The sequence below is a fragment of the Nycticebus coucang genome, chromosome 7 (assembly GCF_027406575.1).
Source record: "Nycticebus coucang isolate mNycCou1 chromosome 7, mNycCou1.pri, whole genome shotgun sequence".
Lineage (NCBI taxonomy): Eukaryota > Metazoa > Chordata > Mammalia > Primates > Lorisidae > Nycticebus > Nycticebus coucang.
Window position 1 is genome coordinate 105,468,437 of NC_069786.1, and position 288,358 is coordinate 105,756,794.

Consider the following 288,358-nt stretch of genomic DNA (forward strand, 5'->3'; position numbering starts at 1 on the left):
GATCATATAGATCTGATAAAAATGAAAACATCAGTTTTGTTCCCAACTAACCACACTGCAAACAATGACATTTTCTAGAAAATATCTGGACAGACAGATTCTTTTATTTGTGAAGACCCTCCTGGAGACTTCTCCCTCACAGATTTTTGTGCTTTTTACTTTTATTTCATGAACGCCTAATACTATATACTCAAGTACTCACTCAATAGAAGAAGCGAACAAAGAGCACTGGAGTCTTAAAGCCTTTTGCTGGGAACAATGCTGGAAATAGGTCAGAAATCGAGGAACCTGTCTATGATGACCAAGATGTTGTCTTGACTTAGGGGCTAATAATTCCTTGGGTGTCAACATGGTGCTGGGGACACAGAGAGAAACTTTTGTACCCTGGGGTTGTCTTTCCAGTTAACTCTGTAGGAACCAATTCTCTCTGTCACCCTGGGTAAAGTGCTTTGGCATTACAGCTCACAGCAATCTCCAATTCTTGGGCTCAAGCTATTCTCCTGCCTCAGCCTCCCTTGTAAGTGGACTACAGGCACCTACCATGGTGCCAGGCTAGTTTTTCTATATTTTTAGTAGACAGGATCTTGCTCTGGCTCAGGCTGGTCTTGAATTCCTGAGCTCAGGCAATCCACCTTCCTTAGCCTCCCAGAGTGCTGGAATTACAGGCATGAGCCACCGCGCCTGGGGCCCCAACCCTCTTTTTTGAGCATGTCATTTCAATTAGTCAAGTTATTTAGCACCCTGGGTAAGTCACTAACTATCATTGCATGGACAGTGTAGCAAGCTTCTGAGGAAGGATGTCTTCTCCATGAAAAAAGTTTTCTCTCCAGGCCTGGTGCAGGTTTCTGAATGTAGAATTCAGGCACAGGGAGGCCTGACATGTTCTCTCTTGTATGTTCACTCCTCAATGTCTGTGGATGAGATGGCAAATGCCCAGATCTAGGAGGGAAATCGCACTGACAGATTGTGTGGGAAGGGCCTTGGGTCAGAAACCCATTCTGGTTAACTGAAAGAGAGAAGCCATATGTTGCATAGGTTATCAGCTGAATGGAATTTCGGGTGGTATCAAGGAAGCAGGAACTAAGGGACAACCTCTCCAGAGGCTGCAATGCAAAGTGCATGCCAAGCTACCCACAAGATCCAAATTCCTGCTGGCCACGCTTGCGCTATGGGTCCTACCTGAAGGAATAGGTCACTAGGGAAGGGTGGGGCTGCTGCCCTCTGAAGGAAAAGGGGCATCCTTGCCTTCAGGAAGCGGGTGGGGATGCTGGGGGAGCACCACAGCCTTTGACATTTTATTGAGTCTTCAGGAAAGGTACTTCATATTCATTCATTCATTTTTTTTTTGAGACAGAGCCTTTGTCACCTTGGTAGAGTGTCATGTTGTCATTATAGCTCACAGGCCTCAAACTCTTGGGCTCAAGCAATCCTCATGTCTCAGCTGGGACTACAGGTGCCCACAATGCCCAGCTATTTTTAGAGATGGGGTCTTGCTCTTGCTCAGGCTGGTCTTGAATTCCTGGGCTCAAAGGATCTTCCTGTTTTGGCCTCCCAGAGTGCTAGGAATACAAGTGTGAGCCACCACTCCCGGTCTCACTCATTTACTTATTTATTTATGCAGTGCCACAATCACAGCTCACTATAGCCTCAAATATGCCTGGGCTCAGGTGATCCTCCCTCCTCTGCCTCTTGAGTAGCTGGGACTACAAATGTGCATCACCACACCCAGTTAATTTTTTTATTTTTTGTAGAGATGGGGTCTGGCTATGTTGCCCTGTCTGGTCTTGGACTCCTCCCCTCAAGCCATCCTCCTGCCTTGGCCTCCCAAAGTGCTGGAATTACAAGTGTGAGCCACTGCATCTGGCCAAGAAAAGACATTTCTGAGAACATCAGATAAGTTCAATTTGGAACTGAAATGATACCAAGAAATTGTTGCTCTTTTTCTTTAGGTGTATAATGTGTGTGGCTTCAAAGAAAAAAAAAACATCTTTCATACTGAGGTATGTGGGGACAAAATGTCATTATGTCTGGGATTTGCTTTGCTTTGTAATATTTCCTCAAAGAATTAAAAAAAAAAAAGCAAGTAAAATAACGAGTTTAAAAATTGGGTTGCTCATATATATATTTTAAATGTTCATTAAAAACACCCTGTGTGAGGCTGAGGCAAGAGAATCGCCTAAGCCCAAGAGCTGGAGGTTGCTGTGAGCTGTGATGCCACAGCACTGTATGGAGGGCAACAGACTGAAACTCTGTCTCTAAAAAAAGGAAAAGAAAGAAAGAAAACACACCCTGTGTGGACCGTTTGAGTGCCTGGGGGACTGGTGTGGGGGATTTGGGTTGACCATTTCTCTGACATATGTGCAGACAGTCACCACAGGCGCTGGTACTTGCTGCAGTCTGTAGCCGGGTCTGGCTTCTTCTGATTTCCTGTTTTCACCCTTCCATGAAATTGAACATGCAGGAGCCGAAGCTGCTTCCTGAGACATCTGCAGTCAGGTGTCTCCTCTGGGCACCACGGCTGCTTCCAGGGTCGCCTCACTCATGGGCAGCAGCGAGCAAGCCATTTGGGGAGGTTGACCCACTTTAGAATTCAAATTCACTCCCTGTCCATGCAATTGGAATTTATTTCCTCTGCAAAAGGCTTGAGTCTCAGAGCAAAATACCTCTAGCTGGGCTTGGGTGTGTGTGCCATGATCCTAATGGAGAACTCCGGTTTGTTTTCATAACGGCCTGTACCTTGCCATATCCTCAGAGCCTGGCATTATTAAGGGTGTGTTTTCACAATACAGCACGGAATCTAAGGCACTTTGGATGTCCTTGGGCCCAGAATTAATATGTGCTTTGTATAGTCTTGTAATTTGGGAGGCAATTTTCCATAACAGAGTGAGAGATGTTCCTTTATACATTTGAGATAATTTAGCTCAATGTTCATTTGGAAAAATTACGGTGCTAATAGCAGCTCTTCAGCCGCAGAACAACAGACCATATTGGGAGAGTCTGGACAAAAGCTGGAGGAATTTCCCCCAGATCAACAGCTGCCTGAGGAGGCGGGACAGGATCTGAAACATTGTATGGACCCGTGAACTCCAGCTAATTGGCTTAAAACCAATAGCACTTAATGGAGGAATATGAAATAAAGGTGGAGGAATAATGAATTTTCCTATTGTCCAGGTAAATTGGATGTCAGTACACATAAATCAGAATTTCTGTATGATTAGCAATGGGAACAATTTGTTCTCCTTCTAGACTTTTCTGCCCAAGCTATGTGGGAATAGATACAGATGAGAGAGAGTATCTTTCTGAGGGGTGTTGTTTTGCCTTAGGCTTCCTGAGTATCCCCTACCAGGGACCTTTGTTATCCTGAGGGAGGAATCCTCTACCCTGATGGGGATCCAATATATTAATAGAAATAATTTTGAAACATTCCTCCCCCCACCACCCAGTCAGGAATGTGATTTCTAACGATGCTGCTTTGGAACAAGTCCCAGGTAAGGCCCTGGTAGACCCAGCCTCATTTCTAATTGCATTCCTGCCCCTTGGCCCTTGTTTTTGTAGTGATCAAGGATAAGGTTGTTGCTACCATGGGTGTTCCCCGCGTGTTAAGCATTGCAGGCCCAGAGGACATCACATCTATGGTAACCGACTCTGAAGTCTTTGGTGAAGTGCTCCATTAATGAGGAATATTTGTCATTAGTTAATTTATTGACTACATAAAGGCAGGAGAGGATAAGCCTCCTGTCTTTCTTTTTTTTTTTCTTTTTCTTTTATTTATTTATTTTTTTTATTGTTGGGGATTCATTGAGGGTACAATAAGCCAGTTACACTGATTGCAATTGTTAGGTAAAGTCCCTCTTGCAATCATGTCTTGCCCCCATAAAGTGTGACACACACTAAGGCCCCACCCTCCTCCCTCCGTCCCTCTTTCTGCTTCCCCCCCCATAAACTTAATTGTCATTAATTGTCCTCATATCAAGATTGAGTACATAGGATTCATGCTTCTCCATTTTTGTGATGCTTTACTAAGAATAATGTCTTCCACTTCCATCCAGGTTAATACGAAGGATGTAAAGTCTCCATTTTTTTTAATGGCTGAATAGTATTCCATGGTATACATATACCACAGCTTGTTAGTCCATTCCTGGGTTGGTGGGCATTTAGGCTGTTTCCACATTTTGGCAATGGTAAATTGAGCTGCAATAAACAGTCTAGTACAAGTGTCCTTATGATAAAAGGATTTTTTTCCTTCTGGGTAGATGCCCAGTAATGGGATTGCAGGATCGAATGGGAGGTCTAGGTTGAGTGCTTTGAGGTTTCTCCATACTTCCTTCCAGAAAGGTTGTACTAGTTTGCAGTCCCACCAGCAGTGTAAAAGTGTTCCCTTCTCTCCACATCCACGCCAGCATCTGCAGTTTTGAGATTTTGTGATGTGGGCCATTCTCACTGGGGTTAGATGATATCTCAGGGTTGTTTTGATTTGCATTTCTCTAATATATAGAGATGATGAACATTTTTTCATGTGTTTGTTAGCCATTCGTCTGTCATATTTAGAGAAAGTTCTATTCATGTCTCTTGCCCATTGATATAAGGGATTGTTGGCTTTTTTCATGTGGATTAATTTGAGTTCTCTATAGATCCTGGTTATCAAGCTTTTGTCTGATTGAAGCCTCCTGTCTTTCTAAGTTTCCATTTACCTGTTACTAGTAGTTGAACTTGAAAATCACCAGTTCAACAGGTGCCTGGATTAGGAATGGCTCAGGTTCATTTTGAAGCCTGGTTCTTCTACTCAACCAAGGTGAATCTGGATATTGCTCAAAATTGCTTGAATAACCTAAGCCTTTCTGGGCAAGAAACACCTCATGAGTTTCCATTTTAAACACCTCCATCCAGAGTGATGAAAGTTCGTGCTCATTAGATGGGGCTGAAGTGGGAGTGGACTCTTGCATGCATTTAAGGACCAATGACAGCATAACTAGCAGGGATGAAAAAACGCATTGACGAGAACAAGCCCCCTTTTTTGGCCAATTTAGTCATTTGCAGCCAGAACCTGGACACTTGTATTCACCAGACCGTCTGATGATGGATAACCAGAAACTAACCACACCCTAGAAGAAAATAAAGGGGATATAAAAGTAAGGTTTTATGAAATGATTGCAGTCCATGAACAGCAAGTTCCAAAGTACTGTCTTTGTCTGTTGGGAAAAAGGGAAGGGACAGCTGTTAACAGAGGGAAACTATAGCCCTTCAGCCCTTCCAGATCCCTTTGACACTGTTTTTGCCGGAGACCAACATGACAAGCAAATGTTTATTTCAGTGCAATCAGCTTCATTTAAACTAGTGGTTATTAATTTTTAGGATCCATTGAATCACCCAGAGAGCTTTTAAAAAATACACTCAGCTTCCGTCCAGGGAGATTCTGATTTAATTGTCTGCAATGAGGACCTGATGCTCTGTTTTTATTTTTGTGTTTCTAATGTGGGAACCACTGATTTAAACCATCATCTTGAGCCATCATCAAAGGACAGGACAAGGGAAACGACTGAGGGAGATTGAAATCACTGTTTCCTGAGGGTGAGAAGAGGTGGCCCAAATGGTGTCTTTACACACTTCTGACAACATCTTTGCCTGTCTTCTCTTTGATGATAGAAAACTTCCTGGAGTTATCCCACCATACCAGTTTACTACAACGGGGAAGAGCTAACTTGCCCTGTGGATCAGATGGATCTGGGCTCTGACTACATGGCGTGTCTAGTTTGGTTCGGTGAAACATTAACTCGTTTCTTTTTATCGAGGATTGCAGCAGGTTCTGTGTGAGGATGAAGTCCAGTGATTCCTTGGACAGAGTGGGAGCGAGTCCGGCTGGTTTCCTGAGGGTGGAGTAGGAAAGGCTGGGCTTGTTTAGGTGTGTCTTAGGGAGTAAGGCTCAGGGATCACCTTTGGTGAATGTTTTACCAGAAACACCTTTTCTGGTCTTTTTTCAATGTCATTCTTTGGGAAAGTGAGTTTAAAATTAAAGGTTCTGAATGGAGTCCTTGCACTCTGTGGCCTTCTTGGTGCAAGGGTGAGTGCACTACCCACCTGCAGGTAGTGTGACTATTTCCAATCACTCCGACTCCTAGACAGCTGCCATTTCAAGTAGAAACGCTGACTCTTTACTTTGCACTTTTTGCTCCTTCATTGCTCCCCAAGCCTGGTCCCCACAGGAACGACCAGTGCTTTTGCCTGGCTGACTGCCTGGCACTTGGGCATCTAATTTGGAGAGTGCAGGAGTGGTGAAGTGAGACCAAGACAGGAAGGTGTGGGAACAGCTTAGGTGGGAGAATATTCCATGCAGCTTTGCCTCAGGACTGAACGTTACTGTGTTTTAATTTAGCAAATAGGGCCCATGACGCTACACCTGCATCTTTTTAAAAATTACACTATATTTTTTCATAAGCATGAGAAGGGCTAATGAGGATAGGCTGATGAAGTTAGAAAATACCAAAGTCTATCTATAAGATAGTAAGAGATAGTTTACCAATCCTACTAGTTCATTTTCACACTTGATCTTAGCCAAAAGGCCGAGAAGCGATCCTACTAGTTCATTTTCAATAAAAACTCACGTCTTGACTTTGAATCAATATCCAGGCTCATGTTGGGCTTTCACCACCCCCTCCAAAACAGTATTTTAATGAAGTTATCACTAAAAAAGAAAACATGTTCTGCATTGTTTATTGAGAGATCACTTTATACATTAGGAACTGGTGCACTTAAATTATGTGACAGATGACCATAAATTTAGGAGTCTTCTCAACAGTACAACTTCAGTTTCATATTATTATAGTTACTGATCTTTAAAAAAGGATGTAAACAAAAATTTGGATGTTATGCCAAAACGAAAGGCAATAAAATCCAGCAAACAGAAAGAGCACATGTATGTTAGCACGTTAGCTATTACACACAGCTGAACAGAGTGATGTAATAGCTCACACTCCACACTGTAGTCCATCCTGTACTGCATGAGCAGAATCAGGGAAAACTGCACGGTCCCACCCAGCAGTATGAGCTGTACGAAGTCTTCACATGGCCATGTGCAGGGCTCTGCATTTGCAACCTAAGCGCTTTACCTCCTCTGACCATTCCCTTCTTCTACCTACCATTCCTAAGAAACAGTTTTTTTCTTAAATCTTTTATGGTAGGCTAGTAGCTATTCACAGTAAGATTCTCATGGGTGACCAAAGCCAGCAAGGAGGCCACCAGCAGCTGAAGACTAATTTGAGAGCTCAGTGGACTGCCCATACCACACTGAGAGACATTTTTATCACTATTTCTCCAAGAGGCTTCCCACTTCCCATTTGGAAAACAGGTGCCAAAATACAAAGAAAACCTTTATACAGCAAAGGAAAAGAAAATCCTGTGTTTGTGTAATTTTTGAACCCGAAAAAAGCTAAGTTCACTGACTTTACAGGTTCAATTCTGGATACCTGGTTTTATTTCTCTACCCATTGGCCTTGGTGACATCATGACATTCCCCTGAGTTTGGCTAATGAAAGCAAACAAACAAAAAATAGTGATTAAAAAACAGCATAAAACACAGTTAAATCTTCGTGTGGTTGTGTCATTCGTATTTTCTGGTAAAAGTGCCGATGGCACTAAGAAGCCACTGTTCGTACCATCTGCTTTCACTATGCATTCCCGACATGAATCCCTTTACTCAGGAGGTTAAGGCACCAGGTTAAACGGAGTGAAAAGGTCTGACGTGTGTCACGGGATGCGCAGGCTCCAAGCGCATCTGTTTGAGAGTAGCCAACAGGGAAGAAGCAAAGGGATCCATATTTAGTTGCAGGGTCCTACCAGTTTCAAGTGGGTCAGACAGACTAGACCAGAAGCACTAGATGGTACTATAAGGCACTCCCACTGGGAAAAATACCATGGGAAGGCCGGTGTGGAGAAGGAGCCCCAGGCCCCAGGCATCCACCAGCTGTTACCAGCCATGAGGCCTCAGTCTGGGCTGGAGCTCAGAACTAGGGCAGGGAGATCCAGGGAGAGGCGAGAGGCTAGTGTGCAGCTTCACGGCCAGGAGGAGGAAATCTCGCCGCCCTAAGGGTTGCTGTCGGTGCCTGAACCTTCTCTCCTGGGCAACAACAAGGAGAGCTTCCTAACAAGATGAGCAGCCAGTGGCTTCTATTCCCACAGGGAGGAACCACAGCCAAACAGCAGTTGCTTCGCTGGAGTTTAACAATGACTCCTGTCACACCAGAGGCCACTCTATGAGGAACATGCCACAGAACACGGTCATTTAAAGTCCACTTTAAATAAAACCGCTGCTGACTCTAGGTATGCTTAGGAGGGAATTCCACCCACTTTTCTTTCGTCTTGAACCTAATGACTTGGATTTTACCTCAGCTGTGCACCTAATGACTTGGATTTTACCTCAGCTGTGCACTCAAGAAAACACGCTTGAGAAAAACCCAGAGATTTTTGAATACAGTGAAATTAGAATTGCCTACCACTAAGGAGACTGCTGGGTGCTGAGACTTAACTGTTAAAACACTGTCCCACATGGTTCAAATCAACATTCATTTGTTTGGACTAAGCGCAGGGCTCATTCATCCATCACTGGACTCGACCTCCAGCAGTCGGTTCTGCAGACTCGGGGTCAGAGAGTGGTGGAAGGTTTCTGTGACTAACAAGTGCCAAGGGACGGAGAATGGACAGGGCTACTGAAGACCCCCGTCTCCAGGTCGTGCCAAGGAGGAGGGGTTATTTCTTTCAGTCTTGCCCCCAATTCTACTTTCACATTATTTCAAAGGAGGAAAAGAAGTAGGCAAGAAAGTTCAAGAAATTAAGATGGGCAAAAATTGTACACATCTCTATTTACCATGAGAAGTCAGAAAAGAAAATAATTTCTGTGTTGAAGCCAGGCCAGTATTAGAATCAGGAGTTGAAGATTTATTCCATAATCTAGTTCTTCCAATAAAGTGTGGCGGATCAAAAGAGATGAGTAATTCCGCACAAACGCGTGAGCAGCAGCGTGGCTTTGCCCTAAACGAGGAGAGAATGCACCTCTGCTTCTCCATAATGCCTTCTGCATAAGTGCTCAGTGTGGGGGCATCATGTCAGTCCCCCCTTGATACATTAATTTACGGATGGTCTTTTTGGCCAATGTGTAGAGAACCCCCCTTTTGTCCCACTGTTTGGAAGCCGAGCCTCTCTGGGGAGGTGCAGAAACTACCTGGTGTAGTGCAGTGGGTATAAATGACAAGGAGAGACAAAAACAGAGGCCAGACTCAGTGAAAAGGGCCCTAGCTTAGCAAAGGCTGCATTCGGCAACCGGAGTGACACAAACACCTCAGTTTTCAGTGCACCTGGAACGCAGTCACGAAATAGTCCCATTTCAGGAGTCTGAAGGATGCCGCTGTGCTGGAAACCACAGATCCCAAGCACTAGCTGTGTTCCCTTCCTGGTAGAGGCCTAGACTAGAAGGAGCGAAAAAACAAAAGCAACTACCCCCTAAGCTCAGCCAACATTACAGCTCATAAGCAGATGAGCCTTTAGCACTACAGACATGGAAATGGCTACGATGCTCACACAGTCTCCTGAAAGGCGGTGAAGCAAAGCAGGACAACAAGAGTTTAGATGGTTTTTGTATAAAGAGGCTTTCAGCTTTGGGGGAAAGCGGCCCTGGAAAGAACACTACTCCCATTCCAGTCGCCTGCTTGTTAAGCACTTGTGGCCTTCCTGCAGCAGTGCAGAATGAGGTCTATTTTAGGAACTGGCTTCTTTACTGCGGGGTTAGATGCCAACATTTCACCAGGGTTGGACGATATCACACATGAGTTTCTGGCACTTTTAGGAGGGATTTCCTCAAGTGATACACCAGGGAATGGGCCTTTCAGTGGAAAGCAGTTCCCCGGTGTCAGCGGCCAGCTCCAGGAGATTAATTGGTCATTTTCTCATATGTTTTATGTGCAAGATATTTAATACGAGATGAAAAATGGAACACGAGGAAAAGCCGGTATTAGCGCAGTCTTAAGGAGGTGGTAATCCACAGATCTGCGTTTGTTTCGACAGATTCTCAGCAGTGGAACAATGACCTAACGGTGCACCAGGTGGATATGAAAAGGTTGAGAACAGTGAGGGTGTTCATGCGCTCTAAGGCATTCGGGTTGAAAACAGCAATTGTGAATTTTCATGGCAGATGCAACTCCTACGGTGGCTCTGCTCTGTCCTATCAGATTTGAGTGGTGGAGGCAGAGAATGAGAATGTCATAGGCTTGTGGCTGGTACCAACCAGGCTGTCAGGACTGTAAAAAAGGAGAAGAAACAGAAGCAGCCTGGAGATGGTTCCAGTTCTGAGTAGCTAATGGTGACACCACATCTATTTTTTTTTTCCCTTTTGAAAATAAGCAGAAAACAATGTGGGTGGAAAGTTCTCCTTACACATTTGCAGGGATCGCTCACATTTAGCAGGGCCCTCTAAATGGGCACTGGTGAGAACACAGGTGTTTGAAGAGGCCCCTTGACACACGGCAGGTCTGACCCTGGGTGCTTGTGAGTTGGGACAGGAAATTCTGTACCTAGAGCGAACACATTAGAAGGGGCGGAGACGCCTCGCACTTCAGGTCTCCAATGCAGCGTGCTGGGAATGGCCTCGCTGACAGTTGGAATCACAGATACATTAATTACAGCGAAGGCAAAAGTAAGCTACAGTGACAGGGAGCTGGGGGCGGAGGGAGAAGGCACTTTGCCATGGGAGCACATCTGTTTTATAATAAGCAAGTCTATAATTCTCTTGTGAAAGATCATGTTCTGCTATCTTTTCTGAGGCTGCAAAATATAAATACTGTATTTCATGAAGGGAAGGAGGAGATGATCAAATTTGTTTGCCTGTTTGCCAAGTGTTTGAGATTTTCCACCCTTTTCTTTTGTGTGCAACATTCTCTATAACTAGAGTGGTGGAAAGTCAGAGTAAAAGGCACCATGAGGCATCTCATGATAGAGCCCTGGCCTTTTAACAAGTTTTCATGCCTTGGTTACGGCTACTGTATAGTGAGAAAATAAATACACGTGTGGTGTGAATTATTAAGTTGAAATATGTGGTGTGGGGCTTAAGGACCTGGCGTGGGTTGAGAGGTAAAATGTTTACCTCTAACTGCACAAAAGTCAGCCTGAAGTGTCACATTCTAAATGGACAGAAACATTGTGAGTTGGGATCTGGAGCGCGCAGGCTGTGAAGGACAGGAGCAATGGGGCAGAAGGTACCATGTATCCTGGGAGCCCTGGGTCCCCTGGGTCTTGAGAGCAGGGAGAGTACTAAACCATGAAGGCATAGAAGGCCTCTCCTCAGTGCGAACAATTCAAAATCTTCTCATAGTCTACTGAGAATGGGTTTGTCATAAGCATATTTTCCTCTTCCGGAAAGAGTTTAGATGGAAGGAATGGAGCTGTTGGGTTTCCGGTGCTGTCCTGCAGGCTGTGTGGGGCACAGCGACCGCCACCCTGGCTTTTGCAAGAGCACTGCCGTGAGAAAACACTGCCCTTCAAATAGCAAAGCAATTCATTCCTTATTCTTATCCTATTATTTATTTTAGCATTTCTTGTTTGACTATAAGGTGGCAATTATCTATGTGTATATATATTTATTTAAATAATATTATATTTAATTCATTAATTATATCTGTAAGTTTGGTATTTTCTTAATAGTCTAAAGTTGGTATTTTAAATTTCCACATTACTCTGACTTTTTTTTTTTTATTGTTGGGGATTCATTGAGTTCTCTGACTTTTTGAATAATTAAAAAATGTAAAAGCAAGAGTGGTTAAACTGACAAATTAAAGGTCATAATAAAAGTGCAGTGAAGAACAATGAGAAAGAAAACATTTAAAAAGAATAGGTAGAAATCCTACAGAGGATTCTCTGAAAAGAAACTGAAGATCGGCTCTTGGATACGCAGCATATGTACCATATATCTGTACCCTGCCTACCAGTCTACACATCGGTGTCTTTAATAACAGTCACAGGACATTTCCTCCAGCCAGCACCATGAAAAATACCATAAATACACCCATGACACCCTTAGAAAACTGTTCTTAAGAGAGCTGTGATTGCAACCTGGCAAATAATGGAAGGGTATCACATCATCCGATGGGCGTTGGGATTCGAACCAGCAAACAAACTGACCACATGCCGTTATTGGTCAGAGGGTTCTTCTTTTCTCAGGAATAAACTTTATGAGATTAACTTCAAAACCAGAACAGCTCTCCTTGTAAGTTACAGGTGAATGCTTTCCATCAGGGGGAGCCTGCACTGCCTCTGCTTAGTGATCCCCACCTCCACTGGAGGAACGGAGGCAAGAGAGCCAGGGACACGGGGCCTGGAAGGATCCAGAGTCATTCTTATGAAACAGATGATGATGGGTGCCTGCCTCTGTTGCCTCAGCCTCTGTAAAGGTTAACAATAAATAACACAAAAATAATCTGAAGCTGTTGCTCTGCAGGAAATGCTTCCTCTTATGTAATAAAAAGCCCCAAGAAACCAAAAAAGAGTCTGAACTATAAAGCACGGTGTATACACCACGTTTCGCCTGGGAGCAAGCAGCTGACATTCATGGCTAAGTGTAATTCAGCTATTGGTAGTTTTCAAGCCGCAGAGGCTCTGCGGACCTTTTAGACAACGATTTATACAGAACATACGCACAGGACGTATAGGTATGTGTGTATATATATAAATAAATATATATCTATATCTAGCTGAAGATGAGACATACTCCTCTTCCAAAGGGGTCTAACTGGCTAGTTAGGAAGCCATCTGGGGGCTGACGGATCGCTGATCGGTGCATCCCTGGTCTCCAGTGCTGCCCTGACTCAGGTATTCTGGTAAGACAGCTCAAACATAGTGCAAGCCTCCTCCAGACTCTCGTCCATGTTCAGCCTCTGCCAGAAAGACTTCTGCTTCTTCTGCAGCTCCCGGCGGACACACCTCGGGCAGGGGACAGACTTTTCTTTGCATTCAGAATGGAAAACGGCGCCACAGCTTTCACACCTGCAAAAGCCAACCAGGGACAGGATGAGCAAAGCGCACTCACGTGAAGCCCAGCGGCCTCTGGGGCAGCCAGGAGCACAATCTGTTATTCTGGAGGACCCTGCCCATGGGAAGAGAAGTGACTCATAGTAATAGGCTATTTGCTTCTCAAAAATGTTCAAGGTTGAATTTCAATCAAAAAACATTTTTGTTTTCCTGATTAGAACTAGCTATGGCCTGTGAGTTGTGGGGAGTTGGCAGTCGCCTGGCAACTCTGATTATAGTGACACTGGACAGAGCGATAGAAGCTCTATGTGATCCTTTCCTCTCATTGAGACTGAAGTGTGGGCAGTAAGTCTGGGATGAAGAGGCGGAAAATGAAGGGGAAGTACAAGTGCAGGCGCTCGGCTTGCCAGGGACAAACCCCTGTTACAGCTGTGGAAATGGAGCTTTCTATGCCAGTCAACATGAACTATGTGGTTCTCTGTTAACTCACTGCCTTTGACAGTTTGAAAAGGTAAAACGACAAACTTTCATTTTCTGAATGATATCCTGTGGTCTATCAAGTCACGTGAGTATTTTACAAATTAGGAAAAGCCTCCTGCCTTTGTAAGTCTCCCCTCATAACAGAAGCATGAGCAACAGAGCATGAGAGAGTGAGGAGAAAACATTTCTCCAACAACACGACAGAGATTGTAATTGATAGAGAGGAGACATTCCAGGTAGATGACTAGTTTGTTGTCTGGCTTCCTGGGAGCTTGCACAGGAGTCTGAATAGCTTGTTTTTACTGCAAAGTTTTTTAATTGACAAGCTTGATCGCTGCCACTGCGGTGAGCGGCTCGCTGATGTGGACTGAGTTCTCATCCTTCCACACAAGTGACAAGCGACTGTTACCTCATCCTAGGAGCCCAGGGAACTGCACCTGCATGATTTTGTTCAGCCACCAGCATCCAGGGAGGTGCAAAGAGGGCTGTGAAAGAAGTGCTCTGGGCTCAGGCTTCTTTTGTTTTTCCTACTACATCTGGAGATTCAGTCCTGGGCAGAGGAAGGTCTTGGGGTCACTACTGCCCAGCTTGCCATGGACTTAGTACTGGCACCATTCAGGATTCAGAGGGTTTGGCCTAAGGAGTATCTTCCTACCCACCCTTGGAGAGGGTGTAGCAACTTAGAAGGAGAAACACTAGGTTGCAGGGGGACTGGAAGACAGGAGCGTCCCTGCACCCCCCACTGGCAGGGCCAAGTGAAACATGGCAGGGGTTAGGAGAGCTGCCACAGTGCCAGATCAGTTCCTGGCTGTAATACTGCTATAAACTGAATCCTGTGTCCCAATGTGACTGTATTTGGAGAGAAGGTGTTTAGGAGGTAATTAGGTTACATGAAATCCTTAGAGTGAGACCCTGGTCCAATAGGATTAGTGTCCTTACAAAAAGAGCAGAGGGCGGCACCTGTGGCTAAAAGGAGTAGGGTGCTGGCCCCATATGCTGGAAGAGGCAGGTTCAAGCCCAGCCCCAGTCAAAAACTGCAAAAAAAAAAGACAATAGAGTGCTCTCCTCTCCACCTCAGATGAAGAATCATGTGAGGACACGGAGAGGTCAAGAAGAGAGGCCACACTTGAAACCAACCCTGTTGGCATCTTGACCTGAAGCCACCAGTGTCTGGAACCGTGGGCAACATGTCTGTGCATTCTGTCTGGCGGTCCCAGCGGACTAAGGTAGCGACCTGTAGCACGCTCCTTCACCTTCCTTTGCTCCGGCTCCCTTCCAGCTAAGCTGAGATAACACTGGCGTCTCACCTCACAGGTGCTTCAAGCCTCACATGACATCATGGATAAAGTGTCTGGCACAGTACCTGCCTGGGAGGCTTTACCTATGTCACCACAGTGACCTGAGGACATCTCAATCGACCCCCTCATTTCCTAGATGAGAAAATTGAAATTCCAAGAGGCCTAGAGATTGTCTCCTGGGAGGCAGTGAGCTGGAGATGGAGTGGTGACTAGAACCCGGGACTCCTGGCAGGCCCGCCACAGTGATGACTGGGTGCCACTCTGCCCAGCCAAGGCCTGGTCACCGGAGCAAGAGCAGAGTGCTATTGTGCAGGGACAGGGACACACAGGGCTTCCGGTCAGAATTCCTATGTCAAATCACAAGTCTTTCTTTGTAGCTGAGTGATCGTGGGCAGGCTATTTTGTCCTCGGTGCTTTGGTTTCATTTGTAAAACGCTGTCATGGTGACCTTCTTCCTACCCACTGGGCTGCTGTGATGGAAGGGTCCTGCCGAAGTCAGTGTGAAACCCCCGACACACACACACAGGTGACTCTAGCGCCTGCTTCCTCGACACTGGTGCTGCCCTGGTTTCGGCTGGGTCACCTGTAGCCTTCCTCCCTCCCAAGCCCTCCCTGCTTCCAGTGAGGATGAAGGTCAGCCCCAGGTCTCCTAGCACCTCTCTCACCTGGGCAGCTCCACCCTAGTGGCAATGTCACACCTCTGTAACCTCCTGTCACTAAAGTGACACTAATGGTAGCCTTGTCAAGTACATTTCTCCTCCTTGCCCCTTTGCCCTGTTGCATTAGTGAGTGATTTATACCCTGTAGGATGTTGCCCCAGGGCAGTGGGTGCCGAGAGGTTCCTTCAGTACCACTCCCTTATCTTTGCTGATACCGAGAGGTCCCCGAGAGGGAAGAGACTGAGTCTTAATGGATATTTCTGGTGCAACAAACACCCACGGGGTGATGGAGGGACTGAATGCACCTGTTCTTTCCAGCCAAAGGTCAGTAACTGAAGAAAAGCATGAGATAAAAAAAATTAATGATTTCAAAATAGTACCAATCCTATTTTCTAACAATTCATAATCCAGCAAGCATCTTTCAAACTGTAGTATGGACGGGCTGATCAATAACCTTCCCAAGTTTGGAGAGTCTCTGGTTACTCCCTCCTGCAATCCCTATTTTCTCTTTATAGGAAAAGAATAAGGGCCAGAAAAGGAAGGAGAAAGAGAAACTGTTCTCTTACATAAAATTTATGGAGCTCTGTAATAAAAATATAATTTGCAGGAAAAATATTTACATTAAAAAATGTAATATATAGGCATGCTCCTCTTCAAAAATACAACTTTATTAGAAAGGATTTTTCACTTTAAAAAGATTCACTGGCTCCTGAGTGTTTACTGAGTTTCCTGACTGTATTTAAAATACGATTTAAGGCCCACAACTTTTCAGGAATACATCTTTCATATAAAGCAAATCTACTAAGGTAATCATCTCTGCTGAAAATTGCAACAGGTAAAGAAAGAGAAATGTCCCTTTGGTGTTCCTGTGTGATACGTCAGAGGAAAGCGGCATCTTTATTTCTGAGCCATCCAGCCACACCATGAGCAGTCTCAGTTCTTTTTGGTTGTTGGGGCACACCACGGAAAACAAAGACCTACGTCCCCCTTTCCCAATGTCATAGAGAACACAGCTACAGGGGACATATTTACTATTGAACAAAGTCATCCCGTGGGTCTTTCCATTATTTTTTCATGAAAATAGCTATCGCTTCACTTAATCTAGGAATCTCAACCTTGGTGCTATTGACATTTGGGTCAGCTAGTTCCTTGACGTGGGGAGTTGTCCAAGCATTGTAGGATGTTTGGCAGTGTCCCCAGCCTTTACCGACAAGGATGCCAGTAACGATGTCCTCCCTCTGCCCAGTTGTGACCAACAACAGTATCTCCAGACACTGCTGAATTCCTTGAGGAGACAAAACCATCCCTGTTGACAGCCACTAATCTAATCTACCTGGAAAAGGCATCACGAGGGGGTCTCAGGAGGCCCTTAAATGGCACCTCCCACACTGAATTTGCAGTGTCACCTGCTGGCTTATACTCTTGCCAACCAGTGAAGTCTAGCATAGTGTGTTCTTACCATCTGCTCACTCTGGTTTTTCAATCTACCCCAAATCCATCTTGGTGCTTGGTATTCAGTCACACTTACTTGCTCTTTGGCAGAACACCTCTGGGCTGTTTCTCTGCGATGTTTTCTGCTTCTTTATGCCTTACCTGGGTTATCTAACAAATCAAAACCAAACCGTTCACATTTGCTTCATAAAATAAATTACTTTTATGCAACTGTAAAGCAGTTAGGTTTCAGTAACTTCTGCAATGGAAAAGTGACCAGTAATACATCAACGGGGCTGTTTGCTGCAGTGAGGACGAGCTCAACTTGAATGAGGAGAGTCCCAACTCCTTGGCCCAGGTTGGCCTTGGCATCACAGGGGTCTCGGATCCATTTCTGAACCTCACTTTCCACAGAAGTAAAAGATGAGGTGGAGTTCGAGGGGATCTAAGGTCCCTCCCAACTTGCAGATTTTGTGGAAGGGAGAGAAGGTGTGAAGCTTCTTTGGGTTGTCTCTTGCTCGCTCTAAATTTTCTTGTTCCAAGGTCTAAGGATAAATGAGCGGAAATGCCGCTTTGCTCTCTGCTCCTAGAAGTCTTTTTATTTATGTATTTATTTTTATTAAGTCACTGTACATAGATCATAAATACATTTATACCATTATGGGATTTGAAGTGTTGATTATTTGTACAAACTGTAATGCTTACATCTACTAATCAAAGCTCCTTGGAAGTCTTGAACTGATAATCTGGGACTGAATTAAAGTGTAAAGCATTACTTTTAATTTAATTTATTTGCATTGATTAATCAAGCTATGAAATAGCTTTATATAAACTAGCATATACAGCTCTATCAAAAGGAGCTGATTCTACTCCTATCTCATAAAATTTTAACTAAACATTAAAGATTCCTTTTTAAGCTTCTCCCAACCTTCACCAGTATTCCCTCACCCCACAAGAAAAAGACAATGGTTAACTGTTCTGGGGGCCTTTCAGGGGAGCTGGCTAGAGGCAGCAGCCATTTATTACTCTGTATGGAAGTATTTTTGTGTTTTAACCACTGGAGCAGCTACCCTGGAGTGAACCCGGTGCATACACCGTAAGATGTAGGACGAGGAGGGAGGACCGGGGTTCTGCTTCTATGGAAGCTCTAGTGAGTCCTGGCAAACTGGCCCCCTTCCTTGGACAGCAGCAAAGGGACATCTATCTCCACCATTTGGGGGCAACATAAATCTCACTTATGTCTTAGTAAATGTACCATAGAATGAGACTGTGCATTTTCTGAAGTCTTTGACCTAAACATTAGCTTACTGAGCCAAGGCAAGTGAGAAAGAAGTTCATAACCTAGGAGTCTAACAGTCTATTGCCAAGAGATAGGACAGACATGATGTTCTTATTATAGCTACTCAAACCAAGAAAACCAACCTGCCGCAAACTAGCAGAACTAAATATGTGCAGGGGAAAAGTTTCACTTCTCAAATATTATGGCAAAGAAGCAAGAATTCCTGGCTGCAGACAGTTTCCTGTTCTGGAATGCTGATGATGTGAGACCAATTAGAGGCAGGCCCATTGGCTTTGTCTGTACCCTTCCAGATTCTAGCTGCACACAGGGAGGTCACAGGAAACTGCTAAAGGCCCCTGCCCCGAGTTGAGGTCACTGAATGCTTCTGCTCTGTTCCTGTAGGGTTCTTCTCCTGCTGCGCTTTTATTTTTGGCTCAGATATTTCACTTGGATTGAAATTCAGGCTTCAGTTTGGTTGGATCTCTGACAAGCAAAAGGACAGGCCCTGCAGAGCAGGGCAGAGCCTTGGCTGATTGCCACTCTGCAGAGCCCACAGCGAACAGGGTGTGGCTTTGTGCATGGCTACTATGTAAGGCGCCCCATATAGCCAGAAGCTATTATTGGTTTTTCCAAGAAACCAAAATGATTACTTAAATCTCTTAGCTAAGGGAGGTAGTTATTGGGGCCTCGTAATTTTAATGTTTTGGTTGGTGTTTTCTTCTGTTATTGTGCAAGTAAATGAACATAAGCAAACAATTTGTAATTTGCTTAAATACATATTCAGCTAATATCATGTATGGTATATGCTTGCATGTGAGCATAAAAGCCATGCATGTTCTTATAGCTGTGTGTTCAGAAAAATACACAGGACAGGTTACTAGACAGCTGAAGGCTGAATGAATTACATATAATTTAAAAAGATGATAAGATCCATTCGTTTGGGGGAAGTAGGAAGATTGAAATAAAAAAGGTTAACGTATAATTTCAGTAAGGAACTGATTACAGCTGGGTGCTGATGGCGGGAGGAAGAGAGTCCCAGGTTTCACAGCTGCTGCCCTGAGTGTCACCTCCACTCAAGGCTTCCTCCAGGCTGAACAGAAATCCTGACTTTTCAAATGACCCTCTGTTTTGCTCAATAGCTCAAGGACCTTGGGAGAAGCAGGCAAGATGGTAGGCAAGAGAGCAAGGATTTTGAAATGTTAGATTACAGATGATGGGTACTTGTGGAGGGAAGAACGGATTATATTTGGGCATATCATTCTTGAGATTGTGATTTCTTTTTTTTGCTAAAGGTAAGGAGGTGGAGGGTTGGTAAAAATGTATCCATATGGTTTGTTTGGATTGGAATTGTATGAGACTGAAAAAGATTCAGTTCCTGCTTTAGATTTAAATCTTTTATCCATCTTGAATCAATTTTTGTAAGGGGTTAGAGAAACGGGTCCAGTTTCAGTCTTTTACTATGGTTATCCAGTTCTCCCAGCACCATTTATTGAATAGGGATTCTTTTCCCCAGCGGATGCTCTTGTTTGACTTATCAGATATCAGGTCACTGTAAGATGTTAGTTTCATCTCCTGATTTTCTATTTGGTTCCAAAGTCAATGTGTCTATTTTTGTGCCATAGGAATGGATTAACAAGCTGTGGTATATGTATACCATGGAATATTATTCAGCCACTAAAAAGGATGAAGACTTTGCATCTTTTGTATTAACCTGAAAGGAGATGGAATACATTCTTCTTACTAAAGCATCACAAGAATGGAGAAGCAAGAATTCAATGTACTGGATTCTAAAATCAAGGCAGTAGATGAACTAACTAATATGGTGTGGTGGGGGTGGGTTAGGGGAATGAGCAAGTAGGGAGAAGGGAGGAGAGAGGGGGATGGGGGGATCACAGTGTATGTCTTGGGAGGGACTTTACCTAACAAAGGCAATCAGTGTAACCTAATTCTTGGTACCCTCAATGAATCCCAAACAGTAAAAGTAAATTTTGAAAAAGAAGGAATACAACCATAAAAAAAGAATAGATACAAAGGAACTGCCTTTGATAATGACCTTAAACTGATTCCTTTAGCCCAAGACATACACTGGTTTTCTGTGAGCTCAATTTGCATCTTATTCCTAAAAATAATGAAGCAATAAAAATTTGAAAAAATTGGCATAAGAATACTGCTCAATTGGTTATATAATTTGTGGTATGTCGTAAATATGTGTTGATTACCTAAATATACTCAATTTTAATATGGAGGCAGTAGACGAGCTAATCCAAGAGATGGGGTAGGGGAATGAGGGATGGGGAGGAGGGAGGAGGAGGAGGATGAGAGGTCACAGTGTAGGGCACCCCCCTCTTGGAGTGCCCTACAAGGTTCATCTGGATAAGTATATGAGGGACTTTAACAAATGCAATCAATGTAACCTAATTCTTTGTACCCTCAATGAATTCCAGACAATAAAAAAAAAAAAAGATCCAGTTCCTTTGGCTAAATGTCTGGTAAATTTAAGTGCGTATGTGCTAGCTAGATTGCAAGCCATCATAGTAGTTTTGAATGGAAAAGCAAATAGTGAGGTAAAAGGCGTTTAAGTTAGGCAACATCTGTACTGCCCTTTGCTTCTATTTATATACATACATACATTATTTCTTTTTCTTTCTTTCTTTCTTTTTTTTTTAGAGATAGCTCTCATGTCTCACTACACTGCACATTGCCAGGCTAGTCTGGAACTTCTAGCTTCAAACAATTTTCTGGTCTCAGCCTCCCAAATAGCTGGGACTACAGGTATGTACCTCCCACCCCTTGACCAGCTAATTTATCTTTTTTAATCCTTACAACAGCTCTCTCATTTTTATAAGTCAGTCAGTAAGTAAACAGATGGAGTACGATAAAATACAATAACTGGCAGTTTATCTGGCTCCAGAGCTAATAAGTGAGTGATGGACTTCGGACTTGATTCCAATGTTCTGATTTGAAATTTCTCCCTCTTTCCCCTGTTATTAGCCACCTAGTCCCTTAATTTATTTAACACATGCCCAAATACCTGCTAAGACCCAAATCTGGGAAGAACAATTGGTATGTCCTGCAATGATCTTTTTATCTACCCTTTAATCCCCAGAGTTAATTAAGGAGGAGTTTTCCTGATTGCAGCCCACAAAGCATTAAGCTTTCACAGGTTTCACACTTTTAGTTTGTAAACCAAGCTCAGATAAAGACCTTTGACAAAGTCCTTACAAAATATTGGCTTTAAAATGGACTGTAAATAAGGCTTAATTAATTCATTTGCTAAGTCTGCTAACCTACTGGGGACATTAACTCATGGTCATCTTTTGGGCAAATGTTTAATAAATGCTTCTTCCTAATTTGTGGATGGTCATAGAATTTCTCAGCTATACTTTATATATGTGAGTCAGATTACAATAGATTTTGCTTCAATGAAATAGTTTCTTGGAGATGGAGAAAAACAGATACTACTGACACTTCTAAGTTTTTATTTCAAGGTTCATCTGGCAGTTAATATAATTCTCAAGAAACAAATACACATCTTTTTGGGGAATTATGTTAGAAAAATCTCTTTAATATCAGAAAATTAAAGTGCAGGAGGATTTTGCACATTTTCTATCATTTCTGAAAAAAAGCTAGAATATCTTATGATTGTAGCCATAGAGCAAAGGTTTTCTGTAAAAATTCCTAAAGTGGTTCAATGTGCCTAAAAGTCCAGGGATGATTATAATTGTATTGCTACATGTGTGAAGCTGAAAAATTTAGTTGTCAGGTTTTTAAAGTAAGCCCTCTTAAAATTAATAATGATTTATAAGATGATACATATCTAAGACTCTGAATGGAGCTCACTTTATTTTTGAGACAGAGTCTCACTCTGCTGTCCCAGGTTAGAGTGCCCTGGTGTCAACCTAGCTCACAGCCATCTATACTCTTGGGTTCAAGTGATCCTCCTGCCTCCCCCTCCTGAACAGCTGGGACTACAGGTGTCCACCACAACACCTGTCCAAGTTGTCAATTTTTGTTAGTAGAGAGAGGGTCTCACTCTTGATCAGTCTGGTCTTAAACTCCTGAGCTCTTAAACTCTTGCCTGGCTTCCCAGGGTGCTAGGATTACAGGTGTGAGCCACCAAAGAGCTCACTTTTATTTAACGTACGACATTTCAGTCCCTCAAAGTACTAAGATACTTAGTAGAGCCAAAATAAAACAAATTTTCAAGTATAGGCACATTAAAAAATGCAAAAAAAAAAATGAAGACAAGGCCTTATTTAATTTTACGAGCAGCATGATTAATTGCTTAGGAAATTGGTTACTGATGTAAATTCAGAAAGAGAAAGGCATTCAAATAAAAGACCTGAAGAATTTTATTCCCTTATTTGTTTCCTGTCACTAGGACAATTATCTTAACAAGTTGATACTTCATAATTTTCTAATACTCAATTTATTCTAGGCTAGTGGTATTCAAAGTGTAGTCCCTGGACCAGCCAAAGCACCATCATTAGAGGATTTGTCAGAAATGCAAATTATCAGGGCCCACTCTAGACTTACTAAGTCGTAAGCTTTGGGGTGGGGCCCAGCAATCTAAGTTATAACAACCCCTACAGGGAATGCTGATGAACAGAAAAGTCTGAGAACTACACTTCTAGGCCAATCATTTCCAAAGACAGTGGGGCTCTTACGTTATTTAAAACAATAATATGGACTTTGTAAAATGACAGTAAGAAGTGATACTAACTGAGGTTTTTTAGAGGGCTTTACTTTTCATATCTACTAAGATTTTTCTCATAACTTCTAGGTAAAACTCTCATCTTGCTTTAAAAGAGTTGTTCATGTATTTATTGACCATTTGCATATTCTTTCAGTAAATTAGAACATTTCCTTTGCCCATTTTCTATTAACTTTTTACTTGCTGATATTTAAAGATTTTTTTAATATTAAGGAAATCAATATTTTGTCGCATCCCACAAATCCTCTAGTGATGGTGCTTTGGCTGGTCCAGGGACTACACTTTGAATACCACTAGCCTAGAACCCTACCTGCAGGGTTGTAAGCATTTGACACTTAGGTATTTAAGAGCATTTTGCCTCTATGGCTTCTGGGTTTGTGTCAAACTTAGAAAATCCTTTCCCACTTTAATATTATAAAAATATTGGGGCAGCACCTGTGGCCCAGGGAGTAGGGCACTGGCCCCATATACAGAGGGTGGCGGGTTCAAACCTGGTTCCAGCCAAACTGCAACAACAACAACAAATTTACCCATCTTTTCTTTCTAGTACATTTCTGGTACTTTCTGGATTTTATTTTTTTATATTAAATTTTTTTTTTTTTTTTTTGAGACTGAGTCTCACTATGTCGCCCTCAGTAGAGTGCCATGGTATCACGGCTCACATCAACCTCAAACTCTTGGGCTTACGTGATTCTCTTGCCTCAGCCTTCCAGGTGCCCACCACAATGGAGCAGTTGTGTCTATTTTTTGTTGCAGTTGTGATTGTTGTTTAGCTGGCGTGGGCGTGGTTCAAACCCACCAGCCTTGGTGTATGTGGCTGGCACCGTAACCACTGTGCTATGGGCACTGAGCCTTACATTAAAATCTCTGATCCATTAAGTGAAGCATCACAAGAATAAAAAAACATAAGTACTCAATACTACTAAATTGGCACCAGTTAAGCAACATTTGTATGATCATGTGGAAGTAAAACTCAGTGAAGTTCACGTTGGAGGGAGGGAGACAAGAGGATGGGTAAATTCCCACCCAGTGGGTACCTAGCACGGTTATAATATTGCACAAACCTATAACTCTAACTTTGACCAAATAAAAGCAAACTATGTGACCAAAACATATGTACCCCCCATAACAATCTGAAATTTAAAAAAGAAGAAAAAGAAGTCTTTGATGTACCTGGAATTTATCTTGATATAAGAAGTATGGTAAAATCCAGCATTATTTTTCTTTTTCCAAATGACTAATAAGTTCTAAGTCCTTTTAAGCAATGATCTATTTTTTGTTTCACTAACTTTCTAGGCCACCTTTACCATGTATTAAATTCCCACATTACTTGGGTCCATTTCCATACTTTCTATATCTTGTTCCATTGATCCGTCTATCCCTATCCCAACATTATACTGTCTTTTTCTTTCTCTTCTTTTTCCTCCCTCTCTTCTCCCTGTTCTCCTCCTCGACCTCCTTCTTCTTCTTTCTGAGACAGGTCTCACTCTATTGCCCAGGCTAGCGTGCAGTGGCATCATCACAGCTCACCGTAACCTCAGACTCCTGGGCTCAAGCAGCCTCTGGCCTCAGACTCTGGACTGAAGGTATGTACCATCATGCTGTGCTACTGTTTCCATTTGCTGCAGAGACAGAGTCTGTGATTCTGCTCAGGCTGGTCTTGAATTCCTGGCCTCAAGATATACTCCTGCCTCCACCTCCCATGCTAGGATTACGGTTATGAGCTGCCACACCTGCCCTATACTATCTTATAATACATTTTTGTATCTGGTAGAAACAGTCTCCGTTCACGTAAATAAAACTTTGAGAAGTCAAATTCTGTAATCCTATGTTGAATATATTAGGGAAGTTTACTGTCTACCATCTTTATGTTAAATACAAAACAATTTTGGAATGTATATCATCAATATGTATATAACTTAACATTTATATTATAGTTTTATTTATAAGGCTTATTTAAAATGAGATGTACCTATAAACTGTATAATAGCTCAGGTAGTCTGGTTTCGATATTTGACTTTCTGAACATCTCAGATTTTATTTTATTATTTTATTTTTTTGAGACAGAGTCTCACTTTGTCACCCTCAGTAGACTGCCCTTGCATCACAGCTCACAGCAACCTCAAACTCTTGGGCTTAAGCGATTCTCTTGCCTCAGCCTCCCAAGTAGCTGGGACCACAGGTGCCTGCCATAATGCCTGGCTATTTTTAGAGACAAGGTCTTGCTCTGGCTCAGGCTGATTTCGAACTCATGAGCTCAGGCAATCTACCCACCTCGGCATCCCAGAGTGCTAGGATTACAGGTGTGATCATATTTTTTTTATTTTTATATGAGGAGAAAAGCACTTAACCCAAGTTTATTGGGTTAAACTAATTAGACTGATTATTTATATGTTTATAAAATTAGGAAACGTAGCTCAATTGTTTAATGATGTATAAACTTTCAATAATTGAATTTTTTCTACTTTGCATGAACTAAGCATGTATTACCTTAGAAAAATACTACACCAAGGAGTAGGGAGCCAGTCCCACATGCCAGAGGTGGTGGGTTCAAACCCAGCCCCGGCCAAAAAAACCACAAAAAAAAAAAAAAAAAAACAACTTTGGTGGTGCCTGTGGCTCAAGGAGTAGAAAAATACTACACTAATGCTTTAAGCCTGATGAACATTAACACTGAGTGAAGGGAGATGATGCAAACAGTAGTGCACGTTTCAGCAGCCCTTTCATTCAGTGAGAAATTTCTTTGGAACTTTTGCTTCCAGTCTGCTTGTTAATAAGAGTTAGATGGAATTGATAGTCACAGTAGTAAAAATAGTTATGTTATGTACACATGCAATAAAGAGACGTAAGAAGTTACTGAAAAACTCATTTTTTCCCAACACCATGTATACTCCTAAGACGGGTAGAGCAGAGAAGGCTAAATGGTAGCATTTCAATAAAGGTATCTCTCAAACAGAGCAACACACTCTAGTCACTCATGGGGGAAGCCATTATGAGCCTCTAGCTTAGGCTAAAGCAAGGGATTGTGATAAGAACTAAGCATCTTCTTTTCATTTAGTCTCTGAGTGGTGGCCTGAGCTAGCTCTCCAGAACCCTCTCTGAAAAAAAAACTCAGGTAAGAAAGTTTCAGTTGGAGTCGGAGAAGGTTGAATGCTGGTCTTAGGCATTTTTGAATTATTACAGTTGCCCTAACTAGGTCTCCCTCTCTTTTCTTTTAATTTATTTTTACTTTATTTTCTTAGGGCTCCCTCTTTTAAATAGTATACCTCAAATATGCTCTCAAGGAAGTCGGAGGAAGGGAAAAGTCGTCTTTCTTGTTTGCTGCTTTGCCATTCATATCCTTTCTATCCCTAGACTCCTGAGCTGGTGATTCTTTCAGGTACTGTGGGAAAACCACACTCCCCCAGACGTTGTTAGCTGGGGCCGGCTCAGCCCATTCAACCCGGTGTTCTCCTCCCTCACACAGGTGTCTTTCCTGGTGCCAAAGGAAATTTATCTCTTTTCATTTCAGAGTTTGAAGATTTTCCTTCCAACGATTGATGTAAACTGCTTTCCCACCATATTTTCTAATTTAAATGTCCTTTCTCACTGCCTTTTCTAGGCTCAGCACCCGTAGCACACTGGCTATGGCACTGGCCATATGCACCAAGGCTGGCGGGTTTGAATATGGCCCGGGCCAGCTAAACAACGACAACTGCAACAACAACAAAATAGCCCAGCATTGTGGCGGGCGCCTATAGTCCCAGCTACTAGGGAGGCTGAGGCAAGAGAATTGCTTAAGTCCAAGAGTTTGAGGTTGCCATGAGCTGTGACGGCATGGCACTCTACCGAGGGCAACACAGTAAGACCCTGTCTCAAAAAAATAAAGAGAAAGACTTCCTTTTCTAGAAAAAAAGTGGATGCTAATTAACACTCTTCTTGAAGAGTAACTTTCAGATACTTCAGCCTCCCAAGGGGTCAGTCTCTTACACCAAAAGAGTCTCTCTTACTACCATGGATAGTTGTGGGTCCCCAGATTTTAGAGCTAGTGCTCTAACAACAGGGTCAGGCGGAAAGCGTACTGCACTGGGATTCGGCAGCCTGGATAGGCCACCAGTAGCTACGAGTGTGGTGCTGGATGAGGATTCTGGCCTCCTGTGGGTGGGGGTGTGGGTGGGGGGTAGGGAGGGTGTGGGTGGGATAGGGTTGTGTGCAGATGATTGCTAAATTCCCTGCTGCTCTGGTATAATGCAGTCCAAACAGCAACTTTTGTACGGAGTGTTAACATGAACTACGCCTTTATCTCTAAGTGCTTTAAAAACATCAGGAACTGAAGAAATAATTATTAATGGTAGCTGTAGGTAGTATGTGAAGATGTGTCCTGATGAGACATTGTTGAGTGGTTAATATTCAGAATACTGAAGGGGCTTAATAAATACATGATAATAGGCATTAGATTCTGAAGTTAAAACAAAAAAGAATTTCTAAAGAGAAATTTAATAAGATATTACTATATGTACTACCATAAGTAGTTGTATGGAAAGTCTCAAAACATCATGAACATATATTGATAAAAACCAAGATACTGTTGCCCCTTTTGTAATTCTAACGCATGAAACAGTTCATTTCAGAACACACTGCTCAGTCTGAAAAGTCAACATTTTTTGTATGGAAAGGTAAATACTCCTTCTCTTCCCTATTGTGTATTCAGGTTACTTATTTACAGTCCCACGGGGAAGAAAAAAGTGCATGCTAAAAAAATGACCTAAAAGATGTTTTGAAAATTAAATTATCCAAGTTAGCTTAGCAAAGCTTAAATTTTTGACATCATCTCTCTCCTAACTTAAAGTCTCCCTTGACGCAGTAAAACATATTTGTGCCTATATATGATAGAATGTTAACCACTACTCAATAAAGGCACATATCTTGATAATGTCTACTTAAATAATAATCTCCCTGAAATCAGTTTAAAAGACATTAAAAGAAAAAAATGTGTTAATATACTATGGATTGGCAAAATTAAAATAAAGTTAACTCTTGATTCATGAGTTATATATTGAGCAGTAACTGTGTGTTGTTTTAAATGGAGTAGTGATCAAAATATAGAAAGCTCATTTTTTTCACAGAGCTTACATTATTTCAAAAGGATAGGAGGAAATCACAATTTGTATCTCAATACCTTTGGGTAAACAGTATTAAAATCAGTTAACTTCACTGAAAACATTGAGATAAATATGAAATGCTAGGCAATAGAGCTGGAAGAAAGGATCTTACCCCTTCTGTCAATAAAAGCTTAGAATGGTGCCATATACCTGGTCTATGTTCCAGATGGGTGGTGGCCTGTCAAAGGTCATGCAGCAAGTTAGTGGCAGAGTTAGGAATGACATCTAGACTTCTTTATTCCTACTCCAGTGGTCCTTCCATGGAATAGCCTACTTCTACTTATTAATGGATCTTAATGATTTTAGAGTCAATCAAACTTTTTCCTGTAAAAGTACCCATCATAAAAGTTTATATATTTAATATGACTATTTTCTCTTGGTTCTGATGTAATGTGATAAAAAAGCTAGATATAGCTGGGCCCAGTGGCTCATGCCTGTAATCCTAGCACTTGTGGGAGGCTGAGGCAGGTGGATTTTCTGAGCTCAGGAGTTTGAGACTAGCTTGAGCAAAAGTGAGACTCTGTCCCTAAACATAGCTGAGTGTTGTGGTGGTAGCTGTAGTATCAGCTACTAGGGAGGCTGAGGCAAGAGGATGACTTGAGCCCATGAGCTGGAGGTTTCTGTGAACCATGACACCACAGCACTCTACTAAGGATGACAAACTGAGATTCTGTCTCCAAAATAAATAAATAAATAAATAACCTGGATATAAAATTATGTATTCAGTATGATCCAAATTTTATTGAAAGGATACATATGCGTACATATGTGTAGGAAAAATAATTAAAGATTCTTTTCTTTACTCTTGTATACTTTTCAAACTTCTTATAATGAACATCAATTAATTTCATAGTTAAAAAGTTATAATATGTGGGCGGTGCCCGTGGCTCAAAGGAATAGGGCGCCAGCCCCATATATCAGAAGTGGTGGATTCAAACCTGGCCCTGGCCAAAAAAAAAGAAAAAAAAAACTGCAAAAAAAAAAAAAAGTTAAAATATGAGTTAAATAATAACGAACATTTCCTTCACTGAACAATAAAAAATTAGATTGTCCGAAATGCCTAAAGATAAGATGATTAACACAATATTAATCAGATACCTAACTAGAAGCTTGGTCAGAAACGTGTCTAGGTAGAGATGACAGCCATCTATTTGAGTGACTAAATGGCCTCAAAGTGCAGTGGCAACCTCCCTAGCTAGGACTACATTTATAAGCGCACTGTATTCATCAAGTGGCTTAATGGCAGAAAGGGTCAGGTTAGCCCTGAGGGTTTTATCGAGGTCTTTTCTGTGTTAGCCGACATTTTGGAACATTTTGACATATGAATATAGAAGCCACCAGGCCAAGGTGAAATGATATTTACCAAGTTACTCTTTGACCAAAGTTTAAAATTCCAAAGAACTAGCATTGTGCTGAAGAGTTTTTACTAAGGAAAGTCATCACTGACCCAATAAATACATTTAATAGACTAAAAAGGGCAGAATTCCATCTCGGAAGCCACGTATGAAACGTGTGCTCCCTTTGGGCTTCAGGTTTTCCACCCCCGAAGTCTAGGTGGCCCCCACAGTCCAGTCCATCTCTGTTAGTTTATGATCCTAAAACACAAACAGGAGTCTTGTCTTCCACCACCAGGGTTAGAGGACCACTGAGTAAGTGGTCTTATAAGTTCCTCAAAATGCTCCTCTTCAATACCAGAGAGAGAAAAGAATAAGAAGCAGATGGAAACAAATCAGTTTTCAGAAAAGGTACGTATAAAGAGGAATCCAAATTTCCTTTAGCCATTTCTAGGATCCCACACCTCATTACAATACTCACTGAGTGGCTGCTTCCCAAGAAAAGCCACAGAAAGGAAATATCATTAAATAATCGTATATGTACATGGCGAGGCTGTTCCCTGCCTCCAGCCCAACCTGGCCAAGGCTGCTGTTCTCTATTGTTGAGCAGGATGTAACAAGACTGCCAAATGCAGCCCACAAACCTGCTAATTAGGTGCACTGACAGTGTTTGTTTTGGAACCATTTACCAACAAAGGAATGTGTCAGGCTGATTAGTGAGAAAAGAGTATGTAATGTTATGTGTATTCGAGTCCAGATGAGGACATAATCCAGGTATTCAGCCTGTTTGTGCAAGGACTCACAGAAACCCAGGTTGAACAAATAGGAAGCCACAGGAAAAGGACCAGCTTCTGGGCAGAGCTTCTCTTCCTCCTCTGGAGTTTTGTCCACTTGCCTCCTTCCCCACCAGAAAATCCCTGCCTAAACACTTAACGTGAAATTCTCTTTCAAAGTGACAAACTACAACAGGCTCCCAGAAAAATGAAAGAGGCTTTGTAAGGTTGCTGGTAAATCTGGAGTTTGATGGCCTTTTTGGCATGTAAGTGACAACTTTAGGCAGAACCCTCTCCACGTTCAGCGTCCCCGAAGACTCTCTGCACACTGAGCTATAACATGGGCATATCAGAGGAAACAGGGCAACAGAAAACACAGCTCCTAATAGACTGTTGTGCTTATGCATCTCAGCATCTTCTACAGGAAGTAATTCTATACTTTACAATAAAGTGGATTCTTTCTTTTAAAGGCAAGCCTTTATAAGGTTTGACTACAATTAGGTATTTGAAGCTTCATGTGTACATGAAGCTTAAGGAAGGGCAGAAAGTGCCAGGCAGAGCAAAATGTCCATGCCCCAACAAGTTTAGGTCCTCAGGGGCAGGCTGGTATGGATTGCAATGAAATGCAAAATGACAAAGACTAATTCAAAAGGTCAGGTGTGTTGGGAAGAGTCTCCACGTTCTTCAGTATAAGCTGGACATTTCTGGAGTTTGACCAGATGAAAATAATGGGACTTTGACTATGTTCCTTGGGAGGCCTTCTTTTTCTTTAAGATCATCTGACAAAAGAGCAGGTATATTAACTCAACTGGCAAGAGTTTGGCATTAATAATTTCAATGTCCCTCATGCCATCATTATTTTTTGGAGATGGGGATAGAATGGTCAACTACTTGAATACAAAGAAAAAGCTGGCAAGCAATGCTCAATCTGTGCTTCTAAACCCTGGTGCTTTAAAAAACAACCCTTTTTATTCTTAGTAAAGCATCACAAGAATGGAGAAGCATGAATCCTACGTACTCAATTTTGATATGAGGACAATTAATGACAATTAAGGTTATGGGGGGGGAGGAAAAGCAGATAGAGGGACGGAGGGAGGGGGGTGGGGTCTTGGTGTGTGTCACACTTTATGGGGGCAAGACATGATTGCAAGAGAGACTTTACCTAACAATTGCAATCAGTGTAACCTGGCTTATTGTACCCTCAATGAATCCCCAACAATAAAAAATAAATAAATAAATTAAAAAAAAAAAAAAAAAAACCCTTTTAGAATGGAAACCACCAACCTGCACATGTCCCAGTAGTAGAATGAACAGCTCCTCTGATGCCCTCCCCAGAGCAAGAGAATGTTGTTGACCAGGAATGGCCAATGCTGTCACCAGAGAAATAACCTTAAATGGTAGTCAATTGCTTCAACCTTCTGTACAAAATTGTGGTGTTATTTTAGACTTTTGCTATGCACCTCTCTCTCTGGAAGTATTTTAAAGTGCCTTAATTAATTAATTAATTTAAAAAGCTTTGTCAGTGTTCTTATGAATAAATATATACTTGGGCGAGCTGAACCAAACAGCAAGTGTTTGTGGAATGCTGTCTTAGCTCATTTTATGTTGTTTTAGAAGGGAGACTATTGAGTTGCAGATAAATGCAGAATGCCTGAGACTGGGAAGTTTAAAAAGAAAAGAAGTTTTATATGGTTCACAATTCTGGAAGCTAGAAGGCCCAAGAAGTATGGTATTGGCATTGTACTACCTCATGGCATGGCAGAGAAGTGAAGGGGAGGCAGGCATGCATAAAAAGGACCAAACATTAGAGACAACTTCATTTTCTAAACCCCCTCCCCCCAATTTCCTCTAGGTCTAATCCATCTTAATGACTTAATCGCCTCTTAAAGGCACCACCTCCCATCACCACCATACTGAGAACCAAGCCTCAACCATATTCAAACCATAGCAAATGCCTATTATATGGCAGACACCAAACTCAGTGTTAAGTATCACCTTTTTACAGAATACCCACATCCAAATACTGCTCTAAATGGTACAGGAGTTATGAAGTCTAGAAGTGCAACATTTGCCATATTGGAAAACCTGTGGAGATAACTTGCAAATCACATGAAAAAAAATCAACAAAGCCAAATGGATCAGGAGAGAAAGGATGGACCTAATTTATGATAGCTGGTTCATTTTCTAAGTCCCGTGTCAAAATGCATGCTGAGTGTTTTTAAGATGAAGTGTTTATGTACTTGTGATCTCGAGGCATTTCAAGGTTCAGAAATGGCATCTTCACAGATATGTTGAAAGCAGGATGGTCTTGGTGCTCTTAGTAACAAGAGGAGATTGGTTTTCTAATTTCATTTTCTTTATGCAGAGATGTCATAAAGAAAGCTGCATAGGAGAAAACTTAAGGATTTAAAAAAATCCAAGTGCTGGGTCATTTTGTAGATTTATGTGACTTTTTTTTTTTTACTTTCATATTCATTGCTTTCCCTTAAGTCTTAGAGCAATGTCAGACTAATCTCTTGAAAGTTAGAGCCCTTATTTCTTATTATCAGTCAAGGAGGACATGTTGTGTCAATTCTATTTCTTTAGGATGTGCAATTTTATCATTGTTTTATCAAAATGTTTCTTTCTCCTAAAGCTGTGCTTTCCCTATAGTCCTCCAGGAGGGTAAATGTTGGGTTAGGCTTGAGCAAAGCAGTTTTATGATTCAGAATCTTCTTATTGTATTTAAAATCTCCCACTTTGGATTTTAGGCTTTTCTTATTTAGAGAGGTATGCACTTTTCTTATTTCAAGAGAGGTATGCACTTAATTTGTGTTGAGAAGAAAGAGTATCACAAGGTGAAACCGTCCGCTTTATCTTCTGAATGGAGGGGAGGTTGGTACAGTGCCCAGACTGGAGTTTGCCTACAGAAGCCTGATTAAGGCAGACCCTCACTTCACAGGGCCCCCTGCCCTACCCTGACCACCTAGGAGTGCACAGGGGGCAAAAGCTCTGCTGTGGCCTCCTTCTCTATTCTCCTTCACAACAGTCTTTTGGCTGTTATTCCCCACTTTTTACAAAAGAAAGATGTCTCTTCCCCCATTCCAATCTAACCAGGGCTCACTGCTCCAAGTGCAAAACCTTCCCAGATGGTAAATCAAGGGACAATTCAAAATAGCAGTTTTTGGGGAGGCATCTTTGATGACACAGGTACATAATTTTTAAAAATTAATTTTAGGGGGTTATACTGTAAAATGGTTTGAAGACTACAGGTAAGGAATAGTAGTGATACATAATGAAAAAAGCACAGATTTGAGTCAGATGCATTTGGGTTCAAGTTCTGGCCTTATCTCTTGGGCCATGCTAATTGCTTCCTCTGAACCTAGGTCTCTTCATTATCATTTTTTCCTCAGAGAACTGGAAGAAGCATTAAATGATGAGATATGTAAATTGCTGACACTAGTACTAGTATATATTAGCATCATTCCTCTATAATTCTAGCACATTCTTTACATCTCCAGAGGATGGGGGGGGTCATAACATAATAATTAATATACTAAGGGTATATTTTCAACTTACATATTCATGAAATGTCTACCTGCATAAAAATTAATTTACTAAAGAAAGAAAGTCTCAAAGAGTTGACCAATGTTTTATATGTGGTCCTAATCAAATAAGCCTGTTATGACCGAGTATACCCAAACACTGAAGTTCATTAATCAGTGCTTTAGAGTTCAACATAGAGCTCCCTGGTATTTTTAGAAACTGTGGAACAACTTCTTTCTCCCTCACAAAAAGCATCCTGCTCCTGGGGGTGAGGAGCCTTTCCTGGAGCTCCGAGCTCACCTCCTCTGCTGTGCTCCTACCACGCCTCCACAGAGCTGCCTCATGGCTTGTCTGTCACTGTGAACTCTCTGTGAGCCAGGAGCGTGCGGTGTTCACTGTGTGTCTCCAGAATCCAGCCCAATACACACGATACATTCAGTTAACCATTCACTGAAAGAACAGTTCTCATGCTTGTGTATTGTGTTTTACTGAATTATAATGACACTATGCAAATGAGTTTGTATGAGAAAGATGTTTAATATATTTCTAAGGACACAGAGGTGCTGAATTGAGCAAGATGGTCAAGGGGATGCGGTAATGGACTTCTTAAATACTCCATTTCCAAGATTTTTACACACAGATTTTTTAGCGTGTTAGTACGGAAAATTTCAAACACACTAAAAGGTAGAGAGAATAGTCTGAATATGATAAATCCCTGTGTAACTATCACCTAACTGCCTCGATTATTGCTATGTGGCAGTCTCGTTTATCTATGTCCCTTCTCCTACCCTATTATCAGATTATTTTGAAGCAAATCCCAGACATCATACTACTCAGTCCTTAAAGATTTCAGTTACATACAGATTTTAAAATTTATGCCAGTATTCAAATTTATTTTTATTTATCCCATGTATTTACTCAATACATCTCTATGAACATGTTTTAAATCATCAATTTGGTATTTCTGACTAAAATTTTCCTTTAATAATTTTTTTATTAAATCATAACTATGTACAATTATGGGGTACAATGTGAAATAATTTTTTTATTAATGTTTCTTTCTGCCTAGTCCCATAACTTGTATAAACTATTCCCAGTGTTTAACTGGAAAATGAACACCAAGAGAAAGTTCAACAGGTTCCTGAAAAGTATTACCAACCCAGAATTCCAGGAAAGCTGGCCAAGGTTCCTTCTGACTCAGACAATGTCCAAGCTTAGGGAACTTCACCCAGGAAGAAGGATTCTAAGAAACTACACAGTCCTTCCGACCGGGTAAGGCCTCCTGTGAGCCCACAGATGTGCTAATGTGACCATTCTGGTGAGAACCCACACCTCTAACTATGACCACAGCTACCTTAGAGGAGTGACTCTTTCTTCTGGTGGCAACTCATAATCACATGAAGTTTTTAACCCTTTGACAATAGAGTGCTCAGAAATGAAATGTGCCTGCTACAGGCATCATTCACAACAAACGAACATTTTGTTTGAATGCTTATAGGTGTGGTTTGTAAGCAAAAAGATAAAGATACAGTTTCTGGAATTTCAAAAAGCCAAGTCTCATAAGGGATTCTGATGTGCAACAGGTGGGTTGCACCACTAGCCCACCCGAGGGATGAATCCAAGAACTGAGAGCTTTAAAAACGCACACAAAACCCAGTGTCCAGATCTTGGTTTCTAATATTGGTCTCCAATCAAAGGAACCAGGCTCCTTCTAGGATGAGGATAGGAATTATGTAAGATGAACCTGGAGCATCTGATAGTACCAGAAAGTAAGAAAATGCTTAAAACAAAACAAAACAAAAACAATAAACACCCCCCCCCCCAAAAAAAACCCTGAATAATAATTGGGGCATGGCAAAAAGACAAAAGAGCCAAATGAGAGCTGGAATAGCCAGAGCTGGAACAGTTTGAGTGATAAAGTAGTATTGGACTATAACTCAAAATATGAAATAACCAAGGTGACATGAGTAGACAATTGAAAAACTAAATAAATGATGAAGAAGAGACAAATCTCCCAAGTAGAAGGATTTCAAATTATTTTGTACATACTTTGCTCCTAAGGGGGTGTAACACAACTCCCCACTCCTGACGTGTGGGGTGCTCAGAGCGACTTTCTTCCAGAGTCCAGAGTGGAAGGAGGGAAAGAAGATAAGTAACTTTAAAGTGGAGAGCCCTGACACAAACATTGCAGCGATGAGTCCTGCTGACAGTGTGCACCCATGATATGATGTGATGAAAATGGCACTTTACTTCCATGGTCTTCCTCCCCACATCTGTCTAAGTCTAATCATCAGAAAACTATCAGGCATGTCTCAACAGAGGGAGTCTGTGAAATACTTGATGAGTATTCCTCAAAACTGTCAAGGTCATCAAAAACAAGTAAAGTCGGAGAAACTATCACAGCTTAGAAGAGCTACAGAGATGTGAAAACTACACAAACGTGCTATCCTGCATGGAAACGTGGCATTCCAGGGAGCACTATTCAGCCACAGGAAAAGATGGAGACTCCACATCTTTTGTGTTTACCTGGATGGAGCTGAAACACTGTCTTTTTCGAAAAGTATCTCAAGAATGGAAAAAATAATATCCAGTGTACTCAATACTAAGATGAAACCAATATATAAACAATTAACAAAATCACACGAAAGAGACAACACAAATATAGTCTGGCAAAGGGTGGGGAGGGCAAACCGTGGGATCTCACCTAATGTGCACACCCCCTGGGTGAAGTGCTCAACTACAACTTGTACTTTACCTTAGAATCGAAAACGATGTAACCTAAACATTTGTACCCTCACATTAATCTGAAATATGGTAGGTAAAAACTAAGGAAATCTGAAAAAGCCATGAACTTTAGCTAATAAAGTTTCAAGACTAGTTAATTGTGACAAACGCACACTGACATAAGACATTAATAACAGAGGAAACTGGGTGTGTGCATATATGGGAACTCGCTGTACTGTTAGGCTTTCTCTGCAAATCTAACAGAAATAAAGTCTACTAAAATAAAAATTTACCCAGCTGAACGGGTGACTCTATGATTTAGGCTATGAGCTGAGTATTTGTTTGTGCTCAGGAAGCTGGAGGCTGGGTGTGTTTGTGTGTGCGTGTCTGTTTGTCCGTGCATCTGTGTCTATGTGTCTGTTTTTCCAATCCAAGTTCCTAAATGTTTACAAATAGTCTTTGGGTTTAAGAAGAGGCCAAAAGGGCTGAGTCAACTCTTAACATCTTAGTTTTACCCTACATGTTTCAACTCCCTGGCTACATGCCTCACCTCTGTGCTGACCCACAGTGTAAGTGAGCCCTGCCGGGTGGGAAATGAGCCGTGACATTCACGCCCACAGAAGCCAGTGCACACAGGCTCACACACACACACGGAGTGTATATTTCTATTATGCTTTGGGAATGAAAAGAAAAGTGATACGTACCATTTTGTGATTTAAAAAAAGCAACAGTAAAAACTCTAATGTCAAGTCATAGGAGAATAAAAATCATCCATCAATCAAGAGCTGTGATGATGCCTAAATATTACTTTGGTTTTGAGAATAATCCCACATAAACTCTCACTTTTCTCTCCTCTGGATCCTAAAACTTCCACTGCCACACTGCAGAGCATCTGTGGAGGGAAGCAAGTGGTAAGGCACACAGCAGCTCACAGCATCTCCAGTTTTTCTCCTATTGTTTGGTCTGATAGTGCCATTTCCCACTGCCAAGCACTTGGCTCTGAAAAAGTGGTGAGGATTCTTCCTCCCTAATCTTCATTCTAAAATTGAATCTGAACACTTTGTTACCTAATAAGGCAGAGTTAGGCAATGCTTCTGTGCAACTTCGTTCTCTCATTCTGGATAAACTTAATGAGGTAAAGGTTGAGAATAAATATAAGAAACCAAAAGGTAAAAATTGTTCCGGAGGCGGGGGCGGGGACCTGATCTAGGGTAAGAGACAGAGAGATACAATGTTGACTAAAAGTTGGCCTAGTCTGGCCAAATGAGACTGCATGCGACATTCAGATATTCTTTTATAAGATGGTACCTGCTTGTTGAAATGTCCTCGAAAGGGTAGAGGATCTCTCCATTGTTACAGATTTCGCAGATGAACCCCTTCTGGCTACAAAGACTGCAGCTGTACACGTGTGCGGTGGCAAATTTAATGATCTTGCCCAAGAATGGAGCCAGCTTTCCCTCTATCACCTGTAGAAAAAGAAATTGGACAGGGAAGCAGATTCATTGAGAACAGAAGTCTAGCAGATATAGGGAAGGAAAGGAATTCCCTTCCTTTACACAACAGGAAAACCTCTAATTATAATTTCTCAGCAACTCTGAGGAAGAAAAAAATGTAGTATTTTTGCTCTGAAAGAACTTTCTGGTTTAACAACTGGAGGTTGAAAAATAAAGATGCTGAACTTCTTTTGTATTCCTCAACAAATGAAGAACCCTACTTTCTCAGACCACAGTTACAAGATGAAATCTGCCTTTATTTCTCCCTCATTAACACATACATGTATACATGCTGATTTTGAAATAAGAAAGAAATTGAAGATGAAATTTAATTTATAAATAGCTGGAAGTAACAGGAAATAGCTGGACACTTTCTTTCCAATGAATACATAGTTAACATTGCAATATTGCATAAAAATAACATCTGAGAGAAAAGTAGTATATCAAACCTAAGAAGAAATTACAATGTCTAAGTGAGTAGGTAGTAGTGATGAGTAATAGAAAAATAAAAGATGATAGGCCAAGCCTAGTGGTTCATACCTATAATTCTGACACTCTAGGAGGCTAAGAGAGGAAGATCACTTGAACTCAAGAATTTGAGACCAGCCTGAGCAAGAGCAAGACCTCATCTCTACTAAAAAAAATAGAAAAGATTAACCAGGTGTGGTGGCAGGCACCTGAGTCCCAGCTACTTAGGGGGTTGAGGCAGGAGGATCACTTGAACCCAGGAGTTTGAGGTTGCTGTGAGCTAGGCTGATGCTACAGCACTCTAGCCTGGGCAACAGAGTGAGACTCTGCCTCAAAACAAAACAAAAAACAAAAATAAAAGACTGCAAAGAACATAATCATGTCTTTTGCAAAAATGAAGCTATGCATATACTAGAGACAAAAAATTGAGGTGGTTTTTAAACATCATGAAACAGTTGCACGATGTTTTAGAAATAATTATAACAGTGTTTAATTCTAGCAAGGTGAACAAGTCAGAGGAGCAAATCTGTCATTTTGTGTATATTTTTGCATTTAAAAAAACAAATAGTGTATATTATTTTTGCATTAAACTGCCAAAGATGAACAGAAAAATCACGTTTGCTCTTTGTAAGAATGGAGTTTTTTCCTTAGGAAAGGGGGTAGAAATCATCCTGGCTGTTTTTCAGTTAAGCAAGTACATTTTCCACCACTCTTCAACTTATTCTCCTCTCTCCATCACCTTTAGGAAGTCACAGATAGACCACATGTTATTTATGTTCTCTGAGGGATCATTAAACTCCAATAAACCCCAGTAAGACAGGAAGCTAATACCAACCCATGATACATACTTTCTAAGAAATAACCACTACCAAATCACATACCCAACCACCAGTAAACACTTCCCAGCGTGTCATGGGGTTATTTCTGAAATGTGGTAACAATACTTCAATTGAGGTTGGTTTTCCTTATTTTACTATTCCCTGAACAATCAAGGCTAATGACACATTTAAAGATAGGTACTAACAAACTCCAGCTCACTTAGCGGAAACTAATACATAGAACAGTCTGGAAACCAGGTGAGTAAAGGTTCTTTGAAGAAACTGGGGATGAGAAAAGAAGACATTGAGGAAGACGTGAGAGTTATCCAGGAACTAAAGGAGAAGTGTGAGCATCAAGATCTCCTGTGATAAAGAGTATGAACATTTTGAAGGCTCTTGAAATACTTCACCAAATTTATACTGCCAGTAATGGACATTTATTCTTAACTAAGGACTTTAGTAAGATTTGGGGACTGATATCTTTATAGTATTTTGTCTTCTTATCAAACAATGTGATACATATCTTCATTTTATTAAATCTTTATTTATTATTGCTTAATAAAAATTTGTTTTGTTTACTTGCATGAGCTACTCACATTTATTATTTAGGTTATTTCAATGCTAAACTTTTTTTTTTTTTTTTTTTTTTGCAGTTTTTGGCTGGGGCTGGGTTTGAACCCGCCACCTCCGGCATATGGGGCCAGCGCCCTACTCCTTGGAGTCACAGGCGCTGCCCCTCAATGATAAATGTTTATGCAATATTTTCCTGGTTAGTCATTGCAGGTATATTAGAATATATCGACATTTGTGGATATCTTATGTATGTCCACATTACTTTTCATCAATGCAAATCATTTTTAGGTGATTCTTGTGGGTTTTCTGAAAGTAACTAACTGGTTTCCTCCTTTCTAATATCATACCTCTTAATTAAACTTCATGTCTTATTGCATTGTCCAGGGCTCCCCAAACAATATGGTGTTAATGGCCATTTTTGTTATTTCAAAGAAAATCAGGCTGGAAACTGTGGGGTTTATAGTGAGTGACTTATTTTTTCTACCAAACACGTAGGTGGGTCATTACGAAAGTTTTGAGATACACAAAAATCAAGAAATGTAAAGTTGGTGTAGACAGAAACAAATGAAGCCCTCCTAGCAGCATCAATAAGCTGAGCAAGTTGAAACTTCATGGGTGAATCAGAAAGGATGCTGTCAACTGTATTTCTGGGAAGTGAAATAACGAACCATAACATTGCCTGTCTCAAAGCTTTCATAGTGACCTGTGTACGAGATTATCCTATCATTCACCATGTTTTGTAGGTTCCTTTTCTCTTTTTAAATAACAGCTTTATTGAGACATAATCCATATACCATGCAATTCACCTATTGAAAGTCTACAATTCAGGTGGCGCCTGTAGCTCAGTCAGCAAGGGCACCGGCCACATACACTTAGGGTGGCAGGTTCGAACCTGGCCCGGGTCTGCTAAGGAACAATGACAACTGCAACCAAAAACAGCTGGGTGTTGTGGCGGGCACCTGTAGTCCTAGCTACGTGGGAGGCTGAGGCAAGTCTTGGGCTTAAGCCCAAGAGTTGGAGGTTGCTGTGAGCTGTGACGCCACAACACTCTACTCAGGGTGACAGCATGAGACTCTGTCTCAAAAAAAACAGTCTACAATTCAATGGTACTTAGTTTATTCAGAATGGTGCAACATCACTACAACCATTTCTAGAACATTTCACCAACCTACCCATTAGCAGTCACTTCCCACTTCCTCTCACTATCCCTCAAGCCCAGGAACCAAATATATTTGCCCATTCTGGACATTTCATATGGATGGAATCATATAATACATGGTCTTTAGTACTGACTCCTTTCACTTAGCAAAGTTTTCACAGTTTGTGCTGGTTCTCTTTTAAACGCCTTCAGTATAGGTCTCTATTTGCTATTCTACCCCAGACTCTTATTACCCCTCTCTAGATCAACAAAGTCATCTCCTAGTTTTATTTTGGAATGCCAGTCTTTTCCCTTTAATCCATATAGCATACATATTAATCTGTTTTAAACATAATTTTCACCATGTATCATCTCTTCCCTCAAACCTTTGGTGAATTTTTATTTTGTCATTAATCAAAACTCTTTATTCTTTCATTTCGTAAAATTATATTGAGTTACTATGTCCCAGATACTTGATACGAGAGTGAAGAAGACAAAACTGGAGCTTCTATGTTGCCTGGCATGAAAAATGCCTTCTCCACAAGTTAATTCCACACTATCCATCCAAACCCATTTCCGTTTGTATTGTCTCTATGTATGTATCTTCCGATTAAGCAAAATATGTGCGCTTTTGCTCCTGGGCCTTCTCTCATATCATTTCTCTTATCTGGAGTTACACTTAACCCTTGTTTAAATTTCACACAGGCTCAGATCTATTCTGGTTTGTTCTGGAAAGCCATCTTTGGTTATGCCAGCTGCCACAGATCTCTTGTGCTTCTCCCCTGCCCTTTATTTTTACATCAGATAACTTACTATGAAATTCGGTGCTGTGCTGTGCTGCTTGCTTTTGTTTAACTTGTGAGTGTTTTGCTTATCCAACAGCAGATTGCACATTTAAAAATCATGATGTTTGACCATTCTTACCCGCAAACATGGCAATTTTAATGGGGCTACCAAAGAGAATATAAATTGCTTGAGGCTACAGACTAAGTCTCATACTTGTTTTAAATACCCCCTCTCTGCCAGGCACCTGAGTTCTTGTTGACTGACCGAGGATGCTTTTCTGTCTTCTCCTGTGGTTGTTGGCAGTCATATCTTAGGGTTGTCTTAACAGCACAAACATTTTTAATCATTTTGCTGTGTGATTTAGGGAGAGGCGTAGAGAGTACACGGACCTGGTGGAGGCTCAGCTATTCTGGGCCCCTTTTTTCTTCTTTATACTTGATTAACTGTTCTTCTCATTTGTCAGCTTAGGTTCATGGCCATGTTCCAAATGGCTGAAGCTGCTGGAAGTTATTCCTCTGGAAAAGTGAGGTAATAGTTTTCAGTTTATTTTAGAATTTACAAACATTTCTTTAATACAGAAATGAAAACTTTTTAACTTTCCAAAGATAAAGATATATTTAGAAGTTTAAATCTTATCTTTGAATATTACTACTAGAAGCACTGGGAACAGAATCCAGCCACTCTGGCTTCTGGTCTAGAGGTTTCATCACTATTAAGAAGTTGGCTCCAGATGTGATTATCTCCCAAGGTTCTTTATGGAAAATACACACAACACACACACACATCCATACATATATATACACATACATATATACATGTATATGGGTTTTTTTGATACTTGTTCAAAAACAAATCAATTATCTTGCCTCCCATTACTTCCTCTCCACCACCTCAAGAGCCTTGCACCTTTTACTCCAACCTCCTAACCATCTTGATGGAGACTGAAGGTTAGGGCCATATTTCATAAACACGAGGACACTGGTAGCCACAGTAAGATCAAAGCCTGAGGAATCTACTACCCCGTTTCCCCGAAAATAAGACATCCTCCGAAAATAAGACCTACTTACAGGAACGATAAGACGTCCCCTGAAAATAAGACCTAGTGCATCTTTGGGAGCACACCTTAAAATAAGACACTGTCTTATTTTCGGGGAAACAGGGTACCTTCAGGTTCCAAGCAAGAATGAAGAGTAGGAGCCGTGCCTGTGGCTCAAAGGAGTAGGGCACCAGCCCCATATGCTGGAGGTAGCAGGTTCAAACCCAGCCCCTGGGCAAAAACTGCAAATAAATAAATAAATAAATAAATAAATAAATAAATAAAAGAAGAGTAGAAAAGAGTTGCCAGGACACCATTGGATCTATAAAACGACTATGGTGAGGCAAAGTCAAATGGGGTCTCCTGGTCAACAAGTATTCAGCATTGAGGAAAGTTAGACATTTTGAACTCTGTTATATCCACCCTAACCTGGTAAACTGGTAGGCCTTTCTAGAGTGGCAATATCCTCAGGGAGCCCACACAGAGAAAAGTCCTACAAACTATGTACCCAGGCTAGAACTGATCCAGAAATTCTCTTATCACTGAGATCAAGCCAGGACCAACAAGACAAAGTAAACTATAAAAGTACTTCCTTAATAAAACTGGCCACAGCTTATAAAAAAATCTAAATATGATATATGGTCTTTGATTCTCAATATGTGGGGGTATTTTTCCAGTGGGTAGTAATTGAACTCATGAGGAAAGATCCTAGGGAGCTTTTTCTTTAAATTTTATTTTATTATTAAATCATAGCTGTGTACATTACTGCAATCATGGGGCACCATACACTGGTTTTATGACCATTTGACATATTTTCATCACACTGGTTAACATAGCCTTCCTGGCATTTTCTTAGTTATTGTGTTAAGACATTTATATTCTACATTTACTAAGTTTCACATGTACCCTTGTAAGATGCACCGTACGTGTAATCCCACTAATCACCCTCCCTCCGCCCATCCTCCCTCCCTCCCTCTCCCCTTCCCCATATTCTTAGGTTATAACTGGGTTATAGCTTTCATATGAAAGCCATAAATTAGTTTCATAATAGGGCTGAGTACACTGAATACCCTAGGGAGCTTTTGATACCCCATTAGAACTTAGTTGTCTCTGGATATTGAGAAGCAGTGGGGCAGAATGCAAAAAGCAAGGCTGATTTGAGGACAAATTCTAGCTCATCCATTTTCTAGCAGTGAGACATTGGCAAATGACTCAACCTCTCCGAGTGTCAGTTTCCTTAACTGAAAAATTAGGATAATATCTACCTTGCAGGGTTGAGGGAAAGATATTTAATATACTGACAGCACCAAAACAACATCTGATCACAGCAAGTGATCAGTAAGCACAGACTGTCCTAAAGGTCACCCCTAAAGTTGCCATATATAGAGAAAATGAGATATTATAGCTAAATGTGCCTTTACTTACAAAGCATTCATTACGAAATGTAAGGTAACAACTTTGTAACACCTGGGAGTTGTCTTTCTTATTCCTTTTCTACTTGTTCTTAAATTAGTCACAGGTTAATATTACTTTACAATAACCCCTCAAAAGTCAGAAGGACACTTCATGTTTTTTTTTTTTGTTTTTTTTTTTTGTTGAGACAGAGTCTCACTTTATGGCCCTCGGTAGAGTGCCGTGGCCTCACACAGCTCACAGCAACCTCCAGCTCCTGGGCTTAAGCGATTCTCTTGCCTCAGCCTCCCGAGTAGCTGGGACTACAGGCGCCCGCCACAATGCCCGGCTATTTTTTTGTTGCAGTTTGGCCGGGGCCAGGTTTGAACCCGCCACCCTCGGTATATGGGGCCGGCGCCAGGACACTTCATGTTTAAAAGTGTCCACCACCGTAAAAAGGCTGGTGGTTTTAGTTAAACCAGATGGTCATTTGGGTATGTCCCAAATGATGGTAAAATAGACCTCTGAGATGAGGTTTAGTTATCTCTCCATTTATTTCCCCCAAAGTCCATGTCTATGTAAACAAAATCATGACAAAGTAGTTAGCAAAAATGTGTGTGGGTCTCCTGTCTCCTCATTCCCTGCTCTCAAGCTCCGTCCTCTTCTCCATACACCAAATTGCCCCGTCTCCTTGAGAAAAGGCAGATTTCCAAAACAAGGTGAAAGAGTTTCTTTCTGCTTTCCATTAAGTTAAATTTCTCACTTAGGAAAGTACTAGTCTGATTTATTTACTTGGGGGGTGTGAATATATGACTATTTCAGGGGTGTTATTCTGACACTGTAGGACAAGGACAAAATGTGGCACGAAGCCGGTATCTTCTTTCAGATTTTGCTATTTTTCACTTTTGCAGTCTCTCTAAAAATTCTTTTCACTATTATTTCAGGTACTTCCAGAACTTGAGTGACTGTCAAATATCACTTTCCACCATCCAGCCCTTGACAAATATACCAAATATGCTAACCCTGCTTGGGTGAAGGCAGCCCACGAAAGCTGCCTGGTTGAACTTCCAGCTCAGGGATACACATATTTTCCCCCTTCTTCTATTCTGGTCAAGATGGTCAGCATTGGAATTTGAGGCCTATGGCTTTCTTGCAGACTAAGACAACAGACTTTATTTGATTTACTTTCTTGCAGACCAATCAAAAATTGCAATTAAGTTAAAAAATAACCTAGTGCTGCCTTCTCCAAACCACAGTTTCAGAAACAGCTGCTTATTACTCATGTGTGGCACCAGGAAATTGCAGTGTCATGTTCAAGGTCTGCAGCCAATAGAGATCTGTGGGATTGGGAGAAGGGCACAAATGATTCTTTTATGTTGGTTACCTTCACTCCCTTGGCACCACTACAAAATTCAAAATCTACACAGAGAGAAAGAGCACTAGTAATTTGGACAAGAAAAAAGTGAGAAAAGACTCTTTCTCATTGAATTTCCTTAGGCATTGGCTAATTCCTTCCCTCTGATTTGTCAAGTTACCTTCCATTTCAAAACAAGCTTCCTCAGCCATTATGTAACATCCAGCTTCTGGACAACTGCTGGAAACACTTTGATGAAGCAGGCTGCTGCACTTGACAAATGGCACCCTTTCTAAAAGTCTAACCAAAAGGCCTGATTCTCATTGAGCAAAGCCACCTGCCACTCATTAGGAACAAGCTAGCTTGATGAAATGGAAGAATCAAAACTGTCACACATTATGAAATATGTGTAATATATTACACAGTATATTTGCAGTATAATTTGGTTTGCATTTGCCTGGCAGACAACCATGAAAGGTGGCATTTTTGTCTTTAGTGCATTTCTCAGCATTAACCAGTGGCTAGAGTGAAGGCTGGTGACATATGTCAGGTGAGTTTGTGGGAAAAGACAGCCTGTGGAGTTTGCTCAAGCTTGAAAACTCTGATATACCATGAGAATATTCTGAATCCTCATTCAGTTCTAAACTTTACTCCTCTTACTCATATATCCCTAAAAATAGAAAATAAAAAGTATCCCACCAAAAAAGCATATGGGATATTCCTACTTTAAAAAGTTGATTAAAATCTTGTTTTTCCATAATTAACCTTAGAACTCTTTATTATGGCTCAATGCTGGGATTTTTTACATAAACGGAAAAGTGTCTTTTTTCTAGTTAGCTTCCCCCACTCTCTCCTATCCATTATGGACTGTTCTAACAGGACTTAGATTTGGGATAACCAAGTACTTTACTGAGGGTGGACTGTGATGCCACCAATTAGCTCTTATCTGCTCCTCTCCCAAAGGTGACAATTTCAATTTAGACTTTAGAAACGATGTGATAATTTAATCTGGTTTAATGTAATTGGGTAGATTTGCAACTAGCCATCATCATTCCTACCAAATTACATTTTCCTTCTTGCTGGAAACTAAGTTTTAGGGAATAAAAGGTAAAGGAATTTCAATTTTAATTTTCTGGCCAATTATGGTTGTTAATGCTTTTAATCCCAGAACTTTGGGAGGAGGATTGCCAGGAGTTTGAGAGCAGCTGGGGCAACATAGTGAGACCCATCTCTTAAAAAAAACAAACAACTAATTTTCTTCAGTGGTTAGTATAGCAAATATGAAACCATGAATGTACATTTCTTATTCAGAAAAATATATGGAATGTGGCCTACTTCAGACAGTTTTTCTTTGCTAAGTAAAAGCAACTTCATTGAATTTAAAGCATTTGCAAAGAGTAAGTACAACAATATGATCTAAATATTCTGAGGATCTGCTATCATGCATCTATATTATTTATGTGGAAAATAGATTAAAATATTTTAAAATGAGACTGTTCCAGAAAGTCCTCATGGGTGATCAGCAGAATTTTGCTTCTTTGTTGAGTTAATTACTATTTGAAATCAATCTGATTTAGGTCTCTATTATTCATTTTGGCTGTAGTTCTGACATTACTGAATCACTAAACAGTAAAGAGGAAAAGTCCTAAGTATTCTTTTAAAATCAGCTTCCTTATTGAATGTATGAGAAAACTGAGGCCCAGAGAGGTGATGAGAGTTGCCTAAGACCACCCGGCTAACCAGTGACAGATCCTGACACTCTAAAGCACCCTTTACAAGTCTAGGAAAAAAAGAACTAATTTTTTGAGGCATCTGAGAGTTCAGAGTGCAGACTCAGGCTTTGGTTCATCCCGGGCTTCTGGAGGCCACTGGGTGCCTACAGACTCGGCAGCAGAAGTGAAGCATTTCTAAAACTGTCCCCGTGTCTCCATAGAAGCATAATGCTAGATTAGTCTAGATTTATACTTGCAGTTTTGATATGAAATGGATCTGCTCTGGGCTTATAGAAAGATAATACATTCAGTCCTTGCATGAAAATGTTCTCAAATGATCACACCTCATTATCATTTCTGAATATGGAGATGATCTCTAGTAGTGTCTTATTGATTGGTTGAACTACTGGGAAATTAATAAATTCAAGTCACAAGAACGGACTTACTATCAACTTAAAACCTAACTTTATTTACTTTATTTGGGTTATTTGTTAAATAAACCCAACTTTATTTACCAAAAATATAGAAGTAACTTTATTAAAGGTAGAAGCAATCACCGCTAGAAAAAAACAAAGCAACACAAAGCAACTGTCTGTATGCATGTATGTGGGAGAAACTGAGGCCAGCATGAACCATCTTAACAACAACAAAAAAAGACCCTACATTGAAAGCAATAGAGAAATGGAGGATAAGCTAAGGTAGCATTACCTTACTTGACCATGCAAGGGAATGAATCCTAAGAGTTGGGAGAGATATAAAAGGTTAAAAGCAGGGAAGTGAAGAAGAGGGGAAAGGAGGGGAGCAAAAAGAAAAAGAAGTTAAAATGTAGAGAGTACAGATGCTCGAAAAGAGAAAAAAGGATGAAGCTGATTGAGACCTGAAATGGGAGTGAGAAATCTTCATCTATTCCCAGCTATGTCTCCAGTAAGCTATGTGACCTTTTTTGTAAGTCACTTAACTTCTCCATGCCTCAGTTTCTACAAAATAAAGTGATTGTGCTAAGTCACTCAAAACTAGATGATCAGTTTGAAGATTCTATGATTTTGTGATTAACCAAAGGGGAAAACATCAAAAGAAGCTTGTTGAATAACCCCAAGAATGTAGAAAGGAAATTTCTGGGGAGACAGATAAAAGGTGGCTTTACCCAGACTAATTAGAAGATATCCCAGGAAATTTTCAACAGAAGTGAAATAATGTCACCAGCTTTTTGTTCCCCTGCTTGCTGAGTGCCATTCAAATTGGGAGGGAAGGTCTTTTAGGAGTCATCCCCTCACAGGTGTGCAACTGGATATCAGCCTCTCTGGAGACCTCTGTAAACGCCTTCCTTTCATCAATTCATTTAATTAGTGAATGTTTAGATAGCACTTTAGGGATGAAAAGTATAATATAAGTGCTTAACTTATTATTAGTTAACAGCTTTTAGGGGACCAGCCATACCTGAGGTTAAATGAGAAATTAAATTGAGCCCCTGGCTAGAAGGTTATGATTTAATAAATTGCTGGTCACTGAGGAGGAAAAGCAAATCCTGCAAATAAATTGACATAGGTGTTTGTTACGAGCTTGCACACCATTGTCTAAGACAGTCAGTGATTTTTATTCTTTGCTTCAAGGTGTCAACAAGTAGTAAACCACCGCTCACAACATAGTGCTGATGATGGCTCCACACAGCCTATTTTTCCAGAATATTATCTGCTGTGTCTGCAGTGTCTGTGCCTCTCTATATCCAAAATATGTATTTAAGTACATGGAAATTTAGTTTAAGACAAAGATGGGGAAAGATAAATTATTTAATAAATGATGTTGGGGTAACTGGTTAGCCATCAGGGGAAAAAGTAAGCTGACTTTAACTCTATCTCATAATAAATGTGTTTCTTGATAAACTGAAGATTTAAATATAAAATGAAAACTATAAAAGCATTTTTATCTTCTTATTTTTTTACACTGTTGAACAGAAAAATATTTTTATTTTTTATTTTATTATCATTATTATTATTATTATTTTTTAGAGAGAGAGTCTCACTTTATCACCCTTGGTAGAGTGCCGTAGTGTCACAGCTCACAGCAACCTCTAACTTCTGGGCTTAGGCAATTCTCTTGCCTCAGCCTCCCAAGTAGCTGGGACTACAGGAACCCGCCACAACACCCGGCTATTTTTTGTTGCAGTTTGGCTGGGGCCAGGTTCGAAACTGCCACCCTCAGTATATGGGGCCAGTGCTGAGCCATAGGCGCCGCCCAGGAAAATATTTTTAAAGGAATAAAATATTAGAAAAAAATAATATAGATTTAGAATTTCTAGTATAATTTAGAATATTACAAAATGAATCTATCCCATTTATTTGTGGGATAAATATTTTATATTCATAGAAGCTATAAAAAGGGATAAATCTAACTCTATGAAGTAAAATAATTACTATAATATTAAATATCTTTACAAAGATAAAAGACAAAAAAACTGTGGAAATTATTTCTTCTTTATATGAAAAAAGTGATAATCTCCTGAATATATGAAGAGCTCTTTCAAATTAATAATAAGACCAATCACATAATTTGAATACAGGGTAATTAAAATGACAATTCACGAAAATTACAAATGGCCAATAATGATGCAAAAAAGATGTTGGACTTTACTTCCAATGGAAAAAATTGAAATTAAAATGATATGAAGTTACTTTTTATTTATCAGGTTGGCTAGGATTAAAAATATTGTTAATATAGAAAGTTGATGTGTCTTTGGGAAAACAGCCACTCTTAAGACAATGAATGGAAGTATAAATTGGTTTCATCTTTTCAGAAGGTAACTGGTAATATTTATCAACCTACAAAGCATGCCTAACCTTTGACTTCACAGTCTCTTTCTAATGAATTTATACTCAGATGTAGTCACTCAAATGCACAGGGAAATGTAGAAGGTATTTATTACAGTAGGTCATAAAGGAGAAAAGCTAGCATAGGTAAAGAAAAACAGGTTTAGCCTGGCATGGTGAAAGCACTTGTAGTTCCAGCCACTTGGGAGGCTGAGGCAGGAGAATCCCTTGAGCACAGGAGTTCAAGTCTAGCCTGGGCAACACAGCAAGATTGTGTCTTTTAAAAAAACAAACCCAGAAAACTTAACTTTAAGTTACCCAGCTTATCTTGCCTAACTGACACCTCAGTTACTTTATATCCATTTAACATCTGATAAAAAGAATGAGATAAACCTTTATATGTACCAAGTATGCACGTATGCCCAGATGTCCACAGTATACTGTTAAGTAGAAAAGGCAAGCCATAGAAAGGCAGCATAGCTTGATCTATTAAAAAAGAATTGACATTTGGGCTTGGCACCTGTAGGTCAGTGAGTAAGGCACCGGCCACATACACTGAAGCTGGTGGGTTCGAGTCTGGCCCAGGCCTGCTAAACAACAATGACAACTGCAATCAAAAAATAGCCAGGAGTTGTGGCAGGCACCTGTAGTCACAGCTACTTGGGAGGCTGAGGGAAGAGAATTGCTTAAGCCCAAGAGTTTGAGGTTGCTGTGAGCTGTGACGCCACAGCACTCTACCCAGGATGACAGCTTGAGACTCTGTTAAAAAAAAGAATTGACATTTGTAATTATGTAGAATTTTCTATACCACTGTAATTGTATAGACTTTAAAAACTTCAGAAAATTCTATATGCTTTGATTTTTAAATAATGAACATGAATTATCACTTTTATAATAAATGTTTAAATTGTGGGAAAAATGATAGCTTTATAAAGCGAGGCTTTAGAAATATATAAATATAATTTGCATATGTATTGATGTATATGTAAACATTATACAAAGGTAAAACACTTTATTCATATTTTTGGTTTTTATACGATCTATGTTTTCACTTGTCCCTAATAACATGTTTATTTTTCACAAGAGTTTTTGAAAATTGCCTATCAGTGAACCTGTTGTGACTACAACAGACTTGATGTTTGTTTCCAAGGAGACCTGTCTGCCTAATCAGAATGTTTCCTTACTTGAGGTTTCTCAGGTTTTGGAAAGTAACATTGCCCATTCATTTAGACTGATTTATGCAGAGTGTCAATAGCCATATCTAATACCAGGCAATTCAGGGTTGGTTTTTGTTTACATGCTTAATACCAAATTCTAGACATTTTTATCTTAATCTCTTTAAATACTTGACTGGGGTTAGTAAGTAAGCAATCAGTTAGGATGCAGATTGTGTTTTCTAAGAATTCACTTATATGTTTTAAATGTCCTCTTCTAGCTAAGATTCAGCTCTGCTGGGCCAGAGGTTTTTTCCTTTTGCTCTATCAGATGACCTACTCTGGCTGGCTCCATTCCCTCCAGCATATTACTTCATCTTGATCACCTGGTTGGTCTCATAAATCGTCTTAGTTTCAGATAGTGTTTTTTGTAATAAACAACAAAAGGAAGAGAAATAGAATTGGTTTAGAGTTTGCAATGCATTCCCTATCTCTTCAGAGGTCCCAATCATTTCACACCATCCAGGGTACTGTGCTGGGGAAGTATGTTACCGAGTTTGAACATTTTACCACTTAGTTTGATGTCAATCCGATGAAAATGCAAAGTACTGACCAAACTGCCTTCAATCTGGCCTAAAGAGGAAGGAAAACCATAGTTATTCAACCTAAGATTAGGTTCAAAGAGAAAAGCATTTTGAATGGCGTGCCCACCTGACACAATGTTCAGAGGTTCGCTAAACTCTAAATGGGAAAGGTCCTGTGAAAGGAGGTCCTTTAAACAGACAGTTTTCCAGAGGGCTGAGGGCAGGCAGCCTGTGAGCTCGTCCAACACCGACTGTCCTCTGCACCACTCCGCTCACTTGCCTTTTGCTGCTCTAGTGTCTCTGTACCACCAGGCAAGGAGAAGACAGAGACGGCCCTCACATACATTCATTTGCTACTCTGACTAGCTCTAGCAGCGGAAAAACCATTAACCACGACAGAATCTTGCATGAATTGTAGAAGTCTCAGTTTTCCTTGGGTAATTAAAGATAAAATGTTTTACTTAGCTCCTTACAGTCCATTCTTTTAAGTGAATAGAGCTTGGCTAACTGAACCTTTAAGCATAAAAGATATAAGGTAAAGTGTACAAATCTGACATGTACAACTCCATGTATTTTTATACATATATGTGAAACTAGTGCTGTTCTACCCGATGTCGTGGCTTCCAGTTCCAGCCACTCTAAACCATTCTCTATGCCATGTCCAGGAGGATTTCATTAAAATATAGATTCGACAAAATAACAATAATAATGACATTAGCAACAATCACCACCACCTCTACAGCACTGATTGACTGTTTGATGTAAATCAGTCACTGCCCTAAAATTTTTCTCCTTTTAAGATAGCAATTGTATAGCACTTAGAACACTGGCAAGAACATAGTATTAAATAAATAATATTATTTCTGTTATTCACAAGAGCACTAAAAGGTCAATATTTTTATCATTACCACTTTGTAGGGGAGGAAACTGAGGCTTAGAAGGCTCACATCACGTGCCCCAGGTCTCTCAGCTTGGAAGTGTAGAGCAGGGAGCTGGACTCCCAGAGCCCACGCCCTCATCATGAAGCTTTAGTGTCTCACCAGAGCACATCCAAAGGCATTTTCATATCTTAAATGAAAAAGCCCTGAAGGCTCTTCTGCCCCTACAGGGTGAGATTCAAGCCCCTTAGCATGTCCTACAGGCTTTGCACAAGCCAAGTACGGCCTGTTGTCTAGTCTTTATCTACCGCAGCCACCTTCTGCTTTCTTGTTGCCTGCTTATTCCCTCAAAAAGTTATCACAATAATTACCATTTATTGCTATCATCATGTAAGAGTTCTGGGTACTCCCTGTGTTTATTTCTGATTCTTGCTGTAACTTCCTCAAATACATATTAATATACTCATTTTATAGTATATAGCTCATGTAGCTCATAAATAAGCTGAGACATAGGAAGATTAAAGAACTTGTTTGGGGTCAGAGAGCTACACATCAAAACCGGCATCTGAACCCAGGCCCCGGGATTGCTATGTTTGGTTCTTGCTCCTCTACAACAATTGCTCTCAAGACATACCCTTTCACACCTAGCTCAAACGTCACCTACTTTCGAAGCCACTCTTGCCTTTGGTCACCAGTTTGCCTCCTCTTACTCTGCTGCCATTCACAATTATAAACAGATACTCATTAAGGAGAAATGGCTCTTGCCCCCTTTTATTTCTAGGCCTTTCCAAGGGCATTGAACCTCTGCATTCAAAAAGCTGAAACTAAATATTTCTGGAACATTCCTACTGCAAGCCTTGGATCCAAACATTTAAATTGTTGCAGCTCTGTCCAAACAAAATGGAACGTCTTTGACCAGATGGGGTTACAGTCTAATCATGGCCTGAACACAGAGGGCAGATGGAGAAGTTGCTGCCAGTTAAGTACCACACATACTTTACAAGAACCTCTAGGATATGTGATTCATGAGCTCTTGGGACATGCGCAATTCCTGAGGGATGAGCTCGCCAGCTCTCTAAACATGAGGACACCGACAGTGAATTCTGTGGGCAGCCAGAAAGGCCACGATGGGCAATTTTTGAATTGATCTTGAAAAGCATCTTATCATTGGAATAGCTAACATTCTTATATTGATTATGTGGGATATAATATACCCTAAACTTTGAACACTTGATCCATTTTTCAGCTACTTTTGTACACCAAAAGGGAATATTCATATGCAATCTGTAAAAGTTTAATAGCTTGACAGGAAGTAGCTGTGCAACTGCCTCCTAGTAAGTTTCAGCCGCATTTTTTGGTTGTGATCATTCACTGTTACTTACATTTAAGATTATAAGGTAAGTTAATTCTTTAACTTATTATTCTTACATAAAGTTCAGCTACATATGTGTTTCTTTCAAGTCTCAAATTAAAAATTCTCACTGTTAAAGAAAAAGTAAAAATATTAAACTCAGAATATGCACAATAGTTAAAACTGAAAAGTAAATTGGCCAGCCTGGGCAACATAATGAGAAGCCATCATATCACAAAAAAAAAAAAATTAGTCAATATAAAAGGTGATCTAGAAGGCTAAAATTTCAGGTAAAAGTAAGACTTTTTAAAAAACAGAACATGAAGCTGTACTTGTGCTACAAGACATCAAAATATATCATAAAATTCAAGTAATTGGCCCCTGGCATCAAAAGTGCTATTGAGGAAATAGAAGTGATTGCTCAGATACAGATCCTGGGACATATATGTTATTAGATTATGATGAATATGGAATCAAAAGTTAATGCAGAAAGGACAGATTATTTAAAAATGGGGCTAAAATGACTAAGCCATTTGGAAAAATAAATCGACATACTTTCGCTTTATACCATGAATTAAAATAAATTCCAGAAATTTGAGTTATTAAATGTATAATATTATTTAAAAAAGACAAAAACATACAAATGGCTGTCTTATCTGAGGATGGGGAAGGGCTTTGCAGATTTCAAAGTCACAGAAATAATTGTGCAAAAGGGAAAAAAGAACAGGTCTCAACACAACGGGGCTGAAAACTTCTGTTCATCAAAAAATATATATAAAATCTAAGGGCCAAAAATAAAATGAGGGAAAACAGCATATATAAAATGCTGATAGATTTAATATATGAGAAACTCATATAAACTAACTGAAAAAATAGCTTACCCCCATATAGACAAAAGATACGATCAAATAATTCATTAAAAATAGATGTAGTAATAAACATATAAAAAATTTAGCTTCAGAAAAAATTTTTAAAAATATGCAAAGTCAGAAAATGGCAAAAAACCTTTTTTTGACCTCTAAAATTATCAAATATTTGTATTTTTTAAAAATGACAATGGTTAATGTTCCAGTGATATGAAGGGAGAACTTGCTTCTACTGTTGGTGGGTACAGATATTGTATCCAGAGGTTTTAAAAAGTCCAAACCCCGGGACTATAGTAGTTTCTCTCTTAAATTTATCTTAAATAGTCAGAAAATGATTTTTCACAAAAATGTATATGACAGCATTATTTATAGTAATACAGAATTGGAATACCCTAAATGTCCAACAGCTCTTTTATAGTTTGAAGGCATTGAAACTAGCTATTCTGAAGATTAATAATTTCAAAATTTATTTTAAAGCAATTTTAAAGCAGGATAAACATTGCACTGAAAAGAATGAGTCATGTTTTATACTTACATATGCACAAAAAAGAACAAACTGGATGTGCATCTAGATGTTGACCTCGGTGCTATAATAATGATTAAAGCAGCTGCAGTGAACACCAGGTATATGTTTCCATTGAAGCCTCACAACATCATTATGGGAATCTTATGACTCCTGTTTTATAGATAAGGACCATGAGCAGGGGAGTTGGGGCTCACACTCAGGTTTACTGAGGACTAAGGTCTGACTCTCTCTGCTATGCTGTCTGGATGGTTATTTTCTCTTCAGTAACCAATTCTCTTCTTCCCAATTCTCTGCAAGCAGCATACTTTGATAATCAAGAAAAAACAACTTTAACAAAAGCGAACTGGGGCCAAGAGGGCCCTTTGAAGTTGTGTACTCTGTTCCGTGACAGCCTGTGGTAATGGGATGGTACCACCACCGAGTCCTCTGACTCTTCCCCTTGGCCCTAGGCTCCCTTCCTTCCAGTTGCCTTCTCTTTCTCCAGTGGAAATCATGGAGGCACCGAGCCCAGGGAGAGAGGGAAGCCCTGGCTGAGTGGAGGTGCTATCCTGAGGCCAGACTGGCCCCAGGTTTTCTATCCTTTGCCTCTCTCTTTTGCTTCCCTCCTGCGTATCCTTGGGCCTTCTGCCTCCCCCGGGAATGAGCCTGGTTCAAGGTGCTATTTTAACAAAACAACACAGGGCATCTTGGGGTTAACTCTGGGGTTGGCCTTTCACAGTTCTGTGATTAAATTCCATTTTTCAGTGGTTCTGCCTTTAAACTCAAGCCCCTTTAAAAAGAAATTTAAGGAGAGCAAAACATAGGAAAGAGTGCCAAATGCCAGTAACATATTTTAGTTGTTTGGGGAATGGGCGGCTTTAGAAACCACAAATTCCCACTTATGCAAGGGCTACTTGAGCTTTTTTCTTTATTGCTTAGTGACAGAAGCCTGGCTCTTAGATCACGGTCAGAGTTGTTCTCTCTTGTTTTCTTTACTTTCTTTCTCTCTCTGAAGACAGTTATAAAAAGGCATGGGTTATCACAATGCGAGTTGGCTAATCCTACAGCTCTAATCAAATATCAAAAATCATTTTCTACTGATGATGTAGTTCACTCAGACTAAAAGGCAGACCAAGTCTGTATCTTAGTACCTGTTATACCAGCTCGACAAGCTCAGTCATATTGAACCGTACATTCTACACTCGGGAGGCTCCCCACCTGGGACTTTACCGTCAGCTGGCAAGGCTTTGGTACTCTGTGCGCAGCTGGGTATTCTGTCTCCTTTCTCCTAAAGAAAATGACTGAAGGGGGAATATATGTGTAAGACGCAAGTACTGTTTGGTGACTGTGCTTTCCAAAGCCATGGCACAAAATGGAAAGAACTCCGGATAGCTCTTTTTCTGTGGCTTTAGATCTATTTTGACTATCAGGGACTACACATCAAAATATCAGTGTCCCAGTGGTAAGGTTTTTCTTAAGACCCCATCCTCAGAACTAGATGAAGGTGTGGCCCAGACAGCCCCAGCATACACACTGGGAAACTGCATTAAATTACCACCAAATAACTAGAAATAAGGTGCCAGCGAGTTCAGTTTCTACGTATACTTCTTAAATTATTGGCAAATATTACTAGTTCCACTTGAGGATAAGTAGATAGCACCAAAAGTTTAAAGCGTTTCTCTCTGCAGTGGACACTGAGCATTTTGGTGGTGAGCATGTGGAAGGTGTAGAGGACAACTACAAGCCAGGAAAGCGGCCCTGGAATGAGGCACCTGACGGCCATCTGAGGAAGCAGTCGCCTAACACGAATTCAAGAGATTGATTTTATGGCATAAAGGTTGAGATGACTGACTTAGTAGTGACTGTAAACAAAAAAACGAGAAAAAATAACAAACATAGAAAAGTGGGAAAAAGATACAAATACCCTCGGCAAAATACTTGCAAGCCAAATGCAGCAACATATAAAAAGAATTATGTACTTTGACTAACTGGGATCTATCCCAGGAAAGCTACGTGAGTTTAACATCTGAAAATCAAACAATATAAAAGATCATATTAATAAAATAAAGAACAAAAAGCTTATGATCATCTCAATAGACGCAGGAAAAGCATATCATAAAATTTAATGCCTTTCTGTGATAAAAAACACTCAACAAACTAGGAAGAGAAGGGAACTTCCTCAACTTGATAAAGGGCATCTACGATGAACTCACAGTTAAAGTCATACTTAATGGTGAAAGACTGAAGGTTTTCCTACTAAGATCAGGAATTAGACAAGGATATCTGCTCTCATCACATCTCTTCAATATTATACTGAAAGTACTTGCCAGGGCAATCAGGCAAGAAACAGAAATGAAAAACTCCAGAATGGAAAAGAAGAAATAAAACTATCTCTAGTCTCAGATGACAAGATTTGGTATATAGAAAAGTTGAAAATATTTAGAAAAAAAGTATTTTGAACAGCCTTTGTAACTAAATCCATATTTGTTGCTTCTACCCTTGAAGAGGCTAAATGACTAACACGAACCAGTTCAGAGTTATGGAAAAGCTTACTAGGAATTCCATTCCAAATAAGTTAAAAAGGTAGTATTACTGGGAGAGCATATAATACATTCCTCATTTTCAACATAAAGACTGTCTATTTATATGTACATTATTAAGAGAAAATCAATTTCTCTTCCCCACCTACTAAATACATTGGAGGCTAAATTTATATTAAAAATATGTTTAAAAACTATCACTGGGTAGGATGCCAAACTACTAGCCTGCATGGCTGCCCCTGCTTCCTGCAGGTACTTTGGGTCATGGCTATTCCCAAGAGAACAGATGACATTAGTCTTATAGGCCAGTTCTGGTCCACTGGACTGGATCATGAAATGAGCCATCACCATGTATTGCTGGAACAGAGGTCCTTGAATGTGACAATCTGTATGTCTCTCTACAAAGATCCTCTAAGACCCAAGGAAAGCCACGTATAGGACAGAGCCCTTCAGATGCCTTAGCAGCAGTTCTCAACCTGTGGGTTGCGACCCACAGGAACTGTATTAAAGGGCCACGGCATTAAAAAGGTTGAGAACCACTGCCTTAGTAAAATGAAAGCTCCACATCAGCCAGTAATATCCACTGTGTTTGCAGAGTGATCCAGTGGTTTGGGAATATCTTGGTCTGAGAGGTCTCTGACTAGTTTCTACTCTTTTCATTAGAGCAGCAACTACAGCAGTTGATCCTATTGCTTTGGGTTTGCAGGCTTACGCTGGCCTTGAACTTACCAGATCTTCCCTGGCTAACCCAGACAATGTAGCCTGATAAGACACCTTAAATCTTGCTGAAGTTTTTAAACTTTGCTTCCTGTTTGTGCTTTGGTTCTGCTGTTAACCTCTGACACTCTACCATTCTTGACATGGGACATTTTTGGGCTTTTGCAAATCTATCAGCATCTCCAAATGTCCTCTTTCTAGACCACTCTGAAATTCTATGTAAAATAATGTGCTCCTCAAAGCAAGAAATGATGACCTTTAAAAATTTTCTCAAATACATGCAAGATCTCTAACTTCTCTATTCTCCTGAGTCCCTCTCCAACGACTTTAAGTATTTCTCAATTGTGCTATGAACTTTCCATTTTGAAAGTGAATATGAAATAGATTTATCTTAGCAAGTATTGTATGAGTATCCCATAAACAGATTGCTCACAATAAGTAATTATTTCAGATATTTCAAAAATTATTTTATTAATAATTAGCTTTGTGGTCCTGATAGGAAAATTAATAAGCCTAGGGAATAGAATAAGAGTTTCATAAGCAGGAGCTCTTTAACAATTTCCCTGAAGAAAAAAATGTTTGAGTATACTTTAGAAAAAGACTAGTGTGAGTCCATTATCAGCCTTCCTGAAATAAACTGTTAGGGATCATACCATGAGTCCAGGCTCTGATTGAGTACAGGCAACCAAAGTTTGTGTTTTCTAGATCAGCACAATTATTTAAAAGTTTCCAATTTTTAATTTTAGTAAGGACACTAAAACAAAATCTATCATTTACTATTACCATCACCTCACAAAAAAGGGAAGAGGATTTTATTTATTTATTTATTTAAGACAGAATCTCATTATGTCTCCCTCGGTAGACTGCTGTGACGTCACAGCTCACAGCAACCTCCAACTCTTGGGCTTAAGCGATTCTCTTGCCTCAGCCTCCCAAGTAGCTGGGATTATACATGCCCGCCACAACGGGGAAGAGATTTTAAAGCTAAAAGAGTAGAAACAGTATGATTTTAGAAAAAATAAATATTTTAATAAACTGAATACATATGTGGCATCATTAAAATCTGGTGAAAATGCCATCCTAGCTGAGCCTCAAACCCATGGAGGGAAGTTGGGGATCTCTGCGATAAGAACAGGGAGTAGAGGGACAGAGGGGAGAGTGGTGCTGGGGGTGGTGGCTCATGCTTGTAATCCCAGTGCTTTGGGAGGTAGATGCAGGAGTATTGCTTGAGGCAGGAGTTTGAGACCAGCCTGGAAAATAAGCAAGACCACATCTCTAAAAAAAGTAAGAAAAATTAGCTGAGTACGATACATGAGCTTATAATCCCAGCTATTCGAGAGGTTGAGGCAGGAGGATCACTGGAGTACAGGAGTCCGACCTTGCAGTGAGCTATGATAATGCTACTGCACTCTAGCCTGGAGGTGACAGAGCAAGACCCTGTCTCTAAGGGGGGAGGGGAGAACCATATGGAATTCCAACAAGAATGAGAGAGGGAGAAAAATAACCTATGGATTAAAAACCATTAAAAATCATTAAAAACCAAAGTGATTGCTTCAAAGTGAATTTAAAAATGAAAGAATCAGGATAGTGTTTCTCAAATTTCAGTCATGTGAAAACACCTTTACAAGCATTTTTTGCTGTTGCTGTTGCAGTTTTGGCCGGGGCCAGGTTCGAACCCACCACCCTCGGTATATGGGACCCGTGTCCTACTCCCTAAGCCACAGGCGCCGCCCACCATTATAAGCACTTTCATAGTATATTCCATCTGTGTTATTATTTTTTAATGCTTTCTTTAAAAGGAATCATTTATTTCTTTAAATAAGTTTATTTAAAATGAAAGCTTTATATAAATACCACAAATGGAAAACCAGTATCCTTTGCCATAAAATGAAGCTAACACAGATGCTGAGCCTCCTTTCTGGAAATGGTGAGTAACAGGTGTTAGGGGTTCCAGTCATGTCAGCACCAGAATGAAACTTTCTGTTTGATTTAACCTGACAGACAGAAAGAGAACTGAAGGGAAGAATTTTCTCAATATGTAATTAAATGTCATTTTAAGCCATGTCTATATACTGCCTAAAATCATTTTCTGTACCAAGTAATACTGTCTTGATAGACATTCCACGGCATCAGAGTCATTCTTGCATGGTAATTAAGATCATTGGCCAAAGTAACCTTCTTGAGTTCAAATTCTGACCTTTCCATGTATTCGCTGGTGACCCTGAGCAAGCTATCTACCTCCTTGGCCTTAAGTTTCATCTGTGAATTGGAGATAATTAACCGTAAGGTCTTAGAACAGTAAATGATACATATTAAGAACATAAAATGTTAGTTATTAACTCACAGTTTGGGAAAGGCCAAATTAGGACACTGGTCTAGGCCTAGGTTAGACTACATCAGGTGTATGGTAATCTAGCAGCACATTTCTGGAAGGAGCGTATGACTAAGGAATATGAATGACAACTCTTCTGCTAATGTAAATTAAAATGAATAACTTACTACACAGGCAATGTGCTGTGCATTTTGCCCAGGTTTCTGTCCATGCCTCATTTACCCAGTCAACAGCAAGTCTGAATGATATATTTCTGCCTTTAAGGCATAGTACACAATGCATTTGACACAAAATTTTCACAGGACAAAGAAAGGCTTTTAGGATCTTAACTATAAGTTACTACTTAGGTAAATTAGGCTGCCCAAACATATTAGCTTTTAAATTATAAAATCAATGTCTCCTATATTTAAACAATAGAATTAACATAGGATTTAATCCTCAGCCTGGCTACACTTTGTAATTTAATTCTTATTATGAAATACAGTTAAGAGAGGACTTACTCATCGGTAAATCATCAAATAAATATGCTAACATCAAAAAGCAATAGTTCTAGGGGTCTCCTAAGATGGATTAGTTGGTACTGAACAAGACAGACATATATTAACATGTCCTAAGCTGCTGCCTTTCATGTGTCTCATCCCCTTTTGTCCCTGGAACTATATTTAGGACGTAGAGAACAACAGTGCTGCCAGGGCAGCTAAGTAGAAAGAGAGAGTATTAATTTAGTAGGACTTGGTCAAGGTTAGGTCAGGAGATAGTGGACAAGTACATATTTGCCTTATTAATCTACAAGATAAGGTCACATTGGAAATTTCTAGCAATCCCTAGACCCTGTATAGGGCTTACCTTTGATGGTGGCCTCATCCCGAAAGCTCTCAATTATAAAAATACCTGTTTTCCTCTGTCCCTAGCCCTTCACTGTGGGGCAGTTTCTTCTACATCTACAGAAGGCTTCTTGGTAACATCTTTGTCACCTGCTCTTTCCCTCCGTTGACTCTGGTTGCTTCTTCCTCCCCCATCTCAAGGGGAACCCCTCACTTTAGCTACTGATTTTTGCTGTCCTCATCCACCAACTGTGGCTCGGCCCTTTTTCTCCACAGACCTCTTCATTACCAGGCTGCTCTGAGCAGGCGAAGTTCCATCTTTGTTCACTCTGCTTTTGCAGACTGGTCCCTCAGCTCGCCTACTGAATTGTGCATCAAGATTTAACTATTCTTTCATTATAAGTATTGTCTGTCCTTTCCTGCTTTTCTTCTTCCTCTCAGACACACATGCATAGATACATGATAATTCCTTCAGTCTACTTCTATCATGTTCATAAGCAATAAAGTGTTCCAGATCCTCAAGGGCACTGCAGACACTCCCCTTACTCCACAGGCCACATCTTTTCATCTTCCTCTGCACCTTTTCCCTAGAACCTATTTCTTTTGGTACTGTAGGATGCCAGAAAGAGCAGAATAAGTTCAGATGCAAAGCAGTAAACTCCTTTCCTCCACGCATTTCTGTGTTTGCACCTGGTCTGGGTATCTAATACAAGAGTGTCCAGAATTGGAGCTCCCTAAGAACTTAGCTAATATGAGCAGTGGCTCTAGCTCTTAGTAGTTCTATACCACATCTTTAAATAGCCTCTGTATTCTGGGAGAAATTAACTTTTTCAGATCTGTCCAATTTTTTCATAGTGATCTGAATGGGTCACTTATGGAAGTAAAAAGGTCCTAGAAGTATCATTTTGCCACCAAAATAAGGAGAAAAATCTCCCCGTACATTCAAGAGGAGCTTGCAGCATGTCTGGCACTATTCTAGGCGCTGTGTGTGCTGGTGGACAACCCAGACAAGGCCCTGCCACCATGGAGCCATCACTTCCTATTTAAAGGCCACGGAAAATAATCACAGTCAACACTGGTTGACCAGGTTAAAACACTGTTGACCTCCCTGAATGGGATACCCACTTAAGACTGGGCAGGAGGTTTTCTAAAACACACACACACACACACACACACACACACACACACACACACACACACACACACACACACACACACCCTAACCCAACCCAAAGGATAATGGGAATCATCTGTTCTGCTCTCACGCGCAAACCTATAATTTATGGAAAGATGGGAAAGAGAAAGTCCCTTAGGCAGCCTAGCCAAGTTTTGTGGTGAAAATGCAACTGAACTCAAAGCTCAGACTGGAAGAGGTGGGGGTGGAAGGGAGCAAGAAGCCACAGGAAAAATAACACATCTTGAGGCAGCCAGCTCTCTCTTCTCTCCCGGTTTCCAAAGCCATTCCTGGGCCAAGCTGCCTTCCTCCCTTCCTCCCGCCCTCCCGCCACCCCGCAGCCCTTCCACACTCACATTGTTTTCCACTTTTTCATTCATCTTTTAAGAATTGTGAACTACCTATAGTGCTCATAATGCTTGTCACAAGGTGATATCAGGAGTATAAATTATAGGGTGTCCTATTAGATAGTTAAGATCAAGTGAGAATGTGTGGTAATAAAATGAAATGGAGTTACCAGAAATTCTCAAATTATGGAAAGGAGTCCATTTCCTTAAGTACATTTGCTGTGTATGATATACATCTCCAAATGTATTTGTGTACACTCACAGACATATAAAGTGATTTCCTACTAAAGGATATTCTCTAAGACCTGATAAAAGAAAAAGCCGTCACTGAAGGTGCAGTGTTGCTAGCGATATCACCCCATGGAACTCAAATTTTGAAATTCAGCTCTGTATCATGATGGCTACAATGTCTTTTTTGCTTCTTCTATCAGGCTGTAGTTACTTAGCTTCATAATATTTCTTTTAAAGGGTCTGATTACCAAACAAGTCAATTACTATTTTTATTTATATATTTTAAAATGCCAGCATCAGTTATTTCTTCTGAGCCATTTGAAGAAGCATGTTTATTATACTTATTTGCTAACATTTTTCAATGAAATTTCAAAATTTCAATATACATTTTATTAGTTTCCTTATCAGTCATTATTATCCAGGTCAGCAAGGAAGGCACCTAAGCAAGAAAAGATGAGTAGAAGTGGTGGACATAGGATGTGAAATAAATGTCACATCCCCTTTGTAACATTTCAGATAGTTTCTAAAGTTGGTTACAGTGCTCTTGCTAGTCACAGATAGTTTTAACTGCTGATAAGAATAAAAAACATAGGGAAAGAATCTGTGGTCACGGAGGCACAATAAAGCCTCATTACAGTATTGTAAGTCAATGAACCTTGAACTTCGTTAATGTTACAGTGAGGGACTTTCAGCAACAGCCTTCAAAGTGCTTTGCGTATGTGTAACTCACTTAACCTCACAACTCTGTGAGAGAAACTTTAATTATCCTCATTTTACAGAGAAGGAAACTGAGGCACAGCAAGTATGAGTAACTGTCAAAGTTACACAGCAGGTAAGGGTCCAGCCGAGACACAAAGCCAGGCTGTCTGGCTCCAGACTCTATGCCCTCAACCATCAGGCCAGCTAAACTGCCTTTCGGAGGGACACTGAAGTTAACCAATAGACCAGGGTTATTTAAAGATTTACTTGGAAGTCAATTGTTTACTTGCACTTAGGACCAAACAGTCCTGAAGAAAAAACAAAAGATAAATGTCAGTGAGGTTTTCAGCTTACAAATGCTCACTTATACAATAACACAGCTTAAATGATTCTTTTCCTCTCCGCCTCTTTCTATAACTGTTCATTCATTCAGCCCCTATTTATCAGGCACTTCCTCGTACCCAAGTACTGTTCTTAAGATAAAGACTTGTATTTCAGGGATAAATCTTTACTTACGGATTATTTTTAAAAGCTTTTTGCAAGCAGGCCTGAGAACTAACTAACTCGGGTGACATTTTATTTGAGGAAGGCATGACACAGTCTTAGCAAGAATCATAAAATCACACCCTCTTGTGCTCCCAGCCTGGGAAGAGGGGACTCCCTGCTGGGTGAGCTCCTCTTAACCCTGGGATGAGGGGCTGGCCATTTCCTCCTAGATGCACTTCTCTCCTCTCAGTTCAGAGGACTTTTTCAGCACATGGCCACCTAGAATGAGAGTCTCGTCCTACACATATTTTGAATTCATAGCATCATAGTGCATTGTGCCTAGCACTTAAATACTGAGAAGATTGTAAAATAGATCCCATTAGTCAAGGAGTGCCAGTACTTTCTGAGGTGTTCCTAATTATTTTTTAAATGGATAGCATTCTTTTTTTTTATTGTGATAATTTTTAGTCACATTATAATCATTTTTGGTTGGTTACACTTCACAGACTACTTTGCTAGACACTAAAGCTTCTCCTCCACTGTTAGTCATGTCATGGGAAATGAAACTGCAGTACAGACCATTTCCTAACTAGCATGGCGGCCCTATCAGCTTCTGTGAAAGACTTCAGCTCCTCTCTTGCATTGAGATGATTTCAATCCTGTGGTCCCTCTTCCCCCTCCACCCTTGCTGGGTTCAGAAGCCAGCTCCAAGGTCTGCAGTTTCCTGGTCTCCCTCATCCTGAGCAGCTGAATCAACGTCTCTCTCCACCCCTTTCATTATCCCATTCCATCCACCCCATTGCCATTAGTGGGGTGGAGACTCATTGCTTAAAGTGTGCTGAAGAAAAACCCAGAAGCAAGAAACTAGAATAACTTGCTCTTGCTAACAAAACAAACCAGAAAACACAGTAGGGGCCAAGACCTCACAGTCGCTGAGTTCCAAATCCTTCCTTATCCCAAGGAGACAGACTGCCTGCCTCTCTATTCTAAGCTCAGGCAATGTGGCTTAAGCAAACTCATACAAGGAATTCAAGCCTCAAGATCCATTTTCAGCTTCCCCCAGATACCCATGTGTCTTTTTATCCTTACCCTGTCTTGCCTAGGCAAACCTGAAAGCCTGTGTAAAGACCATTACATGTCTCACTTTGAAAGGACTTGAATACCCTCAACTAAGTCCTGGCTGAAATCTTTGGTCCCACGGAGACAGAGAAAGCAGCAGCCAGTTGGAAAACAAAAAAAGGGTTGTTATCTCTATGCTAAATTAAACTCAGATTTGCTTAATATCCTGGCCAACTTATACCACAACTATTTTGGCCCTTTCTGCCACTCCAAAGCCTTCTGCGGCCAAAACGTACCAGTGTGCTGCTGTTTGACACTGTGTGCCAGCAGGCCTCTGGGCCAGAGCCAAGTAACACCCTTCCTTCTTCGGGTTTGGGGTGGGGGAGTTGCTAATTCATTTTGCGACCATGGGCTAAAAGCTGAGTGGTCAACAGTTGGGTAAATTATATACACACCTACAATGTCAGCTGCATCCAGGATTTTTGTTCTCTCTTTTTCTAGTGGCTGAAGGGAAGCTCTAGGCTGACGGCAATTCTAGAAGTCAGGTTTTCTAACCGCGTTCTATAGGAGGGATGCTAGCTGAACTCCAGATACTCGGGATCCTGAGCAGCAGAGAATTGTCTTTGATAAGTGTGTTTGCCAATGATTAGAACCAGAGGATGGGGCTGAGAAAAGGAGAGAAGAAAGAGAAAAAAGCTCTGCCTCAAATGTTCTTTTTGGAATCAGGCCAGCTATAAATACAAAATCACAAACCAACACAGGTCAGCTGCAGCTATAGATACAGACTGCACTAACACCCCCCCCCCTTTTTCTCATGGTCTGTATTCATATGAAAATCAATTCCCCCCATTTGTTTTTTAAAGACAGAGTCTCACTTCGTCGCCCTCAGTAGAGTGCTGTGGCGTCACAGTTCACAGCAACCTCAGATTCTTGGGCTCAAGTGATCCTCTTGCCTCAGCCTCTCGAAGTAGCTGGGACTACAGGTGCCCACCACAATGCCCTGCTATTTTTAGAGACAGGGTCTCGCTTTTGCTTAGACTGGTCTCAAACTCCTGAGTTCAAGCAATCTACCTGCCTTGGTCTCCCAGAGTGCTAGGAATTCCCTAAATTTTTGAAGAACAAAATAAAAAACACATTCTCAGCATCATAAATCTATATCTACCTAGCCTGCTTTTCCCTTTTGGCTTATGGATTGTCCAGTTCCTTTGTCCCAGAATCTTGCCAGTTTTGATGACTATAGGTCATTGATGTGGACAGAATGGAAATATTTTGACCACCATGGCACTTATTGAAACTGACCTATAAATAATTTTAGCGTTTATGGTCTATTTGGGGGAAACTAGGCAGGAAGCTGGGCCTGACCAGTATGAACACAGTATCTACTGAGTCTCTCTGGACACTGGGTTTTTGCCTTGTGTGGCGCTGCCATGCTGGTGCTAATGATGGGCGCATTTTCCTGGTTCTCTTCCTTTGCCCAATTTGTTCTCCTTCCAGCCCAAGACATGGTAGAGCTTCAGAATGGAGCCTCCCCCACTAAACTTGGGAGGTTTGCTCTGCTGCCAAGTGGAGTTGGTAGCAGTCTGCCTCTAGAAAGAGAGAATATGAGCGCTGGAAGAACACAGTCCAACTTAGTGGTTCAGGACATGCTCCCATTTCTCTAAAAAAGCAAGTCCTTCCTCTGCAGGAATAGCCCATGCAGCTGGCGGTATTCAGTCTTCTTTATGCTTTGGTAAATCTGAAATATTTCTCACAAAATTGAGAAAACAAAAGAAAATGGATGAATACTAGAATAGGAGAGCTTGGATTTGAATCCCAGCTCTTCCACGCTAGCTAGTTGGCTTTGGGCAAGTTAATCTCATTGGTAAGATGTGGATAATAATAGTCTCTATCTCAGAGAGCTGTTGTGAGGATTAAATGAGATAATCCACGTAGATTTAGAACAGAGTCTGGCCTAAAGTAAGTGCTCAATAATAAAAGTAATGTCTTGAGCATATAATAAAAGGGAGCTATTATTAATCTAATTATTTAGCACAACCATCTCATTTTACAAAGATTTTAAGCACCAGATATATTTTGTGACTCCGTAAGGGACAAATTGTTGTTGCCATCCTGACTCAGTGCTGTGAAATTAGAATGAACTGTGTAGGCTTTACAACCAGGGCTGACAATCCTGGGCCTTTCTAGCTCCCTCTGCCTGTCTGCAACATGCTTGGTCCCTGTCCCCAGCAGGCAGTAGGCAGAGAAAAGAGAGAAAGGTGAAACTCAAATCAGGAGTTTTATTACCCATGACTGCCTAACCTACTTTCTCTCTGCACCCTTGACCTCTGCTCCAGCCAGGAATCCTCTCATAATCTCCTTCCTCTGATTTCCTTTTTCCTCTAGCTCCAAACCTTGCCTTACGGCAACCCATTTCTTTAGTGTCTGTCCTTTATGTCGTAAGTCCTTAAACAGTTCCACCTCTTGCACAGCTGATCTGCCTCGGGTCCTCAGCGGTTAGCCTGAACACAGACACCAACTCACAGTTCATCGGATCACCTGATTGCTACTGCCCATTTCAGTAGCAAATCCACTAGATGGCATATAATTTTCTGCACATGAATTTCCTGCTCAATTTTTGTGTGCTGGCATTATTTTAACTGCCTCTGGTTGTAAGGTATTAAGAAGATGATTTGTCTTTAAGAAATATATAAAATCAGTATATTTAACTTGCTTTTGTAAGCTGTCCTATTTATGAAAAATGTGTAAAACTGGTATTTAAGGACAAAAAGTTCAAATAGTTGACCTTTGGCAAATGGAAATCTCACCATTTATCACTTAGAACTGAAGGTACAGAGGCCACAGTCAGTGATCTGGCTTTCATTCAGTTTCCTTGCTGCACCCAGAAGGTCAGATGCTTTCTTTATGCAAACTGGCTAGGAAGGCTCAGAAAGGCAATGCGTGCAGAGGTATCCACAATTCAGTCACTTTTCAAGGAACATAAAATCATAGTAGCAGACCCCTAGAGCTAGAAAGGGCTGGAAAGATTGCTTAATTCAACCTTCTCCCTTCATGAATGAGGAAACTCAGGACCAGAGAAGTAAAGTAATGAAGACAGTTTCTCTGCAAATACATGCCTATGGTTCTCTTACTGGGAACAGGGTAGCAAGGACAGAGGAAAAAGTGATCCCAATGGGTTGTACAGTTGAACTTGTCATTTAAAGCTGCCGTATATCTTTAATGGAAGTTAACAGGATTGGAAATAATCTTTATAGGGTTACGTTGAGAATCCATTTTAAGAAAAAGAAAGAAACTCTGCTTTTACAAGAGTTTCTTGGGGGGGTGATATTTTCAGAGGCAAGCTGTGCTTACCTTAGACTTAATGGAAAAGATGGGGAGATGCATGGAATTTAAATACAATCCAACAGTAGTTAATTCTAAAAGTAAAGGCCCTTCAGTCCAGCTCCCTTCTACCTCACCCTTAAAGGAAGCTAGAAAGCCAATTACATTCACAGCAGGGCCTCTCTCCTACTGCAAGGGAAGAATGTAGTGCAAATTCTGTGTGTGCTTTACAAGCTAGTAAAACTATAATTGCAGGTGGGAAGGAACATGGCTTCTCTTTGTTTCTGCCAACATTTCAGTCCAGTAAGCTTCTCTCCTCCGTAGCTGCAAATATAGTGTGGACTCCATGATTTTCTTTAAGCACAAAAATGTGTATTCTCTGTTTGTAGAAAATTTACAGACAAATTTTTTTGTTGTTGCTAAAATTTAAAAGATGTCTGTGCACAACTCACCTAAAGGGCATGCATCCTTCAAAGACACTGATGTTGAAGGAGCTTATCTTTTTCAGTAAGCCAACTCCCACCTTCTGCTGCAAGCTGTGAAGACCACTCTTAGAGCAAAGAAAGGTGGTGAGGCTCAGAGAACAGTAGCTGGGCTAGTGCAGTTCTAGGGCGAGCTCACTGCCTCGTGAGGCGCGGGGATCTCCAGGTTGCCAGTGGAGCTGCTGGGGAGGTCCAGCCCAGCTCCTCCTGGGGGCAGGAGGAAACTGAGAAGGTTTTTCTGCTTTCACTACCAAGGTGCTGCTCTATTGGGGGACTTTGCAGCTATGGCTACAACATGTTCCTAGATTCCCTTGCAGAATGTTACAGGCAAAACTGGGATGTAGCAAGCATTACTTCTGTAATGATAGCTGCGATCTAGTGGCCACAGAGGCGGTATCTTGATGACACTGAAGAAAGCTCCTGGGAGCCACACCAGCTCTCCTCCTGGGAGCTTCTCACAGCCACACTAACACCAGCAGTTGTACCACTACTAAGTTCCCAGCCCTAGGGCAGCAGGCAGACTTCTAAGTGCTTCCCACAAACTAACTCTAAGCCTCACACCAACATTTGGGGGCAGGTGCTACTATCCACAATTCAGCGAAGAAGCGCTTGAGGCATGAAGAGAATGGCTCGCCCGAGGTCACCTGGTGCATCTGGGCTGATAAGGCATTTGAACCTGAGCAGGTGGCCTTCAAAGCTCTGGTGTGTAACCACAGCAGGGGTCAGCACCTCTGTGATGCTCAACGCTGGCAGATATCATTATCCCTTTGGAGACCTTTGCTCCAGGCAGAAACTCCATCCCATGTTCACCTTTCACCGGTGTGCTGCCCTCCTAAAAGCTCCTGACAGCTGCCTTAATTTTGATTTCTATTTAATTTTCCACTTCAGAAAGCAATGGCAGGGAGAAGGAGTCTGGTGATAACCTTTTGAATGTGATTTATTAACGGGCAGCTCGAGGAGATGCAGGGCTTCCTTGCTGCCACCTGACCTTTGTCTCCGACCTTCCTAATGTTTGCATTGCTGCCCTGACCTTGCAAAGTGACCTGGAATAGCTCGCCTGCTTCCTTGTGTGTGTCCACTTTCAGAGCCCAGCTGTCAGCCTGTGCAAGTCTGTCAATTAGTATCTCAAGGGTTTGGGATGGGGTCTGCAGCCTTTTGAGGAGCACAATCTAACACTAACCTCCAAATTCCTTTTCGTAATTGAGCATTCATTAGTTTGACGGAACAAAAGCAGGCATTCTCTATTATAAAGCAGAGGTCAAAACTGGTGGCTATGTTTTGTTTGGCCTGCAGAGTGTTTAAATATTGAGAAATTTCACATAAAAATACGGATTTCCGGCTTCTCTTGGAAAACGGGAAGAGCTGATGCCTCTGGGGCTCAGTAGCCCCTTCAGATAAAGATGTTTCTCTGGTTCAAGCTCCCAATTTTAGGACTCATCCAGGACTGCTTTGGGCACAGACATTATTTGCCTAATCTATGTAGGAATCCCAGTCCATGTTGCTGTTCTAGAGCCATAGTCTTCTCCTGTAAAATGTGGAACGGATTGGCAAGGCTGCCTGTTCACTGTGCCTGCCACCCCAGTACAGACTGGGAGAGAATGTGCCCTAGGGGTGGGTGCTGTGCCTTTTCCCTCGTGGCCCAGCACATGACACTAGAAGTGGCTGGTACATGAATGATGCTTATCACTTTCTTCTCATATGGGTGAGTGAATGAATGACTTGCTCTCAAAACGACAGTCTGTTTCTGAGTGACAAGAACCTGGCTCAACAGCTACAGAAATCCAGGCTTATTAACGTTCCAGCAGGTTTTTCATTGACACTCCCTATACGTCTTTCCTTTTTGTGCTATAAAGATCTTCCTTGGCATCCTAACTTGTTCTGAATCTCATTTAAAACTCCAGGAGCAAATGCGTTGATGGTTCACTAAGATTTATCAATAAATTAAGATGAAAAGCTGCCCCTGTCAGCCTTCTGATGTTTCCTTGGAAAGATGGGATGATGTTGAAGAGCTCCAAGTTCCAATCCTAAGGTGGCCTTGCAGGCTACCACCCCACGCAGACGACAATGTCTACAAAGACACAGATGGTAATGCCGCTGTCCTGTGAGGCTGCTGTACTTCCTGGTTCCACCTCTGGAGCATCAAACCTCCTCCGCCCTCAACACAGGAACAGACACAGCCTTCTAGTTATCCCTCTGGATCCTGGAAGCCCACCTGTGAATGTGGTAGGATGGCTGGCACAGGCATCAAGGCTAAAGTGCTACTAGACATCACTATGCTGAGCAGAATCCTGAGCAGCCTCTGCGGGAAGTTCTCAGCACACAGTGCTGGAGTTGGGCCATGATCAGAAGAATCACTGTCCTTTTCTGAAAAGATGCACCCTATCAAATTTACGGCTAACATGTCCTCTGGCATATAGTATGTGCTTGATAAATATTTGCTGAATGAATAAATGAACAGGGAGAAAACCACCAGGCCAGGGGCTTGAGGACAGAGAACTGGGCTCATGATTCAGGTGCACAGGTGGGACGGAAAGATTAAAAACTCAACTCCTTGCTCTTTGCAGCTCTAGACACATCACAAAATCTTTCATTTCTGTGGGAAGCCAAGTGATACCATTATACTCATTCCATGAATGTTTTGTTGAGATAATTTATTGAAATAATCCTGAAGCATGCAGACAATGTTTTTCAGAAATGTCAAAGTTAGTAATGGAATTTTTTCTCCTGCTTCCCCCATGACAGAAACACAGTGGGTCAAGTTGTTGAGGGCTTTGAGGTTATCAGGGCCTAAAAATCCTCTGCCTGTTCTTTTCTGCCTGCCTCATGATTATAGGTCCCACATCTTAACTTACAATCACAGCCACTAGGAACCCTTCCCTGATGGCCATGTTATGGAGTGTGCTGGTTACTATTGCTGCAAAACAAATTACCCCAAAACCTAGTGGTGTGAAACAATCATTTTACTATGCTCAGGAGAAGCCGTTCTGTAGGTCAGGGGTTCAGGAAGGACATAGTGGAGATGGCTTGCTTCTGCTCCAAGATTTCTGTAAACCTCCTCTGAAGTATCAGCTAAGACTTGAAGGCAAGGAGCTGGAATTGTTTGGGGCTGTTTTCACTCACACCTCTGGTGGTTGATGTCTCTGTCAGCTCAGGCTCAGCTGACTCCATGAAAGACTACATGGAGTCTGTTCATGTGGTCTTTTCACACGGCCCAGTCTGGGCTTCCTTGTGACATGATGACTGGGTTCTAAGAGTGAGCATCCCCAGAAAGCACCAGATTAAAGCTAAATTACCTTTTATAACTTGGCCTTATAAGTCATATGGCATCACTTCCAAGGTCAGAGGCCCACTCAACTATGGTGCAGGGAACACAGATCCCACCACTGGATGGAGGAGTGTCCAGGTCACAGTGAAAGAAGGGCGTGCAGGATGGGAGGTATGGTGCAGCTATCTTTGCAAAATACCATCCCCCACACCTGATTGGATGTGTTTCCAAGGTACTCTGTATGCAACTCTACTGGCAAAACAAAAACAGACACACAAAAGAAAAAAATGCTTGCGTGCCTCTCTGTTCATAGTGTGAGCTCAGTGATAAGGGACTGTGACTTAGTCACCTGTGTCTCCTCTCTCACTGGCACAGAGCCCGGGGCACACAAGCACTATGTATTGTGGGATTGAACTGAGGAGAAAGGAAGAACCCGAAGGACTCCTGGGGTCCGCTTTCATGCTGGCTGTTGCAGCATAGGACCATTAAAAACACTTCCCTGGGACCCAAGGCCACTCCCTGTGAGCGTATCATTTATGACAGGGAGCTTTTGCTTCTGGATACCTCCCACGCTGTGCACGGGAAGTAACTATAAGAATCATAATTGACTTTCTATTTCCCTTTTCTTGTGCTTTTTGAAATATTATTTTATTTGTACCCCTTCTATCCCTGTGTCATTCACACGGCAAGTGTGAGGTTACCCAAAAGACTGCCTATTTTACACATATCCACCCATGGGGAACAGGAGAAGGAACACCGGGTGAGGAGAGAGCCTGGGTTTCCGTCTCAGCTCAGGCACTCAGTAGAAGCTGGGTAGCTGTGGCAAGACAGCTAATGTTGGGCAGCGCCTGTGGCTCAACGAAGTAGGGCGCTGGCCCCATATGCCAGAGTTGGCGGGTTCAAACCCAGCGCTGGCCAAAAACTGCAAAAAAAAAAAAAGAAAAAGATACCTAATGTCTGTAATGGGTATAAATGGCTATAAAATGAGGCACACCTGCCTCTCACAAAGTTGTTTTGAAAATAATGTTTTTTAAACTATAAAGCAATACACAAATACGAGATGTTACCATTACAGGATATGGTAGTTGTTTAGTGACTGATTCATATGGTCTCCCTCTGCTGCCCAGGCTGGAGTACAGTAGTGTGATCACAGCTCACTGCAGCTTCAAACTCTTGGGCTTAGGTGATCCTCCTGCCTCAGCTTCTGGAATTGCTAGGACTACAGGCTCGAGCCATCGTGCCTGGTAATGTGGTGATTTAGAAATATATTCACTATGCCTAATGCGGAGCCTAATTCTCCTTCCCTTAAATGTAGGTTGGAGTTAGTGACTGATTTCTAATGCATAGAATGTGGCAGAAGTGATGCTACCTGACTTCTGAGGCAAGGTCACACATAGGATAGCTTCATCTGGCTTTGTTCTCCCAGGTAATTCACAAGCCTGCTCTCAGGCCCTGCGGACACTTAAGCCCATGTGCACTAGACAGGAGCTGTGCCAACAACGACTGGCACTAACTTGCCAGCCAGGGAGACACCCCAGCTAGGAAGTGGGTTCCCCAGCCCCACCTAAGACTTCATCAGATGACTACAGCCCCAGCCACCATCTTGACTGCAGCCCCATAAGAGACCTTGTGCCAAAACTGCCCAACTAAGCTGCTCTGAGGTCCCTGATCCACAGCAACTGGGAGAGATAGTAGTTACTATTTACTGCTGTTTTAAGGTTCTAAGTTTTGGGGTGATTGTTTATACAGCAACTGATAGTGAATACTCAGAAATGTGCCTTGCAGATAGTGTGGCAGAAGGGTGAGAGGGGAGAGCCCAATTTCACTACAAGCAAGAATAGCCCTATCATTTACTATATCTTTAAGTAAATGTTCTTTGAAGAGAGGCCTCACCTAGACAGTATTACAATTGCTTTATATAAATGGAAGCAACAACAAAAACCCAACAACAATGACAATCAGATGACCGGGAGCCAAAGGAGAAGTGGGAGCCAGAAGACTGGACTCGCGGGAAAGCGATTTCCGCATTGACTACATGCCACCCAATCCTGCGGCCACCTCCTCATCCATCACTCTTTTGTTCATACCTGACAGCTCCAGGTTGGCTTCTGGAGTCCTCATCTCAACTGAGCACTTGTTCACCTGGACAACGGGGCTCTCTTCTTTCTGACCTGGTTTTCCAGAAAGGGCAGTGACTTCACCCTTAGCTCTCCCCATTTTCTGCTGCAGCCCCTACCCAGTTCCCCAAGCCTTTAAATCATCTGTGGACTAGGTTGGAGTCAGCTTGGTGCCTGGCTCTGCAGAACAGGGGCATCTTCTCTGGGCAAAGACCAGCCAGCTTGCATGGAGAGTGATCTGCACCCGCACCTTGTTCCTACCTGCTCTGACCCACTCAGCTAACTGGCCCACCACCCAGACACCAGAGACACCCCAGAGTGAAGGTGAGGTGTCAGAAGACGCCCTCCAATCCTGGCTCTCCCCACGAGATTCGAGATTGGAAGTCCCTGGGAGAGTGAGCAGGAAGTAAGGAATATATGAGAATCCGCTCCCCTGAGAAACAGCGCTCTTCCATGGGCTCTGCTGCCAACCCATCCAGACTTCAGAGTTATATTCATTCTCTTCCTTCCACTCCAGAAAAATCTTTGAAGGAAATATGCATTCATTTTTTTTAAACCCACTTATTTAAAAGGCACGATTTGTCCCTCAAATAACCATACGGTCCTCTTTCTTAGCTTCTTAATTGGTTGGAACAACCTTGACTCAAATATCTAACAGAGATTTAGTGATATTTTAATGGAGTCTTCATTCTTGACTCACCCCAGGTTAAGTCCAGGGGTTCTGAAGGCAGTGCCGGCTGCAGCAGACACAGGCACTGGCCATGGAACAACACAGGCGAGCTGTCACGCTTTGTTTTTCTGCTTATTAAATCCAAATGCTCCTAATTAGTTATCCTGCCCGCTAATGCCTGGGTGGACAATGGTGTCGGGATCAGGGCTGCTGAGAGGCTGTGAATACAAGTTCCTCGGGCTCCTGAGGCTTGAGACTGGTGACTGGGTTGTGGGCACTGAGGCGCTGTGTTCCTGTGGGCTGTGGATTCAAAGATGTCAACCCCTGTCTGAATAAAGGTCATCACCTGTTACTTCTTTGGTGAAAGGGCAGCTGTGCTGGGTGCCCACTTAGGCTCGGCCTTTGTCTATGGCTGTGAAGAGCACCCACAGGGAAAAACATTCTCTGATTATGTGCTTGCTTGGTGGGGCAAGGCCATGCAAAATTACTCACAAAACTTTCTTGAAGAAGAATTCACAAAGCATGTTGTTAACAAGTAGCTTCAAAATGCCTTAAACATTGCCTTTTGGTCATCTTACACACTAGCTAGAAAACACAAGGAAATCTTTGAGGTGGGCCCATAGTTTGTATTGTTTCTTCAGGGACCAGTTCCAACAAATGTTTATGTCACAAACATTTGAGGGCCTAGCAAAAAAGTTAAGTGAAAAGTTAGCTGCTCAGGAATGGTTGGCGTTCAGAAAGTTTGCAATACCGAACAATTCATCATTATTCATAACTTTTTATTTGGTTTTAGAATTCTGTGCATTGTTATTTCACAGATCATCATTTCTAGTTTTGCTCTGTTTAGGGGTTAACTTTAAACTAATTAGTTTGCTTTGCTCCAGGGGGTGGCGGGGGAGAAAAAACTAGTGGGTTCGGGACAGTGTATGTGCGTAGGAACATGCATTTTCGTCCATCCATTCCTTCACCAATTCATCAAACATTTGCACTCTCTGTAAGTTAACTCAGTTGCTAAGTGTTTACTGCGTTAGTATAAAGCAGACAGCTCAGACAGTTCCAGGCAGCTCCAGAAACCTGTGAGCATTTGCTTACTCCTCTCTCTTTTCTGTGGGGCCTCCCCTCTGGTATTCTCCCCGATTTACAATTCTTTAGTAAGTACTTAACTTCTGGAATTTTCCACCTTTCCCCCCTCATTAGAATGTTGAGATGTCTCTCCCCCTGAAATATCATGCTGTACTTTCAACTTATGAGTAAGACAAATGGATTTGTGCCAAGATAATAATTTATTTTTCTCCAGCAATATATTTCATATTAACTAGAATCTAAATTGCCTTAACTTAAATGTGGAGTCTAGTTTGGAAATTTAGGCCCACGGAAGGTAAATAATGAGAAATCAGCTCCTTAGACTGTCTCACAAGAGAGGTGTGTGTGTTGGGGGCTGAAGTAGTGGGCTAGAGGGGCCGCTCTAACCAAACGCCTCACCCATGGGATCATCCAGTATCCTTTCTCAGGAATTACCACAAATAGAGTCATTCAATGCTTAACTTACATATGTCCCAAAGGTGTGTAATACCAGAAGAGCTGGTCATTAATATACATTTTAGGTTTTGTCACGGTAGCACAGGTAGCCAAAATTTGAGGTCAAACCTGACCTTTTCTTTCAGCCAGTAGAAGGAACTTCAGAAGAATTCTCCTATTGTTTACACAGTCCAAGGAATGACATATTAAACCCCAGGGTTCTGATTCTCTCCTTAAGAACAACTAAGAACTCTTGACCATGAATTTACTTATACTAATGTACTCGAAATTTGGAAACTTTTTATCAATGTTAAACAAGCCAAGGGGATGTGAACAAAGGGATGGTTTGTCAGATACTTCACAGACAAAAGGGGACAGCTATTCCAGAAGTTAAGGCATTGAAAGTGATGGAAGAGTTCCTGCTATCTCACGTGAACATGTCTTTTTTTTCTTTTTCTTTTTTGAGACATTCTCACTTTGTCACCCTTGGTAGAGTGCTATGGTGTCATAGTTCACAGCAACCTCAAACTCTTGGGCTCAAACAACTCACTTGCCTCAGCCTCCCAAGTAGCTCCAGATGCCCACCACAATGCCTGGCTATTTTTTAGAGATTGGGTCTCGCTCTTGCTCAGGCTGGTCGTGAACTAGTGAGCTCAAGTAACCCACCAGCCTCGGCCTCCTAGAGTGCTAGGATTACAGGTGTGAGCCACCACACCTGGCCCTTGTGAACATGTCTTTTTATTGTATTTCTATCTTAGAGCCTTTTCATAGATTTGTGATACTGCTGAATAGACTGAAAATAACAAAATACAAACTCTATTCTATTTCCCCATCTTGAAGTAGCAAACCAAGAGAAAGCTCTTCAAAACAGTGCCTTAGTTTCATAACATGCACCAATACTTGTCCAATAATTCATATTCGCTTAGTCCTCTTCTACTAAATCCTTTCTAAGGAACTACTTTGTCAGTTTAAAAAACCACTATGCATTCACATCTCCTGAAAGCAAGTTTGTTTGTGAGATTTTCTTTTCTTTTTTTTGTTTTTTGCAGTTTTGGCTGGGGCCAAGCTTGAACCCACTGGCCCTAGTATATGTGAATGGCGTCCTACTCCTTGGGCCACAGGCATCGTCCTGTTTGTAAGATTTTATTTAAAAAATAATCAACAATATATTTGTTTAGATTTACATTTAAAGAACATATTAATTGAATACATTTTTCTAACAGAATTCCAAACTAAAGAAATGTGTGACTCTAAGTGGTACACATAGTGCTCCTAGGACCCGGAGAGCCACTGCCACCGGGTTAGGCCCCTCCGAGCCCTGCTACTCGGCAGGAGTACTTGGCTCTACGGTATGTGTGATGCTGATTACAGACAGAAGTGCTGTTCAAATAATCCCTTTTCGATATGCTAGTAATACACAGTGAGCAAGTCAATCAATGGTGAAATATATAGACATTAGGGACTTACTGTCAGCATAAATTTTGGTAATAATTGGCACTCAGTGACCAATGGACAGGTGACGACAGCTCCCAGTACAAGTGGAGAAAATTTCCTTTGCGAAGTGCTTGTCAGTCCTTGCTAGTTTCCCCCTCACATCCAACTGTATAATATAGTAAAGGAGGGTGCAGGCAAAGAGGGCAGTAAATTCAAATAATGAGAAGAGGTGGGAAAATTGTCTTGAATGTGACAAAAGAAGCATTAAGGTAGCTTGAAATCTTCAAATTATTGAATTGAGTCTTTGCTCAATTTCAGAGATTGTTACCTATAAACACGAAACCAAGGAGAGACAAGAAGCTTGCAATTTTTTTTGGGGGGGGTACTAGAGTTCTTTCAGCACCTTTAAGTATTATTAATTCTTACCTTTTCCCTTACCTTTTCTTTTTCTTTTTCAGAGAGGAAAATGTCTATGTTTTGTTTTTTATAAACATAAAAACTAATGGGAAAAATCAAATACACTAAGAAGAAATTGGATCTATAAAAGTCTTCAATCACTCACATTAGGTTATCTTCTCTTCCTCTGCAAAATCTATACACCAAAAGTTCTTTTCTATAGTTATTTTATAGGACGGAAAGATCTGCTTTGATAGAAACTTTTAGCAGTTCGGAGGGGAATCAAATAGGGAGAAATGATTTACTCTAACATTTCTGACACAGACATGACACAGGATGAGGCCAAAACAGTGCAGGACCCTGTAGGGCTGGTGGTGGTCAGTCACGTAGGGTTTCCTGCCACCACGACGTTCTTTTTCACAAAGTAATAGTATTCTTTTTCCTTTGTCCTTGTGTCCCTTCTCTTACAATTTGAAGAATAATTCAGATCTAGAAAACATGCTTGTTATTTACTCAGAAACCCAGGGAAGATGGGGAGAGGGTGCCCATCAGTGCTGATAGTCAAGATGCAGACAGATCAAAGCTAAATCCAATTTAACCCACCTCAGGCAGAAAAGGTAATTGAATTAAACTTCCTCTAAATATGATAAGTTTGTGGCTCTGAGAGCCAGGCACAAAGAACCAAGTTAGAGTAAGCTGTTAAGTAAATGGATGCATTGAGCTCTAGCCACCCGTCCATGGGGAGTTTGATAAGCTGGTGATTGCCTCGATCATTTTACTACCGAAGCTGAAAACTGATTAAGCTGCTTATGAGGCTCCAGGGACTAATGGCTTGGTGGACCAAGAATAGTGCTGCCACTGATTTAAGTAAGCTGCTTGGCATGTATGGTTTGATTATTACAAGGGGGAAAAAAAAGAAAGGGCAAAAATAAAAAGATAGCAGGGTACAGGAAGCCTTAAAAAGCAAGCTTTATTATTCCAAATGGATACACTACTTTGATACCCCAAAATGAATATGGAATTACTTCAATTCTTTCCCTTCCTCTGATATCAAAACTCGTTTTTGAAAGGCTTCCTCAAAGAGTACTCGCTTCGGAGGCCACCCATTCTATTTTAAACCACTTTTACAAGAATGTTCTGTGCCTTTAAGCATACTTCTCAAGTGATAGAGTCTGTGTCCTCAGATACTGTGATCAGATAGACTTTAGAAAATAGACAAATGTATAAGGAGTGTTTTAACCAATTCTGTCCCTTGAACACCACTGGACGACCGAGGGCCATAAAGTAAGACTCTGTCTCTACAAAAAAAAAAAAACAAAAAAAAAAACCCTTTCCTATATGTGAAACTTGGTAAACGGTCTGTGAAGCTAGTGAATGATGCCCCATGATTATATCAATGTACACAATATGATTTAATAAAAAAAAAAAAAAAATATATATATATATATATAAAACCCTTTCCACCCCAGGTAGCGGATCACTGCAGCTTTACGTGGTAAAGGGCAGGTAGGACTGAAGGAGCTGGGGGAGTGGACAATGTACAAATAAGTTTAAACTTGATGCACAAGTGGAAATCAAAACCCTACTCTTCTCTCAGGCCTCTCCAACTAAATGCTCTAAAATCATTCCTGCCATTTAAAATAACTTTCCTAACCTGGATGGAGGTGGAACACATTCTTCTCAGTAAAGCATCACCAGAATGGAGAAGCAAGAGTCCTGTACTCCATTCTAATATGAAGGCAGTAGATGAGCTAATACAAGGGGGGAGGGGCAGGTGAATGAGCAAGTGGGGAGAGGGGAGGAGGGAGGCGGAGGGGGGTCATGGTGTATGACACATCTCTTGGGGGCAGGATACAATTACAAGAGGGACTTTATCTAACAAATGCAATCAGTATAACCTAATTCTTTGTACCCTCAATGAATCCCAAACAATAAAATAACAATAATAATAATAATGATAATTTTTAAAAAAGAAAAATAACTTTCCTACCTCTGAGGGGTCAAACAGAACACCAAAGTCTTTAAGTTTTTTAATTAAAAGAAAAAAGACATTTTTTTAAAAACCTGAAAAAGTAATTTAAAGTCTGAAAAACAACTGAAAGATATGAACACAGTTTTTAAGTTGACCTAATTTCTTCTAGATAAAATCACCAAAGAGGAAAACAACAACAAAAGAACAGAATCACAGCAGTTGGAGATGCTCTAAAAGTAGTCGTAATTTTTTTTTTAATTGACTCTTGAAAGAATCGTGTAGTGTCTAACAGCTTCTTAGAGAGGGAGTTGTTGATTTAAATGATTAACCAAAGTTAACATTCAGGCTTAGGGCTGAACACACAAAAGGTCAGTTTCTTCCTGGCTGCTAACCTGGTCAATCATTAAAGGGCCATGTGTTAATAAAAATATAAAGAGATGATTTTGACTCTTACGGGCTCTGTTATGTTCCATTTAAACTTTACTTAATTTAAATCTTTTTATTCACACAATTTGTTTGCTGATATAATTCACGTACCATAAAATTCCCTCTGTTAAAGAAAGCAATTCAGTGGTTTTTAGTATATTCACAAGGTTGAGCAACATCGCCACTAATTCCAGAACGCTTTCATCAGCTCCAGAAGAAACCACGTATGCATTAGCAGTCACTCCGCAGTCTTCTGTTCTCCCTAGCCTCTGGCAACCGCTAGTCTACGTACCTTTTGTCAGGGGATTTGCCTGTTTTGGGCATTTCATTGAAAGTGAATCATGCAATATGTATTCTTTACTGTCTGGCTTCTTTTACTTAGCATGCTATTTCCAAGGTTCGTCTAGGTTGCAGCATGCATCAGCACTTCACTCGCTTTTAGAGCCAAATAATAGCCATTATAGATGTACAACATTTTGTTTATCCACTCACCAGTTGATGAACATTTGGGTTGTTTCCACTTTTTTGCTTATGATGGATAACGCTGCTCTGACCATTTGTGTGTGAGTTTTTATGTGGACATATGTTCTCAGGTCTCTTGGGCATATACCTGGGATTAGAATTGTTAGGTCTCACGGCAACTCCATGCCCAACTTTTTGAGAAATTGCCAAACTGGCTTCCAAAGTGGCTGTACCACTATATACTCCAACACTGTATGAGTAACCTTTGTACTGTCCTATAATATGTTTTTATACTAAATTCCCTCTACTTCTTGGTTCTGAAGAAAAATTAACGGAATATCAGGGCTTATGGTGAAAAGTACCCCCATGATGGTAGAATTCAGTGCCAAGACCATAATCAACAGAAGGAGAACAAAAATAAAGTGGCCTCCTGAGCACTTACCTGCTGCAGGTCAGCGAGGGAATACAGGTGGATCTGCTGAAGGAGGTATTCTCTAGGGAAAATTCTGAAAACAAGGGAAGATACACAAGTGAACTGTGGTGCTGCCACAAAACACACTTTTTTCTGATAAGTTTCAAAGTCTCATTTAAGAATTCCTTTCCTTTGCTCTCTCCCCTTTCCACTTATACTCCTCCTTCCCAAACCCTCTGCGAACCCTGTCATGATTTCTTTTTTTCAGATATTTTTCTTCCTAACACAGTTACTACAATGGAAGAAAAATTCTTTGATTTCTAATGTAATCAGAAATACTATGAGTACACTGTAGTGATCCAGGCCTGAGAACCAGGACATCAGATTTCTCACACCAACTGTGTCCTTAACAAGCTATGTGATCTTGGACAAGTCCCCAAATCCATCTGGTTTCAGCTTCTTCACTGTAGAATGAGAGTGACTGAGTGACTGGACATGATGTCTCTAATTACCTTTCTTTTTTTTTTTTTCTTCTTTTTTTTTTATTGTTGGGGATTCATTGAGGGTACAATAAGCCAGTTACACTGATTGCAATTGTTAGGTAAAGTCCCTCTTGCAATCATGTCTTGCCCCCATAAAGTGTGACACACACTAAGGCCCCACCCCCCTCCCTCCCTCCCTCTTTCTGCTTCCCCCCCCATAACCTTAATTGTCATTAATTGTCCTCATATCAAGATTGAGTACATAGGATTCATGCTTCTCCATTCTTGTGATGCTTTACTAAGAATAATGTCTTCCACTTCCATCCAGGTTAATACAAAGGATATAAAGTCTCCATTTTTTTTAATGGCTGAATAGTATTCCATGGTATACATATACCACAGCTTGTTAATCCATTCCTGGGTTGGTGGGCATTTAGGCTGTTTCCACATTTTGGCGATTGTAAATTGAGCTGCAATAAACAGTCTAGTACAAGTGTCCTTATGATAAAAGGATTTTTTTCCTTCTGGGTAGATGCCCAGTAATGGGATTGCAGGATCAAATGGGAGGTCTAGGTTGAGTGCTTTGAGGTTTCTCCATACTTCCTTCCAGAAAGGTTGTACTAGTTTGCAGTCCCACCAGCAGTGTAAAAGTGTTCCCTTCTCTCCACATCCACGCCAGCATCTGCAGTTTTGAGATTTTGTGATGTGGGCCATTCTCTCTGGGGTTAGATGATATCTCAGGGATGTTTTGATTTGCATTTCTCTAATATATAGAGATGATGAACATTTTTTCATGTGTTTGTTAGCCATTCGTCTGTCGTCTTTAGAGAAAGTTCTATTCATGTCTCTTGCCCATTGATATAAGGGATTGTTGGCTTTTTTCATGTGGATTAATTTGAGTTCTCTATAGATCCTGGTTATCAAGCTTTTGTCTGATTGAAAATATGCAAATATCCTTTCCCATTGTGTGGGTTGTCTCTTTGCTTTGGTTATTGTCACCTTAGCTGTACAGAAGCTTTTCAGTTTAATGAAGTCCCATTCTAATTACCTTTCTTGATATATTATTCTGTATCTAAATAAATTGATTTTAGGAAAAAAAATTGGAGTTGTGACCCATGTTTCTAGAGCCTTCTATGGTTTCCTTAATGGCACACAGTGGACTGAACATCACATTCCACATGTTGTACTAGCACATGTAGAGTGAGGATAATTTTTGGAGCCTAGGTATAGATGAGAATAATGGGGACAAATATTTTAAATTGGGACTCCTTGACAAAGTCCAGTATCTTTGGCTGCTGTCAGTTCCTGGCATCTGGACAAGTGATAGTTAATGAACAGGAAAAAACAATCTATCATGGGCAAGCAGACAGATGTCAAAGTGCAGAGAGTTGGAAAACACCACAAGTACAAACTAAATCCAAAACAAAACTCATTTGTCCTAACATTTTCTCTCTTTGTGTTATGTGGCATTATGCAATTTTCTTGTGATTTAAATGAAAGAAACCATTAATTTACTCAATTAACGACTATCCACGATATGCCAAGTATTGTGCCAGGCACTAGAAAATGGCAGGGTATATGCATGGGTAAAGCCCAGAAGTCAGTGTTAAAATGAAACAAAAACTTTCCTGGTGATTAGTATAGTCAAGGTTTAGAACCACCTGCCTAATAATCTAGCTCACTGGGAAATTCATTACTCAGTCGTTCAAGTAAGTATGCATTAGTTGCCACATCTTAGAGATTAAATCCATTCATCTAATCTGATTAAGCACAAACTGTATACCGGGCACTGTACTAGGCCACTCAAGATGGTGCACTGAATCCATTCAACACAGTCCGGACCCCATGGAGGACTGGAGTAAGTGCATTCTAGTTTGCAGCTCTCCTGAAAAGTAGGGTGGGCACTGGAGAGCTCTGCTGAAAAGCACTGCTGCACCCACAGGAATGAGCAGACCAAGGGAGTGGCAGGGACATTCAATTCTGGGAAATAGAATCCAGTTCCAAGGCTGGGCTCCTTTCAGTTCTAATGGCTCAAGGGCTGCACCTGTGGCAGGAAGGAGAGCACAGTCCCAGGATAGCAGGGATAGGGAAAGTGCTCAGTTTCTCCCACTGGGATTAGCTTCCCTATAGAAAGAAGCCCCTTGGTCTGGAAGGTAGATTGTGGTCCATCTCAACTTCCATCTCAATAACACACACATGGCAGAGACGATCAAGAGACCTATTCCTCAAGGTACTCTAGGGTTATGCACCAATAATAATAATAAGAGCACACTTTGGGGTTCTAGGTGACATGCATCGTTTTGTTTAATCCTCACAATAGCCCTGCATGTTAAGCACAGCCTCCATTTGAGACAGGAGGAAACTGAGGCTCAGAAGCAAAGACTAAATTGCCTAAAGTAACAAAGGTGAGATTCAAGGCAGGACTTTCTGACTCCAAGGCCTGCGCTCCTTCTGTTTTCTTAGAGTTGGGGGCAGAGGAAGGACGGAGGTGGGTTTGAGCTGACCACCTAATTTAGCTACATCCATAGCTTTTCTAGGTAGATGTTTATTACTGTTTAGACCAGCAGCAATATAGAGCCACTGACAGTTTTTTAACATAGGAGAGTCACGCTGATGTCCTTTGTCACACCCTCTTTCTGAAGGCAGTTAGAGAGGGTGGGAAGACCACAAGAAGGTATCCCTGCCAAGAAATCTAAGGACCTATTGTAGGGTAACAACAAGGGGATGGTAAAAGGAGTAGGTGGGTGGATGCAAGAGGCTTTGGACAAAAGAACGAGAAACTTTAGAATGAGTGTAAAAGGAGAAGGGAGTCAAATGCTCCTGAAATATCCAGCTTGGGTATCAGGATGGTCATGCCATTGGAACAGAGGCCAGGCCTTCAGGCAAGGGAATAAAGGATTGTGTTTTATATGTGCCCAAAGTCAAGTGCTTATTTGGGGAACAGCACACATGGCGGTGGGACTGAGACGTGGAAGAGCCAGGGTCACTCCTGACCTCAGCACAGAGGGCACAGCTGGAGCTGCAGGAGTTGCTGGAAGGGACCAAGCAGAAACCTGGACGGGAAAGGGGCTGAGCATAGATGGGCTGTTTGTTTTTACTTACAATATCTATAATTATTTAAGGTATATTTTGGTGTTTGCAATTTTCTCATTTTTGAAAAATTACGTCTTGAAAATACCCAGGATGTTCACACTTACTTCAGTTTCAAATATTTCCTTTTTTTTCTTGTAAAACGTTCATAACCTTGTATCCTTCACCAAGCTTCCCCTAATGTTTACATCTTATGTAACCACAGTACATTGACCAAAACTAAGAAATGAACTATTACACACATTATAGATCTTATTCAGATTTCACCAGTTATTTCACCAAATCCTTTATCTGACCAGGATCCAATCCAGAATACAACGTTTCATAGACTTTTTTTTTTTTTATTCTTGTTTACATGTTAAGCCTGTGTAAGGAGGCGGAACCCAAACTTATTGCACAGAAAAGGAACCCATGACACAGCCTTCAGGGGGCTCCAAGGGCAGCCATGGATGACAGTACAAGGGACAGAGGGTGTTTGGGGTAGCTGAATTGAAGAAATAATCTTTTTAAAGGCAACCTACAGCAGGAGCAAATGCAGGTTAGCATATCATATCTGTAAGGTTTTGCCACTTAAAGTTCTTTCTGCTCTGACTGGGAAATATTAAAAACATTTCTTATACTGATGCTTTTTAAGATTTCTAAAACTTGGAGTATATAAGATATAAGAATTATTTACAAATTTACAAAGTAAGGTATACTGGCACAAGTCACTATGAAAGTTTTGAGACAGACTGTGTTATGGTCCATTATTTCATTTCCAAGAAACAGAGTCAACAGCATCCATTCTGATTCACCCATGCAAGTACAGATCAGTGTTGCTGGGAGGGCTTTATTTGTTTCTGTTTGTGCGAATTTTATGTTTCTTGATTTTTATGTATCTCAAAACTTTCATAATGACCCATGTATGCCCCTCTTGGAGTAGGACAGCCGGTCAGTTATCATACAGATAACAAACCCTTATTGAGGGCTTAAAATAATCCCATGTTGTGCTAAGTGCTGGACATGAATACTTCAGTGAACATGACTGATGAGCAGGAAAGAGAATTTCCAGGTTTTCCTTAGTGAGATTGGGTCCTTCCTGCTTTCCAATGCTGTTTATTCTTCTTCTCACAATAACTGACCAACTTTGGTTACAGCCATCTCTAATACTCCTTCAATGTTATTTGTACAGTATAGCTGAAGTCAGCTATGTATTTAACGTTTAATGTGTGTAAATATATTCCACATATTTATTTTCTCTCTCCCTTTAGAAGAGATTCTAAGCCCTCCAGAAGCACTCGTCTACCCTGTATCACTCTTCAGTATCTAATACTATAATTAAAGTGAGGTCAGTCGGAACAGACACAAAGAACTGGAAAATGCAATATATGCAGAAAAGATAAAGGAACCAAGCTTCCTGCATCTGGAGAAGATGTTACATCGAAAAGATTTAGTAGTGGCCATCAAAAATACAGACTTTGAGAACAGATAATGCCAATCAGCTTTCCTTCTCTTTGGAGGACAGAACTTGTAGCATGAAGGCATTGCAGTCAAATATGAGAATAAATTTCCTGAGAGAAAAGACTGATAGATATTTAAAAGCATCTCTTATATTGATGCTTTTTAACATAAATAAAATATGAAGTAGTTAGAGTTTTTTTCCCAGCTATTTAGAGATGGGATTCACTCTTCTGGTAGAGGAGGAGGTGAAGGTTTCCAAGGCAGGGCCAGATAACTTAGGCTCACTACAGCTAGCTCCTCTTTCCCCTAAGGCAGGCTGAATTTGCAGAACATTCTCCAAATATTTTCTTTGGGTAGACCAAGCAAGAGGAAGCATAAAGTAAAAATAAGGACTAAAAGCCAAGTTCAGGAAAGTGTGGGTCATGGCACTTCCCATGTAGGTAACACTAAGTGCTCTTCCCTGCTGTGGCTTTGGTCCTACAAGTCAGCCTGTGGGACAGGGGCCACATAGGAAATAGATGAAAAAAGCAGAGATCCTCTGGGGCCAGTTCTCCATAAACTCTGATTAGCTGAAGGGGTTCTGGAAAACCTGTATGACCAAGGTATGCTCAGGGCTCCACAAGGGATGCAGAGATGAATTTGCAGTCACTTCAGGGACTCTGTGAGGGAGCTGTTCGTGTCTGCCAAGCAAAGTTTGGTGGTCTCTTAAGACAGTCACATCAGCATTAATTTTATGATTAATGTACTCATTGAAGAATCAGTGATTAGTCAGAAAACACTACATCTCCCATGAACTTAATGGAAATGAAACCCAGCCTTATGCAACTCTGTGACTTGTCATCATGGTTAAAAACCTAAATCAGGCCAAGGGGGATGGCTCATGCCTGTATCCCTAGCACTTTGGGAGGCCAAGGTGGGAAGACTGCTTGAAGCTAGGAGTTCAAGACCAGTCTGAGCAAGAGTGAGACCGTGTCTTTACAAAAAAATAGAAAAATTAGCCAGGTGTCATGGAGGGCACCTGTAGTCCCAGCTACTTGGGATGCTGAGATAGGAGAAATTTTTAGAGCCTAGGAGTTGGAGATTGTAGTAAGCTATGACAATACCACTGCACCCAAACCTGGGTGACAGAGCAAGACCCTACCTCAAAAAAAGAAAGAAAGAGAGAGAGTGTGTGTGTGGGGGGGGGGGGGGGAGGAGAGAGAGAAAGAAAGAAAGAAAGAAAGAAAGAAAGAAAGAAAGAAAGAAAGAAAGAAAGAAAGAAAGAAAGAAAGAAAGAAAGAAAGAAAGAAAGAAAGAAAGAAAGAAAGAAATTAAAATAAATAAAATAAAATAAGCCCTAAAATCAGTACATATCATTGTAGTTAAGTGGATACTGGGTCCACAACATGTGCCAGGCATTGTGCTGGACCCTGGTGATTTAGAAAAGACATAGTTTTTTTAATATCAGAGAATATGCAGCCCAGGAGGATCAACAGACAAGTAAGCCAACAGTTCCAGGGTAAGAGAGCACAGAGAGTGTAAGACCAGCTCTCATGGCTGATGAGGAGGGGAAATGGCCAGGTATGGGCTTAGAAAGGTAGGTTGTAAGACCTGAGGAGTCCAGAAAGCCACACTAAGAGCCTACCCCCAAAGAGAGGAGGCGTCACAGACGTGCCCCAAGGAGATTGACATGGTTAGCTTTGTGACTTTAAAGATCAGTGACAGCAGAAGGGAACAAAGGGAGAGACTGGAGGGAAAGGAAAAAAATTTTTTTTAACTAGGCGAGAAATGATGAGGGCCTGAATAGAAGGAGAGAGGGGGCCTGCCACAGAGAGATTTCTGAGGCAGAGTCCGCAGGTCAAGAGGACTCCCAGGAAGTGAGGGCTGGGAAGAGCCTGGGATAGCTATCAGTTTTCTAGCTAGGCAGTTCCATTTACAGACATAGGAATGAGAAAGTGGAGTCATCTTTGCAGGGGAAAGGGCAACTGAGATGTGGGAGCAGAGGATTGGAACTCTGGGCAGAATGGCCAGGTGTGGGTCCCAGCGTGAGTCCAGGTAGGAGATTGGTGGGCCCTGAGCCTCTATAGGCTGTTCAGGGGAAGCCAGGAGAAGAAGGATGGCCCTGGACTACACACTGGGACATGAGAAAGGAAGGGCCCCACCGAAACAGCGCTGGGTAAGGAGTGGATGTGGGAGGAAGGCTGGGAAGCAGCAGGTGACAGGGAGGAGAAAAAGCAGAAAGGCCAGTGCCAGAGAAGCCACGGAAAGAAGATGGACCCAGCGGCATCAAAGGCAGAGAAGAGGTCAAATGACATGAGCAAGACCCTTCTGAGGCCTGGAAAGTGCCTGCCAGATTTGGCAGCACAGATCCATCGGTGGCCTCCAACAGGGTGGTTTCAGGGGAGCAGGAGGGAAACCAGACTGCAGAGGGCTGAGTACTGTGGATTAGTCTTTTATGAAGTTAACTTTAAAGAAAAAGAGGGAAATAGGGCCATGGCTACAAAAGGATGTAGGACTAAGAAAGGAATTTATTTTATTATTTTATTTTTTTTTAAGAAGGAAGAGACTTGGACATATTTATATGTTAAAATGAAGTTAGTACAGAAACAGAAGCTCAAGACACGGAAGTAGAGATAATTAGCAGAGCCTGGCCCTGGAAAGGCCAGCCAGGTATGGGATGTAGACCCAGGTGGAAGCTCTTTCAAATACACACGTTTGCACACACATGCACACACACACACACATACACACAGTATTTTCTTTTTCTTTTTTCTTTCTTTTTTTTTTTTTTTGAGACAGAGTCCCAAGCTGTCACTCTGGGTAGAGTGCTATAGCATCATAGCTCACAGCAACCTCCAACTCGGGCGTAAATGATCCTCTTGCCTCAGTTTTTCTATTTTTAGTAGAGACAAGGTCTCACCTTTGCTCAGGCTGGTCTCAAACTTCTGAACTCAAGCAAGTATTTTCTTAATTGAAATGATTCAAGCTTTTACTAAAATATTATATAAAAGGTAATTATAATTTTTCCAATGTAATCCCCAAACCTCAGTGTTTTAAGAACCAAAAGCGACTAACTGAAGGTTATCTGACTGAGCAGTCCTTGGTAAATAGGGTCCTTGCTGCAGGAGAACATTGCCTTTTGTTTTCTGATGAGGCTTCTGTGTTTAGGGCTTTCTGTGCATTGAGTGACTTCACCGCACCCAGGCCTATTAATCACCAGGTCTGGCAGTGCTTCTGTAATGCGCCTACCACATGGACAATCCTGGTCATGCCAATCCAAGTTTATCTGGTAGGCCCTGACACCATGGCCAAAGGACAAACGAGATAAGGAGAGTCAACTCCACACATCTCTGACCCATCAAAGGAAATCATATCACTGGCAGGTAGCACTCTTGAGTTCCCTGGTACCAAAGAACACTGAAGAAACCTGCTAAACCGGGATAATGAAAACCAACCAGCACAATTGTTTCTAATGCTAACATTTCCTATTTTATCATCTTTAGAACTAACTGACACACTGGGAAGCTAACTTAGGCTTCATTTATAGATAAATGTAATGAGAAAGGTGAAAAAGATGAAAATTAGAAAGGAAAAAGGTCATATATGATTCAGAGCCCTTATATTATATTATGCAGCTGGTACTTGGGTTTCAAAATGCAGAGATAATTGCCTCTGAAATCAAAGGCAGTAGTCTCAACAGAAAAGGTAGGGGGGCCTCATTCCATTTTGTTCCATGACATTAAGTCAAATAAATCAAGACTCATTTAACTTGACTAATTTCTGAGGACTTTCAACTCAGCTCCCAGCAAGCCCTAATGCTCATGGGAGAAAAGGGAGTGGGTCAGGCTCGGAGGTAGGCAGATCCTTTGCAAGATTCTGACAGATTTAATAATATCTCCATGTTCCTAAAGCTCTGTTCCTAGAGATGCAAAACTGGCATTTAAAGACCCAAGGATTAAAATACAAAAAAAAGTTTGTAAAGAGAATAGCTCATGTTAGACAGGCTTCAGCAAAAAGACTCACAACATAAGACACATACACACACCCACACACCTGCACACGAGAACTCAAAATGAAAACACGACGCCAAAAGCAAACCTCCAGATGTGATTCTAAATGATAAGCGTCTAAAGAAAGAATGTGTATTAAAGTGCATAAAGAGTAGTTTAAAAAGGAAAACTGCTTATTTACGTAGTATTACCATAAAGAATATGCGTTCCAGGGAGGTGATTTGTAATGAGAGTCTCTTCTTTAGAGGGCACATGCACCCACGCCGACGTCAGCAGAAAGCCCTAGGAAACATCCCAGGAAGAAGCAATTTGGTGTTGTTGATATGAGCTGCAAACTCTTCCTGAAATAGTTACATTAGGCTAGATGTGGACAGGACTCATGTCTAGCCATGCTCCAAGCTAATGGAAAAACAATTTTAAATCAAAGGCAGATATTTTGATAGCAGCCCATGTGGAAGAAACAAGCTTCAATCATTTCTCTAGGCACCTCATTTTGCTAAACTCATTGGCTGAAAAAATGGCAAGATTGCACCAGATATTATATCTTGGCAGATAGTTATGGGAAATAAGGGCCTCTCTTACCTGATCATTCAGAAATTGTGCTCAAGTTTCTTAGCAACAATCTAAAGCCTTGGAAAATTCTTGGGAAGTAATTTTGGTTGTGATCATCATGGGGTCTTATTATAAAGGTGACAGATTATATCACAGCTATTATATATCCTAGTTCAAATGTTTAAGGTGTTTATAGTTGGAAGAATATAACTCTTTTCCCGCAATAAAATTTATCACTCAGAAAGTGATTTTAGAGAGTTTATGTATATTTTAATCTCTGAATAAGACAAAATCACTTCCAAGCTATTTGAACGATCGCTCATAAGTAAAAAACTATGTATGCATGTAGTCTAACAAAATTAATATATAACTTTCCAGAGTTCCTTTTCAAAGGTTTTTAATCTGTTTAGTTGTGAATGAAACTTTTGTAGCTAGCTCCCTCTTACAGTGCTATACTGGTATACATAATTTGCTGAACAAGATCTCTGGAGAAAACAAAGGAAAGGGGAGGAGCTGTTAGGAGATCCGGAAGACACATGACTTGAAAACCATACTTTTGGAAGTTATTCATGGGAAGAAGAATTCTTGAAGTAGAACGAGAAGAGTGGTTGCCATCAAAAACTATCAAAATAACACCCTGTATTTTAGTAGATTCTGAGTCCTGATAGAATCTGCAGCTAATCTGTTAATAAGCCGAAAGTTCCAACTGTAGCTAATAGCATTTTTAATTAGCTAACCTGAAAACTACCCATGAAAGTCTGGCTAATATTAAGTCTTACAGAGAACAAGAAGAGTTGTATTCATTTAGAGTTTGAAGAAGTGTTATCGACAAATTTGAAAATGTATTGGTTTTTCATGAGACTAATAGAGGGCTAATGTTGTTAAAGTGGGCTTATTCTTCAAAAATTAAATATTAACCAACTTTGAGCATTCAGAGGTCAGATTTTCCTAATCAGATACACCTCATAGGTAGTTCCAGTCTGTGAAGATTGTGTGTTAAGAATTAGGCTGCCGGGTGGCGCCTGTGGCTCAAGGAGTAGGGCGCCGGTCCCATATGCCGGAGGTGGTGGGTTCAAACCCAGCCCCGGCCAAAAACCACAAAAAAAAAAAAAAAAAAAAAAAAAAGAATTAGGCTGCTGGGTGGCCCCTGTGGCTCAAAGAAGTAGGGCGCCGGCCCCATATACCAGAGGTGGCAGGTTCAAACCCAGCCCTGGTCAAAAAAAAAAAAAAAAAAGAATTAGGCTGCTCTTCAATGCTGTGTATGGAAACTTAAAAAAAAAAAAAAAAGTTAGTCTACCCTAAGGGACACATTCTTAATAAACTAACCTCCTAAATAAATTGTATTCAACTCACAATTACATGCAATCTTTTCTGTCTGTATCAGACAATTCTTTCACCTAATACATCCGACTTTTTGGAGGTGGGTAAGCAGAGTAAAGGTGTTAGTATGAAGTGATTTTACCAGCTCACTTATGATTAGATTGCATGCACTAGATTGCTCATGCAATCTTTTGCTGAGTACACTGAATAACAAGCCCCATTTACTTCTTCCAAGATCAGTGACATATAGATATGTTCACACATTAAAACACTATTTTCACTCAGTGAGTCATGATCCTTTAGATAAATATTTACTGGTATAAAAAGATATTCTCTCTTTCTCTCTCTCACACACACACAAAGATATGCATACTATGCTAAGTGAAATGACCAAATTTCAAAGAGTATGTACAAGAAAGATAGTTACCAGAGGCTGGAAAGGGGAGTCAGTAGAGGGAATAAAATGAGGATAGTTAACAGGTACAAAAACATGGTGAGATAGAATGAACAACATCTATAGCACAAAAAAGTGATTGTAGTCAACAATGAGTTATGATGTACTCTAAAATAACACGGAATCAAGATAATTCCAACCAAAGAAATGAAAAATGCTGGAGGTGATGATACCCCAATTACCCTGATTTGATTATTACACATTGTATTCCTGTATCGAAACATCGCATGTGCCCTATAAATATATACACCTATTATGTATTATGTACAATTAAAAATTAAATAGTATATATGATATAAAACCATTTTAATAGCACAAATCACCATTTGCAGAGAAGAAGGTCTGGAAGGACATGCACAAAGTGGTAGGATAATGGGAGGCTGCCTTATTTTTTTCCTATGCTGAACAGTATTCTTTTATAGTAAGGAAAAAATAAGTTTGGCCAAATTGACTGGGCAGAATCTTGGTAATTGATTGGTAAATGAATCTATTTCATTCATTTAATTAATTTATTCAGCAAGCATTTATTAGCCCCCACTCAGTGTCAAGTATAGCTCTAGGCCCGGGGACGCAAAAGTGAGCAAAACAGATGAAAAGCATAATCTTGCCCAGGTATGGTGGCTCACGCCTATAATCCTAGCACTCCAAGGTGGGTGGATCACTTGAGCCCAGGAGTTCGAGACCAGCCGGAACAAGAGTGAGACACCTTCTCTACTAAAATAGAAAACATTAGCTGGGCGCTGTGGCAGGCAACTGTAGTCCCAGCTCCTTGGGAAGCTGAGGCATGGGGATTGCTTGAGCCCAAGAGTTTGAGGTTGCTGTGAGCTTTGACGATGCCACTGTATAACCCCAGGGTGTCAGAGTGAGACTGTTGCAAAAAAATTAAAAAATAAAATGCATAACTGTTGTGCTTACATCTAGCAGGGAGAGCAGAACCACTGCATATGGTTGCATTGGTTGAGCAAAGTACAACCACCATCTTCACACATGATGGCCTAAAAGAGGGAGACAGAAAAAACAAAATACCATGAAACATGGGAAGAAGCACAGAGAGAGGACAGAGCTGTGTGTGCTAGTGGGGAGGCAGGTGGATGCTAACTGCAATTTCATATACAGTGGTCAAAGATGCTTCATTAAAACAACAGTTGCACACAGACCTAAAGGAGGTTAGGAAGCAAGATCTGCAGTTATCTGGGGAAAGGACAGCAAATACAGAAACTCAGGAAGCAGCCTGCTTGGTGTGTCCAAGGACCAACAAAAGGCCTGGGTGCCTGGGAACGGAAAGAATGGGGGGAGTCATGGCAGATGAGGCAGGGAGATAGCTGGGGGTGAGACTGGCTTGGACTTGGAGTGAGAGGTGAAGCTATTAGATAGTCTGGGACAGGAGTAACATCATCTCATTTACACATTAACTCCAGCTATAATCTTCAGAACAGGCAGAAGGGGGCCAAAGGTGGAACAGGAGCAAAGTTACTGCAATAATCCAGGTGGTGGCTTGGTGGCGGCGGCTTTTGCCCTAGTGGTAACAGTGAAAGTGGTGACCAGTGGATATATTTTGAAGCTGAAGCAGACAGGGTCTGCTGATAGATTGAATATGGCGAGTACGAGAAAGAACGCAGGACGAGCAGTTTGCAATAGGAGTGGGGCCCCAGGGTAGCAGGGGCAGCCAGATTTGAACATACTAAGTTGAGGATGTTATAAGATGTTCAGGACATTTCAATCTTTGGACACCAGTGAACTTGAAGACTGTTTTTTGTCTGGGCTCCCAAGGAAAGGAGTGGGAAGACAGTCTTGTAAATCAAGTGACATTTTGGGGGACTGGTCTAAGAGCTGAGCAAGCTGCTGAAGTTTCCTGGAAGAAGCAACAAAGAGAGTCTGATAGGACACACACACACACACACAAGTTTCTTATATGAAATTCTGGTACTCAATAGAATAAATAGTGTTAATAAAAATGGCAAATTTTAGGATAAGGTGGTTTTGGTATTTTTTTGAGACTCCCAAGTCAAGCCATTAAATTGCTTCAGAATGGACTAAGCCTGACAAACATGTAAGACCAAGCATTTCCTGAGAACTGACTCTATGCAACTAAGAAAATAAACTTAATATTGCCTATTGCCTCCAACTAGTATTGCGGAGACACTAGTTTTAAATTTATATCATAATAGGAACATTGGATTTATCAGGCCCCCAAGTCACCCTTTTATCACAGAGAATGGGAAATACTGAAGCATCCACATAAATTTCTCCAGACCACATTTCATGTCAGCACTCAAAAGAGAAAATACACTTGACAAGCTGGACCAAACAGATGGTATCAGTTTGGTGATGTTTTCAGTAGTCCAAGGTAAAATGGAAAAAAAAAAATACTAGAATGATTTTTTTTTTAATTTACATGATTTTAAAGTTGCTTGATTTCTGAGGCAGTCTTTGTTTTAGTGTTTCTTATAAGAAATGATGGTGAGAAATAGATGGTAATGTTATGTTTGTTTTCATTTCTGTTTGGGCTAAAGACAAATACAAGGCAATGTATAGGTCTCTACACATTGTTAAGTTAGCAGATCTGAGACATGGACAGGTTTGGCAAATGATGACCTGGAGAAAACGTACGTGCTGCCACTGCAGCATTTGACGTGCCTGGTTTCCCATGGCTGATTGAGCTCAGCAATGAGCCTAGAGTGCCCAGGTCAGCAATCCTGTCTCCCCACTGGAGGGACACCACCGTGTGCCTTCCTTCCAGTTTTCCTAGATGACCTCAACCAAAGCTTCATGAGAATTAAAAATGGTTCCTCTTAAATTATCAGTGCAAATGTTCTGGGAAGTAGCAGTGATCTAAACATCAGAAAACCTGGTTCTGGGGCAGCCTTTGCTGCTGACCAGCTTTGTCACCTTGGGCAAGTCATCTTGCATCTCACAGTCACAGCTCTTTCTCTTCTTTCTTTTTTAAAAAGGTATTCTTTTTAATTGACACATAATAATGATATATATTTATGGGGTACAGTGTGGTATTTCAATACATACATATGTGTAATAATCAAATCAGGGTAGTTAGCATATCTATCACCTCTATTTATGATTTCCTTGGGTAGGGAATATTAAAAATCTGCTCTTCAGCTATTTGAAAATATATAATATGTCACTGCTAACCAAAGTCATCCTACAGCACTTTGGAACTTTCTAGAGCTTTCTCCTTCTTTCTAGCTGTTTTCTTTTTTTTTTTAAGACAGAATCTTGCTCTGTCACCACCCTGGGTAGAGTGCCGTGGCTTTATGTCTAGCTCACAGCAACCTCAAACTCCTGGACTCAAGGAATGTTCCTGCCTCAGCCTCTGAGTGGCTAAGACTACAGGTGCCTGCCGCAATGCATGGATTATTTTTCTATATTTAATAGGGATGGGATCTCACTCTTGCTCAGGCTGGTCTCCAACTCCTGAGCTCAAGCGATCCTCCTGTCTTGGCCTCCCAGAATGTTAGGATTACAGGCGTGAGCCATTGTGCTGGGCCTCTAGCTATATTTTTGTGTTCGTTAACCACATCTCCCTATCCCTGTTCCATCTGTCCTTCCTCTAGTAATATTATTCTATTCTTCTATGAGATCCACTTCTCAGCTTCCATATAAAAGTGAGAACATGCAATATTTTTCTTTTTGTGCCTGGCTATTTCACGTACCATCATGTCCTCCAGGCTCATCCATGTTTCTGTGAATGGTAGGATTTCATTCGTTTTTATGGCCAAATATTATTCCATTGCATAAAAATACCACATTGTCTTTACCCATTCATCTGCTGATGGACACTCACACTGAGTCCATCTTTGCTATTGTAAATAGTGCTATAATAAATGTGGTGCAATTATCTGTTGGACAGACTGATCTCCCTCAATGACTTCCATTTGACATCGTATCCAGTAGTGAGATTACTGGATCTTATGGTACTTCTTTTTTGATTTTTTTGAGGAAGTACGATACTGTTTTCCACTCTGGCTATCCTCGTTCACATTACCGCCAACAATGTATGGGTGTTCCCTTTTCTCCACACCCTCACTAGCATTTTTTGTTTTTTTGGTCTTTTTGAAAATAGCCATTATCTAACTGGGGTGAGATGATATCTCATTATGACTTTGACTTGTATTTCTCAGATGATTTCTCTTCTCTCCCAAATATCATCTGCCCTACCTATCTGAAAGGCTACTGTAAAGAACAAATAATATATTTATAAGAAAGTACTTTGAAATTGATAAAATCATATTTATCTCCTTTTTTGCTTTTCTCTTTTATTTCAAAAAATTCATGAGTACAAGTATTTTATGTTATGTGCTAAAATCATATTATCTTTACATATTCTACAAATATGAGATGACATAATTATAATTATTAACAAATTTTTATTGCATGGATACCATGTGTCGTCTTCTATTTTAGGTTTCAAGGGAAAATAGGATAATTTTGGCCATTAAGAGTCTTCCAATCTTGCCAGCAAGAAAGGATATATACATAAGGAGACAAAAAGCATTCAGCCACATAGGTGCCAAAAGAGTGGTCTAGATGATCACAGTGGAAGAGATCAGAGAAAAGATCATCCCAGGTGAGAGGAGGCAGCACTTAAGTTGGCCTTAAAGTAAGAGTAGCTTAGTTAAGTAGGGAGGACGAGAGGGCTGCTGGTGAGTCAGGGAAATGAGTATGTCACTTTGGCTGGGTGGGGCAGTGGGGTGGCTGTGTTGTACCAGAAACACAGTAGAAGATGTTGGTTGGTAGCGTGGTATACACAGGGAGCAGGAGGAAGATACAGTTGTGCATGTAGGTCAGGGTTGGATGACAGAGTTCCTGGAACACCCACTCAAGGGTGCTGCTTTATCCTTTAGAACAGCGGTTTTCGACCTTCCTCATGCTGCAGCCCTTTAATACAGTTCCTGTGGGTCAAGACCCACAGGTTGAGAACCGCTGCTTTAGGGGACTGAAGAGGGGAGTTTCGGGAGTGAGGACACCCAGTTAAGAAATTATGGAAATAAAGTGATAGAGACTGGGGTGGCAGTGAGAATGAGAAGTAAAGGAAGGATGAGACTAGCTCTTAGGGAACCTTAAAGTGAAGGTTTTAGACAATGCCAAGGCTTGACCTATTGGAAACTAAGAGAATGATGCCATGATTAACTGAAATAGACCTGAGGAAGCCATGGTGTGAGCCAAGTGCAAGTAAAGTGAGTGAGTGGGCTAAGAGAAAACAGACAGCTCCAAGAATTGGAACAGTAAAAGGAAGGCCTAAAGACGGGAGCTTAGGTGGTAGTACAAGCAGGAGAAGGTTTTTGTTCGTTTGTTTTTAAGTGACAGGCAGGTAAAGAAAACTAGAGAGTGAGACGTTAACTAAATATGCTGAGGGATTAAGGGGCACAGTCTCCAAAGGACCCTGCTGAGTCAGCACTGGTGGACCAGTGTCCCCATCTTGTAACTCCTACTAATGCTGCACGGTCTGCACAGAAAGTTGTGGCAAAGGGTGCTTGGACTCTGGTGCTTCCAGGCTCACCCTTCTCTTTCCTCTTCCCACATGCACACTTTTTGGCTCCTCCTGAATTATCATCTGCTTAGGATAAAAGTCATGGCAGCTAACATTTATTGAGCACTCAGTCTGCTCCAGGCATTAACTATGTTAACATTCAGACTTTCCCTATGAGGTGGTATTATCATTATTCCCTTTTCTAGGTGAGAAAACTGGCTCTGAAAGGTATCAGAGATGGAAGTGAGCTCTGAGCTGAGGCAGTCTAACCTCAGGGGCTACAATAAACCACCTCCATTTGCACCTCTATTCTTTTTTCTCAGCCCCATAGGGATTTGGAAACCCAGGTCTGATCTTTAGTGGTGTGGTGACCAGGAATCACGGCAGGGCATGGCTCCAGGTGATAATCCCTCAGGTCACTCCCTGCTGCTACCTGTGAGGCATGTTGTAATGGCCTAACCTAAGCTCTGGGATACTTCTTCGGAACTTCAAAGTGGACCTGGTGTTATTTCAGGTCCACTTTCAGACAGCTAATGGTTGTCTTTTAAGAGAACTAAATCTAAGATTTTTGTCACCTTCTGAGATGAACTCCCAACTGAAATAAGAGTTATGGAGCTGGGGCGGCACCTGTGCCTCAAAGGAGTAGGGCGCCGGCCCCATATACCGGAGGTGGTGGGTTCAAACCTGGCCCCAGCCAAAAACTGCAAAAAAAAAAAAAAAAAAAAAAGGAAAGAAAGAAAGAAAAAGAATTATGGATCTGGTATCTGAGACATCAGCAAACTCTGTTCTTAATACTGAATTACAAATATCTGGGGGGAAACATCAAATGCCTATAGGCCCAGGCGCCACCACAAATAAATCAAATGGGCTGGGAGTAAGAAAGACAGGGCAGCAGAGTGTCATATGCCAAGTGACATTAGGTTTAAGGAGACAAACAGGAGCAGCAGAAGCTATGAATGACACGGTAGAAAGCTGGGCATCAATAGCGGGTCTCTACTACTACACAAGAAAGAGGGAAGCCGGCGTACTCACAGCTGGAAAGAGAAACCAGAAAGGTTCATTTTCTGCGTGTATGAAAACTCTTGATGATTTAAATGTTGGCAACTATTTCACAATTTCAAAACCCAGTGGGGACCACCCCTATAAGGCCAAATAAAACACGTCTGCTAGCCAAATGTGGCCTCAAGGAGTCCGCCTGTGACCTCTGCTCTACATACATCCTACTGTTCCTGTAGTTGACAGGACACAGAGAGGGCTGAGGCCCTTCCCAGCTCTTTTTTTTTTTTTTTTTTATTAAATCATTAATGCGATCATGGAGCACCATACACTGGTTTTATAGACCATTTGACATATTTTCATCACACTGGTTAACATAGCCTTCCTGGCATTTTCATAGTTATTGTGTTAAGACATTTACATTCTACATTTACTAAGTTTCACATGTACCCTTGTAAGATGCACCGTAGGTGTAATCCCACCAATCACCCTCTCTCTGCCCATCCACCCCCTTCCCTCTCCCCCTTCCCCATATTCTTAGATTATAACTGGGTTATAGTTTCATATCAAAGCCATAAATTAGTTTCATAGTAGGGCTGGATGCATTGGATACTTTTTCTTCCATTCTTGAGATACTTTACTAAGAAGAATATGTTCCAGCTCCATCCATGCAAACAGGAAAGAGGTAAAGTCTCCATCTTTCTTTAAGGTTGCATAATATTCCACGGTGTACATATACCACAATTTATTAATCCATTCGTGGATTAATGGGCACTTGGGCTTTTTCCATGACTTAGCAATTAGGAATTGGGCTGCAATAAACATTCTGGTACAAATATCTTTGTTATAATGTGATTTTTAATTCCTCTACTAGGTATATACCTAGCTCTTTTTAAAATGCCCTCCCAAAGACTACCCTGATGGCTGCTGAGCCAGATGTGTGCCAAGATTTTCCATAGAGTTCTTCGTGCACATTCATGTGTGGACACTGTAAATAATCCATCTCATGAAAAGTTAACTAGGCCTTGAACTCATTCAGTAAGGCCACCATCTGGGAGTCTTCAGAAACAGTGAATTGTCAGCACTGTAAACATTTTAGGCTTCAGGGAGGACACTGACTTTTTCCAAACTAATCACCCCTGCCAGTCAAGATTTGCTGTATGGGTTCAAGAACAAGGTGTTCATTTAACAACAATAACAAAAACAGTGAGGACGAAAACCGGACCGTCATCATAATGAAAGGCCTAAAAGCAAACTGCGACTTCCCTAATAAGGCGACAGCCAAAGTCGGCTCCCGGGCGGTGGAGTGCCAATACGATTAATCAGTCCATCTTCAGTCTTCTCACGACAGCAATATTAACATTTTGCTTTATTCTGTTTATATGGTGCTGACAGGCCTTCAGCATGCTGGGCCTACTTGCTGGAGATTAATGGCCATTCTTACACTGAGGTGAAACCAGGCAGGGAGAGAATGCCTTCAGGACTAGATAAGAACTGGATTCTCTTGCATTTTTTTTTTGTTGTTGTTGTTGCTCCCCTACTACCCATCAAGTCCTCCCTCTTGTGATTTCTCTCAGGGATATGTGAGATTAGTGCCCAGCATGTTCCCCCCATAGCTTAAACCGCACCCACTCTAGATGTTATATTCTCAGGCAAAACAAAGGGAACCTTAAATATTGATTTTGGATAAACTTATCACCTCTAACGGTATTGTTGGCTAATTTTGTTTTTAAGAAGTCAGATCCCATTTAATAGTACCAGGAATTTTAACATAACAGGTGAACAACAGTTCTGCTTTGTATTTATGATTATTTTCATGAACACTGAAGAAGGGAAAGTTGATAGTAAGTGATCTGGCTCCAGAAAGTATGGACACCCCCAAAAATATCTTAGAGATTATTTCGCTAGTTACATTTCAAAAGAAATCAAAAAGATTTGAAATAATACAAGAAGACCAGTCCCCCTTTACCTATACCCCTGCCCCCCGAGTTGTAAGAGTACTGCTTATTGCTGGCATTCTTTTCTTGGCCCAAGTTGAAAAGAAATAGTGATGTAAAATACTGTTTTAACAAGTTTATAAGTATAGAAAATTTAAAATAACAAAATTTAAAAAGAAATCCATGTGCCTCCTTTAAGTTTCTGTAGCAATGTTACGCCGTTTGCTTTCAAGGAGTGTCTTCTCTACCTAATTTATGAAACAACCACACAGATAAGTATGCATTGTATACGTAGGAACTACAGCCTCAGCTCCAGCTGGCTTTGCAACCCATTCCCCTTCGCTCACTCTTCTCCTGACACAGTAGCAGGAAAAGGGGATTAATTCTAGCAGAAAGGACATCAGGGTTTGGCTTTTAAGTCAAGCATTATATTAAAAAGACTTAAAGCAAGATATAAGAAGAGTCTAGGATAAGAAAGCAATATTAATAATAATAATAGCATTTGTGAGTACTTCCTATGTACAAGCACTATTTTAAATCGGTTACGCAGACTCATTTAACACAACACAATACGCTGAGGGAAGAGTTAATAATTTTTGCAGGACATTTCAGAGAGTAAAACAATATACCAAGCTAGATTTGGACAGATCTTGAATTCCATACTTGTCCTTTAATAATTTATCTAGTGCAAAAGTTATACTGGAGAGAGAAGAAACTAACGTTAGACAGATTAGTTAAAAGGATGTTGCCATAGTCCAGAGATTCTGAAGAAGGTGGTGTATTGGAAGTGAAAAAGGAAAAATCTGAGAGCTATCTCAGCAACAGAAAGGACTAAATTTTTTGACTGATTTGTTTGCTCTTTCATTCATGTGTTTATTTGTTTTAAATGGATTGAACACTATGCTAACTTACAATTAGGGAATTAAGAAGAAGAATTTGAAGATGACTCCTCCTCCCAAATTGGGCTGCTAGTGACAACTAATGGTTGCCAGTGTCTAAAGTGACAACTAATATACATCCCGCCCTCCCTCTGTATCTATCCATTCTATTCTTAATTGAACACCTACCTTGTGCCAAGCATTGTATTATATAACAGCCAGGCATAAGTTCAGGAAAGAAAAATGAAAGGAAGTAAAAAGACTACTGGCGGGCAGCACCTGTGTCTCAAAGGAGTAGGGTGCCGGTCCCATACGCCAGAGGTGGTGGGTTCAAACCCAGCCCTGGCCAAAAACTGGGAAAAAAAAAGAAAGAAAGAAAAGAAAAGAAAACAAAAGACTACTGGCTTCATCCTCATGGCTTTGGGAGTATCTTCTTTGCAGAACTTCCTTATTTTTCCTGGTGGTCTGGCCATAAGGCGCAGTACATGGTGGTAAACCACCAGACTGCTGGAGTAGAGTAGGGATTCTTAGTCATCCATATGAGAAGACCTCATATTTAATTTCTAAATATGTATCCTGATTTGGCATATTTTACCCAAAGCAAAACACTACACCACAAAGGTAGCTAACATGATTCCCACGTGTAGATATTAAAATCATCTAAAAATACAAGCAGAAGAAAAATAAGCTTTGAGCAGAGCCAAAAGGTACTGAAAATAATGGAACGAACATACTTGGAACATCAAAAATCTTGTATCTAGTTTAGTTGGTAAACTAGTTTGAGACACATAATTCTATTGTCTTCCAAGGAAGGTCCTGATTTTTTAAAATTAAAATCTACCAAAACTTTGTAAGAATAAATCCTACCCACTTTCTGGTGGTAGAATGACTACCACTGAGAAGCATTTTACTTTATGGCAGCTGCCTTTTCATTATTATTTTATGAGAGACTGTGTAGATAATTATGTATCCCTCACTATCCACATTTGGTTCTTTTAAAAATGTCTTCTTCAGATACCTGGAGTTATGTCAGTGTCTTTGGATCTAACTGATATCAATTTGCAAACTCCACCACTTTCATACTTTCCAAAGGTTCTTACGCAGGTAAGCTTACCTCCGAAAACATATAACATGACTAATGTATGCTGCTGGTCATTTCTATTAAAACAAAAAAATAAAAAGGTATTTTTAGGGACTTAGGAACACAGTCAACAATCATTTCAAGTATAAGCTAGTTCGTGTATGTCAATGGTAAGACTTTAAATGCCCATAAAACCTAACTGTAAATGGAGGAATTTTATGAGAGCAAGCACATTTTGACTTTGATTTTATTTTGAAGGTCTGAGTCTGGTTTGGACTTGTGTGTTGTATGAGCTACGATCTCACTAAGCTATGAGAAAGCTGACTGCACCAACTGTAAAATGAAAAGGCACAGTCCCGGGCCTATTTTAATCCTGGCTCTCCTGCCTACATCATTTACGAGTTAGGGTGTTTCTTTTTGTATGGAATGTAAGATCTGAATAACCACCTACTTATTTCTCATTGAAAGTGTTTTTTAGTTATGAAATATTTCAAACATGCTTATTTTTCCTGATAATAAACAGGAGTTAAAATTGGCAAAAGTATAAAACACTGCATAAGTAACTAATGAAGATACTCTCGTGATTATTATCTTAAATTAACACGTTGGCTAGAGAAATCTTCACCTTCCCGGGCACTCGCTTGACAGTTCAAAGCCTTTAGATACATTGAGACCTTATTTTCATTTTGCTCCACCCAATCAAATAGAAGACCTTGTGGGAAAAAGTCTAAGAGGAGCCCAGAGGGAGGCCTGTGGTGGGAAGGCACAGGGAGAATGGCAGAATCAGAGGAGGTCAGGGTTGGAAAGGGCGTTGGAGATCATCTAACCACCCTCCCAGGGCAGGAAAGGAAAACAAACCGGAGCTGTCTGGCTTTTATGACTCTTACCTGCGGCGCAGATCCTCGGCCACCGCGGCCCGGCAGCTGAATAAATAGGCTCGGAGCGATTTCAGCCGCTGCCGCAGCCGCACCACGGCAGCCAGGGGCTCGGCGTGCTGGTACAGCATGGGGTTCTCCTGCTGGATGTCGATCAGGGGCTCTTCATACACATACTCCAGGAACTCTTTGGCCTGCTTAGACACCTACAAGACAAGCTTCATCAATCAGTTCTGCCGAATCACCCAGCTTTCCATATCTGCTCAAAGTAGGATTCATAGCTTAACATCAGAGTAAAATTATTTTCCGAACAGAGCCATATGAAAAAGCCCATAGTTGAATGAAACATGAATTTTGGCTTCCTTCTCTTATATCTAGAAACTCAGCTAATGACACAGGCTATGCTGACTTGCTATGACAATGCCAATTTCCTGGGGTTTTTAAAATATGTATATTGTACTGTAGTTACTAAGATGTCACCAATGAAGGAAACTGGGCGAAAGGTACACAGGATCTCTCTCTACTCTCTATGTAATTTCCTGTGAATCTTAATTATTTCTAAAATAAAAAGACAGGAGAAAAAAAGGAATCAAGACCCTCTTAACAGCCAATACTGACTTAAAAATGACTTAAATATATATATGTGCATAATATATATGCATATTCCATAACACCTTTTAAAAGTAGCCACTTTCATAAAGTAGGTAAATTATGCACATACTACAAAATTCTAAAGGAATAAAAAGATATCCTAAAAAAAAAAATACGTTTAGAATAGAAAACAGGCTAAATACACTGCTTCAGTAACTAGAAAGGCATTGCTCTTCTGAGAACAACTTAGAACTTGGGCAGACTCTGGCCAATACATCCGTACAACTCTATATCTACTACTAGTAATAAATAACAAAGATCATGAAGTTGATTTCAAAATGTGCTGCTAAGCCAGGTGTGGTGGCTTACATTTGTAATCCTAGCAGTCTGGGAAGCCCAGGCAGGTGGATTGCTTGAGCTCACGAGTTCAATACCAGCCTGAGCAAGAGTGAAACCCCATTTCTACTAAAAATAGAAAAAATCATCCGGGAGTGGTGGCATGTGCCTGTAGTTCCAGATATTCAGGAAGCTGAGGCAAGAGGACCGCTTGAACTTGAGTTGGTTGTGAGCTATGATGACGCCATGGCACTCTACCCAGAGCAACAGAGTAAGACTCTGTTTCAAAAAATAAATAGATAAAAAATAATAAAAAAATAGAAATGTCTTGCCATTAAGTGAAATAAACAGTGCATCGGAAACACAATGCATCAAAGATATAGAGGAAGTAACTTAAATAATGCAGTAACGTGGGAAATTTTACAGAATGTCTACGTATCAGTTCACTGACACCGAGATATAGATTGACTGGTGATACACATAAAAGTTTCCACTAACACCTTTCTAGGAGCAAAGCTGGATTTCAGCATTAAAACAACAACAACAACAACAAAAACCCTGCTTGTTAAAAAGAAAATTGGAAATCTACTAAGTTTTATACTCTAGGCTAGAAGCATATTAAGACAAACACAATGCAGTTCCTACCCTTGAAGGGCTCCCTATTAATTATAAGAGACAAATATTCAAAATACACTTATGCCTATAGTCCCAGCACTGTGATAGGCAGAGGTGGAAGGATTGTGTTAGGCCAAGAGTTTAAGACTAGCGAGAGCAACATAGTGAGACCCCTGTCACTCCTGTCTCTACAAAAAATGTTTTTTAAAGATTAACCAGGTATGGTGGTATACACCAATAGTCTCAGCTACTTGGAAGGCTGAGGCAGAAGGATCACTTGAGCCAAGGAGATCACTTCAGCCCAGGCAACAGAACGAGGCCCTATCTCTGAAGTAAACAAACCAAAAACTGCGTGTAACTTCTGGCATGTATAAAAGAGTTATGGATGAGGCCTATTTGAACTTTAAGGGAGGAAGAAATCAACTGTGTGGTCAGGAGAGGGCTAGGAGCCAGGAAAGGCCAAGCAAGCAATACTGGATCTGGGTTTAGAAGATAAATACAAATTCACTTAGTGGACAATGGTGGGACAGAGGAGAGTGTAACTGGCAGGCACAAACAGAAAACTCCCTCAATATGTACATGGGATAATTAGATGTATAGCTATTGTGTGTTGATTAAAAATACAAATTTCTTATACATATATGAGAAATTCAATATTATCATTTTCTTAACTTCGTAAAGCTCATACTAAAGTTTATGTTCCTTTATAGCAATGCAAAAATTACATCATTAAAAAAGTAAGTATTTTTTTTTCCTTATAAAGAATTAATTTTGAGGCAGCTGTTACATGGTATTATCCTGTGGCTTCTGGCAGAGTTAGAGTTAGAGACTTCGAGAAGCCTACAGTCTGCAAACCCAGGTCAAAAAGAGGCACCTAGTTTTAGTCAAAACCTTCAACTATTTAATAAGATTGGAAATAACAGTTATTCAAAGGTGATAGGACTAAATAAACAATCCTCCCTCTTATTTTTCAGGCATATAGACAAAGGAGCATGTCTGATATTGTAGCAGGCTTTAGGCACTCAGAGGAGGATAAAACAGGCAGGGCCCTTCCTTAGGGAGCTCACAGTTAAGTGGGAAAAGATAGAATTGGGTTTAAATATTTTATTTATAATGTTTAAATATTTGCTATATTTAAATATCTTAAAATGAGGAAAAACCTGATGGCGTTCAGGGAAATGAAGTACAATCCACTTGAAACTGTTGCCAAAAAATGATGTATTGTACAATTCAATTAGTCTTTCTGGCTCTATTGAGTGGTGTTTATATGGAGTCAGGGCTCTGCTGAATTAGGTTAACAATGCTACCTTTTAGTAGGTGAACAGAGGGACAAAGGGCACTGACCAGTCTCCCAGGCCTTAAAAGGCTTCTCTCTTCAGGTGGCACTTAAGCCCAAAAGGAAAAAAAAATCTTCTACGGACATAGTCAAAACAGTGAGACAAATGGGGCAGCTACCGACATCAGTATTCATAAACTGAAATTACAAGAAACAAAAACAGAGCTAGTTTCAGCAACACAGAAGGCACTGCCTTCCCAAGTTACTCAGAGGTGTTAAGCACACGGAGCACATAGTTATTGCTGCCGCCTGAGCATGTGACAAATCCCTGCCACAAGGAGCCATTTTTGGCAGCAAGGCTGAGTACATGCTCTAGTTTTTGAGAACCAACCATTATCACCAGTGAGGGAATTTTTGAGAGAACTAAAATTTGGCATGAAATGCTATTTTTGCAAAAGAGAGCACTGTATCCTCACTGATGAGGATTCTGCTTTCAAACTCAGATGTAATTAAGAAGCATTTTTAAAAAAGAAAATGTTTTTATAAAGTTACTTAGGGAAAAAAGCCAGTGATATTCTTAGGTGATAAAGTTTATGTGAGTTTCTTTCTTGTTGATAAAATGAGTTATATGTGAACACTGAGTATGTTCCAGGGAAGAGATGACAGCTACTGTCCTGCTTCCTGCCAAAGACATTATGGAAAATGTAAAAAGCCTGAGTGCTGTTTCTGATGTAAATAAAAACTCAGCTCATAGTCAGGTGCAGATAGATAGGCCACAGATTCTTTTATTTTTAAAAATGAATGGTATTGGCTGGTTCTCTTTTCCTTAATCCACTGCATTCACATTAGAATCAGTTTTTACATGGCCAATCGTTCATATTTCAAGCCTATTGGCATTATACCAAAAAATGTTTAATATTTATTAATGATACTCATACTATTCATATAAATGAATTTATTTAAGAACTCAACTTTGGCTGGGTGCAGTGGCTCACACATTTAATCCCAGCACTCTGGGAGGCTGAGGCAGGTAGAGATTGCTTGAGTTCAGGAGTTTAAGACCAGCCTGAGCAATAGTGAGGCCCTATCTCTAACAAAAATAGAAAAGAACTAGCCAGGAGTTATGGTAGGAGTCTGTAGTCCCAGCTACTTGGGAGGCTGAGGCAGGAGGATGGCTTGTGCCCAGGAATTTGAGGTTGCTGTGAACTATGATGCCAGGGTGACAGAGTGAGACTCTGTCTGAAAAATAAAAAAATAAAAAATAAAACTCTCCCCCAAACTCCTCTCAATTCTGTAGCTATGGATGTGTTGTGATTTGTGAACTGATTCTCCCTTTACAGACTGCAAGCTATGAGATTAAAAAAACATGAGAAGGAGGAAAACGGGGCTCCCCACCCCCCACCTTCAGGTGGAGTTGGAGAAAACAGCACAATCACATTACAATTAGCTACAAACTAATAATGACCAAATCTGCTATTTATAAGTAAATACACGGTATATGTCATTTGATTTGAACATTAAGTGTCATTATGTCATTAGTATGTCATTGGTATAGATTCTAACATAACATCTTCTGTTATGCTGGAAGGCAGCTACCTCTTAAAAGCAAAGTTCTTAAATGTTGCTTAGCTTTGCAGCATCGTGAGAGAATAATAGGGCAAAGGAAATGTTTAAGCCCAGGCCTCAGCTTGGAAACAAGGTAGTGGTGAGGTGGTGGTAGTGAAGACTTCATTATTATTAAAGGAGGAAAATGCATCAGAATAAAACATATGAAAACATGAGCTTAGAATAACAAGGACTGGTCAAGACAACCTAGTTTAGTTTTTCTCAACCTGCATTCCTGAGAATACTAGTCCTACAAAAAGTCATTCTGAGGTCCAATAAAAAATATGGCACACATCACTTTCTTTTCTTGGTGCTTCAAAGGACAGCATGTTAGCATTTTTTTTTTTTTTTTTGAGACAGAGTTTCAGTTTGTCACCCTTGGTAGGGTGCTGTTGTGTCACAGCTCACAGCAACCTCAAACTCTTGGGCTCAAGCAATTCTCTTGCCTCAGCCTCCCGAGTAACTGGGACTATAGGTGCCCGCCACAACACCTGGCTATTTTTAGAGACGGGGTCTCGCTCTGGCTCAGACTGGACTTGAACCTGTGAGCTCAGGCAATCCAGACGCCTTGGCCTCCCAGAATGCTAGGATTACAGGAGTGAGTCACCCAGCCTATGTTAGCATATTATAATAAAACTCTGAGACATGTTATACTGAAGAAAACCTGCTTAACTCAGCCACTTCCCAAACCTATTGACTACAGACAGGGCAGCTATTCAATGCTACACACAGTGTGTGGGGTGGGGGCAAAAGTGTGGGAGCCTGGGCCCCACTCAGCAATTGGAGGAAAGGGTATCTTTCTCTACCTTTCTCCATCCTTCTGCCTAGATGTGAGTTTTCTGGCTGCGTTCTCCTGGAGGGCCCTTTTCCAATTCTCATAAAGATGGCCTAGGTGTGGCTCTCCTATGGAGGCCCTTTTAAGTAACACCTAATAACATGTATAGAATTTGTTAATGCTCCGTGGAATACACTTTGAAAAACACTGAATTAATCTACCTAGAGAGCTTAAGTGACTTATTTGTGTCATTTCATGGCAGAACTAGAGCCAGAACTCATAATTCTAAATATTCAGCTCTCTGCTTTTTAGCATTGTTGACATTCACAGTCCTTTTTATTTTTTAACTACTCTACCAGAATTATTAGCTCATCACTCTATAAAAGAGGTGATAGTTTTCTATCTTCAAGCCAGTAGGCTGCAAACAGAGACTAACCTATAAAGATACTAGGCAGTACATTAGCATGCAGACTCCCATTTGGTTTTAACTTAAAACAAAAACTAAAGTTGACTAACATTTCATTTATCTAAAAGTCACTTATTTGTGTATTTGTTTATTGTCTTCCTTCCTCTACCAGAGTAGGAGCATCCATGAGGGCAGAAACCATGTCCCCAGCACACGGTGCCTAGAGCAGTGAGCATAATTAAGTATCCAAAAAATACTTGTTGAATAAATGAATGAGTAATTTACAGTGCTCCAGCCATGACTCTGACTTTTAAACACACATTTCCGCTTTAGACACAATTCTAACAGCTTAGTTATTTGTGTCTAAATTCATAACACACTTGGCATCAATAAAGAAGAAAAGGGAAAGGACCCCTAGAGGCAGCAAAAGGAAACAGAATTGATAGCTGATATTCTGGCACCAAGGAAAAAAAGGTGCCTATACACACGAGGTAAAAACAGAACATACAAGCCTCACTGAGTGTAACTGGTGGTATCCACACACATGAATGTATACACCTACATCCAGGAAGTTATTTACAGATAGTCCTGCTCATGAATGAAATAATTTATATTCAAAATAATATATAAAGTTATTGATTGACTAGCTATCTATAATGGCAAAAGACTGGAAAAATCTAAACATCCATTAAAAAAAAACTGGTTAGACAAATTCATGATGACATATGGAGTAGCTATAAAAATGACAAACGTCCCAGGAAGAGTTTTATGATCTAAATGCAAAGTTCCCTGAGCACAGGGTGAATACCACATTACCTATTACCACTTTTGTATGAAAAAAACACATGTAGAGACAATATCTCTGGAAGGACACACGGGAAAGGAATATTTTGGCTGCCTGGGGGGAGAATGAGATGAGTGCAAGAGATTACTTATGTGTGTACACATGCCTTTTTTCACTTAATGTATTTTAAAATTTGTGAAAGTATATTATATTCAAAAAACAACAATAAAATATAGCAGTATAAAGCATGTAGAGAAAACAACCTCCCTTACCACATTAAACCCTGATGTTATCTATCACAAGATAGAACCATAATTTTTTTATATACATTTTATTCTCTTTCGTTATTTTATTTATTTATTTTTTTGAGATAGAGTCTCAGTTTGTCACCCTCGGTAGAGTGCTCTGGAGTCATAGCTCACAGCAACCTCAAACTCTTGGGCTCAACTGATTCTCTTGCCTCAGCCTCCCCAGTAGATGGGACTATAGGTGCCTGCCACAACAGCTATTTTTAGAGATGGGGTCTTGATCTTGCTCAGGCTGTCTTGAACCCGTGAGCTCAGGCACTCCACCCGCCTGCGCCTCCCCAAGTGCTAGGATTACAGACGTGAGCCACCATGCCCAGCCCCTAGAACCATCATTTATAATTATAATTCTGGTAGTTTAAGAAAGTTCATTTCTAATAAGGATTTTTGTAAAAAGAATATGTGATAGTTAAAGTATATAAAATTATATAAGTAATACAATCACATTTTTGAAAATGTGGGGAATAAAGAACAGAAGGGAAAAAATCCTTAATCTTTCATAGTAAAATAATCATTATTGCTTTGTTAAAATATTTCCTTCCAGCACTTATTCCCATCTCTATTGTGAAAAATCATAGCCAAATTCCTAATAAAAACCAATCCCAACCATATTTCTCAGTTCTGTTAAAACAGACACTGTTGGGTAATGGGGGAGAAATCAGGAAACCTTGAGTTTAATTACAATTTGTTCTCAGAATCTCCAAAGGACTCTGATCAAGTGGTTTTTCCCACCAGTGAGCTTTTCTCTGGCTCAGCAAGGGCAATAGAGCTTGCCTTGACTGCCTTTCAAGATGTAGAGATAGGAAATGGTTTATGTAACATGGAAAACCCCTGGCTAAATGGAATGTGAATATTCAGGCTAGGATACAAAACTTTAAATTTTTTCTAAAGCACACATAAGGGGAAGTATTTAGGAAGAGCTGGGGCTGTTTGAATTCCTTACCACCTCTTTGTCATGCTTAATATTTTTTAATGTGGGCTAGAGAGAAGTTATGTTCACAGAGAATTTCATTAGAAAATGGCTATAGAATTTGAGGAGCGGGTTTAGCTGCTTCATGTAATCTTGGAGCTCAATTCAATCTGCAGGATAACACCAGAAAATAGATGAAATCCTGCTTTAAAAATAATTAGGATTATTAATACTCCAGAGGGCAGACAAGGAAGTACTTAAGATGACAGATTTCATTCTGTTCTGCAAAACCATTTTTTCACTCTTTTAAATGGACATTCAAGCCAGTCACGTACTTGCTATTAAGGACAGCAAGCAGATCCAACAGAATGATGTCTGGTGTTGGAAGCAGATAGGTCTGAATTGATCCTCACAATTAGGAGCATTAAGTTAAACCCTGATGTCTGAGCACAGACAGACAGACATTAGACTAAATGGAATATAGTAACCTAATGCCAGTGGGAGATGATCCAGATAAAATCAACCAGCTCTATTCTTGCTTTAAAATCTTCCCTGGTCACTGAGAACTTGGGAAGGAGTGGTCTGACAAAGGAGATTTTCCTCATGTGCAACACGGATAAAGTGAGTGGACCTAAGAGCTTCCATCGGCCACCTGTCCTCTCACAATCAAATCCAGTTATTTGAATGGCTACCACAACCCAGCGTTCTGCTTCATGGAAAGATGTCGGATGGGAATGATGGCTACATTGACAGTCTCTCTTGCTTTTAGAGCTCATTGCAAACAGACCGGGATCTCCTCCTCTATTTCATGGCATCGTAGGCCATGTTTGCTTTTTCATTTTTCTCATTCACATTTGGTGTGTGTCCTGCTGGCAGCGCCACCAGTCTGCGCTGGACCTGCCTTGCTCACTCCCTCTCTAAGCACCTCTCCCAGCTGTCAGAGCTCTGCTCCAAGTGGATTAATCGGAACATTCTAAAGCAAACTCAATGAGCATTCTTTCCCTCTAAATACAATTTTTATCTAATATGCACATGGCAAATATATTTATAGACTATATTCAAAGTGTCAAGTACAAGAAGCAGAGGAGAGAATGATAATTCTGTCTGGTAGAGGGGAAGGGAAGAAACAGGAGAGGAAATAAGGTTTTAAGCTGGGTTTCCGGATTTGCCATAGTAGGTGAGGGCAAAAGGAAGCCCAGAGGTGTGAAATCGCGTGGCCTGACAAGGAGACAGGAAGGATGCGTGTGATCTTAATGAAGAGATTAGTGTGGGGAGGGGCTGCGGGTGACACGAGATCACAGAGGGCTTGCACGTCGGGCACAGAGAATTGTATTTACAGTGTATATGACCGCAGTGAAAGCTCACCTTAACTGAATGCTTATTGTATGTGATTTCTGTGAATCACTCACCCAGGCAAAGAGCAACCCTATGACATGGGTAGTATTATTATCTCCATCCTAAAGGCACAGAACCTAAAACTAAGGTGCAAAGGCCAGAGTAGGACTTTTTTAAATATACCGATCAGAGGGGCAGGGCTTAAAGGCAGGAAACACAATTAGGAGGCGAGTGATGCCGAGGGCCTGGGGGTGCCGTCAAGAGCATGACCTTGAGAGCTGAAATTCGCAGTGGTAACTGTGGGACCACGCCCCAAGGCAGACAGTGTGCTCCACGGGGAACATTTGGTGAGCATGATAACTAATGTGGAGCACGTGGAGTTTGAAGTGCCCCTGACAGTCTTTATTCTTTCACTTATTCAAGATACATTCCTGCTCACCTGCTATGAGCCAGAACTCTGCTAAGACACGCTGCCCATGCAGGAGCACCTCACCTTGAGAGGGAAAACAGACAAGCTACCAATTATTATGCGGGTGTGATGATAATGAAAACAGTGACAACTCCCATTTATTTATGACAGTCATTTGCTAAGTACTTTTCTTATACTATCCCAATTTGCACAACTCTCTGAGGTAAATGTGTGAATGATGAAAAGAACAAAGGCTTATTTGGCATATACTACTTGCTAGGCATAGTTCTAAATACTTCACATGCATTAATCCATTTAACCAGCAAGAACCCAGCAAGGTATTATTCTCATCTTACATATCAGGAAGCTGAAACACAGAGACACAAATAACTTCCCCAGGTTAGACAACTAACATGTGACAAAGCCAAGACTTGAACCCAGGTAGTCTGGGGTCATTTTACAGTTTAGAAAACTGAGGCTCAGGAAGATTCAAGTAATTTGTCCCCAAAAATCGAGCACCTAATAAGAGGGAGAGGCATAATTTGGTCAAATGTTTATTTAACTCCAAGTTCCTGCTACTAACTTCTAAAGAAATGCAATTCTTGAGACCCATGCATGACACAACGGTGGCATGAAGGACAGAGGCAGCAGGGCAGCAGCTGGATAGAGTGGGGAGCAACAAAAGAAGCTTTCACCAGGGAGGATGTGCTTTCGTCACTCTGGCAGAATAAGCAGGGACTCCCTAGATGAATAAAACTATCTGGAGTACACGTGGAAGGATGATCACTGAACAAGAGGAGGGGCTCTTCTTTCTCTTAAGATAGGAGGGAAAGCCGTAAGCAGAAGCAGAAATACAGATTTGCAGATATTCACATTCATAGCTCATAACTTCACTGTTTTCCTTGATGTAGGAGTCAAAGTTATATGCTGAGGAAGATTAGGATGAGGCATTTTGTAAACAGTGATGATTTGGATTATTATTGGGTAGAACATGACAGAGTGACCCAGGAATAGAGAAAAGGACATAAGCCAATTGGCTACTCACAATTTTCACGTTTGTTTTAGAGTTCAAAGATTCAAGGTAGGTGACAGGTCTTTCCCTACCAAGTTTCTCTCAGGTGACACAGTTACAAGGAAAGTAAGTCTCAGACATCTATTAGCAAGGTGACATAAAAAGTCATAAATACATAGATCAATGAAACATAATACAGGACCCAGAAATAAATCCATACTTTTACTACCAACTCTTTTTTTTTTTGGCCAGGGCCAGGTTTGAACCTGCCACCTCTGGTATATGGGGCTGGCGCCCTACTCCCTGAGCCACGGGTGCTGCCCTACTACCAACTCTTTTATGATAAAAGTGCCAGGAACAAACATTGAGGAAAGCATAGTATCTTTTCAAAATGGTGCTGGAGACTTGGTGCCTGTAGCTCAGTGGTTAGGGTGTTGGCCACATACACTGGGGCTGATAGGTTCAAACCTGGCCAGGGCCTGCTAAACAACAATGACAACAATAACAAAAAAACAGCTAGGTGTTGTGGAGGGCGCCTATAGTCCCAGCTACTGGGAGGCTGAGGCAAGAGAATGGCTTAAGCCGAAGAGTTTGAGGTTGCTGTGAGCTGTGATGCCATAGCACTCTACCAAGGGCAGCATAGTGAAACTCTGTCTAAAAAAAAGAAAAAAAAATGGAGCTGGGGAAACAGGATATCAATATACAGAAAAATGAAACCGGATCCCTCTCTTCCACCATATAGAAATATTAAATCAAAATGGATTAAAGGCGTTAATGTAAGACCTGAAACTATGAAACTACTAGAAGAAAACATTGAGGAAACACTTTAGGATTTTGGTCTGGGCTAAGATTTTGGGGGGTAATACCTCAAAAGCACAGGCAACAAAAACAAAAATAGACAAACGGGATTATATCAAGCTAAAATGCTTCTTCATAGCAAAGGAAGCAATCAACAAAGGGAAGGGATAACCTACAGAATGGGAGATAATAATTGTAAACTATCCATCCAACAAGAGATGAATAACCAGAACCTATAAGCAAATCGATTCAACAGCAAAATAATAGTACTACTAATAATAATAGTAATCTGATTTAAAAATGGGCAAAAGATCTGAATAGACAATTCTCAAAAAAAAATACAAATGGCCAAAGAACATTCATATAAAAAATTGTTCACCATCACTAACCATCAGAGAAATGCAAGTTAAAACCACAATGAGATCTTATCAGAACCCAGCAAAAATGGCTATTGTGAAAAAGACAGAAAATAACAGATGCTGGTGTGTACATAGAAAAAGGGGAATATTTATACTCTGTTGGTAAGAACATAAAGTAGTATAATCACTGTGAAAAACAATAGAATATTTCTCAAAAAAAAATAAAAAGAGAGCTACGTATGATCGAGCAATTCCTCTGCTTGGTATATATCCAAAAGAAAGAATATATGGAGTCAACCTATATGCCCATCAATGGATAAATGCATGAAGAAAACACGATACATATACACAATGAAATATTAGTCAGCCATAGAAAGGAATAAAATCTTATCATCTGTAGCAACACGGATGGAGCTGGAGGTCATTATGTTAAATAAGCTAAGCACAACAAGACGAATATTGCATGCTCTCACTCAGATAAATAATCTCATGGAGGTAGTGAGTAGAATGGTGGTTATCAGAGGCTAGGAAGTATAATGGGGAGGGGTAAGGAGAGATGAATGGGTAAAACCATACAGTTAGAAGGAGGAAGTTCTAGTGTTTGACCGCATGGTAGGGGCAATTATAGTTAACAATAATTTATTGAATATTTCAAAATAGCTAAAATATTTTGAATATTCCCAACACAAAGAAATGATGGATACCCTGATTTAAACTGAACCCCATAAATACAACTATCAATTAAAAGAGTAGTTTATATATGAAGCACCTTGCACAGAAAATTCTTTCAAGGCAGATGTTTGTCACAATATCCTGGCAGAGGTATCAGAAATGCTTCTAGTAATAACAAGCAACAGAATTATGTTACTGTTATGTGTGTAAGACATAGGACTGTAACAGAATCCTAAGCCTAGAGTTCCACTCTGGGAGTTAGATTCCTAAACTTGCCAAATTCTACTACCTTGTTTACACAATGGTTGAAATACTGTACAATATAGCAAACTAATTCATGTATCTTGAAGGGTACTAGGTTGAAGACTAAAGGTGAGAGGTCCATTAGGCAATTGAAGCAACAGATCTCAATTTCAGTAGCAAAACTAGAGCTGGAGATAAACGTAGGTATCATCAGCATAAGAGCGCCAATAGTTAAAATCAAAGAAGGAAGAGCAATAACCCAATAAAAAGTGTATAAAATGGGGAGAAAAAAGAGAGAAAATGCACTTTACGGAGCCCCAGTATTAAAGGTTTTGGCAGAGGACAAGAAATCAGAGGTGGTGACTAAAAAAGAAGAGTCAGAGGAGGAGGGGATCTGGAGGTCTGTCTACAAAGCCAAGGCAGCAGAATCCAAGGAGGCTGTGGTCCACCTGATCAAACGCTCTAGCCCAGCAAAGTCCAGGACAATCAGAAATTGCCAAAGACCAGTAAGATTTGGCAAAATCATAATGGAGAAGGGAGGAGTTAAGACCATGAACAGAGGCTAAAGGAATAAACTTCCATAAAAGAAGTAATGTTCTGCCGTGGCTGGAAGGACGGTGAGGACTGGGGATGCAGAAGTTTGTAGGCAGGTGGGCTGACAGAGCGACTTTGCAATCATTCCCTGTTTTCTCTACTAAGTGGAAGATAAAAGTACTCCCCACAGTGACCTGGACTCTTTAAGATCATAGATGCTGAAATCAAAGAATCTGATGAAAGCTACTGATGTAAATGGAAGAAAACTTCCATAAGCTCCTAACATCACATCCACCTCCCCTCCGGCCCCCATCTCCTGACTGCCGCTTCTCTTATTCCCTGTCCCCAGCAATGGCCAAACCCTCCTACCATCTACATGTTCTGTCCTTCTCACTGATTCAACTGTTAACATTCTGGCAATTCTCTTTCTCCTGGATAGTTCACATCAACACAGAAAACATTAAAACAAAAAATCAAGCCTAACTTGAGCCCACTTCCCTTTGAGTTACTCCTGACCTCTCACCTTCCCTTTGTAGCAAAACTTCTCAAAAGAGTTGTCTGTTCTTGTCTCTTATTTCTCCCTTCCTATTCTATGTTAAACCCACTCCAGTCAGACCTTTGCTCCCCCCACTCCATTCAAACTGCTTCATTAGGGTCACTAATTACCTCCACATTACTAAAGCCAGTGGTCAGTTCTCAGTGCCCATCTTATTTGACCTATCAGCATCTGTCACAATTCATCTGGAAACACTTTCTTCTCGTGGCTTGTCACATACCCTGGGATCCTTCTACCTCACTGCCCACTCTTTCTTGGTCTCTTTGCTGGTTCCTCCTGTCTTTCCCCCCTTTTGAGTTGGAGCAGCCCAGTGCCCAGTCTTCCTCTTCTCTATTGACTTGCATTTTTGCAGCTACTCAGCACTTCTTGAATATCCTCCTCGGCTGTTAGCAGTTGCTTTGTAAAGCTGTTTGCATATACCTGTGCTTCTCACTCGGTCCTCTTTTTAAAAAACAACACTCCCAAAGAAGTTCTGAAGATGGCTCAGTGCACTGCCTCTTACTGTAAGACCCCACCCAAAAGTCTTCATGGCTTCTCTTAAGTTTCATCCAGTCTCAGGGACCTAGATTTGCTAGGAGACTGACCTTAACAGGAATAGGAGTACTACTCTACTATAATGAATACGGTAGATTATACCCATGTTCTCCTTGAAAGATCACTAAGATTTTGTGCAAGTATTATTTCCCTATTTTTATCCTCCCATAGTGTTGCAATGTTGGAGATAAGATCTAATAAAAAGTAATTAAGAGATTTTCTCTAGGAGAATTCTCCTTTAGCATCTATAGTTAATTACTAAGGTACAGAAATAAAAGCTGCAATATATATATTTTTAAATGAAGAAATTAATAGGACCCATAATTAAGAAGACTTTAATCTATAAGATACAGAAGTATTAGATAAGACCTTGAGTTTTTATGAGAATACCTAATCAAGATTCCTTCGAATTGTTTTATCATTACTTTTTTAATCTACCCGACAACATATGAACACCCAAATTCCTATTATTAAGCAAACCCAGTTTTTGTACCTACCTTATATTTTGAAGTGTCCCAGTTGTGGACGATGCGGGCCGGGATGAGGAAACTGTCATCCACGTGGCAGCTGCTGCAGTAATACCACCCACTGTAATGGCACACCTTGGCTTTCCCGCTGGAAAGACCTATGGATCGCTGGCATCCTGGACAAGGCAAAACAAAGAATCTATGATTATTGTACATTTAATACCACAGAACAAGGTTACACAACACCGAAGTTAAATGAAAAGTCTGCAACAAAGAAGTTACAGAGAATGGAGTTGTACAGGTGTGTTCCCTACTTCCTAGTATAATGACCACCATCCTGGCAGATTACCATAAGTGACCAGTCTCTCTCCTGTAACCCCACCTTTGATCTCCTCACTGGCCCATCAGGGATTGCATTTCCACTAGGTGCTTTGCTGAGGGCTTCTCATACGGGATCTTGGTTAAACTCACAGCATTTCTATGAGGAAGATACCATCAACTCTCTCTGATAGTTGAAGAATCTAAGATTTCGGTGAGGCTAATAAGTAGCTCCTCTGAGTACCTTTCTAGCCAATAAAAGACAGAGTTTAGATTTGGCTCTAAGACTGTCTGATGCTAAAATGATCCCTAAAGCAGATATATAGCCTTCCTTTTTTTTTTTTTTTTTTTTCAGTTTTGGACGGGGCTGGGTTTGAACCCACCACCTCTGGCATATGGGGCTGGTGCCCTACTCTGTTGAGCCACAGGTGCCACCAATATATAGCCTTCCTTTGCTTACAAAATTAACGTAAGGAATTTGGCCTGTGATTGGCCTTTTCTCACCTCTCCAATTTTCCCACACTGCTCTCCAATTGGAATATAACCTCTTTATTCCAGGCAATGTTTCCCAAATGACACAGTGTGCCCACTCCACCCTCTGTACATTTTAATGCATATCATTTATCATTTATCATTATTAATGCACCCTCTTATCTAGACTTCAACACATCTTGCCCATTACTCAAAATTATTGTTTGTCTACAAGTGATTAATGCCTTTTTCAGATCCAAGGATGTCCACGATTCTGTGAGCACTGTCTGGCACCGTCAGGAACCTGGTAATAATCATGGCCCTGCCACAAAGAAGCCATTACATTTCTTTAGATAGGAGGAACTACTTTCCACTAAGGAGTATAAAAATCCTATCACAATCATCCCAAACAACAAAATCCTGGCAGCCCAGAACAGATATCGAAGAACACACAAATGGTGTTATTATTCTGACATTTCTGCTCTACAGCTTTCATTTTAGAAATCTTTCATCACGGCCCCCTTCATGGTTAGGTACCAGGAACTATATTGACCAAAGTGATCTGACACTAAGCTTATTGCATAACGTGGGTAAAATGAATTGTTCTTTCAATAATAATAATACAATGATCAGTGTTACTCCCATTTCCATTAATAGGAAGTAACATTTATTTATTAAACTGTCAACCCAAGAAGATTCTGATTCACATGAACTCCATAAATGTAAGTATCTCAAAACTCAACAGAACTTTCATTTTCATTACAAATAAAATGGCATCAGAAATCAAGCAGTTTCATGGTACATCTTCCAGAAAGAGAATTAGATCCCATTGTTTTTAAATAAGAGAGGTACTGAAAGACAGTAAGTAAATATATTAGTATTATGTTTCCACAGCATGGTTCTGTTCCTTCCTAGAATGGCTACTTCTTTACTGTTAAGCAGCACAAAACCACAAGCTCCTGCCTTTCAGACTGGCTGAGGAATGAGAAATGTGTGGAAAGTGGAGAGACCCTGGCACAACCACAGGGCTGCGAATGTTGGAAGGTGGCTGCTGTTCACTGCCCAGACTGCTCTGCTCGCTTGGCATTTAGCATGTGCTTCCTTAAATCACCCGGCCCTTTTTTTATACCATGCCTGTTTATGGACTTATCCAGCCAGGGACATGCTACAAACTCCTCAGATCTATTCTTCGATCCTCAGCACTCAGCACAGTTTTACACACAGTGGACCGTAAATGTTTATGTTGAAGGGATGATAAACTAAGTACTTCATTTGTATATACCGAGATTTTAATTTTCCCTTACTATTCTGAAATTCATCCTTTTAACCTGATCACCTACCTCTCAAAACAGCCTACCCCTGTTAGAATATGTTGCCATTCTAAGAACTATCTATATATTACATATGAGTTCATATATGAACTCTGGAACAGAACTTGAAATATCCTAGATACTGGAATATTGCTGTTTCCAAAAATTAGTAGATAGTCAAATTGACTTAACATTAAAATGACATCAAATAAAATTCAATCTTTCCTAATGATTTAGAAGGCAATCACAATCTTGCAAAAATTCAGGATCAGTATTATAGTTTAAATTCTCATCACAGAACACTAAAAAAATGAGTTAGTTATTTTAGCCTTTTGGTTATTTGAATTTTATTTTACTTATTTATTTATTTTGAGACAGAGTTTCACCCTTGCCCTGGCTAGAGTGCTAGTATCATAGGTCCCAGCAACCTCAAATTCCTGGGCTCAAGTCATCCTCCTACATCAGCCTCAGGTGTGTGCCACCGGGCCCAGCTAGTTTTTTATTTATTTATTTATTTTTTTGTAGAAATGGGGTCTCACTCTTGTTCAGTCTGGTCTTGAACTCCTGAACTCAAGCAATCTACCAGCCTTGGCCTCCCAGACCACTAGGATTACAGGTATGAGCCACCACACCTGGCTGGTTGTTTGAATTTTAGATGTAAGAAACATCAGTGTTTGCTGAATATTTAGATATTCTCTGATAGTAGATATTAGATATTCTCTAATAGATAATATTGGGCTTATAATTTTCATTTTCATTTTAATCTATAATTTTAATAATTTTATTCTAACTTTCTGGATACAACATACACGAGACAGTGTTAAAATATACAAATACGTATGTTAAGAAAGCATAAAGCCTAAACATGTTTATATCAACTAAGCACACAGGCCCAAAGCTCAACATGCTGTAGCTTCAGCCATAGGAGCCAACTAAATGAGTTCAACATCTTTGCAAATTTGCCCAGGTCTCCTGGCTCGTGAAAGTCAGGATGAGAGAACTGGGGCTAGAGCTCATTCAGGTTTTAGTTCAGACAAAACCTGCAGCACATAAACTCCTACCTTGGTGTCTTTAACTTATTTGGAACCATACTATCCTACCCTTGGTGCTGAAATCACCCCAGAGACCCAGAAGCAGGCTCGACTGTCTGGATGCTTGAGACTGCTTTGGACTACGTTGCTCAGCCCAGAGGCAGGAAGCCTGGATGGGTCTGTTCTTGCCTAAGGGCATGCTGTGAGCAGGCCTGCTTCGTTATCACAAAATAAAGGGGCTAGCTAGCCTAAATGGGTGGATTGCTAAACTTAGTGAGCATTAGCATTTTCTGGAGATTTTTGTGATAAATGTGGATTCCCCTTCCCCTGAGATGATTTTGATTTGTACACCTGGGGTAGGGACCAGGAATTTGCCTTTCCAATGAGCAACCTCCTCCGCTCACTCTCCCACCCCCCCACTAGGAACACTGATGGGTAAAAGCTGAGGATTGCCCCTAATTTCTAGGTAGCCCGCCAGGTCCCTCTAATTCAGTGGTTCTCAACCTTCCTAACGCCCGGGATGTATTTTCATTATTACAAAGGGGTCGCGCCCCACAGGTTGAGAACCACTGCCTAAGCTGTAAAATTCTGATTTTATTCAACAAAAGTGCAGTGGGTGTGCAGACTTCTCAGAGAAAAGCTTATAATTTGTCACAGGGTTTCCTTTCTAGGCTTCCAAAATCAAACGTTTCATGTTCTTAGTCAATTTCTAAAAATTGGCTATGGCTACGTAGAAACAACCTGAGTTCGTTTTACCAGTGTTTTTCCACAGTATTCTTATCTCCACTGGGAGTATCGTGTTCACCTTAGACAGAATTAAAACTTTAACCTCAAATCCAATATATTTGTCTTTGAAAGAACATAGAACGATCGGGAAAGATTAGAGGCTGGTGGCCTGATGTAGATTCATTTTCTAAAAACAACACATGCCATTTATTTGAAGAAGAAAAGACCAGCTTTTTCAATTAACTGCAAGATTTCCTTTACTATCATAATAGCAAATCGTGGACTAAAAATGCCTGAAACAATTTCCCACAAAAATACACAGTCTGGGGTTTTACTTTATCATTATGAGGTTTTCAGTGGGGGAAAAAATGTGTTTCCTTAATAATGACTGTTACAAAAACACATTTTTTTGGAGGGTGCCAAAGCTGGACCCTGAAAAGCGACATTATGGGGAGAAAAATAGGGCTGCAAAATACAGACCAAAAACAATTAATTGAAATAACTAATTAGAGCTTATTTACATATTATATTTTTTATGTACTTTCAAACAGACTTTCAACAACGTTTCTAAATTAAAGGGCATTTGTAGTAGGGAACGCTCCACATGTTGGATCAAAGAAAATACATTCTTCCCAGTCTCTTTTTGAAACTTTTCAGAGTGTATTCAATTCACAAGAACAAAAAACTATCTCACAAGAGAACCCACTGGCCTTTTTTTTTTTTTTATTGCTTCCCACCCCACTTCAAATCTTTAATGAACACATGCTCTGAAGAGCCTAGCTTCCCCTCTGATACACTTTTGGAAACAAATGTCACCATTTAACCAAAATCCTATTTGCTGCATGTACAGTCCATTTCCCAAATGGCCTTTCACTAAATACACCCAAAAGAATCTGTTGCTGAGGGCTGAAGCAGAATTTTGGCATAATTCACCACAAAAGCACAATCTTGCTTCTAACAAGTGTATCTAGTGAGCTCAATTGGCTGCAGTAGGGTGTTATTGAAGCTGAGATCTTGAGGAGCGGCCAAACACCTTCTTTCTAGTTCATGGCCACCAACTTCAGCCTTCCTTTCCCTGAACGGCAGTTGGAAAACGTGTGGGAATAAGAAGGAAAAAACAAGAGCTGTGGGTGGATCCAGGTGACTCTCTCTCTTTAGAGGAGGAACTCATACAATGCTAAGTGAGCTTCTTATCTAATTTGGTAAGGTAAGGTAAGTCCAGTGTTAAGTATTTGGAAGGAAGAAGTGCTCTAAGAAAAGTACAAATGCAAACAAAAAGAAAGAGAAGGTGCCTTAGCATAAAAAGGAAAAGCAATAGAGCAAGAGAATAAATTTTCATTTGCTCTATAAAAATAGAAAAAGACCCCTAGTGAGTTTCACCCCCTCTTTTACTGTATGCACACAGTAGGGGGAGAGGCCCACAGGAATGAGGAAGAACTTCCCTGTCCCACCCTCCTTGTTTCCCTCCAGAGTCTTGGGCCTGGAATGATGAACTACAGTAAGCAATATGTACAAGTGTTGCTTGAAGGCCTGGTCTTTGATTATATGCTCTTAAGACCAGATTTTCCAAACTAAAGGAAAAGAGAAATGGCGAGGGTGATGGGGTTCGAGAAATTCTTACTTTATAAGAATTAAGGGGAAAAGTCATAAAGAATTTAGCTTTCATAGCTTATAGTCTATAACCATTGGCTCCTTTAGTAGTTAACTGTTGAACCTGTAATTTTTAAAATAAACTGTCACATTTGGTATATAATTAAAAGTCTTGCCTGGTACACTTGCCTAGCACAAAGCTAGGTGCAGTGTTTAAACGGAGGATGGTTTAACACCGGCACAAGCAATTTTTGCAATGTCGCTTTGGTATCCATTAAAGGAAGTAGAGGCAAGGCAAATCTGGGCACCAGACTTGCATCCTCCACTGCTGGTGGGGACAGAGCTGAGATGTGGGACTGATCACTTTTGTGGTTTGAGGTTAACATGGCGGAACTGAGGCTAGGGAATTCTACCGAACTGGAATGGAAAAGGGGCAATGGCTGAGGGACGCTGAGAAAGACCTTGGAAATCAGTGGTCCAAGGTGCTGAGTTATAAAGTAGGAGTCACGGGATCAATTAAGACATTAAGCATTTGGATGGAGAATCAGGCACATGTCACTGAGTGTGCAATTTTGTCTGTTACAAGACAAATAGTATCCAGAAGCATCTCAAATAGAACTAAAGGAACAAAAGGGGAAATCCAGAAACATCAATCACGTACCACCTGTAGCTGCTAATGCGGATAGTATAGCATGCTGCTCAGAGGCCCTTTGTGGAGTTTATGGACCCACTCTAAGCTGTAGCACTTCAAAATCATTTTCTCCATAAGGTTTTAAGTCCCTTGATAATGAATTCTCTTCCCAGGGGATGCAAACTTCAATGGCTGGGAAAGAATACGCATGCTCAATATGATCCTGAAGTGCACGGACTGGTTGTTTCCAAAGCTATACTGAAATTCATTCCTGTTCATCAGAAGAGAATTTTTTCCTGATGGGCTTCATTTTATGTTCATCTAAAAATCTGACAGGAGTGAGAGACTATATATGAAAAACTATCATACCTGTTGGCTGAAACTGTGACTTGTGAAGTTCTGCTGCACAGTCAGAAGGCTGGCACATGTTAAACAGCATAAATAATACCTGGAAGAAAACCATTCCCACCGGGGCTGATGCACAGTTAGGCTAACTTAAGCTGGCTTGTAGAATGGACTGCAGCTGTGGTGAGGACAGCTACGTCCTCAAGAATCTAACACAAATATATAACTCCCCTAGGACAAAATGGATGTACCTAACTAAAGAATTTTCCTTTCAACACAGCAATGTTTAGCAAATACAATGCTTGTAAAGTATGAGCACTGTGCCTGGACACAGTCAATGTTTGATACATATTATATCTAAGGAGGCAGAGACAGATGAGAAAGAGATTGAGAGCAACAGATAGCGACTGTCCAAGACAGAGTCCATCTATGAAGGATAATCACCTATTATTTTATTATACTTACAGAACTAAGACAACCAAAGAAATATTACCAACTCAGGTTAGAAGCTCCAAACTAATTTAATTGGTTTAAAATTTAAAAGTATCCTAAGAGCTGTTAGGCAAGTTTCTTGTTTTTTGGTATTTTTGCACTGAATATTTAAATAGCTAAGGCTAAGTCAGCTTTGACTGGTAGGGCCTATGCTGTATTAACAGTGCTGAAGGCTCTAGGTTTAGGTAAAAAATGAAGTAAAATCACATGTCAAGTAATGACTGCTGATTGACAATATAAACATGTTAAACTCTACAATGTTTATTTAATCTCATGGAATGCTGTTATTAAGATTATAAATTATGTGAAAGAAATTAATAAATACCAAGTAGTTTCCAACTTAAATTGAGAAGTGTCAAGATTTATTGGTTCTTCAGGTAACAATGATTGAGAACCTAAAGTCAATATTTAGTTAAATTTATCTTGAAAGGCAATAAATCTTGATTTTTGCTAAGGCATGTAAGTAAATATGTGCACCATTTGAAAGATTCTGACTGCTTTTCTGTCTACCGAATATCTACTTTGAGTTGTAAATACAATGACAACACAGATTTTCACTTCCAAAGACATGATTTGATTGTGGGGTTACTTTTAATTTTTCTTATGATAAGGTGTTTTAATAGCATATTAGTGTAAGATGAGGAAAGTTTAATAGTGAGATAATATAATTTCAGCTTCTAGTATATTTGAATCAGTCTAAATTTAGTATTTTTTAATCCTGTTTTCTTCTTTGTAGTCTATGACTAGACATTTTCATTTACTTCTGTATCTGTTCTTTCTTTTCTCAAAGACTTTCAAGAAAATGTTGCTTTTTTATAATTCTAAAATACTAAATAAGAAATAACCAAATGGATGAACACACACTTATACAGTGTATATCACAACCTAGGCACCGTAATAAGTACTTTATATACGTACATACATATGTATGTATGTGTATATTCATTCAGTCCTTGCATCAATTCTGTGAGGTAGGTATTATCCCCATTTTACAGATGAAGAAACTGAGGCAGAAGATGATAATGTAATTCTATCCAAGGTTGTACAGCTGCTAGAAAGGTGGGGCCTAACATTAATGAAAGTGGTTGATGTAGCACTTTATGAACAACACCTTTTCAGCTATAAAGGTGAATTTTCACGTAGCTATCTCCTTGTAAAAGATACTATAAAACTGTCCCCTGCAGATGATAAAATGACAAGGACAGAAAATATGAATCAATTTATACAAAAGAACATAATTTAGCTCATCAGTGCATTTAGTCTGGAGCCTCACAAGCATTACCATCACCTCAAACATGGAGAGTGAGGGAGGCAAGAATTCAAATCTCCGAGGGGGAAAGCAGAAGATCAGAGAGGAGCAGAGGAGGAAGCAATCCCTACCAAATGTGGAGATGGAGGAAGGCAGTGTAGACATAGGGGCATTTGAACTGGGCCTTGAAGAAGAAAAAAGATTTTGGAAGGGGAACATTTGTAAAGGCTGAAGTCAGAAAAATGGGAGCATGTTTGGAAAACATCATATATTCTAGTTGTCTGAGGAGCATTGTAAATAGAGGGGGATGGGCAAAAGACTAGAACTAGAATGTAAGAATCCTGAATGCTCAGAGTGTGGAGTCCTTATTAATCAGTAAGATACAGGAACAGCTAGAGGTGTTTGAGGCAGAATAGAAATGTGAACTTTGAAAAGATTAATTAGCAAGAAAAAATAAACTGGAAGGGGAGAGAACCAGTTGCTAAGTTAGTGTACCGGTCCAAGCTTAATTAGGCGGTAGGCTTGGAAACAGGAAGGAAGAAAGAGGAGGAGATAGTACAGGGACAAAATGCTAATGATTTGGCAACCGGCTGACGTAGAGGGCATGGGAAGGGAACCCTCAAAGATGCTCGTGATGCTTTGAGCCTGTGACCATTATGTAAGAAATCCATCAACCGGGAGGTGGTGGTTTCGGAAAGAAAATACTGTTTGCTCAGGGCATTGACTCCAAAAAATAGTTAAAAACTTTGAGCCACCAGATCAACCCATGCCTAAAACTCAGCTGATTGAGAATAAATTCCTTTTTATTGTACTAACCAGTATGAATTGGATATTCTGTTACTTGTTACTAAAAGCATCTGATATATTTGATATTAAATGATGGTTGGTGAGGGTTCTATTTCCATAACCTGCTATTTTTACCTAAATCTATCTATTCAGAGGCAGAAGTTTTAGATTATAAAATAATATGTATTTCAGCAGGACATGTATTACTGTATAAAGATGTGAGGAAAAACTGAGTAAAGAAAAGATGACATAGTTAGTAGTCCTTATTTCTTGATAGTGCAGTGGTTCTCAATCTGGGGAGATTTTGGTCCCAACAGGGGGCATGTGTAATGTCTGTAGACAAAAGGGTGGCCAGGGGCCGCTACCTGCATCTAGTGGATAGAGGACAGGGACGCTGCTGAACATCCTACAATGCACAGGCTAGCCCTCCACAACAAAGAATTATTTGGCCAAAGTGTCAATACTGCCACTATTGGAAAAACCCTAAGACAACAGAAAGAGGGCAAAATAAAAGATGAGTATACTGATTCTACTTAATCACTTTTCTCTGCCAGCAATGGACATAACATCTATTATGGGGAGAAGGAAAAGCCCTTTTATCAGGCCTACTTTCTTACTTAAAGAAAACAGTTCATGCTGCTTGGATAGTTTAGAGTAAAGTAATGTCATGAAAGAGAGGCCTTGTCTATACTGTACCATGATCTACTAGACTGCCTGCTCATAACTTCTGCTCCAAGCTCAGGCTCTTTTCTTCACAAATTACTCATTGTGGTTAAACATTTGCCCACCAAGAACTCCTATTTGAAAAACAAGAGCAGAAACAGGAAGGGCTCAGCTAAGCTGATTATTTCAAATAAGAAAGCTGCTAGTGCTTTAATGCTTTAATGCTCCTTGTCACAGGTAACCTCCCTCTCTCTGCAGTATTAGTTCTATCTTCAACACAGGGTACCAGGGCGTCTTCTATATTCTCTTGCAATCCCAGACAAGGAAAGGAGGTCAAGCTCATCATCCTTGAAACAAAGTGAATGCTGTACTAGGCTACTTGGAACTTACATATGGAGAGGGCTTTGGGAAAGGTATTTTATTAAAAGAGATTATTTTACTGGAATAATTAAGAACCAGTGCCAAGCCACATTAGAAGCTAAAACAAAAGAAAAAAATCAGTAATGCTAATCCCATCTCTATTTAAATTTTTATAGTTTGTTCATCATGTATTTTTTGCATTAATTTTGATTTTTTAAATATTACATTAGAATATGATTTATCTTGCTTACTGAGGGGTTTTGGCCCCCTTAAAATCTGTGCTCAAAGTAAGTACCTCACTTAGCTTATTCTAGTCCAAGTCCTACTCTGAACACTTTTGCCTCACAGAGAATCCAATGTGTCCCCCAGTTGTGTTCTTTTTACAGAGATTCCTCTGGTATTTAACATAATATTACAGCATTGCTAACTCTCTGTTTGTGAGCCACAGTTACAGTTCTACCATGATTGCTTCAAAGTCAATAACCTCTGGCTTAGAAATTCAGGTTATCATTTGGTTTACCTGGAAAACCACCTGTCTTTCCTTCCTCTGGCTCTGAAACCTATGCTTTCTTCCTGTTTGGCTTTAGAAGCCTCTTCCTACATCGTCCTCATCCAGGCTGCAGCTTCTCTCACACGCAGGGTCCCACCAGGGTCCCCTCTGACTTATCTTTCACATCACTGCCCATTCATAATGCCTGCTTCTCTTTCCTTACATTTTTATAAGAGTCTCGTCTCTTTGAACTTTACAAAATCTTTAAAACCAAACCTGTCCTCTTCTTTGCTAAAACCTCCAAAAACATCCTGACAGCATTTCTTAGAGTAATTCTACTTGAGCTATTTTAGTAATGACAACAATTTGAGCAAATTAAAGTCATGAAAGTGGATCCAAGTAGTACTAGGAACAGTCTCAAAGTGAAAAAGATCACTTTCATCAGCTTCCTTTAAATCCAGGCTTGAATTTCTTCATTTTTCACCCCAAACCAAATTCTTTATGTTCTGTAAGATTTAGCGTCTTCCTTGGTCTACTTTCTTCCTTGATTCTTTTCCCGCATGCCTTCTTTTCAAGCTCTATGTCTCTCTAGAAACACAAGTTTGTGACCACCTCCAAAGGTAATCCTCTAACCATATGTTCAGAATTTGCAGACAGGCTGCTTATATCTATTTAGACTCAGTACTCAAGACTGAGGTAGGAAACTCCTATTTTCTGGTCCTCATTTGCCATTTGAAAGGAATTTCCCAGAGCAGTGATTTTCAACTGGTGTGCTGCAGTACACTGGTGTGCGATGAAAGGATCTTAGGTGTGCCGTGAAAACTGTAAAGATCATTAATTAAATTATTTTTGAAAGAAATTCAAAGCACAGTGTTGGTTTTTGTTGTTGCTGTTGTTGTTTTTCACTTTTTCTTTTTGATGAATATAACTTAAGTGTGCCGCAGAAGTTTAACTATAGGTTCAAGTGCACTGTGAGATAAAAAAGGTTCAAACACATTGCCAGGCATGGTGGCTCACACCTGTAATCCCAGCACTTGGGAGGCCGAGAAAGGTAGACTGCCTGAGCTCACAGGTACGAGACCAGCCTGAGCCTGAGTGAGACCTAGTCTCCTAAAATAGCCAGGCATTGTGGCGGGCTCCCGTAGTCCCAGCTACTTGGGAGGCTGAGGCAACAGAATCACGTAAGCCCAGGAGTTTGAAGTTGCTGTGAGCTGTGAAGCCATAGCACTCTACCAAGGGCTACAAACTGAGACTCTGACTCAAAAAAAAAAAGGGGGGGGGCATTGAAAAACATTTCCCTAGAGAAATATTCCCAATTTCTCTCTCCATCCTTTCTTTACCCAGCTCTTCTCCCCAGATGGAGAAATGAGGGATCTGACTGGTGAGTGGAGAAGATTTTCTGTCTGCTGTGGTAAGAGGAGACACGGCTGTAGGGATTACAGCTGTAAAGTCCATCCAGTTTAAGGGTCCACTATATAATAATAAGTATGACCCTAATTTCCACCTTCCTGAGTCCTGGGAGGAGAAAGAAGAAGTAGCTTCTCTTAACCCTATAAAACCCCACAGCGTGGACAGACAGCACCTAACAACGGGAGTGAAGAGGAAAGCAGAACATGCATGTCAGTGAACCCAGATTACTGTGAGATGAGGATCATATGGGAAAATCAGGCTCAAGGGTTTGCCTGGAAACCTGCAGCACTATTAGGCACCTCTTACTCAAGTCAAAATTCCCCTTCCTAACAATGGATGAGAAACATCATTTTTCTAAAGGTTTCTCACCCATTGTTAAGACACAATAAGACTTTTCTTTCTCTAAGGGAACATTTGGAGAACACCCTCATATTTTCTGGGGAAAAAAATGCCAGGATGCATAATATGACTGCAGTAACATTTGTAACTTTTGGTTTGGCTATTTGGTAACACTTCAGTTGTATAGTGAAGACGGTTTAATCTTCCTTCAAAATAAAGTGTCAAAGATGCTGCCCCACAAGACTACAGCACACTAAACCAGGGACAGGGCTACAAACAGGAGGCTGAGCTCTTGAGTCCCTAATTTACTACCCATCTCACCAAGGCTGGATGCCTCCCAGCCCCATATCATGTGTGTCTACGATTTCGTCTGGTTTCTAATAGTCTGTAACTCAAGAAAAACATCTTTATTGATGAAGATAAGGAAAGAGACTAAGACATTTAAATTAACTCTATCCTCTGTGTCAGAGGTTCACATCAAGTGATTTTAAAGAGAAGTTATTTTTAGCAAGGCTTTTGGTTCAGCCCTACATGATTTACTTTACTGAAAAAATACGAGCAAGACACAAACCTTGGTACTTTGGCATGTACCTTGTTAGAATGTGATTTTCAATCTTTTAGAAATGGATACAAGCCCACATGTCTTAAGTTTTGGAATCCCAGTTTCCTTCTAGAAGTGGTATATAGCACACCTCAATTTCTTCTTTTAGTTAAAGGTAATAAAGGTATATCTATTAAACAAGGAAACACCCTCTATTTTAAATCAAGATTTAAGAGTGGTATCTGGGTAAAGAGGGGGGATCACAAAGCCACTGGAAGCCAGAAAGCTTTTAAAACCTTTGGAATTTCCGGGCCAGGCTCAGTGGCTCACGCCTGTAATCCTAGCACTCTGGGAGGCCAGGGCAAGTGGATCCCTTCAGCTCAGGAGTTCAAACCAGCCTGAGCAAGAGCAAAATCCTAAATCTACTGGAAAAAAAAAAAAATAGAAAAACTAGACAGGCATGATAGTGGATGTCCATAGTCTCAGCTCCTGAGGAGGCTGAGGCAAGAGGATTGCTTAAGCCCCAGAGTTTGAGGTTGCTGTGAGCTGTGACACCATGACACTTTACCCAGGGTGACAGAATTAGACTCCGTCTTAAATAAATAAATAAATAAATCCTTTGGAACGTCTCCTGATAATAAGTCTCTTTTATTCATGAGCTGCTTAGCTTTCCTGAGTTTATGCTAATGAGCTAGTCATAGTGGACCACCAAATAGCTTCTGGATGGGTGGTGGTAACCAGAAAGACCAACCACATGATCAAAGGGTTGGGACTTTGAGCTAGTCTGACCTCCAGGGAAGGGAAAAGGGCTGGAGATTAAGTTCAACAACATGGCCAACAATGTAATCCATCCTGCCCTCATAACGAAACCCCAATAAAAATTCTGGACACGAAAGCTCAGTGGAGCTTCCTCATTGATGACACTATTGACATCATGGAAGGAGACACACCTGGTTCTAAGGGGATAGGGTATGCAAGTTCTGCATTTAGGGACCTCCCAGACTTTGCCCTGCAGTCTCTTCATTTGGTTGTTTTTTATTTATATCCTTCATGATAAGACTGTAATTATTAAGTATAGCACTTTCCTGAGTTCTGTGCAAATTACCAAATCTGAGGAGGTTGTGGGAACCTCCAAATTTGTAGCTAATCAGTCAAAGTACAGGTGGCCTGGGAACCCCCTGAGCTGGTGGCTGGCATCTGAACTGGGAGCAGTCTTGTGGAGGATTGAGCCCTTAATCTGTGCAGTTTGTGCTAACGCTAGATGGTTAGTACCAGAATTGAATTGCAGCATAGCACTTGGAGTTGAAACAGAGTATGTCAAATAAACTCTGAAAAAGCAGTGCCCAGATCAGGATACCACTGCATATATGAGCATGGTTATGTAAGTTTTAAAATGTTGTATATTCATCCCTCACATTTGTGCAATATAATAAAAACCCTAACAGGTCCTATTGAAATAAGTGAATAAATAAATTATTTTAAAAAATAAAAATTTTGAAGTCCTTGTAAGCCTGCAAGGTCACAACTGGTTTTACAGAAGAGTAAGTTTTGTGCCCTTCATCTATTACCTGTTTGTGTTTTGTTTTGTTTTGTTTTTGAGATGGAATCTCTGTTGCTCTTGGTAGAGTGCCATGGTGTCACAGCTCATAGCAACCTCAAATTCTTGGGCTTAAGTGATTCTCTTGCCTCAGCCTCCCAAATAGCTCGGACTACAGGCAGCTACAACAATGCACGGCTATTTTTAGAGACAAGGTTTCACTCAGGCTCAGGCTGGTTTCGAACCTGTGAGCTCAGGCAATTCACCCACTTCAGCCTCCCAAATGCTGGGATTACAGGTGTGAGCCATTGGACCTTGCTTTTTTTTTGTTTTGTTTTTTGAGACAGAGTGTCACTTTGCCACCCTTGGTAGAGTACTGCAATGTCATAGCTCACAGCAACCTCAAACTTTTGGGCTCAAATGATCCCCTTGCCTCAGCCTTCCAAGGAGCTGGGACTACAGGCACCCACCACAACACCTGGCTATTTTTAGAGGCAGGGTGTCACTCTTGCTCTGGCTGGTCTTGAATTCATGAGCTTGGGCAATCCACCCACTTTGGCCTCCCAGAGTATTACCATTTTCAAAAATCTAGATAATAGAATAGGGAACATATTAATTGTACCTACAGATGATAGGATTACTAGAAAAGATAGGGAAAACAAGAAACCCAACGGTGAAAGTGGGAAGGAAGTTTCAAGCATTATAGTGGAGAGAATCTAATAGGTCCTCAGTCAGTTTGAGGGGTTGGAGAAGGTGTTCTTGAGAAAGTCACACTTCAGTAGTGACCTGAAGACTGAGTTGGGGCAGCAACGTTCCAAGGAGCGGCACCTGCACAAGCAAAGGCTGGGAAGGAGGTGGTGCATCTAAGGGACAGAGTGAAGCCAGTGTGGTGGGAGCTGTGGGGGCAGGGGAGAAAGTGGCAAGGGGGGGTAAGAGCAGAAACCGGTGCGGGGGGGTGTGGTAGGCAGGGTCACTGTGACGATGTTGGGCTCCAAAAGAAGTGGGAAGTCACTGGAGGACTGCAAAGAGAAAACTACCAAAGTCAATCTAAAGTTTAATAAGATCACACTCGCTGCAGTGGAGATAAGATTTGGGAAAGGCTAGAATAAAAGCAGGAAAACTAGTTAGGAGGCTGTTGTGGTCACTTAGGTGAAGATAACCTGGCTGATAGAAAATTAAGTGAGGGAGGTAAAGGCTATCTCAAAATTCAAACTAATATGCTTATCAAGTACAAAATAAAAACTAGGCATAACATTTAGATGTATTAAAAAGGAAGCCAGAATGTAGGTAAGGAATTTGAACTAAGTGCTCCCTTTTTTCATACTCATTACCAGGTAGAACCCTATTATAACACCACTGAAGTCTCCAGAATGTAAGGAAGACATAGAAACCTCCAGATGTTTCAGCAGATGAATCCCTCAATGGCTAAAATGTTGAACATATGTAGAAGAAATAGTTAAAGGAAACACTAAAAACACTCTATAGGCTAAACCAGTGATTTCTCAAACTTTGTCTGCATTCAAGTCAGTGGGAAATTTGTTAAAAATCCCAGAGATTCTGACTTGGACTGGTCTTGGGAAGGGGCCAAGCACCCCTCCCCATATCACAGTCATGATTTCAATGCAAAGTGTGCACTCAGCCACACTTTGAGAGATCCTGGGATAGACACCTTGGTGCAGGGGCCTGCCTTCAGTAAAGTGAGAGGAGAAGTCAGGCCCACGATAGGAGTCCATGGGAGCAGGGTGGATCTGGGTCACAAAGGAGGAATGTTCAATTATATTTGGGGTACTGAAGCGGAGGGAGGAGAGCAAGGTGGTCAAGAAAGGTTTGGGAAACAAGGGTGTAAAAGATTTTTCACACCCAGAAGTCTTCAACAAAAGTACAACACAGAACTGTATCCAGAAGCATAACCAACATGTTCAAGCATCAGCTGTCATCTCTGATCCCAGGGCTCATGTCAGGGCTTGCTGCTTTGCAGGCCTGCTCTAGTTTTCATATGAAACAAGGGAGGGATTTCTATGTTCTATGTTTTGTATTAATGTGATTTAATTGAAACATTTTCTGTGTAAATATGTTTCAAAGTTCAGGGTAAATAGGCATACATACAGGCATACTTCATATTGCAAAATTAACTTTTTGTTTACCCCCCCACCCCACCTCAATTTCTGGGACTGTATGTGGCCCATGTTTATTGAATGAATGCATAATTAGATGAAAATACGAATGCATGAAATAAATTAGTGCTGCTATCTCACAAGATTTCCTTATCCAGAGATGTATTTTAAAATAGCAAGTTTTTCACTTAAGTATGTTTCTGCCTTTAGGCAGTGTAATGGATTTTAGAAAACCTCTCAAGAAGCTCTTAGTCTTAGGAGTCCATGAAAAGCTTAATTTTTCAAGGAAAGTAGTAGAAAATAAGGAGACGCTTGACCCACCAGAATTTATCCTAAAATCATACCTAGACCAGTTTCTCTCCCAGTAAAAGGTCAATAAATAAAAACTTTTGAAGTCAATATGGAGCCTTATACTATATTAACACTTTCTTCAGAAGTTAAGCCGGAAATGAACACAAGATGAGAACAATGTTAACCAAAAAGGAAGCTACAAAAAGGGACAAGAACTTTCCAGACCAAAGTATAGCAACAAAGACTGGGAGAAATGAACGGCTTAAAAAAAAAAAAAGACAGCACAGCTATGGTCTATGAAGTTCAGGAAGGTCTATCAAAAGATCTCTATCTTCTGAAATTCAAAATGATTTTATTCTTCTGAAACATATCAAAGACCAACATGTGACTTCTATGATGAGAATACCTGGAATAAATCAAAAAAGCAAATTTATATCCTATAAAATCAAACGGCCTACTTATATAAAGTGATCAAATATCTTTGAATCTTAGGATGTGAAATAGTTTAAAACACAAATTATATAACATTCTTCTTCTTCCATAGACTCACATTACTATTTCAGTATGTGTTCATATTCTTCTTCTACATTTATTTTTTTAAAAAATTATTTCCTGGACCTAGAAACCTAAGACTGCAAAAAAGGATAAAAAGTAAAATAATTTATTTAATGACAGACATCAGAGTCAGGAAAAGGATTCCTATCTCCTGTCTTCTTAGACAACTGATATTTTTACCAGTTTAAATTCTCTTCCTCAAAGGAAAAAGGTATTACTTATTAAATGAGCTTTAAATGGAGGACCACATTAAATCTCATTTTCTCTAATCTTCTATAGACATTGAAAGAATCATAAAATAAGAGATAAAAGGACCACATACAGCAAAGCCATTCTCTCTAAAATATGGCAGAGATGGAAGAGTTGGAAGGAAAGTCTCAGACCTCTGAGTTCAACTGTGTGTTATGATTACTTATTTGCCTGGTTTCTAATCATCAAGTTCTCTGAGGACACATAATAGGGTTGTCTTATTCACCATGCAGAAAGCATAGCAGTTAGCGCACAGGAGGGTGCCAATAAACATCTGCAGAAAGGCTGAACGAATAAATCTCTTTATCTACAGACAAGAAAGATCTACATCAGACAACTGAGTGGTCTTGATGTCAAAATTCCATTCTTTCCACTCTCATTGACCAAGCCTCTTACCATTCTACTCATTTTCACCCACAGCCATTGACTTTTCTTAAGTAAGGAAAAATCCTATCCACTCTGGGTATTTGTTACGTTGGTCCAATGGAATTACACAGAGTAAGCCTATTTTCTCTTCCCTGCAAATGTATGGAGCTAATGCCTGTGTCCTCCCTATTCTAGGTCACATTTATCTACATGCTATAGATTTTAGTCCTTCATTATCTTAATAGATGTTGATGTTTAATCTTCAAAAGCACCAACCATACCTGAAATTTCCAGGTGTAGTCTGGCCAGGGCAGAGCACAGTGAAAATATTATCTCTTCGTTCTGGACCTATTTGGTGAATGCTTTTCACGTAGCTATGGCACCACAAACCCTGGCTTCTGGGTTGCCTCATTTGTATGCCCCCATGGGCTACCACTGGCTCAAGTTACCTCCCTCCTCTTTCTACTGCTGGGGTTAATTTGCTGAGTATAAGTACAAGATGACTTATTTATCTCTACTAAATAAACCTCATCACGTTTGTTTTGTTCTATTCCTCTGGCTTGTGTTTCAGAATCTCAATTCTGTCATTCAACATCTTACCAGTAGTTGTCCAACCTAGTCTTGTGATAGCTGCAAATTTGATAAGTATGCCTATGGTATCTTTATCCAGGTAATTATTATTGTCATGTGGGGGCAAATACTAATAGTTAACCCTTATGTAGCACTTACTATGTGCCAGCTACTATGGCAAGGCCTTTTATCTCAATTTATTCTCATTAAAAACTAATAAAGTAGATATGATTATCTTCTCACATCTGAGCTAAGGAGGTAAAGAGAGGTTAAGCAATTTGCTGAGACTCACACAGCTAGTGAGCAGCAGATCTGGAAACCTAGGCAGTCTTGCTCCAGCATCGTTGCTCTTAATTACTAACTTATGTTTCTTCTCATTACCATCATGTACCTTTATTGACAACCCAGACTGAAAGGGGTCCAATAGTCAATAATTCTTGGGTGAAACTGCCAATATAATAATTCACAGAACAACGTACATACTATAATCTCTGTTAATCCAAGTTTCTCTGTCTTGAGGGTTTTGCCAAACACTTTTCTGAATACTAAGTGCTACATAGTATGGATCTGACCTAATTATCTAGGATCCTTCACTTTCCGTGTGCAGCCTCAGTCAGACTATAAAGTCCCAGGGGTTCCATTCCACAAATGCACTTCTCTTATAGCTCCCATAGAGCCTACTACGTGATGAACACACAACAAAAATTCAGGCTTTATCTTTGATAGATGGTAGTAAAAGCCAAAGAGATTTTTTCCCTGAGTTTAATTCTGTAGAAAAGACAAAGACAAAGTTTAAAATGGGATAGGAAGCAGGGGATCACTTTAGTTTCAAATTTTCTAGAACAAGGATCCCTGACATAAGACAGGGATGTAACGGTCTTCAAGTCAGTAGCCAGGCCCCAGGTCACCCAGTACCATTCTCTTGCCCACTCCCTTCAAGCCTTACCTATACTCTTGGCTGGAGGGGCAGTGGGGGGCGGTGGGGATCCTATAAGTCTTTGGAGAACACAGCTTTCACCTTGTTCCTACCTGCATGTTCCAAGTTACCTGGCAGAGCATATGTGGCATATTTATGAAACAAGGGGTTTCATAAATGCTTGTTGAAAGGGACCCTCCACTACAACTCCACTCAATGATCTTTACTTTCAGCAAGCCTTCTGGTGGTTTATTCAGGGCTAGGAAAATAAAATTCAGACCTTTAGCACCAAAAAACCCCTAGGAATTGAGACAACCATCCAAAATACTCAATAACAAAATGACTTAGACAATGCAACGTGACTAGAAAACAACAGCCAGAACAATTCTCTTTTATCCAGCTGGCTATTTATACCTCATGGGAGGCACATCTGAGTTTTTCTTCGCTCTTTTCCACCTCTAACTGGGCCTCCGTACTCCTTAACTCAAATAAATATTGACCTTATTTCCACCAAGAGGGAGGCAAATTTAAAGATAGTAGTAAAGATAATATCTAGAGATATTAAGGAAAGTCAATTTTTTTTTTTTGTTTGTTTCCATCTCTCATCTCCTTAGAAGATCTGGCACTTTGGCTTCTAAAGGGCTCCCTAATTTTTCACATGGGAATAAAAACAGATTTGGGCTACTCTAGAACTTTTTTTTTTTTCCCAGAGCACAATACTCTACTACCCTTTTTGGCATTTAGAAACCAGCAGATCTTTCTTTATGTAGATTCACATGCATAATCAGCATCAGCTTCTGTTTCTGTTCAATTTCTCTTTTTCTTAAGAATTGCTAATCTGCTTAATTTACTTCAAGACAATAAGTAACTAACTAGATCCAACACAGAAATATTGCTTTCTTCCAGACTGTCAGCTATTTAATGAATAATTAACCACCCCATACTTTCTATCCAGGATGCTTGCATTGCCAGGGTAAAGGTGTCCTTTACGTCTAAACGATGTCATAAAAGAGGCCTTTGCCAGAAATACGCCCTCATTTATCACATGAAATGCCATGTGGTATTAACAAGGTCAATAATGTTTGTTTAATATATTTTGCTTTCATACGAGCTTGAAATGATTTGTTTTTGCAGCTGTAACAGAGTTAAATTAGGGCTTTAGCTTCAGCTTAGCTAGTTGAGCATATATAACTCGGAGCTATTAATTATCTGCCTGGAGTCCTTTGGTCATCTTCCCACAACTTACAGCATCCTTGGAGTACTACTGAGTTACTCTACAAGCAGCCAGATTTTATCCTCGAATAATCAATGTTGACTTCGTGGGAACTGAGGAGAGAGAATAAAAACTCAGGGTTTTATTTCTTACTCCACAACCCCTCTCAAACATCTCATGTTATTAGTGTACAAAGTTGAGCAAGGAATTCAAGAGAAAATTAGTACAAAGAGGAGTTGCAGACAGACATCCGTTCTCACATATGAAAAACTAAAAAAGTGGGGATAAAAAGACTTTTCTGGCCTTAAAGCACCAACAATCAGCTCTCTTCCACTTTTGTCTCTTCTCACACACCTGTTCGACCTTTCAGGGAGCGGGGGAGAGAGGAAGTTAGCGCTGAAGATAAACTTGTCAAAAGTCTACACTACAGATCCGACTCCCCTCTACCTGTTCAAGAATGTTAGCTGGAACCAACTACTGAAAAGCTTGGGGTGGGGGAACCCTGGAGCAAAGAGGGAGAGAAGAGAGGAAAGGGAGTGGGGCAAAGAAAAACTCGAGTGCAATTCAAACAAAAATGAAATTCATTCTCTCTCTCTGATACACAAAGAGGGGGAAATGTCCCCCTACCCCCTACCCCAGGTCCTAACAACATACTTCTTTATCGGAGGTTCATTGTCAATCAATTAGCCCAGGCAGCAGGGGTCTGTGAGGTGGGGGCACCGGGCAAACAATGGGCAGGCCTGTTGTATTACTATTTAATCACTTTTGCTAAATAAATAGAGCAGCCCAGAGGTGCTGTCATGTCAAGGGAATTTATAACAAAGAAAAACTTCATTTTTCATTGGTCATTACTTTTTTCCCTTCAGGACAAGAGAGGGTTATTACTGTAGCTTTAAGTTCCATCTTTGTGTTTCTTGCCTTTGATTCCCACTCGGACCCTGCCACTTTCTGGCACTAATTTGTCAGGCTGAACAAAGAGGGGATTTGTACCTCCTGTAAGGTCTCAATTAGGAATGGCTTCTGCTGTATTATGTGCCATTCAGAGAAGACACAATGCCGGTAATTACAGGAATTTGCACTAAATGGCTGAAGAATTCACAGCAAAACTTCTCCCCCCTCCTTGGGTTTACCCCTCCCAAGGGCTGGAGGGGAAAAAGGAAAGCAAAAAGCTCTTAATGCCAGAGAGATGTAATTACCAACAGCAGTCCCAAGAGGTTAAACAGCAGCCAAAGGAGTAAAACCATAAAAACTGACTGTGAAAATGGTGTATGGATCCCGCAGGCTCACCGTCTTTCCTGCTGTCTCTTCCGTTAACATGGTCAACTTCAGTTCAGAATCAGGAACACTGCCCCCAGTGGGCCATCCAATTTCATCTCCAGATTACAAAACAGTCACATAAAGAACACTTTTCAAAGGTGAGCTTTGCTTGTCTTGTCACACCTATAAGCAAGTCCCCCAATGCTCTGAGTATAGTACTCAATTGCTAGGTTTCTTGATTGCTAGGAAATTACAGGAAAAATACCTCCGTGTGCTAGTGTCAAGGAAACCATGGATCTCTCAGGTATAAATAGGTAGGTGCACAAGTGAAATTCCTAACAAAGACAGAGCTGCTGCTTTCTAATCTAATTTATACGGCATTTTTCTGAGTAACCTAACTTAGAACCACTTACAGGTACATATTTCATAACTATTTTAATCTGTGTAGTCATTTGTTAATACCATGGATTCCTACTGCCAGACATCATTTTAAACTCTAACCAGCAATTTCACTAAAGAAGTACACCTCATTTTCTGTTACAGAGGTGTTCCTGAAAAGCTGTACTAAAGTACCCCAAATTAGCATGTTTTTGTTGTTGTTGTTGTTTTGAGACGAAATCTCATTCTGTACCCTGGGTAGAGTGCAGTGGCATCCTAGCTCACAGCAACCTCAAACTCCCGGGCCCAAGCGATCTCCTTGCCTCAGCCTCCTGAGTAGCTGGGTCTGCAGGCGCCCACCACAATGCTGCCTAGTTTTTCTATTTTTTTTTTAAATAGAGACAGGGTCTCAGGCTGGTCTCGAACTCCTAAGCTCAGGCAATTTGCCTTCTCGGTCTCCCAGAGTGCTAGCATTACGGGTGTGAGCCATTGCACCGGCCAAACTTAACTTCTTAAATACCATTCCCATCACTTGCTTCTCTGTCCAGAAACCTTCTGTAACTTCAGGGTCAAAAATTAAGTTCAACCTAATCAACTGCCTTTTTATTTTGCGGGTCAAAAATGATTGAAAGCCTGCAACTGCATACTGTTTCACCTGGCGCCATCCCTAACAGCTCTCTAATCCAATGTGTGGGCCTCACTTCACTGGATAGCTCTTGTCACAGCTCCCTTCGGCACTCATTGATTTGATTTTTTGATTAAAGTCTTGTCTTCCCCAGCAGACTGCAAATTTCATGAGCTCCAGGACCATGTTTATTTTCCTGCAGCATTGACTCATCCAGGTGCACACAATAAATGACAGAACAAATGGAAGAACTTAATTTTTGAGTTTCAGGAAGAAAGACCAGTAAGTGTAAAGTTAGCATGACCATGACAGGTTCCAGGAACAGCAAGAAGATCACAGTTGTTGGGGCTTCCTAAGCTCAGGGAACCATGGATCAATCTCAGATGATATGTCAATCCTATGGATTGATCACGTATGATTAGGTACAATGATCAGAAGTCCAAGCACATGTTTAAGAGATCTACAGTTCTGTACCAGCATATATTTCCAAAACCATAACCTCAGCCACTTTTGGATGGTCATGACCCATTTTTTCTGTAGGGGCTGTTTAAGTATTAAAGAAGGATACAGAAAATTCTTCACTTACAGAAAGAATTTAATGAAATAAGGCCAACTTTTATAGATTTAAAAGCCAATGTTTGTGGCTCTCCTGAATAGCAAGTAAATGACATCATAATGAAGAGCTACTCAGTACAATGTAGCCTTTCTAAAGTTTATTCATCCAAATTTTAAAGGGGGGAGGGCTAAGATATACAAACTGAGAGTCTAAAGACACACACACTAAAACCATGTAATACTTGAATTAGCTTGTCCTTAAAATAATACATAAAGCCAAAACTCACTAAAAACAATGTAGTAGACTTATTGGCACTTTGGAAGGTAAACAAGCTCTAACCAGCTTTTTCACCGAATGTGTGTTTTATGAGGATGACAAGTTAGAGGACATAGGTACAAAAGGAAGCAGCAGCTGGTTTAGATTAACTATGTTTGTGAGAAACAGATCAATTTTTAAAGTTCCCATCTGCTATAATAATCTCTGATATAATGAACAGCCTCGCAAGTAATTTAAAAAACATTCAGAGGTTTGCTTAACAAGTTCTTGCCTTTTTCTTTTGAGACTCTGCCCCCTACAGGAGACGAAGTATTCTTACCTGAGGTAGGAAACTAATACTCAAGCGCAGGTCTTATGAAAGAAAAATAACCTGGTAAACTTACAAAGCAACTGAACGTAGCACTTTCTGACGGAAGAAGGGGCATTTAAATGAAATATATGTATATATTTTTTGCTTTGCAATGTGCCACACAGTACCTATTAGGACTGACCTCTCCCCATCCTAAATTAGAAGCCTCCTCTCCCCATTCACTAGAGCTCAAAGCATGAAGGAAAATCTGAGCAGAGCAAATAAGTTTAAGACTATGTTATCTCTATCCCTTGCATTCCCTATCACTACCCTTCCCCAACCTAGCCTCCAACCAGACAAATTTGGTGACACGAAATTTAGACAGCAAAGGAAGGCCTCCTCTCACATGGAACCTAAAGCAGCTGCCAGAAAGTTGTGTTCCTTGCCTTATACAATATTTTTCCTCTTCTTTTCTACTTGGCTTCCTTCTCCCTCTTTTACTCACTTTTCTTTCTTTCCGGTTTTTACTTCTGTAACTGCTAGCTGCTGTAAGCTTGCTGCCTGGTACCCTCTACCTACATGTCTCCCTCCTCTGAGTGCTATGAACGCTGCTAATGCAATAGATAACATGGGCCACACACATTCCAGGAGGAAGCAAACTTCTGAGAGGAAGCTGAATTAAGTGACGACTTTGTGTAACACCTCAGTCTTTTCTTTCCTCTTTCAAGAAAGCTGAAAGTTTCTTGATTCAGCTACTTTAGGCTCTACCTGGAGAACCAACTAGACCTGTCCTCCCTTATTTCAGTAGTACAACAGCAATCTAAAGAAAAGTTTATCATAATTTCAGAATATCTACAGAATAAGCACTCCATCAATCATTGTTGAATGCTTAAACTCTGAATGCTAGTATAAGAAATTGAAATGTCGGGTGGCGCCTGTGGCTCAAGGAGTAGGGCGCCGGTCCCATATGCTGGAGGTGACGGGTTCAAACCCAGCCCCGGCCAAAAAAAAACACACACACACACACACACACAAAAAAGAAATTGAAATGTCAATAATTTCTAAACAAAATAAAAAATACACCCAACTAAGCTAAAACTAGTCTCTTTAATTCACAGTCATTTTCCAAAAGTAGCTGGTTGACTTAACACAAGGATTTTCATGCCTGTAGTTAAATGCAATATGGTTTCTTTTTTTCTTTTTTTTGTAGAGACAGAGTCTCACTTTATCGCCCTCAGTAGAGTGCCGTGGCATCACACAGCTGACAGCAACCTCCAACCCCTGGACTTAGGCGATTCTCTTGCCTCAGCCTCCCGAGTGGCTGGGACTACAGGCGCCCACCACAACGCCCGGCTATTTTTTTGTTGTTTTTGTTGCAGTTTGGCTGGGGCTGGGTTTGAACCCGCCACCCTCGGTATATGGGGCCAGCGCCCTAGCCACTGAGCCACAGGCGCCACCCTGCAAGATGGCTTAACTAGCTTCGTGTTTCTGGTCTTAGATCCTACCCTGCAAGTTTCTGCTCCATAGTCACACAGGCCTTCTGATCAAGACCAAAATTACTTACTTAATCCCACTCTAGGTAAATTATTTTTCAACAGAAAAGGCCATCATCATAACTAACCTAAATTGAAAACAGGAGTTTTCATTGTGCCACCACTACTTAGCTTTTTACAATATAGGAACAAGGACAAAATTTAAAATTTGGTTTTAGCTGGTGGTGAACTTCTTGTTTATTTTTAAACAACCTACTTAAATCTAATAGAACTGAATTAAAAATTCCCCAATCAGCCTTCCAATTGAAGCTATCCTTATGATAAGTTCATTTTTACAAATTGTGGGGTTTAATAAAAAAGAAACAATCTAAGTATTGGTACATATATAGGTATGGTTTAGTGAAGTTTTTATAATTTTTTTTTTGAATTTTACTATCTTGGGGAAGGTGGGAAAAAGGGGGAGCAGAGGAGAGAAGCAGTAATGTTTTAAGAAATAAAGTTACTAATCTCTACTTTGTGTCTCACCCTTACGTGTTCCAGAAGCCCCGGGCCTCCCCGTGGGAGGCAGGGGCCCATCGTGACTCAACAGTCACCTGCCGAATCATCATCTACCCTACTTTTGCCACCTCTAGATTTTCTGTCAAGGCTGATTTTCTATATTCCAACTTAACAGGATTTGACAAGGTCAAGATCAATGACAGTTACTGACTACAGACGTTTTCCTTGCCTATAGAGTGTTAGTAGTCAGCTTTGGGTCCAAATGCCTCCTGTGAGACAGTAAGTGACATTCATAGTCAGTGAACTTTAATTCAAGAAGGCAGAGCACATGGACCCACAGCTGACTCAGGAAGCCTGAATCCTAGTTTGGTTAGGCTTCGGCCAAGCCATTTTGACTTAATGGGGTATATCGCAGCTGCTTCTGTTTACTGCACCAGCATGGCCTGAGGAGAGACGGATGTTTTAATATATACAGCAAACTCTTTGGAGAAGAGATGCTTTTTATAATAGGAGGAAGCTGCAACTAGCCTATTAAGGGGATGTTAAAAATGAATTCCAATTGTGAAGTCAGGACTGTTCTTTCATGAGCTTTAAGCTGAAAATGTGTCTCTTACCTGCACATTTGAAACTCTGAGCAGTGAGTCCTCGTTCCAAAGACAAAGTTGTCAGAATGCTCAGGAAGCTGGTGGTCACGGACTGGCGTTTGTTCTTCCTGAGTTCATGCCCACCCATCTGCTCCTTGGGTTTGTTCCTCAGCGTGACTTGCAGGTTTTGCTCTGAACTCCTCGCCGCATTGGCAGCTGTTTTCAGAGCCTCCATCCACTCCTGAGCCCTCTGCCGGGTCTCAGCTCGGAGACGAAGGACATCTTGGGGGAAAATGACTTGAAAGCAAGAGTCACAGCCATCCAGGTTGTCCATCTGGACAGCCAGACACACATCCACATTGTAGCTCAATAGCGGATCGTCATCCAGCTTGCCAGGCTGGAAAGCCATCAGGTAGGCCCTGCTCAGCACAAACGAGAACGCCTTCCAGTTGTTTTGGACAGTCAGCCTGTAGAGAGTCCCTGATTTGAGAATATTTTGGTACTGTTTGGGGCTATCCAGGACTGGGGATGGTAGCAACAGCCCACTGGATTTCTTCTGTAAACAATGATTCTGTGCACAGTCAACGTGATGACCAAGCCCAGGGGAGTTTGCCATGTCGTCGTGCCGTCCCATGTAACCAGGCACAGTGGCATGTACGACCTCCCAAAGCTTCTGCCCCCAGTCCAAAGCCTCCCACGGTGACTCTGCCTTAAGCTGCAGCTGGGTGTTGTCATACAGAACAGTATCCACCATCCTGGCCTCAAGATTGCCCAAAACAGATATGCTCTGGAAGTGCGAAAGCTGGTACGTGGCATAGAGGTTTTGATTCCCGCTGCCGTCGAGGCTGTAGAAGCGTAAGTTGTAGGGTGAAAGTTCTGCATAACAGCTTTGCCAATAACTGTCATGGTCCTTCCTAATCTCTAGGTAACCCTTCTTGAGAATATTTGGGAATGTCTGTTTGTGTTCTAGAAAGAAAAAGAAGAGGCAAAGTATTAATTAATTATGAGAAGATAGGTGCAAGAAACGAAGCAGATCAGAGGCTGGTAGCCTTCTAGTTTAAACTATACAAAGCAGAAGCAGTAAAATTCTCAGATGGGGCATCTAAGTGGCAAGACGTAGTTAGGGGAAATTTTGAGTCTAAAAAACTGAACAAGGGTGTACAAGTGCAAGACTAAGCATGGGGTGTGTACAATGTCAACGTGACATGCAGAGGTCTGTAGGGAAAAGAGAAATGTTGGAATAACTTTGACTAGCTATACCCTTGGGTCTAGGAACCAACCACACCCCGACAGGGTTCGTTGTTTTCTAGGTAACATTCTTCAAAGTAACAAATACTCCAGAGAATGTTCCTTCCACCACTTGCCCTAACTCCTTGCTAACACTCTTACCTTTCCTGAGGCTGGTAAAGTCAGGGGGGGTCAGCAGAAAGGAGACAACAGAAAGTGTGCTGCCTCCAGGCCCCTGTCGGCCCTCAAGGCCATTCAGGAGCCTCTGTCTAGTGACCAGTTCTCTGGGCTTGACCTCACTAGCTCAATTTTTAGGTCTCTGCTTAAATAGCAGTTTTCTCTCTGCGGTTCACTGTGATTATGCTCTTCCCTGGCTTGCAATGTTCCTGTTCCTTCCCTCAGCTCCAAGGAGCGACCACACACCCTCTTCCACAAAGGGAGTCTGTCCTGACTGACCCTGACTCAGAAGGTCAGAACAGAGCTCCCTACTATATTATTCCTCTACCGTGAACTCTTATCAGGTTGTAATATGATAGTTTATTTAAATTGCTGAATAAATAAAATAAAATTCCAAGTTCTTTTTTAAAAAATATATCTCCTGTACTTCTCTGGACTATAAACTGCACTGAAAGCAGTAGTAAGGTCTTTTTTTCATCCATATATAACAACACGTCATAGGGTCATGCCTGGCACGTAGTAGGTGCTTAATAAGGACTTGTTGAGTTAGAAATAAAACTCCTAACACAATAATCAGCACACAGTAAGTATAATTCCCCTCCCTTCCTCCTTCCCCTACCCATTTCACAAGTTCATCTAGCTATGCCATCTTTAATCAACATTAGCTGCAATACATACCAGTTTAGTACTTTAATAAAAGGGACTGTCACTTGAGAGACTTTCTGATACTTTTATCAGACATGAAAATAACATCCATGCAAGTGAGAGCACTTCTCCGTGGTAGAGATTTTAATTTCTGAGATGTTTCTCAATCTCTCTGCTGGCACACATTGGAGACAGTCATCAACTAATTGAGTCATCCCCCAAAGAAGACAGATTACACTGCCAAAGGGTATGATTTCTGCTTTTGGCTGCAGATCTAGATCTTAAAATAGCAAACCAAAAGAGAAAAGGAGAGCAATGAGGCAGGCAGCCTTACTTGCTTTGCATCTCTGATCCTGACATTCATTAGTACGTCTGTGGTAACTCAAAAGCCATTAATTTCTTGCAACCCACACTAATCCCTTTGTAGAAAGAGCTAATGGATGCCTATTTGTAGGTTATCTTTCTCGTCTGATCATGAGTAAGGGAGGCAGTGCTGTCAGAGCTGCTGCTGCTGCCTCTCTCCTCTCACTTTCATTGCGGGTTCAACCTTTCCCATAATAAGACTGAAAACATGTCCCTCTATCCCCATCCCTCCTTGAGACCCAACAGCTCACCTGAGTCCCTGAGTAAAATAAAAACCACCTCTCTTGCTTTTAACTAGGATTGTTCCTCGCTTCTTACATCCCTGAGAGCTTTAACAGCAGCTTAATTGAGCCCAAACTAGCAGTAAACCTGACTAAAACATCACTTCTTGCTGACTGTTTAAGTGAGGGTGGTAGATGCCAGCCAGGGTGGGCTGAGAAGATGGGATAGGGGGTCTCTAAAGTTCCCTCACCTTCTAGATGCAGAATTAAGGGTAAAGAATGCATTGTGTTCCAACATTTTATTTCCCACTCAGTAAGCAATATCTCTCTTGTCTGTTCCCGTACCTCAGCTTCAGCCCTCTCTAAACAGTATGTTACACTGGACAGAAAAGAAAGGGTATCAATCACAGGAAGTGTCCTAATCTTACAGACTGCAGTTTTGTAGTGTAATTTCTTAAAGAACAGGAATCAAGAAAAAGATCGATAATGTGATCAGGAAAGTATTCTCTGGTGTGCCTATTCCACTGTGGAGGGATGGAGGGCCTGTTTATATCTATCATATTTCCCTCCTTCTTTCCTTCCTTCCTTCCTTCCTCCCTCCCTCGCCCCTTCCCCTTTCCCTTCCCTTCCTTCCAGATGGAGGGCCTTTTTATATCTATCATATGTTCCTCCTTCCTAACTTCCTCCCCCTCCTCCCTCCCTCATTTCCTTCCTTCCATTTTTTAGAAACAAGATCTTGCTCTGCCACCCAGGCTAGAGTAAAGTGGCCAGTGGCATAATCACAGCTCACTGAAGCCTCAAACTCATGCTCTCAAGCAATCCTCTTGCATCTGGCTTACTTGCTTACATATTTTTAGAGATGGAGGTTATATGTGTGTGCGGATTCTCGCCAACCTGGTCTGGAACTCCTGACCTCAAGCAATCCTCCAGCCTCAGCCTCTGGAGTTACTGGGATTACAGGCATGAGCCACCACACCTCACTCTTACTAATACTTCATCTAAGCTATACTAATTATCTTTGACTACAGAATAGGGCAGAACCGCTATTACCCTTTAGTCTCTAACAACTGCTACTCTTCATTGGCTCTGAAGTTTATTTTTAGTATTTTTTGCTACCGACAAATCAGAAACTCTATATTTAAATTTAAGCTTTCATTAGTTTACCATAGTATAACTTTTGTTTCCCCAGATCATATCATTTCAACTCATTTAATTAGCCCTACACAAATTCTTTTAAAGTGTTCAATTTCACAAGTGAATAATATAATCCTACACACGAATAGCATCCTATGCATTAAAATTGTTCAATTTCATAAATGAGTATCACAAATGAAAACAGTTGACCATTCCGCAACATGGGTTTAAACCACATGTGTCCACATATATGTGCCTTTTCTTCTGCCTCTGCCCCCATAAGGCAGCAAGCCCAGCTCCTCTTCTTCCTCCTCCTCAGTCTATTCAACCTGAAGGCAAGGGTGAAGACCTTTATTATGATCCATTCCTACTTAACGAATAGCAAATACATTTTCTCATAAGTTTTTTTACCTTTTCTTTTTTCTAGCTTACTTTATTGTAATAATACAGTATATAACACATGCCCCATACAAAACGTGTTAATCAACTGTTAGTTATTGATAAGACTTCTGGTCAACGGGAGGCTCTTAGGTACATGCATATGTGGATTTTCATCTGCCCAGGGGATTGGCACCCCTAATCCCTGAGTTATTTAAGGGCCAAATGTGATATAATTCATTTTACCTAATATCATAAGTGATTCAGATAGGATCACTGACAAAGATTACCATCATTTCCCCAATGAAAATAGAGACAGATAAGCAAAATGAATCGCTCTACCTGTGAATTTCATACTGAAACCATGAGACAAATTCCTTATGAAAATGAAAAACCCCAGAAGCCTTCATTTCCTCATTGCTTTCCACTTTGGCTAGAATGAAGACCTGGTTCCTCCTCGGTGAAGATCCCTTTTCCCTCAAACTCTTGTCCCCCGGTGCCTAGTGCAGTGGTGTCTGGACAACTGCACTGACTGAAGAGGAAGAAGCGCATGTCCCTATCATGGACCCAATTCACTTCTGAACGGTCAATGCACCAAAGAGTTCCTCTTTTGCCATTATTTCCTCTATCCATTCTCAAAAAAGTTTCCATCCTCATGGCCACCACTCTTATCAAGGTCAAGTCCTCCCCTCTCCCAGCGACTGTTACTAAGCTAACCTTGCTGGGTCTCTCACGCACCTTCCTGTTCCTTCCTTGGGCTTAAAACTTTACAGGTTTCAGGGTGCCACACAGTCCAATCCTTACTCCTTAGGTTGGCCTTGACCATTTCATTATAGAGAGTTTCAGACACACTGAAAAGCATATAGAAGAGTAAAATGGACTCCAAGTGCTCTTTGCTCAGCTTCTAAAATCATTCTTGTTTTGTCTCTTCCAACTGCTCCAACTTTTGCTTTTTATTTGTTTTCCTTTTTGCTGAAATGTTTGAAAGCAAATCACAAGCATTTTACCATTTCACCTATAAATACGTCAGGTGTACCTCTAATCTAACAGAAAACATCTTTAATATATGCGATACCATTTTCACACCCAACAAAATTAATAATTCCTTATCTACTACCCAGTCTGTGTCTAAGTTTCCTAGGTTCTCTCAAAACATTTCTATAATATAGATGGTTTGTTTGAATGCAGTTCACATGTTGGTTTTGCTGATATGTCTTTTAAGTCTTTTTAAATCTATAACAGTTCCTTCTTCATCTTCTTTTTAAATGCTGTGTGTTCATTGAAGAAATTGGTTCATTTGCCCTGTAGAATTTTCTGTGTTTTGAATTTGGCTGAGTGGATATTCATGGTGTTGCTTACATGTTCCTGTTGCCCAAGTTTTCTGTCAAGTACTACTTGTATCTTGAGGATCAGTCAGTCTTTGCCTACTTTCAAGGATGCTAAGATTAATTAGGGGTTCAGAGTGTATTAGCCTGATCCTCCTTTCTAAATTCCCCGGGCAGCCTCCATGTCACGCTGTCTTTCTTGCTGATGGCCCACCCAGCAGTTGGCTGACTGGACTGCTGTTTTCCACCACTCGTCCTCTCCAGACCTTCATGCATTTTCTCCTACCAGTCCCCCAGCTCGATTTCCGTTTCTCGTAGCTTCTCCACATTCTCTTACTTTAGGACTAGGATAAAATCTCACCTATCCTGAAGTCTTTCTTCATCCCCTCTACTTGAAAGCAGCCCTCCTCCTCTGAACCATGGCTCTATGTCTACCCTAGTCTCATGACTCGTCTCTTCTTTGGCATATATTCCAAAAACTATGCCATATTCACAAATATTTATTAAATTTCATAATAAAATCATATCCAAATTCAGTAAGAAATGTAAAAAGCAAAAAGTTTCTGCCTCTATACACTAGCATCCACAATCCCGCTTCCTAGACTGTGTACTATTTGGTATGAACCTTTAGGCGTTTTCTATCAGTATATATGTATATAAATAAAATAATTAGGAATGCCAATAGACATATATTGGCATATGTAATTATTGAGTAATATTTATGCTTTCATTTTGGTTAGTTTATGAAAGTTTGTCTTTTTAAAAAACACCATTTCTGGGCAGCGCCTGTGCTCAAAGGAGTAGGGCGCTGGCCCCATATGCCAGAGGTGGCGGGTTCAAACCCAGCCCCGGACAAAAACAAAAAACAAAACAAAACAAAACAAAAAAAACACCATTTCCAATCCTCTTACTGGGCCTGAGCTGTGGTAGCAACTCCCTCAGGAAATTGATACAGGCCAGCCCCTTCTCCTCCATAACGATGTGCTACCAAATGTGATAAAAAATGTGGACATGTCAGAAGAGATGCAATAGGACTGTATGGAGTGTGCCACTCAGGCGTTGGAGAAATAGAACATATAAAAGGACATCGAATGGCCAAGACTCCAGCTGTAATCACAGCAACAACAAAAAGAAATGAATGGGATTTGATTAAATTGAAATGCTTCTGCATAGCTAAGAAAATAATCAACAGATCAAACAGACAACCTTCAGAAAGGGAGAAAATATTTGCAAGTTATATATCCAATAATAGGCTAATATTCAGGATCCACAAGAACTCAAGCAAATCAGCAAGAAAAACATAAACAATCCCTTTAAAAAATGAGCAAAAGAGACAAACAGAAGCTTTTAGGCCAGGCACAGTGGCTCAAGTCTGTAATTCTAGCACTCTAGGAGGCTGATGCGGGTAGATTGCTTGAGCTCATAAATTCAAGAGCAGCCTTAGCAAAAGTGAGACCCCATCTCTACTAAAAGTAGAAAAACTGAAGCAAACGGATTGCTTGAGCCCAAGAGTTGGAGGTTGTTGAGAGCTATGACTCCATGGCACTCTACCCAAGGTGACAGCTTGAGACTCTGTCTCAAAAAACAAACAACAACAACAACAACAACAAAAGAAGCTTTTCAAAAGGAGATAGACAAATGGCCAACATGTGAAAAAATATTCAATGTCACTAATCATCAAGGAAATGCAAATTAAAACCACAATGAGATATCACCAAGCTAGAATGGTTTTTATTAAAAAGTCCAAAAACAATAGATGCTGGCATGGCTGCAGAGAGAAAGGAGCACTTATACACTGCTGGTAGGACTGCAAATTAGTACAACATCTATGGAAAACAGAATGGAGACTGAGGAATCCCAATCCAGCAATCCCACTACTGGGTATCTACCCAAAAGAAGTCTTCTTACTGCACTCAAATGTTTATTGCAGCACAATTCACAATTGCAAAGATGTGGAATCAACCTAAGTGCCCATCAACCCATGGGTAGGTTAATAAAATGTGGTATATGTATATAAGAGAGTATTTCTCAGCATATTAAAAAAGGATGAATTAATGCCTTTTCCAACAATTTGAATGAAATTAGAGACCATTCTCTAAGTGAAATATCTCAAGAATGGAAAAACAACCATATGTACTTGCTATTAAATTGGAACTAACCTATGAGCACACATATACACAGAGGGAAGTAAAACTCAGTGGAAATCAAGTGGGAAGGTGGGCAGAAAACTACTTAATAGGTACAACGAACACTATTTGGGTGACAGGCACACCTATAGGCCTGACTCAAGCATTATAGAAGTGATCTATGTAACCAAAAACATTTGTACCCCCTTAATATTTTCAAATAAAAGAAACAACAAGTGAATGAAATTTAAAAATTTTCTAGATCACAATAAATGAAACATTTAGGTAATCTAGCTTACCAAGAAAAGCTAGACCGCCTAAGTCAGCACAACAAATGAATTCACAACAATATGATTCCAAAAAACAGACAGTAGTTGGAATGAGAAACAAAAGGCAACATTTTTGTGTTTCCAAGAATTTAAAATCCCATTTGCTGCCAATATTCCAAATCAAAATTGTCTCAGAACATATAAAGGAAATGCTTAAGTTCTTATAACATGATTAATAAAAGTGAAACAAAGCCAAAATGGAAAATGGATGGAGCACTACAGTGTGACAGTCTGCCCTAGATTGTCAAAGTTCAGAAAATACACAGTAGAACCTCTATAAGTTGACCACCCAAAGGACCATAATAAGCTGGTCAGCATACAGAGATGTCAAAAGAAGGAACAAGGCCTACGTATACTGATATGTACATGTGGTACATGTTCAGTCTATGAAAATTAGGTCAACTTAAAGAGGTCATCAATGCAGGGAGGTGGTCAACAATGAAGGTTCTACTGTATTACATTTCTTTCACCCTTGATCATCTTTCTTTTTAGTTTCTCTATAGGTTATCCAGACTATAGTTAGATGATCTTAGGGTCTAGAAGTCTGGCCAACTATAGTAGATTGCACGTGTAACCCTAGCACTTTGGGAGGCCAAGGTGAGAAGATTGCTTGAGGCCAGGAGTTTTAGACCAGCCTATGAGCAGTAGCAAGACTCTATCTCTACAAAAAAATAAAAAAATTAGCAATGTGTGGTGGCACATTCCTGTATTCCCAGCTACTTGGGAGGCTGAGACAAGAGGATCACTGAGGTCAGGAGTTGGAGATTACAGTGAGCTAGAGAACTATGGTTATATCACTTCATTCCAGCCTGGGTGACAGAGTAAGCCTCTGTCTCAAAAGAAAAAAAAAATCATCTAAGTCTAGGAAACAGGATTTGCAACTGGTATATGGGCTCTAAGACAAGAGAATAAAGCAAATAGAGACATTATTGAGCACCAACTGTGTGCAAAGCAGAGCACTAAGCTTTGTTGGAGAAGCAAAGGTAACAGAAATTCTAGAGATGCTGAAATTTGCTTGGGGTAAATGACCCTAATATAGACTTCTACATCAAATGTAGATTGATTAGTTTAAGATGAAAGGAAAAACCACAAAGTCACTTCAGAACAAAGACAATCAATCCTTCAGTTTGGCTTTTCTTTACTTAGACACTACCAATTACCTGTACTCACCTGCTACTGTTTCTTGACTTCTAGACTGCATGCCCAGCTTCCCAGACTAAAATGCCACTTGGTTCAAGCTCACCTCCCAGCCCTGGTCATGGGCTGCCAGTGTAGCACTGACAGCTGAGAGCCTGGAATAATGCAGTTAGGCTTCCCGAGAGACAAAAAGCTTCCTGAGAATCATTCAACTACCAACTACATGGCTGCCCCACTTCCTCTCCAAGACGGTAAACCATTCTGGAGGTCGTTGAAACCTCTACACTTCAAGACTCTGCTCTAGCTACTGACTTTAATTACAGGGAGCCTATTGGACTTCATTTTTTACAGACTGCCCCAGTCTAGGCTCCACCCACCCTCACCCCAACACTAGCTCCTCTGGCACTGTCTGAAGCAGAGACAAAGGCAACTTTCATTGACCGCTACTGACTGCCAGGAATTCTGTACTGAGAAAGGTGCTGAGACCACTTCTGGACTCAGTGAAAAAGAGCACTGTGATGTTGCTGAGGTGGGTAAGGACATATGTTGTGTATTTGCTGTCTGATTTTAGGATCTTTATCAACATAGCCCCTTCCCCTCTGACTCCAGAGACCAATTCTCCCTTCCACAACAGTAACTCTTCATTATAAGATACCCATGCATTCCAACTGGGTGCTCCTTCATTCCTTACACAGGCTTTTTGCTCAGTCCACCTTACTGACCTGCACTCCATCTTCATGAGGGCCTTAATCACCCTTCTACCTCACCCCTCACTGGACTCCTTCCTTTTCTAGATTCTGTGGTCAAAATTAAAACTGTAAGCTGGACATGGTGGCTCACACCTGTAATCCTAGCTCTCTGGGAGGCCGAGGCGAGTGGATTGCTTGAGTTCACAAGTTTGAGACCAGCCTGAGCAAAAGCAAGACCCGTCTCTATTAAAAATAGAAAAACTGAGGCAAGAGTATTGCTTAAGCCCAAGAATTAGATGTTGCAGTGAGCTATGATGCCACGGCTCTCTACCCAGGAGACAGCTTGAAACTTTGTCTCAAAAAAAAAAAAAAAAAAAGTTAAAACCGTATTCCCTTACTTTTATGATTTAATCACCAAATCTGGATCACACTATCACCTCTATTCTCTACTTAGGCCTTGCCTTCTTGGGCAAGATGCAGAAACGCGAACTCAGGAAACACACATTCATACTGCTCATCTTCTACAGCTTCACTTCTGAGCATTTATTTTTTCATTCATTTCAATGGATCCCAAACACAATCCCCAGAATAATTTTTGCACACCATCCTAACATTCCACAAACATCTAAGTCCACTGTCACTTTGTGTGTGTGCTGTGTGGAGCTGCTTTGAATATACTATGCTTGGCTTCATACTAGCATCTTGCGGAAGTGCCACAGAGTACAGTGGTTAAGGCCGCAGTTGCTGGAGACGCCAGCCTAACTTCAAATTCCAATGCTGCCCTTTCTGGCTGTATGACCATGGGTAAATTGCTTAACCCGAGTCTCAGTTTCCCCATCTTTAAAGTGGGGAAATAGCACCTACCTCATTGTACTATTGTGAAGAAGAAATAAGTAGCTCTTGGAACAACACCTGACACTGTGGAAGTGTTTAATAGATGTTTCCTATTTCAGTCTTTACATGTCAAAAGAGGAAATTTTGCCTCCTTGGTAAAGCTGACCCATATACCTCTACTCTGTAACAAATTCCTCCCTACTGCTCCAGAATCCCTTCCTCTAAAACATCTTAAAATTCTCTCTCTACTACTCCTTTTCCTCTATTTGCTAATATCCTAAAATTTGTTGTATCTATTAAAAAATTATTCACTTGAGCCTACCTCTCCTATGGCTCACTCTATCTCCTTGCTTCAGATTCCAAATTCTTACAATGCCTCTGCCTTCTCTTCCACACCACCTGGCTTCTGCCTACTGCTCTGACCTCATCTCACATCCCCGCACACCCCTTCTCTCACTCCAGTCCTGGTCCTCTCTTACCCTCCTGGAGCAAGCCAAGCACATTCCAGCTTCAAATTCCTCTGAATTTGTTCTCCTCTCTGCCTGGAACTTCTTTCCCCAGCTCCATTGCCCTACTTTTCTCTCTCTCTGTTTTTCACCTCTTTTCATCTCTCTTACCCTCAAATACCAGTGGCTGCCTCCATAAATATTTATTGAGTATATTAACAATAGACGATGTTAGAGTCTGTGGAGATACCAAATGGATCAGACACAGATCCTGCCAACAGAAGTTGATAGCACAGTATAGGCGAAAAGATGGTCCAAAAGTATTTGCAATGTGGAGCAAAACATAATATAATGTTCCTCTGTCCTGATTTTTAAGCACCAATACATGGAATTTCGTATGTTTATACTTGGTATAGTATGGAGTTTTCTACAATAAGGTTTACCGCATATAACTTCAAGGGATTTTCAATTTGGTGTGCAACACAGATGACAAGGAATTATCTATCATGTACAACAGAATAAATTATTCTACAAGAACATAAAGTGAAAGAAAGAAAGGATTTAGGGGGAGTTTTGAGACAGGGTCTTGCTCTGTTGCCCTTGGTAGAGTAGGTGGCATCACAGCTCACAGAACCTCAAACTCTTGGGCTCAAGTGATTCTTTTGCCTCAGCCTCCTGAGTAGCTGGGACTACAGGCATGCTCCACCATGCCCTGCTAGTTTTTCTATTTTTAATAGAGATGGGATCTTACTCTTTCTCAGGCTGGCCTTGCACTTCTGAGCTCAAGCAATCCCCCTCCTTGACCTTCCAGAGGGCTAGGATTACAGGCATGAGGCACAGCGCCCAGCCAAAAAAAAAAAAAAGGGGGGGGGGTATTTTAATTGAGAAAAACCTGGAAAGGTCTCAGGGAAGATGTACACTTGAATTGGCCCTTGAAAGGTAATGGAGGATTTGGGAAAAGTGAAAAGGGCAGAGAAGTATTCTGGGATGAACAGACAGCATGAGCAAAGGCCCAGGAGCTTGAAAGCACATGACACATTCAATAGTGGCAAAAAGGCTGGGTTGGAGGAAGCCACAGATGGTAAGGTTGGGAAGGTATCTGGATACTTTAAAAGGTTTACACTTGATTTCCTAAGGAATGGGGAACCATAGTTTCTTTTTGAAAAGATTTATATTTTAAGAAGATAACTCTAGCAAGTTGAAAAATTAGTAACTATAGGTACTAATAATTTTTCCTTAGCAAAAAAAACAAACAAACAAAACAAAAAATATATACATTAAAAGAACAAGCAGAAAAACTCCAGACACTTCATTTTAAAGGTTCCCATTGAAAAGAAGTGTGAGGAATCAGAATTTGGGCTATCAGCGAGGCATGTGGGATTTCCAAATGGCTGCCGCAGGCCAACATTCAATAATGTAGCCGATGGAAACTATACAACCATATAAAATCAATTTTCTGTGACCTATTTTAGTAACCTCTTTGTACTGACTAATCTTGCTGAAGGGTGAATCATAAATTCAGCACGAGACCATGTCCTGGTGACCTCACTTGTTCTTAGCCTGCAGGAATATTCCCACCTCTTCTGGTTCCAAGGCTTTTGAGAAACATCATAATTGAAAAAGCAGTCATTTTAGTACAAGTCTCAAATTTAGCTTTTTTTTTTTTTTTTGAAGTGAAAGATGGGGAAAAAGGGAATCGAAACAGAGTAACATAAAACCTGGGATAAAGAAACTATACTGCCATGGTTTTTCTAGCCCTAAAGAAAATCTCTGCTTGAGACCTTCTCCTGAAGAACTTAGAACAAGAAAATGCAGGCATAGGGATGGTACCAGGTCACCAGAGAGTGAAACCGATGGAAACAAAAGCCCAGTTGACCACTGCCCTTGCCAAGCAGATGAAAATGTGAACGCAGTCAGGGAGGCAAAAGCAAGTTAGATTCTGGCAGTTTCTTGAGTTTCACAGCTCTGTAGCTAATGCAAAGGATTTCTTTAAAATTTTTCATTTTAAAAATTGCAACAGCAGTTCATCCAGAAGTAGAGTTACAAGGCATACAGAAATCTTTCTGTGTTAAATAATTTCAATCATAACCTCTGTTTCCATCACAAACATTTATTATGAATCTGACTATAGTAATTAGCTCCCACACAACCCTGCATCAGGGTCAGTTCAAATGTGTCTAGAATGATATAATTTGAGAGTTGGGAAGGAAAACAGAGATAATTTAACCTGCCTCAGTAGGTTTGCAAATGATAGGCAACAAACAAAGCGGTTTAATCAAACTTAGATGGCAGTGTGTCAGGAGTAGAATTGGCATAACTTTTTGAGTCCTAGTTGAGTATTCTTCCCATATGTGCCTACACTTGCAGGTGTGTGTGTGGGGGTAAGATCTCTTTTTCTAATCTATAACATATCTAATGTCCACATGTTCATGTGACGTTTTTATGTTCTTGCCTTACAATATTTATATTTAGGTTGCAATTCTCTATATTAGGACACTGTCCTCTTTATCTCATGGGGAATTTCCGGTGCTAATTATATTATTAGCCAATGAACAAGGACAGGATGACAGAGATACAGAGGGGAAAAGGGTATAGCATGGGCACTAGTCAAGAGTCTGTCAGTAAAGAACTGAGATTAGTTCTAGGACTAGACATTGGCCATTCTGGTGGTGGGATAAGGACTCTCTCAGCTTCCCAGGTCACGGCAGATGCTGGGATGGCAGGAAGGAGAGGCGCTGACTTTGAGGAAGCTTTGGTGTTTATCACTTACTTCAAGGTTCTTTAGAAATAACTGCCTCTGCTGCCACCAGCCTCTGCTGCCACCTAGTCTTAGATCTATGCCTTCCCATCACTTTATGATCAAACACTCTACTAGTACTATCCATTCTTCAAATAATGCAGATAGTATTAATCCGGTTGGATTAATACCCCATAGACCTAGAAAGACCCCCTGGCAGCTCCCTTCATCCACTAGCACACACTAGCATGGCCAGTATTCCTTCTTAAGAAGTCAGCCTAGGTCTGCCTCTGCCTGAGGTGGCACAACCTCTAGAATGCATTCACAGGCTTCTAAGTGAGACAGCCAACAGGAGAGGGCAAAGCCCTCCTTCCACACCTACAGACTCATGAGGGTCAGTTCCCTTCAGCTCTTTGCATGGCTAGCGTTCATGAGTGAGAAAAGCAAAGTTACAGCCTTCCTTTTGCAGATTTGTTGATCCCTTAAAGGCCTCTCACTGGCTCTGTGTCTATGTATCTCAGTGAATACATTAGATGCAGGGAACAATCCTTGCTTAGCAGGATTGCTTTGATGTGCCTCAGTTTTTCCTAACCAGTGGTGCCCTGAGGAATTAATTTTAGTTCAATAAACATTACCCAGGTCTGTTTCTTTCATGCTGATCCCCACCAACTACCCACTCTGGGACTGACTGCCAATAAGGCTCTCTAAGCAGAAGGCTGTCCAGATGCAGAACCACTGGCTTCCACAGTAACCAGCCCTAGCTTAGTGGTTAAGAACACGGACTCTAAGGAAGACCACCCAGGTTCAAATTGAGACTCTACTCCTTCCTAGCAGTGGAGATTTGAGCAGAACACTTAAGTTTCTGTGTCTCTGTTACATCATCCTTAAAATAGTGTCAATAAAAATACTCCTGGAATTGGAGCAAGATGGCAGTCAAGTAACACCTTCCCTACAACTGGGCACGGTGAGTCAGGGAGATAAGACTCCAGGCATTTCTGGCTGGTGGGATCTGCCTATAATCATACCTTTGAGGATACAGGGAGTCAGCAAGGGATTTATGGACCCCAAGAGGAGAACAAAAACAGTGGAAAACTGGCAAGTGGTTGCGTGTGTTCAATCAACCTAATCCCGCTGGCAGCTACGCGTAAGTACAAGCAGCAGTGAGACTACAAACCAGAAAGGCCTTACCTGTGAACTGTTTTGGTGTTTTTGGACTTGGCACTCAGTTGAACTGCCTTGGGGAGAGCTTGAGCAGGAGTGTGGAGAACTTTGGGCATTGTCTAGGGCCCCAGACTGAGCCGCTGAGCTGGATGGAGCTAATAGTGTTCAGCTGAGGGCCACAGGGAGCCATTGTGAGAGAACTGCCCCCAGCAAGCTCCGTCCTCAGGGTCGCAGAGCAAGGATCAGGTGGAGTTAGTAACCTAGTGACTGAGCAGCCTAAAGGTGGGGACTGAGCTGCCTTACAGCCTTAACCCTCAGGGGCAGAGTGAGACCAGTTTTGGTACACTGGAGCCTCGGGCTGTTGCCCGGGGTAGAGTGCCGTGGCATCACAGCTCCTAGCAACCTCAAACTCCTGGGCTTGGCACCACCCGGACCTCCATAAGAGCTGCGCCATGACCCCAGACACACACACACGGCACTGGGCCTCCGCATGCCCTGACCAGGAACTGCAGGAGCCGGACAATCCTGCATCCTCCCATCCTCCACACTGGCCTGCTCATCTGGCCAGGGACTCTGGTAGCCGTGTGCCCTCCAGAGCCCTCCCTGCCTCTGTGTAGAGACCTTCTCCTGGCCAGAGACTGCTGGAGCCTTGGGCTCTCTGTGCCAAAGTTACTGGGCACCAGGCACTCCCAGAACCGTGCGCACCACCTCCCGCCCTATTGCAGAACTCCCTGGCTGGGGCAGCCCCAGAGGAACTACACAGGGCCACTCCCTACAAAGATCCAGCAATAATAGAGTGATCCTGCTGGGGTCTAATCTTGGAGAAACAGCTCTCCAACTCTGAGGACGGCCAGAGGCAACAGTGAAAAACAATCATGAGGTGAAATCAACAGAAAAAACATGGCAATATGAATGGTCAGAGTAGATCAACTTCCCCAAGGATCAATGGGGCAGACACAGCACAAGATCCCATGCACAAACAAATACCTGAGATGTCAGAAATCGAATTCAGAATCTGGATAGCAAATAAGATTGAATTAGAATTCCAAGCAGTAACCCAAAAGATATCTCAAGAATTCAACAAATTCAAAGACCAAATGACCAAAGATTTTGACACATTGAGACAAGAAGTTGCAGCCCTCAAAGACCTGAGAAACACAGTAGAATCCCTCAGTAATAGAATGGAGCAAGCGGAAGAAAGGATTTCTGACATTGAAGACAAAGCTTTTGAACGCTCCCAAACTCTCAAAGAGAAAGAGAAATGGAGGGCAAAAACAGATCATTCTCTCAGAGAGCTCTGGGATAATTAGAAGAAAACTAATATTCGTCTGATAGGGATACCCGAAAATGACGAAGTGGCTTCACAAGTCACAGAGTCTCTTCTCCATGAGATTATGAAGGAGAACTTTCCAGACATGCCAAGAGATTCTGAAATTCAGATAGCAGACAGTTTCAGAACCCCAGCAGGACTCAACCAAAATAAGACATCTCCCAGACACATCATAATCAATTTCACTAAAGTTATACGAAGAAGAAAATTCGGAAAGCAGCCAGACGAAATTAAACCATCACCTACAAGGGCAAGAATATTAGAATAACTGAGGATCTCTCTGCTGAAAACTTTCAAGCTAGAAAAGGATGGTCATCAACTTTTAATCTCCTAAAACAAAATAACTTTCAACCCAAAACCTGTACCCAGCTAAACTGACTTCATTTATGACAGAGAAATTAAATACTTCATTGACATTCACATGTTGAAGAAATTTTCCATAACTAAACCAGTTCTCCACGATATTCTCAGACCTATCCTCCATAAAGACCAGCATAATCCTCTGGGTGGGTTCACTTTTGTAAAGTAAAATAAGTTCAAAAGAAAATTTTGATCAAACTCCAACTTCCACTGTCGCAAAAGGATTCAAAATGTCCACTGGACTCTCGAAACACTTATCAATATTCTCAATTAATGTGAATGGTTTAAATTGTCCTCTAAATAGGCACAGGTTGGCTGACTGGATATAAAAACTCAAGCCAGACATCGGTTGCATACAAGAATTGCATCTTACATTAAAAGACAAATATAGACTCAAGGTGAAGGGATGGTCATCTATGCTCCAGGCAAATGGAAAGCAGAAAAAAGCAGGCATTGCAATCCTATTCGCAGATGCAATAGGCTTTAAACCAACCGAAATAAGGAAGGATTAGGATGGACACTTCATATTTGTTAAAGGTAATACTCAATATGATGAGACTTCAATTACTAATATTTATGCACCTAACCAGAACGCACCTCAATTTATAAGAGAAACTCTAACAGACATGAGCTACTTGATTTCCTCCAGGTCCATAGTAGTTGGAGATTTTAACACCCCTTTAGCAGTGTTAAATGGATCCTCCAAAAAGAAGCTAAGCAAAGAAATTTTAGACTTCAACTTAACGATTCAACACCTGGACTTAACAGACATCTACAGAACATTTCATCCCAACAAAACTGAACACACATTCTTCTCATCAGCCCACAGAACATACTCCGAAATCGACCACATCCTAGGCCACAAATCTAACCTCAGCAAATTTAAAAAAATAGAAATTATTCCTTGCATCTTCTCAGACCATTATGGAATAAGAGTTGAACTCAATAACAATAGGAACCTGCATACCCATACAAAAACATGGAAGCTAAACAACCTTAGGCTGAAGGATAGATGGGTTATAGACGAGATTAAGGAGGAAATCACCAAATTTTTGGAACAAAACAACAATCAAGACATGAATTACCAGAACCTCTCGGATACTGCAAAGGCAGTTCTAAGAGGGAAATTTATAGCACTGCAATCCTTCCTCAAGAAAACGGAAAGAGAGGAAGTTAATAATTTAATGGGACATCTCAAGCAACTTGAGAAGGAAGAGCATTCCAACCCCAAACCCAGCAGAAGAAAAGAAATAACCAAAATAAGAGCAGAATTAAATGTAATTGAAAACAAAAGAACTATACAACAGATCAATAAATCCAAAAGTTGGTTTTTTGAAAAGATCAATAAAATAGATAAAACTTTGGCCAACCTAACCAGGAAAAAAAGAGTAAAATCTCTAATTTCATCAATCAGAAATGGTAACGATGAAACAGACCCCTCAGAAATTCAAAAAATCCTTAACGAATACTACAAGAAACTCTACTCTCAGAAATATGAAAATCTGAAAGAAATAGACCAATACCTGAAAGTACGCCACCTACCAAGACATAGCCAGAATGAAGTGGAAATGTTTTTTCTTTTTCTTTTTTTTTTGAAGTGGAAATATTGAACAGGCCTATATCAAGTTCTGAAATTCCATCAATTATACAAAATCTCTCGAAAAAGAAAAGCCTAGGACTAGATGGCTTTATGTCAGAATTCTACGAAACCTTTAAAGAAGAACTAGTACCTATATTACTAAACTCTTCCAAAATATAGAAAAAGAAGGAATATTACCCAACACATTCTACAAAGCAAACATCGCCTTGATCCTCAAACCAGGGAAAAACCCAACAAGAAAAGAAAATTATAGACCAATATCACTAATGAATACTGATGCTAAAATACTCAATAAGATCCTAACAAATAGAATCCAACAACACATCAGAAAAAATTATACACCACAACCAAGTGGGATTTATCCCAGGGTCTCAAGGCTGGTTCAATATATGTAAATCTATAAATGTAATTCAGCACATAAACAAACTAAAAAATAAGGACCATATGATTCTTTCAATCGATTAAGAAAAAGCTTTTGATAATATCCAGCATCATTCATGATCACAACACTAAAGATAATTGGTATAGAAGGGACATTTCTTAAACTAATGAGGCTGTCTACAGTAAACCCACAACCAATATTGTATTGAATTGAGTTAAATTGAAATTTTCCACTTAGATCAGGAACCAGGCAAGGTTGCCCATTGTCTCCATTGCTCTTTAACATTGTAATGGAAGTTTTAGCCATTGCAATTAGGGAAGAAAAGGCGATCAATGGTATCCACATAGGGTCAGAAGAGATCAAACTTTCACTCTTTGCAGATGATATGATCGTATATCTGGAAAACACTAGGGATTCTACTACAAAACTTTTAGAAGTGATCAAGGAATATAGCAATGTCTCAGGCTACAAAATCAACACCCATAAATCTGTAGCCTTTATATATACCAACAATAACCAAGCCGAAAAGATAGTCAAGGACTCTATTCCTTTCACAGTAGTGCCAATGAAGATGAAATATTTGGGAGTATACCTAACAAAGGATGTGAAAGATCTCTACAAAGAGAACTATGAAACTCTAAGAAAAGAAATAGCTGAAGATGTTAACAGATGGAAAAACATACCATGCTCATGGCTGGGAAGAATCAACATTGTTAAAATGTCTATACCACCCAAAGCAATATATAATTTTAATGCAATTCCTATTAAAGCTCCATTGTCATACTTTAAAGATCTTGAAAAAATAATACTTCGTTTTATATGGAATCAGAAAAAAACCTCAAATAGCCAAAACATTACTCAGCAATAAAAACACAGCAGGAGGAATCACGCTACCTGACCTGAGACTGTACTATAAATCAGTAGTGATCAAAACAGCATGGTACCGGCACAAAAACGGAGAAGTAGATGTCTGGAACAGAGTAGAAAACCAAGAGATGAATCCAGCTACTTACCGTTATTTGATCTTTGACAAGCCAATTAAAAACATTCAGTGGGGAAAAGATTCCCTATTTAACAAATGGTGCTGGGTGAAGTGGCTGGCAACCTGTAGAAGATTAAAACTAGACCCGCACCTTTCACCATTAACTAAGATAGACTCCCACTGGATAAAAGATTTAAACTTAAAACATGAAACTATAAAAATACTTAAAGAAAGTGCAGGGAAAACTCTTGAAGGAATCGACCTGGGTGAATATTTTATGAGGAGGACTCCCCAGGCAATTAAAGCTGTATCAAAAATACACTACTAGGACCTGATCAAACTAAAAAGCTTCTGCACAACCAAAAACATAGTAAGTAAAGCAAGCAGACAGCCCTTAGAATGGGAAAAAAATATTTGCAGGTTATACCTCCGATAAAGGTCTAATAACCAGAATCTACAGAGAACTCAAACATATTAGCAAGAAAAGAACACGTGATCCCATCTCAGGGTGGGCAAGGGACTTGAAGAGAAACTTCTTTAAAGAAGACTGACGCATGATCTACAAACACATGAAAAAAAGCTCATCATCCTTAATTATGAGAGAAATGCAAATCAAAACTACTTTGAGATACCACCTAACCCCAGTAAGAGTAGCCCACATAACAAAATCCCAAAACCAGAGATGTTGGCGTGGATGCGGAAGAAAGGGCACACTTCTACACTGCTGGTGGGAATGCACACTAATACGTTCCTTCTGGAAGGATGTTTGGAGAATACTTAGAGACCGAAAAATAGACCTGCCATTCGATCCTATAATTCCTTTACTAGGTTTATACCCAGAAGACCAAAAGTCACAATATAACAAAGACATCTGTACCACAATGTTTATTGCAGCCCAATTCATAATTGTTAAGTCATGGAAGAAGCCCAAGGGCCCATCGACCCATGAATAGACTAGCAAATTGTGGGGTACATGTATACCATGGAATATTATGCAGCCTTGAAGAAAGATGGAGACTTTACCTCTTTCATGTTTACATGGATGCAGTTGGAACATATTCTTCTTAGAAAAGTATCTCAGGAATGGAAGAAAAGTATCCAATGTACTCAGCCCTACTATGAAGCTAAATTATAGCTTTCTCATGAAGGTTATAACCCAACTATAGCATAAGAATATGGGGAAAGGGCCAAGGAAAGGGAAGGGAGGGGGGAGGTTAGGGTGGAGGGAGGGTAATGGCTGGGGCCACACCTATGGTGCATCTTAAATGTACAGGTGAAACTTACTAAAGGCAGAATATAAATGTCTACATACAATAACTAAGAAAATGCCATGAAGGCTATGTTGAACAGTTTGATGAGAATATTTCAGATTGTATCTGAAACCAGCACATTGTACCCCTCGATTGCACTAATGTACACAGCTATGATTTAACAATAAAAAAAATAAAAAAAACATCTCATGGAGACGGAAAGTTGAATAGTAGTTACCAGTGGCTAGGAAGAGTAGCGGGACGTGGGGATTAAGTAGGAATGGATAATGGGTGCAAAAATACAGTTACAATGAACAATAGCACAATAATAGCACAACAAAGTGACTATAGTCAATACTAAGGTAGGGTACACTTTAAAATATCTAAAAGAGTAGAATTAGAATATTCCTAACACAAACAAATAATAAATGCTTGAGGTGATGGATACCCCAATTACCCTGATTAGATTAATACGCATTGTGTGCCTGTATCAAAACATCACATCTACCCTATAATCACTTACAATTATTATATGCTCATAATAATTAAAAATTAAAAATAAAAAAAAACAATAAGTAAGCAACAATCCTTTCCCTCAGTAACCACAAACTCCTGGTGTGGAAGATGGTAAACAGCTGATCACAAATTCATATGAGAGAGGAAACAAATGGTCTATTTCTCCTTAACAAACAAGTTAACAACTATGAGAAAGTTATTAACTGCAGGAAGGCCAATTAAGTTTAAGAAATACAAGCATCCAATGTACTCAGTAGTAATCTGAAAATAGCAGACCAACCACTACAGACCCACACCCGACAAAAACACAAATTCAAGAAGAGGGGAGAAGGCTTTTTAGTTCCCATCTAGCAGGTGCAATGCAGGGTATAAGGCACCCTTCTTGTGTGAAGGACTCAACCACAACTCAAACTTTGGACTTTACCTTACAAATGCAAATAATATAACCTCATCACACGTACCCTCCTATTAACCTATAATTAAAAAATTTAATAAAACTTCTATTTTATGAAAAAGACTATGCCAAAAAAAAAACTAGGATTAGTATTTTGGTCAATATCAGCCAAGATCTGATACCTTGATTCTCATTGATGAGTTCCAAATTCAACTAGTAATACAACAGCATCATTAAATGTTTAAAATTTGGTAAGTGGTTACTATGTATCAACCAAGATTCTGAGAAGCACTTTAGATGTTTTAACTCATTTAATACTCACAATAAATTGAGGTCAATACTACTATTACCTCACACTTTGTGGCCAAAAAAATAAATGGAAACCGAGTAACTAAGAAGTCCGCCCTATTCTGCATATACGGTGAACACTAGAGCAAGGATTGAAATGTTAGCAGTGAAGGTCTAGAGTCAGTGTTTCTAACCAATGTGCTACCTGTTTCATCAGAGGCCTTCTTCAGACAGTTCTGCGTCTTAGCAAAATAGCTGCTATGCCCTCACTATCCATTGCCCTCATTATAACAGGACCCAATTTGCTTTGTACCCAAAGCAGCATTTATTCTCAGTAAGGCTCAAGAGTGCAGTTATTCATTGCCGACTGAGGCAGAAGATGCAGAGAGCCTACCTGATGAAACACACCCTTGGACTTGTGATGAGAGGAAGAAGAGAGGATGTTGGGGGTAGGAGGAAGGAGCAGACATGTAGAAGAAGAACCATTCCTGACAAGTCTTTAAAGCTACTCAAGATGAGCTCAGAAGAGGAGCCAGGAAAATTAACAGCAACTGAAGAAAATATAAGACCAATAAGTAATAAAGCCCATAAGTAAGAGAACAGCAGAGCTAGACACAACACCAAGCTGATCTCATCAAAGAAACTCATAGCCTCTCATTAACCCTTGTTAAATTTTTTTTTTTGAGACAGTCTCACCATGTAGCCCTCAGTAAAGTACCTTGGCATCACAGCTCACAGCAACCTCAAACTCTTGGGCTTAAGCAATTCTCTTGTCTCAGCCTCCAAAGAAGCTGGGACTACAGGCGCGCACCACACCTGGCTATTTTTTGGTTGTAGTTGTAATTGTTTGGCAGGCCCAGGCTGGGTTTGAACCCATCACCCTAGCCATTGAGCTACAGGCGCTGAGCCCCTTGTTAACTATTAGAACAGCAGGCGTGGGAGATAGGAAGATCATAGGTCATTCTGGGACACTTTAAATTTGAAGTCCCTGTGGAACCTTCCAACAGAGATGTTCACCAGTCAGTCAGACATGTGAGTCTGCAACGTAAGGAAGAGGTCTGGCCTCTCCCCAAATCTCCTGGCTCCTCTTCTCCAGCTCCAGCCAAGATGCTGCATTGCCTCCCTCTGTTTGGGGCACATTCTTCAGAAAAAACCACAAGGCTTTCTTCAGTTTGGATTACCAACTGCAAAGGTTTTACAGTAAACTACAGTTAAAGATCTTGGTTGATATTGACCAGTATGCACCTGCTGTTGGCACACCCCTCCTCAAATGCTTGTGAGAATTACAGTCATCAGAGTGGTGATCAGCCATGCATCCAGAACTCATTCTCCAGCCTGAGAATGGGTGCCTGCGGTTTGCCCTGGCCCTTTACCTTGTGAGTAATAAAAAAAAAAACACAATTTATCTTGCCAGAAAGAAAAGTATCAGAACTTAGTATGCCATTTACCCTTGGCATGCCACTTACTCTAAACCCTGCTAGGATGTGTATCAAAAGGTAGCCGGGATAAATGATACCAATACCTGAAAATGCCATTTGTTATAGTTTACTTTTCAAAATACCACTCAGTTCTTATATTTCAACATAATTTACTATAAAACTTTCTTAAGCATTGAGAATTAAAAAATAATATTCATCTGTCAGACACTCAAAGGAGAAGTCCAGGGCTTTAGAAAACCTGAGGAAGTTCTAGTCCTTGGCATTTATAATCAAAACAAGACAGGAAAAAGAAATTTGGAAACATGACATCCTCTTTCCTTGGGGTCTACCAGGAATTTAGAATGGCTAGGTGGTTTAGTGATAAAAATCTAATGAGCTCTGGGCAGTGCCTGTGGCCCAAAGGAGTAAGGCGCCCGGCCCCATATGCTGGAGGTGGCAGGTTCAAAGCCAGCCCTGGCCAGAAACTGCAAAAAAAATTAAAAAATAAAAATAAATCTATTGAGTTCTGAGATACCAAAAAACTACTGAGGTTTTTGCTAATCAGACAGTGTACTTGTTTATTCATGAGCTAAGGCAAAGCTATCATTCTGCCAGGCACTGGAGTCACAGCAATTTGTCCTTAACATCTAATCAGTTATCGAATTTTGCTTCATAATGTTTTATTCTTTTTATTCTCATGGTCATTTTTGGCTAAATGTTACAGAAGACTAGTGACAGTCTAGGAGAGAAAATAAGCAATTATAAATTTGGAATCTGAGTAGTGGAAAAAAGTGGATTTTAAAAGGATGAATTTGAACCGAGTGTGAAAATACTGAGACCCCTCATAGGCAGGAACTCTCCATTTTCTCAATAGACATACTTTAGCTATATCCTTCTCTCAGGTTACAGTTACAAACTAAATCCTGTATTTAAAATGTTAAATGTGTCAATGGAATGCCAAGTAATGATACACACTGAAGTAATACTAAAATAAAAGGACAAAAAATGGTTCCCCAGTTAAACGAGTAGAAGCCATCTAAATTAAGAGTTGAGCAGGGTGACTGAAGAATCATCAGTAACATAAATTTATAGCCTGGCTCAGCACCTGTAGAACAGTGGTTATGGCGCCAGCCAGTGGTTACATACACTGAGGGTGGTGGGGTCAAACCTGGCCCAGGCCAGCTAAACAACAATGACAACTGCAACAAAAAAATAGCCGGGCACTGTGGCCAGTGCCTGTAGTCCCAGCTACTTGGGACGCTGAGGCAAGAGAATTGCTTAAGCCCAAGAGTTGGAGGTTGCTGTGAACTATGACATTATGGCATTCTACCATGGGCGACACAGTGAGACTCTGTTTCAAAGAAAAAAAGAAAAAAATATATAGCCTGTATACATGAGGTTATCTTGAAGGAAAATGCTGAGGAAAATAGAGAGCTAATCTGTTATGTCTTATAGAAGAGCAAGTTTTGTACTTATGTGCACACATATGTGTATAACATATGAGGATAAAAATTCAAGGCCCTCCACCATGAGGGCCTAACCGCCCTCTCCGATCTTGTCCTCCCATCACTTGCCATGGGACTCTTTGCTCTACTCACAAGACCTTGCCTGCTCTCCTCTGTACTCCCACCTCATCACCCTTCTTCACGCCATAATAATGGTGTAACCGTAATGGTAATCAAGAGTCCTCTCCCGTGACTCTCCTCCTGGATCTTAGTGTCCTTCCAGGGACAAGTTCCACGTCCCCTGACAAGCCCAGCCCACAGTGTCTTCTCCCTCTGTCCTCTCACAGACCCTGTAGTATCTCTCATTCTTGGGTATCTTCTTGAGTCTTTCTTAGCGTCATCCCCTGGATGAGAATGTGTTTAGGGCAGGCACTGTGTCTTCATACACTTTTAAACACCACAAGGCTAAGCCTGACATGTGACCCTGTAAACATCTGCTGATGTGAATAAGAAGTATCATACAACATTCAAAGGAAAATTCTACATTAAGTAAGAGAATATTCTGGTCAGGCACAGTGGCTCATGCCTGTGATCCCAGCACTTTAGGAGGCTGAGGTGGGAGGAGTTCAGGACCAGCCTGGGCAACATAGCAAGATCCCATCTCTACAACAAAATTAAAACATTAGCCTGTTGTGGTGGCATGTGCCTGTGTTCCAAGCTACTTGGAAGGCTTAGGTCTGAGGCAGGAAGATCCCATGAGCCTGGAGTTTGAGGTTACAGTGAATTATGACTATACCAGTGCACTCCAGCCTAGCCTTTTAAGGACCTGCCTCTTAAAGAGAAAAAAAAGTATGAGAAAATTCTGATTCTAACAAGAATGAACCATAGTTATCTTTTCACTAAATACCTCTTAAGAAGATAGCAAGATTGTTAACTTGAGGTAAGGTAAATGTGAAAGTGAATGGAAGAGGGAGCTTAAGTACCCAGAGCCAGACACAGGGATTGCAGAGTAAGATTCTCATGAGGCAGATGTAAGAGGCATAAAGGAAAAATCAACAAGTGTTTGACAGAAGTTAGATATAAAAACATGCCATTGTATCCAAATCAGGGCACCAAAAATTAAAAAAAAGAAAAGAAATAAACTTCAAAATTTTCCAAACATACCAGTATTTCCTTGAGCATCTTCCACCTTATTTGGTGAGGGCAACAGAAAAGACGGTCTGGGGAAGTGAGGGCCTTGAAGAGACGGTTGCTGCTGCTGCGGCCGCAAAGGCATGGTGTTGAGGACTACCCTCCAGTCCGCTTGGGTAACATCCGATCTTGATCGAGCATGCCCTGGCTTGAAAGTAGAGGTCTCGTCCAATAAGTCATTTACAGATCTAGGTCTGTCCCTCCGACGCTGACAGATATTGAAAAAATTAAAGGTCGATGCTTCTTTTTGTTCCATCCAGGAAAGATTATCTGGGGTTGTCCCTCTCTGGACCATAAACTGTTCTTTGGCAGGGAAGACATTTTGAGCTTTGGTTTCTAAGAGCCTGCTCTGACAGTGATCCCAAATCATGCCCCCCTTGCCCAGGGAGGGAACGTTTCTCATAGCACCACTGTCTGTTAGGTTGCTGAATACCTCATGGCCCACCAGTTCAGGGACCTCCTGGATCCCATAAACCTCTGCATGCTGCGCAGCCTTTTCTAGCTTACTGTCCAAAGTACTGAAGAAATCCTCAGTAACTTCTAAGGCTGGGCTGATATCATCCACTTCCAAAGCTTCCATGTCACAGGCTCCAAGAGGTCTATGTCTCTTAAACTAGTTTAGGAAAGGACTTCATGAACATTTGCCCAACAAAGAGAGGTGTTTCCGCAACAGAGCTATGCAGACCACTGGAATAAACCTTCATTCAGCTGCCTGGAGCAGGCCGAGCACGCAAGGGTGGTTGATGTTTTCTGGGTCATTAAAACATTTGCTAGCTGCTAATGGACAGTAATGGAGGTATGAGGAGACAGTGTTCCTTTGAGATTATTCTTCAGTGAGATCTCTGTGAAGCCATGCCACACCAATCCTAGATTTCCTGGAAGAAAATAAACAGAATAACATTGGCACATTCTTTGTATCCTAGAGTACACAGATTTTCCCACATTACCTTCTCATCTTTACATCTCTTCTGCAGCAGTCGTGCGCAAGGTAACAACACCTACACAGAAGATCCGCTGTCAAGAATACACGTGACCACCCACTTTGTATGAGAACTTATCCAGAGCAGGGTGGAGCACTTGGTAAAAGGAATTAAGGTCAATAGCTTTTACTCACAGAGAGAATCCTTTGAGAACAGTTGGGGAAAAAATTGCCCTGGAAAATCTCTGATATGTTGACCTAAAATAGTAAGCAAAAGAGACAAGGGATTCTGCCACTGTACTGTAACCAGTCTGAAAGCCATGATGCGGGGTTCTTTTATAGACTGGAAAGCACTGATGATTTGTTGGGCATAAGGTACAAGGGGGTTCTGCCTTTTATTGAACCCAAATGCTACTGTGCTTGTGTTCCTAAGTTTATATTATATAATGACTAATGGTGACTTTGGACTTCAGAATTCTTCCAGAGTTCTTGGAGGAAGGTTTTGGGCTTCAAACTCCTTGAGACTTCCAGGATTGACCTCCCAGTACAGGTCCAGCCTTTGGAGTGTCTAAGAGCTTAAGGTAAAGTCACAGGCTTAAGTTTCTCCTCCTCTCACTCCACACTTCAAGACCCAAACCTTATAGCTCTGCCTGGGCAGAAAAAATCCTGCATGAGTATAACCCACATTCTCTAAGGTCAGGCCAAATTCCAATGGGCCTTGACAGCAATACTATCTAATACAATGGACACGAGCCAGATACAGCTATTTAAACTTACTCAAGTCAAATTTCCTCAGTCACATTTCAAGTACCTGAAAGTCACATATACATTTGTATCTTTACCAAAAAACAAATAAACAATTAGGCAAGGACTTTATTTTCTTTCTTAACTGCTTACAAGTAAAACTAGATAATTAGCAATACCATTATATGTTACTGCAAAGGTAGACAGATGTGCTTTAAAAAAAAAAAAAAACTTCACAATATTTATGGTTAATTAAATTCATTTTTAGCACTTAGGACATTAAACAATCACATTTAAATTAACAGAACATAGCCAGGTGTGGTGGCTCAGGCCTGTAATCTCAGCATGTGAGGAGGCAAGGAGGGAAGACTGTTTGAGGGCAGGTGTTCAAGATTAGCCTGGACAACACAGGGACACCCATCTCTATAAAAAATAAAAAAAAAATTAGCCACATGTGAGCCACACGTCTGTAGTACTGGCTACTTGAGAGGCTGAGGCAAGAGGATTGCTTGAGCCCAGAAAGTTGGAGGTTGTAGTGAGCTATGATCATACCACTGCACTCCAGCCTGGGCAACCGAAGAAGACCCATCTCAAAAACAAAAAACAGCCCCAATCTACATTGCTCAATGTATGTAAACTAAACTAGTATATACATTCCTGTATTTTAGATATATCAAGGTGATTTGCAGTTAACAAAAACTCTGTAGAATCTCCTATAAAATGACTACAAGCTCCTGCCACAATGCCCCGCTAATTTTTCTATTTTTAGTAGAGATGGCGTCTCACTCTGCTCAGGGAGGTCTTGAACTCCTGAGCTCAAGCAATCCACCGGCCTCAGCCTGCAAGAGTGCTTGGATTACAGGTGTGGACCACCATGCCCGGCCTAAATTGACTCATTTAACCTATTGTGTTTCTCTCCCTCTACCTAAATATGAATAAGTTCTATGAGTCCAGGAATTTGTGCTCGTGTGTTCACTAATGTATCCCAAGTACATGGCACAGTACCCGGCACACATGCACATACACACAAGTACACGTACACACACGCACACACGCACACACACATACACACACACACAAAGGCACTACACAGACACAAGTGGAACAAACATACTGTTACCCCTCTGCATGACATTCACGGCCCCTTGTGACCTATCCACCTCTACAATCTAGACCTTTACCAGCATTCACTTTGTGGTTTACCTCTCCCTGCTTCTGTCCAAGGTACAGAGCATTCCCTAAGTGCTCAGCCTCTCACAGAACCCTGGGTTTCCCACCTTGCACTGAGAGGTGACCAGTCTCTCCAGAGCCTGCTCTAAACTCTACTCGACAGCAGGCACAATGCCTTCCCTTCTTACCCTCCTATAGAATCTCTATGTCTTCATCATTTTAGGTTCTATTTTCCAACCTTATTCTTTCAGGAATTTCGTCTTTTCCCTGGGCTCTATAGCCCTCAATTCACTACAGTATAAGGATCTAATGTCAAGTTTGGTTTTTATAACTGAGCACCTCTTACTAGCTTGCCTCTATTGGTTTTGAAATTAACTAATTAAATATTAATAGTAATATATTCAGACAGGACAAAATATGAAGGGTACCTTCCTCTGACAAAGTGAACTGAGTAAAATCAGCATGTGGGTGCAACGTGGTTTACCTTGGCACAAAACTGGAAATCAGGAGCTAATTAGAACTGTGTTCTAAAGCTGGTTTAACCACACACTTGGTGGGTGGCCTTTGGCAAACCATTTAACCTTTGGGTGCCTTACTCAGCTACCTGTACCAATAAAAGTTGCTAATATCAAATTGCTTTGCATGTGGATCATTCACTGGGTAGCTATTCCAACATGTCTTTAAAAACGTAAACTGCTATATAATTATGGAGCACGCTACTGGACCTCACCAATTCGTCCAATTCAACAACCACGTGCTCCTCATCTCGCCCTGGAGAGATCCATCAGTCCAACAGTCAGAAACCAGCTATTGATAATACACTACTTTTCATCCAAACTCAGTGACCTATAGACATCTTATCTTATACAGAATGTACTATAAAAAGAGGTATTTTTCCTACTTAAAAGATGGAGAAAACTGAGGTCCATTTGCCAGTGTGGTAATATTATTAAAGAGCTCAAAGCAAAGAATCTCATGCATGCAACAAATACATAAGGATGGAGAATCAGTGTATTGTTGTAACAGGATGGAGAATCAGTGTATTGTTATTTCCTAACAAGGAAATCGGCTGATCACATGCTTATTAGACAAGGCTAATTAGCAGGATGACTATGGCAGTCCTCTCACTCAGAGCTAGAAGCAGATGTGAATAATAACTCTAGCCTGGCCCATACAGAGATGCCGTGTTCTCCTGAGCTGGATGGTAAAAGTGCTGACTTCCTCCCTCTTGACTAAATGACTTGTAATCAGAATTTAATGAGTGCTGAAGGTGTGTGGGGTCATGTAGTTTTAGAACCAACTGGACTGAGAAGAAAAATGCAATGCCAAAAACACCTAGGATAACTCGCTTCATTCAATTCATTTTCAAAAATGAGAACCAAGGCCCAATGCAGTGGCTCATGCCTGTAATCTTACCACGCTGGGAGGCCAAGGTGGGTGGATTGCTTGAGCTCGGGAGTTCAAAACCAGACTGAGCAAGAGGGAGACTTCATCTCTAAAAAAAGTAGCCAGGAGTTATGGCGGGTGCCTGTAGTCCCTGTAGTCCCCGCTACTTGGGAGGCTGAGGCAAGAGGATTGTGTGAGCCCAAGTGTTTGAGGTTGCTGTGAGCTATGATGCCACAGCACTCTACCGAGGGCAACAAAGTGAAACTCTGTTTCCAAAAAAAAAAAAAAAAAAGAGAGAACCAAAAATGATTACAAGGATGGTCAGCACTCATGACTCTCACGTGGACTTAACTTCACTTTGGTTAAGGTTTTAACCAAGAATTTTCTAAGAGTTACATAATGTGAAAGACCCACAACAAGTGGATCTGGCCCTAGTAAAATGACCTTTCTAGACCATAACGGCTACAAGAGGTTATTATGATTTTTTACAGTGCTTTGTCATAAAGACAATGTAAGTATGTCAATGGAGGGGAGGCATGCCATAGAAAAGGGTGCCAGTGAGGACCTCATAAAAAGCTCAAATGGAATAGACAAGAAACACAGATGGAATCTCACTTCACAGGCTTGGAAGGAACATCAAATGGATACATTGTATCCATATTTCAATAAAAGAGAAAATTATTGCATTGCAAAAATAAGGAACAGTCTTTTTTGTTTTTTAGATAAAGTCTCACTTTGTTGCCCTCAGTAGAGTACCATGGCATCATAGCTCACAAAAACCTCAAGCTCTTGGGCTCAGGCGATTCTCTTACCTCCCCTTCCAGGGGAGCTGGAACTACAGGTCCCGCCACAATGCTTGGCTATTTTTAGAGATGGGGGTCTTGCTCTTGCTCAGGCTGGTCTCGAACTTGTGAGCTCAGGCAATCCACCTGCCTTGGCTTCCCAGAGTTCTGGGATTACAGGTGTGAGCCACCATGCCCATCCAGGAGCATGTCCTTTAACAAATTATTTGCGCCAGGTGTAATTCCAGCAACTCAGAGGGGTGAGGTGGGAGGATCATATGAAGCCAGGAGATGAAGAGTAGCCTGGGCAACACAGTGAGACCCTTCATCTCTAAAAATATATAAATAAATAAATACATTAGCAAGTCATGGGAGCATGCATCTGTAGTCCTAACTACTTTAGAGGCTGAGGCAAAAAGATTGCTTGAGCCCAGGAGTTTGAGGCTGCAGTGAGCTATGACTGTCACACCACTGCACTCCAGCTTGTGTGACAGAGTAAGACCTCATCTCTTAAAATAATGTAAGAATAATAATTTATATAGTGTTTTTTCCAGTTCTAAAAATAATAAATACTCATAGAAATGCTGGAAACTAATGACAGATATGGAAAATAAAACAAAAATCAGTTATGATCTGGTAACTCAGAGTAAATCAATAGTTAGATTTTTATCTAATATTAATTGGAATCAAGATTCTATGTACAATTTGAGTACACTGTCTGTTTAAATATATGCTTCAAAAGCAAATACCAATAAATGCTAACCAAAAAAAGAAAAAAAAAAAAAAAGAAGAAGAGTCCCAGGGAGTGTTGCTTCCACTTACACCTCACGAAATGGCCCAGGCCCCACTCAATTAAACTTCCTTTCCACAGCTATCCAGGGACCTTCTCATTCCACAACCACTAGGGTAAGTCCTTACCCTCCTTGTGCTGTTAACCAGACCCTCCTTAAAATTCCCTCCCAGAGTTTAATGGGTACTACATTCTCTGCCTCTCATTTCTACTCCCTGAGTCTCCACCATTCTTCTTTCTTTACTTGCCTCCTCGTCAGATGTGGGCATTGTCTGAGCTCTCGTCTCTGGCTACAGCTATGTGTTCTCCTTAGGTCAGTTTATGCACACTTGCAACTTCAATAATTCTATGCTCATGCCACTTAAATTTCTACCTTCAGCCTCAATCTCAGATCTAACCTCTGGTCCTATCTTCCCATCTATTTGTAAGACATTTCTAGCTGGTTTACCTCATGGCAAAATTAAGCTCAATTTGTGTAAAATTATATTACATTATTTATACAAAAAATACATGCTGGACACTGTTCCAGGTACCAGCAAATAAAACCCTTCACTGAAGCTTCCGCTGACAACAAGATTCAACTCTTTAACCTGAAATTCTAGACCTTTCACAATCTTGGCCTAACTTGCCAATCCAACTTTGCACTTCTCTACATATACACTCTTGTCCTCTAAACCGAAATGCTATTGCTCAAATGTTATGCCTTTCCAACTCCAGTTCTCTCTGAGATACCCCTTTCCCACCTCTACCTACTGACTTTCTATTTACTCTTCAAGGCCCAGCTTAAATGCCGCCTCTTCCACAAGTTTTTTGGGGGGATCTTGATCTTAAAATGGTCTATTCTTTCTTTAAACTGCCACAGAATGTCTTTGCTAGCCCCCCTATGACATAAATTGCATGTCGCACATTCCCTCAGAAGCGACGATGATTGGACTTACTGGCCGGGCGCCGTGGCTCACGCATGTAATCCCAGCATTCTGGGAGGCCTAGGCAGGTGCATTGCTTGAGCTCACAAGTTTGAGACCAGCCTGAGCAAAAAAGTGAGACCCCGTCTCTACTACATATAGAAAAACTGAGCCAAGAGGATCACTTGAGCCCAAGAGTTGGAGGTTGCTGTGAGCTATGATGCCATATCAACCCAGGGCGAGAGCTTGAGACTCTGTCTCAAAACCAAAAAAAAAGAAACAATGATGATGAAGATTATAATAATAATTTTGTGCCAGGTATGTTGCTTGCTAATTTACATCTCTAACCCTCAAAATGTGTCAATGTAAGTAATATTATCCCCATTTTACCAATGAGGAAACTGAGGCTCACACATATCGAATTTAAAAGCAACTTAAGAGCAGGATTCTATACTCTTCCATTTTTTAAATTTTTTTATTAAATCATAACTGTACATTGATGCATTGATGGGGTTCAGTGTACTGATTTGATATGAAATGTTTGTGAAATGCTTACATTGCACTGATTAACACATGCATCATAATTATACTCTTTTCTTTTTTTTTTTTTTTTGGCGGGGGCTAGGTTTGAACCCGCCACCTCCGGCATATGGGACCAGCGCCCTACTCCTTGAGCCACAGGTGCCGCCCTCTTTTCTTAATAGTTTTGAAATGTAACATTGCTTCATGCACATTAGGTGAGGTCCCCCCAAATGCTCTCTCTCTCTCTCCCCTCTCCTCTCCCCTCCCCTCTCTCTTTTCTTCCCTTCTACTTTCTGGACTGTAGTTATGTTTTACCATTAGTATGAATGTGTATTTGATTATACTCTTCCATTTTTATAACCCTCACTGAGCCTAGAACTGTGGCCAGTATACAGTGCTTAGTAAACATTGTTAAACGAGTAAATGGGTAAAGAGTTATATTTTCAAATCACTAACATCTGTAAATATATGTATGTATGTATATTTTTCTCTATTTTTCTGAAAAAAATATATTTGAATTCTTTATTAAGTTCATTTAAGTAAAATTTAACATACTTTCCAAAATGTTAGGTTGACTCAAGATTTTAAATTTTTTTCTTGGTAGGAAAAGCTTCCTAGCTTTGAACTAGGGCTTAAAAATAATACGGCAAAGATTAAGCAGCAAAGACCTCACTCAGACCTTTTATAGAAACAAAAACACCTTTGCAGTACTTAGAAATTATTTTGTGAACCACTACTAAATCAGCAACTTGGCTGGGCTCATTTTCTAGTGACTTAGAACTCAAGTTCATTCTAACACTAGTAGTGAAATGTTCTCTTTGAAATACCTCAGACATTTAAAGCATTTTTCAGTATATGTCTCCACTAATTTGTTGCCACCTGAAAAATCATCGAGACATCTGACTCCCCAAGATGTGTTCCCAGAAACCAAACTAAATATAAGCATGATACCTCAAATCTCAGATTGCTTTGCTAGTAAGGGCAGCGATGTTATTATGCCAATCAACCACTAAATTGGCAAGCCAATACTTCTGGCTGGGAAGCCCATTTTCATAAAACCACCAGAGAGCAAATATGTCCTGCTCTTAGAAACAAAACAAATGGACACAAACTATAGTTATGTAAGGGTCTAAAATGCAGACTCAATGTTTTCCATCTCCATTTGCCTCCATGGTAGGAAACGGTGATTAAAAAACAAACAAAAGAACTACTCAGATTATCTTCAACCTGGGATTGAGGTGAAGAAGGTGAAAATTCATCATAAAAACCACATGATGCTACTTCAGTTAGGCTCCAACTGCAAATAGAAGTAATTGGCGAGCTGCTTGCAGGTACCATCAGAGCTAAACCATGCAGGACAAACTGCAACAACAAACAAAATAACAAGGAAGTACAATGAGACCAAATTTGCAAGATACCCAAAAAGGGCTTCAGATTTAAAGATGTCATCGGTTCATATAATTTTTTATAATAGAATCTTCTACTTGAACCTGAGTAATGAGGGCTGGGTTTCCAAATCCAATACAGGACTTTGTCACATTACTCCTAAAATTGAGTTAGGAGGAAAGTCATTTGATTTTACTGAAGGAAAGTCATTTGATTTTACTGAGAATAATCATTTTTCACCTGCATGGTTGAGGGGTGTCCAACCCACAAGCCTGGAGGTGGATTATGTGGGGACATTTTTGCTTGCCTGTAGTAGATGATATCATAAAAATTATGCACAATTTTTTTTTCCTTCATCAGCTTTCCTTAGTGTATTTAATGTGTGGCCCAAGACAACTCTTCTGACTCCAATGAGGTGCAGAGAAGACAAATGATTGGACATGTTTGGTTTATATGTATGGTTTATAAAGTGACGAGCTTTTTAATAAATATTTGTAGTAATCTCAAAAGAGAGAGGTGAGTAAAGTAGTGTGACAATTTTAAAGATGATGGAAGTGAGCCCAAGATAATTCATGCATTCTCAGTGAAAGGTCCCACGGGCAAGAAAAAGAAGTTCCTGTCTAATTACCAAGTCCAGTGGGCTACCTCACGTTCAATTACCCTTTAAATCATCTTAAATCACACGGGGGTCCTGATAGTAGCAAGACCATAAACAAGGAACAAGTAGGTTGAAATCAACCTATAAGCCATTCAGATGAAGTACTGAGTTTGTTCAGTGGGTCAGAGATGTAGCAATGGGAAGAACAAAAAATTTTTGACACCAGGAAGGTCGTACCCCAGCACTGGCTTCTAAGCTGACATCCAGCAAGTCAGGCTGATTCAGGGCTTCTGGGCACTTCTAATCTGCAAAATGGAAATCCTGCCGATGCCTGCCCCCGGAGAGGTGAGAAGCACAAGTGTGAATAAAGTATGTGCAAATTCTCTAAAGCAATGACTATTCCTATTAGAAGGTATCAGATTCCTAACCACACAACCATTTATCCTCAATAGGCATTTACAGAGGATGCACCAAGTATTCAAACACTATGATAGATGCTAGGACACAAAACACAGCCCCTGCCCTTGAAGAGCTAGAAAGCTAGAAGGGAAAGAGACACAAAAACCAAGAATTAAAAGTACCTTAATGGAAGTGTACAAAAGGTGTTTCAGGAACACAAATAAGGAATCATTACTAATCAAGGGACAACATAGAATCTTAGTAACAGAACACAATTAAATGACAATGACAGGTTTACATAGATTCCTTCACTTAAAAGAAACCACAGACAAAGCAATCAAACAAATATGCAACAAAACCAACCATACCTGCTTTAGAAATGATGCTATTTCTGGCATGAAGCTGTCAGCCTGAATAACAGCATCACAGGTCCCACCAAACAGGGAGCCTTATGTGAACCACCAGCTCCACACATGGAAGGCAAGAATGCAAAGGCCTTCTTAACAAGATGCTCCAATCTTTCTGACCCACAGAAACATTCCTGTCCAACAGAAGGCCTTCACTGGGTGGCTGAGATGTCACAGGAAATGAATAATTGCCTCCCATCCTGTTGACTTTAACTCCTTAGGTCACTGCAGCTGATTAGGAGAAGGCATGATACAACTTTAACCTTCAAAACAACAACCAGCTAATGGGTTAGAATATATTCACAAAGCCATTTTCTATGGGTATTCAGAGTTAATATACAAGAAAAGTAATTAACTGATTTTTTTTTTCTTTTTCTGTTGAGCTTGAGCCTACTAAAAAGTGGGACTGGGTCTTCGTTAAATGGCATCCCAGAGGAATGATAAGATCTAAGCAAAAGGTAATTCACATCGTTTGAAAGGACAGACATACCTAGTGGTGACAGGGCTGCCCCCCAGCCCCTCCCTGTTGGACTTAATCTGTGACAGTAACCTCCTTTGCTACCAATCAGCCTCTTACCAACACAGACAGGAAACAAGCAAGGCCAGCAAACGCAGACAAAACACTGTCTCTGACCTTCAAAGATAAGCAAAAGATAAGGCTAAATAATAGAATTGAGTCTTTGTTATTTAACTATGTACACCATGAAGGACAAAAAAATCTCTGCCCATCATATATGACTCAGGAAAATTGTACAAAGTATAAAGGATAAGTATAGTCGAAACTATACTTTCATATCTGAGTTTAAGTTTCTTTTATTATGAACTGTTACCATTAGTACAGAATGGACTTTTATAAAACAATTCTGCAATGTTTGAGTGTTCTGGATTAATTCTGGAGCTCTGATTGATCCCTATTTCTTGGATTATCTTGATCTGACATTAGGATGACAGATATATGACAGTTGGGACTCAAACAGTTGTCCATCATCAGAGATTACTCCTGCTGTACTAATCTCCTTAAACACGTCCTGTGGGGACCCCTTCACCGTGGATGGACAGCTGTGAAAGGTGGCACTTTTGCTAAGCCCTTTACAGCATTATGTTGTCAAATGCTGACAAAAACCCTATCAGAGAGCTGCTATTATTGTTACTAATTTACAGATAAGGCAATTGAGATTTAAAGAGATGAAGTAACTTGTCTAAGGTAATATGGCCACTGAGTGGAAACAAGACTCTAAAATGCACACAGTTCCACATGACAACTCAGAGCAAGTTAATTACCTGCGATAAGATGGCCAAAATTTTATACACATGGTGCTTTGAATTTTAGTGCAAATGCCAGCAACTTTAACTGACACTTATTTTTAAATCTTTCTGTTTCTTAATCCCACAAACCAGAGAATTCATTGCTAACTATCATCTTCACACACAGGGAAAACATTCACACTTAATTTACAAAAACATCACCTTTTATAATTCTTCTGTGTTATTATAAGATCTCTAAGGGAATGGTAGATGAGAGGTCCCTGAACAAACAGTAAAAAGTTGTTCTCTAACTAGCTAACCTCAATTCTTTTAGTGACCTTGGACACATTACTTGGAATGTTTGCAGGAGAATAACTGTGACTTCATTTAGGCCAAACAAGTGCTTTTGCAAATGTTTACATAGTCCTAATTGCCCAAACCTTTTACTAATGTTTCCTTAAGATATCATTTTTCATTTAGCCAATAAATAGAAACACTTGTAAAAATGTTTGCTTAAAAGAACCTGCAAACAAATGTTTCTGTCAAAAGAATTAAAAGAACTATTTTCAAATTGGATGTTACTATATATAATTCAAACATATTTTAATGATTAAGGCACGTACAAACAAAACTGCCTCTCCTTCTAAAACCAACCTGACTTTTTTTTGTGGGGGGAGCAAATATCAATTATGTGCAGTTTAAACAAAATAACAAAATTGACCCACAACCTTCACTCTTGTTTCTTAAGTCTACTAAAAGATGAGATGCCCAGGCTTAATACTACTATACTAAAATGAAAATATAGATACCTTATCTGACCTCTCAGTGAAGGGCAACCACTTTTGAACCACAGTATCTGGAATTAGCAGACCATAATCTTAGCTGTCTATGCATCAGTACTGGAGGTATTATTCTGGACAAGCCACGTGAGCTGCATACAGCAGTCCTCCAGGATCCCCTCCAGGATCCATATAAATTGGTATAATATTTGCGTAGCCTACACACATCCTCCTGTATACTTTAAATCATCTCAAAGTTACTCAGAATACCTATTATGATGCCTACACATCACTTCATTCCATGGATTCAATGTGACAAATTCAAGTTTTTCTTTTTAGAACTTTGTAGAATTTTTTTACCTAATATTTTTGATCCACAGTTGGTTGAATTCATGGGTGTGAAACTCACAGATGCAGAGGGTCAACTATACTTTGTCTGCAAAAAGCAAATAAGGATACTTGTTTCACCTTCAAAGGCAGTTTGGGAGCAGAAATCAAAAAGCATAATGTAGTGTTTTATGAAGTCCAAAGAGGGTACAGGGTGCCCACTGGAGTCTGAAATTCACTAAGGAAAAAGTCATCACATTCTCTTTGATTTCCATTATCAAGCAACAGACTGGTGGAGAAAGCAATCAGTTTAGGAAGCTCTGAGATGATGTTTTAATCTACTTACAGGTTCCTCCTGAATTGTCAAGACAGCAGGAGCTGCTATGCATCAGCTTTTCGGGTGGTTTTAGAATGGAGGGATTAAGTGGTACAAGTGTTGAATAAAATTTCACAGAGTATTTCTTCTCTAAGAGGAAAAAATAAATAAAACTCTCCTTTGCCTCCCAAGTTCCTCTACAGCTAAGACACTTTCCCTCTCCCCTCTTCTAAGTTTCTTGATGAAATGTATCCTTTATACTTTCTGACTCCATTTCTCATCATCCATTCATTCTCTTCCAAGAAGCAATTTGGCACTGCCCTAGGTGAAACTTCACCAACAGTATATGGATAAACCATGCACTTACCATTATCAAAAAGAGCTCATGGCTACTTACCCTACTGGGCTTATCTCTTGAATCTCCCTCTTCACCCCTCACCCTGCTCTATGCCCCCTCTTAAAGAATTTACAGAAACTGGAATTTTCCACAAGTTTTCTTATCCATCCTGTTTCTTCTGCCTGGAACACAGTTTTCCAGCACCATCATCTTCATCACCTTCATTACCACTGTTCCCTTCCCAACTCCCCCTCATACAAATTCTAATTCAGCTTTCAGGTCTTTGTTGAGTTATCACTTCTCCCTGATCTCCCAGGTCCACTTCAAATAGTCACTATACCCTGATTTCCTCCATTATTAACACTTCTGCTATTTTAGTCTGGCTATGGCCAGACTCTGTTTTCCCCACTAGACTAGAAGCTTCAGGAAGCCAAAGACAGTGTCCATCTTCTTCAAGGTTGTGTTCCTAGCTCCAAGAACAGTGCTATGGCACAATACAAGTGCTCAGTTCTTACTTGCTGAGTCGATGCATCAATGAACCCTGAAGGTTGAAGAGAAGTTATTCTGAAAAAGTTAAAGTGCTGATAAAAGTGGATCAAGAACATGAGGGAAGTGATCATTTAGCTAATTTCCTGGCACATAAAAATGGCTAGTTACATTTCTGACATTTTCTAACCTATAATATATATCTCCAGTTCTTTGACTGAATATCAACATTTATAATCACCTCCACACGCCACAAGGTGAAATGAATATTTAACAGTCTCCCAGTTAGGTAAATGTATACAAGTAAACTGGACAATGAAGAATGGGGCTGCTTTAGTTAGTACTGAATTACAAATTGGAAGAAAAAGTATCCAATGTACTCAGCCCTACTATGAAACTAATTTATGGCTTTCACATGAAAGCCATAACCCAGTTATAACCCAAGAGTAGGGGGAAGGGGGAGAAGAAAGGGAGGGATGGGGGAGGGGGACGGAGGGAGGGCGATTGGTGGGATTACACCTGCGGTGCATCTTACAAGGGTATATGTGAAACTTAGTAAATGTAGAATGTAAATGTATATTTTAATAATAAAAATAAATAAATTAATTAATTAAAAGTACTGAATTACAAATTGGTTATACTAGTCAAAATACCTGTATTAAAAAAATCTCTACTATGCTCATAAATGTGGCATATAATTGGGGAATCCAACTTGAAATATATAACTCAAATTAATGTATCTGAAGAACACATCTCAATGCAATGGCTTCTATATTTTGACTTTGTTTTTTGCTCATAATTCACACAGTCATCAAGATTTATTCTACACATGGCCCAAATAAAACTTTTACCTTGTTCCCAAGAAAGTAAATTATGTAGGTTTTTCAATGTCTGGTATGATCCATAGTAGCCAATGGAAATAGAGTAAACATAATACACGGAATTTATTGCTGGTGGTCATTTTTTATCTCGCTCAGCTCTGAGTTCTTTGAATTATTTGGCTTGCACAAGAAGGTCCAAGCTAGAATGTTGATCAGTTTCTTACAAACTAAATACCAAATCCAACCTAAAAGAAAAAGAGAAAAAGGCAATTCCTTGCTAGATATATTAATACCTCTACACCTTTTCTCTTAACGGGTTAGCATTCCCCTGAAACAAATCTGCATTGGTCTGGCAGCCAACGGGACAATAGAAACTTTCTGTACTTTTCCAGGGGTGTGGGAGCATAAAGTGAAATGAAAATTGGAAAGAGAACAATGGGAAAATGGAAGTAGGAGTCGCAATAGCCTAGTGCTCCTGGACACTGTCTAGAGATGGAGAATCCTGAAAATCTGCCCAAATGATCTAACTTTTTCTAAGTTCCTATCAAAATCAGATCTTCTGGAATTAGTAATTAAAGTAGCACCAATCTACCTGCCTGCTTCTTAAAAATGTAAATCAATCACTTGACTTCATGTCTTTCGCAAACGCTATTTAAACAGGAATAGAAGTATGGAGTATCTAATAAATATTCAAGAAATATTAGTTTGGATGTTGTTTAATACAGATGTTATTAGCTAGGTAAAATCACTTTCTGCAACATATTTATTTATGGATTTTTATTATTTCCATCATTTTACTCTACAATGTGTTTTAGATTCATTGTACTTTCTATAATGTATAGACTTAAGACCTTTTAAAGTAATGCTTACTGACCTGTGATTATAACAAAAGTGCTGCATATTCATTGTTAACATTTCAAAAATACAGTAAAGAATAAAAAGCAAAGTAAACAACATTTACTCACTTTCCAAAGGCAAAAAAAGAAGAAGACTGCTCCATTTTGGCCCTTTCAGCCCTTTCTCCATGTAGATTCTTTTTCTTTTTCTAAACATGATTAAGAACATTCTCTTTTCTGTCATATTTTTTCCTCACTTGTCAATAACTGGTAACACTATTCCACACTGTTAAAATTCTTCATAAATATTCTACCCAATGTCTTTATAATACCATATCTTTGGATAATACTATAATGATGATTCCTTTTCTTGGGCATTTGGGTTATTGACAATACTTGACTTTTCTAAACAAAGATATATTGAGCATCTTTGAACTTTAACTTTTAAAGTATTTCCCATAAATTCCTTTGGATAGATTCCTAGAAGTGGAATTACTAAGTGTTAGGAGCATTATTGAGGCTTTTCATACATTCACCCAATCTGTTTTTCAAAAAGGCCGTAACAATTGCAGGCCCCTCATGGCATTTGAGAGTGGTTGCTCAACTGAACACTAATTGACGTGGAGAATTAGAAATTTTTAAAACCTATGTTTATTTGAGAGCTGGAAAAATGGTACCCGCTATTGCTCTGATTTTTATTCTTTGATTAATGGAAAGAGAATGCATTTCTGTATATCTATTACCATTTAGTTTTCTTTCTTTTTCTTTTCTTTTTTTTATCATTTAAACTTTATTTTCATCAATATTACATATTTCATTTAACATAATTTCAAAGTAGGTCTGTGCTCTAAGATAAGCAAAAGAACAGATATCCTAAATCTCCTAAAAGATTTTTTTCATTCTGTTCCCCTGAACAGAAGTTTTTAAGGGACTGGGGAAGGGGTTTCAGGGCACCCAATGTTGACACCTAAAATTTTACCCCTTGAAATTTTACTTATAGGTACAGAAAGAAGAGATAACATCAGTATGTAAGAATCAAACTGAGTGTTTTGTTAAGCTTTGTGTTATACATTTGTCACCTGTGTAGGGTTATAACACTAAAGACTGATAATTTTCCCATTAAGTTCAGTGTTTGTTTGTTTTAAGTAGAATGTCAGAGATACAGAAATGCTGCATTTTTCTCTCTTGATACACGAAAACAGTAGAAGCTTAGAGACTTTTAAATTCTTCATGAGTCCAAGCTAGGACATTGATCACTACTGATGAGGTCTGTTCAACATACTAATTCCAACTTTGGCAACCATCAGCAAGCTGGCACCTGCAATTAAACCTGCAGGCATAAATTTTCCAGAGTGGTAGAATCTCATTCCCATAATGCCAGCCAAGGTCCCAGATGTAGCTAGGAAAACCCAAATGTTCCTGGGATCCTGAGACAGCTGATAAGCACCCAGGCCTGCTAAACCCCCGAAGAGGAGCCCTGCAGCCAGGGACGGCACACTACCTGCTTTTGCATAACCAATGATCCCACCAGAAGCAACCAGTGCTGCGTAGCCAAAGCCAAACCAATGCAAAGGCACTCGCGGCCTAAATCCTGGATGGCGGAGGGACGAAAATCAGGCGGCAGTGAGGCCTCTTAAATAATCCCAAAAGTCAAAATTGGTATAAAATCATGTTAAACCCCAAGTACCCGAACGGCGTTCCCGAAGGTCTGCGAAGGCCGCCAAGGGCGCACAAGCTGCTGGGGGAAGAACCTCTTTTTTTTTTTTTTTTTTATAGAGACAGAGTCTCACTTTATCGCCCTTGGTAGAGTGTCATAGCATCACAGCTCACAGCAACCTCCAGCTCCTGGGCTTAGGTGATTCTCTTGCCTCAGCCTCCCCAGTAGCTGGGACTACAGGCGCCCGCCACAATGCCCGGCTATTCTTTGTTACAGTTTGGCCAGGGCTGGGTTTGAACCCGCCACCCTCGGCATATGGGGGCGCCGCCCTCTTTTTTTTCGAGACAGAGTCTCAAGATGTCGCCCTGGGTAGAGTCCCATGGCATCAGAGCTCACAGCAACCTCAAACTCTTGGGCTCAAGTGAACCTCTTACCTCAGATTTTCTACTTTTAGTAGAGATGGGGTCTCACTTTTGCTCAGGCTGGTCTTGAACTCGTGAGTTCAAGCTATCCACCCACCTCAGCCTCCCAGAGTCCTAGAATTATAGGCATGAGCCACCGCGTAAATAAATCCACACAATACTCTGTGTCTTTTGCTCATTTTTCTGCTGCAAAATTCCACAAAATGGATAATAAATATCCATTTATTATCTCCCAGTTCTGAAGGTCAGAAGGCTGGGTGGATTTGGGTGGGTTCTCTGCTCAGACCTCTCTTACAAGGGCTGAAATCAGGGTTTCGGTCAGCGTGGACTTTTATCTAGAAACTCTGGTAAAAGATTCAGTTTCAAACTCACTGGGATGGTAACATGATCTAGTTCCTTAAGGTTTCCACTAAGGAAACCTGTTAGCCAGGGGCCACCCTCAGCAACTCTAGGCTTCCAGCACTTACCAAGTCTGCCCCAATTCCTTCTTTGCAGTTCCCCTCCATATTTAAAGCAGCAATAGTATATTGAATTCTTCTCCTGAAGAGTAACTGAGTAGAGAAAGTGCTGTACTTTTGGGGATTCCTGTGATTAGTTTTGGCCTGCGCAAATAGTCTCTCCATTTTAAATTCAACTGTGCCATGTAACATAACATAACCAAGGGAGTGACATTTCATTGCACACACAGGTTCCAGGGATTAGCAGGAGAAATCTTGGTGGAGGGACATATTTAGAATCCTGCTTGCTACAGTCTTAAGTGTTGTTTCTTATTTGTGTTCTTTATGATGAAATCTCAGTTGCTTGAATCAGCTGAATAATCTTACTGATAACTACCAGAGGCTGTATTTTCACAATGGTAAAGACTACTAATGTGGATGGGGCTGCTGGTGCCAATAAAGATTTAGAATGCATAAGTTTGCTGCCAGTTTTTATTGTGGTACAATAAAAAATAACATAAAATTTACCATCTTAATGATTTTTAAATGTACAGGTCAGTATTGTTAAGTACATTCAGTGTTGGGCAGCCAATCTCCAAAATTCTTTTCACCTTGCAAAACTGAAACTCTACCCATTAACAACTCCTAGTTCCTTCCCTGTCTCCAGTCCCTGATAATTACCATTCTACTTTCAAGACTGATACATTTTTTATTTTATGTATTTATAAACAAATATATATCAATTTTTATATGCCACTGTTCTAAGCACTTTAAAAATATTAAATCATTTAATCCTCATAAAAACCCAATGAGGTCAGTACTGTTGTTATTCCCATTCTACAGGTTAGCGAAACATAGCAAGGCTAAGTAAACTACCCAAGATTACACAACTAGAAAATGACCAAGCAGGAATTCAAACTGAGATAGTCTGGTTTTACTGACTTTACTATGAACCATTACAGTGTAAAAACATTCATTGTAATAAATTCATTAGGCATCAGTATTACTTCTTTTATGTACAAGTTTTTAAAACATTTCCCTGTGTGCAATTTAACCTAATATTCATCTCCTAACTAAGGTAGACTATACGAACCAAGTGACACACCTCCACTGGCCTTTCAGAGACTGTATGTATAGTCTAGTTTTGGTTAAGACATTTTAAGTTAATGAAATAAAAACTGCCTTGTATTTTAAATACACTAATCATAATTTACATGTTGTATTCTATAAAAGAGTACTTTATAAATACAAATTACAATTCACTATAATTAGTGAAATTAAAATATAAAGAAAAAACCCAAGTGTTTCTCTGTAGCTCCTTCCAAGAATGAAAAAACCTTACAAATAAGTTTACAACAGCATAGTTCAATCTCAGTTTAACCTGGTAATTCAAATTTATCTTGCTTTGCAACTTATACACCTAGACCGATCTTAATTTGTCATCCAGTTGTATATATCAGTAGTAATTTACTTCATTTAAGGGGCTGGTCTGAGAGCTCCTTATTTTTTAGTTTAATAATCCTTTCATCAGTCCATGCTTGTCATCAGTCATGCGGTATCATTTACTATACATTAAAAACGGGCAGAGTCGACAGAAAGAACAATCATTCTGTTTCTCTGGGAGCCCCAGCTGTAGGTTAAAAGGTCTGCTGAGGTTTGGTTTCTATGACCCCTCTGGCGGCGGGGGCGGGAGTGGGTTCTAAAAATCACGCACTGAACAAGACCCCTCATTTCAACTACTCACTCGTCCTATTACATACATACCTGATTCACAAAAACAAGCTGACAACACGTCAAATAATCTCCCCTCATCCTTTATCTATTACAATGTAGTGCAGTCTTCAGCATGAAATAAACACCAGAGTCTAGAAGAAACAGCAAAATCACGCTACCCCCGGGAGCTTCTTGGATATTTACAATGCTGTCATCCCTGCCCCATCCCCCTCCCCTCCCCGCTGCCGGTCGGCCGGGAAGCACTGAAGCAGGCAGACAGATGCTCACCCGGTCTCCGGCTACTACTTTCCCTTCACCGCCGGGGCCTGCAGTCCGCTCCTGGCTGGGGTCCGGCTTCCGCAGCCCACCACCCGCCGCCGGGTGACAGCCCGCCGGGCCGCTGACCATCCCGGCCCGGCTCTGTTTACAAGCCGCTTCTCCTGGTCTCACCCTTAAATGCTTCCCCCCGGCAACCCGGGCAGCCAGAGCCTGACACGTAAGGTTCCAGAGCGCGACGACGCGTCTCCCGGCGGGAGGGACTGAGCCTCCTGCGTGCAGGGCCCGACCGCGCCCTCCACGGCTCCCTGGCTCTCTGCTTCCCGAAGCGCGGTTCTCATCTCACACACGGTGCAGGCAATGGCGTGTGCGCGGGGTCTCCTCACTGCTCCTCCCAACGCCAAAATGGTTGTTTGCAACTGGAAAATTTGGGCTGGGACAGACTAGAACCCCGGGTGGTTTTTAGCAGCTTTCTTGTCTAAGACAAATGCTCAGAGATAAGTTCTTTTCAAAAGTAGGACTATTAGAACCTGGAGGTAGAACCTGAAAGTTGCCTCTTATTACAGATTTGGAGCTGTAGTGAAAATCACGTTTTCACTGCCCTTTGCTGTTGGGTACAGAGGGTTGAAAGGGGGTGGTTTTGAGGCGAGGTCTTCAACTTTACTGTGGAATCCCAGCAAGAGGACAGAGAGAGAGAGAGAGATTGGGGTGGGGAGGGGGTGCTCCTTAGGCCACGCACACTGTTCCCTACAGTGACTTTGGCCACTTTGCAAGAGTACGTTGGTTTGGTTGGGTAGACATTCCTTTCCATCAGCCATCTCATTCTCCACCATAGCATACTTCGTAGCCATTTTGTCGATTTATTTTAATTTTGCTTTTTTTTTTTTTTGGAGACAGAGTCTCATTTGTTACCCTCCTCCGTAGAGTGCTATAGTGTCACAGCTCACAGCAACCTCAAACTCTTGGGCTCAAGCGATTCTCCAGTCTCAGCCTCCCGAGTAGCTGGGACTACAGGTGCCAACCACTCTGTCACCCTGGGTAGAGTACCGTGGCCGTGTAGCTCACAGCAACCTCACTCCTGGGCGTGAGCAATCCTCTTGACTCAGCTTCCCAAGTAGGTGGGACTACAGGCACCAGTCACAAGGCCCGGCTCAGTTTTTTTTTGTTTGTTTGTTTTTCTATTTTTAGTACAGACAGGGTTTCACTCTAGCTCAGGTTGGTCTCCAACTACTGAGCTCAAGCATCCACCTGCCTCAACCTCCCTGAATGCCACCACACCGGCTTTTGTTTTGCTTTTTAAGAAACAAAGTCTCCCCATGTTGTGCAGGCTGGATTGGAACTCCTGGACCCCTGACTCAGCAGCCAGAGTAGCTGGGACTGCAGGGGTCATCATACTAGGCTCAGTTTATATTTACATATTTATTGATCTGTTTTATTGACTTTTCCATTCTTGCCTAAAAACTCCCTGGGGGCAGGAACTATTTCAGTTTTACTCACAGACATGGGATATACAACTAATGTGGGAAAGGAATCCTCATAACCCTGACAGGAGTACAGCCATTTTAGAAAATCTGGTCAGTAGCCAGCAATCCCCTCCCCAGACTTCTAGAGTCTCTCAAGGCCAGAGTTCCTAGGAATACCCCACCCATATCCTGGCTGGTACTGTCTGCCCATAATCCTGACCTGATCTAGAGAAGAGCCCCAGGTGGTGCTCTGGCTCATTTCAACTATACTGATAAGGTCTCTTCAACAGTGTGGGAGCTGAGCTGACACCTGGTCAGTCTCCATTCTGCTTTTCCACTCTGTAAGTCTTTCCTTGTCCCTATACAGGCCTCCTCTTCTGTCTTGCAGACCCTCATCCCAGTTCTATGTGAGAACCTCTCACCTAGCACAATGCACAATGTATGTATGTATGGATATATATATGAATGCCCAATGTGTATATATATATACGAATAAAGGAAAGCAAACATAAATTGTTAGTGCAGTCAGAGAAAGCAGCATCATAAAAACCTAAAGATCTGATTCCTCCCCCACCAAAAGATGAATAAGCAAATCTTTAACCATTGAGTTTTGTTTTTTTTTTTAAATCTCCTTTAGTTGAAGTTCAGAGTTTCAAAAGGCTTTTTTTAAAACCCTGCAATTTGAGGTAATTTTTTTTTCTTACCTAAACTTTCAAGGTCCTCTTTTGCCTTAGGACTTTGAACATGTGAGCACCTCTGATTTCTCACCCCTATCCCCATCCCCTACCTTAGCCTGGCTAACTTCTCCTTGTTCTTTTAAGCACCTCTCCTGGAAACCGACCCTGACTAGGAAACCTGCTCCTTTTGTGTGCACGCACTCCTGGAAGAACTCAGGTGTTCTTTTATAAGTGCACTCATCACCCTGCACTGCCTTCATCTATATATACCCATAAGTCTGAGGTTAGGGGCCCTGCTCAGTGGCCCACCATGCCTGTAATCCTAGCTCTCTGGGAGGCTGAAGAGGGTGGATTTCCTGAGCTCAGGAGTTGGAGACCAGCCTGAGCAAGAGCAAGACCCCCCATCTCTTAAAAAAAAAAAAAAGTCCAGTGTTGTGGTGGGTGCCTATCGTCCCAGCTACGCAGAAGGCTGAAGTAAGAGGATGGCTTAAGGCCAAGAGTTTGAGTTTGCTGTGAGCTATGATGACACAGCACTCTACTGAGGGCAACAAAGTGGGACCGTCTCAAAATAAAAATAAATAAATAAATAAATCTGAGGTTAGATTAGTGGCTCTCAAAATTCAGCATGTAACAGAATCTTCTACAATTGTGTTCCTCAAATTTTAATAGGTGAGAATCCTGTCATAATGTAGATTCTAATTCAGTAGGTCTGGGATAAGGCCTCTGTGACACTAATGAACTTTCAGGTGAAGCCACATTTTGAGTGTCAAGGCTCTTGAATGCTTATTAAAAGTGCACATTCCTGGGTGACACAGTCACAGATTTTTATTCCAATAGGATCCAGGATTCTGCAATTTTAACAAGTGCCTCAAAGTGTACTTCCATGAAGGCAATCTGCAGACTGTCCTTTGAGAAAAGCTATACCTATCTGTGAGGTCTGAGGGCAGGGCCCATGTTCTGTCATTGCTTTTTCATTGTGCATTGAGCACAAAGCATGGCACACAAAATGCATTAAAAAGCCACGTTTGCAAAATGATTGAATTTACTATCACTAATACAGATCCTCAGTGCCACTAAGTGGGTGATCCCAGAAAAAGGATGAAAAGTTTAGGGCCTTGGGCGGCGCCTGTGGCTCAAGGAGTAGGGCGATGGTCCCATATGCCGGAGGTGGCGGGTTCAAACTCAGCCCCGGCCAAAAAAAAAAAAAAACACACACAAAAAAAGAAAGAAAAGTTTAGGGCCAAGAAGAATCTCAGCAGAGCAGCTGTGGACTTTTGGGCTTCTGTCTGTCAGCTGGGGACATTTTGCTCCTCTAAATGTAAGATATTTGTGTTCATGTCTCCCTTGAAAAGGCTGTCTGCTAATAGAAGCCCTACCTACCACCATCTTTTTTTGTTTTTTGTATGTTAGACTTTTTTTTTTTTTTTTTAGAGACAGGGTCTCACCCTGTGAGAGGACAGGCTAGAGGACGGTGGACCGTGACCCAATTGGAGCTCACTATAACCTCAACTTCCTGGGCTGAAGCCATCCATCTGCCTCAGCCTCTTGAATAGCTGAGACTACCAGAATCTGCTAGTAATTTTCTTGTTTTATTTTTATAGAGCCAAAGGTCTCACTATATGGCCCAGACTACTCTTGAACTCCTGTTTTCAAGCAATCCTCCTACCCTAGCCTCCCAAAGTGGTAGGATTACTGGCATAAGCTGCCTTGCCTGGCCAAAATAGACTCTATAGAACAGTTTTAGGTTCATAGCAAAATTGAACAGAAAGTACAGAGAATTCCCATATATGTCCTATCCCCCCACCTACATACACACAACCTCCCCCACTATCAACCCTGCACCACAGTGTGCATTTACTACAAATTATGAAACTTAACTGACACATCATTGTCGCCCCAATTCATAGTTTACATTAAGGCCACCATCTATTTATTGTTTATTTCTTTTTTGAGATGAGATCTCAAAATTGGTTCAAATTCCTGAGCTCAACCAATCCTGCCCTGGCTTCCTGCATAGCTGAGATTACAGATACACTGACACTGTATCCAGCCATGGACTACTATGTTTTTAACTTTATACATTGACATTCAGGAAAGTCTCTCTGAATAATCAGAATAATTTTAAAACAGAGTGGTGGCTGGGCACAATGGCTCATGCATGTAACCCTAGCACTCTGGGAGGCTGAGACAGAAGGATCCCTTGAGCTCAGAAGTTTGAGACCAGCCTGAGCAACATCGAGACCCCATCCCTACTTAAAAAAAAAAAAAAAATACACACATACATAGGGTGGCCATAAAGTTCAGGTGCAATTTTAAATTGCACACTATTTTAAATTGCACACAAAATTTATACCCTGTGAGTGTGTGTGTATATATATATTAGCTACTAAAAAGAAAAAATTAGCCTGGTGTAGTGGTGAGCACCTGTAGTCCCAGCTACTTGGGAGGCTGAGGCAGGAGGATCACTTGAACCCAGCAGTTTGAACTATGAGTTAGGCTGACACCACGGCACTCTAGCCTGGGCAACAGAGTGAGACTCTGTCTCAAGAAACTAAAATAAAACAGAGCAGAAAGAAATCTAGAAGCTGGCCTGGTCCAATTGTTATCCACAGCCACTATTTTACCACAAAACAGTAACGGCCTAATATTGCCAGGAGTTCAGTCTCCATAGCCTGACATTGGAGAGTCTCAACCTTGTTGGTTCCCTCCCACACGTGGGGGGCATCTCTCTGTTTTTCTCTACTCAACATCCCTACTCTTTTGGGGAACTGCAGATAGGGGGTGAGCAGGGGGTCAATGTGAGGCCAATCCTACCATCCACGGTACCATAGTCTCTTGGCTACATGGGTTGGTCCAGGTATGGGTGTATGACCCAGCTAATCAGAGTCCTTCCCTGGAACTTGTCTATTTCAAGCCAGCTATGGAAGGGGTCTTGTCTATGGAAGGAGTCACAAGAGTGGAAGGATGTGAAGTGGAGGCCCCAATGGCCGTCTGTCCCACCTCATGGAGAATGATTGTCTGCAGAAGGAGGGCGACCAAGGCGGGGAGGGCAACAGTGTAACACCAAGGATTTGGTGCAAGGGGAGTAGGAAGGTAGGGGAAAGAAGGGGTGCCTTAGTCCATTTGGGTTGCTGTAAAGAAATATCTGAAAGTGGGAAATTTATTTTTTGAAAAAGAAGAGGTTTGTTTGGTTCACAGTTCTGCATCTGCTTCTGGTAAGGGCTTCAGGATGCTTCCACTCATGGCAAAAGGCAATGGACAGCTGTTGTGTGCAGAAACCACATGGAGAGGAGAAAGAAGGCAAAAGAAGAGGGGGGTGCCAGGCTCTTTAGGTTCCACCTCCAACACTGAGTATCACATTTCAACATGAGAGGGGGCGGGGCCCAACAAACCCAACTACAGCAGAGAGAAAGAGCTAATGACCTTGCCTAGGTCCCAGAATGTTGCCAGCTTGTAACTAACTTACCTCTTTTTTAAAAAAAAGCTGAAAACATTTTCTGACAATTTATTCCATAGCATCATCAGAGAAATGCAAATCAAAACCACTTTGAGATATCATCTAACTCCAATAAGATTAGCCCACATCACAAAAATCCCCAAACTACAGATGTTGGCACGGATGTGGAGAGAAGGAAACACTTCTGCACTGCTGATGGGAATGCAAGCTAATACGGCCTTTTTGGAAAGAAGTTTGGGGAACACTTAAGGAACTAAAAGTAGACTTGCTAACTTACCTCTTAGACCTCACAGTTAGATTTCTGATCAAATCTGTCTGCTCAAGGTAGTTCGAGCTGGTTTCTGTCATTTACAACTGAAAGTGTCTTGACTATCACTTCTCTTGTCCAGAAGTCCCTCCGTGTACTCCTTCCTTCCCAGATATTCATTTTTTACCACTCCTGGATACTCTGCCTTTCCCATTTTAGGTTTCCTAATTTTTAATTTTTTTTTTCAGCTTTGTTGAGGTTAATTGACAAATACAGAGTTTTCCTTATTATATCCCTCTGCATTCCTTAAGGAACCAGGACCTTACCTGATTCATCTTTGCATTTTCCACAACATTTATCATAGTATCTAGTAAATGATCTCAATGTTTGTTAAGACAAAATCAAATACCAAATGACATATAAGAAAATGTCATTATCATATCTTTTCATTAGACTTTTTCCTTTTAGCCTTCATTTATTAAAGTAATGTTCAAGCCAGTATTTAATAAAGCAATACTGACTTCCAAGAAATAAAAGTCCCATCAAAAAGTATTTTAAATTTAATCAGAAAATTGGGGGAGCAATTTATAGCTTAAACTTTGTAAGCCAAGTAAAAATGATTAAGATATTTATTAAGAGTATGTGATTACTCTAGTTTTACTTCCTTAGATAAATTAAACACATTTGAGATAGAGAATATTAAAATCACAAGTGAAATCACTCACTGAAAGTATAAATCAGCCTACCATTCGGCCGATAGGCACTGAAAAGGCCATACCTGTTGTTGAAATACTGGATCAGTTCCACACAAGTTTAGTAACTAACTAGTTTCTCTCCCTAGTCATCCTGAATGTCCCAATGTCTCTTTCCAAGAAACTCCTACATGCTAAGATTCAATACCCAAAGGAATACTACCTGACCCTATTTTGCTGTGATAGCAGGTATCTCTGAGAACTTGCTTTTACATAGGACTTGATTCTTCTTGATTAGTTGATGGCCAGACCATAAGTGTTGTTTTTTTTTTTTTTTTTTTGGTTTTTGGCCAGGGCTAGGTTTGAACCCGCCAACTCCGGCATATGGGACCGGCGCCCTACCCCTTGAGCCACAGGCGCCACCCCAGACCATAAGTGTTTTAAATCCTTTTAACTATCACTTCTACAAACATGTGAACAGGAAAAAAGAAAAAATGACAAGCCTTCAGCAAAACAAAATATTGAAAGATTCTCACACTGTCACCAACTACTAAGCCTTTTTAACCTGAAAGATCAAGAATAAGTAATGGAATTTACAGAATACTTTTTTAACGGGATAATTTGAATGTAGTCATTCAACAAACGCACTGCAGGAATTCATTTTCCTCTAGGTAGGAGTTTCATGGGTTCATGGTGGCTTGTCTAATGGTCAGTACCATCTGAGAGCCTCCATTAAGAGTTTACTAGTTGAGAGAATCGTCCAGAAAGTCAACGTTCTTTTTTTTTTTGAGATAAAGTCTCACTCTGTCACCCTGGATAGGGTGCCATGGTGTCATCGTATCTCACAGCAACTTCAAACTCCTGCAATCCTCTTGCCTGAGTTCTAATTTTAGTAGAAATGGTGTCTCACTCCTGCTCGGGCTAGTCACAAGCTCCTGAGCTCAAGTGATCCACCTTCCCCATCCTCCCAGAGTGTTAGGATTACAGGTGTGAGCCAGCACACCCAGCCAGAAAGTCAAAATCTCATTTTAAAAAACCTGTCTCATTCTTGAGGTGAGCTAGAACCTTTGACACATTTTTAGTCTCCTTCTGGGAAAAATCTAACATTCTTAATAAAGTGCCTACATAATCTGCAAAGTTTAAGAGCATTAAGAGTTGCTGTCACAGGTTGGATTCCATGAAAGGCAGACTTTTGAGAGAGAGCTCAGCATGCGGGGACCAACACATGTGCAAGGAGATAGGGAGAGCTGATTTAGGTGAAAAGAGAAGTATAACTGTGAGGCCTACCAACACCCTCCCCCAAACCCATGTAGACCTCTTACAGAGCGGACTTTCAGAGGCTTCAGAGTATCCCTACGTGGGGTCAAGTGCAGTGATGTCCTGGTAAACTGACTTTTGGAACAAGCAGATCCTTTATATGTTAATGTTCACCACTCTCTACAGTTTGAAGACCACCCCTACCATCCCTCATTTCCAGCTCTGGCTGCATCATCACAGAACAGAGTTGGAATAATATTATCACCTAGAAGGGTTGTTGGAATGAATTAATTCACATGGAGTTTATATTAGTGCTTGGTAATATTTGTCCTCCCCCTCCACTCAATATTACCAAGCACTAAAAAATAAAAATAACAAAAAAATAATGCACTAACTTTTAACCAGAAACAGTGACCTATTCTATCTTCCTATAAATGTCCTACCAAGAGTAAACCTTTGGATTGCACTGCCCTGGCAGCAAAAAGAAAACAGAACTTGGACACATACTCAAAACTAAATTGCCAGAAAAGTTTCAAAGAGCAAAAGTTTACTTCATCAGAAGTGAACTTGACATGCATCCTTGACAGCAAGCATACCCCTGTTATTTGGAAGGACCAGGCCAAGAAAACAAGCGGGTGTCCTCAGCTTCCCAGCCCAGGCTTTCTCATGCAGCACATGTGTAAGTAGACAGCTCAACTGCCACATCCTAGCATCATCAACTGCTTCCCCAGAGAACCACTCCTCAGGCCTATAAGGTCACACTGACAGCTAGGTCAGCTCCCAGGAGGATAAGCACATGGGGGCAGTAGGGGGTGGGGGAAGGCAGCCCATGCAGCCCTGGGGGCACACTCCCAACTTTGGGGGCAGGGAATTCTGAGGCTCCAAGTATCTGTTCTAGAGGGAGGGGGCCCCAGGTGCTACCTTTTAGACCAGAGGGAGATGCAGCCAGAGGAGAGCCAGAGGAAGGGCCCTTTAAAGCATGGAGCGCCCAGGTCTAAGGGCAGTACATGGAGGTTCTACTGTGGATTAACCCTATTAATGCAATCTTCTATCTTTAGTGCATATGCAATTATGATAAGGTAATTACTTCATAAGGGAGGCTTTGCTATACTAGAAAAAGCACTGGATTCAAAATGAGGGCATCTGAATTATGGTCCTAGATGAAAAGTCTAGTCTAGTATCATGAATTCTTCTTATTGTTATTATTCTTCACAAGACCAAGCACAGTGATTTCTTTTTTTTTTTTTTCACAGTGATTTCTCATAGTAAGATCTAATGAGCAATTTATGTACGTTTTTAGAGACAGAGTCCTGGTGTGTCATTCAGGCTAGAGTACAGCGGCAAGATCACAGCTCACTGCCACCTCAAACTCCTGGGCTCAAGCAATCCTTCCCCCTCACCTTCCCGAGTGCCTGGCCCACAAGTGTGTGCCCCCACATCTGGCTCAATTTAAATGATTTATTATGAAGACAGGAGTATGACTATGTTGTAGGCTATTCTCAAACTCCTGGCATTAGCAATCCTCTTACCTTAGCCTTCCCAAGTGCTGTGATTACAGGAGTGACCCACTGGGCCCAGCCAAGCACGGGACGTTTAACAAAAACTCGCACCAGCCAGAGATTTTTGCGTGTAATGTCAAGGACTACTGAGATTCTAGGATTGTATTTGGTTTTCAAGGGTGATTTTTACATTCTTTATGCTTTTATTTTTTAGATAAATACTAGACACCAAAATGTTTATTAGAAGGTGGACATGTAATCATCCTTCTGATTTAAGATCTTAGGGAAATATTCAAACAAAAATCAAATCAATATCTATGACAATCAAGATAAAGATTCTTCTTTGTCCACAAGCAAAGGCTATTTTAGAGAGGACTCACTTAAGTTTTGGTACACAGATCATGTTATTTTTACCAATGTCTCACAATCAATTAGCACCCAGCTATCAAGTAATTATTTTTTGACAAGGCCAAAGAATTTTTATATAAATTCATGGTAAATAGTCAGAAATAGGAGATTTTTTTTTTTTTTGAGACAGAGTCTCACTATGTCAGTCTCGGTAGAGTACTGTGGCATCACAGCTCACAGCAAACTCAAACTCTTGGGCTTAAGTGATTCTCTTGCCTCAGCCTCCCAGTAGCTGGGTCTATAGGCACCCACCACAACACCCAGCTGGGTTTTTATTGTTATTGTTGTCATTGTTATGTAGTAGGTCCTGGCTGGGTTCAAACCCACCAGCCCCGGTGCATGTGGCCAGTGCCCTAACCACTGAGTTACAGGTGCCAAGCCAGGAGTTTTTTTTTAACTAATTTATTTTTAATTGGCAAGTAATAATTGTTTGTTTATGGGTACAGTATGATGTTTTGGGGGTATGATGTGATCTATGTATGTATACATTGTAGAAAGGCTAAATTGAGCTAATTCACATATCCATCACCTTACCAACTTATTTTTTTGTAGTGGGGATGTTAAAAGTCTATGGTTTTAGCAGTTTTGAAATATACAATACATTATTATTAACTGCAATCACCATGCAGTACAAAACATCACTAAAATTATTCTTCCAATCTAACTGAAACTTTGCATCCTTTATATCTTCCCTTTCTCCTCCTCTCCTCTTTCTACTACCCCATCCTCAGGTAACCACCTTTTTTACTCGCTGTTTCTATGAAACCAAATTTTTCCAGGCTGGGCGAGGTGGCTCATGCCTATAATCCTAGCACTCTGGGAGGCTCAAGGCAGGTGGATTGCCTCAGGTCAGGAGTTTGAGACCAGACTGAGCAAGAGCAATTCCCCATCTGCTGAAAATAGAAAAACTAGCTGGGAGTTGTGGCGGGCACCTGTAGTCCCAGCTACTTGGGAGGTTGAGGGAAGAGGATGGCTCGAACCCAGGAGTTTGAGGTTGCTGTGAGCTATGACACCATGGCACTCTACCCAAAGCAACAGAGTGAGACACTATCTCAAAAGAAAAAAATTCAAGTTCCACATATAGGTGGAATGTTTGGTTTTTTGGTGCCGGGCTTATTTCATTTAGTGTAATAGCCTCCGGTTCCAGCCTTGTTATTGTGAACAACAGAATTTCTTTTTTGTTAATAGTTGTATAGTATTCCCTTGTGTGTATAACACATTTTCTTCAAGAAAACAAATAACCTGATTAAAAAATGGGCAAAGGACCTGAACAAACATTTTAAAAAATGGGCAAAGGACCTGAACAAACATTTCTCAAAAGAAGAGATGCAAATGGCAAACAGATATATGAAAAAATGCTCAGCAGCTCTAATCGGAGGAGAAATGCAAATTAAAACCACAATAAGATATCACCACTCTTGTTATAATGGCTATAATCAAAAAGATATGTTTGTATTTTTCATCACAATTTGGAGAAAAGGAAACCCTTGTACACTGTTGGAGGGGATGTAAATTAGTACAGCCATTTTGGAAAAACTGTATGGAGGTTCCTTAAAAAACTAAAAATAGAATTACCATATGACCTATCAATCTACTTCTGAGTATATATCCAAAGGAACTTGAAGTAGCACGTCATGGAGATATCTGCACTCCCATGTTTATTTTAGTATTATTCACAATAGTAGAGATACAGAAGCAACCTAACTGTCCATCAATGGACACTCTTTTTGTTTGTTTTTAAAATCTTGCCCATGGCCAAATGCCATCTTTAAGAATCTGTTCTTTTTTTCCTTTCCTATATAATCTAAAAATCTGCCCTAAGATCCCAAAGAGCTTTTACACTATTCATTCTTTTTCACCAGAATTGCAATCAGTGATAGAAAAGGACCCGATACCTAAAACACCAAGGGCTTTAGATGCTGATTTCTTTCACACATTTTAATTAATCATGATGTACAGGTACAGTTGTTGCCTACCAGGTTGTTCATGGTGCTTTTACAAGAAAACAGCATCTCTCAAATAATTGTTAAGCTTTTGGAAATGAGTAACAGAAATTTAAACTAAATTATACAGAAGGAGGCCCACAGGTAAATTGTTCACATTTGTTAAAATGAAATGCAGATCAAAGTTAAAGGGAATTAGAACTGAATGGAGCGTGCTCTTACTTTTCCCAAGTAGACTATTTCTTTGCCTATGGTGTCCTTCCAACACTCAGAACCAGAAAATGATTCTTTTATCCTGTCGACTTCATTATAATCATTCTTCCTAGGAGCCAACATATTTGTGTGTGGGGGGTGGGGGAGAATTGGATAAGGAAGAGGGTTTGTAATTTTCACTGAGCAGCAGAAACTCGTGTATTTGTGTTACTGGAGTAACTCTCCACTTTCTTATGTTAGCCTGTTTTAACAGTGAGTTTGCTCAAAAACTGTTGAGTCGGCCAGGTGTGGTGGCTCATGCCTGTGATCCTAGCACTCTGGGGGGCTGAGGGGGTGGATTGCTTGAGCTCAGGAGACCAGCCTGAGCAAGAGCAAGAGCAAGACCCAGTCTCTAAAAAAAAAAAAAATAGCTGGTGCCTGTAGTCCCAGCTACTTGGGAGGCTGAGGCAAGAGGATCACTCAAGCCCAAGAGTTTGAGGTTGCTGTGAGCTATGATGCCACAGCACTTTACCCAGGATGCCAAAGTAATACTGTGTCTCAAAAAAAACCCCAAAAACTGTTGAGTCCGACTATTCTGGAACTCCTGAAAATGTCCTCTAGACAAAGGTGGGCAAGTGAGGGTTCCCACAAGGTTCCACTCATTACAGTGTTTCTGAATGTTGTTTTATGTATCTTTGGTACAAATTAGTTCATGGTTGAATTAGTCACCCTTTCACATTGGAGAATTTGATTAGGGCCACAGAGAGAATATTCCAAGGTCCTTGGTGTCCCCCCCTATAACTTTTGTCCCCCCAATGATTTTCTTTCTTATTTATTAAGCTTTTTGACATTTTTCAACTCTGAATGGCAGATACTTACTTATTGGGATAACTTTATATTATTTGTGTTATTGTGATTTGGGGACTTGAAGTTCTTAGATTTTAAACTGGAGCATGTTTAAAATCATATCTTAAAAGGCTAGGCACAGTGGTTTACACCTGTAATTTTAGCACTCTGGGAGACCAAGCACTCCCTTAAATTTAGCAATTCGAGACCAGCTTGAGCAAGAGTGAGACCTCATCTCTACTAAAAATAGAAAAACTATCCAGGTGTGTGGTGGGTGCCTGTAATCCAGCTACTTGGGAGGCTGAGGCAAGAGGATCACTTGTACCCAGGAGTTTAAGGTTGCTATGAGGTAGGTTGCTGCCACGGCACTCTAGTCTAGGCAACAGAGTGAAACTCTTTATCAAAAAAAAACAACTAATAATAACATAAAACCACATCATGCAGAGAAGTTCTTGGTGAGAAAGAATGAGAGGCATCTTCCGCAGCATCTGAGGGAGTCTCTAGCCATGCTCAGTTTGGGCAGGTTGTCACTCCGTAGACAGACCCAGTAGACACGGTGGTGTGTTTGATTCCTAGGAGGAATAGCCGCATGTATAGGGGAAGGGAGGAAAAGAGGAAGACAACATTTAAACCTGATCCTTGCCATAAGCTGAGCCCCTCACCTTTCTCTCCTCCTCTCTCTCTCTTTTTCTCTGACTCCTTGGCATGTAAACACACACAGAGCCTTACTATTCTTCTGCTAATGGGATTGGCACCGCTTAACGCAGACTGCTAGGTCATTGTCTGCGACCACAGCAAGAGAAACATTATTTAAAGACCATTCAGACCCTAAAAGAAGCGGCTGAGCAGAGTAATTACAGGAGACTCTCCATTAACTAGGGCACCTCTGCTCTTTGTCTGGGTCGGTTTAATAAGACCGGCTAATGGGACTTTGCAGGAGGGGGTACCCTAATGGTTCTAAAAAAGCCCTTTTTTGGTTCCTTTATTATTGGAGACCATCTTTAGAGATGCTGGCAGGAAAGCCAGAAGTTATCATACTGTGAAATGACCTTCACAAAAACTTGGTTCGGACCCCTGTGGCTTAGGACTCAGGTTTTCAAAATTAGGAAACATCTTTGTCTCCTTCACTTTTTTAATTCTAAGGTGATTTCTTGCCAGTTCCCCTTAACCAGAGTCGGCCCTTTGGTTTCTTGGGAACGTATCATTGGGAACAGCAGCACTCGGTGGTACTTAAGCAGAATGACACTCGGAAGGAATTTCTCCTTCGGCTTGCTGCTTCTGCTCTTTCTCCAGGGCTTTCCTTCTCTAGAAAAATTGCCTAACACGTTATTCCTTTTACAGTTTAGAGCTGAAAGTCAATTGCCTGCTTACAGTATGGCCATCTAAATTCAAACTACTGTTTGTAAACAGTCAGCTTTATAACAAAGGCCTCAAACACACAGCTCTCCTAGAAGCTCCCTCTACACAAGGGCAACTCCCAAGCGTCATTAGTTTGGGCTGGGCAGGACCCAAAGCTGTCTCCTTCTCATTTTTCTCATCCCAACACTTCTCATTTCTTTCATCTTCCACCTCTGGATGATGCAATTGTCCTGCAATAGCCTCCCAGTGGCACTATTGGCCCTCCCAGTTCATTCTCTCTACAATGGTCAGAGTAACTCTTTTGAAACAGAAACCTGATTATGTATTTCAGTGGCTTCCTATTGCCCATAAGAATTCTTAATGTCATCTGTGAGACACAGGCATAATCTGGTCCTTTCTTCCTCTTTAGCAACATCTTGTACCACTGGGGCCTTTTTCAATTCCATGAATATGTTATGCTCTTTCCTGCCACAGGGCCTTTGCACATCTTTCCTCCTAAAACACTCTTTGTCTTGACAGTCTCCACTCATCCTTTAACTCTCTGTTCCATAGTCAGACCTTCATTCAGACCCTTACTGCTCTTTCTAGGTTAATGATTGCTATTTTATCCAAGTAGAGCACCATACACTCTTCTTCACCTAGCATTTACAATAATTAAACTTTTATACTTATCAGAAGGCTTTCATAGTAATAATTAGATTTCTTTGAATCTGTAAGCTTCTTGACAATACTATAAGCTCCATAAGCAATTATGTCTGGGTTTTTTTTTGTGTGTGTGTGTGCCATTATATTCTCACTGCCCAGCACAATGTTTGTGACCTGAGTGTCTAATATTTTGTCACACTGTAGATGGTGATTCAAAGAACTGTATCCCACTCATTTTCTATTTATCAACTAAAAGTTTGTTCCCTGAGAGATTCCGATGACTATTGTATTTGGGAACTACCTATGTCCCATATTTTCCCATGTCTGTGTAGAGGGCCAGATCTACCTCCCCATGTGATTAAAGACTAATTTTCTGCTTTTAAGGGTAGAACTAGAAACACCTTCTTATTTCCCAGGGAGTGGATCTTGACCCAGTAACACACTCAGAAGGTACACAGAAACACATAAAATGAATACAGTCTCCTGTCTTGTCAAGACCCAGTGGAAAAGAGAATGGAGGATTGAGTCAAAGAAGAAAGTGAAGAATCAGTTTTTCAGCAGTTCAGGCAGAGGTGCCTGGGTGGGATTGTTCCAGTTATCTATGTCCCCAAGAAAACTGGGGACTTTCTCTACTGGTTGGAGAAGGCAAGGTGGCCTTCAGCAGGTGCAGTGGGTTGGGTGTGTTGCTGTTGCTTTGGGTCATCCTAGAGAGATGGTTTTCAGGCCAGCCTGTGTTCAGCCAGCTGAATGTGCCCTGACCCACACTGAAAGGCGTCAGGCATTCACACAGTGGGCTGAGTCCATGTATCTTATCACTCCTTAAAAAAAATAAATAAAGCTGAAAGTCAGTTGCATGTTTGCATTTTACACTTAGTATGGCCACCTAGATCCAGAGTCCTCCTCCATTTATTATCAAATTGCATCAGCCAGTCTTAGGAGTTCACCAATTAATTTTTTTTTTTTTTTTGAGACAAAGTCTCACTATGTCACCCTCGGTAGAGTGCCATGGCAGCTCACAGCAACCTCTAACTCTTGGGCTTAAGCAATATTCTTGCCTCAGCCTCCCAGGTGGCAGGGACCACAGGTGCCCGCCACAACACCCGGCTATTTTTTGGTTAGAGTTGTCATTGTTGTCCAGCAGACCCGGGCCAGGCTTGAACCCACCAGCCTTGGTACGTGTGGCTGGCACCCTATTCACTGAGCTATGGGCACCGAGCCAAGAGTGCATCAGTTTAGAGGACAGTCTAGAGAGCAAAGAAAAAAAGTCTTCTTATAGAATTTTATTTCTAGAAAATCTGAAGCCCCATGAAAGAATTGTCCTCCTAAGCAGGTGTCCTCATTGCCCCTTCACCTACATAAAACCACAAGGTCACAGTCATGAGTTCCTCATGCACTCAAGTTCAAAGCCAGAAAACTTTCTAGAGCTGGTACTATTTGAAGATACTGCTGAAAACTCTTACATAATCTTTACCCCTGTTTAAATTACTGAAAAAAATGTGCCAGCTGCCAAGCCTCTGTTAACATCTATCCTGTGAATATCTCTCAGCCCTTTAGTGCCCTAGAGGCTATGGAAAGTATACAACAAGGTTCCTACCTTCAGGAAGCTGACAATCTAATGAAAGAAATACCTGTTTCATAAAATAAAGCAACAGAATATAATGAGTCCATAATTACAGAGCTCTGGGCCAGAGCCTCTAGAGGTGTGCTCCAGCATCGCACAGCAGCATCAATACTTGGGAGTATTGTTTGAAATGCAAACTTTGGAGCCTTACCCCATCCTACAGAACAAAATCTTGGGGGGCGGGGGTGGAGTTACAGGATTGTTAACAATCTCTCCAGGGATTCTTGTACACACTGAAGTTTGGCAGGCATTACGGAAGTTGAGAAAAGAAGAGGATACTAAGAACTGAGGGGTGAGTGTCAAGGAGACCCTCGAATTCAAGCTGGGCTGTTCTTGAAGGGCAGGTGAGTAGAATGTGTAACAACAAGGGGCTCCGGGAGGACATTACAAGCAGAAGGAATAACAGGAGTAAAGGTGTGGACAATGAACACGGCAGGAAGATTGAAGAAGAAAGTCTGGGAGTGGTAGAAAACAGGAATGATCAGGGAAGGCAAGGCCACACCTCGTAAGAAAGAGTTTTAGAAAACATGTTGCACATAAAATATGCATATATGTAATTTCTCTGATTTTAAATGTTATATATTTCTGTGGAAAGCATTAAAAACATTAGAGAAGTTTATAATATAGAAAAATGCGGAACATTTCTTCATGGTCTCCTTCAATGAGGTGAAGAACGGATTGGTGAAAATTTGCAACAAAGGTATAACAAAGGGAGAGGTAACATTTGGTATCCATTCGCTTAGAATTTTTCCTATGCATAGTCTAAACCCCTCTTCTCTGCCTTATTCTCCCCAAACACCTCCTACCTCACCATCCTCCCCCCGAGTTGGATTCTTCTCTATTCCTAACGTTGCAACTTCTTTTGTTCACTTAACAATACATATTTGGTATCCTACAGGTCTACCTCAGTCTTTAAAATGGCACAATGGATGAATCCTATGTACTCAATCTTGATATGAGGACAATTAATGACAATTAAGTTTATGGGGGGGGAAGCAGAAAGAGGGATGGAGGGAGGGAGGTGGGGCCTTAGTGTGTGTCACACTTTATGGGGGCAAGACATGATTGCAAGAGGGACTTTACCTAACAATTGCAATCAGTGTAACTGGCTTATTGTACCCTCAATGAATCCCCAACAATAAAAAAAAAAAAAAAAAAATTGGCACAATGGTGTTTCCCTGGGTAACGAGAAATTGCCAAATGAAATACCATAATTCAACACTGTTCTTAGGTTGGGAAGAATCTGGTGATGGGGTGTTTTAGAATACAGCTGCGAAGATGGTTGTCCTATGCGGTATGGTCAAACTTTGGGAGGATCGGCTAGAAAGGGGACCTGCAACTCTTTACTTGGTAGTAAGCTTGGTCATCTGTATCTAGCTGCATGTATAGGCATATCTTTAGCTACATTTTTGTATGTATAATGCTGCATATGTAAGTCTATATTTATATCTGTCTATATCCATATCTGTATCTATACTGATATCTGTCCAACTATGTCTATATCCAACCAGAATGAAATCCCAGATAAAAGCAAAGTGCAGGACCCTGGCCCAGACTTTTCAAGGAGTATCTTTTTTCAAAAGCCCATTCTTAACTCTACAAATTTATATCTAACAAATGGCAGTTTCTTCAGCTTGGTGGTGGAGTCCTTTAGCTTCAGACTGTCCCCTCCCTAGAAGTTTGGAAGGCTCTAAAATCAGAAACTTCCATTAGTGACTGGCAGTCCCCAGGACTGTGGTTTGTGAAGCTTTTATTCTTGCTTCCTTTCCTCTGAACTCGTCTTTCAGACCATGTTGTGCTCTGAGGTGGAAGATAACAAGAAAACAGATAACTGATCTTGCAAATTTTCACCAACAAATATGCTCTTCAGCTTATCGAGGGCCAACTAAGTACAGAGGGGCGTCATACTACAAGGGAAGGAGCTAGATTAGAAAAACCTATGAACTCCTCAAGTAACCTTGGCACTAAAAACACCACGTAAAGAACAACCATGGCTTCTTTTATTCCCTTCTTTTCAGGAGTTGCCTTGCAGGTGAGGCCAATGACCTAAGTAAATGGTAAATAGTGACTGTTGCTACTGGGGCCACTGGTGCTTTTAACTCTAGGCAGATTTAAGAACTTGAAAGATGAGTGGACGGAAAACGTAGTGTCAATATTTGCCTTTGGAGTAGCCTGCTTCTGGTTTTAATAGTCTCTACACTTTATGATATTTATTCACGGCGATTGAATATGATAATATACTATTTTAACCTTTCTTGGTCACAAAGAAAGAAAAGTGGCACAGTGGGATACTTAAATAAAAATATTAAAATATAAAAAGCAGAACTATGAAATAGTTTGAGCCCAAAGCAATCACGGTCTCTTTTTCATGAATCTTTTTCCATGCTATAGCACTGAAACTGTTGAGATTGTCATGATTCTCAACTCTGAAGTTTCTCCTCATGGGAAACTCAAGTATACCCCAAGTTTACTTCAGTATCGTTGCAGAAGTTTCTATCCAGTGGATGAAACTTCTAGGAAAGCTACTGTTTTCCTCCTTAACAGGGACAGAGTTAGCATGTGTGAGAACTTTGCTTTTGCTTTTGATGCTTTTCCCTTGGTGGAAATTCCACCCAACACCTTGAGGTTCAGCAGCTCTTTTTGTGAGCTTAGGGATAAAGAAGCAAAGAATGTTGGAGCCAAAAGTCAGAGGGAACATACATCACGCTGTTCTTTTTGCCTGGGGCTGTTACGCAGAAAAAAATATTTCCCTCACTTTCTCGAACCTTCCTATTCACTTTCCTAGGCATGCAGTGGCCACATAATCCTAAGTGATTAAACCACAGTCCTTTCTTTGGAGAATCATTAGAAAAAGAGAGACCTAGACTCTAACATTCTGTTCTACAGCCAGATTTATCAGAATTATTAAAATTGGTGGCAGACCCAAGGGCAGTACAGCAATTAAAAAAAAAAAAAAAACCGACAACTAAAATCTGGGCTGTTCTTTATAACATAGTGTGCTGGCAAATGTAAACAAGTCGGTGATGAAATACTCCTACCTGAAACAATCTTTGGCCTAAATTCTGAACAATTGCTGAGGTTACTGAGTTTTAATAATATGCACATAAACTTTGACTTAGCACATTTTATTACTTATCCTTTAGTAAACACTGTGGTCCACGTGCAAGTTAGTTGTAAGACTTTCCTGCTATACATTCCACTTACATGCACAGGACCAAGGCTCCTTTCAAAGGTAACTTCATATTAATAATAGTCTAAGATTGTTCCAGCTCACGTTGGGGGCCTAGTCTGTGTTTAAATAAGATAAATAATAGTTATTGCAAAGACAAAGAATCAGAATATCAGTTAATTTCAGTTCTGGCATTTTCTGTGACCTTCTGGACTTTGGCAAATGGTGATAAAATGCAAACTGAATGGTGAATATTTTTGATTGGCAAGTACAAATTTTAGTTTCTACATGAACTATACACTGAGTTTGAATAATTTCTTTAAAATTGTAATTTCCCTTTTTTTTTTTTTTTTGCAATTTTTGGCCTGGGCCGGGTTTGAACTCACCACCTCTGGTATATGGGGCCAGTGCCCTACCCCTTTGAGCCGGAGATGCCGCCCCACCCCCACACGCCTTTTTTTTTTTTTCATTTTGAGACAGAATCTCACTCTGTTGCCTGAGGTTGCCAGAGTTAGGCGCCAGCCTAGCTAGCAGCAACCTCAAACTCTTGGTCAAGTGATCCTCTTGTCTCAGCCTCCCGAGGACCAGGGACCACAGGCACAACCCCCTTGCAATGCCCAGCTAATTTTTCTATTTTTATTTTATTTATTTTATTTTTTATTGTTGGGGATTCATTGAAGGTGCAATAAACCAGGTTACACTGATTGCATTTGTTAGGTAAAGTCCCTCTTGCAATCATGTAGAGATAGGTCTCACTCTTGCTCAGGTTGATCTCCAACTCCTGAGCTCAAGAGATCCTCCTGCCTCAGCTTCCCAGAGTGCTAGGATTATAGGTGTGCGTCACTGTGCCAGGCCTACTTTTTTTCTAACATAACTGAGGGACACACGATATCCAGACCAGCAGATGCTAATTACTAGAATTCAAAAGCACACCAGTCCTTCCAGGGCTATTCCTATCATGTGACCACTGGGGCTGTTGCCACACACCCTCATCCCCACCCTCCTCTGAAGAATCACTCTCCTCTCCTATCTGTGGTGATTGTGTTTTTCCACTGGTTTGGAGTTTCTAAGGAACACCCATTGACACTCCCTTTTTTACTATCTTTGATTTCTATGATCTTATCTTGTTTGTTCCTTGTCCTTTTGTTTTCTGTATTTGGGGAAAGTTATTTAACTTGTCTTCCGTATCACAACAGCATTACTTTTGCCATACCTCTGCCATTTTATTTATTTTTTTTTTTTGGAGCACACAGTTTTAATTTCCTTACAATCTTTCTACATCACATCATTTTTCTTTTTTAAAAAAATCTTGTTGCAACTGAGCATGGTGGCTCATGCCTATAAACTTAGCTCTCTTTAAGGCTGAGGGTGGTGGATTGCTTGAGCTCACCAGTTTAAGACCAGCCTGAGCAAGAGTGAGACACCATCTCTACTAAAAATAGAAAAACTAGCCAGGCATTGTCGCTCAGCCTATAGTCCCAGCTACTTGGGAGGGGAGACTGAGGCTGAGGATTGCTGAAGCCCAAGAGTTAGAGATTGCTGTGAGCTACATTAACACCATGCACTCTGCCCAGAGCAACAGGGTGAGGCTCTGTCTTCAAAAGAAAACTTTTGTTGCATCCTGAGGTCTGAATGTTTATGCCCCCCCCCCATTCATATGTTGAAATCCTAACCCCTCAGGTGATAGTTTTAGGAAGTGGGGCCTTTGAGAGGTGATTAGGTAATGGGCTGGAGCCTCAGGACTAAGATTAGTTCCTATAAAAGAAGTTAGGGACCTACTACAGAGGTGCCTAAAAAGTGAAAGTTCTTAAAGGCCTGAGAAAGGCCCCTTGCTCTCAGGTGCTTCAGCTATGTGAGATGATAGTGAGAAGACGGCTGTAAGGAAAAAGACCTTCACTAGACACCAAATCTGCCAGGGCCTTGATCTTGGTCTTTCTTTCTTTCTTTCTTCCTTCCTTCTTTCCTTCCTTCCTTCCTTCCTTCCTTCCTTCCTTCCTTCCTTCCTTCCTTCCTTCCTTCCTTCCTTCCTTCCTTCCTTTCTTTCCTTTCTTTTCTTTTCTTTCTTGACAGAGTCTTATTTTGTTGTCCTTGGTAGACTGCTGTGGCATCATGGCTCACAGCAACCTCAAATTCTTGGGCTCAAGCGATCCTCTTGTCTCAGTCTCCTGAGTAGCTGGGACTACAGCTATTTTTAGAGATGGGGGGGTCTCCCTCTTGCTCAGGCTGGTCTCAAACTCTTGAGCTCAAGCAATCCACCTACCTCCACCTCCCAGTGTGCTGCGATTATAGGTGTGAGCCACCACACCTGGCTGATCTTGGACTTCTCAGTCTCCAGAACTATCAGAAATAAACATCCATTCCTTACAAGCCACCCAGTCTGTGGTACTTCATTATGGTGGCTCAATGGATCAATGCGTTACATTTTCATTTCGTCCTCATATCTTATTTTATTCCCTTCTTTTAGCAAGTCATAGTCTTTGCTTAGATTTTTTTTTTATCTTGTACTAATTAAGGTTACAATTCCCTAAAGTTTTCTTCTGTATTCTACAGTGGATCAGTCCTTGGGGAACTGGAATCTTCCCAAAGTGGTTTTGTTTTTCCTATTCTGCAAAAGTGTTTGCCAGGCTGCTGTTCTTGCTGTCCTAACTCATCTTTGAATATTTAAGGTATGTCTAGACTGAAGGTTCATCACCCGACGTGGTCTTGGATGCATTCTCTGCCAAGTGGAATACTGCTTGAATCCTCCTCCCAGACACCTCTGGGGAAGAGGTCACCTACACAGTCTCAGGTCGGCTTTCAGGGTTGCCCAGTTTTGCCAGTGCTCTCCTGCTGCAGCTCTTTCCACTGGCCCCACTCCCTGATTATGCCTCTACACATCCCATCACACCCTTCCCTTTAAAACTACAGCCCTTCCCTTTAAAACTACAGTACACCAACATTTGCCATAATTTTTCCCATAGTTGTATCAGCTGTGTGGTAATGCATCCCTAAAGGATTTAATTAGTCTTGTCTAAGTAGAAGTTTATATGTTAGGGGACTTGCTTCTTTCACTCAATTTAAGTGGCAATGCCCTCCAGTCCAGCAAGGGAACAGGTCGTGTTCATTACTCGTCATAGTGAGGGAGACGCACACCATGGGAAACGGGCATCTCAGTAAGAGGGTCAGGTGATCTGGGAGAGCGTTTAAGGAAGTGGGACTTTGCTCGGCATTCCATACTCTCAGGAAGTGGGGGTAATTCTTAGGTCATCACGCTAAATCTTATCTTATGTAGAAGGAGGGAAGGTTAGACCAAGGCTAAAGCTATTACTGGAAAAGAAGCAGCAGTCACTCATATTAGCTAGGATAAGAGGCTATCTGGTCATTTTGTGGTTTGGGCAATATTGATGTTTTGTCTGTGGTCAGATGTGATTACAGGGTAGTCTTGTTTTTTTTGTCTTGATCTGTCATGGTCATAGAGTGACCTTGCCTGATGTTACGTTATGTGAAATTATTTATGTCCAACAGCAGAACACCAATGGCCATGTGATGGTACCAGAGCAGCTCCCTGGGTACCAAAGGGCTACTTTTCTCTTTCTCATGTTGATGCGATACATCCTTGCTGTTACATGCAGCTATAGTTTTTGTTCATTTTCATCACTCGATAATATTCTATTGTACACAGTACTATTGAACATTCCACATGCATTGTAATACATTTACATGTATTATAATACAGCCATATTTTATTTGCTCTACTCTACACTTACTCTTAGCCAAAAGGCTGATAAAATGATTATTTGCTCTATTTTTGGCAGACATTCGAATTTTTTGCAGTTTTGGACTGTGATAATTACACTGCTATGAGCATTCTTGTACATGTTCATGTATTCAAGGGGTTTGATAGAGTTTGGGATGGGGTCCCAGGAATGAAATATATTTTGGGATGGAATTGCTGGGTCACAGGAGTCCTCTTTTATTCATGGTTTCGTTTTCAGTTACCTGTGCTCAAGGTCTGAAAATAGGTGAGTATAGTGACAACAGCATGTTTTGAAAGAGAGACCATATTCACGTAACTTCTATCACAGTATATTGGTATAATTGTTCTATGTTATTAGTTATTGCTAACCTTTTACTGTGCCTAATTCATTAGTTAAATTTTATCATAGATATGTATGTATAAGAAAAAAAGACATAGTAATACTACCCATGGTTTTGGCCATCCATTGGGGGTTTTGGAACATATCTCCTACAGATAAGTGTAGACTACTGTAATCTTCAACTCTTTAATACCAGACTGTTTTCCAAAATCTTTGTTACAGTTTAATTCCCCTCTCCCCACCAGTCATCTACTGGATTTTCTGAGACCTAAAGCTTAATGCAATACAGGGAAAATTGTGAGCTCCAGGATTCAGTGCTACAGTATCCTTCCTCCCTCTCAGCACTTTACTTGTGTGGACCAGAACTTTCCCTCTGCCATATACTTTCTGCTTCATCCATAATTGGAAGACTCTTCAAAAGTTTTAAATGGCCTGGGTGCTATGGCTCACACCTATAATCCTGGCATTTTGGGAGGCCAAGACATGTAGATTGCCTGAGCTCAAGAGTTCAAGACCAGTCTGAGCAAGAGCGACATCCCATTCTGTTTAAAAAAAAAAGAAAAAACTAAGTAGATGCTGTGGTGGGCACCTGTCATCCCAGCTACTTGGGAGGCTGAGGCAAGAGAATTGCTTGAGCCCAGGAGTTTGAGGTTGCTGTGAACTGTGAGTCCAGGGCACTCTACCCAGGGCACAGAGTGAGATTCTGTCTCAATAAATAAATAAATGAAATAGAGATGGGAATGAGGCAATAAAGAGTGAAAATTTGAAGATCCAGGAGAGAGAGAGTGATCTGTAGAGTGAGGTTCCTCATCAGGTGAGAGAAGGTGAAACCCAGAGCCTGTGTAGAGATGCTGGCAATCCTTCCATTGCAAAATAAACCATAAGGAATTCCTAGATGAGCTCTAGGAATTCACTGTAACTCTAATTACCCTGACTGGTTGGGGTGGTCAGGGAAAGCTCTAGGTAAAATAAATTGAAGCTGGACCTTGAAGAGAGGCTATGAGCAAGATGGGCAGAGAGGAAGGGGACTGGTTGATTTAGGGATAAAGCAAAAATCTCCTACAGCAAATGCTGGTATGGAGGGTAAAGTTAGGGGAGATAATACTGAAAAGAAAGATTTAAGCCAGGCCAAGGAAGGCTTGAAATCTAAGGATGATGTCTTTCCCTGAGGGGAGTTTGAAGCTTTGTGCAGAACTGATGTGATGAAAGCAGTGTTTAATGAATACCATAATTCTATACCATCTGGTGTTTCCAACCAGATAGGACTAGGATCTGGGTATGAGGGGTCCAAACATAACTTAGACTGAAAAAGAAAGCCCCAAGAGGCAAGAATTGAAAGGAAAGGGAAAGGAAGGGAAAATCAGACCTGGAAATGGGTTATTTCATATAAGGAAGGAAGATCAGTTGTTCAGTGTTAGGTTGGGTTGACCTTTGATTTTTCATATCTAAAAACATCAGGCAAGGGAAGGGGGAGGTTAGGGTGGAGAGAGGGTATTGGGCAGGGCCACACCTACGGTGCATCTTAGAATGGGTACAGGCGAAACCTACTAAATGCAGAATACAAATGTCTACATACAGTAACTAAGAAAATGTCTGCTACGTTGAACAGTTTGATGAGAATATTTCAGATTGTATATGAAACCAGCACATTGTACCTCTCAACTGCACTAATGTACACAGCTATGATTTAACAATAAAAAAAAAACACATCAGGCAAATCCTGTTTGTGTTTTATGAATTATGGATTCAGCAATCTGCTTCAGATCAGTAATGGAGACATTAAACCAAAACCACAGAGACTAAATACCACCTCCCTCTGCTTCATTCCATAGGAATTTATGTCAATCTGCCTTCTACCAACCAATTAGGAGGCCGTTCAGTCTTGCTGTCTTCAACAGTTACTTGTGTATGCTTCCAGAAGGAAGACATAACTATCAAGCTATACTCACATAGATCTATGTTTTTTACATTTATTCCAATGGGTTGAATTCTGTGTTACCACATAGTAGCTATGTAATCTTGAGCAAGTTACTTAGACCCACTTGTGCCCTTCATTGTCATCCTCTGTAATGTAATAATAATGCATTAAAAATGGAAGGTTTCAAAGAGGATTGGGTGGAATATTGCATGTAATTCCCTGAGAAGAGTGCTTGGCACATATGAAAAACTCACTAAAAGTTCATTATTTTTGTTGTTCTCTTGGAGATATTTTTGTATCAGTCCACATAACTATAATATTTTTTAAAGGCTGTAAAATATTTTCCTAGATGACTATTTTCAGATTTTTCTATTACAAATAATATGCTTCTAAATTTATATTGGGAAGTTTTTCAAGTACATCCATTGGTACTTTTTTGAATTTGAATTACAGAATCAAAAGATGTTATGCATTTAAATTTTGAAAGATATTGCTAACTTATCCTCAAAAAATTATGCCAATTTGCACTCCCACCAACAGAGTATGAGAATGCCTACGTCCTATACCCTTAACAGCATGCGTTATTATTCAGCTTTGCAATATGATGCACAAATCTAACATGCCTCACTGGGTTTTTAAATAAGCTTAAAAAAATAATAGCTTTATTGAGATATCACTCACATATCTTATAATTCATCCATTCCAAGTGCACAACTCAATGGTTTTAGTATATCACAGAGTTGAGCAATCATCACCACTACCGGTTTAAATTCCATATCTATTAGCACTCACTCCCCATTTTCTCCCAATTTTCACCTCCCAGCACTAGGCAACAAACTGATCTTTCTGCCCCTTTGGATGAATTGACTCTGAGCATTTCATGTAATGGGAATCATCCAATATATGCTTTTGAAAAATACTGGCATTTTTCACCTAACATAAGCACATGTCAGAATGTCACTCCTAGGCTGGGCATGGTGGCTCGTGCCTATAATCCTAGCATTTTGGGAGGCCGAGATGGGAGGATTGCTTGAGCTCACGAGTTCCAGACCAGCCTGAGCCAAAGTGAGACCTCATCTCTAAAAGTAGCTGGGTGTCGTGGCAGGCGCCTGTAGTCCCAGCTACTTAGGAGGCTGACAGGAGAGAAGCACTTGAGCCCAGGAGTTTGAGGTTGCTGTGAGCTGTGATACCACAGCACTCTACCAAGGGCAACAAAGTGAGACTCTGTCTGAAAAAAGAAAAAAAGAATGTCCCTCCTTTCTATAGCTGAATAATGATCTATTATATAGATATAGCACATTTTCTTATCTATTTATCAGCTGATGAGAATTTGGGTTGTTTATACTTTTTGGTTATTATTAAATAATGCTTCTTTTATCACGAGATAATATTTATTATAGGAACATAATAATAATAATTACTGAGCTATATAATAATAATTACTATAATAGTAATTATTATTATTATTATTATTATTATTTTTTTTTGGTTTTTGGCTGGGGCTGGGTTTGAACCCGCCACCTCCGGCATATGAGACAGGCGCGCTACTCCTTGAGCCACAGGCGCCACCCGAGTAATTATTATTATTATTATGTGAGATAGGGTCTCTTTATGTTGCCCAGATTGATCTCAAACTCCCGGGCTGAAGTAATCCTCCTGCCTCAGCCTCTCCAACAGCTGAGGCTATAGGCAAGTGCTCCTGAGCTCAGCAATATACTCATTGATTTTATATACAGTTATTTAACTGTGAATGAGATGAAGATTTGAATATGTTTTATCACTTTCCTTTTGATTTGTTTTTACTTATGAGTTATACAAGGTGGTATATATTACATATTAATGATTTTTATCTGTTTCACAAATATATTGCAGTATTTTTTCCTGTTTGTATAGGTTCAAATTCATTTTTCCCTTCCTTTAGAATGTCTTTTTAAATTTTAAGATTTAGAATATCTAGCCAGGCGTTGTGGTGGGCGCCTGTAGTCCCAGCTACTCGGGAGGCTGAGGCAAGAGAATTGCTTAAGCCCAGGAGTTGGAGGTTGCTGTGAGCTGTGTGAGGCCACAGCACTCTACCGAGGGCCATAAAGTGAGACTCTTGTCTCTACAAAAAAAAAAAAAAAAAAAGGATTTAGAATATCTTTTTAAATTTTAAGATTACATATAAATAAATTCACCCAAATTTTCAACTACTACTATTTCATATATATATTGAATCTTCTGAACATTTTTGGCATATAAAGAACGGTAAGGACCCATTTTATTTCATTTTTTATTTCTAGCCAGTTTACCCATCACTCTTTATTGACCAAAGCATCTTCCCTATTCCTCTCTCTCCCCCATAAGTTTGACTCATCTACTTTTACACATTAAATATGTATCTGGGATTATGTCTGACTATGTCTGATTATTCTATTCTATTCTATGTCAGTAACTGTTTCTTCTCTAGAATAAAATATTTTCATTGTTATAACTTTATAATACATTGTAATATATTATTATATTGATCACCCTCTCATTACTCTAATTTTTCAGAATTTTTCTAATTGCCCATTTACATTTCCAGGTGAACTTTAGCATTATTTTTTTTTCAGGTTAAAAAAGTCACGTTAGTGTTTCATTTGGCTCTGCATTGAGTTTATAGATTCATTGATGAAATGAATGTCTTTATAATTGTCAATAGTCTTCTTAAAGGTGTAGGCAAAGAGGGAAAATCTGATGTGGGAAAGAAAGGAAGAGGATGAGGAAGCAGAGAAGGATGAGGGCGATAAGGAAAAAAGGAAACAATTTCCCCCATAATTCACAGTTTAGAATATAAGACAAATTTCATTTTCTCTCTGAATAGCACAAAACACATTTTAAAATCATATCAAGGTCTAAAACATCCCAGCAGCATGCAATTACTATTTCTAGCTGGTAGACTGACAGTTCAGGGCAGTACCTCGGCCAAGTTCTTTAACTTTTACATAATCATTCTTAAGTGATTTCTTTTCTTTTGGGTATTTATGCAGAACTGAGTATAAATCCTTTCTGCCTTCAGGTTTTTGGCAGCCTCTGTCAGAATAAAATTAGGTAATGGAGGGTATAATAGAAAGGCTATATATAGCTATATGCAAGCAATCTAATTGATGGCAACTTTATTCTGATATAAGCTACTTTATGTAAATTTGGACTCTTACCCAATTTCAAATCCTATCCCACTGTCAAAATTATTTTCAGATTATCCAAAGTGATAGGTAATAAACAGAAAAATAGGTTAGCACTCATTCTTAGCTTCTCAGACCTCTTCATTTTGAACAGTTTCCTTTATAGAGTCATAAAATTAAAGGTTATTTTCCTGCAATTTTTCTCCCTCTAAATATTTGGATAACACACTAGGGTGACCATGAAGACAGCCAATCTGCAAAGAAAAGCTAAAAGAACAGGGAGTCCAAATGCACTTGGAGTACCTGGAAATTACACCTGGCAGCCAGCAACCTTTTGTGCTGCTTTGTTGTACGGTATTTTCTGGCAGCAGGCTTTCAAGGGTACCTTTATTTCACTGATTACTAAATTAGTGTTGGATTTAATGAGAGAGATCTGTCCTTTTATTTGTGCCTTTTTTCCTTCTTCTTCTTCTTACTTAAAAAAAAAGGGATCAGCATCACAAAAGCTTTGTACATTTCTAGTTTGCTTTTGATGATGTGACCGTTTGCTCCCATCTATCTCCATGGTAATAAGCTTCTTCCACCCCCCTTTTTGAAACCTCAGATACTTAGGAAGCTTCAGGACTGGAGAAGAGTTGCATGCTAAAATAATGTAGAGAAACAAATTCGTTCATCTTTGTAAATAGGCACCATCTTCAAAGCCTAATAATTTTCTTCAAAATGCGATATGCTTTTCTTAGCTTGAAAATAGGAGTATTTTAGATGAAATATTTGAAAGTAAAATTTGCATCTCAGAAAATACATCTTAGTAACTGACCATATTCCAAAATACAACTTGGGTAGCATTTTAAAACTGAAAGAGGCATCAGGCTTCATGTAGTCCAAGGTACCTATTGTACACGTGAGGAAAGTGAGGTGCAAAGTGTTTTAGCATCTTGCATCTAATCAATGGGGCTGGGACTTAACCATAAGCTTCCCAGAAAGATATTCTTTTCTCTGTTACTATCATTTCAATAATGATAATTATGTTAATGACTATGTTTAGTAATGTAAGAGATAATACATACAAGAGGCTATAAAATGCAAGTAATTATTATATCTGTGCTTAGCAACTTTTCATCACAACTTGAAGTTTTTTAGAAGTTGATCTTTTAGTTTTTAAATCATGTTCTCTTAAAGAACATACTCATAGAAGTCAATATTCCTAAAAGTGTACACATGTACACTCAAAAACATAGCATAAAAATGTGTAGTATACAAATAAGATTTTAAGTGATAATCTCTGAGTAACAGTTAATGTAAATATTCTTTAAAAAATAACATTCTGTTTATTTTTTCTATTTTTACATATACATGTGCTTATTAGGTTTCCATTTTTTTGCCTTCACAAAATTAAAAAGTCTTAAATTTTAATAACAATAACAATGTTTAAAATAAGGACTAGAAACAAAAACCTCGTAAAGAATGAATGAATGAGCATAAATACATTCAGAACAGTAATCAGACAATTACTACATCAAGCTATTAAGCAATAATAGTAATAATAATGCAAAGAAAGTAACATTCACATTGTCAAATAAGAGTATGTTTATTGTAGAATGCTTTGACCCTGAGATTCAGTATGGAGTCATTGGTTAACTTCTTATTAAAAAAAAAAAACATTCTGCTATTGTGTATTTTCTATATAAAACCTGTTTTACTTTTTTTATTAGCATAAAAGCCCTTTTTATTCTTGGGAAAAATTTGCATATTTGATGCTTACAATGTAATCATTCATACTTGGTCCAATCCCACTGTTCTTTCCCACAAAATATAAAATAATTTATGCTTCCCAGTAGCGTGAGATATTCTTGCCTGCTTTATCTGCTATGGTTTAGTGCTGGGGCCTGAAATGGCTGTTTTCCACATTCACAAGATGTCAGGGATTCTCACTTAGCCAGGAAAGAATGGACTGCAGAACCCAAGGTCTTTATAATATGTCTCTTTCATATTTTTATTTTTGGACTCACACTTTGCTTATTGTTTTGTTTAAGCACTCCTTGTAGGTAAAAGATAATATTAATTGGTACTTCTGAGAGTTTTTTACCTGAGTAATTCAAAGCACTTTGCATGGCTTTTATGGTCTCATTAAGATATGTGTTTGGTCTTAAAGACTTTCGGCAGTTCTGCGGACAAAACCCAGATGATTGATTGCATCTAAGAAATCATGGGAAACCCTCTGGGATTAAAGAGGTGCCTAAAAACAACAATAACAAGGGCATGGTGTCTTGTAGATGGCTGGTGCTGAGAAAACGCTCTGTGATTCCAATCCAGAGATTACACCAAGGTTTGGTTATATTTTTTATTATTTCTTAAGGCCTCAGCCCACCAGGTAGTCAGAGCACAGTGATCAGGCATAATCAACCTGAACAGAGCCAGTTGCAAGTTATAAGTTTATCCCTCCTCCGTGCCACCTGAAACATTGTAAACAAATTAATCTCCGCTGACTTTTTTCTTTCTTTGATCACAGTTGAAATCAACTAGATCCAAACAGGTTTCACTATCAATAATATTGATCTAATCCTTTTCATAGGATAAAGCTTGGGACCTTGAGAAATAATTAAACAATCACTTACTATACCTTCTTCTACACCTAGCTTAAACATCTTCCTGGGAAGAACTCTAATTGATGACAAGAGGAGGATAGAAAAGGGAAATATAACTTATGCTAAAATATTGAAAATTCATGGCAAGCACATATTTTAAATGATGTGTCCACATAGAGCTCTAGATTTTATCCCCAAACCTGCTTCTTCACCAGTAGTCACCCCTTTCTAATACATGGTGCTGATTGCTCAAGCCAAAAACTAGAGAGCCCCAGGTTCTTCCCTTCACTCCCAAATTCAACCCGTCAGCAAGTCCTACCAGCTTGCCTTCCAGAAAGTCTCTTCATTCCCCGCTTCTCCACTTCTTTTGCTCTCCACAGCAGTCCTCTGGTCCAAGCCCCCGTCATCTTTGACATGAACAGCTTGACGACTCCTGGCTGCTCTCCTGCTTTCCGGTCACTACACTCCATTTTCTTTATGGTGACCCGATTTCAAACAGATCACACATGTCCTACCACTGCTCAAAATCATCCTTTCTCACAGAACAAAATCCCAACTCCTTTTCAAGAACCTAGAGTGCCTACTTGATCTAGGCACTGCCTCCCTCCATCCTGTCTCTCCATCCTTCCCTCCCTGCGCCTCTTTTCTCTGGCTGTGCAGACACTCCAGTGAGTACCGAGGGCTCCTTCCCCTCCAAGGACCTTCCTGCTGGTATCCCTTCATTCAAAGCTTGCCACCTGCTTTCTCCTCTCCATCCTACCTCAAAGGGCACCTTGCTCCCCTCTCCTTGCCCTGCCTTCCCCTTCCTGAGAGCTCTTCTTAGTATCTGAAATTACCTTGTATTGTTTATTTTGTTTGTTTTCTGTCTCTGCTTCTAGAACTCCGTCTCCAAAAGGAGAGCTGTGATCTTTCTTATTATCCACTATGAGTTCAGCTCCCAGAGCAACTCTTCACATATAGAATGAATGGTTTGGTTTTAATCCTTTCTTCTATTGAAAAGGAACATTTTGGGGATGAGGATCAATGTTGGAGGATACGTGGAGAGTAAGACATCAGCGTGCAGCCTGCCCAAGAGCAGACAGATTGCATTCCTACCGTGGATCCATGCGGATATAGGCAAGCGCTGCCGGTGGATTTCTGGGCTCAGAAAAAAGCTGACCTGGAAGGCACCGCAGCAAGCGCCGCGCAGGCCGCGGCCAAGTTTACCGAGTGCCGATCGCCCCCTGCAGGCGGCTGTCTTCCTGACAACAGAGACGCGCTCGTCCTGTGTTAGGACAGGGATTTGCAAATTTGCAGGTATGGTGTAAATATTTGCTGATTGAATGATTTGATCCTCTCCACGTTCGGAATGAAATTTTAGATTCTGGGGTGTGTGTGTATGTATGAGAGAGAGAGAGAGAGAGAGAGAGACTTTCAAAATATCTACCTTAAAGTGTTCAGACTTAGGAGATATGTCAGTTCTCCCTGAGTTAGTTGATCACAATTCCAGTGAAGAAACGATCAAACATTTTTACGGAGACCAACAAGGTGATACTAAAGTTTATGCGAAAAAAATAAATAGGCAAAGCAGGAAAACAGTAACAAAAATTTTTAGCAAAGACCAGCTCTACCTCATATCGACCTTCTCCAAGCCCAGGTAAACTTGGCGCTCTGGAAGGCTGAGGCGGGAGGACTGCTGAGCTCAGTAGTTCGAGACCAGCCTGAGCAAGAGCCAGACACTGTCCCTGCTAAAAATTAAAAAAAAAAAAAATAGTCGCGCTTTGTGGCGGGTGCCTGTAGTCCCAGCTACGCAGGAGGCTGAAGCTCAAGGATCACTTGAGCCCATGAGTTTGAGGTTGCTGTGAGCTATGATGCCACAGTACTCAACACCAGGGTGAGTAAGACTCTGTCTCAAAAAATAAAAAAATGTCAAATGAAAAAAAGAATAAAGCATTTTGAAGGAGAATAGCTTTATCAGATATTAAAACCTACTATAATTAAAACAGGGTGGTTCTGGGTCATGACTAGACAAGAAGACTAATGTGATAGAATAAAAAGCCTCCCAGTAGAAAGAACTACATGTGGAAATTTAGAACATGAAGAATTGGCATCTCAAACCATTGGAGCAAAGATGAATTTTTTAAGAAATAGTCCGGACTAAATGGTACACTTGGAAAAAGATAAAATTAAACTCACACCTCACACCATACTCAAGAATAAATTCAAAATTGCCAGGGATCTAAATGCAGAATCTAAATCATATGAATGCTAGAAGAAAACGTGGAGTAGGGAAACCTCAAGATCTAGAGGCAATGAAAGAAAAGATTGATAAATTTAACTACATAAAAAAACTAAAAAATTTTTTTTGGCATGGCTAAAAATATCACTATAAACAAAATCACAGAACAGCAAGCATATTGGGAGAAAACGTTTGTAATATATATCATAGACAAAAGGATGATATTCTGAATACATAAAGAATGCTCAAAAATGGAAGGGCAAAGGATCAAAAACCTAATAAAAATAAAAACTACATTAATGGACAATTCTGATAAGAATATTGGGGGGGGCAGTGTTAATTTACTGGTTATGTGGGAAATAGACCATCTGCATAGTCTCCATTAGCAAACAGAAAACCCAAATAGGATAATCTGGGGGAATTTGATAAGGGGTCAGTTAATTAAGGGAAATTAACAAAGAGTGATACGGTACTGTGGAGTTTAGCAAGAACCAGGAAGCCATTACCACTAACTTAGAAGGAACATCACATAGCTGCCTGGAGAACCATAAAGCCAAACCACAATGACTCAGGTGGAATGGACCTGAGGGAATGAATACAGTGACCTCACTCACTCCCACCTCCTTCATGGGGCGTCCATTAGTGTTACCCAGGGGCTGAACTCAACCAGAAGCCAAAAGGTAAAGATCTATCTTTGGGGGCACAGAGCAGGGAAAGAAGGGAAAAAACTTTACCTGGAGAGATGAATGGGAAATATGCAGCACATCTATCATTGCAGACACAGTGTGCACCATATGTCAAGCAGAGAGCCTCCAAGCAGTCATGAGACATCACTGTGCAGAAGATAAGAGGCCACCCTCTTTTAAGAGTAGGTCTGGGCATGAGTTAAGTGATAGCTGAATCTACATGATCATGAAGCTTTACTGTATTATTATAACGCTAGTAATAAAAGTGTGGCAGGTGAAAGGTAACCACACACTCTTTGCCATCATTCTCATTGAGAAATGGGGTGCAGGTGTCCCCTCCCCTTGCATGCTCATGCTTTGACCAGTAGGGTATCCTGCAAGTGGTGATGTGCAAGTTTCCCGGCAGCTTTTGTTTCCTGGAAAATGGATGTTGAGTGGAGCCCTGAGGTTCTGTGTCAGAAGTCTCACTACCCAGAGGGTGCCATCCAATAAGGAAGCCTAAGCTAGCTACATGAAGAAACTGTGGGAGAGGGATTGAGAAGGGACAGAGGCACACGGGGAGAGAGAGAATGAGGTGCCCAGACAGCCCTCAGCTGTTCTAGGCCGGCAGTCATTCCAATCATTGCAGCTGAGGCCCCAGATGTTCTAGAGAAGAAGCTGTCCCTTGCTGTGGTATCTTTGAGTATAGTAGTCATAAATTGTTTCAAGCCATGAAGTTACTGTGCAGTGATAGAAGCCTTGAACAGAATTTGGTAGTTGGAGTGGGATGCCGCCATAACATACACTCAAACCACTTGACGTGGCTTTGGGACGGGGGTCAGGGAGAAGCAGAAAAAGCCTTGAGGAGACTTTCCATTCTTGTAATACTTGGGCGGCACCTGTGGCTCAAGGAGTAGGGCGCCAGTCCCATATGCCGGAGGTGGTGGGTTCAAACCTCAGCCCCGGCCAAAAACCAAAAAAAAAAAAAAAAAAAGAAGAAGAATGTGTTTCAACTCCATCCAGGTTAATACAAAAGATGCGAGTGGCCATCTTTTTATGGCTGAATAGTATTCCACGGTATACAGGTGTGAAAGACTAAGACAAATATTTGTGGAAGTTGGAAAACAAAAGACTGTTTCTACACAGTGACAGAAAATGTGGCAACACTGTAACGTGGGAAATAGAGTACTTTGTAACTTTTGGGGTTGGCTGGGGAGATCTCCAGGCAGAATGTAGAAACTTTTTCCAGTTGCCTGTGATAAAATATGAGACCAGTGAGATGATCTAAAGAAGAAATTGTTCAAGTTTTTAGAAAAATTGGAAGAAAATACAAAGCAGCCAGGATTTACTGGGTTCTATAATAAGACAGCTTCAGGTCTAAGATCAAATCCAGAGTAAGAAGCTTTGTAGAAAAATTTCAGGGCAGAATTGGTAGTATGTAGTTCTTCTAAGAATCTCAAGGATGTGCCTCCTAGAGCAGCTCAGTAAACAGTAGAGATATTAAGAATCTTAAGGACATTGTCTCACATCAGTCTCAAAGAAAGCCCAGGTATTTCCTTTTCTTTGTCTTTATTTCAAGTTAATGTGAGGGTCACAACTAGGAGGTCACAAAATTTGCATCTGTTAGGTAGAGTTCCTGTTGTAGTTGTGTCCCGCACCCAAAAGGTATACCAGACACCCTAACATTGTGCCCATTAAGTGGGAGCACAACAATCCCCCCTCCTCCCCTCTCTTCCTCCCTTGTTCCCCTTCCTTCCAACTTGAAATGAATTGAATTTTTCTCCTATGGGGTGGGGGGAGGGGGGATTAGATCGTCTACTGGCTTCATATTAGTATTCAGTACATTGGATATTTGCTTTTCCATTCTTGTGATACATTACTAAGAAGAATGTGTTTCAACTCCATCCAGGTTAATACAAAAGATGTGAAGTGGACATCTTTTTATGGCTGAATAGTATTCCACGGTATTCATATACTATGGTTTGTTAATCCCTTCCCAGATTGATAAGCCCAGGATTTCTAATGCATAAAATGGGCACATTCATATCTACTTCACAGGGTTGCTGTGACTATTAAACAAAATAACATCCATTCATTCTAAATAGAGAGGGTGCCAAAAAAAATGTGTTCACATTTTAAGAAAGGAAAAAAACTGTATTAAAATTGTAATACTCAATATATACTGATAACAAAAGATGCTGCAAACGTGATACTCCACATTGCTACTGTAGTTCAACTTGAAAAAGTAATACATAGTACACAGATAACATCTCTTAAAATGTATATATATATTTTGGCACATGCAGAATTTGCTGAGGGCTTACTCTGTGCCAGGAACCAGTGCTTGCAAATTCCTGATTGATAGTAACCTTTAGGATTCTGGAACAAAAAATTGGAATTCTCAGGAATTCTTGGGATTCTCAAAATCTTGAATTAATTTGCATTTTCCTATAACACCTTCTTTATATGTCCTTAAATAACAGTGATAGACCATTATAGTAAAGAGTGAACCATTTTTCCGTGATCAGGTTATACTAAAAGTTTCTGAGATTTTCTGCAAAAACAAACCAAAAACCCCAGACAGATATGCAGAAACAACCTAGATGTCCACCAACCCAGGAATGGATTAACAAGCTGTGGTATATGTATACCATGGAATACTATTTAGCCATTAAAAATATGGAGACTTTACATCTTTTGTATTAACCTGGATGGAAGTGGAAGATATTCTTCTTAGTAAAGCATCACAAGAATAGAGAAGCAAGAATCCTATGAGCTGCCTTCATACAAGGGGTGGGGTAGGAGGAGGAGGGAGGAGGATGGGGGATCATGGTATAGGGCACACCTCTTGGGGGTGGGACACAATTATAAGACGGACTTTATCTAACAAATGCAATCAGAGTAACCTGATTCTTTATATCCTTAGTGAATCCCAAGCAATAAAAAAAAACAAACAGATGTGAGGGTGAGTACCTGTATTCCCAGCTAGTTTGGAGGCTGGGGCCAGAGGATGGCTTGAGCCCAGAAGTTCAAAACCTGGGCAACATAGCAAGACTTCATCTTAGAAAAAGTAAAAAAATGAAAAACAAAACAAAACAGGGCCAATACATATATAAGTTATATGGTTTATTACTATGATGCATGTGTAGATATTGGGTTGAGATGATAGTACATTCCATGACATGTAAAATGATTCCTACCTGATATAGACATTTGATAATAGAAAATATTAAAAGGAGAGAATCTTAATACAAAGTAAAGGCCAAATAAAGTTATTTAAATAATTGAAAGATAATACCACAAACACTTAAATTTTGGAAGTTATAGTTCTTAAAACAAAATTTAAAAACACATAAAGAATTAACTGCCTTATCTGATCCTCTTGGTCTTTGTTTCATGACAAATATTCCAGATGTAGGATGTTTTTTCATTTTCTGCTGACCTTAGTTGAATTATCAAGAGCGTGTCTAAAGCATCTTCAAGCTGGGTGTTGGGATGCATGTTTATCATAAACTCATTCCCTTTTCTTAATGATGAAAATACTGTCTCTTTTCCCTAATTTCTATTTTTCTCTTCAAGTTTATATTGTCCTTGCTAATCTGAATTTTAGATCCGTTTCTGGCTTCATAATTGGTAGTCCCCAACTTTCACTCCTCTTTGCATTTCTTTTGATAAAACACAGAAGTCTTTCCATTAATGATTTTGCTAATTAAGCTATTTCATTCTTGTTTGTCAAAGCAAAAAAGTTGCCCACCTCATATTAAACTACTAACATTACTTAAATATTTAATGAGGGAGGTTTGATCTTTTTTCTGCATTAAGCAATTCAATTCTAATTTCTTTTAAAAGTGTACTGCTCAAAGCAGAATTCTGTTTTCAATTAGAAGATTTGCATCATGATTACTCAATGTTTCAGCTACTATTCAAACAGGGATTAAGCAATTTAATGTTTCCCTCTTAATTTCACAACATTCCATTTTCCAGCTTTCAGCTGTCATAAAATAATATATATATATATTTTTTTGAGACAGAGTCTCAGTTTGTAGCTCTTGGTAGAGTGCCATCCTCCCAAGTAGCTGGGACTACAGGCACCTGCCACAATGCCCAGCTTTTTTTTTTCTTTTGTTGTAGTTGTCATTCTTGTTTAGCAGAGCCTGAGCTGGGTTCGAACCCGCCAGCCCGGGTGTATGAGGCCGGAGCCCTAACCACTGAGCTACGGGCGCTGAGCCCATAAAGAAATTTTTATCACATTTAAGATCCTTAAAACTCTTTCAATCATTTTTTGTGTGTATTTGAGAGTGTTTTGGAGTCGAAAATGACCTCCAGTTTTTTTTTTCCATTTTCATTCTTCTTTCAAAAGAGAGTTTCTCATTGAAGAAAATGTAAACTGTTTTATCATTTTTCTTATTCTAGAAATTGCCAGAAGGACATCATCTTTCAGATCATACTGACCAGCCCTGGCTGTATGGCCTGAATCATTGCTTCATCTTTCTCATATTCAGTATCTGCTCTGTGGTCATTTTCTCTGCTACTTGTTTTTGATGCTTCATCTTTAAATTTTAGAGCAAAGCACTTTTGCTATAGCAAGGTGAAGTAGCATACCTGCTGAAAAATTTTTAAACTTGTTCATCATTACTGAGCCATCACTAGTTGTTGATATTGATGAAATTCTTCACTGATATGTTTCCATGAAGATTGTTAAACTTTATTTCTTGCAGGAAGAATTATAATGCTCTGCCCTGGGGTTTTATTTTTTATTTTTATTTATTTATTTATTTTGCAGTTTTTGGCCGGGGTTGGGTTTAATCCGCCACCTCGGGCATATGGGGCCGGCGCCCTACCCCTTTGAGCCACAGGTTCCGCTCTCTCCCCTGGGGTTTTCACTTATTTTTCTCAGAAGTCAGAAAAATGTTGATTTTCTGAGAAATTCTGAGAAGGCCTGGAAACATCACACTGTGGCAGGTGCCAGGGGCACAGCAGTCAACAGAAGTCTAGATCCCTAGTTTCAAGTAAACACATGGTCACATGTCAGGAAGCGAAATGACACTGAAGAAAACAGGGTGATGTGTTAACTTTGGCTACTGTATATTTCTGTGGTCCCCAAACCCAGGGCCGTGGACCAGTACCAATCCCTGGCATGTTAGGAGCCGGGCCACACAGCCAGAGACAAGTGGTGGCTGAGCAGAGCTTCCTTTGTGCCTGTCAGGACCTGGGACACACAGCCAGAGATGAGTGATGGCTGAGCGGAGCTTCCTCTGTGCCTGTCAGGACCTGGGCTACTCAGCCAGAGATGAGTGGTGGCTGAGTGGAGCTTCCTCTGTGTTTCTAGCTGCTCCCCATCACTGGCATCCTGGCCTGAGCACTGCCTTCTGTTATATTAGGGGTGGCATTAGATACTTGTAGGAGGGATCTAGGTTGTGTGCTCCTTATGAGAATTTAATGCTCCAGCCTCCCACCCCGGTCTGTGGAAAAATTGTTTTCCAATGCCAAAAAGGTTGGGGACAGCAGGCACATTCAGTTAGTATTGAGGTTTGGAGCCATGTACTAGTGAAAAGCAAGTAACAGTGGCTTAAGACAGAAGTTTGTTCTTTTTCCCCCACATCCAAGCTATCTCCAGGCTGTTGTTGCCCACTCTGCCCTCATCGTGCAGTGCATCAGCTTTCCAGGCCCACATCTGCCCTTTCTCCCTTCCTCACTGCACTCTCAAAGACCAGGTTGCTTCTAGGAGTTGCAGTTATCACAGTCATTCCAGACAGGAGGAGACAAGAAAATGGGAGATAGAGAGCTGCCTGCTTCCCTTTAAAGATGCTTCTAGAAAGTCCTGCCAAACATTTCCACTCACATCCCATTAGCCAGAAACACGGCGATGTCCAACTGCTAACAAGGCTGGGAAATAGAGAATGGGATACTGAGCAGGACCATGTCCAGGGAAAGGTCAGGGGGCTGTCTGGCTCCTTGGAAAGGGCAGACAGGAACTGGTGGTCTAGGAAGTCTTTTCCTAGGAAGTGACAATTCACCTGGAACTTGAATGACAAGAAGCCTCTTGTTAGATGCTGGGAGCAGCTGTTTCAGGCAAGGGAAACAGCAAATGCAAAATGTGTGGTGATTTCATGGAAGCAAGGAGTCGGAAACATAGAATGACAAGAATGAGAGGAGATGGGCAATGGCTAGACCATAGGCCTTGCCTGTCACAGTATGAGCACTGCTTTCATTTTTTAACAAATTAAAGATATTTAATTGTACTGGGAATTAATTTTAAAAGAGGGAAGTGACATGCCTTAGGTAATTTCTAGGGTGTTTGGTGCATAGTAGATGGTAAAGACATCGACTCTTAAACATACTGGAAATGTCTTTTGTTTTTAATCCTGATATCATTCCTGATCATTTAATAGGATACAACAAATTATTATTAGCATTTTTTTTTTTTTGAGACAGAGTCTCTCTCTATCACCTGGGCTGGAGTGCAGTGGCATTGTCATAGCTTGCTGCAACCTCAGACTTCTGGGTTCAAGTGATCTTCCTGCCTCGCCTCCTGAATGTCTGGGAGTATAGGCATGTGACACCATACCTGACCAATTTTTCTCTTTTTAGTAGAGATGGGCTCTCTTTCTTGCTCAGGCTGATCTCAAACTCCTGAACTCAAGGGGTCCTCCTGCCTCAGCCTTCCAGAGTGTTAGGATTATAGGTGCGAACCACTGTGCCTGGCCTAGAATGTGGCAAATTATTGTTTTGCCTTTTGTCTACAGGTAATATATAAAATGTATCTGTATTTCAGCTGTCTGAATAAGAAGCAAATAGCAGATCCACAGTGGAATGCTTTCTGCAGGGCTTGCAGAATGTTGGTATTCCTGAAGCTCCTCCCCCAAATGCTTTTCCATCTACCCTGTGGGACATGAGGGACTTGTGTGGGGCACTAATAAATAAGAAAACGTCGGAGTGTATCTGTCCTGGATCAAGGTTAGCTCTTCGAGGATGTGTGAAAGTCAAGAGGTCTTTTATTTGGCAGGAATCCGTACTATAGTGTTAGGTGAGACTATACAGCAAGATGTACGTTTGTGGGTTTACACTTAGTTCCCCTGGGGTAATTCACGCTCCTCCAGCGCTATCGAAACGAGCCGAAGCCCAGCAAACTTTCTTTTTTTTTTTTTTTTTTCAGTTTTTGGCCAGGGCTGGGTTTGAACCCACCACCTCCGGCATATAGGGGCTGGTGCCCTACCCCTTTGAGCCACAGGCGCCGCCCAGCCCAGCAAACTTTCAAGCCTGCGATTTCTTGGCTGGTTCAGGAATTGCCACAAAAGCCTGTCTGTGACGCCCTCTGCTGGACTAGTTGAGGCTAACGTTCCTTTCTACTAGAGCCTGCTCAGCTTTAGGCCTCAGGCTCCTCCCCTCTCCTCACCTTCTCTTATATGTTGACTTTTGTGACTATTTGATTGACACCTGTCTCTTCCCCACCTAAATTAAGTTGTGCTGTGTGTGAAGCAGGGATTTGCCTCCCAGTGCCCGACACGATACTTCAACAAATTTGTGTTAAACGAATGAATAAATGAGTGAAGGGCTCGGATGCAGAGAGGGAGCCTTTCACACTTGACTCCAGCAGACCGCAGGGCATGGGAGAAAGTATAAATTCAAGGCATCCGTCCTGGAAATTTTCTTAAAGCAACTTATGCTACTTAAAAAACCCTTTTTATTGAAGTATAACAGACAGCAAATTGCACAAGAACTTTGTGGCCACACTGTATATGCAGAAAAGTATAAAAAGTGGTACCATTCAGTTTTCAACCAGTTTTCAAAAGGTGATCTGTAACTCGACGCGGATCAAGAAATGGGACATCACTGGGATCCCAGTTTCACCTGCGGGTTTGATAATTCCAGTCACTACCAGCCCCAGGCATAACAGCTGTGCCTCCCACCAACACAATGCAGTTGGCATCTTTCAGATCCCAAGGGTCACATCTGTGACCTTTGACACCATGCTTCTCTCATGAAACCCTTTTCTCCTTTAGCATCTGGTGATATTCTAAAAGTGTCCCAGATGTCATTCCTTAGCTTTTTCTATTTCTTTTGTTGTCTTTTTGCCTTTTGGTAAAAACCCAGAGTTCGGTAAATGTTTCTTATAGAAGCTGAGGTCAGAAGCTGGGTTTGGAGTCATACAAGTAAACTATCAAGGATGTGATGGTGTATTAGTTTCCTATTGATACTATAACAGAGTACCACGAATTTAGTGGCTTAAAAAACACAAATGTATAACCTTACAGTCCTGTAGGTCAGAAGGGTCTCACTATGCTAATGAAGGTGTTGGCAAGGCTGTGTTCCTTTCTGAAGACTCTAGGAGGGAATCTAATTCCTTTTCTTTTTGCTTTTTGGACTCAGTCTGGTGTACTGGTCCTTTCTGCTCCTAAAACGCTGATATCCCTGAGGCTCCTCCCCCAAACATTTTTCTATCCACCCTCTGCAAGTTCTCTTTGGGTCATCTGGTCTACCACCATGGCTCCAGTTGCCAGTAATTGAAAAATGACTAAAAGGAAAGAAACGGGAAAAATAAATATGAGAAATTGAAGGCATCTAGAAACAGTTCCATTGAGCAAGTTCAACATCCTGACTTGTCTGAGTCATCCTTGTTAAGTACTGACAAGTCTGGCCAGTTTGGTAGAAAAGTGTCAGGGTCAGATTACCTGTGGTATTTACCCAACAGGGCAGGAAGAAAATGGGCATCCAGGTTACAGAATCGTCACTGAGGAGAATTGCCAAGGGTCAAGCCAAAGAAGCCAGCAGACCCAGTGGCCAGTGCAGCTGGAAGCAGGACAGTATCTTGAAATACAATCACCATCTAATTGAAGTCTCCGCCTTCTGCCTTGCTTGCAGCAACTCATCTTCCACAAAGCCGCCAGGGTTAGGTTTCCACAACTTCCCTCCTCTGTAGTATTATTCCTCTGCTTGAGTCTCTGTGGTGGTCCCTTGTTCTCTGCAGAACAGAGGCATCTGCCTGGCCCCTGGGGCTTTTCATAAGCTGACTCCTCCCGCACATCTACTGAGCCTCAGACTTCACCTAATCACAGCATTTCTTTTTCTTGTTGACACTTTCCAAGTCATTTTATTCAGAATTTTGAATTTGTTTCCTGAACCAATAAATACTATACAAAACAATGAAAAAATGGCTACCATGTTCTTTCCCCTACCATCCCCACCTGGGGACAATCCTTTGGGCAACTTCATGTGGGGATTTCAGGGGTTCTGCCTTCAGATCTGGCTCAGCAAATGAGGCTGAGCGCCATATATAGCCCCTTGAATCATTTTCAAAGGGGCTGGCCTGGGGGGAGCCTCTGGGATATGGAGATGATGAGGTTAGTGAAATGGATTGGTGTGTTGGGGAGAAGAGATAGCATCTAGGGCAAGAGCCTATTCTAAAGAAAATGTTCCTTCTTGACAAGAATCTGGATGGGATCCCTCATGAACTTCTTAGTCACCTCAAGCACACATGCGAAGGCGTCGTAGCTGACAGCAAAATCACCTGGGGGTGTTGCTGTTGAACTTTTGGAATATGTCATACAGCTGGTCCTTTGAATTTGTTTCCTGAACCAATCAATCAATACTATGCAAAACAACTATGTTGATTAGTAGGATGTAAGCACTCCAATTTGTACAAATAATCAACACATTGAAAATGGTATAAATGTATTTATGATCTATGTACAAAAGATTAATAAAAAAATAAAATAAATAAAACAACTAAATCCACAGTTAACGTTTCACCATCTTTCTTTAGTACAAACATCTGATGTATTTGGGAGACAGCTATTTCTGGTTAAGCAAATCAAACACTCAGTCTGGGGTACCCACGATGCAGTTTCTGCACCTCAGCATGCCTGTCCCCAACACAGGCATGACAAGGAGGCACCATGTGCTACGCCAGTGCCATGAACATCTTCTGTATCTGCTGAGCCAATTCTTCAGTAGCTACTTTGACCAAGGCTTGGGTGGCTTTTAGATCCAATTCAATCTGCTGCAGAATTGATAAAGCAAATGTGGCCATTTTCCCAGGCCCAGGTGGGGCTTGAGCAGTCACGTCATAACCCTTGACACAGAAAGAAAGGCTCACTGCTGGATGACAGAGGGCATTTCAAAACTGTAGGAATAGATACTACAGAGGAGGGACTCTGAGGGTTCATGTCATCAAAACTGTCAACAATCTCATTCCAGTTACTCTCAATGATGTCTTAGGGATCCATCCCATCAAGGTCATTGTCTCTGGGTCAGGAATCCTGACTCACAGACATGGTCCTTAAAAGCTACTAATAGTAATCCCTGCTTTCCCTGTGCTCCACTGATGCTATGGTCATCCATGAGCACATCCAGATGCTCCTCTGTGAGGACTCCCAGGACCTCCTCCATTGCGTCACCCATTCATTAGAACATAGTTATTGAACATCTGCCCTGGGCCCAGTTCTAGTGATGTAGATAGACAGTACAGCAGTCCCTGGGTTATGAATAAGATAGGTTCTGTAGGTTTGCTCTTAAGTTGAATTTGCATATAAGTTGGAAGGTACATTTACCTATTACCTGTAATAGCCTCCATTCCTAAGTGAGAGTTATACATCAGTCAGATGTTTGTAACTCCAGGACTTACCATAGTAGCCTCTGTTCGTAAGTAACTCAGGGACTGCTTGTAGTCAAAGAGTTGTAGGAAAAGATGTCAAATTTCACTTGTGATAAACACCATGAAGGCAAAGCGTATGGTGCCATGACAGAGTATAACATTGGGTCGTCATCTAGTTAAAGAACAGGGGTTAGTTAAGGGGAGGGAAGGCATGTGCAAAGGCCCTGGCCAGACGCAAACAGGCAGGGTTTGTTGAGAAGAGCAAAGAGGGGGAGATAGAGAGAAAGGGCAGGAAGCAAGAGGAAGTCGGGACCTCCAGGGAAGAGAAGTTGGATTGTTCCTGGATTTCCATGTCTGTTTCTCCCAGGCGTCTATAACCACTTCGACACACGTCTTATTCATCTTTACTAAACATAGCAGAGAGCAAAGCAAAGCATAGCGAACTCTCTGACACAGTGTATGCTCAGAGAAGGAAGGACAAATTAACAAAAATCATTACGAATATTGTACCACACAATGAGTCTGTAATAACACCATAATTAAAATTAAGCACCGTTATAGACTCTAGATTATTTTAAAAAGTAGGGACAAGTTCAGATATTCAAAGAACTCTGTGTATTAACAAAAATAAAACAAGCAATAAAAAACAGACGGTAACATCATTGCAAAGTCAAATGGCAAAGAAAAACACAGATGGGAACATGAATTTTGTTGCTACAAGGGAATATTGTTCTTTTCTGTACTAATATTTGTGCTGACTTTGAAAACACAGTAGCATCGCAAGTTGGATGCAGTAGCCAAGCTTAAAGATGGAAAAAAAGATTAAAAATATAAATAGCATTAGCCTAGAAGAGGATTTCTTTTTTCACAATGGCGGGTACCATCTTAAAACTTCGTTCAGAAGGCGGATTGCCCTCATGGGTCTCAGCCCTGTCTGCACGTTAGAATAAGTGAGGGAATTTTAAAAACGTTAGGATTTCTGGGCCTCACCTAAGACTAAGTCTCACTTCTGGGGTGAGCCAAGCCTTGGGATTTTGTGAAGAGCTTTCCATGTGACTGAGCGTGCAGCCAGCCTAAGAACCAATGTGCTGGTGGAATGTCCTGGAGGGAGGCATGAGCGGATGTAGCACTGATGTTCCTACAGAGAGGCCAAACAGAAGAAACAGGGGGAAAGGAAAGATGCTCCTAATGAGGTGGCAGAGAATTTTCCAGACACCAAAAAACAATTAAAGGATTAAAAAATTTCCTCTCTGTGCCCCTATGGCCCTTCACACCCGTGACACCTACACAGCCCCCTTCCTTTTCATCATTACCAGTGAGAACTATGTCCATCCTAACCCTCTGCCAGGTAACACCTTTCCCCAACACCTTTGGACCTGCACTTCCTCTGCCAAGAATATTCTTCCTTTACAACCAGCCTAGTGCTAAATTTTCAAGGTGAGCTCTAGGCTACTCTGTTGCTGAACTAGGTTTAATAATATTGAGAAGCTTCCATGCTGGTTGGCAAATCAGGTCACCCCTTAGTATACTGATTCAGTTTCAGGACCCTGCGCCTTTCATCCATTCTGATGGGGCTGTGCCTTTACCTTTCTGATTCTAAAAAGCTTTAAATATCACTCCTGGTGTCTTGCTCAGCTCAATATGTGTTAAACTCTCCTGGCGCATTTGCCTTTTTTCGTATCCATCAGTTTTGTGAATACCTATTTCTTTAAGTATTGACAACTCTGTCTATAGGACATTTATTTTCTGAGATTCTGCAACAATGTTTGGTATTCAGAAAACGTAAATAATTGTTTGTTATATATTGAGTCAAATTGACTCCCTGACTTCCAGTCACTCAGGATCAATGGAAAGGTATAAACCGTGGTGACCAGAGAGGAGGCCACAGAAGAGATGTTCAGGCCTGGTTTATTGAAAGGAGAGGGTAACCAGCCATGCAAAGATGATGTCTGTGCCTGGGAGAGGGGAGGAGTGCAGTTAGAGAGCACTTTTATATGGGGCTGTGGGGAGGGTGGGCACATTTCACAGGTTGCCTGTCAGGTTAGGGTCCTTTAGGATGAACTTCTGGGGGGTGGGGCTAGACAGATTCTTTGCTTCTTTGTCTTGGGGGGAAGGAAGGGAAGGAGGGGAAAAGGTTTTGTGTGTGGATGCCTTAGGCACCCCAACAAGCAAGGCAGTTGGGTTTGGAGACAAAATTGTAATACTTTGTTTTATTTATTTGTTTATTTCTTCCATTATTATTTATTATTTTTTTTCCAGAGAAAAGGCATTTATTTTCTGTCGAGCGCAAAGAGAACTCACAAAGTGTGAGCCTGAATGTGATGGGCCAATTCACAGAGTCAGTCTTCCTTCTGTCATCTCGTTTGTTCCCACCCAGCAGCACTGCCACGTGGGGAACACGCCCTTCCCAGAAGATGCTGGAGGGAGGAGGAAGCCTTCTGGGGAGGGCTAAGAGCCTGGAGCTTTAGCTCGTGGCCCAAGTCCCGGGCCCGGCTGCTACACCTGCTGCCGTGGGGTCTTGACTAAGCCTCTCATCTCCTTTCTATCCCAGTGCCCTTACTCAGAAACCAGGAGCTGAACAAAGTCACCTCTGAGGACCCTGCTGGCTGTCATGGTTCAGGATGAGATGCTTCCCACCTTGTCTGAAAGCCTGTGACATCCATGGCCTCCAGTGATCTGTTGGTCACCACTGTCGTCGGCTGTGTGGGCTCCACTTGCCTTCCTCCTTCCATCATTTAACTTGGCGCAGGTGCCAGGCGAGACTCAGCTTCAGGGCTGGGCTCCTTAGCACAGTGCTGCCTCCCCTAGCGTGCACAGTTCTGTTGGGATGGCAGGTGGGGGGAGGGAGAGAGCAAATCAGTGGAAGGGCCAATCTGTCAGACTCTGACAGGCTGTGATGGTTGCTATGAAGTGAAATTAAACAGGGCAAAGGTCAGGGAGTGACCCTGCAGTGGGGGCCGTATTTTCAGACCAGGGAAGGCTGTTTCTTCATTTCTTACATGGAGGTGAGACTGACACACTGCAAGGTGCACAGCTCTGACGTTCCAGTCAGTGAGCTCTGCCAGTTACTGCCCAGAACTGTGCTGATTCTAAAACACGTCTGACAATTCTGTAACCCTCTTCCCATCACTCTCCTCTTCCATTATTTTTGTTATATAATTAATAAACATTTATTGTAGAAAAATAGAGGTAGCTAAACAAAAATATATCATCTTGAGTTCCATAATTTAGGGATAAACACCATTAACATTTTAGTGTTAATTTCTCCAGATTTTTCCTACAAACGCACACACATATTCACACATGCACAGAGAGAAAAATGGTTTTATGTACTTTAAGTGTTCATTTGACAAGTATTATTTTACTTAAGTATTGTGAACGGCTTTCCATATTGGTAAATATAGACTCACATCATAGACCCACTACCTATCCCTAGTTAATTGGCACATATATTTTAAACAGTGATTACTGTGGGAATTTAAAAATGCAGTACTTTTTATAATTATGCTAATATTTGCAATAACATCAACACTATTGATATTGTGGATACTTAATTAATACTGATGGCCTAGATTTAGCAGGCAGAGCAGAGACTTTCATTTAGATTTGGAGGGCACATCCAAAAATAAGTTGAAACTTGAATACTTACTACTGATGTTTTAAGCAGATACTACCGGGAAGAAGTGTTCTTTGTACACAAAACCTTCCCATTTAAAAGGCATTTGTGAAAATTGTGGAAAACTACTTAGACCATTTAAGAAACAAGGTATCCTACAGGGAGATCTCTAGGCACTCTACAAATTAAGCCCTTTTCGTTTGTGGTTTATTTGTACCAAATCAAATCCAACTGGTTCCTACTTTCCAATTATGAATCCTAGCAAGAAATTATTTCTAGATTATAATTGGTCCTCACAAATCTCTGATAGGAGAAAAATGTGTACCAATAAAGGAAAATGTTCATAGAAGGGAAAACAAGGTGTTGTTCATATTTCCAGACGAACAGGACTTCACAGAAGAAATGACTCTCCTGGGGCACAGTTGTTCTTTTTTTTTTTTTTTTTTTAATTTTTTTTATTAAATCATAACTGTATACAATGATATGATTATGGGGCATCATACACTCACTTCATAAACCATTTGACACATTTTTATCACAGTGGTTAACATAGCCTTTCCGGCGTTATCTCAGTTACTGTGCCAAAACATTTACATTCTACATTTACCAAGTTTCGCAAATACCCCTGTAATATGCACCACAGGTGTGATCCCACCTATTCCCCTCCCTCTACCCACCCCCCCCTTTCCCACTTCCCCCTATTGTTAAGTTGTAGCTGGGTTATAGCTTTCATGTGAGAGTCCCAAATTAGTTTCATAGTAGGGCTGTGTACATTGGGTATTTTTTCTTCCATTCTTGGGATACTTTACTAAGAAGAATATGTTCCAGCTCCATCCATGTACGGCACAGTTGTTCTTATCTGCTTTTCAGGAGCCCTCTTGCAGCAGGTATCTGCTACTTTTTGTTAACTCCACGTCTCTTCCCTCTGATGGCAGCTCCCCCACAGGTGGTGTTAGCTGTCTTAAGACCCCATCTCCCCGACACAATGGCAGGCATGTGACCAAGGCTGGCCAGCTAGACGATGCCATCCTTGGGGTTCATCCCAACAAGACCAACAGGAGTTTTAGGAGAGACCTGTTTCCTAAAAAAAAAAAAAAAGCCCCAGTGACCCAGGAATTCTGGAGTTTCTGGAAACAATCTCATGGGGAAAGCTGGCTACTAGGTGAAGCCCACGTGAGGGAAAGCAAACTATGGAACCCTTGAATGCTTCTCTGCATGGCAACAGCTGTGGTTTCCTACTTCTGGGAGTCAATTAAGCCTTTTTCAGTTTAAACTTTTTTTGAGTTGAAGGTGTCACTTGCAACTACAAGAGTCACATGCACTTTCCTAGAATTGTATGAACGAACTTCCTCAAGTTAGAGGAGACCTCAGAGTTAAGCTCAATTCCCACCACACAGAAATCCTCTCTATTGTTTGTCAATGTCCCAGCACCTCATTGACCAGGGCGTTCACGGCCGTGTAAGGCTGCCCATCACATGGCTAGATCCTTCTGGCTACCTTAAAGTCATTTTTCATGTTGGACCCTTATCAGCCTCCCCATAAATTACACCCATCGGTATTAATTCTATACTGGGTCCACATAGAAAACTAGTCCAGGCTATCTTTCAAACGATAAACATTTTTATTTATTTGCTTGTTTATTTATTTGTTTTTCAGACAGGATCTCCCTCCATTACCCACTTGGGCCAGAGTGCAGTGGTGTCATCACAGCTCACTGCAACCTCGAACTCCTGGACTTAAGCAATCCTCCTGCCTCAGCCTCCTGAGTAGCTGTGACTATAAGCAGACACCACCACCTGGCTAATTTTTCTGTTTTTGTAGAGATGGGGTATTCTTGCTCAGACTGGTCTCCTGGCCTCAAGTAATCTTCCTGTGATGGCCTCCAAAGTGTTAGGATTACAGGCATGAGCACTACACCTAGCCAGTAAACTTTTAAACATCTGAAAGTATTTTTCTTCTCTATTCCCAACAGTCTTATTTCCTTTACTCATGAGAGATAGTTTTAGAGATTTTAGTAATCGCCCTCTCCAATGTCTAGGATTGAGTAATTTACTTGACTAGAGAGAACAGTAGACTTATTATTTTCTGAATCTTTGGGCTACAAATATAATTACATTATTTTTAGATAAATTCTCTCATGCCTAAGACACTCATTGTTAAGATTTGGATCTCATAATAATTGTTTAAAATCCACAAGTACAAAATAATACTTAGGATAATAAAAGTAGATAATAAAATGTAACAATAATAGCTAATGTTTCATGAGTTATTTATATGCTGGACATTTTATGTCACTAGATATTGTTTGCATTTCATAAATAATCAGGGTGATAAAGGAAGACAAAGATTGTTAGAGAAAAAATGAGAAGAATCACATGCTTTTAAAAATAATTATTCTCAGCTACAAACATCAATAACCAGGGTGACTCCAGTTGCTGGTTAGACGTCCTTACAGAAGTATTTTTGTGTGTGTAAGGTTGCAGTAACCTTTGTGCAACATTGTGGTCTTTGCAGTTTTTTGTGATCAGTTTTGTTATTGGGCACGTGAAAACCTTAATAGCCTTCCTTGGCTCTATTTTTCAGCGATTTTTAAAAAACATTAGTGACATATTGGCCTGGGGAAAGACTTCATGAAGAAGACTGCCATGGCAATTGCAACAACAACTAAAATAAACAAATGGGACTTCATTAAACTGAAAAGCTTCTGTACAGCTAAGGAGACAATAACCAAAGCAAAGAGACAACCTACACAATGGGAAAGGATATTTGCATATTTTCAATCAGACAAAAGCTTGATAACTAGGATCTATAGAGAACTCAAATTAATCCACATGAAAAAAGCCAACAATCCCTTATATCAATGGGCAAGAGACATGAATAGAACTTTCTCTAAAGACGACAGACGAATGGCTAACAAACACATGAAAAAATGTTCATCATCTCTATATATTAGAGAAATGCAAATCAAAACAACCCTGAGATATCATCTAACCCCAGTGAGAATGGCCCACATCACAAAATCTCAAAACTGCAGATGCTGGCGTGGATGTGGAGAGAAGGGAACACTTTTACACTGCTGGTGGGACTGCAAACTAGTACAACCTTTCTGGAAGGAAGTATGGAGAAACCTCAAAGCACTCAAGCTAGACCTCCCATTTGATCCTGCAATCCCATTACTGGGCATCTACCCAGAAGGAAAGAAATCCTTTTATCATAAGGACACTTGTACTAGACTGTTTATTGCAGCTCAATTTACAATCGCCAAAATGTGGAAACAGCCTAAATGCCCACCAACCCAGGAATGGATTAGCAAGCTGTGGTATATGTATACCATGGAATACTATTCAGCTATTAAAAAAAATGGAGACTTTACATCCTTCGTATTAACCTGGATGGACGTGGAAGACATTATTCTTAGTAAAGCATCACAAGAATGGAGAAGCATGAACCCTATGTACTCAATTTTGATATGAGGACAATTAATGACAATTATGGTTATGGGGGGGGAGCAGAAAGAGGGACGGAGGGAGGGGGGTGGGGCCTTGGTGTGTGTCACACTTTATGGGGGCAAGACATGATTGCAGGAGGGACTTTACCTAACAATTGCAATCAGTGTAACCTGGCTTATTGTACCCTCAATGAATCCCCAACAATAAAAAAAAAAAAAACATTAATGACTGCATTTTGACTCCTACAACTTTCACAAGGTGGAAAGATATCACTTGAGGGAAGTACTCAAAACAGCCCGAAGACACATGACTTGGATGTTATTTTGCAGCCAAGGTTGCAGCTTTTACATGCAAGGACGGGCAGCAAAGGAACACCACTGCATGCTATCCATTACTCCTGAGAACACCTAGACAGCCTGGAGGTATCTTAAGATGAATGAGATGAGAATATCCTTATATGTCGTAGACTCTGAGAGAGAGATATAAGGACAGAAATCAGCCAACAAGATTTGGATTGGGTATCTTTTTTCTTTTTTTCTAAAAGAAATAAATCAAAATTTCTGTAAAAAAAAAATTCAACTGTTCATATATAATAGTAAGGGAGAAATGTAAAGGATATAAAAAATTGAAAGAAATCATAAATAGATAAGGGTTGAGCTTGCAGATAAAGCATTAGACATATTTGAACAGCGGGTAAGATCTATTTTTCTCATGAACTCAATGTTTCATAAATTAGACATGGACCTGTCAGACATTGAGAGAGTCAGGAAGAAGACTTAGAGCTCTCTTAAAAGGCACAGTGCAGATGCTGGGGTCTCGACCAGAGAGGGCCACACCTGTTCTGGTGAACACAAGACCAAGTGGTACGGCTCTCCTCATCGTCTCTTAGGAAAGGCTTATGATGTGTTACACGGATCTCAAACACTTCTTTTTAAACAAGATTTATATTTGCTTAAAAACCACTCTGGCTAAAGTATAATCTTACCCTGCATGCATGACATAGCAGAGGAGATGCCACGTATTTAAAAAATGCAAAATAATCTCTTACTATTTGTGATTTTGAAAATGCCTTTTAAACCATACCTGCCTTCCTTCTGGTGAGCACCAGGTGGAGCTCTTATCCAGACTAAATGAAAGCATCCTGTAAATGCAAGAGAAGGAAGCTTTTAGATATAGCACCTTTCAGGGAATTTTTATCGATCTAGTCTCTGTGTGGCATAAAAGGTTCCAAATAAAGAAGAAGAAGAAAGAAAATAAAAAGGGACCATAAATCAATAATAAGGATGTGAGAATCAGAGTATAAAGAAAAAGAGAGATTCATGACATGTGAATAGAAACCTATCTTGTTAATAAATTCCATTGATAGTGAATTAAACCACAGCTGGGTACTGAAGCCTTCTTAGTATTCTAAACATCTTGCTCCTAAGCAAAGTAAATGTCACCTTGAGCCTTAGGCGATTTAGCTGATGTAATCAACAAAAAGTCATGCTTGGAATGGGTCCTGGCCCCCTTGCCACACACATGGTCTTTCCAGCTGGGATGGTCTATCCAGGCCGCTGTGCTGCCTGAGGGCTGCCAGGTCAGGCCCTGCCCCTGAAGAGCACTTGCATCCAATAGTTGCTCTGCCTGTAATTGGTGATTAGTTCAGTTTGAAAGGCAGTAAGTAGAGAGGCCCGTCTTGGCCTTGGGTCCAAATCTTGTTTTCTGATCAGGTTTTATCATTATTACATATCAGCAATATATGGATACCCCAAAGAAGTAAAATAGTATACATAAACCAGTAAAGTTTAAATCAGAGGAGATAAATTATTTGGAAATCGTGTAATTATTTCAGAATTTCAGAATTAATGCCTGGAGTGGAGCCCAGGCCTCATCATTTTAAATAGCACCATGAGTGATTCTGTCGTACAGCCTGAATTGAGAACCAGTGATCTGCACTGTACTGGAATTAGGGGGTGCTGGCCCTCTGTAGCCTAGGGCTTCTTAAACTTACATGTGCCTAAGCATTCTTTGGGATCTTGTTAAAATACAGACTTTGAGTCAGTAGGTCTGGGGCTTGGCCTGAGATTCTGCATTTCTGACAAGCTCCCTAGGGCATGGCCTGTGCTGCTGGTTTGCAGACCACACTTTGAGGGGAAAGGCTTTCAGTCAGTAGGTCCAAATGTTTCATATCATAACCCTTATCAGGGGGAGCTTGTTAAACCACACAAATGCATGGGACACTATCAGGGGATTTTTGATTCATGAGGTCTGGAAATCAATCTCTGTGTTGAAAAGTGACCAGCTGATTTTCATGGCCTGTGTACAAACTTGATTTAGGGAATTAATGGTACACTTGGCTTTTGTTCTACTTCCTAAAGCCTCAGAGTCTTAATCAGTCTCTTAATAATTCTGAATAGGAGTATATAGGCATCATGATATATTTTAGTATTTATTACGGTGTTCAAATTTTCTTGATGAATTGGTAGGAATTACTTTCTTGTACAATGTGCAAAAAGTAAAAAAATTGTATTAAACAATAATTTGATTCCACTTCTTTAATTGTGTTGGCATGAATTCTGTTCATGTTCTGCCCACATTTTTTTTTTCCTTGAGACAGTCTCATTTTGTCGCCCAGGCTAGAATGCAGTGGTGTCATCACAGCTCTCTGTGACTTCGAACTCCTAGGATCAAATGATCCTCCTGCTTCAGCCTCCCAAGTAGCTGGGATTGCAGGTGCATACCAATATACCCAAGTAATTTTTTTTCTATTTTTTGTAGAGATAGAGTCTTACTCTTGCTCAAGTTTGTCTTGAACTCCTAACCTCAATCTTTCCTCTTTGAACTCCCAAATTGCTAGGATTACATGTATAAGCCATTATGCTGGGGCTTGCCCAATTTTTAAAGGGTTTGTTTGTTTGTTTGTTTCTTCCTGATTTGTTTGAGTTCTCTGTAGACTCTGGATATTAGTCCTTTGTCATATATATAGTTTGTGAATATCTCCCTCTCCATGGGTAATCTGTTTGTTGTTGATTATTTCCCTTGCTGCGAAGTATAAATCCTTTGGAAAATAGTATGGTGGTTCCTCCAATAACTAAAATAAGACCCATCATTTGATCTAGAAATCTCACTACTGGGTAGATCTAATCAAAAGTACATAAGTCCTTTCGTGAAGAGGACACCTGCATCTGAATGTTTATTGTAGCACAACTCACAATTACAAAGATATGTAATCAACCTAAGTGCCCATCAATTGAGTCATAAAGAAGGAATGAAATAATGTAATTTGCAGCAACTTGCATGGAATTGGAGAGCATCATGCTAAGTATCTCAGGAATGGTAAAACAAACGCCATATGCTCTTGCCAATAAGTGTGAGCTAAGTGATGGGTACACATGGTCATGAGGCGTGAAGGATATGAGAAACTAATAAAGAGGAAAGGGGTGAGGGTAAGAAGTGACAAGTACACTATTCTAGAGATAGACACACTAAAAACTTTGACTTCCGATGTTATGCAATTTATACACTTCATCCATGTTTAAAAAACACTTGTTTTTGGAAATAAAAATTATTTTTAAAAAGTACAAAAGATCTGAATAGACAGTTATCAATAGAAGACATACAAATGGCCAAGAGGTAAATGAAAAAAGTGTTCAACATCTCTAATCATTAGAGAAATACAAATCAAAAGACAATGAGATATCATCTTATCTCAGTTAAAATGGTTTTATCCAAAAGACATGAAATAATGAATGCGGGCAAAGATGTGAAGAAAGGGGAACCCTCATATACCATTGGTGGGAATGTAAATTAGCATGACCATTGTGGAGAATAGTATGGAGGGTCCTCAAAAAACTGAAAATATTTCCACAATCCCATTATTAGGCATCTATTCAGAAGAAAAAAAAATCACTTTATCATAAGGACATTTGCATTAGATTATTTATTGCAGCTCAATTTACAATCACCAAAATGTGGAAACAAGATTCCTGCCCATCAACCCAGGAATGGATTAAGAACTGTGGCATAAGTATACCATGGGATACTATTCAGCCATAAAAAGATGGAGACTTTACATCTTTTGTATCAATCTGGATAGAGTTGAAACACATTCTTCTCAGTAAAGTATCACAAGAATGAAAAAGCAAGTATCCAATGTACTTAATACTAATGTGAAGCCAGTAGATGAACTAATTGGTCTGAAAACCCCTGTTCAACTCAATTTGGGGGGAGGAAGCAGGGGGCAGAAAGGAGGAGGGAGGGGGATTGGTGCGCGCCCACCTAATGGGCACAATGTAAGGGTATATGGCACACCTCCTTGGAGTGAGACACAACTACAACAGAGACTTTACTTAACAAATGCAAACACTGTAACCTAATCATTTGTACCCTCATATTAATATGAAATAAAAAATAAAGATAGAACGATCATATGATTCAGCAATCCCACTGCTGGGTATATAATCAAAAGAAAGTAAATGAGTGTATCAAAGAGATATCTGTACTCCTATGTTCATTGCAGCATTATTCACAATAGCTGAAACATGTAATCAATCTAAATGTCCATTGACCACATGAATGTATAAGAAACTTATACACAATGGAATATCATTCAGCCATAAAAAAGAATGAGATCCTGACCTTTGCAACAACATGGATGGAAGTGGAGAACATTATGCTATGCAAGATAAACCAAGCACAGGAAGACAAACCTCACATGTTCTCATTAATATATAGGAGCTAAAATGAAAACAATTGATCTCATGGAGGTAGGGAATGAAATGACAGTTACCAAAAGCTGACAAGGGTCACAAAGAGGGGGCAATAAAGTGGGGAAGGTCGATGTGTGTCATTAGGTAGAATCAGATTTAGTATTTGAGAGCACAACAGGGTAACTGTAGTCAACAATAATTTATTGTATATTTTATATTAATTTAGTTTAGTTTTAGTTTGAGTTGAGACAGAGTCTCACCCTGTGCTCTAAGCAGAGTGCAGTGGCCCCATCACAACTCACTGCAACCTCAGACTCCAGGGCTGCAGGGATCCTGCTACCTCAGCCTCTTGAGTAGCTGCCATTACAGGTGCGTGCCAAGGTCCCTGGCTGGTTATTTTATTTTTTTATTTTTTGCGGAGACAGGGTCTCACTCCTGCATAGACAAATCTCAAATTCCTGAGCTCATCAATTCTTCTGCCTCAGCCTCCCAGAGTGCTGGAATTACAGGTGCGAGCCACTATGTCTGGCTATTGTAATTTTTTTTTTTTTTTTGCAGTTTTTGGCCAGGGCTGGGTTTGAATCCGCCACCTCTGGCATATGGGGCCAGCACCCTACTCCTTTGAGCCACAGGTGCTGCCCAGCTATTGTATATTTTAAAATAACTAAAAAAGTGGAATTGAAATGTTCCTAATGCAAAGAAATGATAAACGGGAAACCACCAGGGGGAAAAGAAAGGGTTACGAGTGGCACTCAGTCTCAGACCACTGCAGCCTCCTCTCAGCAGTACAAACCACACTTCCCAAAATGTCCTCACTCAAGCCCACGAGGGGCTCCCCCCCAACTCTGAGATGCTTATGGAGGAGCATGAGGGGGCCGTGCTGGAGACACCCCACAACCCTGCTCCCTTGACCTCCACTGTGATCCGCATCTATGGCCAGACTGCCATGCCTGACCCCATCATCTGGTCCCTGTTCAACATGCTCTTCATGAACTGCTTCTGCCTGGGCTTCAGAGTGTTCACTTACTCTGTACGGACAGGAAGCTGGTGGGCAACGTGACCAGGGCCAAGGCCAACACTTCCACTGCCAAGTGCCTCAATATCTGGGTGCTGGTCCTCGGCCTCCCTCGGACTACTATACTCATGGCCATCCCTGTGGCCTTCATCCAGTCGCGTGGATAGAATGGAAGCTGCGTGAAGGCTGCCAGTGGCTGCCCAGAGCTCCGTGCTCTCCCCTGCATGCCAGCCTCTCCCCACTCTTCATGCAGGAGTTTATACTCACACACCTGTCTACAAAGGGATTCAATAAAGTACATGTACTCCTGAAAAAAAAAAAAAAAGAGAGATGATAAATGCTTGAAATGATGGATATGTTAGTTACCTAGATTTGACCATTACACATTGTATGCCTGCATCAAAACATCACATGTACTCTATTAATATACATACCTATTACATACCCATAATAATTTTTAAATTTTTGAAAAAGAAACACTTTAGTTTTTTTTTTTTTTTTTTTTTGCTGCCCTAGATAGAGTGCAGTAGGGTCATTGTAGCTCACTGTACCCTCAAACTCCTGAGCACAAGCGATCCTCTTGCCTCAGCCTCCAGAGTAACTGGGACTACAGGAGTGCACCGCCACACTGGCTAATTTTTCTAGTTTTAGTAGAGACGGGGTCTCACTCTTGTTCAGGCTGGTCTTGAACTTCTGAGCACAAGCGATCCACCAGCCTCAGCTTCCCGGAATGCTAGGATTGCAGACTCAAGCAACCATGCCCAGTCTACCTTTTAAAAATTGATTTTTTTAAAGCAAACAATAACTTTTCATTGCATTAAGCCTTTGCAGCTTATTCCAGACCTGATCACTTTCTTACTTGTCAGGGCCACTACCTGCCCTTAGCCACCATCTCCTCTTCTCTAAATGACTGCAAGACTCATCTTGCTAGCTGGTATCTATCTGTTTTTTTCCCTTACCCTTTCTTCTTTTTATTTTTAAAGTTTCTTTGAATAACTCTAGCATTTAATAGTAACAGAAACAATCTATATTACAAACTATTGTATTTAGTATTTCTATTTTACTTTTAGAGGGGAAAAATTGTTATTTATTTATTTAGCTAGTTATCCATTTATTTTTGAGACAGAGTCTTACTGTGTTGCCTGAGGTTCAGTGTCATGCTGTCATCATAGCTCAAACTCTTGGGCTCAAACGATCCTCTTGCCTCCGTCTCCCAAGTAGTAGAGATGGGATCTTGGTCTTGCTCAGGCTGTTCTTGAACTCTTAAGTTTAACCAATTCACCCTTCCCGGCCTCCCAGATTGTTAGGATTACAGGTGTGAGCCACCACAGCCAGTCAAAAAATTGTTTTTTTAAAGAAAGCTGGAAAATGTAGGTCACAGATTCAAGTTATTGCCATGGCTTTCAGTGGTTTGCAACCTTTCTAATTGCCGTGTTGTTGCAAATGGAACAAAGGGGTTGTGACCCGCAAGTTGAGCACCCTGGAAAGGAATGAGAGAAAGAGTGGCAGTGAGAATGTAAAGACTTTAAACAACTCGTATTGATTCCTGTACAATAAGCTCTTCAGATTCCTGGTCTGAGAACGTGGCCGTACTGCTTGTGGATGAAGCAGTGGCGTTACTGTTCAGGACATACTAATGCTTCTCTGGATTTTAGACGGCTTTGTATATTTCACTTAACTCCTTGTACTCATTGTGTTTCTTTTTAATTTTTGCTTTGGAGCTCATGTTCTAGACATCCCCTATGACCCTTCTAAGGATAGCACTACTGTCTCCGTTAATACGTGATCAATTATGTCATTTCCTCCTAACTCTGCCCTTATGCATCTGACTCTGTTACTTCTTCCCTCTGAGTCCCTAATGCTTTATCCAATGTAATTACTCAGTGTGTCCCTCATACGTGCCATGCTGTCTTCCCCAGCGGACAGGACTAGTTCAGTACATTTCTTTTTTTTTTTTTTTTGCAGAGACAGAGTCTCACTTTATGGCCCTCGGTAGAGTGCCGTGGCCTCACACAGCTCACAGCAACCTCCAACTCCTGGGCTCAAGCGATTCCCTTGCCTCAGCCTCCCGAGTAGCTGGGACTACAGGCGCCCACCACAACGCCTGGCTATTTTTTGGTTGCAGTTTGGCCGGGGCCGGGTTTGAACCCGCCACCCTCGATATATGGGGCCGGTGCCTTACCGACTGAGCCACAGGCACCGCCCTAGTTCAGTACATTTCTACCAACCTATAACTATTTCACCCAAATTCACAGAGCCTGATAGTAATAACAGACACTTGGTGAATAGGCACTGTACTAATTGTTTATGGTTACTTTACCATATGAACCTCACGCCTTATACGATAGACCCTTTTTTTTTTTTTTGAGACAGAGCCTCAAGCTGTCACCCTGGACAGAGTGCTGTGGCATCATAGCTCACAGCAACCTCTAACTCCTGGGCTCAAGTGATTATCCTGCCTCCGCCTCCCAAGTAGCTGGGACTACAGGCACCTGCCACAACGCCTGGCTATTTTTTGGTTGCAGCCGTCACTGTTGTTTGATGGGCTCGGGCTGGATTCAAACCTGTCAGCTCATGTGTATGTGACTGGCGTCTTAGCCGCTTGAGCCACAGGCACTGAGCCAAGGTAGACCCTTTATGATGCTGTACTGCTGCCAAGTACACCCTGCCCAGATCCCCTGGGGCCCTCCTTAGCAGCTCCCTGACTTCAGACCTCCCACCCCCTTCTTCAGGCTTGGCAGCTAGTGATTGCCCCACAAACTTCCACACATTGTCTCTTGCCACTAAGGAAAGTTGTAAAGCTCCAAAAGAGTTGTGTCCTCTTCCCCCATGGCCAGTGATGGAGGGGACTGGTTGGGAACACAAGCACCCAGATCCTTTGCCTCAAAGCAGGAGAGTGTGAGGTGTGATTCGTGCTCCAGGGCTCTCAGAAGATCAGGCTGGGTGGCTCCCTTCTCCTTCACTTTTTCTCTTGGAATCACTTCCCCAGTAAATCACCTTCTTCTGAATCCTTAGCTTATGATCGTGTGTGGGGGAACCCAACCTAAGACTCTTGCCTGACTGATGCAAGATGACATTGAGATTCAAACTTGAGCTAACTCCTAGCATATTTTAGAGTTCAAATCCCTGTGTTAGACTGCCATCACATATCTGTGATGAGTCTGTTTCAATTTTCTTTTTCCCACTAAATGTTACACATTTCACCACAGGGATTTTGACGTGGTGTTTTTGTAGTTGCTCAAGATCTCAGTATGGTATGGAGAACATTTGAAGTCCTTTCTGGTGATGGACAAAGTGGCCTTTGGAACATTGTAAAAGATTCAGACAATCATTGTGACCTTCTGCCTCTTCTCTCCCCGAGTCCCATTGTGCCACTGGGACAATTATTTAAATTTTTTTTTTTATCTTCTGCTCCTCTGCTAGACCATGGCCTCTCTGAGACAAAGATTTTATTGTTTCCCAGTGTCTGAAATGGAGGTGTTCATCTTTGGGGATGTAATTCTTTTTGTTGTTGGTTTTGCAGTTTGGCCAGGGCCGGGTTTGAACCCGCCACCCTCAGTATATGGGGCTGGTGCCCTACCCACTGAGCCACAGGTGCCACCCTGGGAAGTAATTCTTTCTTTCTTTTTTTTTTTTAGACCAAGTCTTGTTATGTTGCCCTCGGTAGAGTGCTGTAGCACCACAGCTCACAGCAACCTCAAACTTTTGGGCTTAAGCTATTCTCTTGCCTCAGCCTCCCAAGTAGCTGGGACCACAGGCGCTCGCCACAATGCCCAGCTAATTTTTTGTTGCAGTTGTCATTGTTGTTAAGCTGGCCTGGGCCAGGTTTCAACCTGCCACCCTCAGTGCATGTGGCTAGTGCCTTAACCACTGTGCTACAGGCGCTGAGTCTGGGATGTAATTCTGTACTACAAGGAAGTAGGTTTAGAACTGTGGTTCTCAAATTTTATTTTCTGTAAAAATCACCTGGGGTGGGAGAATCTAAATTTTAACAAATAGTCCAGGTGATTCTGATGCCACTGCTCTTTAACCCATTATTGATACTTTGAAAAAACACTAATCGATAAGGTCCAAGTCCTCAACAAGACCCCCTAAATAGTTACATAACACCTACATCTAGTTAGTGGCGTTGGCCCCGGGCATTCTGACCCCAGAGTCTTAGCTGCTTCCTCGCACCCCCCTTTCCACTGACACATGCAAGTCGCATGGTTCCTAGCTTTGTTTTCGCTGAGCCCTTCCAAGGAGGTGGAAAGAAACAGAGGACTACATTACTGCAGGAAACACACAGGAAATATTTTATTCGCTTCCAGATGGAGAAGACAATAGAATAAAAGTATTTCAATAGAAATCCACAGCTCTCCTCAGAGAACCCACTCTGGCATCCACGGCCCCCCAGTCGTGGTGCCGCCTGTAGTCCCCCGGCCTCAGCAGGTACTGCCGCCCGCGGTAGTTGGGCAGCTCATAGAGGACCCAGCAGCCCTCCAGCACGTTGAAGGAGTGGATCTCGCTGAGGTGGAAGCGGTCGTGAAGAGAGGAGCAGTCCTCGGTGATCTCCACCATCTGGCCCCTGTGGTCCTCTCGCTCGTAGATCCTGACCCTGTGGGAGCTGGCCTGGGTGTCAGCACCAGCACAGGAGGAGAAGTCAGAAAGCCTGACCTCATTTTAGCAGCAAGCCTGGGGAATGGGCATTTCTTTATCTTTTCTCTATCAGAGGTGACCAGATTAAAAGAGAGAGACTTGCCAACACCAGGGCTGCTGTGTACAGTTGAGCAGGTTGTACTCTGTGGAACTCATGAGGGCCCCACTCACCATTCCTTTCATCTGAATGATGCTCCCTAGTGCTTTCTGGTACCCCAGGTTAGGTGAAGCATGCACTCTGGCCCTGCTCAGTACAATTTTATATTAACAATTTTGAAGTATTTGTTTTACTCTCTCTTTCAAAGGTTGTTGTGGTCTGGGGTTCTCCTTGAATGACAATAGAAAATAATTAGATATTAAAATGAAAAGACAAATCCCTGGCAAAAGGTATTATTTTTAATCTCAATAGCATTAGAAGAAGTGGGAGAGGGAGGAAGTTGAATTGCTTGTAGCCAAGTAAGGCACAGCTGGGTGGCAATTCAGGAAGAAAGTCCAGCCCAGGCAATGCCTTAATCCAGGCGTCCTCAAACTGCGGCCCGCCGGCCACATGAAGCGGTGTGAATTGTATTTGTTCCTGTTTTGTTTTTTACTTCAAAATAAGATATGTGTAGTGTGCACAGGAATTTGTTCATAGTTTTTTGTTTTAAACTATAGTCCGGCTCTCCAACGGTCTGAGGGCCAGTGAATTGGCCCCCTGTTTAAAAAGTTTGAGGATGCCTGCCTTAATCCTTGCCTTTCTGCTTTAAGCCCTGCTGCTCTAAAACGCTGAAAGGCAGGAGCTGTCAGAAAGATCAGGTTTCAGTTCTGAGCTCTTACGTATGCGTATGCTCTTGAAAATCAGTTTTAGGTAAAAAGGAAAAATGGAAGTTTAAGATCATGAAGTTTAAGATCAGGATCCAGAGTGTAAAACCTTTAGAAAAATGGAAAGTTAGGCTCTTTGTCCCGAGCTAATCCTGTCTCTCCTGTCCCGAGCACTTGTGCTTCCCTTGTCATCTCGTTCCTTCTGCCACCATTAAAACCCTCTGCAGGAAAGATTCTCATAAGCAAGTCCATTCTGAGGTATAAATGACTGCCACTAAGGTGTCTCGCTTGGTCAACATGCTCTGGTTTGCAGAGGACTTCCGTGCTGTACCCCATTTGATCTTCCCAATAGGCTGGCACACAGAAAGCCACGTTCTGCGCCTGATGAGAAAACTAAAGACGGGCGCTCACAGTCCGTAATTAGAAGAGCAGAATTTGAAAGTGGAAACCAGTTTTCAGGCTCCGGATGCCAGAGTGGATCCTATGCAGCCATTAAACCTCCCCAGGGGGTCTCAAACTTCACAAACAAGGTGCATTTTCCGCAGGACTCTCTGACAGCTAAGTTAGAGAACCCTTAGCTGTGGATTCCAGGCTGCTGGGGCTTCGTTTGGGTAACAGTGGGCTTTGCACGAGCTGTTGGAATCTCATTGTTGGTTACTTGTTTTTCCTAATTAGAAGGCAGGACCTGAGAGACCCTGGATGTCCAGAAAAGTAATTAACACTCAGGGGTGTGTGTGTGTGTGTGTGTGTGTGTGTGTGTGTGTGTATGCGCGAGCACGCCTGTCCCACGTGCCTTCTTTCACCCTCACTGCTACCCTGGAAATGAGCTACTCTCAGCAGCCCTACTTTACAGATGAAGAAAGTAAGAAACAGCCAGGTGACTAGCCTACAGCCCCCGACAGTAAGGAGTTGGCTGCTGTTCGTTCATCGCCTGTGGCACGGACACACCTTCTTCCCAGTAGAGGGGAAGTGATTTTAGCAAAGTACAAGGAAACGTCCCATTGAAAGCATTGCATCACCTGCTTTTTCAGCGCAAGGAACCCTTACAGATGTTAATGAAGGAAAAGAAAACCCAGAGCCAGAAGAGAGAAGGCTGCCGCCCATCCCCAGCCCATAGTGTGAACCCCACATCCGGATCTCTGCTGTGACTCGAGGGCGCCCGGACTCACGTGGGGGATGAGGCGGCAGGAGCGGACCGAGTCGCTGAGGCCCATCCACTGCTGGTAGTCCGGGTAGTCGCCGCGCCGCACGAAGTACTGGCTGCCCGCGTAGTTGGGCTGCTCATAGAGCATCCAGCAGCCGCTGTCCACGCGCACCGAGTTGCAGCGGCTCAAGTAGGTTTGCAGGTTGGGGTGGTCGCTGCTGCATTCGTAGTGGCGGCCCTGGAAGCCCCGGTCCTCGTAGAAGGTGATCTGCAAGGCAAGGCGAGGCGAGGGCTCAAGGGCCTGACCCGGCCTCGGGGGCCCGAGTGCAGGCGACCCTCCCGGGGCCCTGGGCGCCCGCCGGGCTCACCTTCCCCATGGCTGGCTGGGCGGAGTGGAGCGTGTGGGGCCGGCGGCGCAGCGGGTCTATATAGCAGGAGGTCTGCTGCGTTGGCAGGAACCACACAAAAGGGGCCCGCGGGGGGGAGCAGGGGCATTTTCTCCCTTTCTGTTCTATATAATGACTGTGGGGACAGTGGTGGGGGATTTATTGTATGTTTTCTCTTAGACTCTCCAGAGCTTTCAAATTGATGATCTGGTTAAAATTGTCATGTCACTTAGTGCCCCTCGGGCCTTTAAATAGAGCTTTTTTTGGAAATTGGAACCAAGCAAGTGCTTAACAAGTTAATAATTGTAATTAATTAAAAAAAAATTAAATTTAAATTTGAGTAACAATATAAGGTAGTGACTAAGTCTGAGGCCAGCATTTAAAATAGCTATTTTCATTTAAATGGACAGCATTTAAAATAGCGGGTTTTTTCACTTGAAAACGTGAAACATTTGGGGTGAACTTGGATTCTCCACAGGGCGCTTAAGTAGAATGGGATTTTCCTCTGCTTAAGAGAACCTCTCCATAATGCCACCTGCTAATAAGCAGGGTATCAGATAGTTAATACCGGGATGGGATGACAGGAGGTTGGGGCCCAAGGAAGTCGTGTTTAAACACTTGGCCTCAGCACTGTCCCCAGGAGCCTAGGCCATCAGGGACACCTCCCAGGACAGAGCAGTGTGCCTCCTGAAGCACAGGCAGTGAAGCTCTCAGCTTGGAGACCGGCGAGGTGACCCACTGGGGGTTATTACACCAGTTCCTTTTAATGTAACTAACGTTTTTGCTAACTAAGGGCAAAGTTGAGTTGGTTCTAGCTGCTGATAAATCTAAGATGACACGCAGCTATAACGCATTTCAAATCCCACAGTCTTACAAAGATTCCTCCTTCCTCACCCTGGGGCAAAAACCTGGTGGCTCTCCAGTTAAGGCTGTTAATAAGGGGGACTGAAGTTGTCACTTCCCACAAGATCCCCAGCAATTCCTGGTGTTCTGCTCTCTTTAGAGCGGGACTTCTCAACCTCAGCACTATTTTGACATTTTGGCCCAAAATATTTGGCCCAAAATATTCTCTCCCAAAATGCACCGCAGGATGTTAGCAGCAGCCTGGTCTTTACCTGCTAGGGACCAGTAGCATCACTCCCCAGAGTGACAGGCAAACACTGCCAAATGTCCTCTAGGAAGCAAACCCTCCCCCCACCCTCTCTGCCCCTATTTAGAATCACTGCGTTAGAACAACCTTGATGCAACCTGTCTGATTCTTCAGTTTGGATACTTGCTTCCTAATACTAAAAAATAGTTTTCCCTGAACAAATTTGATGTGATCCCCAAAACATTAATATTTTTCTTTTAAAATTTCTAATATTTGTGGAAAATTTGGAAACAAAAGCAGTAAACCATAGTCTTGTATAAAAACAAGCACTATTGGTGTATATTTAAAAACTCTTAATCTTCACCCCTTTGATGTAAATTTCTATTTCTGTTTCTAGGAATTTGTTCAAAGGAAATGATAAAAGACGCATACAAAGATTATGCACAGTGGTATTTTATCAGAACACTGTTTACAATAAAGAAAATTAAATACAAATAAAATGTCAAAATAAGGCATGAAAGAAATTATGAAACATGTGCTTGATGAGATGCTACTCAGCTACCAAAAATCATGTTCTCAAAGAATTTATTTAAGGATATGGAAAATCTTGCCGTATCTTAAGTTAAAAAAAAACTCCAAATATATTGCACACTGAAAACTGCAAAGTATTGCTGAAAGAAATTAAAGACATAAATAAATAAGACAACCTCCTATGTCGTAGATTGTTAAAAAGTCAATGTTACTCAAAAGCGTCTGCAGAATTAATGCAAGTCCTATCAAAATCCCAATGATTTTCTTATGCAGAAATTTAAAAAATCCATCCCACAATTCATATGGAATCTCAAGGGTCCCTGAATAAACTAAACAGTTTTGAAAAAAATAAAATGAAGTTAGAGGACTCAACACTTCCTAATTCCAAAACTTACTACAAAGTATAGTAATCGAATCAGCGTAGTATCGTCATAAGGAGAGACACAATAGACCAGTAAAATAAATTAGTTCAGGAAAAAAAAAACCCTCATAATATATTATTAAATAATTTTTAACAAGGATGCCGAGATCATTTAATGGGGAAGGATAGTCTTTTCAATAAATGGTGGTAGGAAAACTAAATATCCCCAGGCCAATAAATAAATAAATAAATAAACAAAGTGGATCCTTTACTTTATACCATACACAAAAATTAACTTGTAATGAGTCAAAGATGTAAACTTAAGAGCTAAAAGTATAAAATGCTTAGGAAAAAACATAAGGAAAAGCTTCAGAACATTGAATTAACAATAATTTCTTAGATATGACTCCAAAAGCACAAGCAATAAAAGGAAAGAAAATAGATTAAATTGGAATTCATCAAAATTAAAAACTTGTGCCCCAAAGGACAGAATCAACAGAGTGAAAAGGCAACCTGTAGAATAAGAGAACATATTTACAAATCATGTATTTGGTAAGGGATTAATATCCAGAATATATAAAGGAATCCTATAATTCAAAATAACCCTATTAAAAAATAAACAAAGGACTCGAATAGACATTTCTCCAAAGATGATATACACATGACCAATAAGCATTTGAAAAAATTACTAATAGAGAAATTAAAATCAAAACCACAGTGAAATATCACTCACACCCATTAGGGTGGCTACCATTAAAAAAAAGCCAGAAAATAAGAAATGTTGGTAAGGATGCAAAGAATTTGGAACACTTGTACACTTGGTGGGAGTGTAAAATGGTGTAGATGCTTAAGAAGATAGTACAAGAGTGCCTCAAAAAATTAAAAATATTAACAAAAAAATTAAAAATAAAATTGTCATATGATCCTGTAATTCCACTTCTGTGCATATACATAGCCACAATATCCACAATAGCCGTCTTAGAGGTGGAGCAACCCAAATATCCATTAACGGATGGACAATCAAAATGTGGTTTGTATACAATGGCATATTAATAAGCTAGGAGATCAAATAGTGTATCAATAATTGTATTGTGGTTGTAAGAAAATGTTTATACTACATATGGATAAAAGGGGCGTCATTTCTAACATGCCATTTAAAAAAGAAAAAGAAAAAAGGCATATCGTGTCTGCAACAGACTCCCAAATGTTCAGAAAAAATATGTGTATGTGTACAGAAAGAGAGAGAGGAAAAAAGGTAAAGCAAATGGGGTATGATGGGAAGTCTGGATGACGAGCATACAGGAATTCTTTGTGCTTTTCTGGCAAATTATATAAAAACAAAATCTAAAAGAAAAAAGAAATTAAAAATAGTTAAACTAACTTGGCTAATTGTACCCTCAATGAATCCCCAACAATAAAAAAAAAAAAAAAGAAAAAGAAAAAAAAATAATTAAACTACTGGCTCTCCACCCATAGCACAGTAGTTGAGTGTCAGCCACATACACCAAGGCTGGTGGGTTCCAGCTCTGCCCCGGCCTGCTAAACAACAATGACAACTGTAACAGGAAATAGCCGGGTGTTGTGGTGGGCGCCTGTAGTCCCAGCTACTTGGGAGGCTGAAGCAAGAGAATCGCTTAAGCCCAAGAGTTTGAGGTTGCTGTGAGCTGCTGTGATGCCATGGCACTCTACCGAGGACGACATAGTGACACTCTGTCTCAAAAAATAAAAAAGTAAACTACAAAACATTTTAAATGTTATGAACAGGGAAGTATACATGTATGCCCCAAATTGTATGAATCAAAGTGTTGACTGTGTTTATTCTGTGCTTATTTCTATAAACTGTAGAATTATGGGTAATTTTTATTACTTTCTTTATTTCTCAGCTCTCCCCATTTTTTTTGAGATATAGTCTCACTCTGTTGCCCCTACTGGAGTGCTGTAGCGTCACAGCTCACAGCAACCTCAAATTCTTGGGCTCAAGTGATCCTCTTGCCTCAGCCTCCCCAGTAGCTGGGATTACAGGCGCCCACCACAATGCCTGGCTATTTTTAAGAGTTAGAGGTCTCACTCTGGCTCAGGCTGGTCTCAAACTTCCCAGCTCAAGAAAACCACCCACCTCAGCCTCCCAGAGTGCTAGGATTACAGGAGTGAGCCACTGCGCCCGGGCTTATTTCTCAGCACTTTTGTGACAAAAATGTTTTACTTCAAAGTCAGGAAAAAAAAAAGGGTGAAAAAGGAAAAAAAAAAAAAAACTTGGAACAAAGAAAGCAATAGATGCTCATTTTAAAACAGTTAAAACTCTGTTATACTTCAGTTTAAAAGTTTAATATTTAGTATGCAAATGCTGTTCATCACAAATTAAATTTCAACTTCAGTGAATATGACAAATATTTTTTCTGGATACCACTTCATAAATTATTCTTTTTTTTTTTTTCTTTTTTGAGACAGAGTCTCACCTTGCCCTCAGTTGAATGTCATAGCATCCTAGTTCATAGTAACTTCAAACTCTTGGGCTCAGTAATCCTCCTGCCTTAGCCTCCCAAGTAGCTGGCACCCTCCACAACACCCAGCTATTTTTAGAGACAGGATCTCACTCTTGCTCAAGCTAGTCTCAAACTCCTGAGCTTAAGCAATCTACTCCCCTCAGCCTCCCAGAGTGCTAGGATTATAGGCTTGTGCCACCCAACGCACCCAGCCTCATAAATAATTCTTAATAAAGCATTCATTAAGTACATTTGCTATAGTTTCCTTATTATTCCTTTGCTATTAGGAAATTGGCAATTTCCACTTGTTCTTTTTTTTTTTTATTTTGAGACAGAGCCTCAAGCTGTCGCCCTGGGTAGAGTGTCATGACATCACAGCTCACAGCAATCTCCAACTCCTGAGCTCAAGCGATTCTCCTCCCTCCACTTCCCAAGTAGCTGGGGCTATAGCCACCTGTCACAACACTTGGCTATTTTTTTGGTTGTAGTTGTCATTGTTGTTTGGCAGGCCTGGGCTGGATTCGAACCCGCCAGCTCAGGTGTATGTAGCTGGCACCTTTGCTGCTTGAGCCATAGGCACCGAGCCTCCACTTGTTCTTTATTCTAAATATTGTTTGAGTGATAGTTTGTATATAACATTTTTCCATGTTTAGAATTTGTGTCTTAGGATGGATTCCTATGAAGTAGTCTCCAAAGTTAGTTCACATTTCTTCCTCTTCTGCTCTTAGGACATTCCATTCCTTTATTATCACAAAACAGTGTAAAAGTTTACCAATAATAGATATTATCTGCAGCCAAGAATAGCACCACCTGAATTGCCCCCCTAAATGGGGTGAATTTCAGGTATTATCATGGAATTAAAGAGTGTCTAAAACAAAGTTTATTTTAAATGTCTTATAGTCCTCTTAATTTATAAAGAAAAATAAAAGAATAGTAGAATTGACATCTTAAAAACTTTTTTCTATTATTAGTGCCCTTCTCTCCTTGGACTTCCTCCCTCTTTCTCCCTTAATTCACTCCATTTCGGGATTTCCTTATTCCACCAAAGCTTACATTCAAGAACCTGATACTATTTTAATGTCCTCTTCAATCCTGGGAATTTGTACTCTGAGCACAATTGTGCTATAGGCAAAGATTGCTGTTCTGGTATATTGCCCAAGTTGTAGCCACCAACTACCCTGTGGTTACCAGATTCAGGATGAGGCAGATGGAAATAAGACCGGAGGCAGACAAAACCTGGGCCCCTGATGATAATGTTGAGCTGCTGAATCAACTGTCCTTAAACCCTGTGCTTCCAGGACTTCCTGTCATGTGAGCTAGCAGATTTCCATATTGCTTACCTGTCTGAGACAGAGTTGCTGCCATTTTCAGTCTAAGCATTCTGATCCAGATCCATTTTGGTCTGTGGAGTTAGCATGAATGTACGTAGATCTGACTTTGAAGGATGAGCAGTTCACCAGGGAGAAGGTGGGGGAGAGATGTGGAAGTGTTTGGTATACTTGGAGAATTCAAGTGAGATGGGGTAAAGCGTGACTGTAAAGGTAATAGGACATGAAGTGGACAGGCTGGGGCCAGGTTCTCAGAAATTAGATGGGCAGTGGAGAAATATCAGAGGTTTTTAACCAGGGAAATGCCATAATAGATTAGTCACTAAGCATGTACATGCTCCTCTTTTCTAAAAGATTAGCAATGAGAGTACAAAGGTGGGAAAAGAGGCAATATAAGTTAATATAGTGTTCTACTTCCCTATAACCTTACAGTAGACTGACACTCACATGTAAGTGTATTGTGTGTGTGTATATGTATATATATGGTTATATAAACATAAATAACCGTGTGTGTGTATGCTGAGAGAGAACACAGATTTGGATTATCCAATACACAGTATTTAACTCAATTCTTAGTTGGTTATTGACAATGCTTTCCTGATTTTATAATAGAAAATGAGTGATTTCTGAGCTGTGATTCTGGATGCCACCTCTATTAGTAACTATGTAACATTACAGTGAGATCTGAGTTTACCTTACGTAAAGTAAGTTATCTAGGTTAGATGAGCTCCAAGTCTAACACGTGTTCAACATCTCCCTGTCTGTGACTGTACTGTTCCATGTGCTTTCCTAAGGACAGGAAGCAGATGCCCCTGGTGCCACAGTTCTTTCTTTCTGGTCTTTCTCTCCCCTCTCTCCCTCCCTTTCTCCTTCCTTCCCTTTGTCTTTCTCTCTCCTGAATACATGTATACATTACATCAGCTAAGAATATACATTGGACTGCAGATAACAGCTGGCTACAGTGGCATAAACAAATGTGGGTTTGTTTTACTCCCATCACGAGATGTCTGAAGATAAAAGGTTGCTCAGAGTTTCCACCACATGGAAGCCAGCATCTCTACAGTCCTCCTGGCCTTTCCCTTGTAGTTGCCCTTTCTTGGGGGTAAGGTGACCAATATAAGAGAGAACTATGGCACAGGGGCATCTGCTTCCTGTCATTAGGAAAGCAGAAGTTTTTCCAGAACCATCTGTTCTCCCTATCAGCATTCCTCTATTTAGAATTCAATGGCTGGAAGAGTGTCACATGGCCCTCTCTGCAGTGAGACTGACAGAGATTTGCGAACTTGACCTTTGCATGCAGTTTTAGGGGATTCAAAAATCTTCAAAAGCCCCTTATGGTACTCAGGTTCAGAATCCCTGATTTAAAAACCAGATCACACCATCTGAACATCTTCCCTCCTCGGAGAAAAATTGAAATCCAAATAGATTTCTAATAATCTGGTTTAAAGCAGCAATTTGCTTATATTTCAGAGAATCAGGTGAGATAATGTATTATGAAACTGTTTTGCAAACCGTAAAGTTCTACTTAAAATGAAGGTATATTTTCGTTTGAGAATTTTCTTTGTTACCTACATATCATGAATCTTGGTTGTCATTTGCACAGTCTGTATATAAATTAATAAAATGGAAGGACAGAAGAAAAGACACAGGCAAATCAATGCCAGGAACACACAAAATATTTTATTAGTTTCCAGATTGAGAAGCGATGAAGGAGAACATATTTCAATAGAAATCTAGGACTCTTTTCAGAGAGCCCACTCTGGCATTCATAGCCCCCCAGTCCTGGTACCGCCGGTATTCCCCGGGCCTCAGCAGGTACTGCCGCCCGCGGTAGTTGGGCAGCTCATAGAGGACCCAGGAGCCCTCCAGCACGTTGAGGGAGTGGATCTCATTGGAGTGGAAGCGGTCCTGGAGAGACGAGCAGTCCTCTGTGAACTCTATCATCTGGCCTCTGTAATCCTCCCTCTCGTAGAGTCTGATCCTGTGAGGGCCAGCCTGGCACGGCCAGAAATGGAAAAAGGAGAAAAACAAACCATGAAACAATTCCAACGAATTCGGTAGTCCAGCTTGGTGAGAACCAGCTCCAGCCATTTTGAAATCAATGGTACAAACTAATTAATTCTGAATACTTATAAGCTCCTCATTACCGGAGGCTGAGATTCAGCATCTTTTCAAGGTCATAAAGCATGGCTGAATGAATTGTAAAGGAAATCTCACTCTTGGTATGTTCAGATGTTTCCCAGGATGAACTATCTTTTCTGTTCAGTACCCAGTATCCCAGAGAAGCCCACACCCTTAACTGCTTATTACAATTGTTTGCCCTTTTGAAGAAATGTTTTAATAATAAAATATATTGATATATTAAAATATAAATAAAATACATTCAAAATATAAGTGAGTTTAAATATGATCAAATATAAAATATTAAACATCTTAGGTTTTAGATAACTAATTGTCAGTTAATAATTTATGAAGAGAATGAAGAAAAACAAGAAAGAAAAATGAGTAAGTCCAAGGACTATATTTTCATAAACTTTAGTGTTTTAAAACACAGATATTAGGTCTATGTGGCACATGTAGAAAGCATCTATGTTGTTCTCTGGGAGAAAGTACTGTTATTTGTGTGGGTGGGGAAAACCAAAATATTCAATGGGGGAAGCAAAAAAGAGAAATCCTTAAAACAGATTACCCTGTAGTGCCCAGTAACTGCCTTCTCATCTAGCACTTACTCTTTTGCTAGGTGTTGGTGGTTTTTCTCCGATAGATATATTCCTCAGGGCTGCCAAGACATTCCTACTCAATAAATACTTGTTCAGACATTTTGATTAATTAGCATCTGGGTAACACTTTGCTTTTGTGGGGAACAAAGTATGTTGCCCTTATCCCCTATAGCTTTTTTTTCTTTTTGTTCAAACTTTCTCAGTTACTGTGAATGAGCCCTCCTTCAAACGTTTACCCTTTACTGGAAACCATCCATCGGTGCACTCAGGGCCTCAGTACTCATATGTAACTGGACTCACGTGGGGGATGAGGCGGCAGGAGCGGACCGAGTCGCTGAGGCCCATCCACTGCTGGTAGTCCGGGTAGTCGCCGCGCCGCACGAAGTACTGGCTGCCCGCGTAGTTGGGCTGCTCATAGAGCATCCAGCAGCCGCTGTCCACGCGCACCGAGTTGCAGCGGCTCAAGTAGGTTTGCAGGTTGGGGTGGTCGCTGCTGCATTCGTAGTGGCGGCCCTGGAAGCCCCGGTCCTCGTAGAAGGTGATCTGCAAGGCAAGGCGAGGCGAGGGCTCAAGGGCCTGACCCGGCCTCGGGGGCCCGAGTGCAGGCCACCCTCCCGGGGCCCTGGGCGCCCGCCGGGCTCACCTTCCCCATGGCTGGCTGCGCGGAGTGGAGCGTGTGGGGCCGGCGGCGCAGCGGGTCTATATAGCAGGAGGTCTGCTGCGTTGGCAGGAACCACACAAAAGGGGCCCGCGGGGGGGAGCAGGGGCATTTTTGTATTCTCTTTTTTTCTCTTTGCTGTCATAGTCCACGGGACTCTTTGTGGGTTTTGGTCCCATTCTTTCTGGAGTATTCGGGTTGCTATCACTGGCTGATGCTATTGAGACTGTTTGAAAAAAAGCAATTTGGGACATTGTCTATTTAATAATAGAAGTAGACCTTCAGCCATTTCACGTATAGTCCACGCTTTTATTTGTATAGGTTAGGGGAAAACAAAAAAGTGTAAGTGAGGGAGAGAAAAAAAAAAGCAAAGACACATAATAAGATAGATGTAAATTAATCTACCATTTACTTATGCGCCACAATATTGAATACTGATTGTTAACAGGAAGGAAATGGGCTTAAATGAATATTGAAAATTTTAAGTTGGTCCTTTAAAAATACTTCACCATTAAAGAATGGAAGAAAGGGGAATATTTTACCAAGGAAATGCACAGAATTTCCAACTTTGAGTATGGTAAAAAGCACAGTATACTCAGATGTCTAAGGAGGCAGCTGGGGTCTGACTTTGTTGCAGTCCTGCCTAGAAGTAGACTGACTGAGAATTAGATGCTTTGCTTTTAGCTAAAGGTGGTGCTGTGATTTGAAAGGGAAAAATAGCTGTAAGATACTTAATCGCAGAAAGGAGAACTAAAAGGGAACCATCTACATTTGAGGAAATATGCAAAAGTAATACATTTAAAACACAAACACAGATTACCTCTTAGCTTGATATAAAATAAAACCAAATTCCTAAGAAATCCGGTTTTGGTAGGACCTAGAATGCATCTTTATTCTCTGGCTAACAAGAGTAAACAAAACCTTTGACTCAGAGGAAATTAATTCCATGAACACAAAGGGGAGCTATGGCTGGAATGATGTAGGGAGAGGAAGGAATAAATATCTAGAAGCTGGACTCTAGGAAGACTTTAGAAAGTACTTACTGGCCTGGAAGAGAACAGTTTGATGGACTGGAAAGAGCACGGGAGTGGAAAATGACCCATGCGTCTAGCCTCTTTCATGTTGGGAGAATTATTCACAGTCCTGTGTTGATCCATAGAAGTTCTTTGCTTTGTCTTTCAGTCATAAATCTTTATATGATGATATTTATTAATTGATTGCCATGTGCAATATGATTTTCTGGCTTCTTATTAGCCACTATGTTAATGTATGTGTTTGGGAAGTTACTTATGTTTACATAGTGGAAAATAAACAGCCAGAATCTAAAGAACAAAAATCATCATTGTAATTAAAAAATTAAAATCACAAGAATAATAAAAATCAAATGTAAAATTATTATTACATACACATAGCCAAAGGGTGTATAAAAAATGCTCAACATCTCTAATTGGCAAAGAAATGCAAATCAAAATCAAGTGAATTATCATGTTATCTTAGTTCAAAGGACTGTTATTATAAAGGTAAAAAGTAACAAATGCTGATGAGGAGAAAGGGGAGCACAGGCACAGCGTATACCACTGGTAGGAATATAGAATAGTAGGGTCATTATGGAAAACAGTGTAGAAGTTCCTCAAAAAACTAAAAATAGAACTACCATATGATCCAGCAATTCCACTGCTGGTTATAAATCCAAAAGAAAAGAAATCAGTATCTTTAAGAGATACCAGGCTCGGCGCCTGGAGCTCAAGCAGCCAAGGCACCAGCCGCGTACACCGGAGCTGGTGGGTTCGAATCCAGCCCGGGCCTGCCAAACAACAATGACAAAAAAGAAAAAAAAAAGAGAGAGACCTGCACCCCATGTTTATTACAGCACTATTCACAATAGCTAAGATTCAGAATCAACTGAAATCATTCTTTATCCATTCATCAAGAGATCAACAGATGACTGGATAAAGAAAATGTGGTATGTGTATACAATCAAATGTTTTTCATCCATAAAAAGGGATAGAATCCTGTCATTTGCAACAACATGGATGAAACTGGTGGTCATTATGTTAAGTGAAATGATTCAAGCATAGAAAGACACATGGTCTCACTCATGGGGGAGCTGAGAAAATGGATATCATGGGGATGGAGAATAGAATAGCAATTATCAGAGGCTAGGAAGGGTAGGCAGGAGGGGAGAGATGAAGAAAAGTTGGCTAATGGATACAAAAATACAGACAGAAGGAATCAGTTTTAGTGTTTAACACCACAGTAGGGTGACTATAGTTAACAATAATTTATTGTATGTTTCAAAATAGAATATTGTAATGTTCCCAACACAAAGATAAATGTTGGAGGTGATGGATATTTCAACTACCCTGATTTGATCATTACACGTTATGTGCATGTGTCAAAATATCACAGAATATGTACAACTATGCTGTATTAATAAAAACACACCAAAACCCCCATTATTTTTCTCAGAGTTGTTTCCATGTCCAGGCTTCTTCAGGGAGAGTGTTGATGGACAGACTGTAAAATATGAGAAAGAACCAGCATGCAAAGTGTCCCAGATAACTTGAGGAGTATGCTGGGAATGTCCGTGGGGATAACCATCTCTGTCGACTTGCAATTACAACTGAAATTTAGGGTACATCTGGAGGGCAAAACAAGAAGACTTTGGCCTTGCCTTTTCCAATGACCAGAAATGGAGATGGCTTTATTTTAGCCTGGGGCTGAAGAAACAATTATAAAACCCCAGACTTCTCATTGAGCTAAAAAGCAAGTGGCTTGAGCCAAAAATGTAGCTTGATTTCGAATGCTCTACAGAAAGTTCCAGAGTGACCAGTGTGTGTAAGGCCTATGCTCTAACTTGTACTTAGTGTGCTAGGTGAACATGAAGTAAGACCTGAGAATCTGACAACTGTGGACAGAGGCAGAACTTGACACAAGTTGCCATGAATGACACATGGGCACTGTCTTTGGTGGGAGAAAAGAAGTGAACGTCAGGTACTATTGTCTGACTTCTGTCTAGCCCAGGAAACAGTCTTTAGTCACCTGCTAAATATTCAGGTGTTTTCTAACAAAAGTAATGGTGAAAGAGACTACTTCAGGTTGCAGAGTCAGTGGTTTGTATAGCTGCTGTAAATGCCAGTCTACAAAATAAAGTATGTAAGAAATAGCCCTTTCCTTTTTTCTAGAACTCAAAATATAGGAGTTGGTTATTGTTGGGATTTCCTTTCCTCACTGCCCTGTCTCCATGTGTATGGTTCTGTGTGCTTACATGGTACCCAGGTATTTCATGGGGTGTGGGTAAGAGGATGTCCATGCCTGGTGGACATCGCAGTGTTTCCTGTGCATCCCACCAGCTTTCATGACAGCTTGTAAATGAGAACTGGCAGCCCTGAGGGCTGGGGATCCAGAGATGTGGTTTGTTTGGCTGACACAAATCTGACAGCCAGATTTTTTAAATTTTTAGATTTTTAAATAATGCTTTGGGCTACTTCATGCTCTCCACAGTCCACCATTATCCCCATCCTTCCTTGTTGTTTTAAAGGAGGCTCTTTCACTTTTTAATGCCATCTTGGCCCGTAAAGGCATTGACTTGCAACCCCAAACAGGAGTTTTTAAATTCTGCTTAGTTTCAACCAGTTTTTATCAACTGAAAAATCTATACAGCAAGGCCAAGTTCCCAAGTGTTCTTGCTTGGTTGAACCGTATTTTATTAAGAATTTTTGTATTAGCAGTGGCAACTGCAACAAAAATAGCTAGGCATTGTGGTGGGCACCTGTAGTCCCAGGTACTCGGGAGGCTGAGGCAAGAGAATCACCCTAGCCCAAGAGCTGGAGGTTGCTGTGAGCTGTGACACTACAGCACTCTACTAAGGGCGACCAAAAAAAAAAAAAAAAAAGAAAAAGAAAAGAAAAAAGAAATGCATAACCATGGAACTGAGGCTATAAAGAGGTTTTATAAAGAGGCAAAAGAAATGATTATAAGCCAGTGGAACTGCTGTTTTAAATTTTATTTTCAGATCAATTTTTGTAGTTTTCAAATAGAGGAGTTTAGGGAAAATTGAGTTTTGACGTTTTGAAACATTTATGTCATCAAATACAGGTCTACTTTATTCTACCAAACCTCAGCATTCTTGTTAATGATGTTTGGAAATTCCATTTATACAGCATCAATTAAATCTTGTCAAATTACATGTACAACCTTAATGTAATTATTACACTTTCGGTGGGAAAAATTTCATCATTGTATTGGTCCTGAATAAACAATGAAATGTTTTAGTGAAAAAAAAAAAAAGAATTTTTGTATTTGTGGGAAGGGGGTTAAAATTTTTTTCATAACATCTTTTCTTTCATAAAATGATGTAAGAATGATAGCACTTACTTTTTAATTTTTTTTTTAATTATTTTAAATGTTCTTGCTCAGCAGAATAAAAATTGGTGATCTCATTTGGACCTCATGTAAAGGAAATTGGTCTGGGAAATCTATACTATTGAGAACTACTTGATTTAAAAAAATGTGAAAAATATAGTTAGCATTTGTCGAGGGTCTGTTTGTTATAATGCTTCCAAATCCTATCCTAGAATTATTTCAGAAATTACTCCTTTGTAAGCGCTGCACTTTAGGACCAGCATAACAGTTAAGGATGTTAGACAAATGTGAGCCAGATCCTCAACCTTGCCTCTTACCGGTTGCCATTTAATTTAAACCTCAGTTTTCCCTACAAGTATTATATTATAATAGGCTTAATTTGTCCAGTATAGAAGCTGCCTTTATTATGGAGCTAACATTTCTTTTCTTGACATTTTCATTTTCAATGAAGCCGTATTATCCAAGCACCTTCATCCTTGTCCATCCCTACTCTCAATACCTGTCATTAACCTTTATTGGTCTCAGAGTGCTTCACTAATGATGTAGGATTCACCAGTAAAGGCACAAGACTGACTGTAAAATTGGTTGAACCCAATTCCTTAACATTTTTCTTAGAATTTTTAAAAAAAGACCATTTCGTCTTTCTTTCATTGTAATTTTGTGTATGAGGGAGAAAAGAAGTTATTTATAAAATGTTTAGATAATTTTTAGAATTTCTGATCCTTCAAAGATTTATATGTGAGTCTCAAGCAATTTTAGCACAAGAAATAAGCTGTTTTTGTAGCTCCAGATGATTGTTAAAATTTCTCCCCAAAGAACAGGAGGGACGTTGGAAGATTCCCTTTGCCAGTACTCCAAGGCCAGTGAGATGGAGAAAGAAATAAAGGAGCAAAAAGGAAGGAAATGGGGCTGGAGTGAGAGGAAGCGAGAGAAAGAAGGAGGGTCCCTGGAGTTGGGAGTGATAGAAAACCTACCAGGGCCTCCATCTTGGTCAAGTGTTCCCAGTGGGCTAGAGGCAGGAGTTGGCTGCTCCTGTGACACAGCCCTTCATCTGCCTACCGCGGCGGCAAGGATAGAGTGTTTTCTATTCCCAGGAGACTCTGCATTCATTGGAGATTTTCTAAAGCAGGAAAGAAAAAAGTGTTGCAGAAAAGTAAGATGTGTGAGGAAGTGTGAAATGTGTATATCCTGCCAAGAAAACACTTTTCTCTCCCCAAATATTAAGGAATGAAAACATATACCAGGAGAATTACGTAGATAAATATTACATTTATCTTCATATTTTTTTCCCTAGGAGTTTGTCAAGGGATGATTTTAAAGCACTTATTTATTTTCCCTAGGAGTTTGTCAAGGGATGATTTTAAAGCACTTAGTAGAAGTACTTGGTAAATAAAAATGGTTAAATATGTATTATTTAGCACTTGGTAAATATTAACTTTAAAAAAGACGATCATATGTTATTATTTAGTATTGTTTCTATGAGAGCTGTGTGGTGGTAGAGCTCTACATAGAAATGACACAATACAAACAGCCTTTTGTTTATTTTGGTTGTTTTTTTCAGCAAGCCTTATAGTAGGTGCTCAATAAATAGTAAAGATTCTAACTCAAAGCAGTTAGGACCTCTAGTGGCTAATAATCAGACAAAATCTATTAATATAAAAATTAGGGCATCACCTGTGGCTCAGAGGAATAGGGTGCTGGCCCCATATACAGGAGGTGGCAGGTTCAAACCTGGCCCTGGCCAAAAAAAACTGCAATAAATAAATAAATAAATAATAAATAAAATAAACTTGGACTATGAGCAGGCAGTCTCATTTCCAGGTCTCTATCCTCTTGAAATTATGGCATATCAAGATACAGGTATATGTACAACAATCTTCATTGGAGCATTGTTTGTAATAGCAATATTGGAAAAACCCAATCGCCATTGGATAAATGGCAAAGTAAGCTGAAGGACCTCTAAACGATGGATGCAATTCAACCATTAAGCAGAATAAGGCACTGACTTAGATGTATCCATTCTAAACACATTTTAAAAGAAAGTTGTGGAATAATGTGTATAGCATGATTCCATTTTTGTAAAGCAAAGAAGCATGTGTTTCATGAGCTAGTTCTATAAACAGGGAAAATTTTTAGAAAGGTGATCACCGACTATAAACAATACTTAGGAACAAGGAGCATCAGAAGGATCCTGTCAACTTCTTCCTGTATAGAATTCTTAAGTAATAAGATTATGGGTGCCTTGTACTCTGAAGAGAAAATTTCAAGTTAAAAATAAATGAATTCTTGGGCGACGCCTGTGGCTCAGTCGGTAGGGCGCCGGCCCCATATACCGAGGGTGGCGGGTTCAAACCCGGTCCTGGCCAAACTGCAACCAAAAAATAGCTGGGCGTTGTGGCAAGCGCCTGTAGTCCCAGCTACTCGGGAGGCTGAGGCAAGAGAATCGCTTAAGCCCAGGAGTTGGAGGTTGCTGTGAGCTGTGTGAGGCCACGGCACTCTACCGAGGGCCATAAAGTGAGACTGTCTCTACAAAAAAACAATAAATAATAAAATAAATGAATTCTCTACCAATAAAAAATTTTAATTGCTTGCCTTTTATTTTACTTTTTTTAATTTCCAGGGCTTTGCTTGTGAGCAAGATTTTAGTTTCATCAAAGACTTTAAATTTGAACCCTTTTTTTTGTAGTTAAAGGACTTTTTATAGTTGTAGTACACTATTATCATGCAAGTCTATAAGAGATTGATGTGTATCTCTTATTAATTTATTTGCATTAGCTGAGTGCCATGTATAGTATGCAGTTTCTGCATACTGGTGTTTGGGCCAAAGGTAGTACTGGCTAAGAGGTATAGTCCAGGTCAGGAACTATGTTAGAGGAAGACAGATGGTCTTTAAATTTGCACAAAGGCATGGCAATGGCCAATGGGAGCTCTGGCATTAGTTCTAGAATACTGCGCTTGAAAGTAAACAAAACCACAGTTCCTTGTTTAGTCTAATCAGGTTGTTTGCCAAGTTAGCCTCAACTTCATCACTCATCTGACTTTGCCTTTGGTGGAAACTTCTGGAATATTCACCACGTCCCTAGGCTGAATGCTTCCCTTCTCACCAGTCAGCCAACTTCCGTGTCTCTCCTGTTGACCTCCCTCGCCTTTCCCAGGCAGACCACATCCTGCCTCCACTCTCAATTCTGAGTTGAGTTCAAATTCCCTCTACCTTGAAGCACTTCTTTGAACAGAAATTCCCTCTTCCCCTACTCCCTTCTCAACCTTTAACAAGGAGCATTGACAGGTGAATCGATTTGCACACAAGGAAAGAAAAACAGAAGTCAGCAATTGCCAACAATACAGACTAAACACTTTATTAGGTTCCAAAATGAGAAAATGGTAGTGTTAACCTATTTTAGTATAAATCCACTGCTCTCCGCAGAGAGCCTGCCTTGGCATCCGTGGCCCCCCAGTCGTGGTGCCGCCTGTACTCCTGGGGCCTCAGCAGGTGCTGCCGCCCGCGGTAGTTGGGCAGCTCATAGAGGACCCAGCAGCCTTCCACCACATGGAGGGAACGGACCTCGCTGAGGTGGAAGCGATCCTGGATGCTGGGGCAATCCTCACTCAGCTCCATCATGAGGCCTTTGTGGTCTTCTCTCTCATACAGCCGAATCCTGTGAGAGCTTGTCTACTCAGCCCACAGAAAGAAGGAATAGAAAACGCAAATGAGCCCCTTACAGAATTCATCCAACCAGACAACAGATGAGCTTGGTAGGATAGGGCGTGGGATTGTCAATGTACAATTCAGGTCCTGAGATTCCAGTGAATACTGTGCGTGGGTATGTCTTCTGCCAGCATTTAACAAATATGCACATGTTCATTTTCTATCTCTTATCAAAGAGGTGTAATTTTTAATAGGTTCAAACTTCAAGTCAGAATTCATCAAGAACTCAACATTTGTTGGTTCCTAACTCCCTACATTAATTAACTCAAACCTGTATTTGGGGAAAAATAGAAATAATTTATTTTGACTTGTATTCTCTTAATAAGAGTATTTGCTCTCAAATGTATGTACATAAAAGATTACTGCTAAAGTAGATTTTAAAAATCATGTACTCCAGTGGAAAGTTAATTTAACTTGGAAACAGAATTCAACTGGTTTTCCAAAATAAGAAAATTACCTTTTCCAAAGTTGGACAATCTGTATTAATAATACAGTTTTCAACGATTACTAGTGCACAATGGAATCCTAATTCATTCGTCAGAAATTCCTTTCCTATAGGTAAAATAATTCACTGGAAATCTTGCCTTCTTATGCTCCACCGACTTCCCATCTGCAAGTTTTGTTTTCTATCCCATTATGATATTACATTTGTTACAACTTGTAATGGATCTGATAGCAGAAATTAAAAATAAAACGAACATTTCGTCTAAGAGGATTCTTTCTTACATTCTCCGCTGTTTTTGCACATGTAACTAACTGGGCTTAGGCTGGAATCTAAAACCTACATAACCCTTAGGTGTTTCTAGAGGAAAAGCTCCCTCCCTCTATCCCAGGCCAGTAACACAGCGAGGTGGCTCAGGCAGGGAGATGGGAATGAAGCGGCACTCACCTGGGGGATCAGACAGCAGGAGCGGACCGAGTCGCTGAGGCCCATCCACTGCTGGTAGTCGGGGTACTCGCCACGCCGCACGAAGTACTGGTGGCCCTGGTAGTTGGGGCGCTCGTAGAGCATCCAGCAGCCGCTGTCCACGCGCACCGAGTTGCAGCGGCTGAAGTAGGTCTGCAGGTTGGGGCAGTCGCTGGTGCATTCGTAGCAGCGGCCCTGGAAGCCCCGGTCCTCGTAGAAGGTGATCTGCAAAAGAAGAGTAACTCAGGATTAAATCATTTGCTCCCAATAGACCTTGTCTAAAGGCTCCCCTCCCCCCGCTCATTTGACTTGGGCTCTGCTCACCTTCCCCATGGCTGGCTGGTTGACCCGGGTGAGGCGAGTTCAGCGCGCTGGGGCCCGGCAGCCGCGGCGGTCTATATAGCAGGACGGCTGCTGCGTTGGCAAGAACAACACAAAAGGGGCCCGCGCGGGGAAGGGGATTTCACGGATCCCTTTTACACGCTGCATTCAGTGGAAATGATTGTAGATTTTGCCTTCGTTCTCTGGTATATTCTAACGCTGTCCTGTATGGGCTGCTCTGTGTGGCTTTTATGTGGATTCTTACTGTTTTCTACGTTTATCAGCACATCAGCCTGAACTTTTGACCTGAAATGCACGTCTCCACACATATGATTCAATCATACCTCGTGAATTTTCTGGGAAAAATCTATGCCTTTATAGAAGTGCTCCAGAATCCCAGAGACAGAATGTCTGAAGCACTGACTGCTTTCCCTGGTGACAGAGACATTCTATCTGGAATTGTTTTTTTTTCTTTACATGATTTGCCAGTCTAGGGCAGAGCACAAACCTAGATTCTCATCTCTGCTAGTTGTAACTGTGCAGACGCTATGCTTTCCTGAGTGCACTTCAGGTAACTAGAAATCAGGCCCTGGTAGTCAGCTTAGGATAAGAACCAGGGGAAGGGTTTCTGTGGTTGTTAGGCCTGATCCTGAAAAGTACTGTGCATTGATTGAGAGGTTGCCTCTCAGTTTCCCAGGGCAGAGGAAGGCCAAAAAACTTCATGGACAGAGTGTAAGCTTTGGATTTGGGCTGCCTGGACTCAGGAGGCCCAGGGAGTAGCTGTATGAATGTGGCAAATCACCCAACTCCTCAGAGCAAGAGTTATCTTATGGGATATAGGATGATTAATGAGGAAGGGAAAACGGAAGAAAAAAAGGAAGGAAGGAGGGAAGGAGGAAAGAGAGAGGATGAAGTGGGGAAGGAGAGAGGGTAGAAGGAAGGGAGGGAGGGGGAGTGAAGAGGGACAGAGGGAGGGAGGGGAGTGAGAGGAAGGAAGGAGAAAGGGAGAGAGAAATAGAGGAGGGAGGGAGAAAGGAGAGAGTGGGGGTGGGGAGGGAGGGGGAAAGGGAAAAGAGGAAAGGAGGGAGGAAGGAAAGAGAGGGGGAAGGGAGGTAGGAGAGAGGGACAAGTGGGGAGGGAGAGGGGAAAGAAGGAAAGAAGGAAGGAGCAAAGGTAGGAAGGAAAGGAGGAAGAAAAGACAGCGGTCTTTGACATTCAGAAGCCGGTCTGACACTCACAGTGAGGGCTGTTAGACATAAACAATCTCCCAGAGTACCAACTTCAGAAACGGTGGCTCTGAGACCATGAGGAAATGAGATTAGAGAAGGCCACGTCATGGTTTTGCCTGGACCCAGACAAAAACAAAGTCTGTATGCCTCCCACAGAATACCAAACACACCACCACTCCCCGCAGCCAAAGTGATTAACTGCTCCTTCTTTGTCAATTGTACATTTTCTCTTGCCTAGTCTCCCTTTCCTGTAGGGAGGGTTATTTGACATAACCAGTCATGAAATTACTCTTGCTTTCTGACAACATCCCATCTAGAATGAACCCAGGCATGTTTTAGACCCTTCCTCAAATCACCCAACCAAAATACAAATCCTATAGCTGGTCCTTTCTTTCTTTCTTTTTTTTAATTATTAAATCTACTAGCTGGACTCAGCGCCTGTGGCTTAAGTGCCTAAGGCGCCAGCCACATACACCAGAGCTAGCAGGTTCGAATCCAGCCTGGGCCTGCCAAACAACAATGACAACTGCAACCAAAAAAATAGCTGGGCATTCTGGAGGGTGCCTGTGGTCCCAGCTACTTGGGAGGCTGAGGCAAGAGAATTGCTTAAGCCCAGGAGTAGGAGGTTGCTGTGAGCTGTGATGCCACAGCACTCTACCCATGGTGACAGCTTGAGGCTCTGTCTCTAAATAAATGAGTAAATAAATAAAAATAAATCTTCTAGCTGGTCCTTTTTTTTTTTATTGTTAGGGATTCATTGAGGGTACAATAAACCAGGTTACACTGATTGCATTTTTTAGGTAAAGTCCCTCTTGCAATTGTGTCTCGCCCCCTGAAGGTGTGGCACACACCAAGGCCCCACCTCCCTCCGTCCTTCTCTCTCTCTGCTCTTCTTTTCCCCACCCCTACCTCCTTTTTTCTCTCTCTGCTCCCCCGTTCCCCAACCCCCACTGTCACCTTGATTGTCATTAATTGTCCTCATATCAAAATTGAGTACATAGGATTCATGCTTCTCCATTCTTGTGATGCTTTACTAAGAATAATGTCTTCCACTTCCATCCAGGTTAATACAAAGGATGTAAAGTCTCCATTTTTTTAATAGCTGAATAGTATTCCATGGTGTACATATACCACACCTTGCTAATCCATTCCTGGGTTGGTGGGCATTTAGGCTGTTTCCACATTTTGGCGATTGTAAATAGAGCTGCAATAAACAGTCTAGTACAAGTGTCCTCATGATAAAAGGACTTTTTTCCTTCTGGATAGATGCCCAGTAATGGGATTGCAGGATCAAATGGGAGGTCTAGCTCGAGTGCTTTGAGGTTTCTCCATACTTCCTTCCAGAAATGTTGTACTAGTTTGCAGTCCCACCAGCAGTGTAAAAGTGTTCCCTTCTCTCCACATCCACGCCAGCATCTGCAGTTTTGAGATTTTGTAATGTTGGCCATTCTTGCTGGGATTAGATGGTATCTCAGGGTGGTTTTGATTTGCATTTCTCTAATAGATAGGAATGATGAATATTTTTTCTTATGTTTGTTAGCCATTTGTCTGTCTTCGTTAGAGAAGGTTCTATTCATGTCTATTGCCCATTGATATACGGAATTGTTGGCTTTTTTCATGTGGATTAATTTGAGTTCTCTATAGATCCTAGTTATTAAGCTTTTGTCTGATTCAAAATATGCAAATATCCTTTACTATTGTGTGGGTTGTCTATTTGCTTTGGTTGTTGTCTCCTTAGCTGTACAGAAGCTTTTCAGTTTAATGAAGTCCCATTTTTTTTATTTTTGTTGTTGTTGCAATTGCCATGGCAGTCTTCTTCATGGAGTCTTTCCCCAGGCCAATATCTTCCAGTGTTTTTCCTATGCTTTCTTTGAGGATTTTATTGTTTCATGCCTTAAATTTAAGTCCTTTATTCATCTTGAATCAATTTTTGTGAGTGGGGAGAGGTGTGGGTCCAGTTTCAGTCTTTTACATGTGGATATCCAGTTCTCCCAACACCACTTATTGAATAGAGAGTCTTTCCCCCAAGGTATATTCTTATTTGGTTTATCAAAGATTAGGTGGTTGTAAAATGTTAGTTTCATTTCTTGGTTTTCTATTTGATTCCAAGTGTCTATGTCTCTGTTTTTGTGCCAGTACCATGCTGTCTTGACCACTATGGCTTTGTAGTACAGACTAAAATCTGGTATGCTGATGCCCCCAGCTTTATTTTTATTACTAACAACTGCCTTAGCTATACGGGTTATTTTCTCGTTCCATACAAAACACAGAATCATATTTTCCAAATCTTGAAAGCACGATGTTGGTATTTTAATAGGAATAGCATTGAATAGGCATATTGCTTTGGGAAGTATAGACATTGTAACAATGTTGATTCTTCCAATCCATGAGCATGGTATGTTCTTTCATTTGTTAATGTCCTCTGCTATTTCCTTTCTGAGGATTTCATAATTTTCTTTATAGAGAGGTCCTTCACTTCCTTTGTTAGGTATATTCCTAGGTATTTCATTTTCTTTGAAACTATGGTGAAGGGAATTGTGTACTTAATTAGCTTCTCATCTTGACTGTTATTGGCGTATACAAAGGCTACTTGACTTGTGGACATTTTTTTTATATCCTGAAACATTACTGTATTTTTTGATGACTTCTAGGAGTCTTGTGGTTGAGTCTTTGGGATTCTCTATGTATAAGATCATGTTGTCAGCAAAGAGGGAGAGTTTGACCTCCTCTGCTCCCATTTGGATTCCCTTTATTTCCTTGTCTTGCCTAATTGTATTGGCTAGAACTTCCAGCACTATGTTGACTAGTAAAGGTGACAGAGGACAACCTTGTCTGGTTCCAGTTCTAAGAGGAAAAGCTTTCAGTTTTACTCCATTCAGTAAGATATTAGCTGTGGGTTTGTCATAGATAGCTTCAATCAGTTTTAGAAATGTGCCACCTATGCACACCTACTCTTCAGTGTTCTAATTAGAAAAGGATACTGGATTGTATTGAATGCTTTTTCTGCATCTATTGAGAGGATCATATGATCTTTATTTTTGCCTCTGTTAATATGGTGGATAACGTTTATGGACTTGCGTATGTTAAACCAGCCTTGCATCCCTGTGATGAAACCTATTTGATCATGATGTATGACTTTTTTGATGATAAGCTGTAATCTATTGGCTAGGATTTTGTTGAGAATTTTTGCGTCTGTATTCATGAGTGAAATTGGTCTGAAATTCTTCTTTTTGGTTGGGTCTTTTCCTGGTTTTGGTATCAGGGTGATGTTTGCTTCATAGAACGTGTTGGGGAAGATTCCTTCTTCCTCAAATTTTTGGAATAATTTCTGCAGTACAGGAATAAGCTCTTCCTTGAAGGTTTGATAGAATTTTGGTGTGAAGCCATCTGGACCAGGGCATTTTTTGGTTGGAAGCTTTTTTATTGTTTCTTTAATCTCAGTGCTTTTATTGTTTCTTTAATCTCAGAAAGTGGTCTGTTCAGGAGCTCTATTTCTTCCTGGCTAAATCTAGGGAGAGGGTGTGATTCCAAATATTGATCCATTTCCTTCACATTGTCAAATTTCTGGGTATAGAGTTTCTGGTAGTATTCAGAGATGATCTGTTGTATCTCTGTGGGATCAGTTGTTATTTCCCCATTATCATTTCTGATTGAGGTTACTAGAGATTTTATTTTTCTATTTCTCATTAGTCTGGCCAATGGTGTATCTATTTTATTTACTTTTTCAAAAAACCAACTCCTTGTTTCATTAATTTTCTGAATGATTCTTTTGTTTTCAATTTCATTGATCTCTGATTTCATTTTGGATATTTCTTTTCTTCTACTGAGTTTAGGCTTAGATTGTTCTTCTTTTTTCAATTCCATAAGTTGGCTTGTAAGTTTGTTAATGTGTTCTCTTTCTGTTTTTCAAATGTAGGCATCTAAAGTGATAAAATTTCCTCTCAAAACTGCTTTTGCAGTATCCCACAGGTTTTGGTAGCTTGTGTCTTCCTTGTTATTATGCTCAAGGAAGTTAATGATTTCCTGTTTTATTTCTTCCTGCACCCATCTGTTATTCAACAGAAGGTTGTTTAATTTCCATGCCTTTGTGTGGGGTTGAACGCTTTTGTTAGAGTTGAGTTCCACCTTTAGTGCCTTATGGTCTGAGAAGATACAAGGCAAAATTTCAATTCTTTTTATTTCATTGATATGTGTTTTGTGTCCCAGGATATGATCAATTTTGGAGAATGTTCCACAGGATGATAAGAATGTGTATTTTTTATCTTTGGGATGGAGTGTTCTATATGCATCTATCAAGCACACTTATTCTAGGGTCTCATTTAAATCTCTTATATCTTTGTTTAATTTCTATTTAGAGGATCTATCTAGCTCTGTAAGAGGAATGTTAAAGTCCCATGTTATTATGGTATTATTGGATATCATATTGCTCAGACTGAGTAAGGTCTGTTTTTCAAGAATCTGGGAGCATTTAAATTGGGTGCATAAATATTTAGAATTGAAACGTCTTCTTGTTGTATTTTTCCCTTGACCAATATAAAGTGACCATCTTTGTCTTTTTTGACTTTAGTTGCTTTAAATCCACATGAATCTGAAAATAAGATTGCAACTCCTCTTTTTTTTCTGAATTCCATTTGCCTGAAAAATTGTCTTCCAACCCTTGACTCGGAGTTTTAATTTGTCTTTTGAAGCCAGATGTGTTTCTTGCAGACAGCAAATGGATGGCTTGTGTTTTTTAATCCAGTCAGCCAATCTATGTCTCTTCAGTGGGGAATTCAAGCCATTAACATTTATTGAGATAATTGATAAGTGTGGTAGTATTCTATTCATCTTATTTTGTGAGAGTCCATTGCTTAGTTTTATCTTTTGCATCAGTGTGGAGGTTAGGTTCTGTCCTTTAATTTCTGAGTTCTTACTTTGCTGCTGATCCATTGTGATGGTCAGTGTGTAGAACAGGTTGAAGTATGTCCTGTAGGGCTGGTCTTGTTGTGGCAAATTTCTTCAATGTTTGAATATCCGTAAATGATTTGATTTCTCCATCAATTTTAAATCTTAGCTTAGCAGGGTACAGAATTCTGGGCTGGAAATTGTTCTGTTAAAAATAGATTATAGGTAGATGACCATTGTCTTCTTGCTTGGAAAGTTTCATTAGAGAAGTCTGCAGTTACTCTGATGGATTTGCCCCTGGAGGTCAACTGGTGTTTACTCCTGGCAGCTTGCAGAATCTTTTCTTTTGTCTTGACTTTGGACAGGTTCATCACAATGTGTCTTGGAGAAGCTCGGTTAGAGTTGAGGCGACCTGGGGTCTGATATCCCTCTGAAAGCAGTGTGTCAGAATCTTTGGTGATATTTGGGAAATTTTCATTTTTAATATTCCCTGGTATGGCTTCCATTCCTCTGGGGCATTCTTCTCCCCCTTCTGGGATTCCTATAACTTGTATGTTGGAAAGCTTCATAAAGTCCCATAATTCTGACAGTGAACGTTCTGCTTTCTCTCTCTTCTTTTCTGCCTCTTTAACTATCTGAGTTATCTCAAGAACTTTGTCCTCTACCTCTGAAATTCTTTCTTCTGCATGGTCTAACCTGTTGCTGATACTTTCTATTGCATCTTTAAGTTCCCTAATTGACTGCTTCAGTTCCTTCAGCTCCACAATATCCTTTCTATATTCTTCATTTGTTCATCTCTTATTTTATTCTGTTTTTGGATTTCCTTTTGGTTATTTTCCACTTTATTAGTTGTTTCCTTCATTGTTTTCATCATGTGTTTTCTAAATTCTCTTTCTGTCATTCCTAACATTTATTTATAGGTAGAATCCTCTGCAGTAGCTACCTCATGGTCCCTTGGAGGGGTTGCTCTGGACTGGTTCTTCATGTTGCCTAGAGTTTTCTGCTGATTCTTCCTCATGAGTGATTTCTTTTATCTGTTTCCTTGCCCTATTTTTTCTTTCCATTCCTCTTGCTCTTTAAGTTCCCGTGCCTGTGGACTAAGGTTTCGATGAGTCCTTTGGTACAGGACCAGAAGGATGAGAAGGTTGAAGAGCAAGGGGGGATAAAAGAAAGAAAGAACAAAAAGAAAATAGAGAAAGGAGAGGGGGTGAGTAATAGGGAATATTGACAAAAAGAAGAGAGGCACAGAAAGAGGGAGAAAGAGGGAACAAAATGGGTGTACACTAGGACACTTGGGACAACCTTAAAAAAAAGCCCAACCTCTGGGAGTGCCCAGTTGGGTGGTTCCCTTGAGGTCAGCAGCTCTTTGCTAACCGATTGGACACAGTATCCCACCTCTACCAAGTAGAGGGGAAAGACAAAAATGCTATAAATCAAACCAAAACAAGCAAACAGAAAACTTCATGGGGTAAAATTGGGTGAAAAACCAAATAATAGGGGTAGAAACACTAGCAAAAATGAAGTTCTAATTATTGAAAAAGGCAACAATAGGAAATTGAATTTAAACTAGAAAAATGGAGAAAGAAAGGGAAAAAAAGAAAAAAATCTGAACAGAAAAGGTTGAAATTAAAGAACAAAACAACAATGACAAAATAAACAAAAAACAAACAAACTAACAACAAAGAAACAACCAAAAACAAAGTTATATATATACCTTTTTGGATATTGTCTGGGCAACAGGTGGTCTTCTGGGGTATGAGATGTTAATCACAATGTTGATAAGACTGGTGGCCTCCGCTGATTTTTCAAACCCCACAGGGTGGAGACCCTAAATCTCTCTTTAGCCCTTTAAAAGGCACTTTAAACTTCTAAACTTGGCTAAGCAGAAACTTTCCCAGGAAAGTGGTTGTTGCTGAGATCACTGCTGAAGTGGCTATCCACTTACCCAGAGTGCCAAAACCAGTCTCACTCTGCCCCTGAGGGTTAAGGCTGTAAGGCCGCTCAGTCCCCACCTTTAGGCTGCTCAGTCACTAGGTTACCAGCTCCTTCCCGATCCTTGCTCTGCGACCCTGAGGGCGGAGCTTGCCAGGGCAGTTCTCTCACAATGGCTCCCTGTGGCCCACAGCCAAACACTATTAGCTCCGTCCAATTCAGTGGCTCAGTCTGTGGCCCTAGACAATGCCCAAAGTTCTCCACACTCCTGCTCAAGCTCTCCCCAAGGCAGTTCAACTGAGTGCCAAGTCCAAAACACCAAAACAGTTCACAGGCAAGGCCTTTCCGGTTTGCAGTCTCACTGCTGCTATACTTACAGCTGCCGTCGGGATTAGACCAATCGAACACACACGACCACTTGCCAGTTTTCCACGGTTTTTGTCCTCCTTTTGGGGTCCAGAAGTCTTTCACTGACTCCCTGTATCCTCAAAGGGATGATTATAGGCAGATCCCACCAGCCAGAGATGCCTGGAGTCTTATCTCCCCAGACTCATGGTGCCCAGGTACAGGGAAACTGTTACACGGCCGCCATCTTGCTCTCTAGCTGGTCCTTTCTAAACCTCGCACTGGGACATTACATGCTTCCTCATGGGATGTGTTCTCCTGTGTTGCAGGTAATAAACCCAAATTGTTTAAAGATGTGGTGGTCTTTCTGGTGTTCTTTAGCTAAAAGGACTTTGACCTGAATAAATGGGATTATGTGTAAAATGTATTTGCTGCAGACTTGGCACAAATGAACACTGAATAAATGTTTGATATTAATAACAGAGTAACATTATTAAGGATGACTTCAACCTCTCTTTGTCTCTCTCAAAGACATTTAATCTTCTCCAAGATTCCTCAAAAATTTATCCTCTATAGGAACATTTTGTAGTTAAAAAAATAATGTAGGCTTGGAAGGGTCTTTAAAAATGATTAGTGGTTTTCAAACACTAGTGTACATAGGAATGACCTTGCTTGTTAAAAATGCAAATTACGAGCCTCCGCCCTCTGGCCAAATTTGTTACATCAGGAGAGGATCCTAAAATCTGTATATTTAACTACCACCAAATAGGTCTTGTACCAAACTTTGAATAACACTAGGGTGGATTATTCTTTCATGATTTGATAAGAAAATCATGTATTATAGCCATTCCCAGGCAAAGCTTTATTAGCAATTGTACTAACATTCTCTTTCAACCCAGAAGCACAAACACTCTCTGCTTTGGAGCACTCTTACTTCTGCAAAGTTTCATGTGTACATGATGAGAGAATCAAAGAAATGCCAACACTTAAATGGCAGCTTTGTTAAGACAGGAAAAGTGATAAATGGGCCAGAATCGTACATATTGTGGAACTTTAGTCTTGTCCCAGAATATAATAGTCTTGAATTTCTAACACCTCTGTCCAGATCTTTCCCATTCTCTTTTCCGTCCCTTTGTCACCCCCCTTGCGTATAACCCCTGCAGCTTCCTTACTTAGGGTCTTACCATATCTCAGTGGGGCTTTCAACAGCCTCCTGACTCTGCCTTATCTTCCTTCCTCCAAGCTGCTCTCTGCCAGGTCGCCAGGGTGATGAGACACACATCAAGTCTTACTGCTCATCTGCTGGAACCTCTTCACTGACTCCCACCATCTCCAGGTTAAGTACCAATTCCTTAGCATGGCACATCATATGTAACCACCTCTGTTAGTCCCCATGCTTTCTGTCCAGTCACAGTGAACTGCCTGTCATTCTCCCTAATGGACAATGTTATTTTCACACTGTTCTTATTTTTCAATATATTGATTCTTTTCCCTGAGACATCAGTTCTCTATTTTTTATCCAGAGAAATTTTACCCTTTCAAGTCTCAGCTCAAGCATTAATTCCTCTGTAAAGATTTCTTGAACTCTTCCTTATCTTCTGGGCTGAATTTAATACTGCTTCATTAGTTCCTCAAGCATCGTGTTCATACAACTGTAATGGTAACTATCACTTACCTAATTATTTTGTTTAGACATCAGTCCCTCAGGATAGATGGGAGAGCCCCATGAGATCAGGGACTATCCTGCCTTTACTTTTGTATTCTCACTCATGGTAAAAATGGGCTGGCACACAGAGGCTACTCAATAAATGCCCAGAGGATGTGTAAATGTTATTCCCTAATCTGAGATTCATTGTTGTAACAGTCCATGGGATCTACTTCAAATGCCCAGCCTACTCAAGCATACATACATCAAAGCACAGCACTTTCAAGTTTTCAATGTGAAGGATGATATAGGGACCTTGCACTAGATCTGTTTAATGGGCCTGTATGACAGTGGAGATGATCAGCAATAGGAAGAAAAGGGGAACATTGTGTTGCCCCCTAAACTCTCCACTCCTTAGTAATTCTAATTTTTATGTTTTCGGAAATGACATATTAATGTCACAACACCATCAATCTTCAGTCAATAGTTTATTTTCACTCACATTCCTGCTTCTTAGCAATTAGTATAGCATTTGTATCATGTGAAGTCATGCTTCTCTTAATGATGGGGAGACATTCTGATTGATGCAATGATAGGCAATTTTGTTGTTGTGTAAACTTTATACTTACACAAAATTAGATGTTATGGCCTGTTTACACACCAGGGCCATACGGTACATAAAGCCTGGTGCTCCCAAGCTACAGACCTGCATGTTACCCTGATGAACACCATAGACAATTGTAATATGATAAGTATTTGTTTATCTAAACATATCTAAACATGGAAAAGGTACAGTAAAAATATGATATAAAAGAGTGGGGCCTTGGTGTGTGTCACACTTTATGGGGGCAAGACATGATTGCAAGAGGGACTTTACCTAACAATTGCAATCAGTGTAACCTGGCTTATTGTACCCTCAATGAATCCCCAACAATAAAAAAAAAAAAGGAAAAAAAATGATATAAAAGATAAAACATGGTACAGATAAAATATAGTACAAGGGAATGAACCATAAATGGAGATTGCAGAACTGGAAGTTGCTTTGGGTGAGTCAGTGAATGAGTGGGGAGTGAATATGAAGGCCCAGGACATTATGGTACACTACTATGGACATAAACACTGTGCACTTAGGCTACACAAAATTTATAAAAATTATTTTCTTCTTCTTCTTCTTTTTTTTTTTTTGATACAGATTCTCACTCTGTTGCACAGGCTAGAGTACCGTAGCATTGACCCAGCTCACAGCAACCTCAAACTCTTGGGTTGAAGCAGTCCTCCTACCTCAGCTCTCCCAAGTAGTTGGGGCTACAGCACCTGTCATAACACCTGGATAATTTTTTCTATTTTTAGTAGAGATGGGGTCTTGTTCTTGCTCAGGCTGTTCTTGAACTTCTGAGCTAAAGGGATCCAATTAGCAAATCTGTAACTTTTCTACTTTATAAACATTTTTACTTTTTCTTCTTTTTTTTTTTTTTTTGCAGTTTTTGGCTGGGGCTGGGTTTGAACCCGCCACCTCTGGCATATGGGCCAGCGCCCTACTCTTTTGAGCCACAGGCACCGTCCCAAAACATTTTTACTTTTTAAAACTTTTTTACTCTTTTGTAATAACACGTAGCTTGAAACACAAACACATGGTATAGCTGTACAAAAATATTTTATTTATATATATATATATATATTTTGGGAGTCTTACTTTGTCTCTCTTTGTAATGTCATGGCATCATAGCTCACAGTAACTCAAACTCCTGGACTCAAGTGATCCTCTTGCCTCAGCCTCCCGAGTAGCTGGGACTAGCCTGCCACCATGCCCAGCTAGTTTTAGAGATGGAATTTCACTCTAGCTCAAGCTGGTCTCAAACTCCTGAGTTTAGGTAATCCACTTGCCTCGCCCTCCCAGAGTGCTAAGATTACAGGCATAAACATAAGCCTGGTCTTATGTTCCTTTTCCATAAGGTTTTTGTATTATCTTTTCCTTTGTACTTTTTAAACTTTTTTCCTAAAAACTAAGACACAAACATACACATTCGCCTAGGTCTGCACAGGATCATCAGTGGCTCTGTCTTCCACCTGTACTTCTTGACCCACTGGCAGGTCTTCAGGGGCAATAACACACATGGAGCTGTCATCTCCTATGACAACAATGCCATCTTCTAGAACATCTTCTGAAGGACCTGCCTGAGGCTGTTTCATAGTTTACTTTTTTTTAAAATAAATAGCAGGACACTCTAAAATAATGATAAAAGGTATAGTATAGCAAATATATAAACTGCTAACAATCTTCTATTATCAAGTATTATGTGCTATATATACTTGTATGTACTATACTTTTATATGACTGGCAGTGCAGTGAGTGTGTTTATGCCAGCATCCACACAAACTGATGAGTAATGTGGTGCTAATATGTTATAGTGTCACCAATGTCCATTAGTCAATATGATTTTTCTCAGCTCCATTATAATCTTATGGGGCCACCATTGTATATGTGATCTACTGTTGACCAAAACATTGTTATTAGCGCATGACTGTATGTGCTTGGTTAAATAAGCAGAGATTATCTGGGTGATGGCCGCGTAGACCAGCTGTCCCCAACTTTTTTGGCACCCGTGACTGGCTTCATGGAAGACAATTTTTCTACCACGGGGGATGGGGATTAGATTCTCATAATGAGTGCACAACCTAGATTTCTCACACCCACATTTTACGGTAGGGTTCGTGCTCTATGAGAATCTAGTGCCTCCATTGATGTGACAGGAGGTGGAGCTTAGGGGTTGATAGGAGGGATGAGGACCCCTTCATAAATACAGATGAAGCTTCACTAGCTTACCCACTGCTTGCCTCCTGCTGTGTGACCTGGGTCCTAACAGGCCATGGCCTGGGGGTTCTGAGATCGTGGGGATTGCAGATATGAACCAAAGTGTCCTAAGTGAAGAGACTAAGGGATCAAGGATTACCATCATGGCACCACCGACCTCTGTTTCTTTTGCTCATCTTGTCTTTGATGACTGTGCAACAAATAAGAAGAAGACAGAATAATTATTGATCCGCCCAGTGTGATTGACTCATAATAGTATTCCTTTTGGAACAAATTAATATTACATTTGGGCCCGGCATGGTAGTTCATGCCTATAATCCTAGCCTTCTGTCAGGCTGAGACATAATGGTGGATTACTTGAGCTCATGAGTTTGAGACTAGCCTGAGCAAAAAGTAAGACCCTCGTCTCCACCAAAAATAGAAAAACTGAGGCAAGAGGATTGCTTGAGCCCAAGAGTTAGAGGTTGCTGTGAGCCATGACACTATGGCAGTCTACCCAAGGTGACAGCTTGAGACTCTGTCTCAAAAAAAGTAAAAAAAAAAAAAAAATTCATCTTGTTTAAGCAATAGGTGATTATGATTATGATTGTCACTTTTGCCTTGACAAATTCACAAAGAAGAAAATTTGAACTCCCAAGTCTGGAAAGGAGCGGTAACAGTGTGCATACTAATATCAGGACCTAAACCCATGGTCACAGGGCAGCAAAATTAGAGAAGGAGCCAAAAATGAGGAGAGCCCTTTGAGGGCATAACTCAGCACAGCGGTTCTTAGCACTCCTTTATGGAATAGCTACTTCAGGTTTTTTTTTGTTGGTGGTGGGCCTTTTATCACACTCATAAGCAAGAGGAAATCATAGATTCAAAGGGAGGAAAGATGGTAAAAAAGGGAAGAAAAAGATTTATATTTGGACTTAGCATTATCTAGGGAATGCAGGAAACACTGTTGTGTGTAGGGACTCTGGAGTGCAGAGTATGTAGGGTGACCTGGGGTTATCTCAGATTGTTGGTTCCTCTCAGTGGAGAAAGCTTCGGGGGATCCTATAGGGTATCTCTCCTTTCATTAAACTCTTTGAGGTCCCAGGGTTTGCTTTAGAGAGAAGAGGGAG

General features: G+C 40.8%; 3 protein-coding genes and 2 pseudogenes across 10 annotated transcripts; all 5 read right to left on the reverse strand.

Moving 5' to 3' along the window:
- Nucleotides 1–11,609: 11,609 nt before the first annotated feature.
- PLEKHM3 (pleckstrin homology domain containing M3) lies at nucleotides 11,610–191,717 on the reverse strand. 7 transcript variants are annotated; one of them, XM_053597636.1, is made up of 10 exons: nucleotides 191,534–191,717; nucleotides 186,211–186,425; nucleotides 184,254–184,329; nucleotides 171,835–172,736; nucleotides 145,807–146,742; nucleotides 119,288–119,433; nucleotides 104,748–104,941; nucleotides 82,187–82,250; nucleotides 37,672–37,829; nucleotides 11,610–13,020 (listed from the first exon to the last, which is right to left on the reverse strand). In XM_053597636.1, the coding sequence occupies exons 4-10, from the start codon at nucleotides 172,439–172,441 to the stop codon at nucleotides 12,843–12,845; spliced, it is 2,283 nt and encodes a 760-aa protein (XP_053453611.1). In that variant the 5' UTR covers nucleotides 172,442–172,736; nucleotides 184,254–184,329; nucleotides 186,211–186,425; nucleotides 191,534–191,717; the 3' UTR covers nucleotides 11,610–12,842. The 7 variants fall into 7 exon arrangements, with proteins under 7 accessions (XP_053453611.1, XP_053453612.1, XP_053453613.1 ...); XM_053597637.1 differs by lacking the exon at nucleotides 186,211–186,425; XM_053597638.1 differs by lacking the exon at nucleotides 184,254–184,329.
- Nucleotides 191,718–235,393: 43,676 nt separating this feature from the next.
- LOC128590595 (eukaryotic initiation factor 4A-I-like) lies at nucleotides 235,394–235,875 on the reverse strand (annotated as a pseudogene).
- Nucleotides 235,876–253,238: 17,363 nt separating this feature from the next.
- Nucleotides 253,239–255,949, reverse strand: LOC128590601 (gamma-crystallin F). Its single transcript, XM_053597946.1, has 3 exons — nucleotides 255,918–255,949; nucleotides 255,575–255,817; nucleotides 253,239–253,577 (listed from the first exon to the last, which is right to left on the reverse strand). The coding sequence occupies exons 1-3, from the start codon at nucleotides 255,924–255,926 to the stop codon at nucleotides 253,305–253,307; spliced, it is 525 nt and encodes a 174-aa protein (XP_053453921.1). The 5' UTR covers nucleotides 255,927–255,949; the 3' UTR covers nucleotides 253,239–253,304.
- Nucleotides 255,950–263,386: 7,437 nt separating this feature from the next.
- Nucleotides 263,387–266,209, reverse strand: LOC128589767 (gamma-crystallin D). The gene is made up of 4 exons (XM_053596472.1): nucleotides 266,150–266,209; nucleotides 265,092–265,166; nucleotides 264,749–264,991; nucleotides 263,387–263,723 (listed from the first exon to the last, which is right to left on the reverse strand). Exons 1-4 carry the CDS (start codon nucleotides 266,207–266,209, stop codon nucleotides 263,451–263,453), a joined length of 651 nt encoding a protein of 216 aa, XP_053452447.1. The 3' UTR covers nucleotides 263,387–263,450.
- A 6,592-nt stretch (nucleotides 266,210–272,801) lies between these two features.
- Nucleotides 272,802–274,417, reverse strand: LOC128589768 (gamma-crystallin C-like; annotated as a pseudogene). Its single transcript, XR_008381128.1, has 3 exons — nucleotides 274,409–274,417; nucleotides 274,067–274,309; nucleotides 272,802–273,141 (listed from the first exon to the last, which is right to left on the reverse strand). The product of XR_008381128.1 is annotated as a gamma-crystallin C-like (transcript).
- Between the last annotated feature and the right edge of the window lie 13,941 nt (nucleotides 274,418–288,358).

Excerpts from the sequence above, each read along its gene's own strand:
- PLEKHM3 (XM_053597635.1), bottom strand. The coding sequence starts at position 172,441 with ATGGAAGCTTTGGAAGTGGATGATATCAGCCCAGCCTTAGAAGTTACT. Across the intron at positions 119,434-145,806 it reads TCAGAGTTTCAAATGTGCAG|GATGCCAGCGATCCATAGGT; the intron begins GTAAGAGACACA and ends TGCCTTGTCCAG. Across the intron at positions 82,251-104,747 it reads GCCGAGGATCTGCGCCGCAG|AATTTTCCCTAGAGAATACC; the intron begins GTAAGAGTCATA and ends CCTTGTTTTCAG.
- LOC128589767 (XM_053596472.1), bottom strand. The coding sequence starts at position 266,209 with ATGGGTCATTTTCCACTCCCGTGCTCTTTCCAGTCCATCAAACTGTTC. Across the intron at positions 265,167-266,149 it reads AACTGTTCTCTTCCAGGCCA|CAGACCTCCTGCTATATAGA; the intron begins GTAAGTACTTTC and ends CTGCCAACGCAG. Across the intron at positions 263,724-264,748 it reads CCTGCCGCCTCATCCCCCAC|GCTGGCCCTCACAGGATCAG; the intron begins GTGAGTCCAGTT and ends TGGCCGTGCCAG.
- LOC128590601 (XM_053597946.1), bottom strand. Across the intron at positions 253,578-255,574 it reads CCTGCCGCCTCATCCCCCAC|GCCAGCTCCCACAGGGTCAG; the intron begins GTGAGTCCGGGC and ends GCTGACACCCAG.